Here is a 210776-nt window from a genome sequence, read left to right as displayed (position 1 = left end):
TAAAAAAACTCCACATGAAAAGAAGAACCAGAGTATTAACTATCTGTACTCTGTGAAAAAATATAATTTATGAACAAAAATGACAAGCAAAAAACATTTTACTGGGTTAGTTTAAGGCACATTTTGAACATAACTGTGGCTAATGTCAAGCCAAAGCCATGTTAGACACATCCATGTTTAATCTTAGATGTTCTGCTGTCAAATTATTTCTCCAGTTATTAAACAAATCCTAAAATTTGACAATTTTTTATCAGTATCTTGTGAAAATAGAAAAATATATTGTATGAACTGTATGTATTCTGTGAATACCTATGCAATTAGACACAATCTGTACATTTCATCAAGCCAGAATCATTTTTAAACCCCCAAGTGAACATCAGGACTAACCGGGAAAAAAAAAATGTGAAGCTTCAATGCATCTATTCATATTGCTGAAAAACTGTATTTGGTGTGATGATTTTGTATATTTTACTTAGTCATTTTTAAAAAGCATATAGTAAATTATATCAAAGATAGCATATTATTACAACATTTAAAAACTGTCATGCAATAAGATGAGTAAATTAGAGGTGAGACAGAAAATGTCAAAGCCGAGCACTAACTTGACAATCGCGGGAGACAAGAAGGGAGCAGGTGCTAACGTGGGAGTCGAAGAAGTGATAAAAAAAAGTTGGAGGTTGTGAAACAGGAGAGCTGTAGAAGAACAAGGAGGTCATATGTGTTTAAAAAAAAAAAAAAGAAGAAGTAATAATGGTCATTTCCGGTTTTGCTGACATGGTGTGTTTACGAATCGTCGAAAGGGGCAAATGGAAAGTGTTCAGGAGGATCAAATATGCCTTATTTTACTCTGTTCAACAAGAAGAGAATAAGTGAGGAAGCAGCTTGGGCCTCAGCAGGTTAAGTGTTGGTGTGTGATTTTTTTCGGTTTTTGATGGTGGATGTCGAGTTGCATTTGGAGCCAGGTTATCGTCCGTAACGAAAAGATGAAAGCTCTGGATTTTTGCTGGCATTTGCTGCTATTTTGTACCAAATGCTCATCTATTTTTCTCCCCATCAAACTATAACTCGCCATGGTCTCCTATTTTTCTGTGTCGTCACAATCTAAATATATTTATTTTTTTAACTGACACAGAAAAGGGTCTACACCAACGTAAAACTGAAATCTTTACACGTAAAGTTATGCAATGCATTGCTGGTATTTTAAATAGCTTATTTTATTCAGATTCTTATTTTGTTTATAAGAGACAAATTTTAAAAACTATTTGAGACACTGGTTGCAGAGACGAGTAGGAAAGCAACTCATAATTGTCATTAAATGATGGCACGAACAGTCATAAGCTACAAGTGAGGTCTTAGTTATAACCCTGACACGCTGAGTCTGTTTTCTGTCCCACATATTCACAGTGATTATAGAGTAAGTATATGGTGTTTATCACAGCAACCATTATGCAAAGTTGACAGAGTCTATGTAGCCATATTGCCCTATGGGAGTGTAAATATCAGCTTGATTTTGGCCTTAATAAACACCACAGATGGATGATTCCTTTCAGTAACTTCACACAACTCAAATAAATGCTCCACATCATTTCATTTACATATAACAGGGTACACAACGGTTTTGTCTGTGAACCTTCATTCCAACTTTTTTTTTTTTTGCACTGATAAAGTGATGTTTGTGAAGTTTCATTTGTCTCTTGCTGTACCTGGAGATATTTATAGACCTTTACATGGAGCTGTTTGACTTTCCTTGAACAATAATCATACTCTTGAGTACGCTTTAGGAGTGGACTAGATGCTCCTTCCAAAGGCTACAACGTGTACATGTTAACAGCATTGGACGGTTTCTCTCTTCTCGTTTACTTGATTGAAATGTTCTTGAAAACATTAAAACCTAATACTAAAGAAGAATTACAACATAACTTATGGTACTAGATGCATTTCATTTGGACTTCAGACCAACCTCTATACTGTAGCTATCAGCTTTGTAATTTTTTTTTTGTACAAACTTGTAAATACGAAAACTTTTGGAATGGTCACAAAGGTTGTTGAATTGTTTCTTATGTAAAAAACAAACAAACAAACAAACAACATGTTTTCAAAGTTTACATTAATTTCAAACCTTTGTACTATATTTTTGAGCTGTGGAACACTTTGTCTTGTATTTATTTTTTAGTAAGCATTGTGGAAATCCCATAGTAAATCCTATCAAAGCCAACTGCTAGCACAACAGGCTGCTTAGCAAAAGTGTATGAAAAGACAAATAAATGTGACTGCTTTGAAAATGACTCTTGGGGTCAGGTGTGATGTTAATTATTTACTCTTTTTTTATCACCCACATAAGAAATCTGTTGATTTGAACACCTCATGATTAAGGTATAAGTCTAGTATTATTCTGTTTTCTCTCATTGTCAACAAATCCAGTGAAAAGAACACAAGTGATCCTACAAACAAGTATTTCCTATGTATCCAGAGTCTGATATAATGTATTCCTCTGTGCCATTAGAGCCACTGTGCTGCACTGGGTGACATATTCCTTCATTACAGCAAACATATGCCACTGTAGTTGACTTAAACACAAGTATATACCATCCTGCTGCCAGAAATACTCACTGGTTCCCCAAATGTGTGATAATCCGCTGCTTAAAATAGTCCCCATTAAATTCACTTTCTACTCCTGTTTGAGTAACATTTGTTAAAAACTACAGTGCCCAGCTGTTTTAGGAAATTCTACCTTTTCAAAAAAGGAAAATAAACATTTGTGACTGGTATTTGTTGACAATAACAAAAATGTAGTTACATAACCTTTAAGTAATGACTTTTCACTCTTCTTCGGCATGAATCATATGCTATTTGTAATTATTTGCCTTTTTCATTGAGTACATTTAAACACGTCACAGAAGGAAATGCATTGGTATAAATAATACAATGAATGATGGCTGAATTCCAATTAGCTGCTTCAGTTTCAGGGTCCTGGCTCACTATCACACGGTCATGGTTTACAGGGACACTTGACTAAAACAGAGCCATCGTTAATGTTAATAGTAACACCTGCACATGTATAGCTTTTACAAACCAAAACATCTTACTGAAGTTGTAAAAGTGTTTGTTTTATCTTCAAACCTTTAGATGGCGACATTTCTCACAATGTCAAACTAGAATAACTGGACTACAATTTTCCTTTGGTTTCACTATATTAGTAGAAAAACAAAACAAATCGAATGTATGATCTATTTTGTACAGATCTAATTAAAGAATTGGGTGATATGAGCTTGAGGACAGTTCAATTTAAAATAAAACCAACTGGAAAACTGGAAGTAGTAAAAACACAAAGACAACATATAGCCATAAAGTGGATTTACATTTCACACACGTCTTGCATAGTCCCGTGAATGTTCAATATTTATACAAAGGCTGCTACGACTTAAAGCACATCTGTCTTTGTGTGTTATTCTCTTAATCAGACTGTAAAATGGCAAGAATTAACACCTTCAAGCATAATGAGCTATACTTGAAACATGTGCACGCTTTGTTTCATCTCTGCTCTCTTATGTTATGATAACTCCAGTTTCTTATGATTTTATTGCCTCATATTGACCCTGATTGAGCCTATACAGAGCTTGATGATAGGGGTGGCATGTGGGGTCTCACCGCATTGGCTGATTGATTTGAAATGAACACTAGAGGGTGTTCTTCAGCTGAATACACAGGAGAACGTCCACTGGGTAATTTAATGCAAATTGAGGGTACATTTAAATTAGGCTTCTTTGTGTCCCGGTCAGAGAAATAACACAGCTGGGCCTTTTTTTTCAAAGCTATATGACCAAATCTAAACAGTTTTCTTTGTATATAGGTGGCTTGTGGCTCAGAGGCAGTTATTAACATGTCATTTCTGCATGTCATTTTCATGGTCGTGCTCCAGCTCCGAAGTCAGTGTGAATTCTTTTTGTTGCTCTGGCTCATGTCAAACAGGGCCTGTGACAGACAAAAACGCCTTGTTCTCTGTTCATTTCGACTGAGCTGAGATTGTGAGCGCAGGAAAAAAGAAAAGGTAAACAAAGGCCCGGACTGTTTGGTATCCCAAGTGGGTACCCATCAAAGGGCACGCTGACCATGAACCCTGACCTCGATTAACGAGGGAGACAGGATGGCATGGTTTGAGTGGTCGGCTGTGTAGACATGAAAAAAATGGTGTAGTATTTTTGGAGAAATGTCATATTGTATAATGAAAATATCAGATTTAAAGGCAGCTTTACAGCACCTAAAAATTAGAAGCTGAGGAATAAACCAGTCGAGCTTTGATGGTGGCACTCCTCTGAAATGTCTTTCATTCAGTCTTTGTCTTTGTGTTGTGCACTTGGCTTTGTATCCTTAAATACCCTCTGGCTTTAAAGACAGCACTGGAGATATTGTATAGGCCTTAAGCAAATGTCAGCCCAACATGGCTTTTTAACTTAATCTGTCTGATTATGAGGACCGATCAAAAGAAACCTTCAAAAGAACACACACAGCTTCTCTGCACTCAATGCAAAAAGACCTGCAGATTTATATGTAAGTAGTCAGTGTAGGTTGAACACACTCTGTAATAGTGTGGGGACTATGACTACAATGTGTCCAATTCATATAAGAAAAGTAACATGAAAATTCAGGATTATTCACAGTGACACATTTTTCCAGCAGTGGAACCAGAAATTGTCTGAGATGAGAGCACCTGCGAGGTATTTCCTGCCAAACTTAAATGGAAAACTGTGTCTAATTTTCTGGGTTTTTTTCTCCTCCAGTTTGGTGAAGAAAGTATTGATTGGACATCATGAGAGCAGCACGCACCAGTCTTAAACTGAGCTGTACTTCCACATGTGAGTAATACTGACTGGAAACAGGGTGGGGGGAGGGACACTGAAGAAGGAACCACACCAAAGTCACCACCATGCCACCAGGGTATATTGTGAGGCTCATTATAGTGCATTAAACAGCCTCCCTGCGGGAGAGGCCCCCAGGGCTCTGCAGTAGGGCCCGAGGCTGGCTGGGACTGATATGGAGACCCAGGGGATCCTGCTCACCCGAGTCTGCCATCCACAGCTGCCTCTCTGACAGACTTCATTCTCCTCTGATTCTGTCATCAGCCAGTCACACGGCTGGAGTATTGTTCAAAATGAAAGTATAAATGACTTTGTTAAAAAATCTTTTTAGCACTCAGAAATCTACCTCATCATACTTTATACAGAAGTTTATTTCTGTGCATTCTTGCAATTACTTTCATTATATAACCTATGGTAGATAATACAGATAAGATTCATGGTTTTTGAGCGCTTTTTAAGTTCATTTTGCCAAGTGTTTAGATCATCCTGTTTGTTGCCTGAGGATTATTTCAGTCAGAGTGGGTTAATGGTATGGGTGAGGTTATTGTCACAGTCACAATGTATGATGTCAAATGACTGCCTCTAGTTGTAAACTCTAGTTTGTAACCATGAGACACGCAAAATCAAATAATGTAAAATGAAGCATTTTTGCAGCCACATGAGTGTTTTTTTGTGTGTATTTATTTGAAAATCGTTTTTGTGAATATTGTTTATGTTTTCTTTTTAATTCTTTTCTCTTTTTTTCCTCCTGATGTCCTCGTGCACAGAGGAGGAGGGGGGAGGAGGAGGAGGAGGAGGAGGAGGGAGATGTTGCGTGCGCAGCTTCAGTCTGGAGTCGCTACGACGGGACCGCAATGAAGCGATATTAATCCTTATCTATATATTTTAAAGTCTCACGGCTCTCATTCATCGATACATTACAGGGACGCGTCGGCTTGGGAAAGCTGCTAAACACGCCGGTGTGCTTGAGAGGTGAGTAAATAATATATATGTGTCATATTATTGAAGAATGACATTAAAGGGAAGGAGATGAAACGGGGTGAGACAAGGCTCGTCTGCTTTTTTATGCAGGATAGACGCGGCGGAAACTGTAATTCCTTTAAATATCATCATGTGGATGAAGTGTGAATTATTAAACTACTAGCTGTGTCTGAGTTTATTACGCATTAAAGCTCCTTTTTCTAACGTTAGAGCCGATGTGCGCAGCTAGCTTGCATCGAGAATAACGCGTACTGTCCGTCAGCTCGAGCTCATTCTCTCCAGTGTAAGCTAGTTAGGGGGGTTGGGGGGTGGGGGGACTTGAGGTCATAATTTGTGTATAAATAATATAAATGTAAATATAATTGAATGTATTTATGCCAGCGGAGGCTCACACAGCTCTCCGTGTGTGATGTGTAGAGACGCGCGTACACACCTCGCACAGCCTCCTCTGCTTTCATGGCGAACCGTCGGCTCTGTGAGGGACCAGACAGCCTCATAATGAGCATATCTGTCCGGGGAGGGAGGACGGCACCCACACGGTCTGATGTCTGTGGAGAGATACTAATGTCACCAGCGGAGAAAGAAGGAAAAATATATCCTCACATGAACCCTGGCAGTGTCACACTCAGGGGCCTGTTGCGACAGCTTTGGCTTTAACAGCTCGTGCGTTTACTCACGTGCAGGGACACAACTGCAATAAGAAAATAATCCATTTAAGTAATAACATAAATAATATAAACAATACGTAGGAATGAATGTTTATCTATAGAGCAGGGAATTCTTACTCCAGTATTCTTAGTTTTCAGCACATAGTGAGAAAACTGTACATTTACAACTATTATGTGTAAAGATGTCACATTCAGTGTATCATATGAAAACAATCTATTTACCAGCAGTCGCTTATACACATGGCTACTTGACCACCAGTGGTGGAAGTTCTTGTGTGGAAATGTATTTTCATTTTTAAACATTCTCACCATTTCACCATGTGAGCAGAACTGATCAGTGGCAAACTGGATAAAACAGTGATTAGTTCACAAAGATCAGAATTCAAATTATAACTACAATCTGAATCTGCTTGTGTTATCATATTTTAAACTGAATTCAAGGCACCTAATTATTTTTTCATCACTAATTCATCTATTTTTAAGCTTATTGCTGTGGTAAAGTCTTCAGACGAAGTGTTTAATCTGACTAACAATCCAAAACATAAACATATCCAATTAAGTATATTAAAGAGTAAGAAGCCTGAAAATAACACTCTTAAAGAAGCTGGAACTCTTTTTTTTGTGCAATTTTTGTTTGGAAAATGACTTTTGTTGATTATCAATGTTTTTTCCGATACGAATCATTTAAATAATCGCTGCATTTGTTAGTTGTATTTGACTATTGGTGCATCCAGGAGATCAGCTGGAGGGAGGGCAGGCTGAATCAAAGGAAATCTGCATCAATGTGAGAGCAGCTTGCTCGTGAAGAAGCTCTCTAATGAGATGTAATTGGCTATTGGAGCGGAGGGGTGTCGAGGGCGATGACCTTTAGATCATCAGCAATGCCGCTCCATCCGTCCATCCCTTCTCCTTTTGTTCCCTTTAGTCTAAACTCTAAATCAAATCCATAACAAGGAAGGATCATGTGAGCAAAGACAGAGAGAGAGAGAGCAGTCTCTATAATGTGTTTGGACTGCAGTGCACATTAATGCAGTTAAAGTTAAGGCGTTGTTGTTTTCTCCCTGCTATTGACTTAGTATGGCATACATTCCATCAATGAGGCAAGGAGGAAAAAAGGAGAGGAAATGTGGAAATCATTACAGTAACGGGGACAGGGGAGGGATTTCATTTGGCTCTCTGTTAGGTCTCTTCTTGCCTATTTACTCAATTAGCTGTTACTGGCTAGTGAACACAAACCTCTTGCAGATGAGGAGGGAGTTTCGAACGGCGAGAGATGGTGCTTCTGGTCCTATCAGTGTTCGGCATTCATTCAGGTTAGTTTGAGTCACATTATTTAACAGAAACGTCATCAAACGGGAGCTGTGACCTCCATCATCGTGGTGAAAAAAGCAGGATTTAAGAAGATGAAAGCATTTAACCTAAAGCTAAACTGATGGGAATATGTTTCAATGTATTTTTCTAACAATTCTCAGACTGTACAGTATATTCTCTCTGTGTGTGTGTGTGTGTGTGAGTGTGTGAGTGTGTGTGTGAGTACAGTTTTGCAGCTTTTTAAATAAGTGTTAGATTTAGCCAGAGGAGCTGGTAGCAGTTAATCAGTCGTGTTTGACCACAGTGACGACAGTCATGGAAGTATTTCAAATCAGAGGCTTAAGGAAAACAAACCAGATCATTAATTCAGCTTGTGGCACATCAGCAAGAATCGGAGTGTAAGTAAAGCGTTAATTTATCTACGCTTATGTGACATCTTTCTTCGACCTCCCCTCTCTGTAATAACACTGAGACAAAGCAAAGTCACACAGTCCATTCATGGAAAAACAGAGCATGTTCTCTATGTTCTTTGGCTCCCTCCAGATATTTAAAACTTCCTTCTCCTGTTCGTCTGCAGAGTTTGACATTTCGCTCACATGATTCAAGCGAATGGGAGGTTGAGCGGAGAGCTGACCAACAACATGTCACCCTGCTGGTGATTCCTGCTTAGCATCAAGTCACCTGATCTGAAGGCTCAGCGTAAAGCTCACTAAACGAACACATCGAGTCAGGGTATTTAAAAATAATGACAGCTGAGTTAAGATGGAAGATTATGTAAAGTTTATTATTGCCGCTTCAGGAATATCTGGTTTGTTTCCCTCACTTTGTGCACAACTGGGCCAAACCATTCCAGCCTGTGACAGAAGGGGAGTGTCAAACCAAGAAAGACTTCTTTCATATTGGTCAGCGAGGCTTTATCGTGTCACAGACCTCATGACCATGTTATCAAGCAGGAAATGTCTTGCCTCAAACTTCCTGGAATGCAAGTGAGACCGCAGCATCAACATGGAAGAAAAATAGAATAGTTCCAGATTTCCTATTCAGAGTCTTTAATTACTAACATCACATCCTAATTTCCATATTTTCTTAACTTTTGGGAAGAGGACAAAGAAAGAAAAGATATTAAGAAATGATGGATGATGCATAGACAGATGTGTGCACCATGCTTTGACTCTTGTGGCAACAGTTTGTCCCTTTTTTTTTGGTCTGGCCTGAAGTCCCATGACTCTTTCCCATCAGGACAAAGCGGTGTGTGTATTACATAAGTCCTTAACGTGCATAAAGATGACCGTGACCTGCCGGCTCATCCTTCAGAAAGAGCTGATATCTATATCACGGTGGGAAAAGACTGGGGAGTGTAAGCGCAGAAGCTCCAAAGCCATAAAACGCAAGTGTTCATTGGGTTCTCGCAGGGTACGTTAAAGCATGTTTTTGTATTCCCAAGGTGCACGCTTCCCACACTTCCCCGACCTTTCCCCATGTGTGAAATGGCGACAAGGTTATCGGTCGACCGTCTGGCCGCAGAGTCCTCTGTGTAATCCATCAGAGCCCGACTACAATGTCTCATCTATGCTACAGAACAATATAAAACCAGCCTGGGGGGATAGAGGGCTCCTCCTCGCTGCTCAGTGAGGCAACCCAACACCACATGAAGGCTTCTGGGAGGGAGAAAAAAAAAAAGTGTCACGCTTATGCTAGTAAATTGGAACTGCATGTGTGCATTTAATTGAGTTTTTCACTTTAAAAGGTGGTGTAGAGTACGGACTTTGTTGTTATGTTTCAGCTTATTTGAAAGTGTCCCCCTCCCGCCCCCTCTCTCTCTCTCTTTCCCCAAGAGCTTATACATTATCCTCGATGATCCCATCAGTATGAGCGACCCTGCTGACACGGGATGCACTGTATCTCCAGGCACCCCGAGGGACGTTTTTATCACTACGGATGGATGAGATTTGACAGCCAGCGCAGGCGAGACATGTGTTGTGTGGATGTTGACATAGTGGAAAGCAAAGCAAACACGCAATAGGCTTACGAAAGAATGATAGATACGCAGGCAGGCAGATGGAGGGATAGGTTTGGTTAATAGAATGTCAGAAAATGAAGAAAAATGTCGCTCACTGTCTCCCAAAAGCCCAAGAAGCAACCTAAAACGTCTCGTTTTGTCCGGACAAACAGTCCATAACCCATAAGACATTCAGTTTATTGTCGTACAGGAATAAAGAAACCAGAAAAATACACATTTAAGAAGCTGCATCCAGAGAATTTGGGCCTTTTTTTCTTTAAAAAAAAATGATTATTGATGATGTAAAAAATGATTAAAATGATCATAATAGTTGGCAATTAATTTCCTGTCAATAATCGGTTACTGTAGTCACATAGAATTTTATATCCTGCTTGAGTATAATTGTATTTATACTGACATATTTCTAATTAATCAAACATTAATAAATGACATTTAGATCCTTAAAGAACAGTCCTTGGGCCACTCTTGTTCCAAAATCACCCCCTTAGTCACTCATTCACTACTCCCCATATAATAAACACTCAGTATTTTACTCTAAAGTGAGCAGTAAATTGAGATTTGGGACAGCTGCTTATCACCATCATTTTGAGTCGGTACTGACAGCTGCAGAGTTGCATATATAAAATGATTGTTAAGAGAAAGAAGCGTGCACTCTATAGAGGATACATTAATAAATACAATGGTGTCGGCTAAGTATAGAGAGCACTATATAGTAAATAAGGAGTGATTTCAGAGGCAGCAGCAGTAGTAAAAAAGACGCAGGTGTTGCTGATAATCACAATGGCTCTGTTTTATTCACTCTACTGGAGCAGAGTCATCGTTAAGGTTTATTAGTGACACCTGTGCTATGACACATCAAACTGTTCTCTGTTATAAAGCCCTGTCGGGAATAAGGAAACTCTCATCCCGAATATTAGTTTTATAAAAACCCATTTCATGTTGGACTTGTCTCTGTTTACCTTTTAATTTTTAATCACAGCAACATCGGGTGATAATTGCGCCCTGGGAAACACTGCATGTCAATTTCCTGTGGTATTTTACAATGGTTTGGTTACTTATTAAGTTATATAATGTAAAATAAACTAAAAAATCCTCTCATCCCCCCTCAGTTCAGTACAGTAATTAAATAAGTAGTAATTAAAAAGGCCCAATAACTGTTTTGATAGACTGTTTTTTTTAGGTTTTAAAGCTCCTGCTCAGTAAATGTGATAGAATGTCTTGTATTTGTTGGACTTTGGACTTTATTTTCTCCTTATTATTAATTCTGTGAAACATTTTGTAATTTTGCAAGATGCTAAATCTGAAAAAATAAACGTCTTTAGTCCTTACTTAGCTGTACTGTATGGGACCCAGCATGAAGCTTTGTTGAATTTGTACAGCATTAAACAGTCTGTTACTGTTTCCTGTGTTTCAGTTTTACCTGGAAAAATAATGGATGACACGTGTCACTGATGCTTGATGAAGACTGTGTTCGACTCTCGGAGCTGAATTATGGAGGGTAGTGACGATGTGCCTGTAACCATGGCACAGCCCCAGACTGATGTGTGCAATGCTGAGGCTGGAGGAGGAGAGCTCACCAGTAAAGTGGAGAATGGAGTAAATCTGGCTGATTCCTGTGATGCTGGTGTGGCGGGACTGAATAAAGGAGGGGTCTCTAACCTGGTGGAGACCCCTGCACCGTCAGTGGTCAGTCCTTCCGCTGAATCTCCAGGGGGAGTGGCGCTTAAAGTAGCCACAACTGTCCTTCATCCGGTGTGCCTGGGAGAGAACCCCCTGATGCTGCCCATTCACCTCCAAATGGCCGGAGCAGCTGGGGCTCAGCTTGGCCAAATGGGGGCGGCGCCGTACTTGATAACGAGCCAAAACCCTGTTTCACTTCCTCTGGTCTTGGATCAGCAGGTCCTACAGCACATGAATCCTTCTGTGCTCCCTCAGAGCGCTAACTGCCCCCAGTTGCCGCTCCAGAACAATGTCCTGTGTCAGAACCCTTTGTCGTTTGGCTTGCCTCCAGCTGTCGACCAAAAGTCAGTAGGTCAAGCGCCGGATGCTAACCTGCTCTCCCTCCTCCAGAATCCAGCTTTTGCGGCCATCCTGCAGGACCTCTTCCCTTCCCAGGCAGGCTCGTCGACCTGCCAGTCACCAGGCTCTCCCTTCTTCCCACTTCCTCCCCTCACACCTCCCTACACCTCTCCTCTGGCCCCTCTGGTCCCTCCTGCCACACTTCTAGTCCCCTATCCTGTCATCATTCCTCTGCCAGTGCCTCTGCCCATCCCACTTCCCATCCCCATTCCTGTCCCGCAGACTGAGGACTCAAAGGGGAACATGCCAAAACCAGTTTGCACTGTGAGTAAAAGCACTCAGACTTCTCCAAAAGATACTACCTCTCCTTCGTTGTCTTCGAGTAGATGCTTGCCGCCGTTCCAGCCGCAAAATGCCTCCCCGTCCTCTCTTCCTCTAGTTGAAGGACAGGCTCTAGACCTTTCCGTCAGGATGTGTCCAGTCGAACCAAAACAGGAGTACCCCAGTCCGCAGCAGGACAGCGTGCTCGACTTGTCAGTGCCTGCTGCGAGGAAAAAGAAGTGTGCCCAGTCACGTAGCTCCAGCGGGTCACCACAGCGCGACAGAGAATCGTCTCTCGAATGCACTCGGAGTTTAGATTCCAAACTCCTGGGCAGTCTGGCTTCACTGGAGTTCAGCCGACAGCATAAGTGGGTGGTGGACAGCACTGCCGGCGGGTCTAGCTCTCTGGGTCAGGAGTCGTCTCTCAGCGGAGCGGGAAACCTCGAGTTAGTCAGCACCTCGCAGACGGCCAAGGTGATCGTATCGGTGAAGGACGCGATCCCCGCCATCCTCTGCGGGAAGATAAAAGGCCTTTCGGGCGTCTCCACCAAGAACTTCTCCATCAAACGCGACGGCAGCCAGGGGGCGTCTCTGCAGCAGCTCTACGGAGTGCCTTCCGTTTCCCAGGGAGAGCAACACGACCCTAACGACCCGCTGAAAAAGGTCCCTAAAAACAGAGCTATCAAACTGAAGAAGGTCAGCTCACAGGAGATCCATTTCCTTCCCATTAAGAAGCAGAGACTAGCAGCGCTGCTCCCCAGGAAGTGAACACGCTCAGCGGAGGGGGATTAATTGCTGGCTCGCTCTCTGGTAATCCCTCCGGAGCGTACAACATAAAACACATGTGGGGACATTCTGTAATCAAACTCATACACTTGTATGTCCAATCAAAGCTCAGAGTTGGGCTCCAAATGTTGCAGAACGGAGCCTCGTGAATGTCCTGACAGTGTGACACAGTAGTAACAGACTTCACAAATGCTTTCCATTGGACTCCTCTGAACTGCTTTTTTTTTGTAATGCACTACTCTCCAGTGTTACACTAAACCGAGTTTAGGAGAAATGTTTTGCGTATGGCAGCTTAATGGGCTCTCCATGTGGCTTTGGAGATTGTCTTTATAAATCTAAGATGTTGAAGAAGATTTTTTTTGACTTTGTAATTACAGCAAAGACACATGGGTTCCATATTTTTTATTTTCCATTTCAGTTCATGGTTTGTTTCCACATGTAATTTTTACTTAAGTGCACTGAAACAAAAAAACCTGATAGTTGAGGTTGTCACTGTTCGCAGCGGAACAGTATGTAATGGCAGGACGTGACTGAGACTGTTAAAACATGTCCCATCAGAGTCATCAGTGGCTCACTGAAGCGGTTCCTTCATTTTTTACAATTTCTTTTTTTTCTGATGGGTCGGGGTTTAGCATGACAGGCTAATAATGACTTGGCGAGGCCCGGAGCCGCAATTTTCATCTATATGAATGTTGGAAACAGCTGTAGGTCACAACAAAATACATTCTTATTTTGTTTAACAGCAGGGAAAAAAGGGATGTCTTAATTGTTTTCACATTTAAACTGCCGAACTTTCTACAGGCCTGTTTAAATATAAGGAAAGCACTTCTGGAAAGAGCTGTTTTTGTTGCTGGCTGAATTAACCTTGAAAAACTTAAGCAGCCAAATCTGAGGAACCACCTCACATCAAGTGTACGAAACACTAGATACTCCAGCTACTTCCATTAAAACCTATTAAGTGAATCTAGGTTGCGATATTGATCGAGAACGAACGAAAAAGGAAGTAAGGATCGTTTTCTTCTTGCTTCAGTGAGAGAAAATACTGTAGGTGTATGTGTTAAGTGTGTTTATTAGTCTGCTATTAGAATCAGTCCCTTCATCCTCCTGTTTATCAAACCTCCCCGTTCCTAGTGATTTGGTGTCATTTTTATCGTTTTATCGTGGAGCGTGGTATTTCTCGGCCCTATGATTAAGAAGTTGTGAATGTGCGAGTGTAGTCCGTGTGTGTGCGCGTCTGTTTATTTATCCTCTTGAGTGCACTTTGTCATAGTTTAGTTGAAAAAGTTACAGGGTGTCCTACTTAATTCTTCGAAAAAAGAACTGTGTTGTCCCCTTTGGTGACGATAGCATTTATGAAATCTGTAAATTTACAGGCCAAGAACTAATAACAGCCATATGTAGTCTGTCTGGATGGAAAATACCTAAAGCTCCACATTTTACCAGTTGCTTTATTTATATTGATGTACTTTAGCAATTACAGTACATTTGACTCTAACTCATGTCTGCAGACAACACAACAGAGGGCTCTTTTGTTTGTACCCGCAGTGAAGTAGTCTGAACTGATTGTGCAGATTTCATCCTAACTTATTCTTTGTACGACTTTTAATTTATACAATCTGTACATATAATGACAGTGTGTGACTGGATATTAAGAAAACTGCTTCCTTTGTAACCGTCAGTCCTATGAGGCATTTTTTTGTGTGCTTCTGAAAACACACAATCTTTTAATGAAGATGTCAATGAAAAAACAGATGAAATGTGCTGGCGGTTCAGTGTTTGCTTACTGTACAGTTTATGTGCTTTTTATATGGAAGTGAACTAAAATCCCTGAGGTATAAATTTGTGTCTCTTCATTGTTCCTTGATTACATTTATACGTTTTTATGTCAAATTTGTCATTCAGTGTTCTTGAAGATGAATTGAAATCAGTGAGAAAAGTTCTTTTGTCAGAATTTACTCAATTTCACAGTCTTGCAAGAGACAGGCCCTGGCTTATTTCTTATGTTTGTGATGTCAAATATTTAAAAAAAAAAAAAAAAAAAGACAACAGAGACCCATTGAATGTTCTAAACCAGCAACTAACTACATGCTTTTGTGATACTAAACAAAACTTAAATAAAATATTTCAGCAGCTTCCTTCCCCTCTGTGAAAACCCATCCTGAGAGTAAAGAATTAGTTCTTATCAGTGACAACACGTGCACATCAGTTTGTTTCGATAGGTTTATAAAAAAAAAAAAAGAAAAAAGAATTTACACAACATCATAAACACATTGTTTATCTGGTGTGATGTAATGGACAAGGGAATTTTTGCAACACAAACTTTTCAAGTAGTTTTAAGAAGATGTGAGAGGGGAACCGAAAGCACTTCGATCCTGTGTTGAATATCATATGGCACGAGTCGTTTTCAAAATCAGAAAAAGGGGTAACAGGAAAATTCTGTTAAGTCTATTATAAACAGTTTGCTACAAAAAGCTTGTACTAACAAAGACCACTTTAACCTGAGAAATGTCATAAGTAAAGCGAGACAAAGTCTATTTACTGGGAGTATTTCAACTAAAAAAAAAAAGAAAAAAAAAGCGCTGCGATATGTATTAAAAAGCAGAATGGAATCCTTTGTGAAATATTCACCACATCCACATCGCCCTTTATCTTCACATTTCTAACTTATGTATATGATTTCCTTAAAATATTAACGTTTCTACAAAATGTACATTCTGTTGCTGATATTCATGGTTAAACCCATAAAACTGTACATATCTGTTTTCATTGCTAACAGTGATTGTAACGGTCAAAAGTGTCAACTCTTACGTCGCAGGCCCACCCGCGAGCTTCGAATGATTATGACTGATAAAATTATTACATCAGAACTAAATGTGGAAAGCCCTTAGAAATGTCTTATTTGCATTTCCTTAACAATCCAGAGCTTATGATACAAACGGTTTGACATTGATAAGAACTGTGTGGAGTCCAGTAGGAGTGTCAGCTGAAGACACGGTTAATACGTTGTGTCACGGCTGAGGGTTCTGCAGGACACTCTTGTTATTAAAGGTGAAGTTTGATTTCAAAGATAAAATCACAATATAACATGATACAATTGTGTCAAAGCAAATGAAAACTTGTGTCTGGCATTGTGTGAAAAACATGGAATGCATTGACAGGCATTCTTTCGGGCAGGCAGATATACCCATACTTCGAGGCATACACGTGAATTAACGAGAGGTGAAAACTATACATCAGCACAGACCAGAGAGCATCCAAATTCTCTTGGAGAGCATGGGGAAGAACATCTGATGGTTTCACTTGTGTTTTTCCTTTTTTTTTTTTTTTTTTAAGTATACCAACCCTTCCTTATTAACTGGAAATTTAACAATAATAAAAACATTATATAAAGAAGAAACATTCTCCATCTTTGGGGATCCAAAACCAGGATCAAAAGATTTCATCTCCGTAAAAAAACGTGTCCACGTGTGCACATGTGCTATGCAATGTAAACACTACAGGGATTATTTTCCTTTGGGATTTCATAAGAGTCAATGGCGTCTTATTTAGACTTGAACAGCTTCTTTTTTTTTCTCTTTTCTTTTTCACTGATGAGGGGGATGAGGTAATGTGTCAGCAATGCACGGCACACTTCTCCACTCTGGAAGTCATGATGAACTTGCAACGTCTACTGAGTCCCTCAAGGTGGAGTATAGAGTTCATGTGTGGCCCCTGCTTGCCCCATGAGTCCAAACGCTGGTCCTTATCAGGGCTTATTGCTCACGGGTCTGACAGGGACAGGGCTGCCAGGGCACCTCTTACAGTTTGCCTTGTTTCAGCCTCTCTATGTGATGGCATAACTTGAGCGCAGGCCCTAACTTCAGACCCATGTACTTCATTATCATGTCACTCCGTAGAAGCATCAAGGCTTTCCCATCAATCTCCTGTGGAAACATATGCAGAGAGCCAAATGAACTACAGTAGCCAAAGCTAATAATACACAGTACATTACATGGTGGACATGATTAAAGACAACTTTTTGGACTTTTTAAGCTCAATTTAGCAATACAAATTGAGAAATGGACGTCGCTGTTGGTGGTTAATTGTTCTTTATTTGAAATAATAAAAGGTGAACTTACATGTTTTCTGAATAGTTCAGCGTGTGGGGCTAATGCTGTGGGGTCGGCGTCCCTCACAAACTGCATCACCTCTTCGATGGACCAGGAGGAGGGGTTTTTACTGGGCGGCCGCAGACTCTCGCGGTCAGACGCTAAAGCCTCGGGACCTGTGGTGGAGCTGGCTGCATCCAAAGCAGAGTAGACACACTGAGCATGAACTGCTACCAAAAAAAAAAATCAGTTTTCTTTTTACATGTAGAGACTGAAACGTGGAGGTAATGTGGAGTATTTGCTACAGATTATTACTGTACCTTCAACTCGTCTGAGCGGCTGCGCGGAGCTGAGCTCTGCCGGGTTCGAGGAATGGCGGCGCATGGGCGTGCCGTTGCCGTGATGGTAGAGGCTGCTGGCCTGTGGGTGGTACTCTGAGGAGCTCCGCGCCGTGTGGGGTCGAGGGTTCATGGAGTTGGAGGCCGAGTCCATGTAGCGCTGCTCCTTTATTAGGCCGTTCTCTTCGTGAGGCAGGGTCTCTGCTGGAGAGAGGGAAACACGACTGAGGTTAAAATATCGTTCTATAAGCGCTTCTATAATAATAATAAAACACAATGATTTAATATACACGGATGTCAAAGTGCATCCGAGCGCAGAAACAAAGCTTCAACATGAAGAAGTGCAGTCTTCCGTGAATCAGGATGATGCATGTAATAAATAAGGGAACGTTGCATATCCCTGCATTCCTGCTTATTACTATACAGCTGCAGTTAAGGTGACTAAACCAGCTAAATACACTCATTATAGTATCACCGCTCCATTTAGTGCCAAGGTTGACAATAACATTGAGCAATCAGTAGGCTTGATTGCACACACATGCAGAATAGACAACGCAGCATATTGAGGAAGAATTGTTTTTTTTTAAGCATATTACACAACACAACTTTTACGCCAGCCAAAGAGCTCGAGGTAGAATACATTAACATAAAAAACATGTGTTTTTAATCTGCTTTCTAAAATACATAGAGGCAGCCTCGCTAATGGAGATCCAAATGTAGAGTGCGGCGGGTAACGCAACACAAATAAGTGTATTAAGATTACAGACATTAGTCATCAATGTAATGTTTTGTTAAAATAATAAAAAATAATAAAAGGTTTTTATTTAAATATTAAGTATGTGTAATGGACAAAAAAAAAAAAAAAGGAAGAAGATATTGTGTCATCTGCAAAGTGAGCTGTACCTTCTGAAGGGTGGGCTTCAGCTCGTAAATGTTTAGGAGACAGAGGGGCTGCGTATGGTGGACACACCCCAGAGAGACTTCGTTTACTACTGCCCCGAACCAGGGATGGAGCGTCCAGAGCTTCTTCTTTCACTGCAACACAATAACAGTTCAATACTTTTAGGATTACCAGGATGAAACGGCAAGATTTATGCTTTTAAGTATATTGTTTTCATTAAAATATCACTCACAAAACGTTCAAGTAAACAAAAAAACTAAGCTCCATGGCTACAGTCAGCTACATGTGATGATCAGAGTCCAAATATGAAGATTCAAACCAGAGTTGGTGTGCTGTTGTTTGAAATGCTTCATTAGGATATTAGTTGGAACGTTTTAATGGCATATTTAACTTCCTGGTTTTTGTCTCAGTAGAAGTTTTATCATGAGAGGTGGCGGTTATAGCTCAGAGAGTAAGGTTGGCAGTTTAATCCTTAACTTCTCTAATTCCAAGCTGCTTTCCTGTGTGAATGAGAAGCTAATTGTAAAGAGCTTTGGATAAAAGGAGCAATATGAAGTCAGTCCATAAACTATGATCCAGTAGTTTTTTTTCTAACTCAACTCTCGATGTATTTACCTGACTTGTTCCTGTCGTAGGCCGTGAAGTGGCTGAACGGCTGGCTGCTGAACAGGTTGTCGCATTGCAGGTGACGACACATGGTCTCCAAGAAGCGCAGCACGAAGGAAGCGCTGGAGGCTGACGGTAGTTTGACCATGCGAACTCCTCCGTCCGTTCTCACTGAGAGGAAGAACAACGTGTGCAGCTATTTAATGAGCCACTTTTTTAAAAAAAAATAGTGAATCATTATTTTAGAGGTGAGATACATCCTAAAAAAACAGCACCGGCTATAACAATAAGCTGCTTTGTTTATGCGTTACCTCTGACGACCTCTCCCCCTCCTGCGTGAGTCTGCAGAGCGCTGAGCAGGATTTTAGGCTGGTAGGCGCAGTCTATACATGACTGGACCACCTGCTGCAGCACAGCGTTCACTGGCCCCGGGCCAAAGTGGTCTGGCAGATGCTGCATCTGCTTCCTGTCCAGGTGGGGACCGCAGTTTCCGTGCTTGTTCACATACACACACACTGGAGAGACACACAAACACATGTCCGCACAAAACAGTGAGCAGATTAGATGCTGTGACGATAGCTTTAATTCGATGCAGAAGAAGATGCGACGGCTAATTGTGAAAGACGAACGGCTGTAAATCGTCACCTGTTGAGACCACAGAGCTGAGGCTGGGGGGGCTTTCTTGTGGGACCTGGATGCTGGGTAGATGTGCTGTGCTTTGGAGGATCTTCGGCTTTCTCTGAGAAACACATGTTCAACTTTTAGCACTTGCCAGAGAATAAATCCACGCTGACTCCGATGTATAAATAAATCTCCGTTTAGAAAACAAGAGCGGGGGTTCTTACCTTGCTTCCCGGTTTGGGGCCTCTCTTTTTGTGGGGTTGAGGTACGATGGGTGTGGTTTCGACCGGGGTTCCGTTCTGGGCGGCCGCTGCCTCCGCCACGGCTTTGAGGAGGGCGATGGTCTCGCTTTTGGGCCGGCGGCCTCTTACTCCCTTCCTGACGGGCAGCATGGGCAGAGGGTTGGGGAGTCTGTAGGGGGTCGGCAGGGAGCGCCTGCTGGGCTTGGAAGGTGATGCTGAGAGAATCTGCGGGTTCTTTGGCAGGGTGACTGTAATAAAGCATACAACACAACTATTATATACCCTAGAAAACCTATAAGACAACAAACTAAAACATAAAGCTTAAGAGACAACCAGTGCATTCTGCTGTATATGGACAGCTAACTGCCTGCACAAAATTCAAGGAAACGCTGTAATTTAAGCAAATGAAAATGTTTCCCTGATAACAATGCAAATGCTGAACGTGACATCACCCCTGTACATGACAAAAGGACCTTCAATGGCTCCTGTGCTAAAAGGAAAAAAAACGCAGAAACATGTTGGCCCCACAGATTTAACTCTCTTCTGTAGAGTCTAATTAGAGAGATGAATAGAGTGTCATTATCTCTCGAACCCAGTGACCAACGTGGTGTACTGGCCTGCTGTTGGTGGCTTGCAATTACAGTCAAAGCATTGAGGTGGTCTGGTGTCAATCTGGACAGGGGCAAGTCATTACTGAAATGTCAAGGGAAGTGGTCCGCTTCATGTCGTACAGTAACTGATAGCAGTATTTCAGTCATAATACAATGACCTCTGTCTTAGCAGCAAAGCCTGCTAACATAGCCTCGCTTCCTTATTTGAACGGCGCTGTCTACATTTTTCTGCTCGCTATAAGTAGAACTACCGCAAACTGTACTAACCGACATAAAAAAACAAATCATCTCAAAAGGGACAGCCCATTTACTCAGCTAGTAAATATTTCTCAAGTTTCGTTGCGGTGCTCGTGATTTGTCAACAAAACCCACGCAAACACAAGCCCGATAATTAATCTTCCTTCAAAACGAAAGAGCGACCTCAAAACTGAGCCCACGGGTGACAGATCAGAGACCGATCAGCATCAGATGGAGGGGGGGGCGGGGGTTAAAGATGACGAGGATGTTTGGGGGTCTGTGTGTGTTCTAAGTATCACCTCTAAAACCTTTTAAAAGGGTTGTATTAGAGCTCCTACGTGAAACAGGTCAAATTACATTCTTAAAAAAGAAAGAAAAAAAAAAGCAAGTTGTGGCCGCAATCATTTGTAAAGCTTTCCATGTTGTTACGTAGCAGAAGATCTCCTCCTCTTCATCTGGAGTCTTAAACACAGACGTGCTGAAGCTGGACTGAGTGGCCCTTTTTGTGTAAACATAATTTTTCCATGTAAACAGGTGTGATGTGAAGGACATTAATCCTCACCCGTCATCCCTCCCCTCTTGTAATTCTGCCCATTTCCCCCCTTCCCATTCTCCCCTCCTCCCCTAAACAGAGACGCGCACAAACACGTCGACGGGACTCTGTAGAGTAGATCATCACATGCGATACATACACAGCCGCTTCTCCTGTGACAGTTTCGTGCTCGTCATGATCCTGCTTCTGAATGTGCCCCCGTTTTTTTTTAGACTTTTTTTTTTTTTTTAATCAAGACCACCGTGTTAGAAACCATCACAGTGAACTTGTTACTAAGCAACCCTGCTTCCTTGAGCCTCTGTGGGGAATAAATCTTTATTTATTGAGGGTGACTGTGGTGTGTTTGACATGAAAAAGAACTTAAAAGTGTTAATGGACGAGGAAAGGAGAAAAAAACGGATTAAAGTTTTTATTGTAGATCCATTTCTTGATTTAAATAGAAAATTACTGGCTTCCAAAAAATAAAGTTTACTGACGATAATTCAAATTAAAACTCTTCAGATTCTTTTAACACTTGCTGCTTTTCCCTGAGATTTTAAATCATCCATCACACACTGATCAGTAGGCAGAATTGATGCTTTCTTTTACTGTGTGTCCAACACCTGTTACACATTACTCTGTGTATATTTTACTCTGCCAGACTAAGCAACAAGAGCAGCTCATTAATGTTAAATGTGTTTATATTTATTTAGCTGTGGGTGCAATTTCCTGACTGTAACTAAATAGTGACATGGAAACATTGATTACAAGCGACCGCATCTGCCTCAGACATTGTTTGTATCAAACCTGTGCTGCCACCTAGAGGCCGAACTCACCGCTGTTGCCTGGTGGCTGCAGGCTGTGTTTGGTGAGGGAGCACCAGCCCACGGGGAAGATGTCCCTGGAGTCGAACTTGCACCAGTAATCGAAGGCGCCCCGCCAGCCGTCGAACATGATGAACACTTCTTCGCCCTTCACTTCTCCGATGGTGGCGGGGCAGATGAGGTAGGGGTTCTTCTTGTCCACGGCCTCCAGCTTCATGCCTGGTTTGAAGTTGTTCTGGGGGGGCCTCTGCGGTTCCTGAAAGGCAGCGCGACATCCTCATTGCAACAACTGCGCTACTAATAAAACGGTGTAATGATCTCTGTGTGCTAAAGATTTTTTTTAAAGCGATACACACCTTTTTAAAGGCTGTTGCCGGTGCCATCTCTGCTCCGTTTAAGGTTCTCAGCAGGAACATCGGCCACGAGGAGGCATTCATCCGAAATCCTGGAGGAGACAATAAAAAAATAACTGTTAAATTTCAATCACAACAATTTGGAAATACTACAGAGCTGATTAGTGTTGTGATGAAGTGCGTGGTGAGTAATTTTTAGTATTCCTTTCATTTCAGACGACCTTATTTGTTTGTGAGGTGCAGGTTATGCTGCATTCAATTGATCTCGGGTGTCGGAGCTGGGAATGACGCCACACCGGTTCTGGTTCAAGAAGTCAGAAAACCAGTTCTAGCCATACTAGTAGATAAAAATCACCATAGCGACATGTCCACAGATGTTGGACAGTCCGGTGTGCGCGACTGATTTAATGAGACACAAATAAGACAAAAGGGATATTACTACAACGTTCACACTGTTGATACACGGGCAGCCATGTTATATTTTGAGGTGGGGGAGCTGGTGAGGTTGTTCCGATCTTCCGAGTCGGAAAACTGACTTCAGGGGGCATTCCAGTTGAAATTTCCAAACGGGAACTTGGAAAATCCGACTTCTGAGTACAAATGGAATGACCCATTAGATGTGGGTGTTGTTTAACTTTTTACTGCAAAAAAATTCCAGTCAAATATTTTTGTGTACACTCAAATTCACTGTATGTGTGCAGCTCTGTTATCTGACTGCACAGATGATGCCTGTTACGACACAATGATTTCATATTAAAACATTTCTTCCAACCTTCTGTTATCTTCAGGTTCTTTCAAAGAATACAAACAATAATGACAGAAATAATAATAAAGTAGGAGTTTCTTTCACTTCCCCACGCAACTCTAAGTGACATTTTATACATCATGGTCTATCAATTATTTTCGGTCCAGTTTTATCAGTCTGCCACTCTTCTTTTATGACTGCTGAGCTTTTATAAACCCCTCACAGCGGTTCTGTAGTGCACGGAATGGAAAAGAAAACCTGCCTCAGTCAATCATTTGTTCTGTAGTGTGAAGAGCTGTCAAGTCTGACATTTTTTTTGGCTTTAACGTCTCGACAATGCACTTCCATCACACCTCCCCTCGCTTTCTTACCCAGCGGCGGCTGCAGCATGTCTCCGTTCTTCTCGCAGGTGCCGATGGGCTGGATGTCGGAGGAGTCCACCAGCCTCCAGAAGTCGTTGCTGTTGTCGCTGCCGTCGAGACGGAGACGCAGACGCACCCCGGTTAAGCCCATCACCGTGGCGATGCAGACGGAGGTGGAATTCCTCGGGTCGTGTGCTTCGAGCTTCATTCCCACCTTGAAGTCATTGGAGGGTGGGACTCTAGCCTGCAGACATTAGAACAGGGCTGTAAGTGTGGGTATTGTAAGAACTGCTGAAAAACACTGCAAACATTATTTTATCACCCCGCATCATCAACCAAACCTAACTGCAAAGTATGTGTTGTGTTATTTGGTATTTATGAGTTGCTAGTAATGCAGCACAAAAGACAGTATGAGTCAGTGCTGTTGTATCCTTTGGGGAGGGTGGTGTTGTGTTCAAAGCCATAAATACACAACCTTTGTGATGGAACAAAACCAGTTCGTAAATCACTCCCAGCAGCAGTTTACAGACCCGCGGTTACCTGGGTAACCTCGTACTTAAAAGCACAACTTTAACTGCAATGCCGATTAAACGCTTCTGTAATCCATTGAGCGTCGTCAACCCTGATGACAAAAACGTCCCAGTTCAGTGTGTAATATGACTCCACACCGTGCCTATCTTCATGCAAATGGTCCCTGGTAAATATTTAATGAATGCAGAAGGGCGCACCTGACGAAAACAACCCGGTGGAGCTGGTGTAGATGATGTTTCTTTTAGGTATTCTTCCCAGCTGAAAGCATCTAAAGAGAAATACAAAATTAGTGAACTGTAAAGACCGCTGTTAAACGCAACATATTATTATACTATTTCTACATAACAGATTACATAAAAACACTTGAGCAGTATACTACAATATTCATGATATCTGTCAATGAATTTTGAGAAAGGGTGGTAGAATGGATTGTAATTTAAACAGTTAATGCAACAGTAGCATAAAATAACTACAATGTAATAATGTAAACACCCCAAACAGCTATTCTTTTGTTCAGTCTAAGCCTCATTTAAAAGAGAAGTAGACTCACAAAATACCTGTAAACACTATTCCTGGTAATACAATGTTCAGTGTGTATAATACATGTCAATTAAAGTATTAAATACTATGTTTAAAACGTTTCACCTTTAGTTGTAGCAGCAGTTGTACCTGTTGGTAGAACCGTCCTCGCTGGTTTCTCTTTTTTGCCATCTTTCTGATCTAAAAATGACACATGAAATATAATATGATGTAATTAACATAATTTAACTATTAAGAAGACTGTAACAAATCTCAACAATATGCATGTGCTGATATGAAATATGAGTCTAAAGAGTATATCTCCGCACAGGTGTTTTCACTTATTGTGCTTGATTAGAGCTCTCTTCCACACTGCGAGGGAACGTACACACCTTTATCACATACATACATTTTGATGACATCATATTATTTTCGGTGAAGCTCTGCCAAACTTCAATCTGAACAGAGGTCTAATCAGACGGAGTGAGTAAAAACATCTGTGTGTGTTTGTGGGGTCTTTAAATGAGAATAAATCGGGAGAAATGGCGTATTGATGATTTGATTGTTACAGGTGTGCTTCACATAGATTCAGCTGACCACACAATTATGAACACCGCCTTTATCAAATACAGTCAAGTGATGTCTGCTTGCCTTTTAGTGGAGTCTTCCCCATGGCGACTGATGACCAATGGTGACAGTCGGACGCTGGCGACCAATGGTGACGCTTTAATGACGACGATCAGGACGCAGGTGTTGACCCTGTATGCCTCTGTGCCTGTGAAGTTTTATCCTGAAAATATAAAGGGTGGAAATAATTACCATGAGACGCAGCGCACACATGTAAACACATACCACATTCAAGGAATTATTTAGAAGTCAGCAACGTATATGAAGAGCTGGATTTGAAACAAAGAAAGCAACAAATTCTGACATTTGAGAGATGGTCCGCGACTAACATCTTTATTACATTTCATAACCGATTCATCTTTCTGATTTCAATCATTCGAGCCATTACATTTTGAAATGTTCTCTACAGCTTCTTAAAGCCTGAGTTGACATGTTCAAACTCCTTGTTATTTCTGACCAAAAGTCCAAACTTATGATAGCAGACTAAGAGAGCCAACTAAAATATCATTTACAAGTGTCAAACCAGTGAATTTTATGGCATTTTCGCTTAAAAAATGAAGTAAATGATTATTTGATTGTCATAATGGTTGCTGATTAACAAACAAACACATCCTTTCAGCTCTGTTTGTGCAGCTGGAAACAGTGAATGTTTGTAGAGCCTGACTGATACTGGATTTTCTGGGCCAATGCCAGTGTTGATATTATGGAGTAAAAAGATTTCTATATTGATATATCAGCTGATTATCCTATGTGTACAGAATATATACATAAACACACACTTGTTGATGAGGCATGCTATTTTACATTGAATCATTTTAAATAACTATAAATAAAAACACACACAGACAGAAAAAAGTATATGTAAAGCTTTCATTAAGAAAAAGGATCAAATCTACATAACACACTGCCTTTATGACTTGAAAAATGTAAAAATATATATCGGTTTATCCATTACAGTTACTGAGAAAAAAATGTGTCATTCAATTACAGTTACTTATGAAAATGTTGATGATTACAAACGGGGTTACATCTGAAGTCAGATCTTTAAGATTTTGCTCAGGAGGGTTTTTTCCCTCATTACTTAATATGCATCATGTTACTGAATACATATATTACTGTTTTTAATTCTTTGAAATCAATATTTTTTATATTTCGTTAGTAAATCATGATGTAGATTTATTTGGAGCACACATGGACTTAAATGGTGTCACAGTACCAATTAAGCCCATGCCAGACTTTTGACTTTTTTCATAAATTATCTTTATTTTATATTCCAAAATCTACATGAACTAATGAATACATTTTCAAATGAGAGATAAATCTTGCTTCATAAGAGATGATCTCCCTTATAAATCATGTCAGTATCCATGAAAAACAGCTGAACTTAATGGGTACACTTACCCTAACAGCTGAAAACATTCGTTAGAAAAATTAGAAAGTGTAGTAAAAGTAATCAAATGTAATAAGTTACATTACTTTGATAAAGTAATTGAAATAGTTACATTACTTATAACATTTTAAATACAGTAATTTGTAATCTGCAACTTGTTACATTTCCAACCCTGATAACAATATAGTAGTTAACATACTGTAACATGTCATTACTTGTGTTACTGAATTTCTGTTGATTTTCTAAAGAAAAACCAACTAAAAAGGGAAGTTCAGGTCAGACTGTCTCCAGTATAATTGTGTGAAATTGCTTCATAATTTGATTAAGTGTGAAGGCGAGAAGAGAAGCAGCAGACATGAAAGTGGACAGTAAGTTACCTGCTGCTGCTGTTAACGAAAGGCTTTTTTGTAAAGTAAAAACATATCAGAGCCCCTTTCATGTACACTGGTGTGTTATTCCAGTAATGGACACTCCCACATAGACAGGAAGGGATTTTTTTTGGTGAGTTTTAACCATACAGTCTATGGTTTTAACGGAGTTTAACAGTATAACGGTGGGCCTAAGGTGTAGGTTACTGGGACAGTCCATGTGACTATATTTCACTTTGTGTACATTCCCAATATCAGTAACGCACGTAGTAAACGTAAGGGATTTAATACTGAGTTTGTAAAGAACGTCGTCCCTCATTTCCTCGGGAGTAAAACGATCAAAACAAAACTTCGTGTCATTAACGTCAGGTGATCGCTTACAGTAAAAACGTATGCTAATAACAAATTAACATTGACGGTAAAATGAGCCATTTTGGATAGCTTAATTAGGCTTATACGTTACCGCTCTGAGCCCAAATTAATGTAAACGTTTCATTTACGTTGCTGGGTATTACCTATTATACGTATAACCTATATAGATTATACGTATATAGTGAAATCATTAACTGCGACACTTCCCAGTGTTGTTTTTCTTACCAACTCTACCTCTCTATGTTTAGTGTTAGCTGGTTGTGTCACTTCACATTTAACGTAGCATTTATGTTGAATGGTAACAGCTAGCATTAGCGTTGGGTTAGCATAATGCTTCAGATAGCTATTAATTTACTTTCTATATAGACTTAAAGCATGTTTTGACATTTTCATTATTACATGTTTACTCTCGGATGCCGTATGACGTTTAACATTAACGCTACACAGTTCCAAGTAATAGTCGGGGCCCAATGTTGACAACTGGGGCTGCCTGATTTGCTAGTTACTGCTGCTGGCTAATAACTGGGTTGGCTAACCTTCGCGTAAACGTTAACCCACTAAAAGCAGTGTCTTTCTACGTTATCAGAGGGATTTACACATAACCCGGGTCGTATGGTCTCAACTGACATTCTTGCTAAACGAAGTATTATTTACTGTGAAGAACAAACTTACAGGTGCCGTGTTTTTCTGGATAAATCGAGTGAAGATCCACACACTTTTCTCTATTCGTCAGCTGCCATTTTTTTTCACCCTTGTAGTGTATGCTTACACGCATGTAATATATGCCAAAGATAGTGATGAGCAGAGAGCAACGACTACAGCAAAGACGCGAGATGGGCTGGATGTGCAGTTAAGTAAGGCCAATAAATTCTCCTCATAGTCACACTCACAGCCAATAAGAAATAGGCTTACTCACTTTAACCAATCAGCTTTCTGGGACACTCCGCCTGTAATTTGGGATTCCATAAAATAACACAAGTTACCCATCTATATATTTTTTCTCATCTTTACACGGCACCTCTCTCATACATCTGTTGTGAAAACTGCTTAAAATGTGTCACTGAAGGTCTTTAATAAAAGCTGAAAACTAAATTGCAATATTATAACTGATCTATTTCCACTCATACCCTTTTGAATTAACTCAGGACAATATTTTAAACGTGTGAGTAATATGTGGGAGAAAACCCCAACAACTGAATGATGTCACCCAGTAGGGTACAATAATAACGTAAATAAATAATGTTATACAGAAGAACATGTTTCATATTTCATTTTCACTTCATTTCATTTTCATTTCATTTTCATTTCATTTTCATTTCATTTTGTGCCCAATTATGAAATTGAAACGTCATTAGCCTATTAATATATTAGAATAATAAAATACAAAACATATAGCCTATAAATTAGATATTTAATATTCTGAAAATCTAATTTTAATATTGTGAGAATTCAGGTTATAATAATTATTAATAAGATAATTGGGGGGACAAATTCAATCAAAGCAATTTCATTAAAAAATACTGGTGCCAAACCACAATCAGAATAAAAAACTACCTCATTTATATGACAGCAAGTGACATTTATAAGAGTGAAAAATGTCCAGTGCATTTTCTATTAAAATAAGGAGTTGTGCGTCATCACATCAGGCAAAAAGTAGAACATGACTCAGAATCACTGCCCCATGTCATTCTCTGTGTATTCCCCCACCCACACTAATGTCTAGAAGAGTCGTCTAGAACCATATCAGCTGCATTAACTGTGTGTCACATAATGATTAAACAGAGTTCAGCAACATTCCTGAAGTAGCCAGCAACAATGTAAATGCTGTGTAATAGCACATGGCTATGATGAAGACATAATCAGGTTGCAAATGTTTTATTTAAAGTGTGTGTAATTTGCAGTTGGTAATACTTTTACTTCAGTCCAAACTTAGGGAAAGCACCAAAGTAGATGGTATGCTAAAATCATAAGCAGTGGCTGAGGTTCAGCTGAATGTAACTCAAGTATCAAGTACTAAATTAAGGTGCTTTACTTTCCATTCATGCTACTTAATACTTTTACTCCAGTACAATTCAGTGAGCAATCCAGTTTGTTCTCCACTGGCCTGCATTTATCATATGCCCTATTCACTAATAAAATATGTAATATCATTTTAATTGTGATACTTTAACACATTTGCTGATAAAAAAATAAAGTATGTTTCATGTAATAGAATATTTTACATTGCTACTTCTATTTCAGTAAACGATGTAAATGCTTCCTCCACCTTTGTTCATTTTCAGTGGCTGTGAATCATCCTGTGTTTACTTTCCATGAGGTTACAGGAAATCTGCAGCCAGAATATGCTCGAAACTCATTGTGTTGATGCCTTCACAGCTGGAGCGGCACAATGTTGTACAGTATGCGTGAAATAAATAAATAAATCCAAATATAGATTAAGTAATGTAGAATTTAATAATATGTTTTTAAAAAAAAATTAAAGCACATGAATTAGTTAGTGCCCAATTAGGCCTTTAAACAATGTTTTGCATATATAATGTCACTGTGAAAACTGCTGAAAAATCTAGATTTCAAAGCAACGACTTGATGTTTTACACTGACAAATGTTAGCAGATTATATTGTAGGTGCTCTCTATTAGCCCAGAAATATTTAGCCCTTGTGTTGAGGAGATCTATAATATTATACTTTTATCTATTCCATCATTATAGGAAACGCCTTTATAAGAAGTCACTCTCCAGCCAGTTATGGGAGCTTCTCACGCTTTTCATGAGACAGCAAAAATCATTCTGAAAATATGTTTTGTCTCTTGTATCAATAGTGAAACTGAAACAATCTTGCTGGTCTCATACAGCGCTAACATCAAATGATTTTCTCATAAAACGAGACTCAATTTCAAGCATGACGAGAACTTTATGAGTTATTATTCATGAGTATATGACTATTGAGACCAACTGTATAGTTAATTAGCAATTAATCAAAAGGTGAACCTATTTGGTCCTTAATAAACCACATTTATAAAATAATATTGAAACAAACCAATCTAAGTCTTCTTAATATCTTAATGTTTTTATATCTCATTTGTATTTACTCTCATTATTTTTAATACATTTGACTTATCAAGAGTATAATTTGTCCCTATCACACTCTACATGTGAGCACCACGACCTACATAAAATTACTAACTTGGTAGAAAAGCTATAAGACGTTCCTCAAGAAAAGAAAGCTGCAAATGAAGAACACTAATTTTAGACATTTGGATTTTAAAATAGAGCTGTAGCATAAAAGCGACCTACTTTGATTTTTTGATAACCACTTTTCTTCTTTCTGAAGGCTTACAGAGCCAGTAGACTATGATGGAACTATCAGCTGGGTTCAAGTACTTCATGTAGAAATGGGCATCTTCAGAGAGTATTTAGTGCAGTTTACCCCATGCTGCCTGAGTAATGGGATGTTAGAGCTGCTACCACTCCTCTGTGACGGTTCGTCTCATTAATGATCATTGTTATAGACACATTATGACAAATGCCTGTAGTTCCAAACAATTAAAACCCAACTGATTAAATGCAGGTCCTCTGAAAGCATTATGAATACCAGTGAGAAAACCAGTGGACTTAGTAGATCATATTGACTATCTTATCACATGAATAAATTCTTGCTCCATTTCATCTTATTCAAAGCACACCAACTTTAACTCAAACTATACAAATATTTGAAATATATGAAGGTAAATTCACTCAATATAGCAATATTTCGATTATTATTTTTCTATTATAGGGTCATCCTGTGGGTGGCAGCAAGGTTTCATCTGATAACACTAACTAGGTGCGTTTGTGTTGTCATATATATATAGTGTTTTAAATGTCAGCAGCTCACAGTTGGACTGAATGGATTTGGAGAGGGGGGGTTACAGTACAAACAGGAAGTCATCAGCTATTTATTTTTGCTTTGTACTCACTTGAATGTATGCAAAAGTAAATTGTAGGCTATTGTTTTTTTTTTTTTAAATTTTCTATCCAAAATCATATGGTAGAATACACAGCATATATATAATTAAGGTTTTAGAGCTGTCTTTGTATGTAGTTCAGTAGACATTTGATGTCATTTTGTCTAAAAAGCCCTACTGCTCATAGAAAACGTATTCATAAGAGTTCATAATTATTGATCTGAGCTGCCTGGGTGATCACTTGGAAAATCAATTCCAAAAAACCAGTGGCTGAATAAAATGAATCTGTGGACATTTGTAGGTTTATAATGTGTGGAATCATCTAATCTACAGTATGTTGGAGGAACTTTGTTGTTGTTGTCATTGCGGACTTTAAACTCTGAAGTTATTATTTACTTCCTATTTTTTCTTTCTTTCTCAAAAAACAAAACAAAAAAAGAAAATGCATACAGCCATAGGTGTCGGCAACCTTAAAACAATGATGAGGAATGAGCAGGTTTCCTCTGAGCAAGGCATTTGCTCCTCATTAACACAGCCCAGTTTTATATTTTTCTACACTTTCCATCAATTGTGTATCTCTATGACGTCCTTACGGTGTAATTTCTTCTCCTATATATGCTTTGGATTGGCCTTTAGATAAATTACGTGTTCATACTGAACGCAGGGTGTGATCTTGTGAATTATGTAATTGAGAAATTAGAACAATAATATCCCACCTCACACCAAAAAAAACAAAAAAAACCCCACCGTCAGACCGCAGCACAGTTTTTCAGCTCCTACAGCCGTTCTGCTCTGTGATTGGCTCAAAGGGAGGGGGCGTTCGCATAACTCAGCGTTGCGAGCGTTTTCATTGGCCGCCATCACGCCACTCAAACTGTTGCCTGGTGATCTGCTTGCAGCTTGTCAACCGCACGATCCAGTTACTGTAGCTGCCTGCTGCAATGAAAATATCTTCGTTGGTGGGTGGATATATGGGCCCGCTTCCATCATTTGTTTCCCCAAATACTGACTGAGTGAGTAGTTTATTTTATCTTTACATAGATAAGACTTGTAAGCTCTACCTGTAATGTGAATATGTTGAGTACAAGCTGACCAGAAAGCCAATGTTACCAAGCTTGAGGTTTGTTTTTAGCTCATTTGCGGGGTTTTGTATGTTTTGTGAATAAGGCAGAGCACCAAGGAAACATAACGTAACTAACCACAGTTCAGGCTACAGAGCTGTTAATGTGAAGCAATTTATACTAAGTTGGCTTCAATGTTGTCATATGTTGGACTTGTTGGATTTATTGGTGCCTTGTATTGAAAATGTGGGTGTTACATCTAATCTGTGGGCAGTCTTAGCTGACACACACACACACACACACACACACACACACACACACACACACACACACACACACACACACACACACACACACACACACACACACACACACACTCTCTCTCTCTCTCTCTCTCTCTCTCTCTCTCTCTCTCTCTCTCTCTCTCTCTCTCTCTCTCTTTCTCTCTCTCTCTCTCTCACTTGAACACACAGTACAAGCTACAGTGCCTGGTAAAAAACAATCATCATTTCTCCCAGGTTATTGTGGGTTTTTCACCTGTGCAGGATGTGAGAGATTTCTAACAAGTGGCAACAGGACAAGTGCATGACAGACAGCAAATGATTTACCACAATGCAACCTTCCTCCATGCATTTGTTGTTCTCAAAAACTGTGTAGTCAAAAAAAAACCAAAAAACCTTTAAATGGCAGTGATGTTGTGAGCTGGATCCCTTGTTCTATGTCATTGGAATGATCACAACAGCTATTTAGCCTTAAAAATAGCACGTTGATCATGTGAAGTGGTTTAAAAGCACTGTATTTTGTTGAACCCCTCAGTCTATTACCACGCATGAGTCATGCTGTTGATAGAGACAAAATATATGATCCACAGCAATGCCCAGTGCATTCCTGATCATATTAGCCTTCTAGGTCTGGGCCTGGAAGGTAGATGGCTGAAATCTGCTCTGAAAAACAACAGGCTGCACACCACTGTGTGTAGGCTGGGGGAAATGAGGAGAAGAGGGAAGCACATTACCACACTTGTGTTTTTCTTCTTTTTTATTTTAAAGAATAGATGGATGCAGGCATTTTCCCTCCAGCTTTGTCCACCCCTCAAGTTTACCCACAGTTGCTCTCAGTTTACCTGTGTCGACGGTCTACAGCTGAGTAAGATAAGGAAGTAATAGACCACACGGCGACGTTTAGTGCTCTGGGAGAGTTTATTTTGGTGCCGAGCCTCTGCATACTGATGAGCAGCTCCCGTGCCCACAGCACCGTAGGAGACTGGGAGTGTGAGTAGGCTCTGTGAGTCCTTGAGCTTTCCAGCAAAGGAGAGGATGAAATGGAGAGAGCGGTATCTGGAGCCTTATCTGATTCAATAAGAGTAAAGAGAGCGTGGATACCAGAGGAGACGGTCTGATCACATTCAGAGATAGCGTGGTTCTGTTTCACCCCCTCCGAAAAAAAGGTAGGCACAAGAGGAATTTGGAGGATTAATGATAAAATGTTAGTTGATTAAATTTGGTATATTTTTTTCCTCTTATTTTCCACAAACTTTATATGTATAAGGCATGAAATTTGACATTAACTTATTACCTAATCTATCTTAAAGGGGCACTCTGATTTTACACAGTTTACTTGTCAGCCTGTGATAATATAGTTGTATAATGTCTTGTGTGGCTCTGGAGGAAGGTTTGTGAGCTCTGAGAAAATAACCCAGATGATGTCACCAGGGTTAGGTTGAATTAAGGTAATATAGCATTTAACAGAGAAACTGTGTTTCAGTATTAAGAGGTTTGTTTGTTTTTTAAATGAGGGCATTTAACAGGCATAAGAGGTCTAATGAAAGATTAAGATTATTGTAGGATCAGCATTTTTTTACCTTGGTTTTTAATTGTGACTAAAAGTTAGCATATTGCCTTTTTTTTCAATTTTTTCCCCTATTTTCATTCCAATTTTCAATCATTTTCTCATCCCTCAACTTTATAAAAGTGCTATGCTAAATAGCTGGACTCCCCCTTTAAATCAAGAAACACCTCTATTCATAATTTTTCTCACCTTAAATTGCCTCATACAGATTTGTGTCATTAAGCTACACCTGACCAACTCTGACAGCTTCTAAAATGTACATTTTTTAAAAACTCTGACACACATGAGCTACAGTATTTCACACCATGTATTGGCAATGAAATGATGCTAGTGCACTGTTGAGGGTAAATAAGGAGTATACAGTATTTATTTTTATTTACTACATGTTTTCGCAGGTAAAAGCGAGCCAGCTGGAGAAGTCATGAGGCGAGTGATATGGCTCACAGCTGGCATTTGTCTCTCGGGAGCCAACAGCTGGCCGCCTCATGCCATCCTGTAGCCGGGCCCTCGCTCTCTGAGCTCCACGCACGTCATGCAACACACCTTTTGACTTCATGAAGATCCCTGACATCGGTGATGTAATGAATAAATTTGAAGTCCTTGGGATCGTGGGTGAAGGTGAGAAAAACCTGTTTACTTCCAACGTAACAATGTGAAGTGTTAAAGAACATTTTGCACGCTGTCAGTCTAACAAATGTCACCGACTACTAATCCAGTCCAGCAACAGCATTTCATTTGCACTCACAAATTCGTTGTAGGGCTTTTCAGTGAGTAATCATTTGATTGTTTTTATCCAATTTCCCTGTAGAGCAAGGCCCTTAAAAGCCCGATCTTGTGTTCATGTTAGCGCCATTCAGTAAGGTCAAGGACAATTTTTAAAAGACTTATTCATCAGGAACAGCTTAATGTGGAAAAACTGAAGCCGAGTACTGTGACCCGAATTCAAACTCTGGTGTTGATGGTGTAGAAATAAGTGGAGGTGGTTTTAGGACTTCATCTCTATTGTTGTAAATATCAATGACAGACGATGATTTGATACTCTGAAGAGCTTCTCATGGCTTCTTCTTTTTCCTTGAGTCACTTGTTCTTTATAAAGTGGCAGAGATCTGGAGGCTGAGGCCACCCAATTGCCCCAGTTTTTACACCCATGCGCCCACATCCCAGGAAGTTTTATAACGTGTGCATAATACGTCGCCTGAAGGACACCACAGTTCAACTTTGAGGCAGATTTTTTTTTTTTTTTTTTAAAGTGCCTGTCCAACGATGAGCTGGACTGGAAGGGAGGTAGCTCTTTTTGGTGCTGCGTTTAACTGTAAAGTGCTTGAGCCGGGCTCTGCTGCCCCTGCCCCTCATGGCACAGCGCGCTCCACTCGATCCAGCATCATAGATTTTTCCTCGTTGATCAAGAGGTCAGTCAATGTTGTTGATCATTTAGGGCCGAGTGCTGCATGGCTCAGCCCAGCTATTATAAAAAATTCACAGAATTGAATGCAATTATCTACACTGCCATAATCTGAGGAGGGAAATGGCTTATTATGGTGGTTCTTTATCTTTTAGCACATCATCACATATACTTTTTATTAAAGTTATGCTATTATATAGTAGTAATGGATTTGTCATTTGACTTCCTTTTTTGGTGTGTTTAAGTACATCAACATTCAAGATTTGAAAGTTGGCTGATGAGCAGCTAATATTTTTTATGCAAAAAGTTCAATATTTGGCACCTTTATAAAATCATTGTAAGTCATGTAAAGTAGTTCATAGACATAAAAAAACACATCTTTGGTCTTATTGGAGTCAAAGGGTGCACGTCTATGTCTATTTGAAGTATTTTAGAAAGACAGTAAGTGTATAAGAGCAGCTAACTTGAAGAGATTCGATGGTGTCTTGTGACGCTGATGTGCTCTTGAAGGAGCAGCGAGCAGTTCATCGTATGCCTGCTCAGTCCAAGAATTCCTCTTGAACCCTCGGGGGATGCGTGTGTGTGACTGCCAGGGTCGATAACATCAGAACTACAGTAGCTTGCCAACACTTGTGTCCTACTTTCTGAGCCACCTGTCTCTTTATAGAGGGGGACGATTTCCTTCCTTAATTCATGCAAATGTAAAAAAAAAAAAGAAGAGCATTTTCACTTTGTAGCATGGTGTTGAAATAAAAAGGGGTTCAGGTTGGTCTTAGACTTGTTAGGAAAGGGACATACAGTGTTGGCCAGCTCACTTCATGTGAGAGTAAGAAACTTTCTAAATGGAGCTAGTCTTTCTTTATTCATGACAGTAGCTCTGGCATTGTTTCATCCCATTTTTTTAACTGAATGTATGCTGTCATTTTTTTATTATTTCATAAGGCTCTGCTTTTAAGTGAAGTAGGCCCACGTGAACAGCAGTAGTAGCCTGTGGAATACATACATACTTAAAATATTCATGGAAAGATTAGCTGTGGTATATCTCAGAGTTTAACCTTCCTTTTCCTTTCTAGGTGCCTATGGTGTTGTTTTGAAGTGCCGACACAAGGTAAGATCTTACACATTTTAGTATAATCAACTCAACCTCTGTTTGCTTGTCAGTCTTTATCCGGTTATGTTATTTATGTCATGCAATAAAAGTTTTAAAGGACCGGTTCACCATTTTTCATAACAGTCAGGAGCCCAAATGAACATTGAAACAGGTTTTTCTCACCATAATCATTCCTCCTGTTCATACTGACCATTAGAAGATCCCTTCATAATGCACTTACAATGTAAGTGATGGGGGCTGAAATCCACAGTCCTCCTCCTGTGCAAAAATGTATTTAAAATTTTATCTGAAGCTAATATGAAGCTTCAGCTGTCCAAATGAGTCAAATTAAGTAGATATCTTTCAACCTTACATATATGTGGCAGATATCCACTTGATATGATTAACTCAGACTGCTGAAGCCTCATATAAGCTTCACATCAACTTTTAAATGACTGTGTGGACACACTGTAGATTTTGGCCCCCATTACTTCCATTGAAAGCACATTTCTAAAAGATCTTTCAATAGTCAGTATGAACAGGAGGAATTATTACAGTGAGGAAAAAGCTCTCTCGCTGTTGATATGGGCACCTGACTGTTCGTTTAAGACAGACTGTCAACCTGTTCTTTAAAGCTTTTATTGTAATACATTCATATGAAAATGTAGAAAATTGCAGGACTGTAAGGATGGAGGTTGGAGCATTGGAGGTAAGGCAAGTTCACTTCACGATATGCTAGTTGGAGGTTATATGGCATGCATCTTAACCATTAGCATTAGGCTACCGGGGCTCGCCCAACATAATGTATTTTTAAAAGAGGTTTGTCTGAAGCAAGTGTTCTTCATGCAGCTGGTCTCTCCACTTTAGTGTAATGCAGTGGTCCTCTGTCTCTGAATTATCAAATTGGCTCAAGTGGCTCCCATGGATGGTTGGATAATTGGTTATAGTCCTTTTGTCTCTGTTCAGGTTAATCAGTGAGAGGATCTGCTTTGAATGGCAGCACATGTTTCAACTTAACTACTCTGTGGCTATTATTTCCTCTTCCACTTCATATATATTTTCATTCATGTAAATGCGTCTGTAATAGCTCTCCTCGAAGCAATTAATATTTTAGCGCACATAAAAAGAAAATCAAAACAAAAAAAACAAAAAAACAAAACAGCAGGATTTTGAAAAGCAGACGACCCACACTGCAGTCATCTCAGTCCATTTAAGGAAGCGGCTGTGCCAGGAATTGACAGCAATCCAGTGTGAATAAGAGAGACTAACTACCTCCTACTTACTGAGATCTGCGGGAAACAGACAAAAACACTTTCCGAGCTCTCCTCATCGAAAATTCCTCGTCGTTGTTCTCGTTCTGCAAATTGCCACAGCGCATATGCCTTCATTACAGTGTTTATTACAGCAATGACCTTACTCAGTGTATCCATTAGCCAGGTTTCTAATGCCAGCGAGTTAGCTCAAGTGTGAGAATCGTAAAAGACAACGGCACCAGACTTGCTGTCGAGCGAGCGTTCAGAAGCGAGGAAAAAGAGGAAAAACCCCGCTGTAAGCCGGAATCGCAGCCTATAATTACTGAGCTTTATTATTCAGACTGATTGATCCTAGGCCTTGGCAGCTGCAAATGCCAATGTCTCCATTTAACACAACAGAAGTCACATCAGTCGGCCTCAGTTAGGTCCACACAACAGATGGAGGCTGATGCTTTGTCTGTAACACTCTCTTTATTGTGTTTATTTGTGCGAAAAATCCATCATCATAACCATAATCGTAGTGTTCAACATCCTTGAGGACATTTTTTTTTTTAAACCTAGTCACCAACTGTTAAGTTTATCAGAGCCATTTAAACTAAAGCCAGAATGATATGTCAGCTGGGCCGATATCATTGGCTCAAATTACACATATTGGCTAATAAGTCACACCTCAAATATCAATACAGGCCTCAAATATCTGCCTAAGGCTCCAGTTAAAATACATTACACATTGTTACAAGACAGCATATTCTTAACATTACTATAGTGTAGTGCATGTATGCTGCTGATGTATAACATTAAATTCACCATTTGGCTTATTTTTAATATTTTGGAGGAAGCAGTAACAATATGCTGCTTTCATTATATGCTGTTGTTAGTAACTTAATATTCAGTGGAGCAATATCTATGCCCACTGTAAATGTGTATAGTGTTTATGTTTAGTTATATAATGCCACAGCCTGCCCTGTCCTATAATCATTAAAGTTGCATTGATCAGAATTTTGGTTAAAGTTATTGACTAGATGATGAATATAGTGGAAAATGTGAAAACTTACTTTGCAGCGCCGTCAAATCAGTTAAATATCTGAGTCATTTGAAAACAAGAAGATAATGATAACATAAAGATCGAGTTTGACTTCTGCCGTTCATTTAGATGCTGATTATTAAAGAGTGGTCATGAAGGAGGAAGCACCACACTCAAGCCTTACAGCAGGTGAAGGTTTGACCATCCTAATTGCTCTCCGTTCACTTTTCACCAATGTACTGATTGGTGCTTTACTGTCCGTAATGCGGCAAAAGTGCTGTAGTAAAAAAACAAACATTAAAGCGATCAGTTAGTAGTAACCGTGTTTCCATTAGTGGATTTGACAATGGTGTGTAAAGCTAATTTGGAACGAACTTTTAATTAGATCATTACTTTTTTACTATTTCTCTGGCATCTAACAAATGAAGAACAATCCCCTATAGAAGTCTGACATTTTCTTACACAGTCTCTGGGCCTTGTGTGTGTTGTAAATTCAATAATATATGCAGTTTTCATATAATATCTGTTAGTAACTTTATTGCTTGACGTGTGAAAGCACAGGAGGATGAATTCTCTGGCTGCGGATCAATATGGACCAGTGCCATCTGGAAAATATTGTATTGTTAGTGTGAATGAACCAATGTGTGTGTTTTTTTTTTTTTCAAGGGCTAACTCACAGATCTATGCTGCATAATTACGTGTGCATCTACACACAGACGCAGGCACACAGTCAAAAGAATAGTTCATGCGTACAAACACATGTGCTGACACTCACAAAGCAGAATCATACATAAGCTCTCTAAAGGTTTTTAATGGTTCTGTGACTACGGGCAGGAAAGTGTACCGGCCAGAGAAAATGGCTTCATTCGTATGTAACAACTGCGTCTGAGTCGCAGCTGCTCGAGCTTTACAGAACATACTTCTCACTACTCACCAGCGGCACGCCCCTCAAATTTGTTTTACACAATACATGTATTTAACAGGAATAATTAGATCCAAGAAAGATCTGGGGGCCCGATACAGAAATGATAAAAATAGACCAACTGTGCATTCACCAATTTCCACACAATAATCTGAATCTATCTATAGGCTGCTGGATTACACACACACACACACACACACACACACATATACACACACACACTGACACACACACACACACACACACACACACACACACACACACACACACACACACACACACACACACACACACACACACACACATGCTTTACAACATCCACACACCCACTGAAGAGTCAGCTGGGCTGAGTGGGACATAGGGAAGTGACACAGAAAGGGATAATGCCTGAGGAGAGTTTTTGGTGATATTATTTGGAGGTTTCAGGAACAATCTTCTCAGTAGCCTATTAGGTCTAAGCAGATAAGTGGATGTGGATGATTCATGTAATTTATTTATTTTTTACAATTATTTAAGCATGAGGGAGTCTTTGTTCACTGACTTACTGAAATCACAACACAAGAACAGTATGATAGATAAGACTGTGTGTGTGTGTGTGTGTGTGTGTGTGTGTGTGTGTGTGTGTGTGTGTGTGTGTGTGTGTGTGTGTGTGTTTGAGGAAACATTTCAGTCTTAGGATTAGTTAATTGGGGTCGGCTTGTGCAATTGGGGACAAAAGCGGTATCCCCAATTAGGATAAGGCAGATTTTTGGGTCACTGGTTAAGGTTAGGGTTAGGGTAAGTCTCCAGAAAATGAATGTAATGTCCCCAAAAGTGACCATGGTCTGATGTGTGTATGTGTGTGTGCGTATGTGTGTGTGTGTGTGTGTGTGTATGTGTGTGTGTGTGTGTTTGTGTAATGGTGCTGCTACATGTTGCCTGCTGTGACTTTGTAAGAGGAGTTTGCCAATACGAGACTTGACTGAGAATGAGTTGGCTATTTATGGCAAATTGTTGGTCCAAAATATGTTTTTTTTCATCAAAAATGTAGTTTAACAGGAAGCTGAAATAAAGTATATGCTTTATGTAGCAGCCCTTCAGTTCTGTTGGTATTATCAGGTTCCTTGTAGGGACATATTTATTTTATGACTACCGTAACACTGTTTTCTTGAGACTCCTGTCTCACTCACTCCTGCCAAATTTTTGAGGGAATACCCAGATTGAAAGTGCAACGCTGTAATATCAAAAGGCTTGAACACACTGGGGCACAGAGAAGCTTTTGTCTTGTTGTTCTGGCTCATCTTTTATTAAAGGTAGAATGAGTGGGATTTTCTGGGAAAAAACCCCAATGTATATACTCATACAAAAATCATCACTTATGACCTTTTAGAAGTGTGTGTTGGTATATGTATCTACAGAGACTCTGCACTCTGCCTGTATTTTCTTACTTTGGTATCTTATTTATCCTTATTCTGGAGGATGGGGCCAACTTTGTATGTTGTGTTTACGTCTTTAAGTTCTTGTCCATTGTAGTAGCAAATTAACAGTCCAATACTTCGTTATTTAAAAGATGTCAAAGTCCCAAATATTCAAACAGAAAAATCACCAAGAGTCGTCCAGCTGAATGCAGTTAGAGTTTTATTCGTCGACAAATAAATCCTCGGGACCAAAACAACACAGACAGCGTCTATGTAGAAATGATAGAAAGATTTCAGATAAATGTTTCCTTTTATACTGTTCATTTTGCTGACCATCGTGGGAAAGTGAGAAATCCCCTTTGCCCAAACCAATCAGATTCCTTCCAAAACAACTTTTCTTAGCATCAATCTCATAATGCTCATTTCGTTCAAAACTCCAGTCACAGGTGCCTGGAGTTTTTCAGAGTGTGGCCTTGAAACTTCAGTGTTTTATACAGGGGTTATTTCAGTTCAGTTTCTTCTATACAAGGGTTACCTCAGTTCATTGACTGATGCCCACTTACTCATTAACTATGGGCCATCTCAATTATAATACTGTTTTGTGACTTTTGTTGCTGCATTCTCATTTTAAAAGATAATAGTAATAAAACTGTAGTACATTTAATCACATATATTTCAGGGTATGTTTATCAAATCATCAAATGTGCCTATTCACTCAGTAAGTACAGAATCACATACACCTCTTCTTTTATCATACTGCCCTCAGTTTTGATTATCTTTAGCAAATAACAATCAATAATCAAGTACCCTTTAAGCAGATACAACATTGTTCATTGTTAGTATTTATCACCCAAATTTTACACTACACCATATGAGTGGATTGCCAAAATAACTAACCCTAACCCTCTCACTTGGACATACAGTGCTGTATTGCAGCTATGATGACAGAAATAAGGGGAATACCATTTTCGTGGATTTTCAGCTATGCACTTGTGCACCTTTTGCCAACTGAGTCATAAGAATGCTCCAGGTCTTTTTCTCTTGTTTGTTGAAGCTTGATAAACCTGATTATACATGCAAATTTATTATAAGCATTTCTCACTAAACTTAATCATATGTGTGGAGCTGTATGGCTGTTTTTAAAACAAAAAGGTCAGGCTATAACAGATTTCACCTGGAGATTTAAGATAGTATGGTATAAAATTTGATAATGTTTTTGATAGACCAAAATAGATGACGTCCCCACTGAAACCCAATTGGAAATAAATGAAGTGTGAGATTCAGTGATGGAGAAACTGAACGTTCTCCCATTTGTACCTGCAAGGACTGTAGTTGTATATTGATTATACTTCTTTAAATCATTCCTCCCATTTCTTTGTCAGTGTAGTATCAACGTTTATGATCAGTTAATTAGTGCTGCTTCTCTTTTTTGTCATTTTTAAAGTAAAATATGTTGCTGCACTTGTTTGCACAAAATAATACTGAACACTGAATTGCTTGCTCACAGCACTTCAAAACCAGTTCTGCTGCGGCGTAATGCTGTGAACTTGGTGATTTTTGCTTGTTTATTCATTGTGTTGACGAAACTGAGAATATCAATACTGAGAGTGGAAACCACCCTTTTTTTGCTTTGTCCAGTATGACCCAGAGTTCACTGACACACGTTTGAAGGTATGTTTGCTCACTGTAGATTAAAGAGCAAGCCCCCACCCTCCCATTTGACCCTGAACATCAGTTTTACATTCAAACTGGAACGTTTTGAACATGTTTTGTATAGTTATTTGTCACATAAATGCTGTAAGCCTTTTAACAATTTAGTAACTGAGGTGCCTTTTTTTTCTCATTGTCCTTGAACACTGGCCACACTTCCTGTTTAACTCTACTTCCACTGGCACACTTGTGTTCTAAGAGCTTCCTCCCAACTTCAAAAAACACTTTGTGCGCCTATCAAAGTTGAAACTTACCTTTGAGCTATACAAAGGCTTCTCTCTAGTTAAACAGCTAATCTAAATCCAGGATAAGGCCTGTACATAGCCATTGGGGGTTTCTTCAGCTCGCTCCAGTATACGTGAGATGTAGAAGTGTGAGGGTAAACATGCGGTGAGCTGTGGTGAGTATTTATTTAAGTGGAACACCTCTCAGGAATGCACACTACACACAGCGACACCCTCAATGTGCTTATCATTCAGTGAACCGGTTTCCCAAGCCGCCGTGTCTACAGAGAAGTAAAACATTGACAGCGTCAGGGCTCTGTCTCCTCAGATTATCACGGTCTTAAATGATTCAGCCGGGAAGATTTTTAAGTACAACATTTCTGTGATATGTTTTTTTTAGTTTAAAAAGAAAAAAATTAATCGTAGGAGATTTAGAAAATTAAGCCTCTTTATGGCCCTGACTGCGGAGGTGTTCTAGCTACATTATGATTGGACCTCAGCCAGAGTCAGACAAGTGTAAATGCAGTCAATAAAAGTATGTTTACATCATTGAGAAAGTATCTGCCCACAGAGGAGAGAGGCCTTCACGACAATTTAAACATATTTTTCATTTCAAATCACCAATAAAATGAATGTTTCATTGAGGCGTCGCAGTGCTTCAAGAGATCTTGAAGGAGACTGCAGAGCAGCTGCGTATGAGGAGTCATTTTCCGCATCTATAAAAAATGTGACTTTTGTTGACAGTGTACGGGCTTGTTACCTCCTTACCTAATTGCCTGCTTGGCATACTGCATGTTTAAAATAAGATCCCATTACAGTGTTGACGGAATGCATACGAGCACAGAGACATCAGGTGTAAATGCAAGGCTGTGAGCATGTTTATTATCCTGATAACACACCCGCAGTCAATGCATTTTATGACAGTTTACAGATGTTTTTACGCAAATTGCCACAACAGAAATTTCTAGTGCTGCACTGCGTTTTGATTTTTGAGCTCTTAAAAATCACATGAGCTAGCACATCATGTATCATGCATGTCGCATTTACTTACATATAAATTATATAAATAGCAACAAGAAAAAGGCTTACATGGACATAAATATTTGAAATGATGAGGATTTCTTGTTCTTGTTCGTGTTCCTTTGCTACAGTAAATCTTGTATATTGAAGAAGAAGCAAAGTGATTATCATGGTTTTTCTTCATTGCATCAATTTATTTTATTTTCTGCATCAGCCACAACATTTTTATTTTTGCACTAACTCAGGTTAATATCAGGTATAATATCATCATCAATATAATATCAGGCTGCATTTAAAATTTTGAGCATGTATTTTTTTGTTTAAAGCTAAGAATTTAGCAAAAGATTTAGCTTTTTGCCTTGTGAAACTTTATTGTGAAAACTGAAAAAATCCAATTGTAAATGTATTCCTTTATCAAGTTAAATTGATTGGAACAAGAGGAGGAAGACGGCTGAAGCTGACTTGAGATGAGACAATGAGAACAGTGGCTAATTTGATGTTGGCGTGAAAAATCTAAGAGAAAGACATGAGCTTGAGTTGATTATAGGTGTATTTAATACCTCTTGACAGGGATGTTCATGCATTAGTTGACACGCGTGAAGCAACAGACAGCTAAGTAAACAACCAGTTTCCTTCGTACAGTAAATGGACAGTTTTATTTAGAGCCTCTTGTAGATAACACACTTTGGTCATGTTGCACTGCATAATCACTCCCTTTATTAAATGTGAACACGCAAATTGGTGAGTTAAAGTGCAAAGAACACAGCAAGTGTCCTCCTGAGGAGTGGAAAGCGAATGTGATCACATGAGTCATCCTATTATTAGAAAGAGAGAACATATGTGGCACATGCCAAGTGGAGTCTACAGGCACAATGCTCGCCTCTCATGGTGAAGGCTCCTGGCAGCTCCAGTATGGCGTGGGGTTGTATTTTCCTGGCATGGTTTAGGTTCACGAAACCCCTGAGGGCCAGAGACAGATGCCAACATTAAACCTTTCTTAGTCAACATGCTCAGCCAATGGTGAAGCAGCAGTTACAATCCAGTCGGTGGTATTTTTTTCAGAATGATACTCCATACTTTCCCCTTAGCCTCAAGCACCTGATTTATTGTGTGTTTGCACACAAATACAAATTTTAATCAAATTTGTTGCACAGCTGAGTTACATCTATCTGCTCTCTGTCCCGTATTAAAGGCTAAATGAATCACCAGAGTATTTCCATTTCTCTTTGAACTTCCAATGAAAAGCAAAGTAGTTCCTAGAAATAATCTTAGAGTAAATCCACATTTAATGACAGAGAACAACAAAAAACTGTGTGTTATATATTGTCTTAATGCGACCCATTTGCGACCACTCATTTTTTGTCGTTGTTCCATTTTTGTTCCTAACTTCCTGTTGCCGTTGTCAGCTGCAGTAAACGCAGAGACAATTTCCCAAAGTTCTGAACTCATTTATACATTTATGATAAAAATTATATGGCCTGACTCATTCACCACAGATTAAAGGTAAAAGATGATATTTTGTCCAAAATATGTTTGATGATGTTTCTATTGTTAAAAAGTCTATGTGATCAAAACTTTCAAGAGCACTAGATGCTTAAAGGAATACTGTTTTTGGAAATAGGTTCGCTTTCTTGCTTGAGAGTTGGATGAGAAGATTGATTCCATGTTAGTGTGTATGACAAATATGAAACTACTATTAATGGTTGGCTAGCTTAGCTTAACATAAAGACTATAAACAAGAGGAAACAGCTTGACTGGTGCTGTCCAAAGGTAACAAAAAACACCTACCAGTACTTTCAAAGCTCACTATTTAACATGTTTCTCTTTTGTTTACTGCCATGCAAAAACGAGTGTAAAAATGATGATTTGACGTTAGCTGCTGGTGGTAGCATATTAACCTATCTCCATAAGTCTCATCTAACTCTCAGAGAGAAAGCAAAGAAAGCAAATTTCCCAGAATGTTGAACTATCCCTTTAAATTATATGTACAAAAATGTATGCTATTAAGTTCTACATTTTTATCTGTCAAAAGCGATCACTAAACCAGCTGATTTTGCTTTGTTGGTCTAGAAGCTGACCTCTAAACATATATTAAAATACAGCTTTTTTACCTTATATATATAACATATAATATATATTTTGTTAATTAGCCCAGTTTTATATGATGCATTTGACAATTCTGTGAAGTGTAATAATGTAACTAAAACCAATAGGAACTAGTATATGGCATTTCTGACTAAACCCTAATTAGTAGAGTCACAGCAGGTGTTTCTCATCAGCGATATTAGTAGAAACACCTGCTGTGATGTCACTAATTAGATGCTCAAAAAAGTTCAACTCTCAGATTTCTGCTCTGTGTGACTCACGGATGATTTGCCCTTTAATGTCATGTCAGTTTCCCCACTGAGAGGAAATCCATTAACTGCTGGAAATGATTCCTAAATGTTTGCATTACTTTAAATTGTTAAATGGAGATTCAACACGACGTTAAAAGAATTAGTAATTAGTGTATTGACTGGATCCATTAAGCCCATCACTGATTTGGGAGATGCCAAGTAGCATCCAGTGAGTCACCACAGCTCCGCAGTCATCTGTTGTTTGTCCTGTCTCGATCATAAATGTTCCGTTATTTTTTGATCGTCTATTATTTCAGTATCGCTTCAGCTTTGTCGTTGTGTAACTAATGGCGCCTTTTTTCTTCACAGATAATAGAACTGATGCAGTAGGCTTGGATTTTATTCTTCCTAAATAAGCTGAGTGGCTGTCAGTTACATCTAGATTTATTTGGTGGCGAGAAAAGAAAAAAAAAGTCTATCCGCCCCCTTTGAAGGAACAGTTATTTTTGCACCCAGTGAACAGAAACTGGGACAGGAGAGGAAAAAAGGACTTTCACATCTAGCATTAAATGGGTCACCTTGAGTGGAGCACTTGTCTATGTGGTCCTATCTGGAGCCAGAGAGAGAGAGAGAGAGAGAGACAGAGAGATATAGAGGGGACATGCGTTTCCTGTCTGAATGTTCGTGTCCTCATTGTCCCCTGATAGATGGAGGCTATTTCAAGTCTAATTCTGAACACAGACTGTCTGTGCCAGTCCACCTGTTGATGTACCCTTTGTAACTGGAGTCTCACATCCTGGACGTGGTCTCTTTCTGAAGTTCTTTCCACTTACAGTTATTATTATGCTAATAATAGATATAAAGCATTGCATTAAAGTGACGCTCTCCTGCCTTCTAATTAGTCTAATATAAAGTTTGATTCTCAAATGTTTTGCAACTTCGTGAAGAAAAGCTTCATCTGAGACCACTGACTATATTTAAATGTGGACGTCATGACAGCTCCCAAAAATGAAGCCAAAGCATCTTGAGTGCTTCCTGTTGGCTGGCTGCAGTTTAGGTCATAAGTCCCACCCCCTCCATGTTAGCAGATGAGCCAAACTAAAAAATTAAAGTACACAACAAATACTTTTTTTCCCAAACATGGTTTCTGTCATTTTAGATAGCTCAAGTTTGTTTTTAATTACTTATTTGACGGTATAAAAAGGGGATGTGACTTCATGATTGACAGCTGTGACAGCCACTGTCAAACCTCTGTCAGGCAGTGGGATGGCTGAGGTAGGACGTGGAGACGCATTGTCTATATTTACATACAGTCAATGTCTGAGACGGTCACCTTGGCTGTCTTTTGTTTTGATTTGACCCGTTGAGTCGTTGTCAAGTGCTCTCTGTTGGTGGCTGATTAGCATTTGTAGCGTCACTTGTCAGGGCGTATACCATGAGGTGGACTATTATCAATAAGGACAGGGTCATGTTACTGTGAATAACCATACTGGACTGATGTTGCTAGTGGAGATTGTTTTGTGTAAAGACAAACATGTACGGATGGAGGGATGGATTTCTGTTGGCTGCTGCAGAGCGGCTGGTCAGAGTCATTCCTATTCTCTATGTGTCTCATGATGTGGCTCCTTAGTGACCTATCGGTACAATAATTTTACATTGTAGAATAAGAACAATATGAAAGATGAATAAAATCAGCAAGGTCACATGACACTAGGGATGGGCATCATTTATAAAATGACGATACCAGTACCAATCCAAGTACCCTTAAAGTGATACTGATACCAACTGACTACTTCATTTGATACCCATCATGTGAATAGAAGCATTAAATTGCATTAAATACGTGCACCCCTTCACATCTAAATGAATAGATTTTTACACAAATGAATTACAATCACAAATGATTATTTATTAATCCAAGAATGCTTGTGTTGATTGGCTGTGAGCAAGTCCATACAAATAGTCATATTTTAAAGCTCTGGGTGCAAAAAGGATCAATTGCAGGTATCATTTGACGGGACATGTTTTGATACTATTTGGTATCGATTTATTTCGGTCGATACCTTAAAGATATTGAGTACCAATACCCAGCCCTACCTGACTAACAGTAATAAACATTCCTATATGCTTACGCCATACACTTAAAACTGTAAGCTCCACTTTCTGCCTCTCGTTGCTCACTCCACTCTAAGCTTAATGTCTATTTAGAGTTAAAAGTTTGCTCTGATTTTAAAGTCCATTATGTGATTTGTTTGAGGTCATTTTTTAAACGTCATCCCAGAGATCCACCAGCCTGTTATTAACACATTTCACAGTCCATCACTTCATGTTTGATCTCCTCCTTTTAGACAGTATGTATAGAGACGCAACACAAGATTTTGGCATTATTAATCTGTTCATATTATCGTCTGTGTAGAAGATCATCTTTGACAGGAAATCAATGTTGTTCTAAGCCGCAGAGGTTTGACAGCACACACTTCAAACCAGATGAAAAGGATGACAGAATGATGCTCGTAGGACTGTAGATCATCTTGTTTCAATCGATATCAAGAACAATAAATAACTTGGTGATTCATTTGTTGTCTTTTGTGATTTCCAGTAAGTGGGGTAGTTATGAAACAGACATAGTGTGAAAAAGATACTAAAGGGTTATTGAGTGTACGTGACCATGATCTGATTCAGAATCTTAGTCACATGTCATCCCCATCCCCCTGCTTCTGCCCTGTCTTTCCACTTTAAAATGTTGAGCTTTGAAAAAAGGGCAAATCTGAAAAATAATCCTATAAGATTAAATCATGACTTAATCTCAGAGGGCAGAAAAACTGCTGCTGCACTGTTCCGCCGCGGGTTGAAACTTTGATGCGTGTTGGACTCGTGGCTATATTCTAGTCATTGACGTCACAGCAGATGTCTCCCAGCAGCTGTCAAGGACAAAACACCTGCAGTGACATCAGTAATTGGGTTGTAAACAAAAAGTTTCGAACCAGAGAGAGAAAAGCAGTTGGTGGCCTAATTATTAGTCAACTTTACGGCAGTTTTACATCTTTAAAACTTTACATATAATACAGAATGTGTAATTTTATCTGCTCTGTATAAGTCTTGTGTCTGATAAAGTTGTCTTGGATATACAGCACAGTAGATAAAAGTACTATAGGTCGCCTGACTAGGTGGTACAGAATAGGTGGTCCAGTTTAATAAAAGTGCTTAATCTGTGCTATTCATGTCATGGGAGAGGGAATGCATGTTCATAGTAAATAATCATTTATCCAGTTTGGTTTTGTCTCCCACATAAAAGAGCCTTGCAGTCCATCGCCACATGGGAATTCCTAAAGAGCTTAAAATAAAACGTTACACAAAAAGGTTCAGAGCAGCCGGTGTGCTGCGCTGATCCCTCCAACATGAACATGAACACGTAATAAACTGTAAAACTTATCCAACTGTTATAAGTTGCTAAAGTGACTCTCTGAATGGCTGTTAACAAATGAGAGATGTGTGTGAACATATTTATTAGGTTTAAACTTCACATTTTCAGGTTCTGTTCAGACTGTAACGGATTTTGTCCTTGGAGCAGAAATAACTCGAGCTGACTTCAGTGATGTAATACCCTGTGAATCGGAGCAAAGAAATCTTAACAGGTTCCCTTGAGTCTATCAAGTCGTGAAGTCACTCTTTGGGAGGTGTTCTGTGGAGGTGGTGGTGATGGCAAGTGCACGATGTAGTGACTAACTTTAGAGCCCTTCACAGCTCTTGGGACCAGATCAGTGTTGTCAGCACCTGTGAAGTTCCTGTGAAATACTGCTGAACCATATGCTGAACCCTCTCCTCCATTGTCTGACCAAACATTTATTAAAGCCCAAGCATGAAAGTGCTCGGGCCATAATAAATGTTTGATGAGCCCACTCTGCCTCTTCTTGTGTCCACTTTGTGTTATACGAGTAAAGTTACTATGTGGAAGTGATAGTTATTGCCTCCTGGTAAATGTATTGCTCCATTAATATTTCACTTATGTAGTATTGCCTACTGGCAACAGGAAGAGGGGCTTAAAGGACACATAGTTCATCAAATATCCAATATGTCATCTTCAGCGCAACATACAGCACATAGAATATAATATTTTACCCATTCACATAGTATCCAATAATCCTGAAAATTCAGAGCTGTGTCAACTGACCTCCAGCAGCGATACCACTGTTACCGCTACATCCAACGTGCACATCCTTCTGCCATGATACTGTGTCCTGTTCATAAACGGTGCAAAAACATGTTTGTAGCGTGTGTGATGACGAGAAGAATAGAGGATTTGGAATGTGGTTTTGGGTTTCTATGTTTTTTGGCAAATGGGTGGAATCTTTGTGGGACTGAGGCCAAGACAAGCGAGAAGCATTCACCATGGCTGCATGAAATGAACCAAGTTAACAAGCTCCCCAGCACTTTATTTAATGTGTAGTTCCTTTTTAATAAAATATTTTACATTTTACATTGAGGCACACATTAGGGATTAACTACTGAGAGATAATACTAAAGGGGACCTATTATACTTTTCCTTATTTTCAGTCATACACAATATAAAATGTTACAATGTTGGATGTTAATATTTAACATATACTGTAGCTACTGCGGTATTGATTTTTTTCCTTACTGCACAAATTAGCAAGGCCACTCAAACCGTTGCTGTAATTGTTATAATAAAATGTTAAAAATGAAACCTCAGATGTTAGGAAACAACTGGTTCTTCAATACAATATTGGCCCGAATGTAAGGCAACCCTGACTAGAAAAAAATAACCCAATAATCAGACTTTAAGACACTTGTTAGCCTAGCAATGGTAAGTCTACAAACAACCCATATTGCAACACTCCAACTTTCCTGTAAGCTCTTCACAATAAAAGTCTCCTATTTAAGTCAATTAAAAGTTTTTAATATGAAGTGGCAAAAGCAGGAAATGTTGGGTTTGCATCAGCGGGAACTTAACAGGACTCTGATACAGCTGTCCCTCAGCAGGCTTCCTGAAAGCTGGCCAATGTGAGCAGAGTTGGCTTATCGGGAGGGGGGCTTTAAGACACATGAGCTAAAACTGCCTCTTAAAATAAAGCAGCTACAGCCACTGACTAGCTCCTATTTCCTGCACTAGTCAAATGATGTAGACATATAACAGGTTATTACATTTATACTCAGGCTGAATTGCGTGTGTACAGTACAGGGATGCTCATGAAGTTGACCCTTCTGTGAGTCATCCTATATTTCTCTGTGCTGGGAGGAGGGCTCACTGTTCACTGTGATCCATGTTGGAGTGGTGTGATGCTGCCTTTGGCTTTCTGAAGGGGGGCGGGAGGGGAACTGGAGCACAGCTCTGAGCCATAGGCAGAAAATACCAGGCCTAACTAGGACATGTCGAGAAACGGGGCTAGTGGTGGGGCGTCTCTCACAGAGAACTTCATAAAGCAATGATGAAAATTGTCTCAGCGAAACTGTGACTCAGTGGTGATTTCTCAACCAGATTAGCTCTTAATTTCTCCATCCAAATGTTGAAGATTAAAAGATTGTTTTTGCACAATCTTTCATAAACCGCCTACTATTCCAGGTGTGTCGGTCCTAGTTATTTACTTATTCATTTAATTCACCAATGAATCATTTATCTAAAAAAAGTTTAACCACATTTGTTTGTTTGTGAATAGTTAATATGAAGTGAACCTTGACCCTTTTCATGGAATGATTTTTTTCTGTTTGGCTATGTCTGCGACCAAATAGTATAAATGTCCATCCCAGTTTCCCAGACTCCAGGGTGACTCATCAGATCGCTTGTTTTGTGTGACCAACAATTAAAAACCTAAAGGTTTTCAGTTTAATATATTTGGAAACCAAGAAAAGCACTTAATTCTCACATTTGAGAGCCTGTAAACATATAATTTGAGGTATTTTCGCTTGGGAAATGTCTTCAACGATTAATGTAGTTGTCAAGTAATCTTAAATTGATTGACTATCAATTGTTTATTAATACTCATCATTGTAGCTCTACTCTTTCTTGAAAAAGAAAGAAAAGATAAAACCATCTAAAAAAGAAAAGATCAGAAAACTATATATATAAAAATAGTTATTTTTTTCTGCCCAGTCATCATTGTACAACCCCTTCAATTCATTAAACCCTCAAGTTTGGACCCACTGATCTGATAACACAGACTCATGTCATGTTTTTTAATTTGTGTGCAGTTAGGTACAGTATGTAATCAGGTGATATTGTTTGAAGATTTGTACTTAAACATGTGTTTGTATTTAAAGGCACAACTATTTATATCATTTCTCTTATCTTTTATAGCTCACAAAGATTAATACAAAACTGCATTGTCCACTTATTGTCATATAAAAACAGCAGTAGCTCAATAAAAGCAGCGATAGTGATACTTTACACATGATGCACAAACTGCAACAATGACCAGAAGGTATAACTTCTCATTATTTGCTCTGTGTTTTCATTACAGGACACCAATGAAATTGTGGCAATTAAGAAATTCAAAGACAGTGAAGGTATGAAGGGTGTCTTCTCTGATGAGGAACACTCATATTTGTATTGTTATGTTAAACAAAGGTTTGTTTTCTGAGCGTCAATATGATCATTTCATCCTTATCTCAAATAAGCTCATACGGTCCTGCTTTCCCTTCTGTCTCCATGCAGAAAATGAGGAGGTTAAAGAGACAACGCTCCGGGAGCTTAAGATGCTCCGCACCCTCAAGCAGGAGAACATCGTTGAGTTGAAAGAGGCCTTCCGCAGGAGAGGAAAGCTCTATCTCGTCTTTGAGTATGTGGAAAAGGTAGGATTCTTCTTCAGACCAGTCCTTAATGAGCTCTATACTAACTTTGTTGATGTTAATTGTTTTTTATTAATTGTGGCATTTTTGGTTGTGTTCTCTTATTTTTAAGAACATGCTCGAGCTGCTTGAGGAGCTGCCCAACGGTGTGCCGACGGAGAAAGCTCGCAGCTACATCTACCAGTTAATCAAAGCAATTCACTGGTGCCATAAGCATGACATTGTTCATCGGGGTAAGATCTCCTTCTCTTTAGTTTTTTTTTTTTATCAGAACACACAATGAAAACACTGAGAGGGAGACAGTGTCAGTGAGGCAGAGAAGAGCTGATCCTGATCCTAAGCCAGTAGAGACTCATGCAAGTCCTGGAAAGTGCAGTATTTACCACTGGCACCATCTGTGCTTACATTTTGACAAACAAATAGACCAACAGTTGTCACATCTTTTGAAAAATTGTGTTAAATAATGACAGAAAAAAATTCTGATCTGAAACTATGACTTAATAGTTTTTTTGATGTGTTTTAACAACCTTTTGATTGTTCATAAGACATGATCTTTTGGTGAATCAGTGACAGCAGAGCAGGAAACCAGATGGCCCATGTGAGCTTTTGGCACACCAATAGCTACGGAGCAGGCATCCAAATGGCCTGTGGGATATGCGAGCACACATACTGTATATGACAGTGTTACTTAGGGATTTGATGTATAAGTTATGCTTCATCTTTACAATCTGTGAATTTTCACCCATAGATCTTTCTGATTCTTTGAAATTTTTTTATGAGGATAACTCATTCACATTTTCAGAGACATATGAACGTGTAGCAGTATAATGATGATGATGCCCCTCACCAGCGTATGTGTTGACTTATCCATCTGTGATCTGCTTCTTCCTCAGACATAAAGCCAGAAAACCTTCTCATCAGCTCTGATGACGTACTAAAATTATGTGACTTCGGTGAGCTCCTCTACAAAGTATTCATACACTTTAGAGCTGCAAGAAAGGTAGCCAAACAGTCAGAGCTGAGATATGAAAGGAATATTTTCAACAGAGACTATATTTGGCTGAAATCAGTGCTTTAGGAGTGCTACTTGGAAGGCTTCATCCAGTCTTCTAAAGCTTTGTGTGTAGCCCTCTCTCTGCTGCTGCGCATTCTTCCCCTCATATCCATTAATGAAACGTGTTGAAACACAAGAGGCTAATCATGCGTTGACTCAATCTGGTGGACCCACAACAAAACTGGAGGGGGGGGGACGGAAATCACGGCGTAGCCAGCATCATGTGGGCAATCTGGAGTGAGAGACTGAAGACCTGCTGTTTGCTCTGTGTCAGCCAAAGTGGAGTGAACAGACAGAGGCCACATAGACTCCACCGTGAAGGTTTACATTGGTACCACTGCACATTTACTTTCATTGTGTGGGATTTGGAAAGTCGGTGCAAGCAGCTTGGAAAAATGAACAAACTGGGAATAAAAATCTCATGCAAAAACACACCATCATTGTATTTCAGACTGATTTTCCTCCCCTCCAGACATGTTTTGAGACATTTAAAAAACCCTCTGCTGCGAATTATCAGTTGTTTTATGTTTTTCCCCTCCAAAAAGTTCTATTAACTTTTCTTAACAACTTCTAACTAAAAAACCCCAGACTCTGTTAATATCTAAATATCTTTCAAAAGTTAAAGTCAAACACACAGAAGATGTGTCCGGCTGCTCTGAAAAGTCCATTCTCAGTGTATGTACACCAGAAGTTTCAAGTTTCCACATTAGACTTATATAATCTGCATACTGGGCCATGATTGGCTATCACACTATCATGTTCATAGGTACTTTTGGAATTTGGATAATGAAACAGAAACTGTCCCCGTTCAGCAGATGTATGTGACAACAACCTTTTAGTGTCAAACTCATGCCAATACATCATTCTGCACAGTGATGCTCAAACTTTCAAGTGAAGATACAATAAGCAAAACACAATTTTGAGTGGAGTTTTTCGGTTTGACATTTTAGAAGTATAACTATTCGCTCTCTTGCTGAGAATGAGATGAGATTCATTCACAAAACAGAGTGGTATCATCTGACTCTTAGCAAGAAAGCGATTAGCGTAAGTAATATTAATACCGCTACTTTTACCAGTACAGTGTATTCTCAGAGGACTCATCATCTCTCCTAAGTGCTGCTTTTACTTAACTCGACTACTTCGTGACTCACACCTTTGAATGATAATGAGTGCACAGAGAGGTGCCCGGCTGAAATCCCTTTTAAACGTCTCAGCATGTAAAGCATATCAAAAAAGCTCCTCATTATACTATATTGCTTCCTCTGTCTTCTCTTGCCAGGCTTTGCACGTAATCTCTCTGAGGGGACTGATGCCAATTACACCGAGTATGTGGCCACTAGATGGTACCGCTCTCCTGAACTCCTGCTTGGGTATGTCGTTTTTTGGTTGTTGTTTTTTTTTTTTTTAGCTTTGTCCGGTTACACACTGATATTTCCTTTTAGTATCTATTCTTCTCCATCACCAACCCCTTTAAATCTCTGGTCCCAGGGCTCCTTACGGGAAAGCTGTGGACATGTGGTCAGTGGGCTGCATCTTAGGAGAGCTGAGTGATGGGCAGCCTCTGTTCCCAGGGGAGAGCGAGATTGACCAGCTCTTCACCATCCAAAAAGTGTTGGGACCCCTGCCACCAGAGCAGATGAAGCTCTTCTATAACAACCCCCGCTTCCACGGGCTGCGGGTAACGACAGGCCGCTCTCACAAACACTCTCTCTCTCTATACCCCAACCTTATTACTGCTCCTTTTTCCTTCTCTTCCATCGCTCTTCACTTGATCTTCGTTTGCTGTCTCTTTCTACCTCCTCCTCCTCCTCCTCTTTTTTTCTCCTTCCCTTATTTATTTTCTCTCTCCTTGCTGTCTCCACACTCTCTCTGCTTGTTTTATTATTTTTTTCCCTGGCTGAGTTTGCTCTGCCGTGACTGATTGGATCACAATGACTCATCGTGTATCATGTATCCTGTATGCTCTGTGAAGGAAGGCTGTGATAAGTCTTCTGAGGCAGGCTGATGGTACAACAGACCCTGGTCATCCATTCCCTTTCCCCTCCCTGCGCACGTCTCAGGATGTAATTATTAGTTTTTAAACCATCCCTTTGTAAACCCCTGAAAGTGGATACTAACTAATCAGACCCCTGCTTGATAACACTGCATTTTTATAAATGTGGAATACTTGTGGGGCGCATTGTGGACAGATATGTTTCCTCTATAAACATCAAGCATCTACTATTTTTAGCGCTCATTCCAGGGGAAAAAAATTCCATAATCTACAAAAATTTACGCCCGCTGTGATCGAAATGAGTAGAGAGCGTCACCTCGCCTGAACTGACGAGCACTGAAAGGAGAATTGTGTTTTTTTTTTTTTGTTGAAATATTTATGTAGCAGACCAGAAAGAAACTGCGCGACACTTGTGATTGAACACAGTATGTTTGATGGTTTTTTTCATCACGTCGGCCACCCACGATGTGCTTTCTGTAACGCTCGCACATTTGTGATGTAAAACGAACAGCTTCTAGATGTCTTCTTGGCAAACAACAGTCTCACAAAAGGCAGAATCTTCCTTAAAAAAAAAATTATAGGTTGATATAAGGAGATTAAATGTGGAAGAAATTAACGCTCTCAGGCAGAATTTAATCTCAGGAGACCAATGTTAAAAAAAAGAAAGAATAAAGGTTATAATCCCAATTAATACACACTCGTTTTTTCAGAGCATCTCACTTGCACACACTACAGGTGGCTGATACTCATGTCTTTCTACACAGCAGTGATTCTTTGATCATTTATCTCTTGGACATGTATTCTGGCTACATTTCTCACTGCACTATTTTTCCACTGCTTCTTCTTTTAGTTCCCTGCTGTGAACCACCCCCAAACCTTGGAGCGAAGATACCTCGGTATCATCGGTGGAGCCCTGCTGGACCTGCTGAAGGTAGGGATCAAAGGTCTGGCAGAGCTTCTCTGCTGAGGGAATGTTTTTAAAAAAAATATTTTTACCTTTTTTATCAAGTTCAGTTTATTCTTGTCTTGCTTACATGCTATCATGAAAGCATACACCGTTACCATGAAAACGAAAATTGTCATTAGACGACATGTGATAATTGCATCATTATCGTCGCGTTCACGTCGTGACTGCTTGATGCCTCCTCGCTGCTTCAGCATCTCCCAGCTCACATCCTGGTTCCAGCACTGCTGTTATTGCTGTGTCTGCACTGTAAACAGGAGCTCCATGTCAAGAATGTGGGCTGTGCTTGTGCACTTGCGCTTTTCCCAGCAGATAATGACTCACTGCTAACATAATGTCATCAGGACTGACTTCAGCAAGGGCAGGCATCTCTCTCACTACCAATCAGTGTGAAGACTTTATTGAGTCGACTTTAGACGTTCATCAAATTAAATATATCTGCTAATTGCTAATGCATAGCAGCGTGGCTCACAAAAGGGTAATTGCTTCTGATTTTGCCTTTAGGAACTGTGAGAAGTTGCTCCCTCTGTAACTTTTAGTTATATGGAAACAAAGCAGCAGTTGGAGGGCACAAACTATCTTTAGTTACAAGTGTTATTTTCTGCGCCTTCATACAGGATTCAGCCTTTCATTGAAGTGTATGGAGATGGCTATTACACTTATTTATTCCTGTAAGAAAAGAAAAAAAAAGCATATTTCGCTAATCATATTTCACATCTTTGTTTGGCTTGTTTGGTGGCTGTAAGACACAATTAAATGCAGTGGCCAGGCTTTTATGATAATGGCAGTGACTCATGATAGCAGTGACTGTTCAGTGTGTTTGCCAGCTCTGGATGTTCGGGGTGTCTCGCGGCCTCACAGGCTCCCTCTGTGTCTTTGTGCGTTAGAGCCTGCTGCTGCTGAACCCGACAGAGCGCTTTCTCACAGAGCAGAGCCTGAACCACCACGCCTTCCAGACCCTGCGGCTGGTAGAGCGGCCCGGCCCACCCACACCTACACCTGTACGCTCCTCCAAGAGAAAACCTCACCATGGAGACAACACCACCCCCAGCAGGTCAGCAGGGGGCACACTAAAGCTAGTTGAAGCTTATCAATGTCTCTGTATTGTCTAATGTAAATGTAATTGGTTATTTTCTTTTAACAACCCCCCCCCCCCCCCACCACTGTGTACTGACATTTTTGCAGATGTCTCGCCCTTTGTAGGATGATTTTAGGTGCACAGTATGTTCATCGTTGTCCTTACTTCTCTTGGTCAGGAGCCATGGGGGAAAGAGCTCAGGAAGCCACCGCTCCAGCAGCAGAGAGTGCTCCAGCTTGCCTCGACACGAAGACCTCCACCCCAACAACGACGGCTTTCTCAACGGCAACATGCCCACAGCAATCAACCTCAGTCCCACCCTTCATACTAAAAACTACCAGCCACAGATCTTCAACCACTCCACCTCGTGCAACATGGACCTGGCCAGCAGCAACCTGCCTCATCTGCTCAGCCCTGGCGAGGCCAAGAGCAAGGGCGACTTGGGGTCCAAGATGTCCGACGGACCCGGAGCCAAGTACCTCAAATCCAACTTCCGCTCGCAGCAGAACCGCCACTCTTTTGTGGAGGGGAAGACCAACACGCTTCAGTCAGGGGAGAAACACAGTCGACACAACTACATGGAGTCTCACAGCTCCACGCCGTCCTCCTCTAAGTTCGCCTACTTGAACTTGTCCAAGAGCTACGGCACGCTTAGCGATGCCAAGTCAGTGGGGAACTTGAATGATGTGCATCTTTATGCAGATGAGCCCACGTCTCGTTATTTCCCCTCCAGCTGCCTTGACCTCACAGCGCCGAGCAGCCCGGCAGCCCGCCGAGTTGACAGACTGGGACCCGGCGCTGCTGGCAGGGGAAGCATGCGCTCGGAGAGAGAGAGCAACACGCTGGACTCGTCATACAGGCGCTCCTCCACCCGCCACAAGGCCTCAGAGGAGTCCCAGTCACCAGACGCCCTGGACCCAGCGGAAAGTGGCATGGAAAGGAGCCACGGTCATTCTCTGTCCGCCCCGCACGACCCTCTGGCTTACGGTCAGGGATACACCAGCCCCTTCTCCTCCCAGCAGCGGCCACACCGCCACTCTATGTATGTACGGAGGGATCACCAGAGGACACACGGAGGAGATGAGGGGCTGTTGGTGGGGCAGGGAATACCCACCAGAGCCAGCAGCCTGCAGCTCCTGTCTCCACAGCTGCAGCACCGCACACTGCCTCGCCACTCTGGGGGCTCGTCCAGAGAAGAAGACATGAGCAGGGTCAGTCATCAGCCCACATCAAACCTCTCCAACCTTAAGGAAAGCCTAAGCCCACAGGATCTAATCATATCAAATGCCTACATCAGGTTGTGTTGGATAACTCTGCCTCAGTCTCAGTTTCACTAACCGTGCAGCCAGGGTTTATTCTGGTAGCGTCTGAAAATATCAGGATCTGTGTTTGTGGTTTTTAGCCAGATCTGATTGGTCAGTTTCCCAGGGTTTGAAGGAATGGCAGGATTAACATAGCGGCAGCAGCATCTTAACGGTTTAGAGTGTGGCTTTTCTTGTATCTTGTTTCTTGAATATACACTAAATCATGTTACCTGTATGTTTATATATACTGTATATATACATATAGTATACATAGCGTGTGCCGGTGTGTATTTGCATGTGTGTGCTGCAGTGCTGAGCTTACTCCATGCTCCATCATGTCTCCATTAACAGAGCGAACAGGCACCCACTGAGGTCACCCACAGCAGACCCCCAATAAGGGACTCCACAAGGGACAACACCGCATCTTTTCACACACAGCGGCAAAAAAACGAGGTCCGACATTCTGCCTGCACCCACCATTCCCCACCCACATCCAGTCTTCCGAGAGTGTGGATGTGGGTGGATACTGCTGTCATGAACTGCTCTCTCTCTCTCTCTCTCTCTCTCTCTCTCTCTCTCTCTCTCTCTCTCTCTCTCTCTCTCTCTCTCTCTCTCTCTCTCTCTCTCTCTATTTCTCTGTCTCTGTGCATCAGATGCCTCTTCATTTTCACTGTGTGCTTTGCTTCCCTCTAATGTGACTACTTATGATAGCACAGTCGAGCTTGTCACAGCAGCACATTTCTACAGATGTTGTTTTATTATAATGACCACTTCTCAGTCAACAACCCCCCTTCCCCTCCCCTTTTTTTCTTATCCTTTCAGGTAAATAAAAATATGAGCTAAGTTAGTGAAGCATGCAGAGCAGGTGGCCTTCTGAGTGTTTGTGTGATCAGTTCTTGTGTTGTGACTCAGGTTGGCTTATATCACGACCAGCAAACAGAAGATGGGGGCTCTTCCAAAGAGAACCGCAACATTTACAGCGAATCCATGCCTAGGAGGGTGGGCAGCTTCTACAGAGGTTGGTTTAGTCACACTGATATCTCTGGCCGTGCCTCTCTTTCTCTAACTGCGCTGTCGAGATCAAGACGTTAGTTCAGATTTAAGCATCACTCGACTGCAGTCTGCTCATTTCATACAAATCTGATATTTTCCTACTTAAAGCCACTGAGTGTACAATTGTATGTGATTATAGGATCTTTTAAATACTATATTGATATTAGAGAGTTTTTTGGTTACAATCACAGTCTTGACTGATGATTATGGATAGTCATACAACGTGCTTTGAAATATTTTGAGCTACAAGGTAAAAACTGCTAAATGTGGTGCATCTGTGCATGAACTTACAGTATTTGTTGTGTTTGTTGAACAGTCCCTTCTCCCCGGCCAGACAACTCCTTCCATGATAGCAGGAGTCAGAGGTCAGGGGACGGCAGCAACATGACCAACCACTCCAAACGCCAGCCAGCCTTTGACCCCTGGTAATTATCTCCGGTGACCACGACAGAACATCATCCTAAAAATGGGTTACACTGATAATAAACACTAATATGCTCTGCTTAAATGTCAAACTGCTCACACGACACTTCTGCTTTTCACACAAATGATCAGGTCTGATTGGGGGTTGTAGAATATTATACATTGATAGCTAGGACAACATGCTCATTGCTCTCTTGTTTTAATGCAAGGACCGGCCCAGACACTGTAGTGTTGAACCCTTCTGAGCCATCCAAAGAAAAGGAAAAGCAGGGTTTCTTCAGAGCAATAAAGAAGAAAAAGAAAAAATCTCAAATGGTGAGTCGTATGTCGAGTACTTCTCACCCTATGATTCAAACATTATTGAGCCATGTTCTGGATGCACTATTTCATACATATGAACCGTCTGTCTACATATCTCTTCATCTGCTTCTCAAACGTTTAATGCTTTTATTAGCACCTTTACCGAGAGATAAAATCACTTGTTGTTGTCATGTGCACCATGTTTCCCTGTGCCACCAGTCATGTGCCTCTATATTACAGATGGAAGTCCCTGATGGAAGACCTCCTGTCATCAAGAAATATCTTTTCCCTCTGTTTAGCTCAAAGAATAACATAAAGTATAGTTCCTCTGTGAGAGTCCTCCCTGTAGTATCCTCTCCCATGGTACATGCTGTTTTACACTATCCTACTCACCTCCTAACTCCATGCCACAAATCTAACATTGCATGCATTAACACCAATAATCAACCCTGCATAATTGTTTTGCTTTAAGTTCGCTTTCAGTGGTTTTCTTTTTCAATTTTGTAAACACATTTGGAGAAATGGTTCATTCACATAATAATGAATTGCAAACAGAAACCAGCCAGATCCATCTACAGTACATCAGTACAGCTTTTGCCCAAAAGGCAATGATGTGCCTATGAATATTTAAATAATAGATTTATTGCAACCAGCTTTTACCCTTTGATTTTTTTATTTAATGAAAAGCAGAGCTCTTCAGGAATTTTTCTTCCAATCACAAGTATGGATCTGGCTGGTCATTTTTGTGTTCACTTTGTCGGTCTTTCTGATTCTGATTAGTCACCACTGATTTCAGCCGCAGCCCTAACAGCATGTCTCTGGTTATGAGCTGAGGATGATTGAGAGCGCTCAGGCTTAGGTTAACCACATGAGTTTTTTAGGAGTCTGTTGTTTGTGTGCCTGGTTACACTCACACAGAGCTTTGCTGCTTTGCTTAAGATTCAAGAGATTCAAGAGCTTTTATTGACACATACATAGAAACACAGCCACACAAACACTGGAGGTACTGAAATTTGGCTTCTTCAAGCTCGAGTTATGGTCTGAAATAAATATTTACAATTATTTAAAAAAGGAGAAAGAAAATAGAAAGATAAGAGATATGAATAAAAAAAAGACTAGGTCACAACATAGTATATGGCTGGACTGTGTATGAAACACTAGAGGGCTTTTCATTTTAAATCATGGATACCGGACGTTGTGACATGGGTGACCAAACACCCAGCCAGGAGCACGGCTTTGACCCAAGTGGGTCTATCTGCAGACTTGCAGTATCTACACTACACAACCACTTCATATTTTGCACACCCACTTGGTTAGGTTTAGGCATGATGAGTGGGATGGTTAGGGTTAGGGTTAGAGGTCAAGGAGGAGTGCTGTTTAACTTGCCCTTAGGATAACAACATCTACTGAAAAGGGTCCATCTGCAGTCTTGTAGACCTATATAACACCATCACTTTACTACACAACACCCTGACCAATGTTGTCGGCATAATGAAATGTTATATGACACATACCCCTGACCCCTAATGTTAACCCTAATTATCCCACTCATCATGCCTCAACCTAACCAAGTGGGTGTTTCATGTAGATGTAGCCACTGTGACGTCAGTCGTTGGTTTGTGGACTCTTGTTTTGAAACCTCAAGTTTGCATTTTGAACATCGCCATCTTGGATTTTTGGTGCCAGAAGTGACCAAATTTGGACAAGAGCATGGACTGACCATAACGCTAGCTGCTAGTTTGGTTAGCATGGTGCATTTTCAATCTATGGTTAACTCTTGTAATGCTAATGCTAATTGTTGCTAGCCAAAACAGGTTTAAAACCATTAAAACAAAATATATTTACAGAAAAAACTGAACATGCAACTAGTTAAAGGGTTTTTTAGTACAACCAGAGGCTGAATAAGGTTGTTTTAGGCAACCAAAATGTTACAAATAACTTTCATGAAATGATAACACACTAAAATAACCACAGCTACACCCATGCTCTGTTGTCATCATGGTAGCGACTTGTCAATCACAACGTAGCCACGCCCTAAAGCATAACCTGCTTGATTGTCTGTTTTACTCTAAATGGGGCTTTAATTTACACAATGAACATCATGTTACATTGAAGAAGACTTGAAACTAGCAGTTGAGACCATAAACTCATTTGGAAAATGTTAATTTTACCGATCAAGTGAAAATTAGGGTCATTTTTGTGTAGTGAAACGGGAATCCCATGTAGTAAAGTGGGTGTAGGCTTTCAAGACTGCACGTAGACATTTCGCCTTTGACTGTATTTTTCCCACCTGCGCTCTGCAAAGACTCGCCCCTACTCTGCATCTGACTGGCGTAGACCCTGATATCCTTTCCCCAACCCTAACCAATCTCACTCCTCATGCCTAAACATAACCAACAAAGGAGCCAATCAGAGGCGGAGTAGGGCAGGTGTATTTATAGATATTATATTGCACATTGGTGCACAAGTGTGGTATTGCACATAAGTGATAATTAAACAAACAAGTTTATTGCACATATGTGATAAATACAAATGTCAAAAATATAAATGTTGCCTAGTAGGGAAGAGTGTGTGTTTGGTGGGGAATGAGTAAGTGTGTAAGAGAGGAAGAGAGACAGACTTTTTGTGTGTGTGTGTGTGTGTGTGTGTGTGTGTGTGTGTGTGTGTGTGTGTGTGTGTGTGTGTGTGTGTGTGTGTGTGTGTGTGTGTGTCACGGACACATTCGATCAATTTTCTGCCAAAGTCTATCAAAGTTAATTTCTTAGATCATGATCATATCTTGATTATAGAGCATAAGTCTGGAAGGAGGGGCTACCAACTGACAAAATAGTTTGCTAAATATAAAAGCAGCCACATTTTGACATGTGAAACTGACGGTTCAGCATGAAACAGGTGTTTGAGACTCTTTCTTCCCCTCACATTTCTATTTATATGTGGCAGTTTGTTCAGATTCTGAGAGGAGGGTTACTGCTGATGACAGAGCACAAATAAACACAATCTGGCCAGGAGGAAACAGGGGGTAGGGGGGGTGGGGTGCAAGTGTGTACTGCTGCCTTCAGATTTCTCATGGACTGTATATGTGGCAAATATCACCCAACGAGAGTCATTTATCAATAAACAAGAGGAGTTGTCTCTCTTCTTCCTCAGATCAACGAACGCCCAGAGTTTCTGGCTTTTAATTTTTATTAGACTCCACTGCACTCTTGACCAAATATTGCAAAAACTCATGGCAATGGTAGGTCCACACACATAAGGACAACTACAAACATATTTTTATAGGATATAGGCTCTGTATGCTGTAGCCTTCAGTGTAATGTAGTGGCTGTGGCTGAAATGTTATGATTATTTCACCTAAAAACACAATTTGGAAGCACATTTCTTGTTCTTTAGTTTGTGTGGACCTACCATATTCATGTGTGTGAAGTTGTATGTTTGAACTGGTTTATTTGAATAATGTCTACACCATGTGACAGATTCCTAACGACGGGGTGGATACAGTCATCCAGAAGTCCTCCAGGTCCTCAGGTCACCAGAGCAGCCGCCACAGGTCTCGTGACAAGAGCCGAGACCGGGACCAAGACCGAGACAGGGACAAGGACTGGCCACCTGAGAAACTGTCTGACTCACACTCGCCTGTAAGTCTCACAGAAGAACTTCAAGTGTTGTCTGCTTTTACTTTGAAAGGTTTGGTTTAAATATGTTGTTCTTCTGTCATGTGACCTTTTTTTTATTTAGAGTCAGCCACTGAAGTCTTTGCGCAAGCTCCTGCACCTTTCATCATCGTCCTCCAACCAGCCCGCACCTTCTGACATGCGCTACCAGCCGCTGCCTAATCCAGCCTCTGCCCAAGGTGGTTTTACTGAAAGTCGGGGTCACTCAGGGGTCAGTACACCCCAGCTGAAGAGCCGACAGTCAGGCTACCCGCTGCCTGGACAGCTGGAGTCTGGCTGGCACACGTCTGCCCTGGGCCGCCCCGAAGGCAACCCTTACCCAGAGCAAATGAGCATCAAGGGGGGCCAGAACGGGCACGGCTTCGGACGCCCCTCCAGGTCTCGTATGCCAAACCTCAACGACCTGAAAGAGACGGCTCTGTGATCTCCAATCTGCAGCTCTCAGATCCACTTTAAACTCCTCTGTTTGCCCCTCTGTTGCTCCCACACATCCCTTGCATAACACTTCACCTGCTGATCACACACACACACACACACACACACACACACACACACACACACACACACACACACACACACACACACACACACACACACACACACACACACACACACACACACACACAAACACACAAGATACCAAACCTTCAGTTTAAACACTGCTTGCGAACAGGCCAAAAGCCTTTTTATGTCTTAATGTTTTTTTAAAGCTTCCATGTTTGATAGACTTTATATTATTACTTCTGTAATTCTGATTATAATTTGTATCATACAGTAAATACATTACAAATTCAATATATATATATATATATATATATATAAATGGATAGATGAAGTGTAGATTTTAAGTGTAAGTATTTTTGTTTCTATTCGATATAGAGATATAGTACATTTTACTGCGTAGTATTTCCTTAAGACTATCTAAGGCATTCTAAACAAATAAAGTTTTATCAGTTGTTATGATAGAGATCGGTACAGTAATGTCAGTAACTCGTGTTCATCTCACCCGGGATTGTAACTCTTGGTCCGAGCTGTCCTGCTTTTGGATGTGCTCTCTCATACTGGGTCACAGATGCTCAAACGTCAAAGCAGTCTTGTTCTTGAACGTGTAGCTGTTGACACTGACAATCTATAAAGCTTAGATTTGATTTTTTTTTTTTTTAAGTATATCTAGGTTTTCATGTATTTTTTTTTAAAATGCAGCCATTTTAGACACTACAGTGCCATAAACTGACAGAAATCCTAACCTACATCGCCCTCTGTAGGACATAACAAAGCACTGCATTTACTCTCTCTGACTGAGATTACAGCATACTAACACTAAGGCACTGATTTATCATGCATCATTTTCATATATACTATGAAAACATATACAATTATCTAAACTATGGTCGCACCTCAATCACGTCCAATAGAAACAAACATAGCAACACCTTATAACAGAATATACCGAAGGTCTTTTTTATAGTCATGTAATCTAAAATTCATTTCTTTAAACATTGCAATGTGTATGTATGTACAAGTGTTACGAAGCACCCTTATTGGTGAATCATACAGACATAAATCTTGATAGGTTGCGCTGTTTTGAGCAACTTTAAGGATCCAGTTTATGGCAAAGGACATCTGAAATGAAAGGATGATAACTTCCTTCACCACCAGGAGTCGAGGAAGTCTTTTTGTTTCTCATTTCTTGCGTAAAGATTTCTAAAAAAGCTTCCTCTGAGTAGTTCTGCCTGTTTAATACAGTTAAAGAAATGTGCAAATACATTCAAAATATTATATACAGTTTAACTGCTGTAAAAATGTATAAAACATGAAATGCAAGTTGTTGTTTTTTTTTTCTTAATCGTTGTTAGAAACTAATTTTTACAGCAGTTAAATGAACTCAAAAGCCATTCTGGGTGTACTAGTTCATTTGAACTGATTTGACACATTGAGCTACTTGGGATGAGCTTTTAAAGAAATCTTAAAGCACAGCGAGGGCCGACGCTCTGCGCTGTCACATTGTTTTCTGCCTGAGATAAAGTGCCATGATAGTAGCTCGGCAGAAAATTCCATCCTAAACTTTTTAAACGTTGCACTTTGAAGAGACCCGTGTGTTTCAGCAATATTGCTCCGACTCTGTAAATTCTTCCTCACGTCCATGTTCTTCGTGTGCACAGTGTGTGGAGACTTGACGTTTCGGGCTCCCACAGTAAACACACTTGAGTCCAAACATGACCGTAATCGTATTGTGCGTGGTGCAATCTGTGAGGACTGTGCACACTCTTGTACTCGACACAGTACGTTTTCTCTCTTTGGATAAATGTTTTGCTGAAAGGAACACCGTGTATTATATTAATACTGATGTGTGACTACTCGTTTGGTAATATTTATAACAGCAGATGTTTATCTCAACTGTTTAAATGAAATCAAGTATTAAGTTTGTGCTTTTATTACAGACACAAATTAGTAGCATAGTCAGTGTTTTATCTGCTTTTTTTTCCAACAGAGCATTTACATAAGAACATAAATCCACAAATGAATGCTTAACAATTTTAGATTATTCATGTTTACATATGTAACTGTAAATCTCAAATAAAACAGACTCGTTTGATTTGACACTCAGCCTGTACAAACTTCTTCTTCTTTGTGTAAAACAGTGTTTGACTTTAATTCAAAGACTTTTATGAATGAGTAACCAAATCTTTATTTCTCTCTCAAAGCTTTATGAAGATTACAGGCCTCCAAAAATGCCTTTTTTAAACTGGAATGTGCTGTGTGGGTATTTAATATTTAAATATTAAAACAATTAATTCATACAGATTTTAAGACAGACCAATCAATGCATCAAAGAACACCAAACATGTCCACCTGCCCAGACTTAGTTTGCTTTGAGCCTCGCCAAAAAAAAAAGAAAAGACAGACATGTTAAAGAAATGATAGGTCATTACAAGATGGATTTACCAGATGCTGGACAAAGTGTCCCCCTTTTGGCAAGCGGCAGGCTGGCAGGGGAAGGAAAAGCAGGCCGAGTGCACTTCAAGAACACTTGTTCGTGCACATCAGCAGCTCCATCCTCGTGGCGATGCGGGTGTGCCAGCCCAGCGGCAGCAGGCGGATGTAACGGGCCACGATGGGCGGGCGCAGCAGGTTCTGCACCGTGGAGGAGCGGTCAGAGTTCCCATAGAAGACCTGAAGAGTGGAAAGCATGTGAAGGCTCATCAGATCATGCCTGTTTCTATACATTCATTATTGTGTTGCCTTTTTATGAGAGATTACTCAGTAAAATACATTCAAACAAAATATTTCCTCATAAAAGTGGCATCCGAATACATGAATCAGCATAAAACAGATAGACAGAGGGAGACAAGTCTACATATTGCTATAAAGGTGAAAATGACACAAGGTTAAAGGTCAGTTATAGTGTTAACAAGCTGTGCAGTGCTGTGCTGACTTCCCTTAAAGATCCCATCTATTTGGAAGATATCAGCCCAGATAACTTATTGTTTTTGAGTAAAGTAATTATCCTAATATATTGCTGATCATTTTCTTGAGCAGTACATTAACTGTTTGACGTGTAAAACATTAGAAACTAGTGAGAATCACAATGACCCAGAGCCCAAAATGATTCACTTAACTGTAATTAAGTCATCAAAAGCAGCAAATATGTCTATTCTTTCATACTTGATTCTTCTACTTTATTAATAGTTTGACTACTTTGACTATACTTGATTACTACAATAACCACATGCTAACAAGATGCCAAGAGAGGAAATGATAAAGACTCAATTTAGCTGCAAAAACTTCTGCAGTTTCATTAGAACTGGGGATTTTAATCTGATGTTACATGTACAATATAAAGAAGGGATTTTTTTTTGGTTTGACATCCACTTGATGAATATAGGCCACAAGGAGAGAGGTTGATGAATGGATCCCATGTACACTGATGATGACATTGCTCTCACCATCTGGATCATGTTAAATGGTCTGTATTCACCTTTTCAAGAGGTCTGTCAGCAACACACTGTTAATAGGCTAGGCTTGATATAAATAGGAGGTAAAACAACTACAGACAATATGGAAACATGTCCAATCAAATCTCAGTGATGCACAGACAATGTGTTTGGTTTAGCATATCTCTGACTACCAAACATCCCAGATTATACTTGATTTCCTGGACAAAAGCAGCTATTGTGATGCTGCACATAATTATGTTTCCTGAATGAAACAGCCTGAAAAAAGTCTTTATGTGCAGTTCTCCTGGTTACTTCTGCCACATGCAAAGTGCTGTCTTCCAGAAAGTGTTTAATTTTCTAAAATTGGTCATTGAGTCCCTACTACAATATATATTTTTAAAAATACATTTCAGGTTCAGTGCAAGATCAGGTTCAGTGCTGATTGGTGTTAGTACTTACCCTGTTGTTGCCTGTCTGGTCTTTGTAATAGACCCAATTGAGAGTTTCCACAGTGCGGTATTGGATGCTGTATTTAGTAATCCATTCATCAGCATCGCAGCGACCCTGTGTGAGGATGCCAGACACCACACCCACCTCCTTCAGGTCGATCTGGATCCACTGGAACTGGTCGTTAAACTTGGAGAGCCAAGCACAGCTAACAGAGATGATACAGAAATATAGTCATTTGTCTTTGTATGTTTCAAATGATTGTAAGAAGAAAAAGTGGGTCGTCATGACTTACCCAAAGCCTTGGTTGTTAAGACGAGCTCTGTTGGGGATCCAGGAGATGTACCAGCCGGTGTACTGGTCCTGATTGGAGCAGCTGATCTGGTCTGATGACACAGATCCAGATTCAAACCCCAGGGCTTTGTGGTAGGGGCATTCTGTGGAGGAAACAATTTCATACAGTTCATTTGGATATCAAGACAAGACGGAGCTATTATAATGTATGACAGACTTCATTTGACCAGGACTTGTATTTATCACACTGCTAAAAGTAAAAATTTGGATTTAAGTGAAAGATAAAAGTAAAAATCCTTCTCTTGCTTACAAAGTAGGAGAAATGTGGTTAAGAGCAGAACACACCTGCTTTCTGTCTGACTGTACAACATATAATTGCTCATGATGAATAATACATTAGCTGAAGCAGCACTATTAAGAATAGAGTTGTTTTTGCCTTATATAGTAATGTTACACCACTTTTTCTTTTTTACTTCATAATCAAGGAGTGCAAAAACAGCAAAACAAATCTGGCATTGATTTTGTTTGCAATCACTTTCTTCATCATTTATTGTCAGTGTGCTGTTACATTCTCTTCATTCTAGGTTTTCAGTGTAATTCCTCATCTTCAAACAGCAGAATGTCTTACAGCTGAATTTTGTATCAATTTAAGACAATTTTCTATATTATTTTCTATATGACAAATATCATAGATTACTTAATAGTACTTTTACTACTACCAGTTCATATCATATGTTAATTACTCCCTAAGATTGAACGATTTCACATAAATAAAATGAACTTTGAGGAAATGAATCATTATATATGTTTTTGCAGAATAACATGGCTGAGAATCAAAGATTGTAAAATATCTGTCCATGTATCTGATTGGTTTTCCTTCTCTGGGCATATATGTGATTACTTGAGAGATGCTCTTCAAAGTTACTTTTACACTCGTCTGTAAAGATTAAGTCACTTGATAAATGTGTCTTATCACACCCTGTAATTAACTAGAGTTGACTGGGTTTCGAAGGTTTGCGTGTGTGGCAGGAGAAGATGATCAGGACAGTATCTGATGTGTGCTTCCTTGCCCAGTATCATGCTATAAGAAGAAGGGCAAGCCCTATTTTGGGCTCCCTAATCTGCTCATCACATTCCTGCTCAGGTAATAAGATTATCTTACAGCATTTGCCGTCCACTATTCCACTTCTCTTCCTCTCGTCGGTTTCTTCACTTCAAACTGTCTTTACCTCAATAAAAGTTTCAAGTTCAGAGTCCACTAAGAGGATCTCAAGATCACTGTGGATGGTGATTTGAAAGCACTGCAGAGATAAAGAGACAGAGCCAAGACTGTCTGAGTGCATTTGAGGACACAGCAGGCTACCGTCAGCTGTGTGATCCATCACACCACCTGCAACTCCACAGGGGAGCCTCCTGCTAACCATTAATCTTCATGTGTGTAATGTCCCTCAACATGTCATTATCCTTCACATAGTACAATTATGAGACTTTGAAAAAAAACCTACTGGCCTGGAGACTTTATGGCTTTCAAAGCAGATAAAGGATGTCTGGCATCCTTGTAAGTGGGACAAGTCAGTCCAGGTCAACAGTCCTCACCTGGCATGCAGCTCATTGGGTTATCCAGAGGCAGCGGCTGTGACAGTGAGGTTGGCGGGACAGACGAGATGACAGTGGGGCTGCTTGTAGGTGAATCAGCAGATTCACAGTCACAGGTGCAGGCTTTGACATTTGACGTCCATGTCTCGATGACCTCCTGGTCCTCCTCCTGCAACTCCTCCTCCTGGATAGCCTCCTCTTCCTTAAGGACACACGGGGTAGGAGTTAAATCGGTTAGAAACAGTTAAAATCACATTTCAGACTTTTTTTAGGTGATTTACTTATGGCCTCTTACCTCCTGTGTATGAACAACAGTCAGGGCTATACCACATCAATAAGAGTGCATGGAATATAAAGCAGATATTTAAATATTTTAATTTTGAACTAAATCTCACAGAGCAAAAGGAAAGAATAGGAACAAAACCAGTATAATGTTATTATATATATGTAAGAATTGCTTTATATGTCCCAAAAAAACTGATTCATATAGAAAGAATAAGTGTGCTGACAATAACAAACACAAAACGGTTCATTTGCCATTATCTTCATAATGAAACATGGTTTCAATTATTTTTCTTTTTCCATTCAGAAAAAAAGTGACTGTCTCTATCCTACACATAAAGACACCATCACTAAGGTAAGTTGTACAGAGATTCCTGATTTCTTCCATTCAGGCAGAGAGTATAATGATTTAATAAAGTCCCTCACACCAGTGCCTTACTTTAGTAACTTACCCTGAGATAGAAGCAGGAGGAACAGCACAGCAGCACGAGCAGTTACCTCCATCGTCTTCTTCAGCTCTGATGGAATGAACTGTGTGTGATACCCAATGCTAAAGGATGGGATTACTGTAATCCACAGTCGGGTGATGGCTTTATCTAATACTGGTTATTGGTCCTTAGACACCTCCCTTTGCCTCACCTATTGTACTGCACCTGTAGTGAATGTATCATCATTATCGCCTCAGGAAGTAAGTGTCATGGTGGCAGTGATGTCTATCAGGATTACAGTGTCTTCATCAAAATCACAACACACTCCTGGGTTTGAATCCATGGTTGCCATGTTAGACAATATCTATGCCAGGGGTTAGATAGGGGGGCATGAGATAGATTTTAAAGGGTCACATCTGAACAGTCTTCTAATCTTTTATTTATTTTTCCTGTGGATAATTTTACATCTTTAATTGTCTATTATTCAAATGGAACCACTGAAAAATACATTCATTGGTTGAAAGAGTTGAAAGTAGATGTTCCATTTTAACACATGCAAAAAAGTAGGGAATCCATGACCTATAGAATGGTTCATGTTAAATAATAAAATATAAAACTAGAGTATGTTGGGGCGCCCTGGTAGCCTGGGGGTTTAAGGTGCTGAACTCAAATCCAGCTGAGGACCCTTGATGCAAGTCATTATTCCATCTTTCTCTTCCCTCATGACCTAATTTCTCAACTATCAGTTCTCTAATAAAGATACAAACACAACATGTCATGTCTTGTTTGTCTTAAAACTAAGGTTTGCTTCACCTGTGTGAGCAGTATGTCTTCAAGAGGGTGCAAACGCTCCAAATGCTGAATGGAAAATGGGACAACACTATGTAAAAATCACTTATCTGAGCAAATATAGGTTTTTTTTTTTTTTTTTTTTTTACACTTTTCTGTATCCAGTTGAATGCAAAGCACATTTTCCAAATGAAGTTTAAAGGTTCAGTTCACACAAATGAATCACAACAAAAAATCACCCATTCACCTGCATACAGCATTAGAATGTAAGCAGAAATGTCAGAGACAAATACAGTAAACAAGAAGTGAGATTTATTTATGTATCTTCTGCTGTAGGTGAACCACAACTTTAATACCTTTAAGTGTTTGTTGCTCACATTCTATCAAAATTATAGCATATACAGTATTGTAATATTGCACATTATTAAAATTCACATCAAACACACTGTTAGTCTCCTCTAAAGTCATTACACTTGCCACTCCTAGTTGTAATAAAGCTGGTGGTTCCTCCCACAGACATATGTCTATGGTTCCTCCTCTGTTTACTTAGCTGAGACCTCTGTTAATGACGTGTAAGTGGGCGGAACCATTCGGCTCCTTGAGTTATGATTGACGTCTCTATCAGCCACTCACACGCACACTAGCAAGTTAAAGCGTCGAAAAGGCGGGGGCTATCGAACACCAAAACCTTAGCCAATGAGCGACGGCGTGAGAGCCCCATTGGCCAATCAGAAACTTGATGCCAACTGGCCGTGTTTCAGGGTGGCGCTGGGTAGTTCATTTCTTCAGAGGGGGCACACAGTGTTTTCATTGAAGGTAAGTAGTTTTAAGCTTAAACTGTTCAACCGTTTGTATGAAAATATACACACACGCTTTACTTGGTCGTGTGTTGTATTTTAAACAGACTAGCCGGTTGGTGAAGGGACTTACCGCAGAATAACGGTGTTGTTACCGGTGTTCCGTTAACGGGGCTGTGTTGATAAGGCGAGTTGATGATTTCAGTCATGTCTGCAGGGTAACTGGAGTCTACCGGAGTCTGAATTGCCTATAAAAATGTCAGGTGTCGTGTTCCCTGTTTGAGTGAAATAAACATATTCAGTAGGTTATCCATGGTTACTGCTCAGGCTGAATTTGAACCAGGAAGTGCGCTCTGTTTATGTTAAACACATGGCAGCAGACCGCACACACTAATAACTTAAGGTCACTAACTCAATGATAGCACATGTTTAATTGGTATATACATGTGATAATTAGCTTCCTGAGTTGAATGAACTCATGAAATTGAATTTGTCTTGCATCCTGGTAAATGCTTGTACACGTCTCCTATAATCGTCCTGTAATTTCTTCAGTTTTTCTTCACTTGTCTGAATCAGTCTGACTGTAAACATCCCACATCATCACATAAAAAATGTTGAGACGTGTTCTTCTGAATGCTCTTTGTTTCTCTCTGCAGATGTCTTTTAATCACCCACTCTTTCCTCCCATCTCTCATTGTGTTTCATAGTTCTTCTTGTGCTTGTTTTTTTCTCCTCTCCTCTCCCATCTCTTAATTTCAGATGCAGTTCATGCTTCTGTTCAGTCGACAAGGCAAGCTCAGGCTTCAGAAATGGTACGTGCCTTTGTCTGATAAGGAGAAAAAGAAGATCACCAGAGAGTTGGTGCAGACGGTCCTGGCTCGAAAGCCTAAAATGTGCAGCTTTCTTGAGTGGAGGGACCTCAAGGTTGTGTACAAGAGGTAAGTAGAAATTGGGACATGTTTATGAACAAAGCATTTTCCGGGTGAACGCTCTCAGAATACAATTCTCACACTCGTCTGGGCAATTCACAGACCCATCATTCATTGACGTGGCTCAGTTGGGGAATTGGGAGAGAGTTTTATCAAAGAGGCGAAGACATCATCGCTGCAATGAGAAAGGGCATTAATTTAGGCTCATTATATTCTGTTGCCGTGCCAACAGACTGGCAGGCAGACTATCTGTGAACCCAGGGGACCCAACAGGGACCGACTCAGCACAAGAACCCATCAGTGGCCCTCAGCCATTTGTTAACCCCCAACAGTTACTCTAGCATTTTAATAATACTAAGTAATACTAAGGTATACCAGTGTCATTAAACACTTCCTCTGACTGTTAAGTCATTAAGACCACTGCCTGTGGATTTACCTGTACTGCAGGGGTCAGAATTGATCTTTTCCTCCTTAATAAAGACCAGCATGTAAAAAGTAAGTTCTTGGAAGTAACTATCTGAGTGTTCTTAAATATTTCTGAGCCAAAAATTAGCAAAACTTTCACCTTCAGCAAAAATGTGGGAAATAGGTCCAAGAGAAGTAATTATTTTGAGAACATGATTCAATGTTGGGTATTTACCAAGCTATAAGAAGCCACAGATATTAGATTTTTGTATTACTTTTGGACACAGAAACTTAAGTGAGAAGAAACGGAAATAATAAGATGTCAGGTCCGATTTGTTGGTACATGATCTGCCCCAGAGCCAGCTGAGCCTCAGGACACAATAACTGTTGCTGCTTTGTTGAGGTTTAGGCCCCATTTGATGTAAAAATACCACAACATGAAACATAAAATATACAATGTAGCCATGAAGCAGAACAAACAGTTCAGACAACTGAACAGAAACCCTGTTGTTTTAGCTATCCGGATTCATTTAAATTCTGAACGTGTCTCAGAAAGAAGCCTGAATCCATGACTGAAGGAACTACTCTTGCTCACATTTTTTTGCCAAATTGAATCACCTTGATATTTGCTAATTGAAAATATTACCACAGTAAAGGCTATTGGCTTCCTGCCGTGCTTGGAAAAGAATATGTCCCTTTGACTATGAAACCCAACAAAGTCATAAACATTCAAAAATGAATTTAAGTAGAGAAAAAACCCATGTTTAACATAAGGATCTAACTGTCAAATACAACACTAAGAAGCTAATTGTTTTAGCAACATCCTCTACATACTGTAATAGCTTTGCTTCAAAAGGTTTGACTCTTTAACTTCCTCTTGCTGTGACTGGTGGCTTGTTAAAGCGTTGCTTCACTTCTCTGTGCTGCAGACAACTGAACTGAAGCCTTTTGTGTTTCCTGAGCTTGGCTGTGCCTTGCATTCACTTGCACAAACAGCAGACAAGGATGGAGCGCACCACGAAACAATTAAAGAATTCAAAGACAACTGTTAATCAATTGATCATTGATTGGAAATGCCAACTGGTTGCAATCTTGTACTGTTGGAGACTTGTGCCAGTATTTTAGCCACGTCTCTCTTAAGATCAACAGTGTAGTCCTTTGTGCCTTTCTGCCCTGCTGGTGAGATCAACTGACCTGCTCCTTTATTAGCCAATCATCACATGCTTAAAGAGTGCCTTAGGGATTATCAGGGATAAAGAACCATGGCAGAATGAGGCTTAACTGATACAGCCTCCTGCATCCGGCTTTTGGTTTTTAAATGAATACCCTGCACACAGTAAACAGCAGCCCTTAATAACAAGGAACTGCTATCTCAGCACAATTACAGCGACCTGGGAGACAGTGTATTACTTGGAAATCAAGTCTTAAGTGTTGAAAATGCATAAAGTCAGCTCTTTTTATATATTCTCTTTGTCAGGTTGACGTTGCAGTTTTTCCACAATGAGAGAATGTTCTCTGTTTTGTCACTCTTTTGCAGATATGCCAGCCTGTACTTCTGCTGTGCCATCGAGGACCAGGACAACGAGCTCATCACACTGGAGATCATCCACAGATATGTGGAGCTGCTGGATAAATACTTTGGCAGTGTGCGTTTGTGCTGTCTCTTTCTTACCTCTCTTTGTTTTCAAATGTTGTGCTCAACAGGTGGCAAACCTACACATCCCAAAATGATTTTCAGTGATAATCATTGCTATTTCATTTCTGCTCAACAGGTGTGCGAGTTAGACATAATTTTCAACTTTGAGAAGGCCTACTTCATTCTGGATGAGTTTTTGCTGGGTGGGGAAGCTCAGGAGACATCCAAAAAGAATGTGTTGAAGGCCATTGAGCAGGCTGACCTGCTACAGGAGGTAAGGCACACTGATAGAATCAAAGTAGAGAAAATATTGATTTCATACTAATGACTTTGTTTAGTTTTCTTCCTCCCACCTCATCAATAATCTACATTTCTGATTCTTGAGACCAAAGTCAGGGGAAATAGAAGGACTTAGAAAAAAGAAGCAGAACATCCTCATTTAAGGATACTATTTAAGTTCTTCAAATTAACATGAATCACAAAGCTTTTATGAAAGATCCTCCTTAAAAAAATGTGATACCTGTTTTGATTTGGTAGTCTACATTCATTTAGTGTGAATGTTAGTGAATTATAGCAGGTATGTTATAGAGTGTCAAATCTCACTTTACTAAATGTTTTAAGGTTTATTCAAGGTGAGACTGAATGTTTACAGTCACTTGAAGAAATATGAATCTTGTTACCACAGAAACGAGTAGCTATACTTGACACACTTGCTCAGGAAGTCTTTGAATGTTGCTAGTTCTTCCTGCTGTGTCATTTTTCACATTTTTTTCTGATCGGTGATACATTCTTCCATCTTTAACTTATTTTGGTTTTCCAAGCTGCACGAATACACTCATCCAGCTTTATTTGTCAAATGTCTTCCATTTAATTTCCTGTGATGTTCCTCTCATTGGCCTCACAGAGCTTTATCGTCCTCCGTTTCATTTCTTAACCTCAATCAGCTGACGTGTTTCTCTCTTTGCCTGTGTATTCTTTACTGTTGTGATTTTTGCAGAATATAGACTTTCAGACGCGCCTGTTTTCAGGTACAGTTTATAAAAACCTAGCTCACCCTCACTTTAGTGTTAGATCAGTACCCTTAGAAGTAGATTCACCACCACCAGCAGAAACAACACAGCAGCAACGGTTATATTTCAAGTGGCAGGAACACATTACAGATATTGAAGTTGCTGGTGTGTTTTTTCTGTTTCATATTGACTTCAACCCTCATATCTCTGATGTAACTGTGATCCTAGACACTGACTAGGCAATAACTCATTGTCAGCAGCATATACTGTATGTGGGAAACCTCATAATAATAGAAAAGTGAAAAATCAAACTGTGTTTATCAGTTAAAAGAAAGAAAGTAGTGAAACCTGTAGTCTAGAGCTGTGGATGCAAGCGTACACATGATGATTTAATGTTGAGTCAACATCAATAGCACATAGTGTAAACATTCAGTAATTTTGTTCTCCTTTTTAGCGTCAGTAAAATTTCTGAAATGATGTGATTATCTTCACATTTTTTAGTCTCTTTGGTTGACAGCTGAAGTGAGGGGGGGGGGGGGCTCATGTTGCAGCCCAGCAACAAAGCCTCATTGTCTGCATTACTAAGACCACTCAAACACTTTGTGGCCCAGATTGGCTACAGCAGCAAAACCACAGTGTCACTGCAGATATGGTGCTGACTGTAAGCATATCCAGCACCACACATCAACAATTCACCGGTCACAGCATGACAGCTCAGTATGAATGTTAATAGAAAAGAGGTTCTCTTTCACTTCAATCTGTTGATGTCGGATTAAATCCAGAAGCTTAAACATTCAGATAATTCAGATATCGTTACACTGCAAAATAAAATACTGTAGAAATAATTTCAAAACTTTGTAAGTGCAGTTTTTTTAATGTTAAGAACACAGTAAATGGAGTATAAATGTACAATGTATTTGGATTTACAAACTATTCTAGTATTGACCTAAGCAGTGTCAGCAGGCTATTGGTTGTTGCTGGATTTGTTTGTTCAACACTGAGTGAGCCAAAAGGCCACTGCTAATGAGTTCAGGAAAGTAAAATTAGGCCAGTGCTACAAGCTCATTAGCATCCAGTAGAGAAGGGTAACGTGAACTATGGTCCACGCTTAAACACGCAACATGAAAGATAACTCAAATTTGGCCGTTACTGACAGAAATATGTACTGAGGCAGGACAGTATGCAGTTTAAAAATAACCTAATAATACATATACATATACAAAGTACATTGCCTCTAGAGAAATGCACCCTAAACTTTTTATTTTATTTAAATAGGGACAGTGCACAATAAAACATTAACCTTGTATAAAACAAGGAGAGATGCATTGCACTGGGGGTTTTAGCAAGTTGCTATTTTCTGCCCGTAGTCCCTGAGTATATAGATGGAACATACAACAAATTAAAATCAATAACATGTGGATGAGTGTTTTGCTCTGTGGTAGTGTGCTCATCTTTGTCCAAAACAAAACACAGCTGAATAAAGATAATATACAGAAGACACAGTTTAAAAACTTTGACCCACTTTGACATTTTACACATTACCAAATCTGTAATAGAAAGAAGCCTGACGTACGTAATGAAATAAGCAATAATTTCATGGAGCATTAGAAAATCCAAATGTGGCCCGTGACCATTCGCTGCGAGGAGGTTGCAGCCAAGCCCATAATCCCTCAGGACAAACTGTGAAGGTGTGCATTGATTTACAGTCAGCTGGGCCATCAGGTCGCTGCAGTGTAGAGAACATACTGTGCAGTGATCCTAAAAGGCTTATGGTAAGTTCTTAATGTAGGCTTTTTCCTTTTAAGGATAGGAAGTGAGAAGTTATTTGAGATCATTTCACTGAAATTCTCGCTTTGGAAGAAGTGGTGTCAAAACCTCCAAGATTGCCAATCCACGTTTACCCTGAGAGGGAGGGAGGCAGAAAAAGGTCTTTGATTGGCTCAATTCTGTATTTATAGAGCCAGAGTGAAGACTGGGGAAGTTTGCCAAATGAGGAGATCTTGTAAAGGGCCTAGAGTCCATCCATGCCTCCGGCCAGTCAATTGGTAACTACTAGACTGGTGCAGTCAGTCGGTCAGCATGGGTTTCCAGTACTGCGTGCCGTGAACTTCTACCTGCATGTACTTCTGTCAGTATGACTGTCTCATGACTCTGAGTGAACCAAACGTGACATGACCACAGAGTCATAACAGGCATGAACTAAAACATTAACGTTTAGGTCATGTCTGAGAACACTCAGTTTCACTTACAGGTGGCATAATTCAACACTTTTCAATTTGATGTAAGATGTTGGTGTTATAGTCTAAATTTGGATCATTTTGACATTATTGCAATCTATTTGATTTTCCCCCCACTAATGCAATTTGTAAAATGTTAAAAGTTCATCTGAATTGGGACTGTAAATTGAAGTGGAAGAGCTATGCTGCCTGTGTGAAGAGTAGCTTGTTGTTTTACTAATAGCACTGATTGAAATTGCTCAGATTAATGATTATGTATGTTGGATATTAAAGGTGGTAAATGATCTCTGAAGAGTAACACTCAAATAGTAGTTAATTAACTTGTACTAATATTAATTCCCCATGTATTACATATGGTGCTTTTGACCTCAAAGTAAGTTGTAGTAGTAGCTGTCATGTTATTAATGAATATAGTCAACGTTACTCGGTATTTTTTTCTGTCAACAACTTCCATGAAAAACCAACAATGCCTGATTTTTATCTCTTAACACTCTCCAACTTCCCCACCTTATCTGTGGCACTCAGCCTCTAGCCCATGTGTCAGTAGGACACATGGGCTAGAGGCTACAGACATTCATCTTTAAAAAGATGTCACCATTATTTCATTTCATTTTTTTTTAAAAACTGGCTCTGTGACTTCCTAAAACAGCTGGGTAGTTTTTAGCAAACGTTACTCAACCAGGAGTAAATAGCATATTTGTTGAAAACTATTTTCATTTGTGGATTATTACTAATACACGTGTGCAGCATTAGCTAATTGACTAAAAATAAACTACAGTGCCCATGTTCATGGTATTAAGGTAATATTATATTAATATTATAATTATTATAATTTGGCTCTTTGGTGGGGTTTTTTTTAATCATTTTTGTGGACAACAGTGGAACGTTATGGCATATAGGAAAAAGCTATTTCATGTCTTTGGCTACACCAATGATAGTTCTTAGTAGGACTGAATTCATTGTTAGTTTTGGTCTTTTAATGGGATTTGTTGACTGAGGAAAAAAAGAAGCTGCCAGCCAAAAAAAAAAGCTGCATTTTGAATGTTTCAGTGGTTTTCTTTGCAAAGAAAACAAGCATTCATTGTGACCGTTCCAAGCACCAAAGCTTATTAATAATTAGTTATTATTTCAGTGCCTCTTCTCGTCGAGGTCATTTTATAATCAAGACAGCAATAAGATCAAATTTAGAAATGGCTCTGCTACTTGAGATGAACAAACTCCTTGTTGGTGTAATTTAGCCATCAGGCTAATCAGCTGAACTTTTAAACTACTGTGATTGAAATGGTGAGATCCTAGATTTCCAAGTTTTGTCAAATTTTCAACAGGTGGTGTATAAGACGCATGAACAAACAAACAAAAACACAAAATCCATTCTTTCATTTCATGTAGGGGAACTTGATTTATCGTCAACCCGCAGCAGTTTTACACATAGTGTATACAAAAGAAACCGCTTGGGTGAAATAAAGCTGGGGTTGAGTTGAGGTGCATTTGGATCTGGTTCCTCTGGCATTGATAGTGCATAGTGCAGTAATTACATGGAAAACATACCACAAGGGATTTGGTCGAAGCTATTTTAATAAGCCTTTAATGAAACATTTCTCAGGAGCGGGCCATTACTTTGGCGCCAGCAAGCACATCTTCTGTTAGAATAATGATGCCTCAGAAGATTTCCAGCTCAGCTCACTTCTGCGTCTGAGACTTTAGAGATAAATTAAGTAGAGAAGTCCCCATGAAGAGGGCATTGTTATTACGGTGGTGCGCGGTTCATCTACTGATCCCTGAACTTATCCTGTTGATGTGTTAACACTGTAGGTTCCTGAGACATTTTCCCTTGACCGTAGTTGACCAGTGGTATGTCATTCTGTTTACTTTTTTGTTTTTATAAAAATGTTACAGGTATGATGGTCCCAAATGTGTCCTCTGAGTCCTCTGGACTTTTCCAGAATTAGGCTCGCTGAGGTGAATACTCTGTGTCTGTGGATCTAGGCCGTCTGTACAACTAGAGCCCTCTAGTCAGAGAGCTAGTCTCAGTCTTTTTATACTGTCAGTCTGTCTGTAGCTCAGTTCCAGTAAGACAGTGTCCCTGGGCTTGTTCCTGGTCTACTGTCAATAGTAACAGCTTCTCTACGGCTGAAAGTACATGTTTGTATTGTAAACAAAGTTTGTCTTAGTCTGTGTGTATTTGTTTTTCATTCTCCAACATTTCATTGACACTGTTTACACTACTGTATAATTGAATCTCTGTGGTTTGGATAACTGACACTTTGACTGTGTGCCTGTAGTTATACACATTTAAGAAGACCTTAAAGTGAAACAGGACTCAAACTGTTTCCATAGTTTCAAAGTGTTCATCTCACCCCACTCAAACTCAATTAAATGTTGTTGCTTTTGGGGGAATTTTACAATTTTTTCCTCTTACTCAGATAAGATATATTTTCCTAAAGAATATGAGATAAATTAAGCTAACGACACTATTAGGCATAAGAACCACTGTGAGTTTGTCTGACTTGGACTATGGAGAAAAAGTAAAATTCTCCAACAAATTATATTGTTAAAATGAGAGTGAAAGGAATAGATGGACTTTTTGGGAAGTGCCCTTATTCGTTCCCTGGCCACCAGTCAAATCAGCAGATTGGGACCACTTTCATTTATGCTAAATATCAAGCTAACGGTAGCAGAGGATTAGCTTAGCCTTAGCATGGAGTTTGGAAAGGGGAAAATAGTTAGCCTAGCTCTGTCTCAAGGTTAAAAAAAAACAACCTCCAACCAACACAACCTTCTGAAGCTCACTAATCAATATGTTGTATTTTGTTTGTTTAAGTCAAATAATTTGTGAAAAGCACTTTGTGGTTTTATGAACTAGGACAATTTCTGGGCTAGGTGCAGTGATTTCCTGGAGTAAGAATCCCACAAATCTTGTTTGTTCACAGATTAAACATATGACATATAACATGTTTATTACTGAGTTTTTGAGGTGTTGGTATGTGGATTTCTTGAATTTGAACAGTACCAGGCTAGCAGTTCTTTCTTGCTCTTCTTTTCAGGCTCTAGCTTCATATTGAAAGCACAGGCATGAGAATTATCCCAGCGAAAACTTGCAAGAAAGCATATCAACACATTCCTCAAAAAGTGGAACTATATTTTTGATAGAAAATGAGAAAATAGTGAGTTGTTTTGTCTTTGTCACCAAGTGATACGTCCTGCCTGCTGCTCTGTCTCCTGCATGTCATGTGTAAGAAGTGGCTGAATGAAGTGGCTGTTACAGTAGGACGCAATGTCGCTGTGTTTTTCTAAGCTGTGTGCATTTCTCTCCCTCAGCCCCGTCATGAGTACTTTAATTTGCCTGTGTACTGAATGGCTGCCATCGCTGCTGCTGCTGCTGCTGCTGCTGCTATCCACCCTGCATGCTGAGCTCCTCAGTGCCTGGCACCTTTCTCTCTGCCCTCTGAGCACCTGTCATTGTCACTGGTTTGGGGATGCAAGAATTTTCTTGGCTCACTATTCAATTCACTACATGACAGTCATGATACAATATTATCACGAAGTTTAAAGAATATTAAAAGTACAGTAAATTATTAACACAATGAGGCTGGATGTTCCGGTTACTGGGGCCTGAAAACTTTATAATACTATCCACAGAAGTGAGTCAGCAACATGTTTATTCATGTTTTGCGGTGAAACATTGTTACATGCCTGTCATTGGTGTTCTTAATGTTGGTTTCATTGCGCAAGTTGAACACCTCTTTTTTTATTATTATCACTGTAAAGTAGGAAGTTTGCATCATGGGCCAGGATGACTCAAAGTGTACTGTTTGACCAAGAATTTGATCCACTTAATGTACCATAATTCTTCTGGGGCTTTTGGCTTAAAGCTCTGGGAGATATCTAATAAGGGGGACCTTGATTTAAGATTGTTGATTTTTGATCTAACTTCAAGCTTAACAAAGAAATGCATTTTTTAGTTCAACCAATGATTCAGCAGCTACATTTCTAAATACATAAAACTTGCTGAAATTAGCTGCTCTATTTTTTTTGGGTGGAAAAACAAAGTGTACACCATTGGATGAAGATGGCACATGATTGAAAGTCACTTTAAACTGTTGAAGTCTGTTCACATTTAAAGTGCTGATTTGTCAAGGAGAAGTTAAACAGGACAAATCATGTCAAAACTATTTAGTTATGATAGATGTTCTTCACCTAGTCTCTACTTCCTTTTCTGCTCATCTGTGCCAGTGCCACTCAGAATATGTGGGGGAAGTCTGCCCCCTGTTGCACAGGTTGTAGTACAGGTGCACAAACATGTCAGACTGTGTTCAGTTATACCGTATAGTATCAAGGCATACAGTATTTATGTGTAAAGTGATTGAAATGATTATGTTAATGATGTTAGTTAAAGCATAGAGGACCTTAATATTTAATATCCAAGAGGTGTTCATCATATCATTTTTAAATGTCATATGTTTATGCTTCCCTCATTGGTCTCGCTTTTGTGACTGAACTCACATTCATGGGTGTGAAGTGAATGCAACAGAAGTCATGTGTTACCTGTTCCTTTAACATGTCTCTTGTGGATTTGTAACTTAGGTTTGTATCTTAAGAAAATGTGTCTGAATTTTAGGTATTGTCCTTGCTGTGATTACTAGGAGTTGTTGTTCTTAGAAGACAATACAAGCCTTTTTGACATCTGTGCATTAATAAGCTCAGTATGTTAATTTTAAATCTATAACGTTGTTTTTAGAGCCTGATCATTTCCTATTTAAATCAATGAAAGTGGGATTAATGCTAAAGAAATATTTGCTCTTTGCACTAATTAACTAAGGGCTCTTTCTGATTTCTACACCATAATGATAATAAATATTTAAACAGTTTGAAGAGTTGAAATAATTTGCCTTACAAATTATTTATCTATCATTAATGCACACTGGCTAAGCACTTCAAATGTTTTATATGATCTGCCAATGCTCATTTGTGTTCTACTAATAAAGACAGATGGCATTAATAGACAAATTGAGGGTATTTTTTATCAATAAAGGTAAATAAATTGCTTATGATTCTTTGGCAATTAAGCACACTGGTGTCTTTCTTTACTGTAACTGATTGGTCCCTGTGTATACACCTTGTGAAGTTCAGTCTGACATTTAGAAAATAGTACTTTTTATTGCAGCCGTTTTCTTCTAATTGGAGAAAAACAAACTCAGTAATCTTACCACTGAATTTTGCCAAGCTCCATATGCTTTTCAGATGAACATGTTTATCCTACATTAAAAAGGAGATCAGGGATTCATCATTTCTGCAAAATCTTACCCGAGAGGGGAAAAATGACTATAAATGGTGAATAATGCATAGTTAATGTTTCAAGATCTGGGTTGAACATTTCGCGCTGAAAATGACACGACATCTCAGAAGTCTCTGTGTAGAAGTGGAGCTATTTTCTCCTCTAACTGTACAATGAAAAAGGCAAGATTATCTGTTTCCCTGCTCTGATGCTACTACTCTCTTTACTTTGTGCTGAACCTTGTTATAGGATGCAAAAGTAAGTGCTTCTGTCTTTCTTTCTGCCATGAGCTCACAGTCTTTGATGTTTTCCTGAATAATATCTATGCTGTCATTCACATCAGCTTAGACACAAAACAGATACAAACTAATAAGTATGTTTGTGTATGTATAAATAGTATAAATATCCATTAATGCAGCTTTAACAAATAATAGTGGCCTACATATCAAGTGCAGTATCAATTTCTAAAATATTAATGTAAAAGGGTGAATTGAACTGCGGGGTTGATACTCACTATGAGCCACCCCTTTCACTTTACATGCATTCATTTGATATGATAATAATAATACCCAATGCATTGATATATTGAGGATTTAATGCAGCTTTAACTTCCTCAAATTTAAAAATAGAGGTTAGAGGGTAAATTAAAGTCAATGATTATAAAGGTTGGAAGATACATCTGAAGAAAATACTGATTAACGCAGCCTTAACTTACTTATAGTAAGTATAAAAAACGTAATCAATGACTCAGAATTTGAAGGGTAAACTGTCATTTGCATGAAGCAGAGTGGAAACTGAGTGTTTGTCATGTCAGTGAATTACCCCCCCACCGGTATTGATGCTGAGGCAGTGGTGACACGAGATCAAATGTGGCCTTGCAGAGTGTGTTGTTACTCTATTGTCTAAATCTCGTGTGATCACTGTGGTGTGCAGCTCACTGATCACAGGAGTTGTGGTTCCTCTCTCCTTCCGCAGGACGCAGAGACCCCACGCAGCGTACTGGAGGAAATTGGACTGACATAAAATGGCCCTCGTCATCACCATCCACTCACCACAAACTCCTTCCTTTGCCAGCTACTCTGCTGTATGTTTCCGATACCAACCCCAGTTCACATTTTATCACATGCACGCTCACAATCACACACACATGCATGGTTTTCTTCTGCATCTGTGCTCCACAACTTTCCACACCGATGCTTTTGTTTTCTCCTTTTATATTCTGTGACAAACAATGTAGCACTGTTTGTCTATTTTCTACTGAGTTATATGTGTGTACAGTATGATGACAGTAACTGTTATTGTACCAAGGGAAAATGTAGCATCATTAAGTTATTTTTTTTGCTGCTTTTCAGTCCACATCATATGGTTTATGGTTTGTGGTCCACATGAAGATGCTGTACTGAGTTAACTACTTGATTTAGATTTGACCATATTCAATCACTGTATTATTTGAAATAGATTTTATGATTTCAGAAGTATTTCTGAATTACAAATGTGTTAGACCCAAAGAACATGTTATATTGTAAAGGGAAGTCACACGTGTTACATTTACAGAACCAAAGAGGTATTTTTCATAGTAAGCATTGCATTGTGATCATCACAATCTTAGACATTAACCATAGTTTCAAACATATTAAGCATTTAAAAGTGACCCACTGTACTTACACTGTAATGCACTGCTGCAGTTTAAAGTGAAATCACTGTGGATGAACTGGCTTGAGAATAGAAAGTGTTGTATGTCATATAATGAGGGCCTGTGATTGTTTGATATAGTAGTTTCTATACAGGTTCACACCTCATGTTGAATGCCTTAATCTCTTGAATGATGGATATCTATTCATTTGAAGTGAGATAAACTGTTAATGCCCCATTATCATATCATTTGCATGTCAATACATTGAGTTTGATTTATTGATGTATTATGTGCAAGAACTAAATTGACTGTTGAAATTTCTTCATGTTCTTCTCCTTTTAGATTGTTTGTGATGAAAACATTTCAGTGATTGATGTTGTAGTATTCCAGTCACTTCAAATATCTAATCAGTATTGTTGAGGCAGAATTAAAGCTTTTAAAGCTGCATTAGTCGATTTTCAACCACTAGATGGCAGAAGAACTCCAATGCAAGTTGACATACACAGAGCATCGAAATATTACCGCCTTAATACGTTGTTAGCAAATCAAAAACAAAACAAAAATTCCAGCAAACAATGACCTACTTTACATTTTCATCAGATATGGAGCACCATCATCATCCCATTGCGGTGATGTTTCTGACCATCTGCTGTAGTCTATAACATTCACAGTCCTTTAACTCTAGCACTGCAGAGCTGCAGGGTTGTAGGTGCTCTTTGGGTTCCTTACTATGAGTAACCCTTTTTATACCTAAATATATTCACGGATACATGATTTAATGTTAATTTAAAACAGTTGGATTAATGCAGCTTTAACTTTACACTTAAGTTTCAGATGGGATGTCATTATCATCTTAGTGTTTTTCCGAGATGGATAAAATGGCAGTATATCAATCTCTCCTGCCCTCTTTGTCTATACTCTGAGGTAAACAGTGTTTTTCATTTAATAACAAACCTGTGTCAATCACACAAAACTCTGACCAGCGCAACAATTTAAAGCCGAGGCACCTGAGTATTTGACTTTAAATCACACCTAACATCCACCCACACAGGTGCTTATAGGCACAACAAGTTCAGACCTTTATTTCTCAATAGCACATTAGTTTGTTGACCTTACGTAATTCTCAGCATAGCACCACCCAACTACAACCTCTTCAGCTCATCAAGAAGAATTGAAAACAACTTTTAAAAAACTGTTTCACTGTCTATCTCAAATTGGTAATGCTCAAAACAAAGTAGCTTTGACCACTGACAGCCACATGTGACCTACTGTACAGCATACAAACTACCTGTTTACTACTGTGACTCTGAAAAAAGGTAGTTAAAACTTGAATGATTAAAACAGCAATGGTGTCAGTGATTTCCAGCCACTTAGATGAGTAATTAAAAATAATGGAAACTTAGTAAACCTCAAAAATGCCTCGTACACAGGACTGTACAAACATGAACTGGAATTCTGTGTGTATTTTATCTTCTCTTGAACATTGTGTACATTTTTAAAAGCTGGTGTTGTAAAAACCAAAACCAAAATGTTTATATATATATAAATATATATACATTCACTTTTTGTTTTTTCCTTTTTTGCAACATCTGTATATCACAGTTGAAATATTAAAATCTTCCTATTCTAACTTTTGTATTATTTTCAATGGGCATTTTCATGTATAATGTATGCAGTATGTGATATGCTGTATCTCAGTTGTGTGACTGATAGAATCTATGCCGTTCTATACTGTGAGCTAAATTTACAGTGGCTTAAGCATGAATGCAGTGCAACCTGTTTATTACATTATTGGACTTGTGTTTTCCAGAGGATGAATAGTGTAGTCTGCTGGCACAGTGGCTGCAATTGGCAAAGGAGGAAGATTGTGTTTTCCTGTGTCAAGTTCAGCAATAAAGAGTAATCTGGGGCAGAGAGCCTGTACTGTCACACACAGCTTGTTTCCTTTCATTCTTCACTGGTCACCCACATAGTGGACGGTTGAGATTTAGTCATGAAAAGAGCAAATGTCTCTCAGAGTGTTGTTACACACTGACAAAGATGTTTGAAGGACACTCAATGGGCATGAGAGGCTTTAAGCTAACCTAAGAGAAAGATATGCTTTGGTTTTATATGCTTTTTTTCCCCTCTATGCAAAAAACCCATACACAAACATAACAGAATCACATGTATCAACTTAGAGAAAAAAGACAATACATTTAATGCAATAATAAAGTTCATGTTTATGTAAACATTTACATACTAATATGTAACAATACACTGCTGTTTGAATAACTATAAACACAAAAGACAATGGATTTTGAGTCAGTTTTTTTCTGAATAAAGTTTGGTGTAAACAGGAAGAACACCCAGCTTGTTTGGACAGGCATATCCACACATTACATCAGCATCTACAGTATGTGTGCATGTGGAGACAATGCATTTGATTTCATAAAACACATACATGTTCAGTCATTCAACAGCATTAAAGAGTGATATCACAATTAAATCATTTCCATTTATAGAAAAAAAACATTGGCTCAGTTGTAGGATAACCTTTGCTACAAAATATACCGTACGTGTTCTGTGGCTCACATGAAATCCACTAAAGCTGAAATACTCGTTTTGTTAAATGTTTCAATTAATTATATTTCTGCAGCAGATTAATTAGTATGGCCGCAAAGACACATCAAAGCCAGTAGTCTAGCATTCATACAAGCTGTCTTTTTCAGTATTTGGGTTATTGCATATCTTCACTTATTAACTGGACTTTTTAATCAGGATGTACAATACACATTTATCTTCCACAGAAAGTCATAGTCACATTTTTAAATTCAGTTTCTGTTGAGCTTCTGTACCATTTCTCCTCTATTTCTGGCCATGGAGATAACATTTAAATGTTGTATTTCTCTATCTTGACAGTTCCCAGAGGGTCCTGAAATATTATCCAAATATTAAAATGTATTATTACACATGGCATATGTTTCTGACCTTAAAATGGTCTGACTAACTATCCTAACTTTCCTCCTTAAGCATCTCTTCAATCTCTTTGTCCCAGTTGTCATCACAGTTCTCAGTATCAGGCAACACGTCGTACTCCTGAAGTTCCTCCTGCAACTCTTTCTCCCAGTCTGTAGCCTCCTCTGTAAAAATAGAAAAGAAAGAAAGAAAAGAAACACACAATGAGTCACTCATTGAACTTTCAAAAAGCAACTGCACTGATTACATTATAACTCAGTTTAACAAAAAAAGGTTCAAACGTACCCTGTTGCTTGTTTGGATGTTCTTTTTTGTCTAGAACCAGCTGTTCCATTTCCTTGCGTAGGTCGTCCTCGTTTATCTTGCATGAATCAAAAGCATCACTCACAAATTCCAGTGCAGGCGGGCTGATGGAGATCTCCTCTTCATCCTTTCATTACAGAAATATGAGGGTCACACTGTGATTACATTTTTACTATCCCAATCACTGCTTTTAGAATGATACCTATATTTTCTTGGATTTCATGGTAGAATGATGATAAAAAGTTGGACAAAAAGGTCTCTTACCTCAGGCTTTTGTTTGGAAGTGCTAATGGCCGGGGTAGTTTTCCGTTTATCTACATCTGCAAAATCATTTTTCTCACATTATCTTTTGAATATATGAAAAGACAATAAGAAGGTAATATTCAAGTTCTCATACTGTTACTTATAAGACTTCCTGCGCTGTATTTATTTATGTGAAAAGTTCTTAACACTGTTTTCCATTTAACATCGTCCAATGCAGGTCACAGAGTCTACAAAGTAGATTATTTCACAAAACTAAACAGTAAAATATGATGCATATTTTTGTTTCTTTTAACAATTTTTGTTTTTTGCCTAAGAAACTTTGAATTGAAATAAATTATCTTAGGTTTTACCCCTGACATAAATGCCTTACAGATACACATACCCTTGTGATGGACGTCCTCAGAACTGGACCCAGTTTTGCCGTCCTCCCTCCGCTCGGCAGCCTGTTGTGCTGCAAGAGCTGTGAGCTGAGCTGACTGTTTTATCAAGGACACACGGTAGAAGTAATTCTTCCAGAACACCTCCTCTTTCACCCTACAAAAAAGGAAGAAAGGACATAGTGGTGATGTCCATGTTGGAATGATACAACAGGCATCCCATTGACCACCACACACATGTGCTGCACAGACCTAAAATCATTTTGTTTTTAATATGACTGATTTTTAATAAACACACAGAGACACACATGATGAAAACACAGCCCTGAGTATTATTTCAGTGTCATAACATTCTTACTGTTTTGGGACCAGATGGAAGCGCATCTTCCTAAGCAGCTCATCTTCCTCTAACATCACCATGGCGACTGGATACATTTGCTCAAAGTCAAAGTGAAACTGCACCCCAGCAGGAGGGTCACGCAAAAAATTTCGTTTGTCCTGTCGCAAATGAACCAATAAAGCAAAAGTTGATGTCATCATATCGATGAAGAATTTTTCTATTTTTCTACATCAAAAGAAACGTTTTCTGTTGAATGTACTATACTTACAGCTGAGAGAGCTAAGATCTGATGCTGTATGGTTTCCTCTTCATTATAGCCCACCCATGGGGGCACAGCAGCACCTACGAACAATGAAAACTGTCATGTAATATGCCCTTACATATGATTCAGTTTTTATTAGCTGCCAATGTACCTTGTTAAATGTTCAATTGTCAAATTCAGCCTGAAGTGTAAAAACTGACATATTCAACATGTCTGGATACATTCATAAATAAATATTCAATGCTTACCAGACTGTTTTGATTTTTTCTCCTGAACAAACTTTTCTTGCTCTTTCTGGAAATCCCCCAAAATGGTCTGAGGAGGGAAGAGGGGATTTTTAGGCCATACTTCTTGATTCTAAAAAAGGGTAAAGTCATATTTAAAATGAAAACAGACAGGAAGAGAAGTTTACCTTATCAATAATCCCATTTATCTTCCCCTCCTCCACACTTTTCTTGAAGGTTTGTGCTGTTTCAACCACGGACTGGGATAGTTTCTTCGAGGCGTTGCTGGCGAAATTATAAACGTAACCTGCAAAGAAACGAGTTTAACACATATTAAAGAGGAAACAGAGGACCCAAATTCACTGGCACAACTATTAGCACTAAGTCACTGTACTTTATCAACTATCAACTAAACTTACCACTGAAACCCTTCGCTTTTTCAAGAAGTTGAGGCGGTTCAGCATCTTTCTCACTGCTCTGCTCAACTTCAGCTTCAGCAGTCGGTTTGTTTATTCCATCATTCGTGTCTTCATTACCGTCAACAAGAACTTTAGACTCGCTGTCTTCTTTAACTTGGCCATTTTCGTTTTCTATCCCGAGCCAGGTTCCCAAGTTCTTAAACATACTTCAAATATATTGTAAATATATTGTGAATAAAGCTAAAACAAGTGTTTGAACATGCTCTAAAGGCGACCTTAGTAGTTTTATGCTTCAAAATGTTTCAAAAGTTTAACACTGTTGCCTAAAGCATAATAATAGCTGGTGACGTTTCAACACTCAAACCACTTCCGCGACTGGGTTAAGTTTGGTCCTACTGCGCACCCTTAAATTAATGTAAGTTGTCATGGAAACGTTTGTGTTTTAGCGTCTCTAAAGTTACCCAATTTAAAAGTTCGCCACGTAGCAATTCACTGCGGTTAGTTGTGTTTCACGCCCAGAAAATGTTGTTAAAGCATATATTCAGAGGGTTACAATGTGTTTATACCTGTAAGTGTAAAGTTGAACAGGTTTTTAAGGGGGAGTTTAACTTGTGTGCAAGCTAACAGTAGATGGCGCAGTTGGGCTACAATGCTGCTACACTTGTTCTCCCCTGTTGTCCATGGATGGGGTTAGCTTAGCTTAGCTGATTTAAACTCTCCTGAGTGTGTCAGTGTGTCGTTGTCGGTTTGTATCATTAAGTAGGATACGGAGTGAACGGCGGTGTTTAAAACAACAGTGAGAAAAAAAACTGGTAGTCGGTGAAACTGTGCGCAAAAAAAACAACAACTGGCGGATAACCAAAAACAACAAAAGTGATTCCTTTGGAAATGAAAAACAGCTCCAAAAGATGAAGTATGTGTAACGTAAACCTGGGAGATAGCTGCGAGCCACCCTCGACCAAACGACTGTGTCCACCGGTTTATCCAGAAGTTGAATTCCCAGGTAAGGTCAGACGTTTTATAAGCATGAGTTTTGTGTAAGAAGTGTGGAAAAAGCGAGGGTACTTGTTGAGTCGAGTGTTTAGTTTTATGACAAAGTGCTTGTTTCACTCGTTTACCTATTTCATATAAACAGGTCTGCTGAGATCTGCTTATCTGTCGGTACATGCGAAGATGGTTTCCATTGTGCTGCTCGAAAATGTTGTGTGTAATTGTCTCACACATAAGAGCATTAAGTTTAAGTCAGCCTGTCTGGAGTATGACAACAGGTGTTTACGCAGTGTTACATTTTAACAAGTTAGTACCACAAGGATACATTTTTATTCACTATAAAATCTCATTATAGGCAAAGTTACTAAAATCAACAATCATACATTCATTTTATGTGTTTAAGGGTAGTCCCTTAGCACATATGCAGTCTTAGACTAACAAGAGTCCAACAGCTACAAACATTCAGAAACCTATGGTGTAAATTTGCGGATTTTATATTATAAATTTTAGTCTCAGTGGAAAAAATGACGTTGATAAGGGCTTTAATATGCCTCCAGTAACCTTAAACCTCTGAAATGATGCTGATTGATTACTTAAAATGAGAGGCGTTTGTGTTGCAATTGTATTTAACAAATAATATTAAAACAAAGCAGAACTTTTATAATGGAAGATTCAATTAATTTAATCCTTTATATTGAAAAAATAAACCCATTTCTTCATAAAAGCTATTAAGAAGCTTATCCTCCATTGGTATTTGGATACTTGTGATACTTCTTTTGTTTAATGCATAATTGATGTGATGCTAGTTGAAAGACTACAGGCTGCTAATAAGCCAATAAAGTTAGCAAAAGCAACTAGTTTAATACACAAAAACTGTGTGTTAAGATGCATTTGTTCAAAATTAAATATTTGGAGTTCATTTTTGATCAAACAAAATGAAAAGCATTCTGTATAATTCATAATGTTACTACAACTACATATTTATATAATTGTATGTATACTAATTAAAAATAATTTGGCTTTTAATTCTTAATTAGTTTGTATTTTCTGTTAAAATGCTAAACCTTAAAGATCAATATGTATTATTTTTAATGCAGCATACGGATTGGGATCCATGGAGCAAGCAGCAATCAAACTGCCTCCTATACTGTATATAGTGGACGAAACTGAAACATATACATGATCATAAGAAACACAATTAGAGCTGCAACCAATAGTCAACTAATTGATTGACAGAAAATAAATCAGCAACTGTTTTTATTATCAGATAATTGGTTTAGTCATATTAAATAAAATATCTTTGGGTTTTGGACTATTGGTTGGACCAAAACAAGAAATATGAAAACAGTCTCTTTGACTCTGGGAAATATATTCATTAGTTTTTGTCTACAAAATGATGGAAGATAATGATCTTCCATCATTTTGTAGACAAAATTGTTCATTAAATCATCCAGAACATATTCTACAGATTTATTGATAATGAAAATAATCATTAGTTGCTGCCTTATACTCAATGGTCCAAAACAATGTCAGGTTTTTAAAAAGGTAGCATAAGTAATATATAAAAAGTAATAAGGACATAAATGATTTAAATAGAATAAATAATTGAACTGAACATTTACTTATCAACAAGTCTAAAGGTGAGTCCTAAAATCATTTCGTTTGGCTTGTCCATCCACTAGGAAATGCTCAGTTGCTTTATTCTTGAGTCTAGGTTGTACAGCAGTTGGTTGTCTTTCCAGGTCATGCTTGGGTTCAGAATGGCTTAAAAGATCAGCAGTATAACGTGGGGCCACACTGTGCTTAGCTGTGAAAGTGATCAGTAAAATCTTGATCATAAAAACTGACTCGTCAACCAGAGTAAAGATGCTGAAATGTGAGTAATATTGAATCATTGTGATGTGCTGGCGAATACCTACCAGCAGCTCTCTGTTTCTGCAGGAAGTCGACGCTGCAAGGACAGTAGAGTTACAGCAGGGTGTCATCAGCATAGCACTGGTACAGATCATGTGCCCAGGTTGGACAGTATACAATGAAAAGAGGATTAGGCCAGAAATGCAGTCTCATTTGGCCAATGCTGACTAATCGTACTTTTGGACAGGTTCATATCATTACCTGTTGCCTGAACATGTTTACATGCCCTCTCTCTTTGTGTTTCTTTACTTCTATATTAGTGCCATGGATGCTGAGCAGTACAAAAATGATCCACGCTATACAGAAGCAGAGAGTCATTGGCATGTGATGCAGAAATCAGGAGATCTGGAGCAGAGGACCAGAGATGGGGAGGACTGGAAGCTGGTGGATGTATTTCTTTCAGGAGGTGCACCATGGGGATTTACACTCAGAGGGGGTCTGGAGCATCGAGAACCTCTGCTCATAACTAAGGTAAGACGCTTATTTTTTCTAAAACAGAAGAGATTGAAGTGGCGAGTTCAAGGTTTCTGCCTGAAGAGCAGGACTGAAATCCTTTTGTTGTGTCTTTCAAAATCCAATAAAAAAGAAATCTGTAAATTGTCAATTTTAATCAAAGTGTGCATTTTTGATACCTCTCTTTGCACTCAGGAATGTCTACAAAAGTTTCCTTTCAACAGACGGCGAGGCATTCAGCCACTCTCACTGTTCAGAAATTGTAGGTTTAACAAGTTAATGGATGTGAGTCAGAGCAGGTGCGTGTTTGCTGTGAATTTACAACAGCAATTACTGCCAGTGTCCAATTGTTCCACCTACTTTAAAACTCTTTAATCAAATGTTTTCAAAAGTAAATACTGAACACACACCTCCATATTCCTTTCATACATCAGTCTGCCAGGAACAAAAATGACATTATGTGACCTTTATCATAATGGCACAGATGATGATGTCTGGCAGAGTGTAACATTGCTCAATCAGTTTTGGCAGAAGTGACCTGAGAGCCAGCTGAGATGATTATTTTATTTTATGAGTCGCTGTCATCTAACTAAACACAAGGTGCTGACTGCTCCGACACCCGACCCATCACTGCTTACATGGCATACATGTTGCTGTGCATTTTTCTTGTCTCTACTTTAACAGCATTTTCTAACACAAGATAATAAAGTAGAAGATGGAGGAGGGGGCATGACAGGAGACAAATGCCAAATTTTGATATTGTGAACTCATAATGATCTCTCTTAACTCTCTGACATGAGCCTGTTCAGTGCAGTTCTTCATTTTTGAAATCCATACAAACATCTGGGCATGGAGAGTGTTAACGGTCCCTAATTAAAGTGTGATCTATGTAGTCAAAGCATGTTTGTTTGGCCCAATGTTGGACTGAGTATTGTTACACATTTGGCTAAGCGAGTAGTAAAATCAGACTGGAGTTTCTCAAAAATTGACCTCCAACAAAATTTGCACTATAGCCTGTTTAATGACCTTGTTAAATGGGTGATATAAACCACAATAAGGCATATAGTGCAAATAAGAGGGAGTGCACCTAATCACAGTGCAGCCCAATCAGCTCTGAAATCACACTGTTAACCTCACTTCTCTGTTGACTGTGTAATGATTAACCACAAAAGACCTTGCTAGTTAATGACATGGTAAAATACCAGCACCTGTTTGTCAGGAGCTGTGCCCCTGCTTGATTTTTGTTCGTCATTTCTGTATTGACTTTAAAAAGGGTCCAAAGTCCAGCTCGGAGGGGGGTGAAACTCTGAAACTCAGGAACACAGGCACCATATGGGTTTAGAGTAATACAGTCGCGACCACCTTCACCCCATTACGGCAGGTTTTAGAAAGCATGTGATTCTAATGACGAGAATTTCTGACCATTTAAGTCTTTAAGCTATAAGATTAAATGGTGAGGTCACATTGCTGAATAGTGTGTGGTGGATCATTGCCCAGCTGAACTGCTGCTCTCGGGTTTGATATTGGCAGCATTTTTTTTTTTGTTAATGTTTTGTCACTGAACGCTACATCTTTACTCCAAGGACCAACAAAAGTGGACCTGTGTGCATCTGATGGTGAGACGTTTATTTCTCAGACCTTTTTGAACCACTCTCACTCTTGACTTTTCATCTGCTTTTTCACTACCCTTTAAATATTATTTTATAGTCTCACCAGAGTCTCCCTGGTACTTGAAGACATTTTCAGTAATCTCATAAAGTAAATTGGTCATGGACTAACCTTAACACAGGTTTGTCAAACGGATTCATAATGCTCCAGAGTTTAGTTTGCTGCCACTCATGCCACGATGTGTGTTATTAGATTCCCACCTGGGACATTTTGCTTTCTCGCAAATTCGTGCCGGGTTAAATTTCAGTTCGGAGGGGTAGCGTGTGGTACCAGGAGCAGGGGAGGAATGTTTGAGCTTTGTTTGATTTTCTAAATGTAGTGAATTATCCGTGACAGCCCGAAGCCCGATGGAATGGCATGATGAGATAAATTAAGTCAGGATTAGTGATTTGTGCTCTTTTTCGGAGCAGCGCACCGAGTATAGCCACTAATTTTCAAAGGTATGTTGTTGAGTTATTTCTATTAACTAGATAAAGATGCAAGTAATCAATTGTGTAAGCAGTCAAAATGCCCACAGTATGTCCACAGACGAGAAGAATCTTAAGGCCTCTTACTCCCAACATTTGTCTTTCTAATGATGGCACACATGACTGAAGTGATAAATATGTGGTCATACAGCAACATAGTAAAGCATGTACTGCCTGATTCTGTTTGTTCTGTATGTCCTATTTCTTTGGAGTGCAGTTTCACCCATGAAGGCTGTTCAAAGTGACACATTGTATCCTGGAATATCTGTGTGAACCGCAGTGAGTCAGGAGCTACACACTATTTGCATATCCACTGTAACATGGACAAGTCACGCTAGTTAAAATTGTTCAAATCTGTTCCCCTTCTCGCTGAGTACTGCATGTACATGTAACACGGCGGTGACCATGTGAATTGTGGCGTTCCAAGTTCCTCACAGCTTTCTGCAACATATTTCAGCTACAGTCCACTGTGCTGTTAGTCAGACTACACATCTCACCTCAAATGGGTATGAGCTATCCCCTTTTTACATCTTGTTCTAATATTAAATGCCTTTCTGTTTCTTTGTTAGCACACTGTTGGTCTTGGCAGGGATATCTGTATTTTACACAGTAACCTGAGGAGTACACATGTAAAAACTTTGTTGGCTGCATATGCATTTTTACAGATTGATAGAATGAAAAGATGATAGAAAAGAGAGCGCCCATAGTTTGATGAGAGGGTAAGAGTATTGGTTAAAAAATATCCTGGATCTAATTAAAATTCTTAACATTCCACTCATAGCTCAGGTTATGCTCAAGGTCTTCGTGGACTTAAAGTCCTTAGTCTCAATAAACTTAAATAATCCTGTTTTACACAACACAGCTGGGCATGTACCTCATACATATGTTTCCTCTGCCAGGATCCCATTTTATATGGAGGAAAATATTTGGCTCTTAAAACACGAGTGCCAAATACACAAAAATGTCTGTTCTTACACGCAGCGATAAAACCCCCACAGGTAAACAGGTTTTACTAATTATTGAGTCCTGTGTGCGACATCTTTGTGGGCTCGATTTGACTGTCCCGATTGCACAACCACTGGAACACAGATGATTTGTAGAGAAAAGGATTATGGCTCATGGCAGGAAACAGACTTCAATATTGGAATAGTTTTTTATTTGTGGGAGTCAGGATTTTGGAGGTAGGAATATGGAATGCTGAAAGGATTATTGATTGAGCTCAGAAGGAGGACTGGTTCAGAGTATGCTCTTTGATGGAAATGCTATTGTAAACGGTCTTAAGCGTTACGTTAGCGTTAGGCCATTGTGCCTTGTTATGCCAAAACATATTAGATTTAAACTGCGCTCAGGCTCGTTTTGGTAATTCCCTTTGTTTGATGGTCATTTTCATTGCTTCCACCTTTGTTTTCTCTGGGATTCCAGAGACAGAGAGGTGTGCAGGGCTGGTGTTATTTAAAAAGTTTTGATGGTGGAACAAAAATAAAGCCAGCTTTTATCTGATATTTGGTTCACATTTCAGTCAATATCAGTGAAGTACTGCGGTTTGGTTCCCAGCTCAAGGTAACTGAACCTCACCACAAACATCAAGTACAATGTAAATTGTGCCTTACTCATTTACTCAAGTGTTAGTTTAACAGCCTATTTGATAATCATAGGGTTTGTGATTGAAACTTTCTATCTGGTGTTTTGAACCAAATGCTAAGTTTAGCATGCTAATTTGCACACAATGACAATGATGATTTTTAGCAGGTATAATGTTTCCTGTGTTCACCATAATAGTGCTAGCATGTTCATTTTGGCTAATTAGCACTAAACACAAATTGACATGTTGACCTGATAATGGCACTAGGTATAAAGAAAAAGGATGTCCAAAGATATTCAGATTTGTCCTGATGGGATGGACGAATGCCTGCACCAAATTCCAGAACAATTGATCCAAAAGTTGGTGAGACATTTCACAAATGTCAGCCTACTGGCGAAACTAGAGGAAAATATCTGTAAGATTCATCCTCTGTGGACAATAAATGTCTGAAATATCACAACTACTGGATTGATTACCATGGGCTTTTGTACAGTCTGAATCAGCGGTGGCCCTGTCAACACACCAATAATTATTGATTTTATATAATTATATGATCATACATTTAAAACACCCAAATTGAACATATGGCTATATATAAAATAATCATAAAAATATCCCTTAAAAACAAATAAACAGTTAATAATCAAGTTAAGAAAGACAAAGATTGACAGTGAAAAGAAAATTAAAATAAATAGATCAAATGAATAAAAGATAAAAAATAAGAATACTATGAGGAACATAGAACAGCGTACAGCACACATTCCTCACAACAGATGATTGATTTTCACCATAACTTTGCACTTTAATGCCTTTTCAATGTCCCCATTTTTAAGAAATTCCAAAAACATTTCCCAGACGTTGTAAAACTTAGAGGCTTGCTTCCTAACTATACAAAGGAGTTTGTACCCAAACTTGAAGTTTTTTAAACAGTGGTCAAGAGAGGGACAACTAACATTTTCCAACGTGGATATGGACATGACTCAACCATTTACTTTCTCGATTAAGTAGAGAACAATTGTATAAATGTTCAGTAAACACAGTTTAGGACTTAGAAGTATTGGAAAAGAGGTACTTTAACAGATGTAGTGTTTCACTGAACTCTCCCTTTCACCATTATATTGTATTTTTGATTAACACACCCTTTGCTAAAACAGTTTTTTGGGGGAAAATATCTCCGGTGTGGACATTGGAGGCTGTTGCTTTGAATTCTTTCCGTGTGCCAGAATAAAACGTCTAAGTTGTAAATACTTGAAGTAATGTTTCTGTGGCACATTGTACTTGCTTTCAGCTCATCAGATCGTTGTCCTCATAAAAATCCAGTCATTTAATTATCCCCTTAACCATGTTTTAAATCCCATGTCATTTTGAGCCGTGTGTTCATTGCCCCAAATTGGTGATTAAACAAGATAAACAACGGGGGAGTCACCCAGATATTTATCTACATGATGCCAGACAACAACAGTGTTTTTCACAGAAGGATTAACTATGTTTTTTCATTTCTAAAAAGCTATTCAGCACCAAACCCCCCGAGGACAACAATTCAGTTTGTAAGCAGGGCAGATCAACCTCTCTAGAAAACCAAAACATTTCAGCCCTCAACTGGGCAGCCCAGATGTACCACTGTAAATGTGGTTGTTCTAACCCCCCCTTATCGTAAGGTAAATACATAAGAGAGAGGCTAAATCTTGGCTTCCTGTTATTCCAAATAAAATACAAAAGGAGCTCTTTGACTTTTGGGGAAAATGAAGGAGCCAAAACATATAACACATATAGCAATGTAGTTCATATAATCATCTTAATCATTCTGCATTTAAAAATATTCTTCCCATCATAGACAAAGGCATTGATGTCCATCTTGTGAATTAAAATACAATTTAATTATTTAATTCTGCTTAAATTCCGTAGATTCCTCGAACAAACTCAGCGTCCAGGCTAACGTGGTTTACTACAACCAAATGTTGTAATTTACTGCAAGAACTTTGCAGAAAGACAGATGCTTAAAACATCTGCCTGTCGTACGGAGACAGATGCCTCTTTAACTAAAAGCTCAAAAAGCTACAAGCGGAGCTAAAGGTCAACTTTGGGTGAATTTGTTTATGTGGTTGCTGGTGGCTTGTCAAAGTGGAATGAAACACTCTCAATGATGTGTGTGAAGGCAGCCCCTAAAACCATACATGAGGTCTGAGTTCAGTGCCCTGTCAGCACACTGCACCACACATCTGTCAGCAGAAAAGACACATTCCTTACCCCCATCACCACCACATCCTTCCCTTCATGTCCCATGGAGAGACATAGGGCTATTTTTGAGGATACTCAGGCATCCAGGATGGCTGTAGCTTGACTGATTACGGCCTGGAGGAAGATGGTAAACAAAGGACACGGTATGGCTCATGCTGATTGGGCTGCCATGGTGAAAAATGTTTGGAAAAGCAGTAAGAAGCTCCTGTCTTGATGTTGTGCAAACATTGCTTTTACTTAACCATTTTGTTTTACCTAATGCTGCCATTACAATCTATTTGTTGATATTATTAACATTCTTTTTTCTTTTCTTTTTTACTGTGGAGGCATATTTCCTGTTAAATTTCTCTGAATAAAAGCAAGGCAGCTGTGTAGCCGTGGGCCCTCCAACAGATGTCTCAGCATGTTGTTGTTGATGTTGAAGACATCATTCTTGTATGCACTGTAAATGCAACACAATTAGTTATCTCATCAGATCTACATGTGCTGAAACCTAGTTTTGCCCTCAGTTTTATTCTCCACCTGGTTCCGCTGAATTACTGACAACTTCCTCTGATTCTTTAGTTGTAGCCGCAGTTCACCATTCCTGCCTGCCTAGTCTCAACTACAACTAATAGTTGCACAGCAGACCAATTTGGTCCCAGACACTATGTAATCAATTATATTCTGCTGTTATGTCACAAGTACCTCAAGTAAAAAGCTTTTAAATATCATTAAAGGTCAGCTATGTGCCCTCCAGCTTTGCAACCATTCCAAAAATGTAGCAGACATTGTTTTTTAAACAGTGCAACTTAATAGAAATGATCCCATCTCTCAGAGTCAAACCGAGGTTTACAGTTTACACCTGAACACAGTGTATATTTTTCTTTTTTGTCAACAAACCCCATGACTTAGTCCTGCTGCCGTAAATACTCACAGGACCATCAAATGTGAATTCATCCGCAACTGAAAATAGTCCCTAGTAAATGAACTATTTGCTTTTGTTTGAGTAGTCTTTGCTAAACACTACAGCGCCCTACTGTTTTGGGAAATTACAGAGCCTTTTTCTCAGAAATGAAAGTATATATTTATGACTTATTTAAATTAAATAAAAAGATTTACTTTGCTTGGCTCAGAGTCCCCAGGTAGGGTAGAGAAGTGAGAAAGTACTGAGAGATAGAGTAACACAATGTGGGCTTTGGTCTTTTCATGGGAATTGTTTGACAAAAAAAAAAAAGTACATATACAAAAGCTCCAGACTGACCCTTTAATACAGTTTGCTACCTTGTCTCTGACATCTCTATCTAAAATCCTACCTTTTAATCTTGCAAAAGCCACAATCACTAGTTTACCCATGTGAAGGATAGTCAGTTAACCTAAATGTGAAGTTCATTTCATGTTCCTATTCATCCTGCTGTTAACTAGTGAGAATGGTTTCTCATTTCCAGTATAACTGGGGTGTTTTGTGTCCATTTTAGACGTTGTAACCTACACTAAGTATCAGTGAGTGATTCAGTCTCTCTTAAAAAATACACTACCATATCTGGATCATCTCAGGAATCTAGCCAGCTATAATAAAAATCCTCTGTCTGCCCTGCCTTAACCCTGCCTTAAAATCGGTATTATAGAAAAATGAAAAGAGGGTATGATTAGTGCTATCTGGGCTCTGGTTTTCTGCTCTGGGGATAAAGGCCATATAAGACGTAATGGTCTGTAAATGTACACATACCTCTGTGGTTGAGTCATGCAGCCCCCTCTCACAGGTTTGAGTGGAGAACTGATTATCAGCTTCAGAGCTTGGCTTTTGTGTGTTAATGTGCCAACTGCCAAGCACGTTCTCGCTGCTTTTCTTTCCACAGTGAGCCGGGCTATCTTGCACCTCATGTCTGACTATCTTCAGCCGTGCGAGGACAGCATTGACCTTTTACGTACGGTATACCTGACACTTCAGAGACCTTCGCTCGAAGCCGTCGTTCTGTCAGTTTAATATCTTATATCGTGAGTCGACACTTTAGTCGGCGGGTCGTCTCCAGAGATACGCCAATACTAGCTGTTGCTGACATCAGTCCACTGTACGCAGTTCACTGTACCTCCCTTTGACAGATGTGTTATTTCAGGTGTCTGCCCTCAGACAAACAGTACAGTTTGTTTTCACATCATGCCACTGGCTTGGACAGCAGCTTTTTGAAGTATTTTTATAGCCTTTGAGCCCTGTCTTTAGAAACTGGCCTACCTGCTGTTAACTTTGATAAACACTGTGTTTCTTTTGTCACTGTTACCCTATAAAATCTGCGAGGAACGTCAACAAGCGAATCTTGGCTTTATGGTGCATTTTTCACACATACGTCTTAAGCATTTTTCTTTTGCAGACGTGCCCTTTGGTTTTGCTAAGTTGACTGCCATATTATTACACTATACAGTTCCTTTTTTTCATATTAGGCTGTTGAAATCTAGCATCTACCACTCACACACACTCATAAGTTTGGAAAATGTAAACAGGGTTACGCCATCATTAATGTTAATAACTGCAGCTGTGCTTTGACATATTAAAATATCTGCTGTAAAGATTATCTGTTGTATAGGTTTATGATGATGAGCATTTTGTTAAGTAATTAAAACATAATTTTCTTTCATGTAGATGGTTTGGTGCATTGAAGATCATTTGTAATCAACACTGGCAAAGTGTGTCAATCCTCATCTCTTCAATAAACACAGGAAATTATTACATTTAAGCTTTTTAGTCATGTGTATAGATAGAAAACAAGAATCTCATTCCTAATCTAAAATCTTTTAGTTTGAAAACTGTAATGATTTGTTCATTGATCGATTAGTTTCAAGTAATTTTTCAAGCAAAAATGCCAAATATTCTCTTGCTCCAGCTTCTCAAAAACAATTCTGAGACGTCACCTTTGGCTTTTGCAAATTGTGATGGTAATTTTTCACAATTACATGACATTTTATTGACTAAAATGTTGTTTTTAAAAGTTAGTACAAGGAACTTTCATTTTGCTTTGATTTTAGTGGCCCCTGTGGACAAAATTGGTAGTGTTTTCCCAGAATGAAGACTGCAACACCATCTCGTGTCGTAAAGATCTTGGCTAGTGCACATATTTTTTTTGGAAGCGAGTGAAAGACACTATTTTTAAACTGCTGTTTGCAAGATGCGTAGCAATGAGGTATCTGTGTGTCTTTGTAAGATTAATAATTGTAATTTGACAATGGTGAAACAAAGTCAACTTTGTCTTAGTACCTTGCTCTTTTTAATCATTGTTCGTGCTCTGTACTTTTTTTTACTCATCTTTTTAAAAATGTGTTGGGAAGCCAACTAACTTTTAATTTTGTCAGACAAAGACAGATGTCCTCCCCCTGTCCTCACCTCACCTTATTATCGTTGTACTCCGTCATGCTACATTGCTACCAGTAATGTAAGCAACTGGTTAAGTGCTGAGAAGCAGTAAGTAGCACCGAGGTAAGGTCGTATGAGGTTATTTATTCCCTTTCACAACACTGTGGAGGGACCTAGTGATGTCATCTCGTTTCTGTTGAATTCACACACCTGCCCCACAGGGCGCTCAAGTATGTCATCCTCATTTCTTGTTAATTCAAACAGAAATCAGTGCTGGTGTGTTTGGACTTGGCAAAGCTATTAAGTTAAAACGTTTCTACAGTGTCAACAGGCCAAATTTGTTTGTATCAAACGAAAGCTTTTAAGTATGAACTCTATGTAATACACAAATAAGTGAGCTCACGTTAGCTACTGGTAGTCTAGCATGTTATTTCCTAAGTTTATTCTTCTGTAGCTCTACCTAAGTTGAATGCAGAGGCCTGATTATATTATAGTGATGGAAACAGGTTGTATGGAGGAAGTGTCGAGATAAAACAAGAAGTACTACCCGTATATCTCACTTGCTCTCTGTAAAATGGTGTATTTAACTCTCTGTTTTCTATCTGCTCTGTTTATTCTCCAGGTCGAGGAGGGCAGCAAGGCAGCAGCTGTGAGTCTCCAGGTGGGAGACGAGCTTGTCAACATCAACGAGATTCCCCTGAGTGGCTACAGACAGGAGGCAATCTGCCTAGTGAAAGGCTCCCACAAGACCCTCAGTCTGGTGGTGAAAAGGTACCTAACTAATTCACTGTCCCCTCCTCCTTCATCTGCTGCTGTCACAGGTGCACCTCCCCCTCCCTTAGCCTAACAAGTCACCATGGTAACCTCTCCAACAAACCAAGGTGACGGAGGTGGAGTGGAGGTGGAGGATCCTAGCCCTTGCAGCTGTTTGTCTGCAGACTAGCTGACAATTTCTGGGATTTGTAGCCATCACGGTAAAGTTCTCGGGAGCTGGATGTTCCTGTTTTGCCAGGTTGTTCTGGGTTGCAGTCAGCAGGAGTTGCTTTGTCATACATTTGTTTTAGGTTGAAGAAACGTTGTGGGTGACATCATTCACCCAATTATAGAACCCACCCAGGCATGTATGGGAACGTTAAGCAAAGGGAAGTTATGATGCAAATGTCGTGATTTGACACTGAGATTTATTTTTTTTTATCGGCTCAGAAAACCACTTCGTCAGTTAGTGTCACTCCCTTTGTGATAAGGCATGTCTAATTTGCATTGTTCTCTCTGCTCACACCACACATGTCACTGTTTGTTAATGACCAAAGAACACGCTGTTGATGAACAGTAAACCCATTGGAAGTGCTTACATTCACTCTTTTTGTCCTTAGCTAATCCTTGTGACTTATTGACTCTGTTGTATTGTTTGGTATTCATATCTTGTTTAACTGATGAATCATTTGTCAACTGAGTCCTGGAGGCCTTCCTACGAATGGCCTTGCTGTGTGTGAAACACCGGACTCATTGTCTCTCTTTGGCTTTCTTTCTGTATTGTATCATATCATAACGTAATCCCTGAACAAATCCTACCGTACAAGGAAGTCCTCTCACCATTTATCTTTCCACAAGGACGTGGCATGGAGTCTCACTCATTGTGTTTTATTCTCAATAGACATGTCTGTTACAGGATCTAAATACAAGGAGGCACTACTGTCTGTAACAATATTAGATGAAATGTAATTCAAACTCATAAACTTGTGTATAGTTTACTTTTACAGACATAAAAGCTCTGAAATCATATTTTCTCAATCAGTTAGTATGAGAGCGATTGGGTCCAAGATAAACACTCAATTTTCCTGCGAAGTTAGAATGATTTTGTTTGTTTCACATGAGAGATTTCAGTATTTGTGTTTCTGTGAGGACTCGCATCGGAAAAATGTGATGTCATGCACTGCTGAGCACCAATCGTGATTCAGCAAACACTTGAATCACAATCTGATGACTGTTTTGTGGTTGTTTGCTCATGTTGCCGGACACTATCGATCAAATCAGCCGCAACCACATGGTCCAGATTAAGCAGATTAGCATTTTTGAATGTAAAATTCTTGAAACTTCAGAATATATTATTTTCCTGTCTTTGAATCTGATTGTTCATTTATACACAACAGCTTAATGTTCTAGAAAATACTTCAAGATTTGAAACCAAGTTTTTAGTGGCTTTGAACCAAGTAATGAGAATTTACTTTCTTTTAGCGGTTAGCGTTTTTAGCCACATAATGTGACGTCTTTCCAAGGGTGTGGTACGGTTACAAGAGAGATATTAAACCTTCGCTTTTTATTGGTTTGCTCAGAAGTGGGCATGAATTAATGAAGCTGCCTCAGCTGCATTCTTTTGAAATGTAAAAGTGTTTGCCACCTCAGATGTGATACTGCTCTGCTAGCTGCTACGACACATTAGTTAACGTCAACTGGAAGGAAGACAAAAGAGAGGCAAGCACTCAAAAACTCGCTCAGCTTCTTCTGAGTTACCAGTTAATCAAATATTCTGCTGCAAGTTTTTCGTGTCTGATCATATGATTGATGTCAAAAGAGAAATAAGAAGCAAATCAACTGAAAAATAACCCACTAAAAGTACTGATATTAGTAAATCATGTATCATGGCTTCTTACTTGCCTGGAGAAGTGTCTCTTTTCATGTGATGCTGTGGTTGCAACACTTGTTTTCCCCCTTGAAACAAGGTGTGTGTTAACACAGAGTTAATACCGGGTAGATTAAACTACAGAAGAGCAGGAGGCCTAACTGAAGGATCTGGTTATTGTCTTTTCAGTGTGCTTATTGTGATTGTAAATGGAAAAAAGATGTTTCCTTACAAGGACAAGTCTTATTGTTCATATTGTGTTTTAGACAGGCTTCGGATCCCGTGGGAGTCTCAGTTCCTTCCTACTCCTCGTGTTCATGTTAAAGAATTCACTTTGTTCTCAATGTCTCAAATAGCATCTCCAGTCAGTCATTTTCCGAGGCCACAATAACAAGTCTGCGTCTGATTTAGAATATAGACGGGTGATAGTTGTTCATTACAGAACCTCAAAGCTTCAACTCCAGTCCCACTTTGTGTTGTTTTGATCCACAATGCAGTGTGCACGTTGCGCAGATAACGAGCACTGAGGTTTGCAAGTGTATCACAGTTTAGCATTCCTCATCTACCCACATGTCTACCCTTCATGTTTGTTTGTAGCTTCATCTGTGCCTGGGCATGTTGGTGTGAGCCTGCGCATTTCTTTTTATCTCAGGGATAATGCTGGATAGTCGATAGAGGATCAGGAAGCTGTCAGAACCTGCTCCTGTGTACAGGTGTGGCCTCTGAACACACTGCAGAAGGGAGGAGCTTGATTTTAACGAGTCATGTTTTTTTTGCATGCAGTGACTAATGTGAGATTGTTGGAATAACGTCATTTGGCAAAGGGGTGTGACTTGTCACACAGAGGGACACACAGGTGAGGTTATCTGTGGGAAAGTGTTTCGTCGTCTTCGCACATGCCTCAACAAAACCGTTCCGCACTGGAAATCTAAAATTTTACCAATGCATTAACATTCTTTAGACTTACTTCACAAACAAAATCAGGGTGTGAGCTACCGTGCAGCCTAATTGCACGTTTCATTCAAAATTTGTTTAAAGCTTGCCAACACTAACTACTGCATATACTCAAACACTATAATTGTGCCACACCAACACATCGCATTTGCACTGTATGTACTCCAGATTGGCATTGTTACGGTTTGCTAACTGTAAAATCCAAACACTGTAATTTGGTTTAAATGTAGCATATTGAAAGTTCACTTTGAAAGAGTCATTTCACTGTTAGATGGACAGGCCTTGTTTTCAAAGCAGCTTTTTCTACAATATGTTCACTGAATGTAGTTTTACTCGCCATAAGGACCACAACAGTCTGGCCTGCCTTTCCTTGCCCTTAATCAGTTTGCAGTACATCCATCCGGTTGCATGGAGAATCATTAAACTTTACAGCATGAAGCTTGAAGTTTATTGTGGCATTTGGTTTCCCCCTTCTGGCATTGTTACAGAAGTACCACAGACGCTAAAATCTGCTGACCTTTTACACTTGAAGAGAAGTTGTCTAGTGTATCAGCCAACCTCTGCTTCTCTGTTTCTAACGTCAGTGTTCTTGGCATCTAAAAAAATGATGATTAAGATGACGTCTCCAACACTCCGATACGTGTTTGTGTCTATTTTGGATGAGTTAGGCCTGCACAGAGGTTTGGTGCACAATCCAATTATACCCGGAAAAGCTTATTGGCCTAACTTAGAGTGTAAGCGTTCGGTAGGGGGTTGCAGTGGAGTGGCTTACATCCACCGGTCTTTGTTTTTCTAAATAAGCCCGTGTAGTATGTTTGGAATGCCGAGCGCTGAATTCTCGTCGTAAGTAGATTTCTTAAAATTGTTTGGGTCTCAGCTGAGGAAATCATAGTTTAGAGATTTTCAGTGTAGTCCGGTCTTAACTACTGCAACCCTCGGATTCTTTTTGGTTTGTTCCACCGCCAAGGTGAGTTGACAGTCAGAGATGTCATTAGTTTAACAGGAAGAAGGGTTTAATTATTTTTTTTAAACCATGCAATCCAATCCAAGAAAAATACACTCGCTTTGAGCTTTGCTTCTTTCTTTTTGTTGCATGACATGAAGAAATATGAGTTCTTGATAAACATTTGATGAGGTATGTACGTGAATCTGGAAGACATTCAAACATTCAGCTTTTCTAGGAGCTTCAGGTTTTTGCTTTGTCATTATCTTGAACTGCACAGTGACATTTTGCCTTTTGGGCCAGACTTTGTGTGTGTGTAGCTCTAAATAGTCTTAACATTGTCACTACATTTTTTTATGATGTTTTTTTTACAATGTCTGTCCCTCATCTTGTCCAACATGTGAAATATTGAGTCCTCACATAATTAAGACTTGGGGAAATACAATCAGATTGTGTCATTGCATAAACATTAACTCACAATTTCTCACACCTTGACATCTCTGCACATATTTGCTTCCACTGTTATGTTATACATGACACTTTTAGAGATAGTTTGTGGTTTGTGAGTCATTGCGGTCCACAGTAAGTCATTGTGAGTGAGTACAGTTAATCCCCACACTGTCTGTTGCCGTTGCTTCATTCACTTTGTGTTGTCTTTTACTCTTCAGCTGCGTTAGTTAACAGAGAAGCCCAGCTGCTTGATTTAAGTTATAAACATTCTGACCCGTGCATCTCGAGCTGCAACAACGGACTTTGTTATAGTGATGGTTTTCAGAGCCTCAGCCTCAGACAAAGGTTTTCCAGGTGTTTCTGTGGGTCAGAGCAAGCACCCAGTGACTTGACAGCTGGTATGCCACTCATCCCAAGAATGTGCTGGTCATTACATGCTGCTCACGGTTCACCTCTCTCACCCGAAACATGACTGGTTTGATTGTAGGGTCTGCTGAAGAAGGTCTTTGTCAAACCCTCAGGCAACGACTGAATCCACCCGCTCACCTGCAAGTCCAGGTTTGGGTGCATACAGCCTCCGTATGTTTCTGTACAGTGATACTGGAAGTGATGCTGTACTTTATCATGTGTTATTTGCATATTTTGTGAAGTGAACTTACTTGACAGAGAAGTTATTATCCCGGTTATCCCTAATTTTATCTTTTGTTTAATAGAAATGTTATACAAGTTAATACTCAATTATTTCTACATATTGTTGTCACACCCTGGTCACATTTAAGATTCATGTGTTATGAGTGTTATTAGATGCATTTGTTAAAAAAAACAACCCCAACACAAAACAGAAAATAATGCATTTTGCTGAACCTCGCAATGAAAACCCTCATTTGGATTGTATGCTTGATTGCTTCCCTCACAATAGATTACTGTGGATTTTATTGCCGTCCTATCAGCTTTAGGTTGCAACCATTCTTTGCTAATCTGCTTGCCTGTCACCAGACCTCTCGCTGGTGTGCCAGAGCACGTTTTAATAAGAAACACTTGTTGATCACTCAAAAAAGAGTATTTTTCCTCTGTGACGCCATGTAAGATGGTCATTTTCCAACGTTAAGACAGCTTTAACTATCTGTACTATCCTCCTGTTGAAAGGAGATGCTCAGTCAGTTTCGCAAATAAAATAAAAACCCCAAAAAGAACAGTTTGGATAATTGTGAGATTATTTTTTATAAGAAAGGACTTGCATTTTTTCACATTGGAGCACTTGTTTCTGCTTCTGCACTTGCATTGTAAATAATTTCCTATACAGAAACAGATCCTATTAAATATGATTAGTTGTATGAGAGCATTTAAGTCCAGAAGAGGACAGTATCAAAAACCATTTTCAAGAAGTCAGCCGAGGATTTGGACAGAACAACCAGCCTGTACCCCTCAAATCTTCAGCTTTGTTGATAACAAAAGAACATCTTTAAAGCAGGTTTGAAAGAAATGTTTATTTAGAGATATTTTTATATACATTTCATGTAATATTTATCAAATGAACAGAATTAATCTGCTATAGGGAGATATAGCCTGTTAATTCTATTTTTAAAATGTATTTAAGTTATCAATTTATTTTCAAAGCATCGTGCCAAAGGAGTGAAAATTAGCCGGCACACATTTAGATTTTCAGTAATGGTTATTAAAGTGCATTGTCCTTGTAAAAAATGTATCAATCAATAAATGGATCCATTTTAGTACACATCAGCATTATACATAGCAACATTTTTGCTCAATAAAATAACACTACAATTAGAAAGTAGTGAATGAATGACCTATAACATACTGTCTATTAATCAGAAATAGTGTAATTAAGTATGGTGCCATAATAAATTAAAAAATGTTAGTGTGGCAGTTTAACCTCAGAGAAACAATTTAAATATAAATGTTAAATATTTACCAGTTCATGTATTCGTGTAAAGCAGATTAACAAGCAGAACTAACTAAAACTAAAATCTAATAACAGAATCATAACAAAATGTTCAGGAGTCAGTGCTTTTCAATACTGAGTGGTATCTGTCATATGTTATTTACTTCCCTTTCTCTGGCATTGTTGCATTGCTCATTACCCGAGGCTTTCGGGAAACAGGGTGCCCTCGCACCCTAGAGATCAACCTGTTGCCATAGTAATGGGAGAAATGCATGTCTGCCTCACAACAGGGGAGATGGGAAGAGAAGAGTCCGGCATTTCATCCCATCATTAGCATATTAGCCCCTTAGAGCCAATAAGACGAGGCAAGGTACGAGAATACTCCAAGGGGACTGGCTGTGACAATGGCCCTCCTCCTTCTCTGTACACTCATCCACCCCCCTTTCAGGGGTAAAACCCCAGTAATCCTGAAGGAAATCTCCCCACTGTTCAAACTAATTCCGCCAGGAGAAGTTAGTTTTAGTCATGCTCATTGTGGGTTGAATTCTGTGTTTGTGAGTTGGTGTGTTTTAGCAGGTGGTGGATGAGTGGTGGAGTGAAGCGATGATGTTCAGATCTGTGCACGTCTCTTTATTTTGGCCTGTCTCTGAAGTGTCTGTGGAATGTGGTGCCTGACCAGCACACGGGTACAACTGGTCTCACTTTGTTGTCCAAACTGAGCTCCAGTCTGATATTATTGTGTAGGTCTTTCGGATTTCACATATTCTTCTTTGTGTCCATTTTGAATTCCTTCATCCAGATGTTTGGTGAGTCGAAATTAACTTTGTTTTATTTACTTTTTGTGGTTTTGAAGGCCGTTGTACCTGTAGCTTTTTGTCTTTAACATATTGGGGTTTCCGGTGCTCGGGTTTATGACCCTAATACTCTGTTATTGCTTTTATTGTTTTTGTCTCATCATTCAGCTTGAGGTCATGCATCATTTAGGTTAAGCCATGATCAGATAGACTTAGCTTTTCAAAACCGAATGCAAATTAATCTTTGAGAGAAAAGGGTTAATAGTTAAAGCCAAATTATCTGTGAATGTTCTTCAGCTGTAAGATATCATTAACCACAATAGGTGATGAGTTTGTCTGGAAGTGTAACATGTTCTCTGTTTGGTTTTAGTATGCATCTGTGAGCTGTTTATTTTTGAATGTGGACTCTTTGGTACCGGACACAAGTGAGATGGGGCTCCAAACCGATCACCCTGAAAACAGTCTCTCCCCCGCCCCCATTCCAGCCAACTGATTCACTTTCAGAGCATATCTGTGCCGGCCCAGCTGTAGCCCTGACGATAGGCCTAATAAAACCAGCTTCATTTGCATACCAATAGCAGGCGCCATGTGTGGCTAGCTCCTAGTGCCCCAGAAACATGGACTCTGAGGAGACAAGGAAGACTGAGCTTCATGTTGGCTTTTCTTTGTCCTCTAAATAGGCCTTAACTCTAATCCACAATTCATTTTTTCCTAGAAGTGTCCCACTTTATTGAGATTAACCAAATCTCTCCATCTAAAAACTCTAAAAAAAAATCTATTAAATGAGTTTAAATATAAGAGTCACTCATTTCACCCAGCAGTTAGTTTTAAGGGATAAGTCTCGATCTGAAGGAAGCTGTTGTTCGGACCTCTTGTCATCAGATCATTGAAAGCCTTTAGACAAGGTGACTGAGGGGGCAGGACCTCTTGACCTCCGGACTTTGTAGGGCCATCCTGAGTCCAATGAGAGTGAAATCTTTGTCTAAAATTCTTGACCATTATAACACCAATGTTTCACGGTCCCCTCTCAGTAAATCTAGTTACCTGCGGCTAAAAGAGTTTAGGAGCTGATGCATAAAAATCATAATATAAACTCATTTTAAACACTGGCCTTGAATTAGTTTGGTGGCATATTTCATACAAGCAGTGAAATTACCTTTGTAATCATTTTAAAATCATACACACAAAACTACATAATGAATATGGCTTCAGCTGTAACTACAGAGTGCTACCAAAGTCCCTTGTTCATGTCAAACACTGACAGGTTTGGACCTCATCTCATCGAGGATCGAATTGCTGTCTGGGGGGCAGACGACAGCTTGGATTGAGGGGTGAGGTGGCTGATCTGATTGTGTAAGAGATTCTCTATTCTCTAAGCCCCCCACCCCCACCCCATGCTGAGCTTGTGTTCCCCTTGGGACCATATGGCAAAGTCTGAGCACAACCAGCTCACCTCAGCAATGTCCTTTTCAAATAATGAGCCTGATGAGAGACAAGTAAAACTGTGTGTGTTTCACTGGTGTCGTCAGCTGTGATGCAGGTCCATCATATGGGGAGTTTCCATATTACTGCATGAAACTCAAAACTATGTGACAGCATGAACATGTAGTACTTTGTCCAGGAGAGGGAGCTATAACACCATTCATCAACAGCCATTTACAGTCCTGTAGACTACACATTACTGTCTAGTGAATTAGAAGCAGTCTGTTGAGACTTAGCTGGATTGGAAATTTAGGGAACCTTTGTTCTAGTGACCTCTTGCAACCAACGCACTCACTTTTCCGCAATGTCGTAGTGAAGCACAACCTTCAAAAGTCGGCACAGACTACGTCTAAATGTAACAGTTGGTGGTGTTTGTCTGTTATCAACTGAGTCCAGTGTATTGTGGGTGAGCTCTTAGTGTGTTTGTTCCTCCCCCTGCTGCCTAGGAATATGAAAATGGTGGATATTGTAGGTCAGAAAATGCCCTCAGAGAATGACGTGCATGTGGCCAGAAGCTTTCTTACGAAGATTTTGCGAAGTTCCATGAGGTACGGTTCTGTGGTTTCATCGTAATCAGTAGTGTCTATCCCCTATCTTTCCTTTCCTCCCTTCCCTACTGTGCCCATAGTCATATTAATCATTTGTCAAGTGACGATATCATTCATTCCTCTCACTATCCTTCTCCTGTGGTTTATTACCTGCCCTCCGCAGCATGCCTGTTCAGAGTGTCTTGTGGTTCACTTCATTAGATAAATGAGATCTCTTCCATGTGTACAGCATGTAACACAATGTCTGTCCATGACATGTATATTCAAGTTTTGTGTTTGTATTGATAAGGAATTTAAATTGTGTTCATTTTATGGTGAAATGTTGTAACTCTTTACCGTTTCCTGACATGCATTACAGAAAGAACCGCTTTAAAGGGTATGTTCATATGCATAATTAACAACTGTACGTTTGTGATGAAGAAGAGAAGCAAATTAAGTTTTTAAAAGTTTTTATTTGATATGTGACATCACTGTCTTGATGGACGTGCAGTAGGTTTACGAACAAGCACCAACTCTCAGTTGCAGAGATTCATATGTGGAAGCACATGATGTTTTCCATAAGGGGTTGGTCTCTAATCCACTCTGTGTCTTTTGCCCTCTCTGCAGGCGGAATGAACCCATAAGCAGGCCTCACTCCTGGCACTCTACCAAGTTCAACGAAAGCCAATCAGAGACTGCCAAAACACAGTCTCCACCCACACCAGCCTGGCACACCAGATATGATGCAAGGTAACTCCGGGATCTTAAAGTTCTCTTCTTGGCTTTCAGTGTTAGATATCAAGCTCTTTTAATGAACAGTTTCTTATTATTATGCTCACAGGGCCTTTAAATTAAAATGTTCTTGAGTTGTCATTCTACAACATAATCCTTTCCCTAAAAATCCATTCTCGTTTTCTTGTAAGCTAAAGAATAATGAGATGGCAACACCTTCTCAACATTGGCTCGTTTATAAAAATAGAATCATAAATTGCAAGAAGTGGATTCATGAAACTCAGCAGAATGATAGCCCATAATTCATGACTTGATAAACCACAGCAATCTTTAAAACAGCAGTCTACCTTTTGTTTAAGAAAAACTGTTTTTTGTTTGTATTTTCACACTTTGTCCCTTTGCTTTAACCTCCAGCTCATCTTCAACTGATCTCTCCTCTGGCTGGGAGCAAACAAACCTGCGCAGAGTGTCTGACCAGTTCAGCTCTCTTGGCAGCATGGACAGCCTAGAACATGTATCACACCCGTACCCTGCCGGTCAGCTGTCACCTGCCAAGTCCAACAACAGTATGGAGCACCTTGGAGGAGGGAAGCGAGACTCCGCCTACAGTTCCTTCTCCACCAGCTCTGGCACACCAGACTACACCCTCTCAAAGAGCAACGCTGCCTCAACAGAGAACATGCTCTATAAAGTCAATCAGTGGGATGCAGGAGGAAAGCACAACAACGGCAGAAACAGCCAGAGTTTGATTGAGGGAGTCAAACAGGACGATAGGCTCACCTACTTTCAGATGCCAGGAGGCTGCGAGGGTCCACAGACTGATGACCAGGCCGGCTCCCGCCATTCCACTTCAAGTAGGACCAGCTGTGGTCCTGTTTGGCATGTTCCTGAAAAAAAGAAGACCGCGTCCCCATCTCCTCCCCCTCCTCTCCCACCTGCACGCAGTGACAGTTTTGCTGCAACCAAGGTACATGAAAGAGGGCTCATTATAGCTCACCCTGAAGGACCTAATTCACACATCCCCTCTAAGGTCTCCAATGAAAATTGCCGCAGCCACAACCTATCCCCGAAAAATGACAGTTTTTACACTTCATCTGACAAATCCAACCACAACCAGTTCAACTCAAACAAGCAGTACTCCCTGTCCAGCTGTGACGTTCGGCAAGGCCAGCCCTACCATCAAAGACACCATAGTGACAAAAGCACTTTTTATCCACAACCCTGGGCTACATCCGTACCAAAGCCACAGAACATAGGTGGCTATGCTTGTAGCATGCAGGAACTGCCTACTAACGGTTCTGCACAACACTTTAGTCAGAACCAGAGAAGGAACCTAAGCACCTCCCTAGCTACCGCTGCTACTGATCAAAGCACTGACAGCAGCAGTGGGCAAAGCCGATACTACTGTGTCACTACATGCCAGCCCACTCAGCCAAGCCCCCAGACATCAGGAAAACCAGAGGACAGGAAAAGTGCCACAGGTGTAGACCTGGCACAGACTGGAAATGAGTGGAACTCACAGACAGTCACCAAAGCCAAGTATAATCTGCCCCAACATCAACAGCAGCAACACTCCTCGCATAGTAGAGACAGTAATGGATACAGCAAGCACCAAGTTACTACTGTAATAGAAACCTCTGTATCTAAAGCCGGTCCTGATGATAGAGGAAACCAGAGAGGACACAACTCACAAACTGCAGAAACTCAGTACATGAGTTATCCCCCCAGCAGACAGTCTGAACAACGGAGGTCTCTGCCACTGCAACACAGAGAAGCACCACAAGACATCAGACACCATAGCCAAGGGAGCAGCAAGATCTGCCCCCAGGCAACCCCCATGCTCCACTCTCTGTCCATGGATGCTGCAGGTCAAGATGAGAAATCAAGAGGCTCCAACGAGTCCCTCGAAAGCAAGCAGTTGAGACGTAGTGAACGTTTTGCCACGACATTAAGGAGCGAAATCCAGATGAGAAGAGCCAATCTGCAGAAAAGTAAAAGTGATGCTACCCTCCCCGGTACTGAGGGTGAGACTGAAGAAGATAGGGATGCCTGGAAGTCGACTGAAAGCACCATCCCGACCTCTGCAGATAGTCCCTTCACCAACACCTACAAGGATAATCTGAAGGAGGCACAAGCGAGGGTGCTCAAGGCTACTTCTTTCAGGAGGAAAGACCTGGAGCCTGTGTTGCTGGAGCACCCTGTGGCTGAGGCCTTACCTAACTACCCTTCCTCAGCTCTGGCCCGGAAAGATATCACCCCTCTACCAACTGTGTCAGAGTCTGTAATGAGTAAATCAGGGCCTGCAGGCAGTCAGGTAACTCGCATTGGTGGCCGAAAGCGTTTTCAAGCAGAAAAGAAGGTGAGGTCCTTCTCTGAACCAGACAAAATCCATGAAGTCGGGGTAAAAGAAGATTTCCCTCACAAAGAAAATACAAGCCCCTCACTTGAGCAACAAAAGCTCTTTAAAGACGGGAAACCAACATTCCCCAATCACATGCCCCCTCACAGCTATACTGAGAACACAGCTGAGGCCAAGGGCCGAGGTCTCGCCTCCAACAGTGAAACAGAGCACATGCTGAAAGGGATCAGGAGCAGAGAATACTCTGAGGAGCTCCAGGGAGTCCCATACTCTGCACAGAAACAGTATGTTCTGGACCAGGAGAGACTTGGCACCTTTGCTGAGTACGAGGCGAGGTGGAATATACAGAAGAAACCTCCAGAGACAAAAGCATCAGGACGGTACCGGTCAGCTGATAACATCCTGGATCCAGGACCGGAGGAGAGAACCAAAACCGTCTGTTTCCATGAGAGATCCCAATCCTCTCCTTCAGCTGACATCTACGGGCAGGTGAGGGACAAAGTCTGATTTATAATGATCGAAACTGATTAGCACGTTACCCTTTCACATTTGAAACTTTCCCATTTTATCTGACATTTTCGTGGACAAGTGAGATTAGGTGTCTTACTATAACTTGGTTTTAGTCACTTACAGTTTGTAATTGTGTCAAACCCTCAAGGTGGCTTTACATCTTGTTAAGACAAGCACACTGGATGAAGTGAAACGAACAATGGAAAAAGCCAAGTCAAATATTAATCCATGTTTGTTCATGATGACACACCCCAGCTTAAGGAGGACAGGGGCAACAACCCACTGATTTTCTTGAAAACCAGGAAGCTGCAACATAGGTTGTAGAGTAATTAACAAAAGACAAGAGTTTTAGCCACTTGAATGAGTTAGAAGCCTCTTTTCTGTACATTTGTAGATGTTCTTGCATAACGGAGGATGTGTTTGTTCTATTTTATTTACAGAAGATTCCAGTTCCTGCAGTAACGTCTGAGACAGAATATTCCCAGGCGGAAAGTAAACTTGCTGAGCCACTCAACACAGCCACAGGGTGAGTAAATCTCATTTGGTGTAACTTGTCAGCACATCTGTTGCAGTGGGAAACTCTTTGTGTCCACAATAAAGTACCATTATAACCTTTTTGAGTAACACAATAAAGTTTTAATGATGCAGTGTTGCATTTGGTTTGGGGATTGGTTTTTGAGTCATCTTGAGTAATCCCTGGTGTAGTAAACTGATATTATGTGTCATCAACTGAAACTAATTGCTAGTACTACAATGAAGAGTATTGTATTTGACCTTTATTTTTAATAATTTTGCTTTTGCTCTTGTCTTCATTATTCTGTCAACATGTTTAGTGTGATATCTTAGTGTGTTTCTGCTCATGATCAGTCGTGGAGGGCAGTAAGTTTGTAGAAGAACAGTGAAGTCTTTATTATCTGTCAAGGCATACCAGTGGCACTGCCTTGGCGCAGCTGTGACAACATAAGCCGTCTCTCTGGCTGCGCTTTGTGTCGTTTAGTGGAGGCTTACTTCTGTAGGCGAGGCATCTGACCATGTCTGTGACAGTGAGGAAGTGTTTCTTCAGCCCGCTACCAGAGTGTAATGGGGAGCCTGGTTCAGAGGGCCAGCCCGAAGGCATGAAATTATCGTCAATAAAATCTGTTCCTTTGCACAATTGGAATTTTATGGTAATGTGGGTCGGCAAGTCCACCACTTTTGTCAAGATTGATATATCTCTGCCACTATCAATCAAACTTCAATCAATCAAACTTTATTTGTATTGCACTTTTCATACATAATGTAACACAAAGTGCTTTACACAGTAAAAGTAAAAAACAAACAAACAAAAATTTCCCCTCATTAAAGTATTAGTTTAGGGCTAATTGTCATTATGAGCGTGTTAGCATGCTGACATTAGCATTTTGCTCAAAGCACTGCTGTGCCTAGATACAACCTCACAGAGCTGCTAGCATTTCTGCAGACTCTTTTTTTGCAAACAATTAAATGCAAGGTCGTGGGTCTAACCAGCTAAAGGCAGACTAACTTACTATCATAACTTTTATGAGAACATTTATTTTTTGTAGTTATTGTTAAAGTGGATCAAACCTGCCTCCTTAGTAACTGTTTGTTTTGTGGGCCGGGTGAAGTGTTCATGTTTTCATGTGATCTGTTAATGATCCTTCATTAACTCCTGTCTCAGGAAAACAGTGAAATATAATTGTTTAATGTTAGATTCTTGAGTCGCCTGTTGTGCCTGTCCACCTCTCTTATGTATGTAAATCTATTTATCATTTTTCCACCATTCAGCCAACTGCATCCAAACTCACAGCTTCAATCCAATCCACCCCTGTTACACATGAAGTTCAGTTTACTCACTTCATGAATATTTCGGCCCAGGTGTGAGACATAAAATTTGCATTATGGGAGATGTATGGTTTTTTTTGGAGCTTGACCCAAATTATAGACTTAAAGTCGGGATATCTCGGCCTCTGCTGCTTCAACTTCAACGACCATTCTTTTTTAATTCCACCAACTTTTATGAAAGTGTAACACTTAATTCCTGTGGTTCCCCTTGGGGAGTGATTTATACTCAAGGTAATGAAGGTATTATCTGATCTACACATTGTGAGGAATTATTTCCTGGTGCCAGCGTTTTGAAAATTCCAAAACCATGATTCCCTGTTACTCCAGTTTTTTGTGACTCATGGAGTCTGTAACAGTGACATGGTCAAGATGACTTCATGGATTTGCAACCAGTTATTCAGGATGCTTTTTGCACTATCTAACTTCCCACAGGTGAGACTCATTGACGGGTGTAGAGTATCTCGTCTTGAGCAATCTTATTGTATGAGCCCCACCATATGACACTCTGCGTTTGCATTACAACAACAGCGTAGCGGATGTTATTGTTATTGAAAAGCCTGGGAGATGAGCTTAGTGAGACATGCTCCACCCAGATATTGTTACTGATACAGGCGTAAAGAGATCCCAACAGGTGGCATCTGTCACAGAGAAAGCAGCAGACAGACGGCACGCTCACTTTTACTTCTGCTCTATGGAGACGACAGGGTTAAAGCTTCACTCAGGGTGAGTAGGAACATGAACTTGTCGCAGCTTGTAAGACTTGAGAGGTTTGAACGATGGCGTCTGTCTGTCCACGAGCCACCACGCTGTATCTTGTGACTACAGGATCAATACAATTTTGCCTTAATGTTCTCAGAGTGCTCCTAATTGAATTTGTTTCGGGGGACTCGCGTGCATGGAAATGTAATCTGTGTGCATGAAACCAGGCTGAAGCAGGTCTGCATGCCTTTACCATTAACAGTCTAGGTGGTTCAGTTAATGACAGCATGCCACTGTGTCGTAAGGTGAAATTAATGCTTAAGGAGGCACAACATTGTTTTTAACTCCTTTAGTTCACCATCAGACTTCCAGTAATGTCTGACTTTACCTACAAAGAGTTAAAACTGTAAATGCGAATCAGGCAGGAAAAAATGATTCGGTCTTGCTTCGGACTTGCACTGGAAGATTATTTATTCCTCTATGCAGACTTGTGGGAACTGAAATATGCTTCTTCAGACTGCCAGCTGAACAGTTACCAGGGAGGAGCCTTGCACAAGAGGGAGGGAGAGAGAGAGAGGGAGAGAGAGAGAGAGAGAGAGAGAGAGAGACATGTGTCTTGTCATGCTGGCACAGTCGTAATCATAGTGGCTGCTGGAGAGATGAACAAGGCCTCTGCCACAGTGTATTATTTGATTGAGCTGCAGATGATAGTCCGCGCTGCCTCATCGTGTAATTAAAAGCTTTCTATTGTGTTCCTCAGGTTCTCTGACAGAGGGCCCGCTGACTGTAAAGTGAGAGAAAAGCCTGTGGAGTTTGAGCGTTACTCAGCGCCACCCCCTCCGCCCATGACAGGAACCAACTCTGACTGCAGACATAGAGCTGCTCCAGCCACTGTGAACCACAGACCCACATCTATCTCTCACAGTGTCCCAGAGTCTGCCCTGCCTCAGCCTGAGAACCACAACCACACCGAGCCGCCGTCTGGATCGAGGAGGAAGCCCCCTGTGCTGGAGAAGCCTCCCCCACCCAGATGCCCAGACTCCCTAGAGTCCTTCACCAGTTCCCAGAGTGAAATCTTCACCCACCGCTCTCCCAACAGTGATCCTAACACCGCCTTCGTCCCCTCCCACTCTCCAAAGGGAGACTCTGAGCACGGCAAAGGACTAGTGGACAAAGGACAAGGGGCAGTGCATCAGCTGTCAACATCCAATCCTCAGCCTGCCTCCTCTCCCCCGGCTTCCTCCTACAGACCTTCAGGGCCGGTGACCATGGAGGGGCAGCGCTCTCCATCGCCCCAGTTTTCCCCCCAGAGACTCAGCGACAAGCCTCCTGTCTCTCTTCAGGATGAAGACTCAAACAGGTAATCTTCACTTTTTCACCTCCTCAGAAAGAAAATGAGAGTTTTCATTCAGCAGCCACACCAGTGCAAACATTGCTGTGAGTGTTAAACCACTTCTCAGTGTAGTCAGAACTTCTACTCATTGTGTCTTTTATGCTACATGTACAAAGGAGCTTATTGAGAGTCAACATGTGAGTGCTATCAAGCCGCAGTGAATTAGAGGGATTCTCCGCATTTCTATAAAAGCCACAGGCGGTTAAGGCACAATTCAGCCCAATGCAGAAAATGTCAAATGTAGTCTAAAGCCACTCTTTTAAAGCTGTTTGTTCATCTTCTTGATTCAACAACTAATTGATATCATCTGTAGGGAATTTATGACTGTACAGACCGATTATTACAGCTAGCAGAAACCAGAGTAGTGGGAGGAGTCCAGGAGTCTTGGATATTCCAGCAATACTGGGCATGGAAAAAATCTCAGTTGCCATCACACAATGAAACTTTAAATCAGCATATGGCTGGAATAACAGCTAAAAAAGAGTTTTGCTCCTCCTTTTCACAGGAAGATTCAAGGAGAGTCTTTCTATAAGATTGTTTTCTGTCTTTCACTCAAATTTCAGGATGGAACATGTGATAGAAAACCAGAATACTGCAGTGAAGAAAGTACCAGTCAGGATTGTGCACTCAGAGGGAGTCACAGAGAAGGAGAATTGTCCATTTTTGCGGCACACCGACTCCCCCGTTGCTGAAGCTGAGAGTCCTGATGTAACCACGCTCGGCAGCCTGGGTAGCAGCGCTTTCACTCGGCAGAGAGACCCCGACGGCACGACGGCTGCTCAGACAGACCTGAAGCCCCCGAGAGACCCGTACATGACCACTGTTAGAGAGCACAACACCTCCAACAGTCAGCAGCCACCGCAGCCCACAGAGGAGCCCGGCGGCAACAGAGGAGGCGTAACCACAGGACTGTCTGAGGACCAGAAGAGAGAGGTGCTGGCCAGGGACATCATGGGGAAGGATAAGTCACTCGCTGATATTCTGGACCAGAGCAAGATGAAGACCACTATGGACTTGATGGAGGGCATCTTCCCTCAGGGGGGGCAGCTGCTGGAAGAATCTCACCATCGCAGGAAGGTGCCAGTAAAACAGACCGCCACTCGGTCTGCTGAGGAAAGGTCAGCCTCTATCTTTAGCTTCTATACTAGACCCAAGAGGGTCAGTGAAGAGTGATTTATAAGAGGTGTTAACATTTTGATGACATTGTTGAAGACACATTTAATATTTACATTTCCTCACCTTGTTGGGTCTTTTAGAGTCTATTTACTGTCATGTATAAACTAAATTCACTCCTGGAAAAAACACTTAACATGTATTCAACTATGTGTGTTGGAGATATGAGGTGAAACTAATTCATATGCATGAATTGCACATCTGTTTGGGTCATCCTGGAAAAAGTTATAGACTGAATTACTGTGACGTCACACTAATAATAGTCATTACCAGCTAGGCAAATGGCAGCCGTCAGTCATTTTCAGCCGTAACTGTAAAATTTAACTGTAAGATATGTGGTTAAACAGAGTAGTCCGACCTATCTGACATTCCTGCTTAGCTTATTTAATGTACTGTGTTGCTTTGCAGGCGTCTTATAAACTAAATCTACCCAACAGCGACATCTCACCGCCGCTCAGACTAACTGGTGGCTGCCTTTGTCATAGTGGAAAGCCGCCTTACCACTGCTGTACTCATTCATACTTATTTGCGCTTACTTTTAATCACTTTTATTAGTTACTGCTTATACTTACCTATATTATATACTTTTTCTTTTTTTTTTGCTCCACGCCTTTAAATTGTATGTACATGACGCAGGGGTTTTTCTTACCCAGAAGTTATTGCAAACAAACATTGTGATTGGTCATACAGAGCCTTTTACTGCGAGACTGTGTGGTCCAAGTTTGATTCATCAAACTTTTCAAGTTTAACTTGTTTAAACTTGCCACCTGTTCATGAGCAGGTGCACGTTCACAATATTTGATCACATACGGAAATGTTACCCAAGAGTCAAAAAAAACAAAAGAATCACAATGTGGAGCTTCAAGTTCTGCTGTTTGAAATCAGCAGACAGATACATAACAAATTTAGCTGTGTCAGTATTCATATGATGGGACCCCAAAACTATTAAAAGAGCTGCAAGCAAAGTGCCATCAGATCAGCTCAAAGAGGGAATGGTTTGACATGAAGTTAGATAATAAGAAACATCTGGCTAAAGCAAAGTGGTCAATGAGTTAGATGGGAGGAGGCAAAAGAGACATGATTGGAGAATATTTTACAGTAGGTGATGTTACACTGCTGGTTGAACAGACGTTCACTTGAACAGATCCAGAGGCAACTGTTAGAAAATGTTTCGAACAACTGATGAACCGTATAAGCTGCCATAAATATGCCAATAAAAGGAAAAGAAATAAGAAATTAAACTCTAAGAACACTATTATGATGATTTGGTGAACAGGATTTTAGTTTAACATGAGATCTATTTGAGTAACTTTATTTTAGTTGATATTGGTAACACATTAAACTCCAAATTCAACCAGATGAAGACCATTTTAAGGGGAAACATTTTTTTGATTCACTGTGGAGAAAGGCAGACCATCTCTGCATGATTCAGTCAAAAGGCCAAGATCATTGGTGAAAAATCTCTGAATTCTTAAGAGAAAATTACTGAATTCAACAAGTTCTCTGAAATCAGTCATAAGTGAGTCTTGAATGAGGTCCAGTATTTGTTTTAACAAGAGTTTACACTTGATCATTGTTTGTAGAGAAACATTGTTTGTTATTTGTATCTCAGGGAAAAGGAGGACAGCATGGCGGCTGCCGTCACCATGGTAACCAGCTCTACATATTACAGTACATCTGCTCCCAAAGCTGAGCTCCTCATCAAGATGAAGGACATGCAGGAGCAGGAGCAGGAGGAGGAGAAGGACTCTGAAGACGAACTGGACATTGATTTGGCCAACAAGAAGGTAACATGCAGCTAGAACCCACTATCCATCTTTAAGATTCATATGATACCAAAACCAGGAGGTATTCATTCTCGAAAGAAAACTAAAAGCAGCAGAAAAAAAACCTTTGTATAGGATCACAGTCCAGTGTTGGTGCTTTAGGCCCTGACAGTATTTCAGCCAGTGCTTTCCACCTATTTCGCTCCCTACATGGACTGCTTACCGGCATGTTCCTCTAGAAATCGCAGAAACAGAAACCTTTGTCCACAGATTCTTCATTTATATGCAGAATCTGTTTATCGAGATTAACGTCTTCCCCTTCATAAAACTGATTATATTTTCATTTTCATCCGCAGCAAGAGCTGATCGACAGCCTTACCAAGAAGCTCCAGGTGTTGCGAGAAGCCAGGGAGAGTCTTCAGGAGGATGTCCTGGACAACAACGCTCTGGGAGACGAGGTGGAGGCCCAAGTCCAGAAGGTCTGCAAACCCAACGAGCTGGATAAGTTCAGGATGTTTGTGGGGGACCTGGACAAGATTGTAAGCCTGCTACTGTCCCTGTCAGGCCGCCTGGCCAGAGTGGAGAACGCCCTCAACAGTCTGGAGGAAGATGCTACTCCTGAGGAGAGGGTTAGTAAAGTAAACGTCTCAGATAGTAAATGCTTCTTTAATGATTCCTCATTCCAGCAGAGAAAACATGCATATTCTCAAATCCTGTTTCTTTTTGTTTTTTTTCCTCTTCAGCGTACATTGATCGAGAAGAGGAAGTTGCTGATCCGACAGCACGAAGATGCAAAGGAGCTGAAGGAGAACCTGGACCGCCGGGAGCGTGTGGTTTTCGACATCCTTGCCAGCTACCTGCAGGAGGACAGCCTTACAGACTACGAGCACTTTGTCAAGATGAAGTCTGCGCTCATCATCGAGCAACGCAAGCTCGAGGACAAAATCAAACTGGGCGAGGAGCAGCTCAAGTGTCTGATGGACAGTCTGCCGATAGAACAAAGGTTGTCCTTTTGAAGAAGCTGAACCCTGTTTGTGGTTGAAACAGCCCCAAACTCTTGAATGATAAAAGGCTAGTTATTGTACTAGTTGCAGTTGAGCGCTATGTCCAGCAGAGGGAGACAGAGATGAGAAATTACAGTGACAAACAGCCTGTTTGGATCCATGAAGACTGCTGCATTTTCTGTCATTTTTCATTTCAGCGTCACACATAGAGCCAAGCACGTCCTACTACTTCACACCTTCTACACCGGACTGACAGCATCCAGAAGTATCTCCTCTGTGAGAGATGCTGCTTTTCCTGGCATCAAACAACCACTGTATCTAAAGTCTTTAATGCCATTTTTTGATTTGTTTTTATTTTAATGTTTTTTTAGTAATTTATTGTAGCCGTTTGAATCCATGCAGGAGGGGACAGTATTTTATCTTCAACTGATTTTGAGCTGCCATGCTACCTGGTGTGTGTTAACACGCTGAGCAACTAGGAGTATTTATCATGTTTTAATTTTTTTTTAAATTCACACTCTGAAATCCTGTTCACGTTTCACATCATTTGAAAATCTGGCCAAATATTTCAACAAACGTGAGGTTTTGGTTAACATTAATGTATAAACTAGTGGCCTTTTATAAAGACATATGTGCCCCCTGCTTTTATCACTGAAGAAGCTTTTTTTTTTTCTTCTGCATTAAAATGAACTGTGATAAATGTGAGGTGAAGTTGGAAGGCTGTAGAAAGTGTGCAGATTCTGGTCGTTTTTAAAGAGCACTTGTTCAACTTCTCTACACAGAAGAAGCACTTCACATTCAGACTTTGGGCTCAAGTGAAATTCACATTTGAAGTGCCTGGGAGTCACCCCATGTCACTGCAAACACTGCCCGGTATTTTATCCACTTTTGCAAGTGCTGTTCTGTTTTATCCACTCACATTCAGATCATCTTATTTAGATTATGACGTGGCCACATATAAGTTGACCAAGTGCTGTTGTTTTGGGTTTTTTCGTATAGGGGTCTTATTACTTCACTGTGTATTGTTACTCACGGTGAAGATGTTGAATGCATAGTTACCACAGTCGTTACTTGACTTCTAGTTTAATTTCAACACTAAAAAAAATTGTTCAGGTTGATCATTTTGCAACCAAAAAAAAATGGAATTAAAATCATTCCAAAGCATTTTGACCAGCTTGAACGTCACTCTAAATTTCAGACTTTAGGGATTAAATCTGTCTCCCGAATGTAAATGTTTATTCTGCACATTCGAGTATGTTACAGTTTTACACGCTTCATGCACTGCTACAGCCTGACTCTTAACACTTTATCAGCTGTGCTACTTTATATCAAATAAAGAGTCTGCTGAATCCAGCCAGTGGTGTCCAATTGATTTCCTGCTGTCGATCAGCTTGTTGTCCGATGTCACTCATTAACTCCACCACACCTTCCTCTCTACTGATAATGCGGCAGGTAAAGACTTTGACATGACCATCTTTACAGCCAGACATTGTGTCGTATAACTGAAGCAAAATGCGGACTATCGCCAGAGTTTTTCAGCATGTGTGGAAGTATTCTGTTTATACCGAGGAAAAACAAAACTGAAGTTCATCGTCAAGGTGAGTAAAAAGGATAAAATGTATCAGTGGTTGCTTTATTTCCTCTACCTGGAAATATTTAATCAGACAATCATTAACCACAGCAACACTCAAACTGACCTGCACATGTACCTGCAGCTACTGAAAAAACAAGCTTTCAATGCAATTTTATTCTATTTTTCAATGTAACTGATGAACAATTGAACTTCATCTTGAACAGTCTTGATGTATATTCCAAAATTTCACGAGGCAATTCTTCACCATAATGATTTATAGGTGTATACTGTGAACAATAGGTCATTTGTGAGAAGCACTCGGCCTATGATGTCTGACTACCTTATGTAACAAAGAGATAAAAGAGTGAAGAAAAGTGAAAGAAAATTAGAGACTTATAAGCAGAATCCTGTAAATAAATTTAAAAAACAACTGAAAAACCCCCAACACATTTAAATGTCATCTTTTACTGTTGGTTTATGTCGTCCGAATTCCTCTCCCACTGTAACAAACAGGATATTAATTGTTGTAATGTAATTTCGCTTAAGGATGAACAATATCCCTTATAGATAAAAGTATCTATCTTTGTGTTAGTCTAGGTGAAGATTCTTACAGTTTGTGTACCGCTTACATTGAAAAGAAAGGCTAATTGTTATAATGGCAGTAAAAAAGATAGTAAGGAAACACAGACACAATAATACTGTACCACTAAAACTTGATTTGTTTATCATTTTTAGTATTTCAAAATGTACATGCACTCAGAGTATAATAATCCTTTTCCATTGTTATTGTAGAAACGTAAGTATACGTCACAACAAATGTACAGTAAGAGTCGAAAGTTTGGCCACTCCTTCTTGTTTGTCTTTAATGAGAAAGTGTGTCCAAATATTTGACTGGTGCTGCATATTAATATATATGCTGGTTAGTGTTTCACAGAGGACATTTTAAAAGCAGAGATGTTACTAATAACATGAACGAGGTCTCTGTTGTATTCAAGTGTCCCAGTAAGTGAGCCAGCATGTGTAACACCAGGACCCTGAAACTGAAGCAGCTACATGGATTTCAGCCATCATTAAGTTTATTATTTATACCTGTGCTTTTCCTACCGTGACATGCTAAAATGTCGTCTGTGAAAAAGGCTTGTTACCTCCTTTCAAAAAATAGATGCTGCACATTAACCAACAGTTTAGATGTGTTGATTTCATGTCTCTGTTTACAACACAGTCAGCGTTTAATTCACTCATTTATCTTCCTGCTGCTGCAGTAAATACTCCTTGATGGGTCAGTTCAAGTTCAGACATTTCTTAAATAGAATGGTTATCCAATGAAACCTGTTTGACGGTGAGGTCTGTGGATTATCAAACCTAATCATGACACTGTTTACCAAAAGAGATGTAGCTGGGAAGTTTCATATTGTTCTTACTGAACATCACAAAAGAACTGGATTGGAGACAGAAATCTCAACTGATTAAAGAACCTAATTGAGTTTTTTTATTTTGTCATTTGAGTAAAGATTTGAAATAACAATAATGCAAAGATAATACAGTTACAGTTACTCTTAAAACTGATGTGAAAATGTGATTGAGAAGATGAAAAGAAAAAACAAATGTGTTAAGAAAAATAATAAAGAATAGTATTTTAAGTTGCAATACATGACATTCAACCACTAGGTGTCCCACTGAAGCACTAGCAACTCAGACAAAGACAAATGTGCACGTCATTTGTTACGTTGTTTACGTGACAAATGTGAGGAAATGTTGGAGTTTAATGTGTTACCAAAGTTGTGAGGAAAAAAAGGTCAAATTCTCTTTGTCTGCATTACGTATTTCTTACCTTTAAATGTTTTCAGAATATTTTATTGTACAGTTCAGCTGTAATTTGAGAAAGTTTGCAATACATTGGCCACTTTGGAAACAGATGTGGAGGACAGGGAGGGACTCGCATGCACCAACATGCAGGTCGCCTTACTCCACTGTATATTTACATTGCAAATAGCTGTTACCTGCCATCCAGTGAGGCTGAATGTTGTATATTGACCCTTTAATTTAGATGTGTAATTTTTAAAAATTAATTTGGGTGAACTGACCCTTTAAAGGTTTCATTTCTGAGGTGAATCCCAGCATACCTTTGGCACAAACCCGACCACTCCACTGACGGGTTTTCCTCAGTGTATTGTGATCACCGTGTTTACAGATCTGAGCATAATACCAGAATATAAATGAGTTTGAGTCCATGTAACACAACTGGATATGTTTGTATTCAGCAGGAGTGATGGATGTGTACTCAACGTGTGACTCAGAGATCCGTCTTTCAGAGCATTAGCGGTCACACGGGGCAGGATGATCTACCTGGCTAACACAGCTCACTGCCAATTCCTGGGCCTGATGGTAGGATTTCTGGCATGGATCCTCATCATGACCACAAACGGCATGAACGAGTGGCGTCTGTGGTATGTGACAGACAAGTCAGTCATCAGCTCAGGTGTGGCCTGGGTGGGTATCTGGAGGGTGTGTTTCTACAGCCACACCCTTCCCAAATTTGAGAACTGTCAGTGGATCAGCATCTCGGACACCTTTGTTCCAGCAGAGATCTCTGTGGCTCAGGTGCTGATGCTGCTGGCGGTGATCTGCGGCCTGGCAGGGAACATCAGCGCTGCATTGGCCATGAGGATAGTCTACTTCTCTGTGGAGGATCGCAGGAATATCCGGCTGGCCTTCGTGCTGGCAGGGACCCTGTATGTGTTCACAGCTGTGCTATGCTTGGTGCCACTGGGTTGGAACATGAGTTCTGTGCTGAACAACAGCACCATAGACTTTCCTCCAGAGTTCTACCTCCCCGAAGCTCCCGCCAGTCAGCAGGTGGGCACAGCCATCGGAGTTGGCATGCTTGCCTCCATCATGATGCTCATCTGTGGGCTGGTTTTCCTCTGCTACCAGTACGTCTGGCAGACCCTGAGCTCAGAGGCCCCCAGAGACACTAGGGACCTACTCAACGGTACCTGGACAGAGACGACGCTATCACAGAAATCTGAGTTGCCAAATGGAAACCAGGGCATCGATAATCCTGGCTTTCAAACTGAGGAAGTGTCATGATGGCAAAACAGAACTTCTATTAATTAAGGGGATTAAGGGACTTTTCATCATTTCCATCTTCAGGAAAGTGACTTCACTCGGCACCTTTTGTTGTTGTCTTTTGACATTATTCGGCAGAGCACTGGCCATCATGCAATATTATGAGATACATCATGAGTTGTACATTAATCCACAATGCCACATGAAATGACAACAGTAATATAACAATCGAGAATTCATTGTCACTGGATCACAAGATGAAAAATAAAAATTGATCGAAACTGCTAGTGCTTGAAAAACACGTGAGGATTCTTATTAAATAGAGTTACTCACATTTGAAAAAGCATTGATTGAGTGTGATATTAAAACCCTGATATGCCCCCCCAAAAGCATGAATGGTACATAAAACTGCTTTGGAGAGTTTACACCTGCAGTTAGAGCACAAATGAAGACCCCTGCTTCATTTATTTAAGTCAAATATAAGTTTAAGAACTTTAAATCTAAGTTTAAGTGGTGGGCCAGTGAGCAAGATTTAGTGCGCAAACATTGGGAATAAACTTCACAGTGAGTTACGAGACATTTTGTGTCCAATAGTTAAATTTTTTAAATGAACAATATTGTAATATTCATAAATTCTAGTGTGTCTCAATTTCAATGAGGAAAAAGGAATAGATTAAATTTTGAGTTTTTTAATTAGGTGAGAAAACATATTAGACATGTACTATTATTCCAAGAAGAGTAGTTGACATGCAGTATGTTGAACTTGTGAGCCAACAGTTGTTAATTTTATAGTTCCAGCCAGTATGAAACAACATTAGATTTGGAGTATTGTCAATTGACAAATGTAAGTCCAATGTTCAATCTCCTTTTGACCTTTAATCAAGTTCTGACAGAGCTGGGGAGCTAACTTACAGTGAGTTTGTGTCAGTACACTTTAACTTTCAACCAAATCTGTGACTGGAGCTGAAGTATATATGCTGTAAGTGTCAGTGTGGTGATTATTCTCTGTGGGTCCAGTATGAGGATACAAGCGATCATGTGATTCACTGTTGATATAAAAAGTGTTGACTATAGTCAATCATATTATGGATTGCAATATGTCCTTGCAGTCATAATCTTAATTTAATTTAATTTAGAGATAACAGCATGCCAGCCACATTCTATTTGAACTTTATTGCTCCTGTGAAGTGAGCACAGTTACTGTACAGCGAACTGAAGCTGTTAGAGTCCAGGAACAGATGTCTGCTGTTAGATGTTATACTATCATAAACTTTATCTTCCCAGTATTTATATCTCCCCAACAGAGCAGTCTGAAAAGAGACCTGAGCCATCTTGTAGTGACTCATCAGCATAATCGCCACACAAGCTGGTGGGAGGTGATGTGACATGTCAAGGTGTGGGCTCCCGACAGGCCTCATGTGAGGAGGGATCTGAGCAGGTCAGGTTGGACTGGGGGCCCTGCTCATGTGACCTGGGTAGGAGGCTGACGAGAGCAGGCATGTGAGTATGAAGAGGGGGCCGTTTCACAGTAGTGATTGTTGCCAGGGAAGTCATACGCACATGCATGCACACACACACACACACACACACACACACACACACACACACACACACACACACACACACACACACACACACACACACACACACACACACTGCACCTCTCTGGAGGCGGCTAGCTGCAATAGAACAAAAGACCCTCTTCAGCCGAGCACAGCTCTCTGTCAAAAACACAAGTCCCACAAGTGGATGAATGGTAGACCTGCTCTGACCACTTCAGGGGGGCGGTGAGGTGTATCGCAGACAAACAAAAATTGCATTTTTGGTGCCAGTAATCTGATTGAGTATAACTAAATATTATGCAGAAACATTCCTCCAGATAAGAAAATTTGGGAGAATTCATTCATCTTGCATACCCTCCTCTTTGTCTATAATTCCCTCCCACTACATTTGTACATTCCCCTCCGCAGATAAGCCTGTCATAACACCCTGAGCTGGCTATGTTTTATCTAATCTGTTATGCTAAGTCATCTTTTTTATCAGCTATAATGGAGGGGTGAAGGTTTTTAGACAGAAAGGTCACCAGTAATGTGTAAAAACTGGAAAAGCCAACAGCAGGGTTTATTTGCTGTGTATTTAAAACTGTAGGCAGATGAACTTCCTCTCAGATTTTTGCTATTCCCAGTGATCAACATCAGATAAAAGTTATAACAGACAGTACTCCATCAGAAGACAGTGGTTGAACGTTACTTTTGAGGTACCTCTACTAGAGTATTTCTATCGTGTGCTTCATACCCAAATACTATAAATACCCAAATAACCAAAATATAAAGGTTACTTTGGTTTACCCTTCATTTGAATGGCAAATTTACAACAAAAGAGCCAGAATAAGTATAAATGAATCAAAGTTACAGAGGCTAAAGTGTCCCACAGGTCAGAAAGTGTCATTTAACAGATTCATTGAATTAACTGTTTAAGGAATACAGAGGTAAAATGATCAGAATGTTGTTTTTTCTTCTTTCCAACTTCGTTAATCAGGGCTGTCAAACATACGGCCCTCGGGCCAGAACCGGCCCCCCACGGGTCTAATCTGGCCCACTGGATAACTTTGCAAAGTATGATGCCAGGTTTCAGGAGCAAGTTAAACTGTGCGGAGCCCATTTCATGTACAATTCTGCTTCACTGCTTCAGAAGTTTTTTCCCCCCCTGAGCAGAATACATATTGGTCATATTTAAACCATTCATATATTGAATATTGTTCAAAATATTGTCAATCAGCAGCTTCTGTGCAAAATAATCTGAAAAAAACACATAATGTTGTTGAAATTGCACTCATTTTTTGAAGACATCTCAGACTGTTTTGTAAATAGATGGTTTATTATAGTAAAGTTATATTACATATATATTATATGTCATTTATAGCAATTATGCAATGGTTTTACTTTTCCGGCCCATTTAAGATCAAATCGGGCTGTATGTGGCCTATTTATCTTGTGACCCTTTGGCAGGGCTCATCCCCTAGGTTAGACACCACTGAGATAAACTGTTTATTATATTCTGTATACCTAACTCAACCAGCTTCAATAGTAAAATGCTGCTACCTTGCATTGTTGCATCAGTATCAACATTTTTTTCTGAAGAATGAAACTTTTACTTTTACTATGTTAAGTACATTATATGATGATAATAATGATAAAACATCTATACTCTGACTGAAGCATTATTTTGAATGCAGGACAGAAAGCACATGAATACTTCTTCCGTCGCTGTCAATTGAAACCATCCTGATCTTATATGTAGCCTAGCTCGAAAACTGTCAATCAGTGACTGTACTGGCAGGTTATTGCTGCAGCTTTACATTTTACAAGTAAAAGTTTTCAGAGCATGTATCTTATCGAGAGATTACTCTATTACTCATAAACAGTTAAGGGGGAAATGTGAATTGCGAGGGCGTTGAAACATTATCAAGCTTGTTTAAATTCCTTTATGGATGTGTTGAGCTGTGGATTTCACAAAACTGCAATATCCAACCTGCTGCACTGACTATCATATTTTATCAGAGTTCTAACTCAGGTCTGGATTATCTCTATCAACATCTGAACCATCAGAATTGAGGGTCATGTTCCAGTCAGTCATCTCTTAAGATAAATAATTTGAGCAAAATGTCGAAGAAATATTTTGAGTGTTTACCTTATCAACCTCCTCTGGGGCAGTTTTGTTTGTTTGCCGTCGGATGTATTTAAAAGTAATTCATGAGAAGACCATTTCCTTTGTGTGTAGCCTGTAGCTGCACTGCCCGGCCCTGCAGCCCTCGAAGCCTCTACGATAATCAAAAGGAACATCTCTGTTGTTTTCACTGCCTCCCTGCTGATAGCTGCCCTCACACTGGGAGACACCAGGCCCTCCCTGTAGCTTGCATGGCATCAAAAGATTGGAGGGTGCCTCTCAATCCTGCTCCCTGCTCCTTGGCTCTACGAGGCCTGACAGAACCACTGTTAGCTTCTTTTTCATCCTCAAAAGTGAAGTCTGTCATGTCTTAGGCCCCTCAGGCATACTTCATTATCTCTCATTAACTTCATCCTATAAGAGCTGACTACACAAAAAGCACCATAGAATCCTCACACATCTGTGTAACTTTACCTGTATGTATGTAAATGATAGAGACAGACATTTTGGAGTGAAGAGAGCAACGGCGGCGGCGACGGTGGCCTTTAACCTTGACAAATTTGTGTAATTATGTCAAAGCAGGAGCCGCGAGGGCAACCTGTTCTACATTCTTCCCAGTCCACACTGGCCATTAAAGCATTCATTAAACACAGCTTAGCTCAGCGAGTGACCAGGAAATCTGATGGAATTAGTCTCAAGCTGTGTTTCCACCGCCGCAGACACACCTGACGAACCAAGACGGCTGTTTTCAGTTTCAAACCCCCCCCCCTTTCCTCCTTCTCCTCCTCCAACACCCCTTCACTGCTCAGCTTGTCGTCTGGTAAGAGGGCGACTGTGTGGACCGCTTCAGACTAAAATAGGTTGCAGGTTTATGTGACTAATGGACGACCAGATGATGAATGGCCAAAAGAGCAGTCATGTTTCCATCTCTGACCTAACTGGAGACAGATGTAGTTGGTGTTTAATACTGGTCCTCTGAACATTACTTAACATATTCAGCATATTCCAAATGCAGACGATTATCTGGCTCAATCAGTGCAGTGCAATAAACTGACAAGAGACAACTTTTCAAAAGAAATTCAATATAGTTCTTTATGTGAATCATCTGAATGTTCAACACAATGCAGCACATAAGCAAAAATAAGCAGGCACATAATCATTTCTGCTTCAGGAGGTCATCTCTATGTTTTTAGTACTCAGTATAATGTACAATCACAGCATTTTAAAAGCTAAAGTGTCATGAAAACAGACTTTATGAAACTTTAATATATATATATATTGATAAGAGAAAAAGATCCTGAAGTCCTTAATCCCGGAATAAAGAATATAAAGCATTTATAAAATATATCTTCAAAAAAATATTCATTTAACTGATAACAGCAAATTCTCTTCAAATGTACTGTTGCATTTTGATTCATTGATTGGTTCAGTTATACAAACAGATCTTTTTTTCCACAAGCGATGAAGCCACCTTTATACAGAATGTCGACTTTGATATACAACCAGTTACTGACATTGTTTTAAAAGCAGTTTGAGGTGCAGCTCTACATGTGATTGTGTTGTGCTGTCGATCTCTATATGCGTTACTTTTTCATGGTTTCGGCTCCTTAAACGTACTCCGACCGCTTCTTGAGGGAAGCATCAGTACTCATCACCTGGTACCTCCGCTGCATCGCAGGCTGAGGTTCCTCTTGTGAACATAAGCAAGAGGTGACCAGGATCAACCCGGCCACTACGAGCAGAAATCCTCCTGCCCAGCCGCAGAACAAGGCATCTCCAAACTCCCATCGTGGCACCACCTCAGGTACTTTATCGTCAAAGAAATGTATCACGGCTAAATGGGCCATGTAGGAAACGGGGATCAGACACAGCACTCCGGAGACCATTCCCAGCACCCCTCCCATGGTGGTTAAAGACCTCTTGGTTCGTTTGCCTCTGTTCCCTCTACAGCTGTTGATCAGGTGAAGTCCAGGTATAGTCACCAGGATTCCCAGCAAGCCCACAGCGAGGGAGGCACACATGAGGATGCGAGCCAGCTTGAGGTCACTGGAAAGGCCCAGCAGGCTGTCATACGATCTGCACTCCATACCCCCGACATCCTGCACCACGCATGTCTCCCACAGACCCAGCTCGTAACTCTCTATTGGCAGCAGCGCAGTGGACATGGTCAGCCACTGTGGTAAGATAGTGGTGGCTAAAGCGCACAGCCACGCTCCGACATACAACAGCATCCCCAGCAGCTCCAAAGCGCAGGCGCATGTGTCCATCTTTCTCTCTCTCTCTCTCTCTCTCTCTCTCTCTCTCTCTCTTTCTCTCTCTTTGACCCCTACGCTTGACAGAGCCACAAGAGTTCTTCTCCGGCTGCACTTAAGATGGAGAGACCTGCAGTGTCCACTTGGGACAGAAGCAGCTCACAACACCTGATAATTAGAGTTGACCGCTTGGGCTCTGGACTCGCTGCTCTTTCACAAACAGTTCCCACTCAGAGGAGCACACATCTTCTGCTGCGGGGAGGAGAGGGGGGCCCCGTTCGGCCCTCCCCTTTGTGGTCCTCCTGCTCCGGCTGCTGTGCCAATGGGCAGCAAGGGCAGAGTCGGAGATAGCCAAGCTTCCACAAGATCATTGTCAAATGCTTTATTTTTCTCTGCCTCAGCCGGCCACAGGGGACACACTTAGACGTAGACAGCAGCTTCATTTATAGGAAAAAAACCTCCTGATGTCCATTTATTGCATCCTGTGTGTTCTCATGGAGAGATAGCAATTTTAGTGTCCAAATAAGCAATTAAAATTGGCAAACACAAGACAGACAGACCAAACAGAGCAGACAGAGATAAGCTCTTCTCTTGAGCAGAGATGCTTTATTAATTTTGTTTTTATTCTGTGATTAAAACTTCATACAAACATATTTAAACTTCCTTCAAAATTGTCCATTCTGTAAACTTATAGAAAATGAATACATTCATAAAGACACTATTATCAGTGTATCATGTGTCTTCTACAGGACATCGTTTACAACCAGTGCCTTCAAGTTCATTAATTTATTATCCATGTAATATCATTACACAAGCAAATTAAATGTGCTCCATGGATAGAAAGATTGATTGATGATCACAGCAGCCGATATAACCAATTATGTTCATCAGTTTGGGATCGTTGTTCTCACACTCCCGCTTTTTGTTGCATGTGACTGAAAATGAAACAACAGTGCAGTTTATTGTGTCCTCTCATATGAACACTACACAGCCTGTGGGAAATCATTGTAGGAGGGTATAGATCAAAGCTGTGATGCGAGAAAATGTTTCCCAGCCACACACACACACACACACACACACACACACACACACACACACACACACACACACACACACACACACACACACACACACACACACACACACACAGCTGTACACACCACGAGCAAACACGAAGACAAAAACGCACAGATAAGATCCCCGGCCTGCTAAACTCCTCCTTCTGTGGAGAACAAAATGCTCAGCTGACTGCCCTGACTGTCAGACTGCAGCAGGAGTGCACTTGTCTGATGCACAGGAATCACTTTTTATCACATCTCCTGCTGAGCCTGTATTTCCTCTCACAGTCTCTTATGAGGAACATTTCCTCAAGGAAACAGGTATGAAGAAAATACTTGTGATAATCCAACCAGTTTGTCAACAGAATCCCCCCCTCGCTGGAAATTCCACTTGATTTTCATGTCACACTGTATTTCAGTCACTGCACCATCAACTGGAAGAAAAGTATGAGGAAATGTTTTATTAGTGTTATTGCAGTTCCTTGTAGACACACATAGGGGTCGACAAATACCCTACAGTACCTAAAATGTCAGCAAAACTGCCTCTCTCTCCCACAACACACACACACTAAGTATATGTTGTGTATGTTATCAACATTGAGTTAGTTTATTATCTGATAATAATTTTCTTATATCTGGTCTTATCGTGTACTTTTTTTAGTGGCCATGGGGAAATCACAGAGAGTACAATGGCTGTGACCCCTGAACTTTTATACTGTTGCACTCGCTGTAATACATTGCTCCTGCAGCTGGTAGGTGTGGACATTTTCCTATAGACAGTAATTGGTTGTGTTATGGATGGAATTATAATGACAAAGATTATTCTCCTTTTTGCTGGGGACCCCCTGTAATCCTCCAATGGACACATCAATAGCCCCCCACTTTAAAAACAGCCTATATAATACATTACAGTGTAAACTACTGCAGAGTGTGTAGGGGACAGCAGATGGCGCTGCTGCATCACTCACACTACCTGAAGTCAACAACAAACCGCACTGTCGCTGCTTTCCTGATGTTGTCAGTACATTTAAATTAAATTAAACTTCTTTAAACTAGGATACTGACCCACTTCAGTCATGTCCCCTTTTTTTGAGTTAATGAAAATAATAATTTATTAGGCTATATGAAGGTACCGGCCCGTTATGTCATGCAGGTTAAATAGAAATGAACAGTTTTGTCCCGCTGTCTTTTTATAATCCCTCTGTTTCTGATTGAGTTAAAGTTAATGTAAATAAACTTTACATAAACGCTAGTATCGATGTTTTTTTCTTCTTCTCCACAGATAATGATCTTTAATGAAAGTGTTCAGCACTGAAGTTCCCCTATTGGACAGAGGAACTCGCTCAGTCGTACGTCCGACCCGTTTATGCAAATCCGCTCTTCCCGAATATGGACACGGAGGAATGAAATATGGTGGAGGAGGCGAACATGGAGGACCGAGGACCGTGAGAGCGCGGCGGTGGCGGCGGCGGCGGTGTTTTTTTGGGGGGGGAGTCGTGTGAAGAAACGTGGATGTACCTCCAGCGGGACTTTTTTTTTTTTTTTTATCTCCGACGGACAACTTCGGTGGAAAGTTTTGTATTTACGTCTCCATTGTTTTGCGCCGACAAGTGCGTCGAGGTAGAGTTGGTTGTAATGCAGTGAAGACCGACTTTTCGGGGGGATAAAAAAGCAGGGCAGGGGGGGCTTCAGCCCTCTCACCATCCCGACGCTATGCCGTGGGTCAGCGGCGCTAAGCGGAGAGAGAGCTCGGAGCTGCCGCTGCCCGCGGGCTGGGAGGAAGCCCGGGATTTCGATGGCAGAGTGTTTTTTATCGACCACAACACCCGGCAAACTTCATGGATTGACCCCAGAGATAGGTATGCTAAAGGCCTGGGAGTGTTGGGATTACACACAGTCACACAAAGTAAGATTAATCCAACAAGTCCTCCTAACAAACAGCCTTCATTTACAGGAGGAGATGCCAGGGCGGCCGGAGAGAGGGAGGGAGGGAAGTAGGGAGGGGGGCGACAGAGGGAAGGCAGTTGTGTTTTGTTTTTTGTGGGGGGGGGGGCAGGACAGTATATTTCCCTCCATTCCCTTTAATGTGATCCAATGTAGCTACGACCCATGGATCAGCTGAGATTTGTCAGCAGTCGGCCTCCCCACATCTTGAAGAAGTCCCCATGCAAACACGGGATGTAACGCCCATGGTCACCTACCGTGCAGCTGCTTCTCCTCTCTAATGCTTTACCAGTGTGTCTCTGTTGTCTGACTGGGTTAGACAGCAGATCAAGCCTTTCCTTGCTTTGTTATGTTTCACAGGAGTTGGGTATCAGCAAACAGCAAACCCACTCATGCTACTGTACATGTATGAGTCCTGCTCACCTGAGTTTGTACTTAGGCTATCTGTCTCTTGATGATCTTGAAACTTGATGTCTGTGTCAAACCTCAATCATTCAGACTCATCAGTAAACTCAGTAGATTTATGACTTCCACTGACCTTAAACATTCCTGGTTCACACACCTAACACAGAGAGCTATTGTTATCCAGCCCCCCCTTTCCTTTTCATAAAAAAACAAAAAAAACACCTCCTTCAGACCAGTGTGTCAAGACCTAGCTCTGAAGTCTCCTCTCGATAATTCTGCATTTCAGTCCAAAAAACACTCTTTAACTGTGTGTGTGTGTGTGTGTGTGTGTATGTGTGTGTCACTAGATTTGAGAATGGAGCACAAGCACACGGCCAGAGCTTTAAACTTCAACTCCCAGAAATCTTTGTGAAAGTATGTGAGGAATGCTAGTTGGGCCACTGGGAAAGCTGCAAGGATGTGCTTTTGTGGGGACTGGGATTTCACCAGCCCAGAAACAGGCTCGATCAGGCATTCACGGCAGACTTTGTGAGATTACTGGGAATTATAGCGAGTGTTTGACTCTGCTGTGCTATGAGGGAAAAAGCAAGAAAGTCACAATGCTTCACAGAGTCCAATTTAAATGTCTCTCTTTCTCTGTGTGTGTGTGTGTGTGTGTGGAACTTTGATTATCCTCTTCTCCAGCAAACATTTAAACCAGATTTCTTGCAGCTGATTTCAGCAGTGGGAATGTAGTAGCTGTATGTAATCTAGATAAGAAAAAACCTGATTTCCTTGAAGCCCACCCCACCTCCTCCTCCCTGCAAGTTGATTAACCATTGTTATGTGAAGCTGATAGCCATTCCAAAAGATCTTCAAGTCGTCAGCGTTTGAGAGAGGGGGGTGGACACTGGCTTCTGTTTGTTTTCTTCCTTTTCTTTACGTTTGCATGACTAAAGAATGTTTTCTGCATTCGTTCCGGTGCTGCTCAGTGATTTATAGGTTATCTCGACCAGAGGAATCTCTTCTGTCACCACCTGATACTGACTTTCCAATAAATCACGTCACCGTGCAGCACTAAAGTTGACTTTATGCTAACGTGCAACAGATACAAAAAGGTGTCAGCTCTTCAGTCGTCGTTGCTGCTCTCTTCACGGCTGCGGATAAACGCTCTGTTTGCATGCCACTTGAGCATGATGTGTTTGCGGTCTTCCCTTTTTTACGTGCGGCAGCTGCTCTACAACGAAAAAATCAAAGGCTGATAGTTTGAGGATGGTTGTCTGGTATCAACCGCATGTTATCGTAGGCCATCATCATCATGAGTTACAGGCTTTAACCGAGTGTGACGCACTGCTACATGAGACCACGTCCCAGATTTCGAAACAAAGCGATTGTGATCGGATTCCTGACGTTGTGTGGCGGGGAATCAGAAGAATGAACCCAGTGCGGTCAGGTGCAGGGATCTGTCAGCGTAATGGGAGCTTAGTCAGCTTTGACTGATACTAGCATCAGTTGGATAAGTAGGGCTGAAATGATTAGTCGACTCACAGATAGGTTGATCGACCAAAAATGAAGTGGCGACTAGATAACCACAAACATTTCAAACATTCTCTTGTTCCAGCATCGCAATTATGAAGATTTGCTGCTTTTCTTTGACTTATGTACGTTTAAATTGAATATCTATGGGGTTAGTCAAACAAAACAAGCTAGTTTGATGAACATAATGGGAAACTTTTGTACATTTTTGAAATTTTATAGATCCTAAAGTCACTTGAGAAAAAAATCATAATGATCCGTAATTGCATCCTTGGAGATAATGAAGATTAGTTGTTAAAAATGAAGTTCGTACCGAGCCAGATTTCCCAGACCAGTTTTAAGTGTTTCTTGGTCATTTGTGTCAGTTTGTGTTGGAGACTGACATGACAAGTGTGACACTCAGAGGGGGCTGAAAACCTTATTTGGCAAGAATGAAACCTTCATGTTTTTGGCATAACATGATCTGTGTTTGAAGCCAAACGCAGGCCTGAGGAGATCCCCCTCAACTTCTGATGCTCAGGAAATAAAAACTCAGTGTAACACCTTGTGGGAGGCATCGCCGAGCAGGTACGACCGTCCTTTGATATAACAGCTCCCGGTGAGGGTCGTCTGACGCTCGGGAGCCTCAGGTCTGCCATGCTGCTGGGAGGCGTGTCGCCGGCGGATCATCGCTTAATCACTAAAACACAAGAGCCATTGAGCTGAAACATAATTGTCAATGATGATCGTGATGTGCTGCAATGGAGCCGCGTATCAGCCAAAGTTCAAGTTTGTTCCTGCTGGCACGGCGGACGTCTTGCAGGCAGCAGAGAGGCAGGACGAGGCGGTTTTGGTTAGATGACAGCATGTAGTGAAAAATTGGATTGATGTGTGAATGCAGTGCGCAGATAACTGGGAAACTTGATGGAGTACCTCTCAGTCGGCACACATCTTACTGTACTGTCTGTGAGACGGCCTGTAAACACTTTGCAGACCCTTTTACATCCCCTGCACTCATTAGCGTCACCCCCTGACAATGATTACGTCTTAAAAGGACAGTGGATACCTCGAGCGGCTAGGGGGGCGGCCCCGCCAGCTCCTGCCGATAAGCCGAGCACTTCTGTGGGGCTTTTTTGTTACTGTGGAATGAGCGTTATGTCAGGCATGCCTACACTAATGCCCAGGGGCTCTGCTTGCTTGCGGCCCCAGACAAAGCAGCAGAACAGAGGCAGTTCCCACGTGTCTGCCTCCTCCTCTCCATCCAGGGCCCTGTAGGCCTCCTTTATTAGCTCTGTTATGCAACAGCCATGGCCGGCCTGCCGCTCAGCAAAGGGAGGCCTTTATGCTTGGTCACAAAGCACACCAAATTCAATTATTCTGGAAAGGGTGAGCTGTGTTTCCAGCACCGAAAGGTTATTCACATGCGCTGAACCCCGCTGTTATTTTGCTTCCCCCAGTGTTTTCATTATGATGGCTCTTTTTTTGTCTTTTGGTTGTGGGGGGAGGTTGCGAACACGCCATCGCTTGATCCTGTGTCATTTTGCCCTATGTGTTTTCTGTGTTCTTTTTCATGGGTGGACAATGTGTTTGTCTTCAGCTCTCACCTCGCTCCTTGTCCTGGAAGTTCAAACCTCTTTCCTCCAGCAGGCCGCCTCTTACAATAAGACCACCACGCCTCATTGTCCAGGTTCCCCAACGGACTCCATTCATATCAGTGTGATTCACAACACTGAATAATCACCTGAATATGACTTTGCACTATTTTCTACAACTTTGAGTGTGTGTGTGTTTGTGTGTGTGTATTTGTGTTTGTGTGTGTGTGTGTGTGTGTGTGTGCGTGCGTGCGTGTGTGTGTGTTGAATTTCCTTCTTCAGACCTGTAGGTTGCTTGTGTTTTTTGTGTATATTGTGAAGAATGCTACCTAAACAGGACATGCCAAACTCAGTGGACTCGCGTAGAGCTGTGGGACACCATTGTTGTTTTTTTCCCCCTTCCACATATTTGCACAATACTTATTCAAAAAGAAAGAAAAATGTAGTTTACAAGTAACACTGGCTCTGCTTGTTTGGTGTGTATGTTTCTGTACTTTGCACTCAAGCTTTAAAAACCCACGTTTGTGTTGGAGGTGAAGGGTAACGACAAACTTACTTATTCAGCAGGTTTTTATGAGGTTGTAGTTGATAGTGCTCACTCTAGAATTCAGCTAACACCTGGCATCTATGTAGCAGTTATGTTGTAAGCACATATAAAGATTTATTATTCATGTTCAGCCTTTGTCAACAATCCTAACTTTTCCCTTGAAGACATATGTCATAATAAATATGACAAGATTGATACCACTTGCTCAAATGGTATGTTAAATGTGACAGGAAACAAAGCCCAGTTAGCTATTTCCCCTCATTTCCAGTATTTATGCTAAGCTAAGCTAACCCGCTAATGGCTGTAGCTTCATAGCTAACGTACAGACACAAGGAGGATATTGATTTTGTTCTTTGACTCTGGCTAAGAAAGCAAAATATTGTGTACTTTTTGATGAAGTGGCAGTCCTATCTGCTTTTTGACAAGCAAGTATCAGATTTTAATACTTTGAATCCTAATACAGCCCAATGAAACCCACAAGAAAGCTTCTATTGGAGAGACGAAATGCTCACTACCATTAAGTTCATGATTGTGGTCAATATTATAGCTTAGAGTCCACATTTCTTAAGCAGGACAGTCCTCGCAGCCTTGAGAACTGTTGTGACAGTTTTACTTTTGTCACAGTTGACCCAGCTCTGTTCCGCTCCCCGTGAGACGAGCCCTTCCCCATGTGTCCAGACGCTGTCTAAATGCGCACAGAGACAGAGATGTCGGTCTACTTATAGGAGACCTATTTCCATAAGATTCGACACATAATGGGAGAAGCGGGTGTCCGTTTGTCCGTCAGCTGCTTCAGGCCTCGCTCTGAAATGCTGCACCAGGCTCTCGGAGAGGCTGGACATAAGTGGCATTCCTCCCAAAGTTGTTTTCACATTTCTTTTTTAACACAGAATGGAATTTTTAGACCAACAACACTTGTGGCCTTTTACTCAGTGACTGTGTCTGTCCCCCCCCCCCCCCTCTAGAGATGAGCTAAGAGAGAATAAAAGCAGGTGGTATTTGTGGTGCATTTATTGGAGTTATAAAAAAAGGGGGAACATGCAGAATTTAATGTTATCGCCTCGTGTCCATGTACAGCACTGCCTCAGTGTCATCACATTTATTGCTTTTCAGTTCACATGTGCCTTGATTCTTATTTGTAGATTTCGGCAGCTGGTTTACAGGGAAGACGATAAAAGACGTGGACTTTCCGCAGTTGGTTTGTCATTGTGATTTCTTTGTGATCTCTAACAGTCCTCCACTGTGGTTGAGTCTTTGTATTGTATCACATTAGTGTTGGGTTTATTTGTACAGTGAACCTTTGCACAGCTAAACATCCGCGTCAAAAATTCATCCTATGCGCACTCCTCCTCTGGGAAGCCCTCATGAGGCTGCGGTGACAACTTGTCTAAATGAACACAGTTGGTGGAGTAATCATCGACATGCCTTTTAATTTAATATGAACTGACTGAACCGTATGAAAGGCGGCAGCGGCAGGAGCGCCTTTGATTGTTTGTTAGCAGCTTGGAAACATGTGGCTGTCAAGTCTTTGAGTGGTTAGTGTGCTCATTGTGGTCACCATGAAGGATGGCAACCCGAATGCAAAGTATTAAAAAACCCCGGCTTCTTGGCTTCAACTGCGTTTTCAAACAATGTCTCTATTGATTTTAACAATAATTTAACACATACCAGTATATGTGTACATCTATACACATACGCACAAGAATACAGGACACATGAATAGAATATCCAGTACGGCAACAGAAGATTTAACCACAACATCCTCCACTCGTACACACAATCCAACCCCCAACCCACCTCCAAAAAAGGAAAAAAAATTGGTTTAGGATCATATTAGGTCAGTTTAAGTAGATCTTATATGAATGTACAGATGTTGCAAAAAAAAACCTTGGATGGATTTAGATGTTGAACGGTCCCCAAATGTTGTGAAAGAGTAGCTGATTACACCTGATAGCATATGTGATTTTTTTCTAAGGGCAGAGTCGTAGATAATTCAGACGTCTATTGACTCATACTGAGCCTACTGACCTTTTTCCATGACAGAGCAATAACTCTTTTGGCCCATGACAAATGTATGTCTAAAAACATTTGTTGTCTCCTTCTAATGTTATGATTAGCTGGATATAATCCAAGTGTGAAAATCTTTGTGTCTATAGGTATTTCTATGTATTATATGTCCTGGATTCACCGTCTTACTGCTTCCTATTTCCTTTTCGCATTTTGATACACATATCAGATGTATCACTGTCGTCTTTAATGAGCTTCTCTGGAGTTACAGGAATATTATTTTAGGTGTAATGCCGAGTCAGCTGTTTGACACTTCTTAATTTGCACATTGTTGTACCCGAGGAACAAAGGCTGAGGAGCTGCCGGGGATGACCAGACCAGACGAGGTCCGCTAGGCCCAGACTCCAGTTTCACATGCCTTTCCCATGCAGCGGCCCGTCGCCAGGCAAAAAAAAAAAACGGGGGTGGGGGGGGCTGCTGCAGATAGAAATATCCTCTGGGACTACCCAGGATGGCACAGATTATTCTAGATTTAGCAAACGTCTTTGACAACTAAATATATTTTGCTGAGAAGTTGCGAGACGCGAGCAGGCTCTGCCGCATTTCATTCCTCCACAGCTGAACATACTTGTCATTCTGTCAGTCTCTCTTTTTCTATTTCAGATATCTGTCTCATTTTCTGTTTCCTCTTAGATTGAAAGAGGATCCTGGAGAATGTGTTGTATTTTAGAACAAAACTGAAGCCCATTAATAACCATTTAACTGCTGGCAGAGCAGCTTAACTGACCATACCAGTGTTATTTTCATTTTTAAGCCCATTAATGCCTTACAAATGTGTATTTATATTCTTTCCATTACATTTTCAGTTAATCTTTGGATCTACAAAGTAAGAAAACAGTCAAAAATGTTCATCACAAGTTGACAGAGCAGAGGTGATGTCTGTGAATGTCTTGTTCTGTCTGAACAAACCAAAGCTATGCAGTTCACTATGACATAAACCGAGATAAGCAGTGTATGTTCACACTGGAGAAACCAGGGAATGCTTTGAGTTCCTGCTGACTCTTATGATTCCTTTATTATCAAAATTGTTCCCTAATAATCAGTTAATTGTTTTAGCTCTGGAACTTCATCCAGTTAAACCTGATTTCTGCTGTTTAGATTTGGCATGAGGTTTGAAAAGGTGAGGCTGCAGTTTGGCACAGTGTTGCTTTGAGCTGAACTCTCATAAACCAAAGTATTCGAAAAATGGAAAATTTTAGAAGATGGAACGTTAAAGGATCACTGAAGTTTGTACAATATATCCAAAGGGGAACATGAATGTCTTTGCCAAATTTTATGGTGATCTATCCAATAGTTGTCGGTCTGTCTGTCTGTCCTCTGCGTATCTCTTGAACTGTTCATCTGATCAACTCCACATTTAGAGGGGGTCTTGCTGGGGACTCAAGGGAGCGCAGTGTCAAATTTGGTGTGATTTAGACACACGATATGTTTAATATTAATAAACTTTGAATGCACTAGCGATCAGTGAGCTGCTCCGCTCTGTGAAGGGACTGGGCGGAGCTTCAGGGCTCTGGGACAGACCAGAGACGAGGCGACAAGTCAGAGAAACATGCTATAAAGAGAGAAAGTAGACGTTGAAAACAGCTTTTAAACGAGAATGGACACTCTGACCCTGTTTCTAGACTGAAAACGTAGCGTTAGCAGCGAGTGACCATGCATGAGGCGTTCAAGTACATGGTTAAGTGTAGGTCACCTGCATTTTGGAAGTGCTTGGAGCCCAATACACAATGACCTTAGTTACATAATGTGACCCTCCACTGCGACAACAACAATTTTACCTCAAGCACAATGTGCAATAACTGCATAATCACTTGATTTTATATTCTATTTTTCTAGTTATTTACTCATTCAAACCACAGTTTCTTTTAATGTGTGCATGTGAGTGAATGGACGGATGAGTAGAGTGAATGGGGTATAGTTTTCCTTTTTAAGAGAGACAGAAAATGTCATTGTATGTTAACATGCAATGACAATAAAGGCATTCTATTCTAGTTATGCGTGTAAAACGGAGCAAATATGTCCACAGGCAGTTAAAAACCAGTTTGTCTCATATGCTCCGAGACCGTGGAGATTGTGAAGCGCCACTATGAGACAAAGCACAAATATTTTGAGCAAACATACTCACTCAAATCCAAATGGAAGGCTCAGAAAACTGGAACTATCTAACAGCCCAATGGGATTGATCGACTTCATTTTATTTTGAAATGCCCTTGTTTTAGGCTACATGAAAATAAGAAAACAGAGTATTTATAGAGTATTAATATCATCTATGTGTAATAGAATGTTAGTTTCTTTAATGTTGTTGCTATAAATACTGATTCACACCTCACATCAGCTTTATTAATGTTTCTGGGGATCACAAAAGTCATTAGGATGCGTCCACTGGGGACCATGAATGTCTAAATAAAACTTAATGGCGATCCATCCAATAGTTGTTGAGATATTTCAGTCTGGACCACAGCAGACTCTAACAGTCACTGCCAGCACCTGCTCCAGACTTACAGTAATCCCACATTAGCTCTATAATAACCTGATAGTAAAATAGTTATTATAGGAGTCAGTGTTTAGCCTGACACGCCACAGCAGGGTCAGTCCTGCATTAACTGGCGGTGGCTGTTGACCAGTCGACAGCGTCAGCAAACACTGGTTTATCCAGGGTCACTGTGTCAGACTGACGGGAGCGTGACACCATTATTTCTCTCTGCCAGCTCGCTGACGGACGGACCCTCTTGAATTCGATCCGTGTCATGTTTTGTTTGAGATTCCCAGTTAAAAACGCTGATGTACCCAACGCAGCTAGATTCAGTTTTACTACATTTTTTTGGCTCGTGGCTCCTGTGCTGCTGTGTGTGACTCTTCCGTGCCTGTGCAGCGGTTTACAGAGTCTCCCAAGACCAAGACATGACTTGGAAAAACAGCCTCTGCTGTCACAAGACTGCGTAACAAACCAAACATTCAGATATTCTCTGATTCTGATCTGTGAGAGGACATGTTTTCCCGTTGTGTCTCTCTCTCTCCCCCCCCCCCCCCCCCCCCTCTCTCTGGGGAGGTTGGAGGGCAGTTGAGGACTGAACTCCTCTGCACTCTTGTTTTTCCCAACCGCTTTGATGTGACCCCCAAAAATCTATCAGAACAGCTCGAAACGCCCCTCGTCACTCATTCCTTTCACGCCGGTTAAAAGTGTGACTGAGTGTTTTTTAAGTATCTACAAGTGCAGTTAGTGTCAAGTCATTTATTTACCTTTAACAAACACTTAAAGCGGCAGCAGGAGCAGGTGTGTGTGTGTTTGTGTGTCTGTGTGTGTGCGCGCTCGTGTTTGCCTTGTACTGTCTTGTGTTTGGCTGTACACACTTGGCTCACGTTTAACCGGCTGTCACCGCGCCGCCGACTGAGTGTATCAGATCTTTGCAGTTATTTAACAAATACGGGTGCGTGTCCCGACAGGTACATTTTTGGGAATATGTGGGACTTTGCTGTGGCAGTCACTCACCTATGTGTTTCTATCCAGTAGGGACAACAAGGAGAAAAGGAATGTTGCATTCAGGAAGAGCCGTAAATGAGTCGATTAGTTGGTGGTTTTTCAGTCTGGGGTTGTGACCCTTCAAAGGCGGTCACGAGATGAACCTAAGGGGGTCGGGAGAACAAAAAGCTGGTTCTGCTTTCTTTTTGAAGATCATTTAGCTTCTTTTTTTTCTGGTGAACTAGTGAATAGTTTCACCTCTTTAGGCCTGGAAATGATTCAGATTCAACAATCTGAGGAGGCAGAAATCACTCTCACAGCTCTTACAAATATGTAACCTTCAAGGGGTGGTGAGTGAAGGTTAGGAACCAGAGGATTAGTCGATTGACCAAAGGAAAATCAGCAACTTTTATATTTAGTTACTTGCCTTTCATTTTTTCTGGCTCATCTTAAATAATTGTGAAGTGAATATCTTCGTGTATTTTAACAGTTCATTGAACATAACAGAGCATTTGAAGAAGTTGTTCAGTGTCAGCAAATATTCGTGTATTTTCTGACATTTAAAAACCAAACATTTAATCCATACATTTGAGAAAAAATTCAATGTTTTTAAGCATTTGAGGTTTAACTCTGTGACATATTTTCTGTAAGAGTCGCCTCATCTTTCATTTATGAATCACGACATCTGAGAATTTTGTCGTTATAACATTAAAGCAAAAAAAGATGACGAACAAATCTTATCGTCTGGCTCTTGCATGCGAAGCTGCACATCAGCTGTGCTCGCCACAGGCTCTCCCAAAAAATGTGTGAAATGCGAAGAGAGCCCATTGAATTTAAGGCATTGTTGAAGGATTTTGACAGGCGCTTGTGATTCACTACTGCTAGGATTCCTTTCGCTACACCCAAATAGAAATACATGTGCCAGTAAAATTATAAACTATGAATCATGAGCATAGAACACTTTGGGAGTGCAGCTATTATCTTTTTAGATGTTGTTGGCAGGGGACGACCTCTGTGTTTGTCTCTAATTTGATTTAACAACCTTTGGCCTGTAAACGATTTCTTTGCAGACTCAGATCATAGTGGAGCGAGTTCATCCTGAGTGGCTGTTTGTGTGTGTTTGTGTGTGCGTGTGTGTGTGTGTTTGTGTGTGTGTGTGTGTGTGCGTGCTGTCTCCTGAGGAATGCGTTGCAGAATGCCTCAGCTACTCTCTCTGGGCCGTCCCCTCATTGTATGCATACCTCTGCAGGATCAGGCCTCTTGCCCTGTCTGAATTGTGAGCATACTGTGGCGGAAGGGGGTCACTGGTCGCTGGACTCCCCCTTTTTTTTTGTGTCTGCTCTGATTGATGGTAATCAGACAGTTACTGTGTGTGTGTGCGTGCTGCTTTCATCAGATCCGCTGGTTCACAGCTCACTGATATGTGTAGATTAGACGAGTCGGTTATGCATCAGCCTGATGTCATTAGCTTTACCCTGTTGCTGTTATAGCCTGCTGCTGCTGTGTGGGGAACACACACACACACACACACACACACACACACACACACACACACACACACACACACAACGATAATCATTACACTTTCTATTTATGCTCTCTTCCATTGTTAACACATTTCTTGTGTATTTTTATCCAATGAAATGACAGCAAACATTTGTCACATTCTGACACTATATAAAGTTGTATCTATCTCCAATTGTTTATTTATTTTTTTATGTTTTATATTTTTATATTAGACTTTACATTCATTTACAGCCTAACTCTTGCAGCCAGTGGTTGTAATGCTTTAAAGGCTATTAGGTCATTGTGTCCATGCATAGTGAGGAGCAAGTCCCCATATTTAGGTCTCATTAAGGCTTTTTTTAGCAGAGCAAATGTATTAATTCACAGCATGTTATGTTTGTCATTTAGTTTAAACACTGTCAAACCTATCAACACGTTGGTCTCCTTCTTCCCCGAGGAGCTCTGAACTGAACACCTTTTATATCCTTGTAAAATACGCCAGCTTGTAAATCTGACAATCACCAGAATGGAGAGAATAATTTGAAGCCAGAAGGAGCTCTGCTGTGTCTATTCTCTTAATTTCTATCCAGATCCACTCAATCTTTTTTGAAATTATCTTTTTCTGTACATTCAGTACGATAGCTGAAAAGTTTGGGATTATTTGTTCAAACGAGTGTGCTTATCTTGGAGAGATCAAGCTTTTGGCTTTTTATAAGGTGTATTTGGGATATGAATGAATCTATATTAGGGCCTGACCGATACTGGATTTTTGGGGCCGATGCCAATATTAGGGAATAAAAAAATTTCAATATTGATATATCAGCCTATAATCTTATATATGTATATATAAGGCTGTGTATGTATATGGCTGTGATATTTTACAGTTTAAGAATAAACTTAATTTTTATAAAAACATTGGTGCTCTGTAACAGTAAACTTCACTCAGAGTTTCATATTTATATTATTTATATTATATTAAACTTGAATTGGGAAAAAAGATTAAACATAACTAGAATGCTGCCTGTATATCTTTAAAAAAAAAAATCAACACATATGGGATGGTATAAACATTGATACCGATATATCTGTGATAGGACAATATTGGCCAATAATATCGGTTGACCAATATATCAGTCTGGCTCTAATCAACATGTCACATGATATAATTTATTTTATTTACATTAGAGCAACCTCACACTCACATTTCCCCATTTTATAATATGAAATCAGTGAGTAAGGATTGATCAGCGTAGATCATTTTAATCCGTCATATAGAGCCTCTAACATATATTATGTGTATATATGAGCCTGTGTACTTTTAAGTGTTGTGACTAAATAGTCTTGACAGGGCAGATTTGATGGTTAAACTGCAACAGTGTTCCTCTCTGTAATAATAGAATGAGCATTTTCCGACTCACATCGGAGGCAGCGCTACAAGTATATAGTGAGGGTTGGACTGGTGCACGGTGGAGTTTTGCTGCTGAGGGTCAGCGTGCACAGGGACACGCTATTCTTTAGAGTGAATGTTTGCTTTGTAAACATGGTAATGATGCAGAGCGGCCTGTGGGGAGAATGACATCATGTAGGAAGCCGCAAACTTAGATGACGGTAAGAGTAATTACGTTCAATGAAAAATGGGCACTCCTAAATTGAAAAATGAAAGGAGAGTCTTTGAATCCCTGTAGGAGAAAGCGTTAGGTACCCATTTTACCGAAGTCATATGTAGTTACTACTTTTGCTGTGATTGAATTGATTTGACATTTTTTTCAGGATCACCAAACCGCTGACGTTTGCCGACTGTGTTGGAGATGAGCTGCCTCTCGGGTGGGAGGAAGTTTATGACCAGCAAGTGGGAGTTTACTACATCGACCACATCAACAGTGAGAACATCCAAACCCCCCCTTTTTACCTCCAAACTATAAAAATGACATTGGCATGAAAAGAAATGAATGTGCAAGCGTGTGATTTCACTATAAAACCAGTTAATTGAATTAAAGAAGTTGCCAGACACAAAAAATCTCACTTCTTTTCTGCATCGTTTGCTCATTAGTCACTTTTGGTTGTATCTTCTGTTCTCAGAGACCACCCAGATCGAGAACCCGCGGACGCAGTGGCGGCAGGAGCAGGAGCGCATGCTGAAGGAGTACCTGGTGGTGGCCCAGGAGGCCCTCAAAGCCAAGAAGGAGATGTACCTGATCAAGCAGCAGCGTCTGGAGCTGGCTCAGCAGGAAATGTTGCTCTTCCACGAGCTCTCTGAGGACAACCGCTCCATCACCAGCAGTAAGAGCCGCTAACAAGCCCCCAGCCCCCCCCCCCCCCTTTCTCCCGATAGAGAATATGTCACAGTGTTTCAGACAGGGTGTGAAAACTGGAAGCATCCATTTAAAAAAAAAAAAGGGAACCTGACCTTAGCTGACCTCATTATCTGGCTTGAACATGCTATATTGTTGATGTCCCTTCAGGAGCTGGTTTGGGGTTGCAGATCTATAGGAAATCTCCCAAATCCTGGTTCCTGGTTCACCCCACCCTCCCTTTTTTTTTAATTGAACCACCTCCACCCAGTTTACCGTCCGACTCCAGCCAGCTGTCACACAAACACACAAAGCGGGGCGACGACACCGGATCCCCCGCCTCCTTTCATCTTTTTCTGTTACAAGTTCATCTCAAAATCATCACTATCAACTAACCGACCCCCCCCCCCTTCCCTTTGCTCTCTTTTTCTTGTGTTCACAGCACTCTCCGGCTCGTCCTCGAACGCGAAATACGACCCTGACCAAATCAAAGTGGAAATAGCTTGTAGACGAGAGCGGGTAAGTCATTATCGAAGGAGAACAATGGGCTGCAGCAAAGGGGCCCTTCTGGGCAGAAGAAAAAAAAAGGGGGGGCCGGGGTGTGGCCCCTACAGGATACCGTGGCTCTGGCCCTGGGGCCTCGAGAGGATGAGGATGAGATCATCATCAAAGGGTCAGGCAGAGGCTAGGTCACTGACTCACATGGCCAAGTTAGACATTTCTGTGCGCTCAGTCATGTGGGTGAGGGTGTTTCCTGGATCAGAGACATTTAAGAATCGAGCGTTACACTGAAAGACGAGTCACACTCCAGAGTAATGTTACAACACAAATCTCACTTCTAATGTCTTTTTTTAGTCTTTTTTTTAATCTTACGATGACCAATTGTTAAATATACTTAAGTTATTTATGGACAGTTGTGTTTCCAAATTTGAATCTTTTTTTTTTTCCTCCCCAAAACATCAGTGTAGTGATTAAATTTAGGGCTGGGCGATATGGCTTACACCATTAACATTAACGTAACATTTTCTGATAGTGATATAAATCACTTTTAAATGTAATTTGCAAATGTTCAGCAAAATTGATTATAGTCCTTCAAAATACTGAACCTGAAATTGCTCTCAAAGGCCATCGGTGTGTAATATGTGTGTGAATGGGTGTAATATAAAGTGCTTTGAGTGGTCGGACGAGTAGAAAGGCGCTATATAAATGCAGCCTATCACCATTTTACCAAAGATAATCCACTTAATGTTCAGCACATTGAGCTGAGTGTATTACGTCATCCAAAAATTCTTCACACATGTAAAACAAAGAGCTTAGTAACTCATTTTATTGCTTTTTTTCATATATAAATGCATCTTCACAAGACTCAATAGAATCACAGCATCACCAACAGTAAAGACATTCATACACTGTCCCTCCGTCACTGTGATGTGTATTACATAGAAACATCCTCTTTAGATTAAGTCACTTAGTGTACATCTCTGTCAAGTGATTTATCAGATGCTGCTGCTCATCTGTAATTGGCTGTCCAAAAGTGACAGATGTGAGCTCCAGCTGTTTACATTTAATGCCATTCATTTTGTTCACTACATGTCGAGTGTTCAGGTAACATTTTATATTGTGTTTTTGAGAGGCCCGAATACACACCACAAACCTGCTCCCTCAATGTTATGTTCATCACAGCTCTGCAAGCTATTATAACAGTCTGAAATAAATATTTATTTAAGGTGAAATTAATTTTTATACCTCTGGATTGGTCCAAGAAATATCATATTCCACCTTAACTTAATGAATCTGTTGCGCAACATTATTATCATCAAACATGTCTCCTATCAGTCTTCCTGCACAGGGAGTGAAATCCAGCACTTTTAACACCAGAGGGGAAGTCAGACATTAAAATGATTTGATCATGTCATTGTTAATAAAATTGAGTGATAGCCCAGCCCTGTTTTAAATGGATCTAATACTCTTAAAAAGCCCTTAAGGTCTTAATAAGTCATTCTGCATGAGTAACAGATCAGATTTAAACACATATTTTTTTCCAGGAGAGAAAAGCCTCAGTGAGAGCTCTGCCGTGGTTGGACACACGCGCACGACGTGTGTGTACGAGCGCGTGCGTCCCTGTATAAACACTGCCGAGCATTCCTGTATGCGAATAGTGATGACTAAGCAGATTTGGTGGGTGGTGGTGGTGAGAGAAGCCCATTGTACGCCATGGTAACCTGGTGCCTCGGCCTTGTGTCCGCAGCTCTCCAGACTGAAGCAGGAGCTGGCCCAGGTGAAGCAGGAGCTGCAGTATAAGGAAATGGGAGTGGAGACCCTGCAGGAGTGAGTGTTCCTCTGCCGTTGTGTCCCAGGCCCACCCTTCCTCTCATGACCACCCTTCTCTTTCCTTTAACAGTCAGCCCCCGCTGCTCCCCACCCAAAGGCCTTTTCCCCTGTTTTACTCTCTCTGTCTCTCTCTCCCCCTCAGTGTTTGTCCTTTATCTTCAACTCTTTGTCTGTTTCTTCTTCTCTTTCTCCTCACACGTCTCCTTGTGTTCATCCAACCTGCTCTACATAGGTCAGTTAAGCTTTGACATTTAAAAATATCCTTTTAAAAAGTGATTTTGAAGTCTGGAGCAAAAAGACTTTTGACTCAGATGTAAGCTGTGAGGATTTTCTTCAAATATTGAGGAGATACTCTTCCTCAGCTTGTATTTTAGAGGCAGTCTCCCATCTTTCCTTTAGTTTGTGTTGCTTTTTCAGACACATACACACACACACAGTGTCTTTTTTGTGCCGGGAAACATTTCAGAGCGCTTCCAAACTTCGATGTTAGAAATAGAAGCTCCACCTCTCGGAGAGGGAAAAAAGAAAAAGAAAAAAGAGAGCGTTTGAGAAAAGGCAAATGGAGGGAGTTTTTTGATGGAAAAGGGGACTCCACCTCAGGAAGAGGATGCACCAGTGGAGTGCAGGGAGCCAAGGCTCAGCCTGGAGAGGAAGTTGCTGCGCGGAGAGAGGAGGGGAGGGGGAGGAGGAGGAGGAGGGGGGGGGGGGGGGGGGGGGTGCGGGTGGGGAGGTGTGGGCTCGAGAGCAGTTTCAAAAACACAGAGATATCTGGCAGCAAATTCCTCTGCACTTCCTGAGTCCTGGCAAAGAGTCCCTTATCTCTTAGATAATATACAACTCGAGTGATTCCCAGAATAGCCAGGAGAATACACAGCTTGCAGAAAACATGGAAGCATCCTCCTCTTGAGTTTTTCACACACATGCGCACATGTATGTACGTATGTATATGTGTGTGTACGGGCTTGTGTTTTTGCCTTTTTTTGTTTCTGTGTGTGTGTGTGTGTGTGTGTGTGTGTGTGTGTGTGTGTGTGTGTGTGTGTGTGTGTGTGTGTGTGTGTGTGTGTGTGTGTGTGTGTGTGTGTGTGTGTGTGTGTGTGTGTGTGTGTGTGTGTGTGTGTGTGTGTCCTATTGTTTCTCCTTGGTTGGTTTTTACCCAGTAGGGTTGAGGCCAGGAGGGACCCTACGGCTGTTGTTTTTTTCAATCTCAGCTGTTGTCAGCAATATATCTAATTGTTCTCCAGCCTCGTCACATCAGATAACGCAAACAAACACTTTCTGACGTACGACCCCCCCCCCCCCCCCCCCGAAAAAAAACACCTCCTCCTCCCCTCTTCCAGCCCGTCCTTAATCATCACAACTCACGAAAAGAATCCAGGAGTTGGAGTCAGGAGTTTATCTCTTTCGGACAGTTTGGCCAACGAGTATCTTTTCTACTCATCTGTAATTCCGCCTTATCTTGACAAATTTCTCCGATTTTCAGACGCCGCTTACGCTTTTACTGAAGCGCCAACCCACATCCAAGCAGCTAATGCACATAAAACATATTACTTGTTAAGAAAATATTAGCCATGCATTCTTGTAGAGTACACAGGGTGGGGGTGCAATACAGGCAGGCACCGAGGGGTGGGTATCGCCTTTTTTTTTTTTTTTGCTGAGTATATAAACTCCCAGGCCCTGCCAATGGGGTGGGGGGGAACAAAGCAGGGCTTGTTTTGGGAGGAAGAGGCAGGGTCGGTGGATGAACAGTACCTGCTGTTGAAGGAGAGTGAAGGAAGCGGGCTGTGGTGAGAGAGGGGGCCACGTGCCAGCAGGCCCAGTGATGGAGGAGGAGGAGGAGGGGGGAAAGGAGGCACCGTGCCACACACTCCTCCATCTCCCAACCCAACAAACCCCCCTCCCCCCTCCTCCCCACTCACACTCAAGAACCAGTTTACTTCAAAGAGGGAGAGGAGATTGGCTTTGTCTTGTTTGATTAGATTTTTTTTCAGTTTCACAATCAATAGACACTTTAAGTCACACTTTGGGTTTCTTTCAAGGAGCCGGTACGCGATACTGAGGGTCTTCAGTTGAGTTTGACCCCCCCAAACCTGAAACATGGGAAGCATGTCGACACAAGCACAGATGAGCATTTACACCGGCCTGTCACATGCAGTGTCAGTATTTCATAACTGACCACAGTCTAAAAAAAACAAAACAGTGGCTCACTGATATCGCCTCCCACACAAAAATACTTCAGATGTTCGTCAGATTTATGTGTGTGTGTTTGTGTGTGTGCGTGTGTTTGTGTGTGTGACTTATTTTCCACTGACCTGTTATCCCACATAAAGCACCACCCAGTAACTAGTAAGTGAATGAGAGATGTCATTCTTAATTTGAGACCTGTGTAGAAAGGGCGGGCTGGATTCTTGTACAAACTATAATCGGGTGATTGTGTATATAGCGTAATGATGCTCAGCAGACACATTTTAGCTTTCATTTGGTTTTTCCCCCTCCCAGAATTAACGATAATAATAATAATAATAATGCAGCATCTGCTCTCCGCCATCCCTCTCTTATCCCTATTTTCTTCCACACAAAAGAAAAAACACTTTAAAAAAAATATTTACAACTTGAGGAGCTTCAATAAAACACCATTCAGCTCCTTTCCAAGCCCCCTCCCAAAATACTCCTCCTGACACTTTATTATCACAGAAACTAACACTTTACAGACTTGGTGGTCTACAAATATTTAAAATACCGTCGCCCCTGCCTGCCTGTCAGCCTGTTGTCTTTTCCTAATTAGCTAGAAAAACCCCTTCTCATGGCAGGTGGTTTTCAAATATGTCACATTTCATTTAAAATCAGAGAATATCACATTTACTATAAGAGGAAATTAGGCATTTTTTTATGGTATAAGGGTAAAAGGCAGAAATTTTACATTTAACATCTCATTTATTTCCTTTTTATTATTGCCTTTTAGAGACAGCAGGAGTTCTTTTCCTGTTTGCTAGGATACCTTTTTTACCTCATTTGGGAAATCTAATAAAGATATTTGTATAAAAAGTGTTAATATGTGTATTTTATCTCACAGGATTGACAGGAAGATGTCCACCAGTCAGACAAACTACAAGCTGGACGAGGCTCAAGCCATCTTCAATGAGCTGCGTAGCATCAAGAAGGCCATCACCACAGGCGAGAAGGAGAGGCAGGACCTCATCCAGGTGTCTGATTCTTTTCTTTTAAAAAAAACCCATTTCCTTTACTTTCTGCAGCATTTTCCTCCCGATATAGTCGTCGTTGGAGTATTCTATGCTGACCTCTAGTGTCTGTTAACCTCCACTGTCCTGCTGTGTCTTCATTGTCTTAAAAAGCACATTTCCAGACATCTGACTCACCGACCACGTCTCTGATTTTGCCAGCAAAGCAAAAAAAAAGAAGAAGTAAAGGAGTAATAAATAATGAATAATTGAGTGGTAACAATATAGTGATTCACTCTGAATGTCAGATTTACAGAGGCATTTCCTGGCAATGTCACAATCTATTTATGAGCACATGCTGGAAGCAGATGACACACTTTTACATGTTAAATTGATTAAAAACACGCATCAGGAAACCAATGCTGGAAATGTATTTTGCTTCTTTTTTTTTCATCACAAAAAATATCACACTGACAATTTGTTATTTATTTTTCTGTTTATCGTACGCGCTCCGTCTCGCAGAGCCTGGCGAAGCTGACGGTGAACTTCCAAAGCGGCTTGTCTATCGGCGACTCGGCCAACGAGGTGGCGAACAGCACTGGAACCGCGGGCGACTCGTGCAGTCTGCAGCAGTACTGTGACACCGGCTGTCAGACCGACATCATGGGAGAGGTAGGAGACGGTTGCCGCTCCTCCCTTTGTCTCACCCCTACAAGAATGATCAGCAGCTTTGAATCATGACTAGATCAGCTGATGATCACTCCACAGCTCCCTATACTCCCTTTTTAAATGACTAAGCCTGATCCTATCTGTCGCTGCAATCCCTGTCTTTTGTTGTGTGAAATTATAAAACCGCCTTTTTTAATGTTTTATCTTGTGTTTCCCCCTCAAAGTATGGTTCCCAGGATTCCTCGCACTTGGTGGACAAAGTGAAACTCAACTGGCAGTATGAGGAAGCCAAGAAAAAGTAAGTATGTCTGTTGCTGATCTGTCGTAGTACTATGACACGCCGGCATGCTCACACTGACTCACTGAGCCCGTCGGGCCCCCTCTCTCGTTCCTCGGGCCTTTTCCAGTGGGAGGATGTGTTATGAATAGTATTTGCGCCTGGTGGCCGCGGCTGCTGAGCGATGTCTGGCCAGTGGAATGAGCTGGGTGGTCACATTCTTCCCTGGCCACGCTGCTGCTGACTGTGTGCTGCCTTTGTGTGCGCGGCCAGAGAGAGCGCTGCCCAACGCCTGTCCCCCGGTGCACACCCCGCTCCTCCGCAAGGTGGTTTAATGTACACACTGGATGGAGTTTGCTTATATATATATCCCAGCTCACAATACGGCCCAGGCTAAATCATCCACTGGCAAAATCGACATTAAAATGAAAGGCTGAAGTTTAGTTTTATGAATTCAGTGCAAGCAGGTGTGTCATAGTAAAGTGTCATCTAATAATTGATACACTTCCTGGTCGACGCTCCAGCTGTGAGGCGGTAGATGTGTGATGAGAGCTGCAGCGGCAAGAGTCACTGTGTTATTACGCTGGCTCCTCTCAGCCTTTAAAAAAAATAAGATTCATGTTGCTGTGGTGACCCAGCAGCAGCAATGCCAACCATGACATCAGGGAGGGAGGGAGAGAGAGAGAGCGAAAGAGAGAGAGAGAGAGAGAGAGAGAAGGAAGACCTGTGGAAACTTGCATGCTCTGTCACTGAGTCACTCTGTCTGAAATCCAGCACACATAAACACAGTTATTTCATCCGAGCCGAGCGCTCGAGCTCCCTGCAGATTCCCCCCTCTTTTTTTTTTTACTCGATCTGAATAACGTCTCGGAGGTACACACCTGTAAGAGCGCTTGCAGGCTGATGCATCATGGGAGCTCAGGTAGAAATGACTCGGCTCAATGCTGTCATTATAGTCGCAGCGTGAAGCGTCTGCTTGGCTCCAGTACGCTGTGTTATGCGAAGCTGATTCTTGCCATATTGCTATAAACACTTGTGGAGAGATGCTGTATTTAATACTGCAGGTAACATTAACTCAGTAACCTCTCATCATATAAATATAACACAGCAGCCATCTGGGAAGTTACTTCAGTTTAAGTCAATAAAAACTACTTAGTGGCTATCCATTGGTCAAAATGCAAGCAACATTAACCAAAGTTATGCATATATTTAATAGAAAAGCATGTAACCTTAAAGGAATAATTCCAAATTTTAGGAACTAGTTTTGCTTTCTTTCCTGTAGTTGAATAGATTGATACCAAGTACCAACCTCAGTACGCCACCAATACTTAGTATGACCTCAGTAATAAACATAAAGTAGAATTATCACCAAAAAATAAACATATATAAACTTCAAAGAATTTAAAGCAGAGCTATTGTATTGGATTGAATTAGATTATACAAGTGTAACTAATGAAGTGGCCGATGACTGTATTTGGCCCATGGATGACAGTCTGACAGAAGTGTGTGATTGTATGTGTGTGATCTGGGTCAAGGGAGGGGTGTATGAGTAAAGAGGGGGATGATTTTTGTGATTTGTTTCCATGCCGTAGTAAATCTGTACTCTTGATACTTCAGAGGCACATTTGGCTCCAGAAAAGTTTGTGTAAATAAATGTTTGCAGCTCAGTAGTCACAGCATGTACTCGCCTGCCTCCGACTATAAATTTGTCAGCTGTATCCATAGTTGACCCAGTGCCAGGTGTAATGAGAAAATGAAAGTTATCCAAACGTCCCCCCCCCCCCCCCCCCCCCCCCTCCTCCCATTCTGCCAGGGTGCAAAGTATCCAGCACCAGCTAGCACAGCTGGACAGTGAGAGCTGGTCGGGGCGAGCCGAAGCGGACCGCGACCGGGACTTCTTGCAGCTGCTGCGCGAGAAGGAGGCCCTCCTGCAGGAGATCATCCTGGTCAGCAAGCAGCAGCACTCTCCAGAGACGCTGCTGCAGCTGGAGGAGGAGCGCTCCAGGCTAGAGGAGGAGGTGCAGAGAGCCCACCTATCCCAGAGCCAGGGAGCCAATCAGAGGTGAGTACTAGCGATGGTCTTGAGTGTAAAAGGTTGAATTTGGGCACTTGAACTCTTCTTGAGCTTCTTGAATGTCATCTATACTTGTTTTGACATGTCTTTACTGTTGCTATCAGGCCTTTGTAAGGGCCACGCTTTAAAGAATGAGATGCATGCACATGATACTTGACAAAAAAGCAGACTAGTGAGATGAAAGCATCACACACACACACACACACACACACACACACACACACACACATACACACACATACACACACCTCATTCCTCTCTCAAGGCATATCCTCCCAGCTTTTCATAGATAATTTAAACTTGGCAGTGAGTAACACCTGGCAAGTAATCACATACCTTTTTAAATGAAACGCTGCTTTATTAATTAAACTCAAAACACCTAGCAACACATCTCTGATTTATAAACCAGGTTCATAAATTCCATTAACACCCAGGATGCCAAGATCAACTTGTCAGGTATCATCAAGACATTGCAAACTTCAGGTTAGTACACTGACAGACACACAGATGTGGTTGATTGATGACTCCAATAGACACACCGGTTATTTTTGTGTTGTAAAAATAAACATTAAAACATGCTTCCCCTATGCTGAACTGACTTTAATAGTGAGCTGTGTCCCAAATTGACACCAATCCTAAGCAGGTTATGAGTACGTGGTGTGTTCATATTGAAAAAGTGACATCATAAAGTACACTCAAAACAGCAAGTACGCATACTGGAAATGCTTTTTCAAGTTTGCCGTATAGGTATTGGCAGTGTGTAAAATCGCTGTATCATTTCCTGTTGTGCAGATGTAATACATGCTATAAACAGGTAGCATGTAAGTGTGCAACTGGGACACAGCATGCATGTGTTAAAGTAAACAGGTCAAGAAGAAGTAGCTCTTAGATTTCTCAGTATGTGTTCACTATCAGGTTATCTGTCAGTTTAGGAGTTCTGCTGTTGAAGTCGCAAGGGAAATACGGGTGCCCACATGGCTCAGTTTCTCCTGTAAGATAAACACACTGCGCTGTTATGGACTCGCTGGCTACAATGGAGTTAGGATACAAGCAGGACAGATAGATCTATGATTGTTTTGGTTTTCTGGATAAACCACACACACTGCAGAGTTGATAAAAAGAGAGAAAAGGAAAAACTGTGTGCTTATTTCAGTTCATTTAACTTGTGCATCTGTGTGTTATTCACGCCAGAATCCTGCAGCAGGAGAAGAGGAACGTTCTGCTGAGACAGCTGGAGGAGGCGACACGCATCACCACCTACCTTCACTCCCAGCTGAAGAGGTGCGGCACACACTCATTCTTAAGCTGTTAGTGGTTCTTCATTGCATCCGTTTTCTCACACGTCTCTCCCTTCTCCTCCTCTCTTCTTTTCAGTTTGTCGGCCAGCTCTTTGACGGTCTCGTCCAGCAGCAGCCGAGGCTCTCTAGCCTCCAGCCGGGGGTCCCTGGCGTCTAGCCGAGGCTCCCTCAGCTCCATAAGTTTCAGCGACATCTACGGTCTCCCCCAGTATGAGCGTCTGGAGGGGCCCGGGGAGCCGCTCGACCCCCACCTACGCTACCTGCTGCCCCCCGAGACCATGTCCAGAGACTGCTCCATGTTCACTCCCGACCCCCTGAACCAGAGCAAAACCAAACGTTCCCACGACACCCCTCAGTCCCTGGCCTCCCTGTCCTCCCGCTCATCGCTCTCCTCGCTGTCACCGCCCAGCTCCCCCATGGACACCCCCTACCACTCCGCCCCTCAGGACTGCCCTCTCACCCAGATGACAGAGGAGTACATGGAGCAGGCGGGCCGCGGCCTGCTAGAGGGGCTTCGCGCGCAGTCGCAGTCGCAGTCGCTGTCACACAGCGCCATGTTGAGCGGCGAGGACGCAGTAAGCCCCGCCGCCGCGCATCAACTGGACGGCAAGAGTCTCAGAGACAGTGGGGCTCAGGGGGCTTTCACCTCCACAGGCAAGAGACTGAGATCTGATACCCGTGCCAAAAGAATCAGCGGTACCTGTGATGATTTGTGCTCTGTGTTAACTGGATTGAATGTGTTCCCTTCTGCAGGTGTTACTCTGAGGGGGAACAGTGCCAACAGAAGCGGCAGGAGGGCCAGGAGAGTGTCTGCAGGAGTTTCTGAGGACGCTCTGGCCACAGACAGCGGTGTTTTCGAGGCCTGGGGCAGGAGGTGAGAGGAGGTCCACCACTGATGTTAAAACATAAACAGAGCAGAACATAAATAGCTGCGCCTCCTAGTGACAGAGGAGGAAACTGCAAAACCACAACCACAACAAGCAAAAGCAGAATTACAGCATCATGGCAGCTGTGAAATGTGGCATTTGTGTCTCAATGGGATTTAATGCTGAGTGTGCAAACAGTTTTAATTTTTCAACCTTAACATTTTATATATTAAAATGAGGTCTTAATATCTCACTGACACAGAAATCGATTATAAGAGCAAAAAGTAACCGTGTAGTAACTGGACTACATTCACGTATGTTAGCAGATAAATGTTTGTGTCCAGTAAAAGTGGGAAACATTTTATTTATCTCTCTGTTGTATCGTTCCTCCAACAGGGCAGAGGAGTCCGAGGAGACATCGTACATGAAAGAGCTGACGCCTGTGAGCGAACCCACCCAGATCCAACTGGGGCTGCTGTGAGTAAACTGTTAGTGTGGACTGTGTGTGGATGGCACGCTTTACTCACTGTTAGTATCTGACTACGTATTCTCTCTCTCTCTCTCTCTGCAGGTGGGAGTCCAGTTCTCAGTCTCTGCGACTACATCTGCTGCAGCTCAAGAATCTGAACAGGTCCATCGTCAGAGACGGCTACAAAGTGTGAGTGCATTCGGCTCTGATGATGAAACGAGTCAATGATTGTGGATTCTTTTTTGGGGTGAGGGTGGGGGGGGGGTATTTTTGCCTTTATTCAGATGGGAGAGAGGCCGACAGGAAACAAAGGGAGAGAGAGAAGCGGGTAGGCATATCAGACCAGGCATAATGAGGATATATGGCATGAGCTGTAACCACTTGGCTACCAGGGCTTCTCCATTTGTGGATCTTTTGAATTTGAACTCAGTCTCTTCTTTTTTGTGCCCGAATGAGGACAACCAAACTTTTTTTATGACCAGTCACAAATCACATTGTTGCAGGTATGTGAAGGTGCACCTGATTCCACTGGACGCCGGCAGGGCCTGTGCGTTTTACTGTTGTACGGCGTTGGAGCCGCAGTCCCACATGAGTTTCAACGAAGGCTTCCGCATTCCTGTCCCCGCAAACGCCCTGGCGGTGTGCGCCCTGCAGCTGTCTGTCTGCTCGCTGGGACCTCAGGCTCAGGAGGAACTACTGGTGGGTCCGGAAAAGGCTCAAATCTAGCCAGCCCTGAAGCAGAACGCGCCCACAATTATGCTGCTGTTAGCTAAATTTAAAATAATGACATTGTCTGTGTGTGTGTGGACATGCAGGGTACAGCCCAGGTGAGTCTGGCAGACTGCGAGGGAAGTGCAGAGATGGTTTACCACTGGCTGCGAGTCCAGATGTACAGCGGGACGGAGTTGCAAAGGCCTGAACAGAAAAGCCTCGTCCACCGCAGACAGCACGACGGGCAGGAAGAAGAGCAAAGGCCCAGAGCCATGGTAAACAATACGTACATATATTTGTTCTGTAAATAGCAGCAGAGTGGAGGAACAGCATGACAGCAGACAAAGTGATCTCAGGTATCAGGTATTGTGACCCTACATCACAGATTAAGGATTTAGTGCTTTAGCAACTATTGGACAGATTAAGATGTATTTTTAATGGTCTACAGAGCTAGAAAAAAACCCTGTAGTGACTGCTCAGATGAGAATGGAAAAAGAACTGTGCTCTGGCTTTTGCACAACCTGATCATACGAGAGTTATGTTATATTACCGGTCTAAATCGGAAAGAGAAGAGTTTTCCAGTGCATCCACCAAAAAACATTAACAAACCTGATATAACTCACTCGTTGCACTAAATGCATTAAACAGTAAAGTGTGCTGCACCTTTGACAGGAATTCCAGTTTTTTATTGTTGTTATGTAGCTGTTTGCCTACAGTCTGCAGGTGTGAAGCTTGTTAAAGTGAATAACTGACAAGAATGTGTCTCACGAGGTGAATGAGCAGTTTCGCTCTGTGACGTTACAGGACACTGTATGTAATTTGCTGTCACGCACCGGCGCCACCACCACCCACCTGGAGGAGCAGGATGCAGAGCTGGAGCTGCAGAGGCTGCAGAAGAAGGACGAGCCGGGGGAGGTGGCATCTGAGAGGTGTCAGCATTGTTTTTTCATTTTAATCCATCACACCGGCACACAAAAAGTAGCAAAATTCACTTGTTTTTGTCTACAGAATATGTGACAAGGTGTGTTTTCAATTTTAGGAGCTGGCAGGCAGAGTCTGTAGACAGCGGCTGCAGCAACAGCACAGCGTTCAATGCTCCCTGCTCAGAGGGACTGTGTGCGGAAGGCATCTGCATCACCACTGGAGGGCGCTGTGATCAGACGACTAGTAAACTCTCTACAGTAAAGGTGAAGTCTGCAGCGTTGGCACTGTGGAACCAGTCAGTTTAAGAATCTGTGGCACAGGTGCAATAAAGTGTTGTCGATGGGTTGTTGCAGGTGGAGAAGGCCACCATGACGGAGGGCCTGTTCCCAGAGCCGGTGCGAGTCCGACCCAAGGAGAGGGGGGGTCGCTGGGGTCACGCCTCACCTTTCATGCGCGGCAGCACCATCGTTCGCTCTCAGACTTTCTCTCCTGGAGCTCGTAGTCAATATGTCTGCAGGGTGAGTTTATGCAAACGTATCAAAAGGAAAATATTTACCATGTTACCTTTTTTCCCCCTTCTCTACATACAATGGCTTATTTTTACCTTTCAGTTGTATCGCAGCGACAGCGACAGTTCAACTTTACCAAAGAAATCGCCTTTTGTCAGAAACACATTGGAAAGGAGAACGCTGCGATATAAGCAGGTACAGTGTGATTAGTATTCCTGCAGGTTACATGTGAGAGTGTTTAGTATCCAGCGTCTGAAGGGTGTGTTTATGTGTGTGTGTGTGTGTGTTAGCAGCAGTCGTACCGCTCCTCCCTGGCCGAGCAGCCGACACGCACCTCCCTGGACCTGGAGCTGGATCTCCAGGCCTGCAGGACGCGTCAGAGGCAGCTGATGGAGGAGCTGAATGCCCTGAGGGAGCTGAAGCTACGACTGGAGGAGCCGCAAGCCAAGGAGACCGCCGAGCTTCCCCACTGGGCCCTGAGGGACGAGCGCTTCCGCTGCCTGCTCAGAGAGGCCCAGAGACAGGTGAGACTGAAAGCACAGCGCAACAGCTGCTTCACAACCCAAGTGAGATTCATCCATGTCCAGAGGTGACTTTTTTTTTTGTTATTGTTCCGCAGGCCAGCCAAAGCAAGCAGGAGCAGCGGCAGGAGGAGGCAGCAGAGAGGAGGCTGAGGAAAGCTTCTAAAGAGGTTCTGCAGATGAGGGGGCAGAGCCATAAGGAGCCCCTACCTGTGCAGACATTCAGGTTGGTATTGTCCTGACTGACTGACTGTTTCTACCCCCCCTCCAGAAACAACTTACATTAACTTAGGGTTGAATTATATGCTGCTTTAGAGGACTGTAGACCTTCATCCACACCTCTTTCAGTAGCTGTTAGGTCAGGAGCACACATCCAAACACACACTTTTTTACTGTGATACTGCTCTGCCTGCTATCATGACCTACAATGACGACTAGGGTTTTTCCAGGAAGATAAAAGTATTTATGATACTACTCTACCAGCTAATAGAAGCTAATGATCAAGCTTGTTTTGTTTCTTTTACTGTCGTCTGTATAGAACACAATCCTGATTATAAAATGTTTCAGACTTTTTTTCCTCTAGCTGTCAAAATCATCAGAAACTGCCACGGTTTCTCATCTCGCTGCAGTGATTCAACAGAGCTCTGTGACATCACTGCTGGTTGTGGTTACAGGTGCAACCGAGCACATTTCCGACCTCACCTGCTGCTCAGCCTGTTGCAAATTTATACTTTGAGGCTACACACAACCCATAATGCCTTAAATATCTAGTGCTCAAAGATAATAAGACCTTCACTTTTTTCAAACGTGACTCCCACGTTTGAAAAAGTGATTTAGTGTCAGTTACTTGGTCCCAAATTGTCTGCTGAGTTAAGATGAGTTATAAAAAAGATTATTTTTCAGGGACAGAGCAACCCAATTTAAAATATTTTCATGTCTTATATACACCAGGCTCATACCAAAAGATTAACGTGATAAAAAAAAGATTTGCAGGTGATCTGTGTATAGCTTTCATTTGACAACCACACAGGATGCATGAAAATAAATTGAATTATGTTCTTTGTCTGCAGAGAGAAGATGGCTTTTTTCACAAGACCAAGGTTCAACATACCTCCTTTGCCAGCTGATGATGTATGAGAGCTTGCCTCTGTATTATGTGACTTAACATGAAGTATTTGTCAAAAAAAAAAAAATGTTCTGAACTCATGAAGTACAAAGTTCCTTCTACCGAGGACACGGGCAGGGCGACACGCAGATGATGTTGGAAGATTAGAAGGTTTCACATTTTCACATTTGTGCGGCTATACTTATAAAAATGAACACACTAGACACAGTTACCGACAACAGCACGGCTGTTCATTTCCTTTATTGGGGGACGACACCTTACATAAGGAAACAGTATCTCTTTACTCCTGTATGAGTTACTTCTGTTGTTTGTGCTTACAAAAGGCTGGAAGACGGGAACAAAAGTCGGTTTGGACAAATTCACTGTACTGTAACTTATTTTATAGTACTTTTCCTTGAAGGAAATTAAAAAAAAAAAAACGCTTCCTGCTTTTTAAGTGTATTTTGTAGCTTTGAACAAATAGCACTTCAGTGTTTTTACATACAGTAAAATGGAACTATCTCATTTTGTTTCTGTTACCTAATTCTTAAGAGTTATTTACATAAAATGTCACTTTGTAATCCACTTTTATTACAGATGTCATTGTCCTGTTATGTTATTAAAATTAATATTATTTCATGTACTTTTCAATATATGGATGAATATATGAAACACTGTATTCAGATTTTTTTATGATGTCTGTATGAACATCTGCAGTGTTACCTCTTGTGAAGATAAAACCATTAAACCACGCCTCGACGCTCGGGTTTTTCATCAGTTGTGTTTGAGGTGCAGAATTTAAGAGCGGCTGTTTATTTAATGATTAACCTACACTGGGATGAGGAACACATCATGTTCTGCACCCACACACACATTTTCTAGAAGTGTGTCACAATGTTACACGTGATTTCTCTGTGACCACAAATGGTGGTGATGACCCATTTGAGTCTAAACTTGCCGATTCTTGAGAAGCCCTACCGCACAGCAGGCAGGCAGCTGTGTCAGCTATTATCTTGAATTCGACATCCTGTTCAGGTCGTTCAACATAAGCCACGAGAAGCGCAATCAATGTCGCTCTACCTGCATTGTGTTGGTGGATCTTAATAGCAACGCACACCTAAACCTTCACATTTCTCATGGCTCATTCCCAAAACAAAAAAATGCAGCTCGCTATTTAAAAGTTGCCCTCAGAACGCTGCAGGCGAACTAGTCTCAGGTCTCTGCTTGTCTGTGTTAACTGTCAGGTTTGGGACTAGCTTCACGAACACTGATTTATGTTTCCCTAGACAGATTTTAGTGTAAGGCCGAAACACTATCACCTGCAAACACACCATTCAATTCAATTATTTTTTACATTGTTTTTTAGGTTTACAATTCCCCTAAAATGGTTCCAGTGCTGAAATACACTTGATATATCTGTAACATCGACTTCTATAACCAAATAATTAAATGATCACAGTATCAGTTTTTGCTTGCTTTAACCTTTTTTTTTTTCAATGCAGTTTTTTGCAGTGGTTTCTAGTTTTTCTGTACACAATGAAAATCGAACTGTAGAGACTAACCTTGATTTAGGTTAAACCCACAGCCACAACTGTTGGTTTGTTATTTGTAGTAAATGGGCTGAAAATGTGCAGAAACAACAATGTGGCCCCTTTTTAAGAACAACCATCCAGCAAGCTAGCACCTGGCTAACCACTGAAACCACCTTTTTGCACATTTTACTAAAAAATAATTTAGTTCTGACTATTATGTAATATGAGTGGATTGAAGACGATGCATAATTCTGGATGCTGCTTAGTTGAAAAAAATCTGCACACACTGATAACGAAGCAACGACAAGTCTATAGCCTCACTGTTTAAACAAAAGCTACCGTGCACCAAAACATACAAACAAAGTAAACTGTATTTTAATGCAGTGCCTGTCATGTTCACTCTTCAAAATCATACCAGTGACTCCATCCAGTTCGTACATCTGTTTGCATTAGATAAACACTGTAATAAGTGAGACAACATGGCAACAATGAGGAGTGTGTACTGGTGGGAAATATGTCAATATCTCATAATGACAGCCCTGCTGCTCCCCACTGCAAATAAACCGTAATAATCGGACTATTTTTCAGTCTCTGTATGGAATCTAAAGGAGCGACCTACAATTATGCAACATATCCCAGGGGGAGAAGTTCACATGAGTCACCTTAATATCACAAAAAAAAAGTACCATCTCTACACGATCACATTTAACACAAGAGTAAAATAAAATACACTCCGCTCCACGTGTGTTCCTGTCCACCTCGACAATGTAGTTCTCCAGAGAGAAAGTATCAGGTTTCAGTTCCAGTCTGAATCTTCAGGGATTTTATATGGGGATGGAAACAATGGTTGGCAGTTCCCCAATGGGAGGTGGATTATATTTCTCCACCCTCATCAGCCGCCTCAGAATGTCGTCCCGATCGCGCGGCCATCCATAAACATGTGTGTTTTGAAGCCAGTTTGGGACGTGACACTGATTTTTTTTTTAAAGAAAAGAGACTCAGGTTGAAGTTTCAGGGTTCATTTACATCATAGATTAACATCTTAATGTTATTGTACACGTGAGTGTCATAGTGAGGAGAACTGCAGAAATAAAGTGAGACGTGTAATACAATACCAACCTTTTTAGCTCCGGGGAATAAAATGGGAATAAACCTGAAATTCTTGCTTCCATTCTGGATGAATTCATTCTGGAGCTGAAAGACAAACAAAAAAACAATAGTACATAATTACAGTCTGTAAATATCAAAGTGAATATTTGTGTTCATTCTGGACTCAGGAGGGGCTATGAACCTGTTTATGTATGTAGACGGTGTTGAAGGTCCTCTCGTCGTTCTCCAGGCCAACAGGGGAAGCCGTCACCGTCTCGTAGTACTTGGGACTGATGATGATGATGATCAGATACTCTTTCTGGGTGCCAGGACAGCATAATAATAATAATAATAATTATGATGATGATGGATACTTTAAAATGTCAGTGAGCTATTTTCATTCTTGTGCTATTAAAACATGTTCAGCCTTGCAGAGAGAAAATGAACCCTGACGTTCTGATTATCTCGAGATGTCACAACAACTTTCACAGCTGAAATATTCTATTTAAAGCTTTTGAGGCTTGTATTAAGAACAACATGAAGAGTTATTATTATATAATATATTATTATTATATTATAGAAATTAAGAATTGAATTAATGAAATATCAGACTGTTTTTACCTCGCTGAGGTACCGCTCCATGAAGTCTATCTTGCTTATGCTCCTGAACTGCTGCTCAAAAATGTCAATCTGAAACCAATTAAAACATCAGTCAGGAAGTTTACCCGAAAAACAAAACTCAAAACTACAACCAATAAGCCAAAACATTCATTTAGAACAAAAAAATGTGTACGTACATGAGTATCAAAACCGTTGTGTCGCAGCAGAGCAACAAAGTTGATGATCTCCTTGACATGCTTGTCGTCGTCGGCTTCATAGGTGACAAAGACCCTCCCTGTATTCAAGATCAGTACATACATAATGAAAAGAGTGTGCAGCATCTAAGTAAATAATGTCCTTATCTGCAGATCTGGGTGTCAACACTTACTCTGCTCCAGTGACAGCGGTGTGCTGTAAGGTTTCTCTGGGGCTGGAGCATTGTGGCCACTGCACAGAGTTAAAGATTGTCAGATATTCGACATGTGAGCTGTGTTATTCAAACAAGTAGTAACACGCAGGATTATAATTTAAACAAAAAACTCACATCTGTGTGTATCCAGCTCCAGGAAGTCTGCAGTCACCTTGATCTGAAGCAGATAAGAGATATTAGAGAAAAATCCTTCACACAGTGTGATATGATGGGGAGTAGCACAGCTCACACTACGTTTACTGTTCTGAATGAGATAAATTATGGGGCTGAGTCAGGGTGGATAAATAGTGCAGTACACTTACAGTATGGGCCATAAGCTGGGTGATACTGAGGCCAGAAGTGTTTGTTGGCCACAGGCCCCCTGTTGAAGGCCTCCGGAGGGCACTGCGCGCAGCAAGCCGCACCAGGTGGCGGGCACGAGTACGGAGACAGGGTGTGGTGACCAAAGTCGGCCGACGGCGGGTTGGAGCGCAAAGACATCGGCTGCTCCAGGCTGGTCATACTGGTGCTGTGTCTGCCGGGGAGGGACAGGAACTTGTACCTGGAGGTGCTGCTGTCTCCAGGACAGCTGGAGTAATCTTTCTGGCTCAGATATGACGGCAGGCTGTTGGTATACTGTGACCAGTTGCTGCTCGGGTGGAGCCAGGGGCCTTCAACCTGGCTGGGGAAAGGAGTCGGCTGGCTATGCCCAGCCGGCAAGCAGCGAGGAGGCTGGTATGTGCAGTAGCTAGGGCTGGGCATGGGAACAGTGTGGTTGTGCTTGTGTTCCTGCTCTATGTTCAGCCTCTCTCTACTGAGTAGGGAGTCATCAGCGAGCGTGGCGTGCTCAGGAAGGGGGTCTTGTCCATCGGGGTGAGATGTGGAGTCCGGCTTCTGGACGACAGCGGCTTCTCGCTCTTCTGTACTCATGGTTTCATCGTCTTCTTCAGGTGTATTTTGGTGGTTGCTCAGGTACCTGCTCAGCTGGCTGACGTGACTGTGAGCGAAAAACAATTTGAATTATTAATAATCACAACTACACCCACACTACCAAACAGTAAAAAGGACGTCAGTTTGTGTACTGTGCTGCATTTTCTAACAGCATACTTGTCGTCAAGCTCACCTATTTGGTGCTGAAGCTGAGAAGATTGAAGTGGGCAGCATTATTTGGGTTCTCCCTCCTGACATCCATGTGTGTCTGGTTTAAGCTGCACCTGAAATTCTTTTGAGGACAGGTGTCTAATTACAAGACAGATTAACATTTTTTCTTATCAAACAATCTGGAGCCCAATTGATCATTGAAACAGGTGTTTCTTGCTGTAATTATTCCTCCTGTTTATACTGGCCTTTAGAAGATCCCTTTATAATATGTACTTACAATGTAAGTGATGATGGACACAATTCCACAGTCCTCCTTCTGGGTTAAAATGTATTTAAAATTGTATCTGAACTTCAAATGAGTAAAATCAAGCAGATATCAATTCAACTTTAGTCTTTTTAGTGCCAAGTCCCTGTTTTTGTTACTATACTTCCACCACAGTTCAACACAAAGAGGGAATTTGATGCTAAAAATACAAAAGACAGTGGATATCTGTGTCAGATATCCACTTGATATGACTAACTCAGACTGTATGGACACAATGTTCAGTTTTCATTTGGAGAACAGTGATACAGCTGAAAAAAACATCCAAACATCTGATTTAAAGGACAACACCTTTCTGTTTGCATATTCACACACGATGACATTTAACAGATGACATTTTTTAATAGTCATTTCCACCCCTGCTGGAGTCTCCTTGATATACAGAAGCGAGCATTCAGTACATGACAGTGTGTGTCTCCCACACGGGGACTTTTTCTTGAAATATGTAGTGGGTAATAAATCAACGCATATGTGGGAATAAGGAAATGCTGCCTCTCACGAACAGAAACAAGACTTGGATGGGGGAAAAAAACCTGACACCACAAAAACGTCCAAGAGATAAAAAACTGTGCGTAATGACGAGCGATTTAAGATAATAACTGAAATATCCTCACTGCACTTCAACGCATCATTTATAACAGCAGACGTCACATTTCCCACGTACAGTAAACACATTCAAAGTCCTGTATTACAAGTCTGTTTTGGGTGAAGTGATGGTAAACAAAGGGGGTCAAAGCCCCTCCCAATTTTACACGTTTAGTTATTTTTAGGGAAACGTAGATTCATTTTTCCTTAACCGACTTTCACCACATACAAGCCACGATGCTACTTAACATGAATTTAGGCCTGTATAAGGTCAGTTTAAGTGGGTTTTTACCTTCCACACATCTTACTGTTCCTGTAAATGTAAATACACACTCATTAAAAGCCTCTTTGTGGTCGCACACACACACACAGTCGGCTGCACTTTCCACTGTGACTGACCCAGATATGTCTCCGTGTGCTTCTACTTCATGCTGACTTAAAGAATGTTAAACTACAAGTTACAATATACGCAACATAATTAGGGTATGAGTAGAGTTTTCACACAACTAAACCGCAGTAGGCTATAGCTTTCAGTTGCTAGTAACACCTTTCACTCGGGCTCACGAGCTATCCCGAATACACAGGCTATGAATTAAATAAAAAACCCAAATAATTAAAGGCTTTACTACTAAATGTACTTATGTTAAGCGTTAAAACTACGCTACAACCTTTACCAATGTTTTTATTCGCCAAAGTGCAACAAACTGCTCATTAACAGGTGACATAATTATAGTTTACGCAATTTACCTTCGCTGTTCAACGTGCTGCGTCTCCTACAGGTAACTCAGGCTCCTCCGTTTACGCTCATTTAACGTCAAAACTTTCCCCGACACGACGACTTTTAGTTAGATATCAGTAAACACTTCACTTGTCTTTTTTTGCCGTCAGCCCGACACTGATGAAACTGCATCGAAGTGCTGGATGAGTTTGTGCCTCAGTTTGTCGCTCAGCAGCACCGCCCCGCCAACATGCTCCACCTTTACACACCGTGCGTGTGTGTGTCATGTCTGTCATAAGCTACTTTGGGGGACACATTTCAGACTTAGGAACAGTTACTTGGTGAAAAAGCTGATTATTTGGTCAGTGGTTAAAGTGTCCAGGAATTTAATGTAAGTCAATGCAATGTCCCCAAAAGTGGCCATGGTCATATGACTTGTGTAAATCCCTTTCAGAGAGACATACCAGACTAAAGATCAAAAGCTGAGTCCCTAATTAGTAAAACACTGATTTTGGGGTTAGTGGTTAATGTTAGGTTAAAGGTTAGCAAGTGGTTGTGGTTAGGGTAACGTAAGTCTCCAGGAAATTAATGTAAGTCTATGTCGATACCCCAAAAGTGACTTAAGTAAACTTATATCTGCACACACACACACACACACACACACACAGTCCTAGGTCACTTTTGGGGACATTATAAAGCATTATATTAATTTCCTATAGATAGATAGATATACTTTATTGATCCCAAGCTGGGAAATTACAGTGTAGCAGCAGCATTACACGGACACATAGTGGCGATACATATACTACGATATGGAGACATATCATAACCCTAACCATAAATACTACTTGCCTGACCCTAACTTTAAACACTGACCCAAAATTCATCTTTTGTTGCCAATTGAACAAGCTTACCCTCAGTAACTGGTCCGTAATCCAAATTTGAAATTTGTCCCTGAAAGTAGCTTATGATAAACCTACAAACACACATTTGACTCATATTACACAAACCAGAACTAAGCCAACAGCCACCCAGCAAAAGTGTCAACCCAAACCATTTATTTCACTCATAAATCAGAAATTACAAATTATTTTGACATTCAGTGCATTTTCTAACAGCCAGCAGAGTTAATTCAAGCTAAAACAAAAGGATCATTTTTGTAAAAAAAAAAAACTAAAAAAATTGTTGAAAAAACAAAACAATGAAACAATGACAGTGTTTTATCTGAGCACATGTAGGAACTGTTCAGTGTTGACTTTTCGTTGTTTGGCGAAACAGGACTCAAGCCAGGCCTTCTGCACAGGGACAGCCTGCGTGTACTCAAACACCAGATCCTGGAGCTCCTGTTCCACACAAATCATACACATCAAAATTAAAAACTCTTATTGGGTTTTCATCACCATACTTTGCTGTAAGGACACTGTAGTGCTTTCGCTTGGAGGCTTTTTAAACTTCTTTTTCGGCAGCCTGAACATTTACCACAGCATTATTCTACTTTTTTTCCCCTTACCACTTAAAAATAAGTATGAAGGGGAAAGAATTGTAAAAGTCAAGAGCGAGATTACGATCAGTGTGATACTAACCTGCGAGTGGATGCTGCTCTCCACCTCCGCAACTATGTGGGTGACCTCCGGACTCATGATCTCCTCCTCATTTCCATCATAAGTGCACCGCAGCTAAGGAGCTTTGACATTTTCACACAGCACGATAATAATAAACACATCTCCGTATTTATCTTGTGAAAACAAGAAGACCCGAAAAAACCAGCTGTAGATGTAAACACACAAAGATGTAAGCTCTGATATTGAGATTAAAAACGGTTTGCTTTTTAGTTTAACTTGCACATTATGTGTCAGATTCATGTCACGGGACGATGCCTAATCTTGACAAACATTAATCTCACAACAAACTACCTCGTGATTATCAGGATTTCTCTAGTTCAATGTTACAATACTGCGATGAAAGGATATGTGATGAGGTAGCGAGCCAGCTTCTTCCTCTCAGAGGCAGGTAGATTGTAGAAAAACACACAGACCCCCCTCATGAAACTGGGGAGCTCTGTGGGGCCTCCGCTCTGGACAAGAGTGGAAGGGCCCGCCGTTTCTGCCTCTGCCTCGTCCGTCAACCTGCTGGAGTCATGCAGCTGTGGTTCAGGGGAGGATGTTTGCGCTGAGGTCGTGGAGGTGGCTGTGTGGGGTGTAGCTGTGTTCTTAGCAGTTCGACTGTGATAGTATCTGTCGGTCGTGTCGCGTTAAGGGAAAATGACTCCGACCCTTGAGGTTGATGGATTCTGAGAAATGTCACTTTTTAGATTTCAACATCAGCAAAAAAAAAAAAAAAAGGATACATGAATGCAGGGATGCCTCTGGAAGCCAGGTGCTTCCTAATTAGCCTCTCTGTGCCGTACCAGTTGAAGCCTTTGGTGGAGTGGCCGATGCGTGGAAGATGCACACTTACTGTTTTTTTTTTTTTTTTTTTGGGGGGGGGGGGACAAAGATAAGGCAGGGTGATGGTTAGGATTTGTATTAACTGGAACATGTTTAAACTCAGTGGGGTGACTCAGTAGTGAATCATTTTGAGCGAGGTGAGTCGATTGGTTTGTCTTCTCTAGGGCGTGACCTGAGGCTAATTTTAAAAGATTCCTCTCATGAACAGTGCTCCAATAATTGTGTTTGCAAGAATTTGTCTGTGCACACAAGACGACGCCACTGAGATATCTCGTCAGTCAAGTCTAACAATAATCAAACAAACACTGCTTTTATCGTGCTTCTGACAGGCTTCCTTACCCTTTGTTTCCCCTTACAGAGGCCTAATTAACAGCATGTGTTATTGGCAAGTGAGGTGCTCTCTGACTTCATGTAGTCTAACATCTTATATAACCATTTTTTCCCCTTTATTTATTTCAATTATATTCTGGCTTAATCTTTGAGTTGCATAAACAAAAGGTGAACCTGCAGCTTGCTCATTATTACTGCATGTTAACACTCAATGACAAGAATGACATATGTGTTTTCAGTAAAAGTGCTTGAATATACCCTTGTTTCTTTTGGCTGCAGCGTAAATCTTCTTAAGACCTTCGTCCAGCGCAGTTAGAAAGATCCCAGACAGGTTGTTGGCTTTGTCTCTTTGCTGTGCTACAATGAGGGCCAACTGACATCACAGGAAGGAGATCGAAAACAGGTTAAAATGTTATCTTATCGTTGCCGCAACTTCACAATTCTGTCACCACACATAAACCCAACCCCGGGTGTATCGCACTTTTGATCACTACTACTGCAGAGAAGCAATGCGAACCGTAAAGCAAATGAGCATTTCCAGGCTGCAGACTTTCTGTGCACAGCTTGGCTTTCACCGAGAAGAGAACCTACTTGATCCCGGCCGTCCGGTCTGGACTGTTTGTCGTCGATGGGAAAGAGCAGCACGTTTCCGAGGTCCAAGTCTGAAAGAAATATTACAGTATTTCAAAACAGTCACTTGTAAGATTCAATCACCACAATCGAGCCTTTTAAAGATCTCTGATGGCGTACAGATGGCGGCAGAGCAGCCAACGTACTGAAAGACCTGCTGTTCTCCGTTACATGCTTCAGGTCCATCCAATCACAAACAGGCTTAAAAACAGCTTCTACCCCCAACACTGACTGTGACTTGTGTGACTACCAGTACTTACAGCAAAATATGCAATATATCTCAGCTGCTGGTAAAAATCATACAGTTTTATAGGTTACAGCAAATTGCCGTTCATGTGTGAATGCACCATCAGCATTGCCGCTCAAATTATGTTGAACTCCTGTTTAGTTTCATTTTTGGTGTACATCACCTGCTGAGGTTCTTCACAACTACCGTGCACTGATAATAGAGGAATTCTATCCTATTCTATGGGACCTCTAAGCAATTATGGTAAATCTCACCTTTCATCTTGCCAGCCAACGCATATTGCTTCCGTGGTTCATCAGATCTCACCTCTAGAGCTGTGAACAAGCCTCCCCTGCCCCATCGACCTGAGTCATCTGTGCAAAGATCATCACTTTGATAAATACAAAACATACAGGAAAAGCAGTACTGAGGAAACATCTGGTACTTTTTACGAAGTTATCTTTCTGTTTATCGTAAAAAAAAAAGTGGTATGTTGCTATGGTAAATAATCAGCTACTGTAAAAAAAAAAAAAAAAAGTTCCGTACCAACACAGTGGACGATGATAGCGTTACCATGTGCAGCGTGAGGATGAGTAACATCCCCCAGAATATACTGGATAGTCATGCTGTCTGAGTCTGTAGAACACACGCTGTAGTCGTCATCATCCTCATCTTCCTCCTCTTCCTCACTGTCCACAGACTGCAGGCACATTGATTTGTAGCCGCAGGATTCCCACCATGCCATTCTGCATTGTAAGCAAACATAAACACACAGAATAAACATGGGACTGAAGTAAGAGATGTCTACACTGTGAAGGGTTAATTGATTACTCTTTACTTTTTCTTGTATTTCTGCTCTTGCTGCTTCCTCTTCATGTCTTCCTGAATTTTGGCTCTCTTGGCTGCAGCCTCCTCCCTCTTCTGCCGCCTTAGTTCCAGCTCAGCCTCAGTAAGAATTTTCCTCTTCCTCGTTGGAATTCCAAGAGCTACCGCCAGTGAAACCTGGGAATACATGAAGAAAATCCTGCTGTTGAAGCTGTATAATAATCATTAATCAGGCAACAGAGTAACATTCATGCTGCTCAGTGCACATTGTTCCTGAGGTCGAAGGGTAGAAGGAAGGATGTGTTTTTTTGCTGTTTGCTACAAACCTCAATTATGAACATGAAAAACAAAGCAGAATTTATGGTAATGGTACATAACTATTGATGAGGAAAGACTTTGTTTGTTCTGTAATTTAGTGAAGATTGAAAGTCCACTTCATGTTTCATTGTTACATTCTTTGAATAGTTTTTGAATCTGTTGTGGAAGACTGTTATCATTTGTACTGGTGCAACTGTATTTTTGGTGTCTTAGGTCCACATGGGCAGGGCACATATATGAGCATAACACAATAATAATAATAAACTAAATGTGACTAATTAAGATACTAGAGCTAAAAGGAAACGATGGATAATTTTCTGCTTTGGTGTGTGAACATACCCATACCACAGGAGCGATCATGACCTAATTCAGTGCCCTGAATAAAGCTTTCTGGGAGGTCGGTACCTCCCCTCACACAAGTTGGGAGTGAACGAGACAGAATCTTACCCCGGCTTTGTGTCGTAGAGCTCGTCCCTCTCCTGCAGCTTTCTGGAACTCGGCCAGCTGCTCTTCCAACAAGCGATCAAAGCTCTTCTGGTCCACAGAGCTGGGGTCCTTACTGTAGTCTTTCCCCTCAAAGTAGTACATGTGGCCTGAAGGGACAAGGACAGCATGGTGGAGAGTTATTATCACTGATACTAATATAAAAATGATGGGTTAAAGTTGTGGTTGAGGTTGACAGAATGCATCCGGACTGAAATAATCACATTTACCAGGTAAGCAGTGAATATTCTGTAAACACAAACAGTGACTCAAGATTTAAATGTGATCACTTGATAGTAGAACATACTCTGCCCATCAGAGTCGTTTTCTTCCTCCTCTTCCTCCCCCGTGAGCGAGGTGGAGTCTTCATCGTCGACCCACTGACCGTCACGTGATGCACCGAGGATCTTCTCCAGCTGCACATCCTTTACAGAGCTCTCTTCTGATGACAGCAGCTTATCTACCCCGAACTTCAAGATCTCACTGAGCTGTGGAGGGCCAGTAAATGGGCAGTAGAGACGGTGAAAATAAAGAGGAGGACACAGACATGAAGTGAGGAGCGCAGCAGTAACTGAATATAAGTAATTTGGTTTGGATGAATAGTTTGTGAGAGTTCACCAACCTGCAGTCCCGCTGCAGCTGACTGAGCTTGATCCAGCAAAGAGAAGCGTCCCTCTTCGATAACAGTGTTGGTGAGTTGCAACTTGGAGACGGCGCGGGAGTACAAGATCTCCTCCACGGTGTCTCTGGCCAGAAGGCGGATCACTTTCACGGGTCTGTTATGAGAGAATATAAGCACAAAAAACATCATAAGACAATCAAAATAAAATCCCACCGTGTAGCCTGTTGGGATTCACTTTTTGACACACACTGCACCTGTTCTGACCAATCCGATGGCAGCGTGCAGCAGCCTGCAGGTCATTCTGAGGGTTGAAATCACTGTCTATAAAAATGACAGTGTCAGCAGCTGTGAGGTTCATGCCCACTCCTCCTGCAAAGATAGATTGTTCAGGTCAAAAAACACGACGTCTGAAAAGTGCAAACCTATTATTGACTCAATTCTCACTTATGTGCACACAGAGCTAACATAATTACACATAAAAAGTGATCGGCTATGACAGGAAGCCAGGTTTCCTTTTCCCTACTTTCACATTGTGAGTGAAAGACGGTAAGAAAAAGTTGCTGGCCTTATTTACACCGGTGTGTCATCCTGCCACAGCTCTTATCTCTGTGTGATCAGTAACCCTTTCTTCTCAGCTAGTTCTATGAACTTGACTGTAGATTTAGATATGCAAGAAAGCTTGCAAGTGCAGCTCCATCCCTTTTGACTTATGACACAATATTTACTCTCTTATCTTCTTGGCACAATCTTGTTTAATAAGATGCAATTATTTCAACGATCTCCTGAAGCATGCTCAGTAGACTCAGTGAGAATGGAAAATGTATGAAACTGCCTCGACAGCTTCTACCAACAATTCATACAACTCAAACTGCTGCAAAGTTAAAAGCAGAGAACTATAGATGTTTGTGGCGTATCTAATATCCTGCATTCTTAAAACATATGAAATGCAAAATATGTACATTGCACATTGCTGGTGATGTTCAGTTTAATCCCACATACACACAACAAGGAAACACGTTTATTTCACTTTCAGTCACCTGCTTTAGTACTGAGCAGAAAGACAAAGATATCTTTGCTGCTGAAGTTCTTCACCGCTAGATTTCGTTCTTCTCCTCTGACAGACCCGTCTAGACGTTCATAACTATAACCTGAAGGGGGGGGGGAAGCACAGTTTAGCACTTAGTGGTGCGGAAAATTAAAAAACACTGACTTCTTGCTGTTAGGAAGTAGATTAGAGATAAGTTAAGATGGCTGCTTCTGTGAACTTAGAAACAGCATCATTAAAAGAGCTATAGCAAAAATATAAGAAGACATCTGAAGCAGATAAAAAGTAGGCACAATTTACACACTTTAAAATCATCAACAGGCCTGTTAAACTTCAAAAAATGGGACTCATGGATGAAGTGTAAAAATGTAACAGATAGGAATGTTACTTTGTTTCTCCTTTTTTGAAAATAAGTTATTAAAAGTATGAGAGATTAGCTGCATAGGTCACTGCCACCCTGCTGTGCTTATTAGGAGACAGGCCTCTCCTATAAACAAACAAATAACAAACAAACAAACATTTTGGACTTGCACTGGCAAGCTTTCAAGGATAGTTCTCCAGCACTGAAGAGTCTGAATGTTGCTGAATGATTCAAATTAATGGCATTGCCCCTTTTTAATCACTATTCACAAGGATTAATAAATATAAAGGGAAGTTTTATGAAGTTTGGTCTAATTTTCTGATGTAGATTAAGACAGAAACCTAAAAGGAAGAAGACAATTTGTTTTGTGCTACCCCATTTATGGTGTATTATATATACATAATAGTGCCACCTTATACCAGTTTCTTACTGTTTGCAGCTAATTCAGTTTGCCCGCATTTATTTTGTTTTGTTCTGATTGTTGCTGATTGCTGATTGTATCTTTTAGTGATTTACTACAATGAGTGGTCTTGTGTTTCATTATGTTTTGTAAATATTGGAAAAAAGCGATAAAAAACAAATTGGCTTAGCATTTCTTCTTGATGTTTCAAAAGAATGAAATGATTAGTGTTAGACAATCAGGATATTAGGTACATTTTAAACTTTGCAACAATCACTAACATTATTCGAACATTAATGGTTAGTTTCAGGAAGCATGTGAATTGTTACATTGCAACACTCCCTCCTGTAAGCCCCTGTTCACCTCTGTACTCCATGTAATCCTGGATAATGTCCAGCATCCTCGTCATCTGAGAGAACAGAAGGATCCGATGGCCCCTTCAGCCACAAACATTAAAAAAAGTAGTAAATTAAGACACTACTAATGGAGGAAAAGGTGACTTAAAATATGAAAAGTGACTGCTCAGAGTGATCAGCATACTGAGTCTGCATCTAGTTCACGTGGTATCAGAGATACCAAAGTGTTATGAACTGAGTCTATATTTCCACCAGGTGGAGCCAAGTAACAAACAGCAGAGAGACGAACCCTTTGTGCAGGTATGTCATGATGCTGTCTAGAAGGCAAAGTTTCCCACTGGCTTCAATTAGATGCTCTCCTATCTCAAAGGGCTCTGGCTCCACCCCTGGGTGAGGAAAGAGGAAAAATATTTTTGTATCCCACTTGGATGTTGGATCGGTCCTTTCAGTACACGTTTATCATTGAGCACGTCTCACCGTCAAACAGGTAAGGGTGGTCCACACACTTCCTCAGCTGTATCATGATGTTCAGCAGCCGGGTTTTGCTGCCCTGTTCATTCCCAAAAGCCTCTGAAAACAGAGATGTATACTCATGAGTCAGCAGTTACATCTTCATCTCAAGATGAACAGAACACAGATGCACTGATTGCAAATTTATTGGCCAATTTTGATTTCCAATTTTTTAAAAGTCTGACCTGCCGATTCTGATTTTGTTTCTTTATAACAAAAAGAAGAAAAATAATAGTAAAGAAATATTTTCTTTCTTTTTTGTATATTTCTTTTATTTATATATATATTATAACTGACAGCATACAAACATTTTTGTACCTTTTTTAATCGAATTAACTTTTTATATAACTTCAATTTTTCTCCTTGACATTGGGTATGTTCACTGGGTGGATGGTTCTTTAAATGTCTGATTAAGTTAATGTTTTCAATGATGTTCCTCAATGGCTTATTTTAGCAATGTGCAAGCTTTTCTGTCTTCTTCACTCATGCTGTGAAAAACCATTAAAAAACATTTTCGATCGGTGGCCAATTGATTAGTGCATCTCTATCAAGAACCTTTCCTATATGTGTATCCTGGAAAGCAGCATTCTGCCAAGATTTACACCGACAAGATTTATAAGACCTTTGCACTAAGGCGTGCCATGGTGCAAAGGTCTGTAAAAGTGAAAGAAAGATTAACAATTGGATTAATCATTTTGATCTAAGACTATGGATGTAAGATCACTGGTTTTGCCTCATCACTGTGTGTCCTGTGGAATGTGTGTTGTTATCTTCAAGGAGCCCCATTGCTGGTCTTCTAACTTGGCCCATGTCCAAATAAGGTAGAAAGTGCAGGTGACCCATTGCAAGGTGACAAGGAATCCTTTTCAACGCGATGCTTTTGTTTTGGGGTTGTTAGCAAGTGTAGGATGTGCATATGCATGTATGTTCTGCTCCGTGGTCATCCTCTATTGGGTAAAATCATATAGGGTGATAAGTTTGACCAATCATAGAATGTTTCTTTGTCTTAAAAACACCAGAAAAGATGTTTGAAATTGTATAACAAGATGGAAGATTGCTTTTTTTCTCTGTGAGTTCTGTCTTGTTATTGATCAATAATAACTTCATTTAATCTTCAGATCAATCAGTGTCTGTGCTTTCTTTCTTGTGTCTGTGTCCAGTGTTTTGGCAGCAATTCCACGACAGGTCTTACCCAGATCCTTCATCAGAATGGCTTTGTAGTATTTTTTCTGCAGAGCCGACATGCCGTGGTACACCACCAGCTCCGTCTTCTTGGGCAGATCTACAGCCACCTCCGCCTTGACTCGACGAAGCAGGAAAGGTTCCAGGACGCTTTGCAGCTCAGCAGCTTTAAACACAAGCACAGACACATCAGTATTGATGCAATGCTACAGGGGTTTTCTACAACACTATATCAGATACATCACAATGTCTGTAACTGATGTTTTCCAACAACTCTTTGATTAAACATCATGAGACAATTAATGCTGTATATAATCTACACTAAACCAGATTTTAGTGACATAAACAATACTAGAAATGATGTCTGTTATACCAAGAGCAGGTTGATTCTGTACATTGGAGTAAGAGTTGACAAAGTTGTCCGTGTCATCTGCTGTGAAGATACTGGGCTGAATGAAGCTCAGCAGGGAGTAGAGCTCCTGCAGGTTGTTCTGGATGGGAGTTCCTGTCAGCAGAACTCTGAAACCAACTGAGAACTGCACGAGAAACGCAGGAATTAAAAAGGAATTAAGAGGTCGGGGAGGAAAAAAACTGCGATGACAGCAGGGAAACAACACAACAACTCAAGAAACCAGGTGCTGCTCAGTACCTCTGTCAGTGTTTTGTGCAATAGTGAGTTCTGATTCTTCAGTCGGTGAGCCTCGTCTACTACAAGCACCTTCCACTTCCACCTGAGCAGTGAATACAGCAATTAGACTATTAATCAATTAGTTGATTGACAGAAAAAAAGGCAACTAACACAGCCCTAAATACATGTATGCATGGAAGTAATGTGCCATTTGGTGTTTATATTCATTTTTTCTAAGTTAAAGTCAATAAAATAATAAATAAAAAGTATGTGCTGATAAACACCTGCTTTTTCAGAATGTACCCACCTGTTGATTTTGGCAAACCAACTACATTTGATATCTCTCTGATAGATTTAGTTACATCATATTAAAGAAACACCAGTACTTTCTATGTAACTTGTATCAACAATAACGAACTCCAACATTTTTGATAATTTCTAATGAAAAAGCAGCTCATCATCAACATTTACAGCAAGTTAACTACTTTAAATGATTATTTGTCATGCAAGATTTGATTATTAATTCATCAACAATCTTTAATTTTAGTTTTAAGAACACCTTGCTGGTCCATGTAACTACCAGCAGTTATCTAACATGGCATGCTTGTAATTCAGAACACACACTCACCGTCTCAGGAATGAAGCGTCTTTGAGACAGAGCTGAAAATGAGAGAGGTTTCAACACGTCAGTTTCAGCACAGACGAAACTTGAGGTCGTTTCATTCTCACAAAATAGTCACAGACCTCATATGTAGTGAGCAGAACATGGAAGTCATCTGTGTCTGTCTCCCTCTGAATCTCTGCCCGTCTGTCCTTGTCTCCCTTGTAACACAGCACAGTCAGAGAGGGGGCGAAGCTGTAACCAACACATATAAAGTTAAGGATTTTACATGTTTACAGTCTGTGATGGACAGGGTTAGACTACCAAGCTAAATATACTGAAAGCATATATCAACGGGATTGTACCGTTCCAATTCATTCCTCCAGTTCTCCATGACAGAGAGTGGACTCAGGACCAAGAAGTGACCGTTCTTCCCAAGAGCTCCAGACATGTACACCAGCAGTGAGATCGTCTGAAGGGACAAATTATGATTACTTGGAAAGAAAGGAGATGTGTTGTTGTCATCATTAATGTTATTGGTAACACCTGTGTTTTCCCTGTCAAAATGTCTAGTCAGTGTTTTGTTTGTTTGTTTTTTTTCACATCTGCACACTGGTGAAAAGTAGACATGCAGAGGTGCAGCAGTGAGAGAAACTGTCACAATGACCACTAAAGTATTACCGTTGTTATTAGTATCTGTTTTAAAAAAAAGGGATAATGCAACACTACTAGAAGTGCAAGTTTTGGAATCATCTCAAACCTGGCAGGTTTTTCCTAGCCCCATCTCATCTCCCAGGATGCATCCCTGCTGGTTGTTGAGGCACTGAGTGAGCCACTGCACACCGTCCAGCTGGTAGGCTCTGAGCTGGATCCCTGTCAGGAAACACTGCTGACACTTTACCAAGAAAGAGAAGCAGCAATATCTCATATGAGCTCACAAAGGAGAGCCATCAAAATGATCAGGCTGAAAGTGTAAAGCTCATACACCGACTGACGCAGTTTACGCACTGTTTACAAGTTAGCAAGTTATGTTGCAGAGTGAATGAAGACAACGTTAATGACTTCCCGTTAAACTCGACAAAGTTAAAGAGTCTCCGTACCTTTTAAACCCCATTTCTGCAAGTCACTTTGCGTAAGAGACGTCTTCTTTTTCTCTGCTACGCTGTTTTTGATCTTTAACACAATGTCTGACATGTTTCCAGACCAACCAGACTATTATAAACACAAACTTCCTTTAGCTATGACATGCACGGGACGCGGTATTTTTTCCTAGGATGACGAAGTTATGACCCGCCCTACTCTGCCTCTGATTGGCTGACCCAGATATTCTCACCCTAACCCTAACCAATCACACTCCTCATAACTGACCTTTTTTTAAATTTATTTTTTAAACTTTATTCAGACTTACTAGTTGACATTTCACAATTGACTTGTGTCATAAAAAAGAACAATAAAACAACAACAGTCAATGTCATGTCATTTTCATGTGAGCAATGAATAAAAACAATACAATCACAAACAATTAAAATAAACACACACAAGAGGTTTAGTTATTCAGGTAAAAAGTTGAAGCATTTGCATAAATCAATAGTTTTGGTTAATTTTTTTATTTGATACAGGTTTTTAGATTTAGTAGGGTTTGAAAATAAATGTTTTGGTAATTTTCTCGTGGTAATTTCTTCAAGAAATTCATTTTATGAATATAGAATTTAGCCAAAATAATAATGACCAAATTAATGACAAATTGTCCATTAGCTACTGGAAATTTTTGGATTGTTGAATGTGAATAACAAATCATGTTCTTTGAGAGAATGTCCTTCTTAAATATGTTTTAAAATCCAACTGAAAGTCAGCCCAAAACATTTGTCATATATACACACTGAATAAAAACATTTCTTCTACGTCATTATTACAAAAAGAGCATTTGTCGTCTATATAGGGAATACATTTGCAAATAATGAAGTTGACAGGATAATATCTATATCTATAATAAATATCTAATATCTAAAAAATTATTTGATTTAGTTAGACAACACATAGTTGTATGGGAGAGTAAATACGGTCTTCCATGTTCTACCATCAAGAGCTTGATGTGCCCATTTATATTTAACAGGATTTATTGTTCTTGGAGCCTCATGCCTGAGCTAACCAACCCAAACAGCTACAGAGCCGGAAGTTCAAAAGGCTTGATGGTCACATGATTCATTTAGACCTCAAAAACAAGTTCTTGGTGGGCAATTTAAATGTGTTAATAATAGAGACATGAGTGTCATTTTTGGTGATCACTTCATTCTTTATGCAGTTTTTTATTCAAACAGAAATTCTTTAAATAATTACCTAAAATTACTCCTAGAACAGAATTCTCTATTTAAATCACTCAGCTTAGTAAACAAAAAAACAATAAATTACTGAACCATTAAGAAACTCTTTTCCCTGAAACCTAAATGTATATGTACCTGTACAGTTGTATTGTAATACCTTTTCATTTGATTTTTCTTCTTATTTTCATATGTAATTATTTTATGTCATACTTTTTATTTCCTCCTATTTGTAACGGAAATCTGATCTGTTGATTGTATGCATGATGTAGTGTTTGCCTGATTGTTTCTGTATTCTGTTGTCCAAAAAAAAAAGTAATTCTCAATAAATGCCTTGACTTATAATATATAATAGAGAGATTCCAAACATTTCTATTTTGAGTGTAAAAGGGTACATAAATTGGGAGTGTGTGCTGCCTTCCTCAGCTGGCGTTTAGTAAAACCTAAACCAGTAACATTAAAGCCACTGAGTATCAGCTGACTCACATTGTGTTTTTCATAGTCTTTCAGGTGGTTAAAAGTAATTTAAGCATTTCATTAAGTTTGTCAGTAATGTAGACTTTCTATTTAGTGTACTGTAGCATGTAGTTTGTAGCTGAGCAGGCTCAAGATGGAGGAATACCAAAAGGCCATTACCTTCCTCCGGGACATCGCCCATCTATAACATGGAATGAAGTTTGGTCAAAAAGGAGGAGGTTTGAAGCCTGTTCAAACAGGGATGATAATGGCAGCAACATCAATTTTGGCTAAACAGGAACATATGAAACCAGCTGACTGCAGTCAAGAAGAAAGAAACCCCATCCGGTGGAGAAGGGGAAAAAAGGAAAACCCAGCCTGTGATGTGAACCCTACCAGGTACTTGACAAGGCTGATTATTAAGACAGGAGAAATGAGACAAGAGACAGGAGACAGGAGACAGGGGATGAACAAGGTTGTTTATTCAAAAGGGCCCGATTCACTCAGCCTGAGAGGATGCAGCCAGAGCCAGCAACCACAGCTACAGAGATCAGACCAACCAGACTCTGCCCATGATCTCTGAGCTTGATCTTCAGCACATAGGAGAAAGGAGAAGCAGGCCTCAAAACTGATCAAAGAGGAACCATCCCTGCTCAAAGGGGTAGAGCGACTGAAACAACTGTTGGAGACAAAAACGAAAGCGGCAAACATCCAGCATGGATTTCAAATAGGTCCAGACTAAAAGGGTAGCTCCCCATAAAACCGGACAATTCGAAAAGGCTCTGGAGGCTGAGAAGGAACAGTGGAAAGCGATGGAGATGACCTCTTCATTGGTAAGTGTGGGGAGGGTGCAGCCAAATTGAATCGAAAGGGGAATTTAGCTCCTATGACAAGAAATAACATTTATTCCACTCAGCAATGGAAATAATGAGGCAGCAGTGTGGTCATCCTCAAAACCAGTAACACTTTCATTTATTACAAATATTTACACATATTACAAAATAAGATAACACTCATTTAATTTGGTATAAACCAGCGGTAATTAATACATACTAATATAATCTGTCAGCGATTAAATTAATGAAACATAAAAAAAGAAAACAAACATCTTAGCTGATAAAATGTGTCACTTATCAACAGGAAGGATGTGCAGCATGAGGGAGAGTCACAGAAGCTCTGAAGCAACTGTTGCAGCAACTTCAATAAGAGATTTGACCGTTTCTAAAAAATCACTTCATCCAGAATGAACCTTCAGCACAAAGACAGCGCTCATTTGCAGCAGACAGACACCATCTTCAGTATTGCATCCCTGGAAAGTAAATAGTATAAATTAGACATGTAGACTGAGTAGGGACATAACTTCATGTTGCTGATTCAAATAAATGCTGTTAAAATTACAAACCTCACAAACGGGATGTATGACAGGCTGTACCTGTAAAAAAAACGAAACAAACACAATAAAAAACATTGCATTCTTTGTCATAAATGAACATCAGTGGGGAAATAATGTGTTAAAACTCAAGAGGAATGGTGACTCACCAGGTAAATGACAAGATTTGCAAGATGACAAATAATAAAGCAAGTCCAAAGTTCTTCCACTGTGAGGAAAAGACACAAGTGCTGAATGAGACAGATTGAAATGCATTTCATTCTGTTCATCTGCAACATTGACTATATACAAATATGGACATCATAACAGCTCCCCAAAAGTGAAGCCGAAACATCTTGATCGCCCCCTGTTGGCTGGCTGCAGTATTAGGTCATAAGTCCATTTCCCTTCATGTTAGCAGATGGGATAAACTTAAAAAAATACATGTCAAATACATTTTTCCCAAAGATGGTTTCTGTTACTTTAGGTACTTCTTGTTACACTGATGTTTGTCAAAGTGCTAATTTTTCTGATACGTTTTTTTTTATTTTTCTAATTAGTTGTATGACAATATAAAAGAAGGTTGTGACATCATGACTAACAGCTGTGACCGCTGCTCTCAAACCTTCGTCAGACCGTACTGTAATACACAGACTCTGGCTCCAAATGACGTTACACTGGCAGCTCCCATAAAGGAGATGTTTTGGCTTCACTTTTGCATAGCGGCAGGAAGAGTCAATGATCTACAATTATCTTAAACGTGCAGTGTGTGACTTTACATATAAACGAACATCTGTTACATTCATCATACATAAATCTCTCTGGATTTTCTTAAATTTGGTGTCGGTTGCAACATTTCCACATTGGCTAGATGAATGCATACTGAATGTTCTATGGGCACTAAAGACTTCCACCTAGCAGCTAACTTGAATGGGGATCAAATCATTTAATTGTGCATCTCTTCTGGACATTCCAAATGTTATCAGACTGAATGGAGCACATTTTGACAGTGACACCAGTCATTTTATCGGGGTTGTGTGACGTTAAAAACAACTTATTCACTGTTTTACAGCCTCAGCAGTAGCGATGGAGTAGGCTACAGCGGAGCCTATGACTTAAACATGTCGACAGTGTTTTTGTTATTATTCTCACTGCCAGAAGGGGGAGACAAAACTCTTGCACCGCAGGTTTAAATTGGAAATAATGACAAATTATTTTTCTTTACTCACCCAGAAGGCTGCGCAGAGAGTCAACACAAGACATGTCTGGAATAATGAATGGGACAAATGTTATTAAAAGCATGGATTTTTTATGTTTGGTTATGTGTCAGCTTTCACAAGATTTTCAGATACAGTGTACGTAATCCAATTAAACAGGCAAGGTCAAATTATTTCCATTAAATTTGTCATTTATGTTTGAATTGTCAAAGCAAGTGTAATAACTTTCAAGGATATGCTACCCAACACATCTCACAGATATTTCTGTTAAGTTTTCTTTCCCTACAGTATAAGTGCTTGAGTACATTTCCTGGTTATAGAACAAGTTTGGACTCACAATCATAATGGTGGTGGCCAGCGCTCTTGTCTTGTCACACATCTTTTTCAGCTGCTTCATCGGCCCCAGCAGAAACATGGTGCTGTTGAACAGGATCATGGGATAAAAAGTAAATAATTAAATAATAATAATAAAATAGATTGAGATAAATTTAAAGAAATACAGTATAGAATATTTATGAACAAAATAGATCTGGGTAGGTCACCATTATGTCTTAAATGTAAATTGACAACTGGGACATATATACATTGTTTCTGGAGCTGTCCAAAAATATCTAAGTTTTGGTCTTGCATAACAAAAGAAATTAGTACGATATTAAGCACAAGATCTGTAAAGATCCGGGCCAGTTTCTACTAGGGCTGCCTTCTAAAAAATAGAATTATGGATGTAAAAAGATCTAAGCTGCTTAACAAACTGCTTTTTCTAGCCAGAAAATGTATATTATTCAATTGGATTCATGAAAAACCTCCTACTGTAACTCAGTAGTATAAGAACATTTTTAGGGTTTTTCCGATGGAGAGGCTTAGTGCTAGGTTAAGGGGAAATAACAGCAGCTTAATGGATATTTGGCGGCCTCTGATGGATTACTTACCTAGGGATCTAAGCAAAACTATTCAAAGGGGAAAGGGTAAACTAGATTAGGAGGTGCTAGCATGATTTGTATGGATAGGGCAGTAGCTGATGGATCAGGGGTAATTATATTGTGAGGATGCTAAGATAAGTTGCTTATTAAGACAAGTGTATGTACCTTTTTCTTACATTTTTACTTTATATTTTATTTCATGTTACTGTATTTATTTTTTTGTATATAAGTATGTAAAGTTCTTACTTTATATATATATATATATTTCATCTTATTTTATTTATATATATTTATTTTATCTTATTTTGTATTTTTCTCCCTTAGTTCAGGCCTGTTATCTGTATTATAAGGATGTTTGCTGTTTGTCATGCAAAACAATGAAAATGAAAATAAAAATGTGATAAAAAAAAAAATAGATTGAGATTGTTATGTTTGCCGCACACATCAGTGCTAACTACTGGTCTTTTAATACAAAGCCCTCTTTAAAATAAAACCATCATAATTTCAAGGATAACCGCTTTAATCTGACTTTCTTTTAGGGGTGGAAGAAATGTTCATATCCTTAAAGTAGAAATACTGTCATCTAAATTTTTTTTTTTTTAAGTCCTGAATTCAAAATGTTACTTCAGTAAAATCACAGTATTATCCATAAAATAAACTTAATGTATGAAAAGTAAAAGAAGTTGCTATGCATAATGGCTTCATGTAGAGTGTTATATTATTATAGTATATTATATTGTTTTTTAGCACTAATTGATACAATGTTGTAGTTTATAATTGTGGAGCACATTTTAGATACCTTGGGTAGATTAACATTAGTTGTAGTAACACTGCATTATATTATATATAAGTGCATCATATGTTTTTATAATAACAATAATAATAATAATAATAATAATAATAACACTTTATTTATATAGCACATTTATATAGCATTACAAGTACATAACATTTGTTTTAAACTAAAGAGGAGACAATTAAAACAACTGTAATATACATTACTTAAATATATGATTTTATCTAAAATCTTAACTTGAAACCTGAAAAGCAACTAGTAACTGTAAGTGGCAAATAAATGTAGTGGAGTAAAAAGTACAGTATTTCCCTCTGAAATGTAGAAGTACAAATTAAAATACTCAAGAAAAAGTACCTTACATCTGTTTTTAAGTAGGAGTACTAGAGTAAATGTATTTAGTTACATTTCTTTGCATTGTCTTGTTGTTGACACTGACCTGCCAAGAGTACAGATGTTTCCAAATGTGTAAAAGACGATGAAAAGAGTGATGCCAATCTTGGGGAGGAAGAGCATACACACTCCCTGCAAGAAACACATGTCCAGAGGTGATTTACAGCATCTTCAAATGGTAGGTCACCTATAAACTAAATATCTCCTCTCTGAGATGCAGTTGGCACATAAAAGGCAGGACTGACTGCCACGCGAATGATCACATCTCCAGCATTCCTCAGAGCAAGCCGGACCGGTAAGGCGACCTCACCTCTGCCTGTGCGCTCTGACTTTCTCATTGTAGAAACACAACTCAACAACAGCAGATAATAATTACTGACATTATTATAGATCCTTACCAAAAGAGAGCATACACCCCCTATCACAAAGCAGGCGATGAATCCCTTCACACGTGTCCCCCAGCCTAAAGTCGAGGCTTCATTGACAGTCTGCGTGAACACATTGATTGAATCATTAATTAACAGCTCAGTTGCGGTGATCGTTTGAGCAGCATAGACTAAAGTTTGAGTTTTACCTCTAATACTGTTCTGTCATCTCTGCGCGCTTCTTCGCCACTCAAAACTGATTTTAATTTATCCATAGCTGAAGATCCGAGAAAAGATCCACCGGCCTGATGAACTAATTAAGGTTGTTTCCTGGAGCTAGAGATTATTTGATGGTTTCCTCAAATCTGTGTGAATGGACAACAACGTCACATGTCTGCTGGAGGACTGGCAGCCGACAGATAAACTCACCTGGCCAGCTGCATGACTTCAGGTAAAGTCACACCTGAGCGCAGAAGCAAGAGCGAGGTCTCACTCTGATTTTATTTTTCAGTCAAGTAAAAAAAAAACATTTGAAAGCACACCAGGGGTAGAAAAGATGACTTAGGCACATTAGACAGAAGACAGTTAGAATATCTTATGGTCATTAAGAATTGAAACATTAAATCATGTTTTTTTCTTAAATATGTAAGTATATTATCATGTATATAATCAGTAGGAGTGCTTCAAGTGTTATAGCCAATGCTAACAGACATTAGGATCACTTTTTCACCACTGAGTGATGCGTCTTCTGCTACACACGATCTTTTAAGATAACTCAGATGTAATGTATTATCCTGCACTGACAAAAGTAGGCAATTTCTGATCCTTATGATACTATTTCTGCCTCCTGCTGGGATAACTTTGCGACACATGAGTGATCAGTTACTATTAATGTTATATACTGCAATATAGTGAATAATTCATATAACAGATATACAAAAAGTGTCCATATATATTTCATAGTGTTTCATTAAAGCATCAATTTTGTAGATAGTTTAACTTCAACCTTTCAAATAGACAGGAAAAAGTATGATAGCTGACTCTTGGACAACCACTAAGTTCCTTCAGATAGTCATATAAGAAGACACAGTAATGCATAAACAACAAAAATACTCTTGGTGCTGTTTGGTTAATTAGCAATCTGTAATAAGGTCAAATGGCAAAATCAAAACATTTAAACACATATGTGACTCAACTTCTTGACATTATGTCCCAAAAAAGCCAAGTAAAATACAGGATGACATGTTTTCGCATGTCCAGATGTGCTGAGTTGATGATGATGATGATGATTGTTTTTACCACAAGGTGGCACTACTTAACCCCAAAATGTCTGACAAGAAAAGTTCCATGTGGCAAATGGCAAGCATGCAATCCATAAAAAGCTTACCCTTATGACTTCATGTTCACTAACACTGTATGTGCAAATTTATAGTAAAACAAATGATATGGCAGAATATATGCAAAGTGTAAGGCCACAGTGAAAATGGAACAATGAGTGTAGGGCTAAAGGGAGTTTACAGCTGATTAAATAAGGCGGAGGTAGAGATATATTTCAAAGATTAAGCATCCAGAAACTGTGTCCTTATCCCCCGTCTGTCTGTGTGGCTTGCTTGTACTGCTGCTGAAACTGAACACGTCGTATCCCTGATTTGATTGTAAGCGAACAACAGTCGTCTTCATAAAATCTCATCCTCTGACTCTGGATCCCTGTCTCTGGGTTTCAGAAGCCCCATTTCCATCGGGGGAGTCCTCTTCAATCTGGAGCGAACCACCCTGCAGAGAAAGCACAACAAACACCAGATTCACTCATCATACCTAACATAATATATAATATACAAGAAGGGGCTTCTCCATGCAGTGATGAAGAGGTTCTCACCAGTTGACAGTGCAGAAGAGCACGCTCACGACGAGCATGGCGAAGGCGAGGTGCCAAGAGAAACACATGGTGATGAACATCATGTTGCTGGGATCCTTAAGATCCCACTCAGGGCCGTGCGGAGGGTACAGCACATGACCAATCTGAGAAAGCAACGTCAGGTGTTAGTAAGCAATGACGTGACAAAGACTTCTGCTCGCACGCGCTCACGTTCACATGTACCTGCCAGAACCAGCTTCCCTGCAGGATGGTGAGGGTGCAGCGCAGCAGCTCCAGAATGATGTTGCCTCGGTGGAAGACCTCCAGAAAGGCAACGAGAGCCTGGCCGAAGACGGCGTAGAGCAGGAGCAGATGCACGTGGACGTCCAGCATAGTCCTGCCATGGAGGTGGTACATGAAAAGAAATCCTGCAATAATAAAAAATAGACAAAAGGGGAAAGTTTTCACCCATTCATCACTTTCATACATTTGTCAATTTGTCTCATAGTGTTTTGACTTGAGATACTTATGCAACCTTTTGTAGATTGGCTAATTGATTAATTGACAGATTAATGGTTAATGGATTAATGCCTTTAAATTTGAGCTGCTTAAAATCTGTTTTGAATTCAGTCTATGGTTTAAACCAGAGGTCACTGATAGACGCCGTCCTATCCGGACGCGTAACTGATGGAATATTGAGGATTGTTCAATTCTGTCTGAGCGTTTCTATTTTAACGGGTGCAGCTTCTCCAGCTATCACGGTAAAAGTGGAGCGACCCTTGGAAACTCACAGACCACTGTGCATAGACAATCTTCTCATGTGACGCTAACAGCCAATCAGATCTGTGCATTCGGACATGCAGAGACACTCGACTGTCAGTGAGATACAGACGGAGAAAAGAGTTCATATGTGTTGAGATGTTTTGTTAGAAAGTTCTTAGATGTGAAATTAAGTTTATGGTTTAAATTTAAGTAAGTTTAAAAGTATAAAGGGATTCTTTTTTAATTTTCTAAAACTAATCACTTTATTTAAGAATCACAATCAAAAGCTTTCTGTAATGCTTTTATTTTAAAATGCCATCTTTATTTGATATAAGAAAAGAAGATTTTTATTTATCTTGTTTTTTTAAATTCTTTTTATTTATTTATTTGAATCCCACAAGTTGAGTGTAAATACTAATAAATGAATTCTACTGTATTTATTTGACAGTCTACAATCTACCCACTAGACACACATACTGATGTAACTACAATGCTACTTCGAGGTACCATAGACAGATATTAGGATGTTCCGGACCTTCACTGGAGGAAATTTTCGAAAGTTTTAATGAAATACCCCTGGTTTAATCCATGTCAACGAGAACAAGGACTATACAGAATGTCATTTTTCTTACCTTCATTGAAGAAAGAAATAGCCAACATTAGCCTATCCAGTGCTAGTGGAGCAGCCTCTGTGGTGTGGATGATCAGAGACACAGTCCCAGTCAGGCCAAAGAACAGGTACATGGTGGCATGCTGCCAGTTCATCAGATCTTCCCAGTGTTTCTCTGCAAAGTCGTACAGCTGGAACCTCGGTCCATTCGCTACAAACTGCTCCAACAGCATCCCTGAAGAATACAGCAAACCATGCAGACAACACAAAGACCTGCTTAATTAAAGAGTGGATTCTGTAAACGCCTATTTGTGTCAGATGCACTGTCATTAAAGGTTAAATTGCCTCGGTGTGTGCTGGATTTATCTCCTTGATTTGCTTTGTCAGCGCTTACCAACAAAAGAGAAGAAGAGTATGACAGAGCCTTCAATGATCTCCAGACGGCGTTGGGAGGCTCTGCTGGACAGCCGAGTTGAACCTATATTCTTGTTCCTGCGGGTGGCGTACCAGAGCGAGTACTTTCCAGTCCACCAGAGCCCCGCTATCAGGAAGAAGCTACCAGGGAGCGCGTGGCCCTTAAAGCTCCCCATGACTAACCACGCCTGAATCGTGGGAGGAAACAGATCAATTTAGCAGTAGGAAGGGATAATTACATCAAAGCAGATTAATAATCAGGTGAATAAACCCTATTGCTGTCATCTCAGTGATTGAAATCTCATTTTTTGACACAGCATCACTTTACTCATTATCTATAAATGACACCAGCAAGAGAAATGCCACAAATTCATTTAAATGCACAAAGTAAATGTATCAGAACATAAAATATAATTTGGCATCATAAATACTACTTGGCAGGTATTTTACAGTATATTTTAACACAGCTGGCAAACTGAAGGAATTAGAAATGAGAAGATAAACGTGGGGGAGTGTCTGCAATTTAGTTAAACAGCGTCATTAGACATAATTAGAGTGTGTGCTGGCGACAGCCCTTCAGCTGACCTCGGTACAAGTGTGTGTAGTCAGGGAAGGAAACCTGTGAGAGTAACAAGGCTTACACACCTTCACCTATCAATAGTCAAACCTGTTGGTTTTACTTACTTACTTTGCATTGTAAAAAAGAGGATTGGTTCCTATTAGAGGTAAACTAATCCACACAGTGCTATGAACTGTCATGGATGATTGTTAACATTATTTTACTAAATAAAATGGTTTATAAAAAACCCTCATAAAAGTCAAACATGCAAATTTGATCTTACACAGTCTGAGCTCTGTTCTTGATCCGGTATATTTCTTTACATGGTGTGCATGTTCTCCTCAGTAATGATTAGCCATCATTTCATTGCCATTTAAATCTGCACCTGAGTCATGTGTGCTAAGGTCATCGGGTGCAGAACAGGCTTCTGCTACCTATCCAAAAATAGTTACTCTCAAGGGTACAAAATGTACGACCGACAAAAGAAAAATGATCAAAAACTGCCATTTCAAAGCTACTCGTGTGTTTGTGCTCTTTCCTGTCGACTTCCTCCTTTCACTGTAAATATAAAATGACTTCAACGAGTGCAAAGATGATTTATAACCTGTTTTATTTCCTTTAGCTGTAAATCATGCTTTGTAAAGTCAGAGAGCAAAGCAGCAGTGACATCAACAGTAAGCAGAGAATAAGAATAGGGTGCGTTGGCTGTACTCTCTTTTGTGATGGAGATGACCGGCAACCAAGGGAAGCTTTTGAAAGAGCACATTCAATACAAGCAGATTGTTTGGGATATTAAACTGAGCTCGTCTGTGTCCGACAGCCCTCTCCACACTGAGGAAAACACTTCAGTCGCCATGGCAATCACTCCCTCATGTCACTCCAGTGCGACTGGAAGACTCAATTGTTGGGCTGATTCACTCATCAACAGCAACATCTGTGCTGTCTTGTTTCCAAAGTCAATGGTCCCCAATGATTTCAAGGATTTCATGAAATTGTTATTATGTAAAGTGGAATAGATCATGCTTTCCTTGAGTGTTTGCGGTACTTTAAAATTGTACTTCACTGCATTTCCCCTACAATTTACAGCTATTACTTATCAGATTATAATTGTACACGCAAAACATCTGATCACTTCATAACGTACAATACATTGTCATATATTATACATGAAGCATTTCAAATTAGCTTATTATTAAACATTAAAGTACTGCTTACATGTTAATGCATTAGTAGTAATGATCAAATAATATAGTATAACACTGATTGGGACCAATCTGCACACTTCTGATACCTGACCTCCATTCTGTTGCTAATACCTCTGTATTGAAGTCACATCCTGAATGCAGGACTTGTACTAAATGCTTATACTCAGTCTTTAAAGTCTTTCTTTTACTTGCTTGTTTTGTTTAGCTATGAACGATGAAATTCAGTAGAAAGACATTCCTATGATCCTGCAGACAGTGTCAATGTTGAGATAAACTACACTTTCACTGAAGTAACTGTGAAGTCAAGTCATGGGGGTTTGGTATCTTGTTGATAACATAATGTCTATCCTTTCTGTGGATCCATGTTTAGTCTTCATGGACTAAAAAGGGATAGAAAAGGTGAGGCTGTAGAAGTTATAGACATCAGCTGTGTGGCCTGGCGGGATCTGGACTTTAAAACCAAATATACATCTAAAAAAAAATGCAGATTTTAAAGAATTTTTTCATCTGCCTCAATGTGCTGAGACTTTTTTTGCTGTGTCCAAGCAAACAAAAAGTGGAAAGTTGTTGAGTGGTATGTATGGCAGATACAAAACATTAAGAGCTCATGAAATATCTTCTACCATGTGATAATGGAAACAATATTTTACAATCCAAGAATTATTATTATAAGAATTATTAGGTATTTGATCACAAGAAAAAACTTTGGTAGTTTGCTGAGCCTAAATGTAAACTGCTGAATCAGTCCAACATAACAGTTTTCTTTATAGACCTATATACTTTTTATTATAGGCATACTTTTTATGAAGTGTAAAGCCTTTGATTTAATCTGGAAGTACAGGCCTGACTGTATGTATGCACCAAATACTGTACAGGATGCAGTAGCCTTGAATTCCTTTATAGTAAAAAGGAAAAAAACGGGGAGGTCTTACCTAAGCAGATTTGTTTCTGGATATGAAAAGTTGCTTGAAGTATGTTCACCCAAAAAAAATCAGAGCATCTTCATTTTTCCATCAGATAAACCATTTGTTTCCAGTAGCGAAGAAGAGAGCTTTCTCCTCTGTTTCTCAGCAAGACACGAAGTAAACATCAGCTGTCTCCTCCGGCCCTGGCTCCCCGCAGCCTCCAGTCCGGACCCGTTTCACAACCTTTTTTTTCCCTTAATTTTTCCGACTCTAAACACTTTAGTCTTGTAGTCTCCTCCAAAAAACGACTCTATTGGATGACTGAGGTGAGCTGGCGTCATCGGCTCGTACTGTTATTGGCTGAAATCCACGTCAGTCTCAGGTGTCCACGTGTGCACTTTCACTCCGCCCGCTCGTGCTCGTCTCGTCTCGAGTCCCTCCCTGCTCGGAGGAAACCGCTACTTTCCATCCGGCCAGTGCACGCTGGCCCTGGACAAGATCTTCGGCACGTACACGGCAGCTGGAGAGTCTCCGTATGGACAGACGAGAGGCATGTCTCATAGTTGAGTTGTGTCATTCAGTCCAAACTGGTGGGAAACTACTCTGAACTACTCTGAAAGTATGCAAGCTACTAAAAATCTGAACTATAGCAAAGATACCCTCAAGAGACTACTTGGGGAAAAAACTACTAGGGTGGATTAGGGTAATGTGGGACATTGACAAATGTGGGACAACTAAACTCCAGTGCATTTATCTCTTTTTCTTCAGACTGCTAGTTTTTTTTTTTAACCTAAAAACTGTTGGTACGCACTTTCAGAAAGTTTTGGCAGATAATTCTGCTTTCTATAAATCAAAGTATTTCTAAGCCTTAATTGTCCCACATTACTAAATCTACAGTAGGGAATATGAATATAAGTGCCATGTTCCTTTTGAGTACATCATCCAAAAATTGTCTTCTGATTTAACAAGCAAACATTTCAGGGATTTCATAATGATATAAGGTGTTGATATAATGTATTGGATTCATACGTAAATAAGATAAACAATTCAGAATTGCAAAAAGTGTCCCACATTACCCTAATCTACCCTACTAAAATTATAACACATAGGCTGAAGCCTTTATTAGCTTCATCCCCTAAAAGTAGCCAAACTTGAAGATATTGACTGAAAAAATACTGGAATTGGCCCTTAAAATACCCACCATGTTTATATTTTTTTATAATACAATATAAACTGCTCCCAGGTTGCTAAAAAAAACTCATTCTTCACTTGCATGTACAGCCCTGTTTAGTCAAGCACTACCTATGTAAAATCATGTGGTGGGTGTCTGTGTTTTTAACCCTCACTCTTCAACATATAGTGAGAGTTACAGCACCCATTACTCCACTAAAATGATCTGAATTTGCATGTAAAACAATTTAAAACATATGATTAACAACACAATAGCCACAATGAGATTTTTTAAACAGATGTAACTAATAACACTGATAATGACTACAGTCTGTTTCTTGTGTAAGCTCCAGTGTTCTGGTATTGTGCAGGCTTACTTACATGGAGTGAAGCCATGATTAATATTATTAGTTACGCCTGTGTTTCTCATACTAAGTCAAAAATGTCTGCCTTGAGAAAAGTTGAGCTATTATAGGATTTTGAATACTTAATTACTCCCTTTGATGGGCTGCAGTGTTAAAATCTAACGACGGAAGCACCATAAGTTGAGAAAACTACTGTAAATGATATATATATATATTTAGACACAGAAAACTGGGCGTTTGTTGAAAGTAAACCAAACAACATTTAGCGAGGGAGTGTCACATCGGTGGGATTTTTATTGAAGAGTGCATGACCACAGCAGTCACAGGAAAAACAGTGCTGTGTGTCGCCAGTCTGTTCTCAGGAAAACAGTGAAGATAACGGCTGAAGGCTCGGGCTGGCTGCGTGTCGGCCGTAGTGTCGCTTCAGCCTTCAAAGCCTCAGTGGTGTGATTGCAGGCCTTATGGAACAAGTCTGTGATTTTTTGGCTGTGAGTAAACATCGTTTAAAAATGTAGGACAGCAACAAAACGCTCAATATTTCACATGTGAAACACAATTGAAAAAATACAAACAAACAAATGTTCCACTCACCGAAAGGACAGTAAACACAGCTTCAATCAATATCAGTGAACACTCATAATAATACAAATCATACAATCTGTGTAGCAGTTGGTTGGTTGGACATAAACCCAAGCAAGATCACAGCAGATTACCAGTATCTATTGGTTATTGACTGACTTATATTCAGCTAAATATGTAGTATGAGTCACATGAAGCAATAATAATATAGTGATTAACATGCTATACGTGGTAAGGTTCCTGTTTATATAGGTGTAAGATACATTTATATACAAGCAGTCCAATTTCGTTAGACATTTCGCACATGCTGTAATCTCTGATTTGGCAGCGCAAGAAGCACAACGCAACAGAGATGCTTGAAAGCTCAACATTGCAAAATTGACAGTCGACAAGACGTCACATGCAAAATATTTTCGCATGCAAAACAACAGCAGAGATAAGGCAGTGAGACGGAGTGGATGGAAAGTGAGGAATGACAGACAGGCTCACTGTTTCACTGTTTCATGCTTTTATAACTTCAGAGTAAATATAATAGATATAGCACTTTCAGATTAGCAAAGCTGCTCATCATGAAGTATTATAACATTAACGTTTAGTGCTGTCATTATTGCGGGTTGAGCGCGCCGTACAGTGCATGAAAAGTACTGGCTTCAATTAGTTTGAATATGCAAATACTATTTACAATTTGAGGTTAGCCTGTAACTCAACAGGAGAGGACAAAGGTCTTGTTTTCAGGATGCTTATCTTTCAGCATCCGTCTGTAATCAAGAGCTGTCAATCATTCAACATAGTAAAAATCATGTGGATCTGCTCAAAAGCAAATTTGGTTCATATAACTCCATGTTCAATGTCCCAACAAATGTTTTGAACACTTGTCGAAATCTGTATAAAAAGACGAAATCTCTCCTAATGGAGCCAATAATACACACAGAACATTCTGATCTTATAAAAAAAAAGAAACAGCACCCAACAAATAACAACTTCTCTTTCTTTTCTCTCAGGGTCTCCTAACTCTCAAACAGTGTCCAGAGCCCTCTCATGACGAGGGATGCAGGAGTTCATGCAGAAAGACTGAGGTGTGAATGAGGTCGGGAAGTCGGGAGGGTCACACGGGCATGCGTGCATAGCAAGCAGAGGTGCAGGACCGTTATGGGACTTGGATGCGGGACGATGACCAGTAGAGGGGCTTCGGCATGGACACGTGGATGCGGCATGTGGGACACGTCTGTTTCTTCCACAGCCACTGCTCCATGCACTGAAACACAGTTTGAAAGAGATTATCGCGTGTGTTTTTGCACCCAGGCTCAATATTTATCACTACTGCAGATATTGATCTTCTTCACTGATGGTAGGAGGTCATTTCATACATGCTGACCTACAGTAAGTATGCAGCACTGACCCCGACCTGTAGCGGTGAGGACACTGCTGTCACATGTTTTACTGTTTTTTACACAGACTGCATTGTTGAAGAAACCCAGCCATAAAAGGTTATAAAGCCAAAAGTATATCAAATTAAACTTTATGAGTTTGATTATTTATTAACTTTTTGTCTTGTGTTTCACAACACAAAATACGAACATTGAAGTAATGACTGAACACAAACACACACATAATTCGGACTTCATTAAACTTCCAAGCACGAATCTTCAGATTCTATCATTTATAAAGTGACATGAAACAGTGAAGAGGAATATGCAACTAAGTCACAATATTCACACTTAAAAATGATGTTGTAGTTGAAATGAAGTTGAAAATATTAAGCTTATTCTTTATATTCTTTGCCTGTGTTAAAGCAGCAATATATGTCAATATGACAGCAGGTAAATACAGTCTAATTCAAGCAGGAAACTTCAAGTACAGCTAATTCCTTGAACAAATAACATATACTCTGATTTTTCCTAATAACAATGTTCAGCAAGTTAAAATGTTTTTATAATTATGGCTTATTAATTCTCATTTTGACACTGAAGAGAAAGAGCAGTAATGACTCCAAAGCTGACACAGCAATAGAGCTCACAGAGCAGTTTTACAGGATCAGGTCAGGCACATTCAAGGCCCTGAGATTTCAACACTTGCAGGAGACATCATATACTAAGTTAATGTTCAGGAGAGATTCCTGATGTTTGACCCATGGCTCCAAACCCCTCCATCTTCTCCTCTCAAAAGGAATCACATCCTTCCTCAAAATGATATCAGCGATGTCTCCGCAGGGAGAGTTGACGACGGAGTGAGTGCTGCTCCTTCTCCATGGAGATGGGTCCATCTGCAGACATCCTCCTCCCACCCGAGGGTCTCCTCGCCTGACAATCGGCCGCTTCGCTGCTGCTGCTGGGCCGACACTGCTCTGACCTCCGAGCCGCCTTGAGCGCCCGCCAAACGGAGATATCACAACCGGTAAGTGTAAAGTCCTCACACCATGGGAAAGCTGTTATAGTGCTCCATGCTTCCACAGAGAGAGAGAGCTTCGGGGGCAGGCGGACTGTTTTCATACCATTTCACATCATGCATGTCCAGGAATGAACTGCCTTCATGCAGCGAGGGGTGATATCTCACATGCTGGGAGTGAATAAGTGAAGACTTTGCAGTGGGGAGGTCAGGGCAGTGTAAATACAGTGCAGAGAGGAGACATGCAGTGGATCAGACTTATAGAAGGTGTTTTACCTCTTTGTGGAAGCGGTGTGTACAGTGCAGCTCTTGAACTGTCCCTCCATTCTTACGCATGTCCTCATGACATATCAGGCACAGCTTGTCATCAACAGCCTGCAAAAGAAAGAATGAAGCCTTTTTATTTAAAGTCCAGATCCTGATCAAAATTAACTGTTATACTAAAGTCAACAAGTTTTTACAGTATGTATAATGCGTTAATGCATGCAACATTAATGCCTAGTATTTATCATATAAAAAAGGCTAAAGCTTCAAATTTGATGACTAAGATCAAACACACAGCTATGATTTCGAAAGCTTTGTTGGATGCAATACACATTTAACCACAAATTCCTCTCCAGAAATCTTTTTAAATTATCTGAATAATACATTAGCAAATAATAAATATACTGTATGCCATAGGTAATACAGTAAATATATTTTTTGTGACAGTTGATCTAAGCTTTCTGGTGAGAAACTTGCTTGATATCAGCAACAGCAAATGTTCTAATCATAGAAAGTTAAAAACCAGATTAAAGGATGGAAAAATTAGAGACAAAACTTATAGAAAATATGTAATGCTAACACTAAAATACGGACTACAAAGGGAATGTAGCTAGTGCATAAAATGTGTCTTATTTCTCTCTACAAGTCCTCATAATATCACTGGATAATATGAGCTTTTGGGACATGCCACGCAAATTCAAACCTGCCCATGATCCTGTCAGTCCATTTAGATAATGCACCTTTTAATGCCCATTAAGGCCTCTTGAATCTTTAAGAACTTCATAATACCCAGCAGTATTAGTTAAAGACAGAATAGAACAAACCTGATTGACCCTGCAAGGCTCATCAAGAAAACTGTGAAAACGATTTGAACTTTAATTTACTTTATAATCCTCTTGCTCACCAGAGATGCGGCTTTCTTATCACGGAGGTAAAGTCTCTTCTCGAAGGACTCTGCGAGCTCTGGGATCGTGGTGATGCGGTTCTCGGGGATGGCTGACTTGGGACGGCTGTTGTCGTCTGAGGAGGAACGACGAGCTCTCTGGTGGGGCCTCACTTCCCCTTTCTCCTCTCTTGTTTTAATGTGGCTAGGGGCGGCCGCCATCGTCGCTGCGTGAATCCGGTTCAACTTCATGGCGTCTAATTGTGACTGTCGATCACAGAGGGACAGTTACACAATGTAAAAACTTGACTCGACTATTTACATGTTTCTCATTATAGCAGAGTAAAGAACTGCTGTGAAAACAATCATGACTCTGCTGAGCTTTGTCTCTAAATGGGGTTAGTCACTCCTAATATTCTAAAGTAACAAGCAAAGCACCTGCCTAATTATAGGAGTATGTCCTTTTGACTCCGGCCATCAGTTCACAGATTATTCACACAACAAAAATATTCTGATTATTACACTTTTTTGGAGTACGTGTTGCTAACAAGGTATATTGAGGATGAAGTCAAAATTTGAGTAGATTGTTGTTGGTGTGAGGTGAATATTCTGATGATCCAATCACTCATTCGTAAACTTAAGGGCTCTTGAGGAGTAAAACAACTATTCAAACCTTTACAGCAGGACACATTTCCTTAAAGCAAGGCTTTACAAAGTTCACCTGTTTTATCTTATTGAGGAGATAAGGTATCTGCATATAAAACCAAATCAGGTGGTGCTTGGGCACAGTTCCAAAATAGAAAAAAAAAAAAAAAATGATATATTTGAATTGATAACCAGGACCTGAGGAGACTGGGTTACATATCAATCAATTGGGTCGTGAAGCTTGTTTGTCCTCTGGCTCACATGCAGAAGTTGATCCGTGCTGGCAGAAGAACAGGCTTTCAAATTAACACAAATCCACATTTTCAATTGAGCAACCTCTAGGGGTTGTTTGACAACCCCTAGAGGCCAGTCTGTATGAAAATATGCTGCTTTTGTTTTACATCACTCGTCACCAACCTTTACTTTATAGATAAAATCTAATCGAATATTTAAAACCTCATATTATTTGTTGAATTTGATCCATTGACTTAAAGTGTAGTAACACATACTGTAGGCATCAACAACCTTCATTATACAGATGTTGCCTTTGATTTTAAATCATCCACATGGCTAAAGTGTCCTGGGTATACTGAAAAGTTACTATAAGTGTGCTGCTGTGTAGCTGGCAGTGACCTCTGACCTTGCTGTCAAGGGAGGCAAGTGCAAAGTTAATTCCCTTGGCAATGGCAGTGAATAGAGAAGGACACTGCTCCATTTAGAACATGTTGTCTGGCATCCAAACGTTCGTGACTAAGAGAGAGCAGGTATTTCTGTAAAACTAATACGATTTCCTGTAAGGGAGCATGTTTGCTTCAGCTGGAAAGTCACGACTACCAAACTTACATCATCACTCATTACTTGTTGTTAACAACAGAAAACATATCAAAGACAAAACTTAAAACCAGGTCTGGATTCCTTTGAAAAGTTGATGTGTGACAGTGAAATGAGTCACGTGTGGCTATGTACATTGCACAACTTTGACCACACTGGCTGACATAAAGTAATAAAGAACTTTGAGAACAGTAAATATCTGACACCAACGTTTTTACTCAGAGTGTTACTAATTTGTTTTTTGTACGTTTTTTGTGTTGGAATTTTGAATGAAGCATAACAGCAATGAATAAAGTTAAATAACCGTATGTATGAGTTGCAGGAATATACACACGAGTATATAGTCAATTAAAGTGTGTGTGAGTGCGTGCGTGCGTACATGTGTGTGTGCGTGTGTGTGTGTGTGTGTGAGAGTGCGTGCGTGCGTACATGTGTGTGTGTGTGTGAGTGCGTGTGTGTACACTGGTCAAGGCGAAGTACAGGTCAGGACATACACAGGCCTACCTTGTCTGCATATTACTCGGGGCTGCATAAAAGTGTGTGTTAGTTACAAATCTTCCACTCTAACATTTATGATTTTGATGCATGTTGATACACGCAGAAGTATTTGTTAATTTATCTTCAACCACTTTACATCAATCTGTTATGCTGTGGTTATTTTTTATTAGGTAAACTGCAGACAAGTGTTTTGTTTAAATGTCAGAACAAACACATATTGAGCAATTAACAGCTGAATCCACAGGCATGCATCAATTAAACGCTGCTGGTCCTTACCACAGTTGGGAGCGATCCTCTTCGATCAGCTTGTGCTCTTGCAGGTCTTCTGAAACTGCGTTTTCTTTCTTTGGAGTGGCCAGATTCTCCTCCATGGCCCCAGTAACTGCTCATCCATTTTGTGAAGTTGCCATCATCGTCGTCATCGTCCATCATGAGGTTCGGCAGGAGCCTGAGAGCCATGATGGAGTTGTGTGGAGAGCCTCTCGATGCGACAAGTCCAAGCACAACAAGTGAAAGTGCGATCCTGGCCGAGTGGTACAGAGAGTAAAGACAGTGCTTAGCTGACCTACTAAGCCTCTGACTGACTGGCAGTTGGTGTGGCTACTCTACTACACTACTCTGTCCCACAAGGCAAAGGTAACATACTTCATTTAGATTCCTTTTGGTGCCTCAAGCTTTGTTGCTGCAGTTGTGTTATTCTTAGATGAACCAAAATAAACTGCAGAGCTTTTGCTCAGGTCTTTAAATAAGTGAATCCCCTTTAATCTAGTTAACGTCGCTGGTAGAAAGTAAAAATGGAGGTGATGGGAATAAACAGGGAGGCGAGAGTCAGGGAGGAACGGCTAGAATTTTGGCACTGGGTTGTTGATGGGACCACTGCTTTTAATCTTTCCATTACAGTAGTGTGCCTGGGGGTAGACAACTGAAACTCCAATTTCCCCATACTTTCCACTCGCTGAGTACATCAAACCTGTCAATAACTATGGAGTGCAGGAGAATGTGTCTACTGCTATGAGCTTTGAGCCTCAGGCTTGTGTTATACAGGACAATGGGGGCATATCTTTTCATATTACAGTGGATATGACTGAATCAGACTTTTGTTGTTGTTGTTGTTGTTCTTGATTTTGTTTTCATAGGTAATTTTTAATCAAAATTGTCAAATACAGTTGTGATGAGAAAAATGCACCTGTGCAGTGCACAATTTCAGAAATAGGAAAGGCAGCATTTCCACAAATTGGTATAACAAAATGTTGTGAACATATATTTGAAGGAGTTGCACTGTAAAATGAGGTGCTGTTCATCTGCCATGATCATTTGATGACCTCAATAGAGAATATATGCTACATGTCATAGAGCCATTGTGAAGTCCTTGTTTATCTGGAGTGTCTATTACAGGTCATCAAAGTGCTCTGAAGCTGAAGTAAGAAGAGCTGGTTGTACTGAACATGCTTTAATAGGTCCTGCAACTATAGAGATCAAAAACACAACATTGGAAAAGTGCAAAATACTTTTGATTGAAAGTGATTTCTGGAGCCGAAGTTAAAACTTGAACATTTTACTTTAAGTACTCCTATTTAGCATTTAAAAAACAGTATATAATGGGTAAAATGTATTGTTTCTTACACACATATAAGATAGCTGTGTAACAAAAAAATATAACTCCTATGAATGCTTTTTTATAAATACATATATACATAAAAACATTTTATATTATAACTGTATTTTACTCTACTGTACATACATACAGTTATGGGTTCCCACAGCATGAGTTTTAGTTGTTGACAGCTACATTATAGTGTGTTATAAACTAAATAAAATAAATGTTGACATATTGTGTCTATGCTAGATGGGCCCTTACTGTCACTACAAAATCTTCCTTCACGCCTTTACAGAGTGAAAAGTTTCAGATGCTGCTGATCATCTGAGAGAGTGGAGTCTCACTGAGGGGATTAATCTGGGCAGACACTGTTCAGAGATCTTCATGCTGCTTTCTCATGTAACCTCAGATCATGACTGAGAACAAGATTACAGTAATCTGTGGTTCTCTCCAGAGACAGGGGCTAATTAAGGCCGCACCTGAAGACATATACTAATCATATTACAGATTTGGGGGGGATTGGCTGAATTAATATGTTTTGTGACATATATAAATTCTTTACAGTGGTTTTACGTGATCATTTACATAAACTTATAAGACAGAAATGTAGAAAGTGCCTGCAAATGGAGGCAAACAATTCTATGTTTCAAATCTAGTTGAAAGACTAGAGGATCAGACCTGTGAATGACACTATTGGCTGTGATCCAGTTCTGAGATTAATATCAACTGATTTAACTTGCTGTCTCTGTAGTTGTGTGATTATATAGGTTATACAAGTATTAGTACTTTGTGGAACTCAAACCAGTCAGCCAAAGGACAAGATTAACAACAAACTGCATAAACTGTACCCGCACAGACATCAGAAATGAATCAGATTACATGATCTAACTGGAATAATTTAATGTGATTTACATTTTCAAAGTGCAGGTTGCTCACAGATTACCAAACATCTTGTTGCAGCGACTAAAACTAAGCCAGGCTGAGCCAACAATAGCAGGCAGGAATAACAAGCAGAGTCAGGAATAGCCAGAAGATCAGACATCCTTATTGGAACCTTTATACGCAGCCCTTTCCACCTTTGTAAAGCAACAATATCTGCTCAGCCAGCGAGGACACACCACACATGCAAAACACACTTATTGTGTCTCATCACGTGTCATAGTTTAGTGGCCAAATTGATTTTGTGGCTTTTCAAATCAAACTACTTTGTCAGTATAGAATTGATTATTTTGGTGCCAGTAACATGTTTTGAGTAGCTGGGACAAACATTTTTATTTTATTTTTAACACATTTTTAATATGGTACAATTTCAGAAACAGACTTTAAACAACAGCATAATGTTTCTGAATTGTAGACCAACTCTTGAGGGAATAGTTCTAATACATATCTATGTTGCTGTGACTACAGGGCTCTTCATCACACAGGCTTTCCTCTAACCAGCCACAGCTGACTTTGAAAACTGGGCAGCGCGGTCACTGTTCGAGGAAATATGGCCCAGGGCGAGCAGCGTCCAGACGGACCAGCCCTGTCATGGGAGAGAGAAGAGACTGAAATACAAATAGACACACACACCCAAACACATATTATGAAGTTGGTGAGTGTTGTTGTTACAGCTGAAAAATAAGCACTTGTAAGTAAAATAGTCTATATTGTAGAAAATACACTATACTGTGGCCCTTGTGTTTTATGACATCAATAAATTAATTAATTTCCTTTAACATACAGGCACATACAGAGATAATAATGCAACTTTTTAATTGAACTGTAGAACTCTGTAGAAGATTGGGACAGAGTCATAACACTGCCACCTGGTGGCTGCAGTCAACCTGCATACAGGCAAATAAACACTTTTTTCAAGACTGAAAAAAAAGAAAAACGTTTTTTACATCATTCATATCACAAATAAAACTCACACCAGTTGTTATGTTGCCCTATCTATCTATGTGGTGCACCTGGGATCAAGTATAAATAATAGAAAGCATACCATTAGTGTCTTTCTCATTGAGGCTGGAGTTTTGACCTGGTGAAGCAAGACCTGTTGCTCACAGGTGTTATATGAGGGCCTTATGTCCATATCTGATTTGACTAATTTCAGCCAACATTATGCTTGGTCCAGGTAGTCTGTGGATCATATTTCTCATAAAAATGGTATGTATTCAAATTACTGATAAATGGTAAAATCTGGTGGATAACATAGTGTTCCAACATAGGCCTACTTCTTTCTTGTGTATAACTTTATAAAAAAGTGTTTCTTATAAAAAGATTCAGATACTGTACCCACTGTTCAGTCCTGATAAAGTAGACCACAGAGTGGATAATGCTATTGTGACATTGTCAGGTGGAGGTCATGTTTCCTGAGAGTACTGATATACACTCACTGAGCACTTTCATAATGAACACCTCTGCCATAAAGTCTATTTTTTATATGAAGCTTAGAAATGTTCAGTTTTAGTTGACATTGTCAGAAAGGTGATAATTCTACTTTATGTTTATTACTGAGGTCACAGTG

At 40.4% G+C, this 210776-nt stretch overlaps 15 protein-coding genes across 24 annotated transcripts; 6 read left to right on the top strand and 9 right to left on the bottom strand.

The window, feature by feature from the left end:
• Positions 1–5724: 5724 nt before the first annotated feature.
• On the top strand, positions 5725–12944 carry LOC133985164 (retinoic acid-induced protein 2-like). Its single transcript, XM_062424750.1, has 2 exons — positions 5725–5828; positions 11251–12944. Exon 2 carries the CDS (start codon positions 11328–11330, stop codon positions 12942–12944), a length of 1617 nt encoding a protein of 538 aa, XP_062280734.1. The 5' UTR covers positions 5725–5828; positions 11251–11327.
• A 3579-nt stretch (positions 12945–16523) lies between these two features.
• LOC133985162 (sex comb on midleg-like protein 2) lies at positions 16524–27999 on the bottom strand. 5 transcript variants are annotated; one of them, XM_062424744.1, is made up of 15 exons: positions 27902–27999; positions 25124–25262; positions 24599–24673; positions 24151–24221; positions 23432–23666; positions 22319–22407; positions 21975–22218; positions 19741–20006; positions 19541–19634; positions 19207–19410; positions 18905–19066; positions 18292–18423; positions 17371–17592; positions 17081–17280; positions 16524–16885 (listed from the first exon to the last, which is right to left on the bottom strand). In XM_062424744.1, the coding sequence occupies exons 2-15, from the start codon at positions 25143–25145 to the stop codon at positions 16760–16762; spliced, it is 2142 nt and encodes a 713-aa protein (XP_062280728.1). In that variant the 5' UTR covers positions 25146–25262; positions 27902–27999; the 3' UTR covers positions 16524–16759. The 5 variants fall into 5 exon arrangements, with proteins under 5 accessions (XP_062280728.1, XP_062280731.1, XP_062280732.1 ...); XM_062424747.1 differs by having other exon boundaries at positions 17081–17277; XM_062424748.1 differs by having other exon boundaries at positions 17081–17241.
• Positions 28000–32080: 4081 nt separating this feature from the next.
• On the top strand, positions 32081–65704 carry LOC133985161 (cyclin-dependent kinase-like 5). Of its 3 annotated transcripts, XM_062424742.1 has the most exons (19): positions 32081–32186; positions 34478–34700; positions 36558–36592; positions 52937–52982; positions 53131–53267; positions 53377–53497; positions 54158–54217; positions 55598–55688; positions 55807–55996; positions 57162–57242; positions 58163–58329; positions 58532–59564; positions 60009–60110; positions 60570–60675; positions 61027–61135; positions 61343–61448; positions 61674–61796; positions 64907–65068; positions 65169–65704. In XM_062424742.1, exons 2-19 carry the CDS (start codon positions 34637–34639, stop codon positions 65526–65528), a joined length of 3093 nt encoding a protein of 1030 aa, XP_062280726.1. In that variant the 5' UTR covers positions 32081–32186; positions 34478–34636; the 3' UTR covers positions 65529–65704. The 3 variants fall into 3 exon arrangements, with proteins under 3 accessions (XP_062280726.1, XP_062280727.1, XP_062280725.1); XM_062424743.1 differs by lacking the exon at positions 61674–61796; XM_062424741.1 differs by having other exon boundaries at positions 61343–61796.
• A 2421-nt stretch (positions 65705–68125) lies between these two features.
• On the bottom strand, positions 68126–72165 carry LOC133985134 (retinoschisin-like). Its single transcript, XM_062424705.1, has 6 exons — positions 72114–72165; positions 71675–71700; positions 71380–71581; positions 69785–69926; positions 69502–69697; positions 68126–68278 (listed from the first exon to the last, which is right to left on the bottom strand). The coding sequence occupies exons 1-6, from the start codon at positions 72163–72165 to the stop codon at positions 68126–68128; spliced, it is 771 nt and encodes a 256-aa protein (XP_062280689.1).
• A 1487-nt stretch (positions 72166–73652) lies between these two features.
• On the top strand, positions 73653–88729 carry LOC133984595 (AP-1 complex subunit sigma-2). 2 transcript variants are annotated; one of them, XM_062424015.1, is made up of 5 exons: positions 73653–73694; positions 74435–74613; positions 76547–76655; positions 76782–76919; positions 86143–88729. In XM_062424015.1, the coding sequence occupies exons 2-5, from the start codon at positions 74435–74437 to the stop codon at positions 86188–86190; spliced, it is 474 nt and encodes a 157-aa protein (XP_062279999.1). In that variant the 5' UTR covers positions 73653–73694; the 3' UTR covers positions 86191–88729. The 2 variants fall into 2 exon arrangements, with proteins under 2 accessions (XP_062279999.1, XP_062280000.1); XM_062424016.1 differs by lacking the exon at positions 86143–88729 and adding an exon at positions 83211–85221.
• Positions 88730–88997: 268 nt separating this feature from the next.
• Positions 88998–92302, bottom strand: LOC133984571 (synapse-associated protein 1-like). Its single transcript, XM_062423982.1, has 9 exons — positions 91948–92302; positions 91717–91835; positions 91553–91619; positions 91311–91384; positions 91061–91200; positions 90708–90859; positions 90326–90381; positions 90044–90188; positions 88998–89922 (listed from the first exon to the last, which is right to left on the bottom strand). The coding sequence occupies exons 1-9, from the start codon at positions 92150–92152 to the stop codon at positions 89795–89797; spliced, it is 1086 nt and encodes a 361-aa protein (XP_062279966.1). The 5' UTR covers positions 92153–92302; the 3' UTR covers positions 88998–89794.
• Positions 92303–92793: 491 nt separating this feature from the next.
• Positions 92794–127088, top strand: shroom2a (shroom family member 2a). Of its 2 annotated transcripts, XM_062423773.1 has the most exons (11): positions 92794–92950; positions 95112–95322; positions 105207–105355; positions 114885–115007; positions 115404–117837; positions 118299–118384; positions 121160–121759; positions 122356–122910; positions 124578–124752; positions 125088–125360; positions 125475–127088. In XM_062423773.1, the coding sequence occupies exons 2-11, from the start codon at positions 95116–95118 to the stop codon at positions 125745–125747; spliced, it is 4875 nt and encodes a 1624-aa protein (XP_062279757.1). In that variant the 5' UTR covers positions 92794–92950; positions 95112–95115; the 3' UTR covers positions 125748–127088. The 2 variants fall into 2 exon arrangements, with proteins under 2 accessions (XP_062279757.1, XP_062279758.1); XM_062423774.1 differs by lacking the exons at positions 92794–92950; positions 95112–95322 and adding an exon at positions 96644–96920.
• A 161-nt stretch (positions 127089–127249) lies between these two features.
• cldn34a (claudin 34a) lies at positions 127250–130474 on the top strand. 2 transcript variants are annotated; one of them, XM_062424665.1, is made up of 2 exons: positions 127250–127333; positions 129570–130474. In XM_062424665.1, exon 2 carries the CDS (start codon positions 129646–129648, stop codon positions 130396–130398), a length of 753 nt encoding a protein of 250 aa, XP_062280649.1. In that variant the 5' UTR covers positions 127250–127333; positions 129570–129645; the 3' UTR covers positions 130399–130474. The 2 variants fall into 2 exon arrangements, with proteins under 2 accessions (XP_062280649.1, XP_062280648.1); XM_062424664.1 differs by having other exon boundaries at positions 127264–127333; positions 129573–130474.
• Positions 130475–135650: 5176 nt separating this feature from the next.
• Positions 135651–136310, bottom strand: LOC133985070 (putative claudin-24). Its single transcript, XM_062424628.1, has one exon. The coding sequence runs from the start codon at positions 136308–136310 to the stop codon at positions 135651–135653; it is 660 nt and encodes a 219-aa protein (XP_062280612.1).
• Positions 136311–138828: 2518 nt separating this feature from the next.
• wwc3 (WWC family member 3) lies at positions 138829–168228 on the top strand. The gene is made up of 23 exons (XM_062424455.1): positions 138829–139212; positions 152139–152248; positions 152448–152648; positions 153102–153178; positions 154908–154987; positions 158061–158190; positions 158689–158838; positions 159060–159133; positions 160926–161174; positions 162378–162467; positions 162561–163138; positions 163238–163358; positions 163747–163827; positions 163922–164008; positions 164323–164518; positions 164635–164805; positions 165335–165459; positions 165570–165717; positions 165808–165972; positions 166066–166158; positions 166257–166487; positions 166583–166710; positions 167555–168228. Exons 1-23 carry the CDS (start codon positions 139067–139069, stop codon positions 167619–167621), a joined length of 3498 nt encoding a protein of 1165 aa, XP_062280439.1. The 5' UTR covers positions 138829–139066; the 3' UTR covers positions 167622–168228.
• Positions 168229–169609: 1381 nt separating this feature from the next.
• Positions 169610–174113, bottom strand: traf3ip2l (TRAF3 interacting protein 2-like). Its single transcript, XM_062424630.1, has 10 exons — positions 173975–174113; positions 172343–172441; positions 171543–172216; positions 171355–171397; positions 171199–171257; positions 171008–171105; positions 170832–170900; positions 170413–170529; positions 170241–170315; positions 169610–170092 (listed from the first exon to the last, which is right to left on the bottom strand). Exons 2-10 carry the CDS (start codon positions 172405–172407, stop codon positions 169946–169948), a joined length of 1347 nt encoding a protein of 448 aa, XP_062280614.1. The 5' UTR covers positions 172408–172441; positions 173975–174113; the 3' UTR covers positions 169610–169945.
• A 994-nt stretch (positions 174114–175107) lies between these two features.
• chd1l (chromodomain helicase DNA binding protein 1-like) lies at positions 175108–186163 on the bottom strand. Its single transcript, XM_062423840.1, has 25 exons — positions 186010–186163; positions 185670–185782; positions 185275–185381; positions 185053–185164; positions 184937–184968; positions 184330–184411; positions 184054–184216; positions 183691–183846; positions 182466–182558; positions 182278–182374; positions 181996–182069; positions 180864–180974; positions 180081–180195; positions 179827–179980; positions 179512–179692; positions 179169–179314; positions 178417–178580; positions 178125–178324; positions 177854–177952; positions 177314–177384; positions 176981–177095; positions 176293–176401; positions 175919–176179; positions 175529–175613; positions 175108–175288 (listed from the first exon to the last, which is right to left on the bottom strand). The coding sequence occupies exons 1-25, from the start codon at positions 186101–186103 to the stop codon at positions 175166–175168; spliced, it is 3057 nt and encodes a 1018-aa protein (XP_062279824.1). The 5' UTR covers positions 186104–186163; the 3' UTR covers positions 175108–175165.
• A 2789-nt stretch (positions 186164–188952) lies between these two features.
• Positions 188953–193015, bottom strand: sft2d2a (SFT2 domain containing 2a). Its single transcript, XM_062424639.1, has 8 exons — positions 192950–193015; positions 192774–192863; positions 192422–192507; positions 190607–190688; positions 190282–190317; positions 189223–189281; positions 189086–189115; positions 188953–188992 (listed from the first exon to the last, which is right to left on the bottom strand). The coding sequence occupies exons 1-8, from the start codon at positions 193013–193015 to the stop codon at positions 188953–188955; spliced, it is 489 nt and encodes a 162-aa protein (XP_062280623.1).
• A 422-nt stretch (positions 193016–193437) lies between these two features.
• On the bottom strand, positions 193438–199282 carry tmem45a (transmembrane protein 45a). The gene is made up of 6 exons (XM_062424436.1): positions 199078–199282; positions 196362–196569; positions 195990–196202; positions 194839–195023; positions 194617–194759; positions 193438–194513 (listed from the first exon to the last, which is right to left on the bottom strand). Exons 2-6 carry the CDS (start codon positions 196555–196557, stop codon positions 194417–194419), a joined length of 834 nt encoding a protein of 277 aa, XP_062280420.1. The 5' UTR covers positions 196558–196569; positions 199078–199282; the 3' UTR covers positions 193438–194416.
• A 3029-nt stretch (positions 199283–202311) lies between these two features.
• Positions 202312–207102, bottom strand: lnp1 (leukemia NUP98 fusion partner 1). The gene is made up of 6 exons (XM_062424208.1): positions 206947–207102; positions 204730–204963; positions 203826–203924; positions 203656–203720; positions 203338–203524; positions 202312–202419 (listed from the first exon to the last, which is right to left on the bottom strand). Exons 1-6 carry the CDS (start codon positions 207100–207102, stop codon positions 202312–202314), a joined length of 849 nt encoding a protein of 282 aa, XP_062280192.1.
• Positions 207103–210776: the final 3674 nt, after the last annotated feature.

This window comes from Scomber scombrus, chromosome 8, assembly GCF_963691925.1.
Source record: "Scomber scombrus chromosome 8, fScoSco1.1, whole genome shotgun sequence".
Classification (NCBI taxonomy): domain Eukaryota; kingdom Metazoa; phylum Chordata; class Actinopteri; order Scombriformes; family Scombridae; genus Scomber; species Scomber scombrus.
The sequence above is the reverse complement of the archived record's forward strand: the minus strand, read 5'-3'. Positions and strand labels throughout refer to the sequence as shown.

Excerpts from the sequence above, each read along its gene's own strand:
- LOC133985164 (XM_062424750.1), top strand. The coding sequence starts at position 11,328 with ATGGAGGGTAGTGACGATGTGCCTGTAACCATGGCACAGCCCCAGACT.
- LOC133985162 (XM_062424744.1), bottom strand. The coding sequence starts at position 25,145 with ATGGGGAAGACTCCACTAAAAG. Across the intron at positions 23,667-24,150 it reads CACCGGGTTGTTTTCGTCAG|GCTAGAGTCCCACCCTCCAA; the intron begins GTGCGCCCTTCT and ends TAATGTCTGCAG. Across the intron at positions 22,408-23,431 it reads CATGCTGCAGCCGCCGCTGG|GATTTCGGATGAATGCCTCC; the intron begins GTAAGAAAGCGA and ends TGTCTCCTCCAG.
- LOC133985161 (XM_062424741.1), top strand. The coding sequence starts at position 34,637 with ATGAAGATCCCTGACATCGGTGATGTAATGAATAAATTTGAAGTCCTT. Across the intron at positions 57,243-58,162 it reads CCCTGCTGGACCTGCTGAAG|AGCCTGCTGCTGCTGAACCC; the intron begins GTAGGGATCAAA and ends TTTGTGCGTTAG. Across the intron at positions 61,797-64,906 it reads CTGTAGTATCCTCTCCCATG|ATTCCTAACGACGGGGTGGA; the intron begins GTACATGCTGTT and ends ACCATGTGACAG.
- LOC133985134 (XM_062424705.1), bottom strand. The coding sequence starts at position 72,165 with ATGGAGGTAACTGCTCGTGCTGCTGTGCTGTTCCTCCTGCTTCTATCT. Across the intron at positions 71,701-72,113 it reads CCTCCTGCTTCTATCTCAGG|CCCTGACTGTTGTTCATACA; the intron begins GTAAGTTACTAA and ends GATGTGGTATAG. Across the intron at positions 71,582-71,674 it reads CTGTTGTTCATACACAGGAG|GAAGAGGAGGCTATCCAGGA; the intron begins GTAAGAGGCCAT and ends TGTGTCCTTAAG.
- LOC133984595 (XM_062424015.1), top strand. The coding sequence starts at position 74,435 with ATGCAGTTCATGCTTCTGTTCAGTCGACAAGGCAAGCTCAGGCTTCAG. Across the intron at positions 76,656-76,781 it reads TGGATAAATACTTTGGCAGT|GTGTGCGAGTTAGACATAAT; the intron begins GTGCGTTTGTGC and ends TCTGCTCAACAG. Across the intron at positions 76,920-86,142 it reads AGGCTGACCTGCTACAGGAG|GACGCAGAGACCCCACGCAG; the intron begins GTAAGGCACACT and ends CTCCTTCCGCAG.
- LOC133984571 (XM_062423982.1), bottom strand. The coding sequence starts at position 92,152 with ATGTTTAAGAACTTGGGAACCTGGCTCGGGATAGAAAACGAAAATGGC. Across the intron at positions 90,382-90,707 it reads TGAGGACGTCCATCACAAGG|ATGTAGATAAACGGAAAACT; the intron begins GTATGTGTATCT and ends ATGATTTTGCAG. Across the intron at positions 90,189-90,325 it reads CTTCCAAACAAAAGCCTGAG|GATGAAGAGGAGATCTCCAT; the intron begins GTAAGAGACCTT and ends CTGTAATGAAAG.
- shroom2a (XM_062423773.1), top strand. The coding sequence starts at position 95,116 with ATGGATGCTGAGCAGTACAAAAATGATCCACGCTATACAGAAGCAGAG. Across the intron at positions 122,911-124,577 it reads ACTCGGTCTGCTGAGGAAAG|GGAAAAGGAGGACAGCATGG; the intron begins GTCAGCCTCTAT and ends TTTGTATCTCAG. Across the intron at positions 125,361-125,474 it reads ATGCTACTCCTGAGGAGAGG|CGTACATTGATCGAGAAGAG; the intron begins GTTAGTAAAGTA and ends TTTCCTCTTCAG.
- cldn34a (XM_062424665.1), top strand. The coding sequence starts at position 129,646 with ATGATCTACCTGGCTAACACAGCTCACTGCCAATTCCTGGGCCTGATG.
- LOC133985070 (XM_062424628.1), bottom strand. The coding sequence starts at position 136,310 with ATGGACACATGCGCCTGCGCTTTGGAGCTGCTGGGGATGCTGTTGTAT.
- wwc3 (XM_062424455.1), top strand. The coding sequence starts at position 139,067 with ATGCCGTGGGTCAGCGGCGCTAAGCGGAGAGAGAGCTCGGAGCTGCCG. Across the intron at positions 162,468-162,560 it reads CTTCACTCCCAGCTGAAGAG|TTTGTCGGCCAGCTCTTTGA; the intron begins GTGCGGCACACA and ends TCTTCTTTTCAG. Across the intron at positions 165,718-165,807 it reads GTAAACTCTCTACAGTAAAG|GTGGAGAAGGCCACCATGAC; the intron begins GTGAAGTCTGCA and ends GGGTTGTTGCAG.
- traf3ip2l (XM_062424630.1), bottom strand. The coding sequence starts at position 172,407 with ATGTCAGGAGGGAGAACCCAAATAATGCTGCCCACTTCAATCTTCTCA. Across the intron at positions 170,530-170,831 it reads TGGAGCGGTACCTCAGCGAG|AAAGAGTATCTGATCATCAT; the intron begins GTAAAAACAGTC and ends CCTGGCACCCAG. Across the intron at positions 170,093-170,240 it reads TATTCCCCGGAGCTAAAAAG|TGTCACGTCCCAAACTGGCT; the intron begins GTTGGTATTGTA and ends AAAAAAAATCAG.
- chd1l (XM_062423840.1), bottom strand. The coding sequence starts at position 186,103 with ATGTCAGACATTGTGTTAAAGATCAAAAACAGCGTAGCAGAGAAAAAG. Across the intron at positions 185,165-185,274 it reads TGGAGGAATGAATTGGAACG|CTTCGCCCCCTCTCTGACTG; the intron begins GTACAATCCCGT and ends TGTTGGTTACAG. Across the intron at positions 176,180-176,292 it reads AGAGGCATCCCTGCATTCAT|ATACTATCACAGTCGAACTG; the intron begins GTATCCTTTTTT and ends CACGACCGACAG.
- sft2d2a (XM_062424639.1), bottom strand. The coding sequence starts at position 193,015 with ATGGATAAATTAAAATCAGTTTTGAGTGGCGAAGAAGCGCGCAGAGAT. Across the intron at positions 190,318-190,606 it reads TGGCCACCACCATTATGATT|ACATGTCTTGTGTTGACTCT; the intron begins GTGAGTCCAAAC and ends TCATTATTCCAG. Across the intron at positions 189,116-189,222 it reads CAAATCTTGTCATTTACCTG|GTACAGCCTGTCATACATCC; the intron begins GTGAGTCACCAT and ends TTTTTTTTACAG.
- tmem45a (XM_062424436.1), bottom strand. The coding sequence starts at position 196,557 with ATGGGGAGCTTTAAGGGCCACGCGCTCCCTGGTAGCTTCTTCCTGATA. Across the intron at positions 196,203-196,361 it reads ACTCTTCTTCTCTTTTGTTG|GGATGCTGTTGGAGCAGTTT; the intron begins GTAAGCGCTGAC and ends TGTATTCTTCAG. Across the intron at positions 195,024-195,989 it reads TATTTCTTTCTTCAATGAAG|GATTTCTTTTCATGTACCAC; the intron begins GTAAGAAAAATG and ends TTATTATTGCAG.
- lnp1 (XM_062424208.1), bottom strand. The coding sequence starts at position 207,102 with ATGATGGACGATGACGACGATGATGGCAACTTCACAAAATGGATGAGC. Across the intron at positions 204,964-206,946 it reads GAGGATCGCTCCCAACTGTG|TCACAATTAGACGCCATGAA; the intron begins GTAAGGACCAGC and ends TGTGATCGACAG. Across the intron at positions 202,420-203,337 it reads ATATCATTTTGAGGAAGGAT|TGCATGGAGCAGTGGCTGTG; the intron begins GTGATTCCTTTT and ends ACTGTGTTTCAG.